Genomic DNA, 288358 nt, shown 5'->3' on the forward strand with positions numbered 1-288358 from the left:
TTTTACATTGATAAAAAAAATGTACAAATATATATAGAAAATTTTATTTTGCATTAAAATGTTTATTGATTGAATTAAAGCTTTCCTTGTATAAAGATTAACTCTGTGGGTACGAAAGTTAATCTTGAATTTGAATACAAATTCAACAAGTTGGTTTTGATTGAATAACATAAACTTATTTAAACTTCCATAATGACTTTCTGATTTCAGGGCTGGATACAGATGGCAATCTCTTCTTCTAACCCACCCCTCCTGCAGCCTAACCCTAACCTCCACCCTATGCAACCTAACCCTAACCCACCCCTCCCGCAGCCTAACCCTAACCCACCCCTCCCGCAGCCTAACCCTAACCCACCCCTCCTGCAGCCTAACCCTAACCTCCGCCCTATGCAGCCTAACCCTAACCCACCCCTCCCGCAGCCTAACCCTAACTTCCTCCCTATGCAGCCTAACCCTAATCCACCCCTCCCACAGCCTAACCCTAACCCACCCCTCCTGCAGCCTAACCCTAACCTCCGCCCTATGCAGCCTAACCCTAACCCACCCCTCCCGCAGCCTAATCCTAATCTCCACCCTATGCAGCTTAACCCTAACCCACCCCTCCTGCAGCCTAACCCTAACCCACCCCTCCAGCAGCCTAACCCTAACCTCCGCCCTATGCAGCCTAACCCTAACCCACCCCTACCACAGCCTAACCTTAACCTCCACCCTATGCAGACTAACCCTAACCCAACCCTCCCGCAGCCTAATGCTAACCCACCCATCCTGCAGACTAACCCTAACCTCGACCCTATGCAGCCTAACCCTAGTCCACCCCTCCAGCAGCCTAACCCTAACCCACCCCTCCTGCAGCCTATCCCTAACCTCCCCCTCCTGCAGTTTAACCCTAACCTCGACCCTATGCAGCCTAACCCTAGTCCACCCCTCCCGCAGCCTAACCCTAATCCACCCCTCCTGCAGCCTATCCCTAACCTCCCCCTCCTGCAGTCTAACCCTAACCTCGACCCTATGAAGCCTAACCCTAGTCCACCCCTCCCGCAGCCTAACCCTAATCCACCCCTCCCACAGCCTAACCCTAACCCACCCCTCCGGCAGCCTAACCCTAACCTCCACCCCTCCTGCAGCCTAACCCTAACCCACCCCTCCCACAGCCTAACCCTAACCTCCACCCTATGCAGCCTAACCCTAACCCACCCCTCCGGCAGCCTAACCCTAACCTCCGCCCTATGCAGCCTAACACTAACCCACCCTACCCGCAGCCTAACCCTAACCTCCACCCTATGCAGCCTAACCCTAACCCACCCCTCCTGCAGCCTAACCCTAACCCACCCCTCCAGCAGCCTAACCCTAACCTCCGCACTATGCAGCCTAACCCTAACCCACCCCTCCTGCAGCCTAACCCTAACCCACCCCTCCAGCAGCCTAACCCTAACCTCTACCCTATGCAGCCTAACCCTAACCCTAACTCAACCCTCCCACAGCCTAATGCTAACCCACCCATCCTGCAGACTAACCCTAACCTCGACCCTATGCAGCCTAACCCTAGTCCACCCCTCCCGCAGCCTAACCCTAATCCACCACTCCCACAGCCTAATCCTAACCCACCCCTCCTGCAGCCTAACACTAACCCCCATCCTATGCAGCCTAACCCTAGTCCACCCCTCCCTCAGCCTAACCCTAACCCACCCCTCCCACAGCCTAATCCTAACCCACCCCTCCCGCAGCCTAACCCTAACCTCCACTGGGTGTACTACGAATTGCAGGCAGTGGGGTGAGCACAAAAGAGCCCCTTGCAGGCCACGCTATTTATTCTCCTTCCAGGGGTGTCGTGGACACCCCAAGAGGGAGAAAATTTGTCGTTATACCGGCAGTCGGGACCCCTCCACTGGTATGCTGAGCGCTGGGATCATGACAGCAGGTATAACCAGTGCCACCCCCTACACCCTATGCAGCCTAACCCTAGTCCACCCCTCCTGCAGCCTAACCTTAACCTCCACCCTATACAGCCTAACCCTAACCCAACCCTCCCGCAGCCTAACCCTAAACCACCCCTCCAGCAGCCTAACCCTAACCCACCCCTCCAGCAGCCTAACCCTAACCTTCCCCTCCTGCAGTCAAACCAGAGTCCACTCCTCCCGCAGCCAAACCCTAACCTCCACCCTATGAAGCATAACCCTAATGCACCCCTCCCGCAGCCTAACCCTAACCCACCCCTCCTGCAGCCTAACCCTAACCTCCACCCTATGCAGCCTAACCCTAAAGCACCCCTCCCGCAGCCTAACCCTAACCCACCCCTCCTGCAGTCAAACCAGAGTCCACCCCTGCCGCAGCCAAACCCTAACCTCCACCCTATGCAGCCTAACCCTATTGCACCCCTCCCACAGCCTAACCCTAACCCACCCCTCCTGCAGCCTAACCCTAACCTCCCCCTCATGCAGTCTAACCCTAACCTCGACCCTATGCTGTCTAACCCTAACCCATCCCTCCCTCAGCCTAACCCTAATCCACCCCACCCACAGCCTAACCCTAACCCACCCCTCCGGCATCCTAACCCTAACCTCCACCCTATGCGGCCTAACCCTAACCCACCCCTCCCGCAGCCTAATTCTAACCCACCCCTCCTGCAGCCTAACCCTAACCTCAACCCTATGCAGCCTAACCCTGGTCCATCCCACCCACAGCCTAACCCTAACCTCCACCCTATGCAGCCTAACCCTAATCCACCCCTCCTACAGCCTGACCCTAACCTCCACCCTATGCAGCCTAACCCTAATCCACCCCTCCCGCAGCCTAACCCTAACCTCCATCCTATGCAGCCTAACCCTAACCACCCCTCCCGCAGCCTAATCCTAACCCTCCCCTCCTGCAGCCTAACCCTAGTCCACCCCTCCCGCAGCCTGACCCTAACCTCCACCCTATGCAGCCTAACCCTAACCCTCCCCTCCCGCAGCCTTACCCTAACTCACCCCTCCCGCAGCCTAACCCTAACCCACCCCTCCTACAGCCTAACCCTAACCCACCCCTCCTACAGCCTAACCCTAACCCACCCCTCCCGCAGCCTAACCCCCTCCACCTTATGCAGCCTAACCCTAGTCCACCCCTGCCGCAGCCTAACCCTAACCTCCACCCTATGCAGCCAAAACCTTATCCACCCCTCCTGCAGCCTAACCCTAATGCACCCCTAACCCTAACCCTCTCATCCCGTAGCCTAGCCCTAACCTCCCCTCCCGCAGCCTAACCCTAACCCTCCCCTCCCACGGCCTAACCATAACCCTCTCATCCCGTAGCCTAACCCTAACCTCCCCTCCCGCAACCTAACCCTAACCCTCCCCTCCTACAGCCTAACCCTAACCCACCCCTCCCGCAGCCTAACCCTAACCTCCACTGGGTGTAATACGAATTGCCGGCAGTGGGGTGAGCACAAAAGAGCCCCTTGCAAGCCACGTTATTTATTCTCCCTCCAGGGGTGTCGTGGACACCCCAAGAGGGAGAAAAGTTGTCAGTATACCGGCAGTCAGGACCCCGGCGCCGGTATGCTGAGCGCTGGGATCACGATAGCAGGTATAACAAGTGCCTCCCCCTCCACCTTATGCAGCCTAACCCTAGTCCACCCCTCCCGCAGCCTAACCCTAACCTCCACCCTATGCAGCCAAAACCTAATCCACCCCTCCTGCAGCCTAACCCTAATGCACCCCTAACCCTAACCCTCTCATCCCGTAGCCTAACCCTAACCTCCCCTCCCGCAGCCTAACCCTAACCCACCCCTCCCGCAGCCTAACCCTAACCCACCCCTCCCGCAGCCTAACCCTAACCCACTCATCCCGTAGCCTAACCCTAGCCTCCCCTCCCACAGCCTAACCCTAACCTCCCCCTCCTGCAGCCTAACTCTAACCTCCCCTCCCACAGCCTAACCCTAACCTACCCCTCCCGCAGCCTATCCCTAATCCACCCCTCCAGCAGTCTAACCCTAACCCTCCAAATTAAGCAAGCAACCACAATACTAAATGTCTCAGATTTTATGCAGTTTGTCTTGAAGTTTCCAGGCTGTCACAGACTTGTATCTATCAGACCCATAATCAATTCCAAGTTTATCAGGAGCAACACACAAAGATATTGTAATAAGAGTCCAGACTGATATATCATGGTCCGAAGGAGATGACATTGAAGAGCCAGGCCAGTAATTGATGAACAATCAGTAGTATAGCAAGCCAGTAATTGAGATGCTCAGAGCAAGGTCAGAAGGTAGATTGTGTCACTCAGAACACAGTAATATCAAACAGACAGATGGAAATATAGAGAACAATGTTAGGTCAGAGCATGTACACAGAACAATCACCTAGCACTGACTGCTAGGTGACGTCTAACTATAAGCACTTAGAGGACACTGCTCACTTACTGCACTAGTGTGTTAGCTGGGAATACCTGTGCAAATTGTTTAATCCCACACTTCAACCTGTGTGTAATACTCCAGAGTCATATGCATGGGCTAATTTACTGAAGTGGGACGCATAAATCCCAAACAAATGTTTTGGTAGCGCAGCATGTACTGCTGACTGTGATATTAATACCTCACATAAATCAAATATGTTGTTCTTGGAGTATGCTCACATTTGTCTTTATATACCATACCCAATGATGTTGTCAGCGACGGTAATGAACACCCCTCCCTTCTTGGCACCCCTGGCTCCACGCCCAAAATACACAATTTCATCAGAATGTAATACCCAACACCTAATGCATCTAGAAATGTATGTACAGTTTAATGTACAAATCAAGATGTAACATGCCCAGCAATATATACCTTTGAATTAACATCTTAAATAACATGTAATATGCCAAATAATATGCTCAGCAAGATACAACGTACTGTGCCCAAACAGCTGACATGACGCTGAGTCTCTCCAGAATGACTTAATTAAACTGGAAGCATGGGCAGCAAAATGGAAAATGAGCTTCAATACAGACAAGTGTAAGGTAATGCACTGTGGTAGCAAGAACAAAAATAACACCTACCTACTAAATGGGGTACATCCAGTGTCGGACTGGGGCATGAAGGGCCAACCGGGGGAATGCAGTGATAGGGGCCCATACTTAAGGGTGTGGCCAGCCTACAAAGGGGGTGTGGCCAGCCTCCACAGAGGCTTGAAATACAAACTAGTCTAGTGCAGTGTAATGCAACATATCTACCATGTATAATACAAGTGCACAGTCTGGAACCTGATCCCTAGAGAAAGGAGTGGGCACTCAGGCAGTGGGGCCTACCGGTGGTTTCCCTGGTACCCCTGTGGGCCAGTCCGACCCTGGGTACATCTAGGGGATTCTGTACTGGAAAAAGACTTAGGTGTTCTCATGGATAACAAACTAAGCAGCAGTACCCAATGTAGGATAGCAGCAAAGAGGCTAACAAGGTATTAATGCATAAACCGGGGAATTGATGCAAGGCATGAGAGTGTTATATAAATCACTAGTGAGGCCACATCTCGAATATTGTGCACAATTTTGGGCACCATACTACAAAAATTATATCCTGGAACTAGAAATGGTTCAGAGACGGGCGACCAAACTAGAGAGATGGAGACGCTGGAATACGAGGAAAGGCTTGTAAGACTGCCTGCTCCCACCTTGCTCACCTCTTTAACCTGTCCCTCTCCACCGGCATCTTCCCCTCACCATTCAAACATGCTCTGGTCTCGCCTATTCTCAAAAAACCCAACCTCGACCCCTCATCACCCACTAACTACCGCCCCATCTCTCTTCTCCCTTTCGCCTCCAAATTACTTGAACGACTAGTCTACAGCCGTCTCACAAGCTACCTCTCTGACAACTCCATCCTCGATCCACTACAATCTGGCTTTCGCCCAGTCCACTCAACTGAGACTGCCCTGGTGAAAGTCACCAATGACCTGCTTTCGGCCAAATCCAGGGGCCACTTCTCTCTGCTCATCCTTCTGGACCTCTCTGCTGCCTTTGACACCGTAGATCATCCTCTCCTCCTCGGCACACTCCAAAACGCTGGCCTCTCTAGCACTGTCCTTGACTGATTTTCTTCTTACCTCACTAACCGCTCCTTCTCTGTGTCTGCCTCAAGCACCACCTCACACCCTTCCATCCTTCCTGTTGGTGTCCCTCAGAGTTCTGTCCTTGGACCCCTTCTGTTCTCCCTGTATACCTCTTCCCTGGGTGCGCTCATTAACTCATTTGGCCTTCAATACCACCTCTATGCTGATGACACACAACTCTACCTCTCATCTCCTGATCTGTCCCCCTCTGTCCTCTCTCAGGTTTCCAGCTGCCTCTCTGAAATCTCATCCTGGATGTCTGAACGCTCTCTAAAGCTCAACATGGACAAAACGGAACTCATCATCTTCCCCCCATCCAGAGCAACACCCCCGACCAATATCTCCATCATTGTTGACAACACCACCATCTCCCCCGTTCCCCAACTCCGCTGCCTGGGCGTCACTCTTGACTCCTCCCTCTCCTTTGCACCCCACATCCAAGCTCTGGCACAATCCTGTCGTTTCCAGCTACGCAACATTGCTCGTATCAGGCCATATCTCTCCCAGAGTGCAACTAAACTCATCATCCACTCACTGGTCATCTCACAACTTGACTACTGCAATGTCCTCCTCACTGGCCTCGCTTGCACCCATCTTGCTCCCCTCCAATCTGTCCTGAACTCCGCAGCTAGGCTTATCTTCCTCTCCCGCAGCACCACATCTGCCACTCCCCTTCAACAAAATCTACACTGGCTCCCATTCCCCTACAGAATCCTCTTCAAACTCCTCACCCTCACATACAAGGCCATCTCTAATTCCACTGCTCCCTACATCTCCAACCTCCTTTCCCTTCATACTCCCTCCCACCCCCTACGGTCGACTAATGACCGTCGCCTCTCCACCGCCCTGGTCACTGCTTCCCATGCACGAGTTCAGGATTTTGCCCGTGCTGCACCCCTTCAGTGGAACGCACTCCCCCGCTCCATTAGACTCTCCCCAACCTTGCAAAGCTTCAAACGGGCACTAAAAACCCACCTATTCATCAAAGCATACCCTCCCGGTGCATAACCCAGTGCTTAAGCCGCGCCTCCACCCCCCTGCCTCATGCCGTGAACATCTCAGCTTTGCTTGCATACTGCCATCAGGCTACCTCCCACTTGCCTGCACCTCTTGTCATCTGTCTGTCGCCCCTCCCCAATAGATTGTTAGCTCTTCAGAGCAGGGACCTCTTTCCTCTTGTTATCTAAGCCCTCGTCTCAACACATTTCACTCACAGCTCTCCCCTACTCAACGACCATCTTTATCCTGCTAGTAAAGGCTCATCTCCATCTCATCTGTGGCCACCAGCCTCTAGTAGTACGATGATCACTCCCTCAATACTTACATCTTAGCTGTATTATGTCTTGAGAATGTGTGGTGCTCTGTTACCTGTACTCTATTTATGTTATTTATTTACTGTAATCAAATGTTTTGTCCCCTGTACTGTCCTTTGTACGGCGCTGCGAAACACATGTGGCGCCTTATTAATAAAATGTAATAATAATAATAATAATAATAATAATAATAATAATAATAATAATAAGACTAGGCATGTTTACACTGGAAAAAAAGGAGATTAAGATGGGACATGATTAACATTTACAAGTATACAAGGGGACAATATACAGAGCTTGCGGGGGATCTGCTTTTGGTAAGATCAACACAGAGGACATGTGGACACCCACTTAGGTTAGAGGAGAGGCGATTCCGCACACAGAGACGAAAAGGTTTATTCACAGTAAGGATGAAACGTGTTCTAATTCCCTGACTAATGGCAGACTCGTCATTACTTTTAAGATTGGCTAGATAAATTCTTAATGGATAAGGATATACAGGGTTATGGTGGGTAGATCGCGCACTATATTTTAATAAATAAATAAATAACGTCCTACATTTTCATAATTTTCAACGTATAAAATTAGTGCTAAAAACATAATACCGTGTAGGAGACCACCGATAGGTTGAACGCGATGGACAAATTGTCTTTTTTCAACCTCAAAAACTAGGTTACCTATCCAGCAGGATGCCCAGTGATGCACCTAGCTGGCATTGTGCCATTCTATGCTGTGCCACTCCTTATGGTTCTACCATACAGTTAAGCTGTTCCACACAGGCCTTCATTAGAATTGTGTCCTTCATTGTTTAGAAGACCTCCCAATCTGATGATTAAAGAAGAACATTACCTACATTTTGTTAGTCAGAACACCCTATTCTTCTCAACAACCATAATGTTGGCATTAATGTAAAGCAGGCACCAAAATCTGTTAATTGGTGATGAGTAGACCAGCTGGTGGTAGATGTCAAGAGGTTTCCCCAAGCAAGTGGCTAGGGTACAGGAGGTACCCATGGGAGAATGAGGCACAGACTATGTATTACAGCTGTGGAGATTGCGGCAGCTGTAGGTCCAATGCTGTGTTATGCCACATGGGCGTCCGCATCAGTCACAAGGGAAACATTGGCTTAGGACAAAATGTTCAGTGACGGACCATGCACACTGTAGGCAGTCACATGTTATGTAAAGTTCATTAGGAAGACCAGATGCAGGCTCAGTTGGGTGACATTACACAGGGAGGAGCATGAGAGAGCTATCCTTTCCTAAAACCCCTAAACCATCCTCGCTCCTCCTCTTCCATGGTTAGGATTCTGCCCACACTCACCTGTCCCATTTAATTATTGTAAACATAGCGGCCAGGTAGGATTTTTCACCAACCGAGTAGTCCCAGTTGCTGATTTTTCCAACCAGCCAGTGGCAGGTCACTGAGGCAGAGGGGCCTGCTGTGCTGCCCCTAGCAAGTGGTGGCCTTAGGCACCTGCCTTGCATGCCTAGTGGGAAATCCACCGCTGGACATACCCTAAACAGGTGTCTAGTGTAGAGACGGTCCATCAAACTGGTGGTTGTTGATGAGAAACCCAATCTACTGTATCTAGTGGCTACCGTAGGCAGGGTCATCTTAACATCATTGTGGGCACCGTTCAAAGCAATGCACTGGGGCCACTATACACCCATTCATGGGAACCAATTTTATAAAAATCATATCATACCCCTCCTGCAGTCCCTGTGCTGTCTCTCCAATGCTTTTATACAGTGAATGGCTGCCAGCACTCTGATTGGTGGATAGCTCCAGCCATCCACCGATCAGCATGCTCACAGCCATTGCCTCGTCACTTGTCAACATGCTGACAAAATGCTGTCTCATCCCTCTGGTTGTGTGGCTTACATCTGCCCCAGCTCAAAGGCCCCTAGAATTATGGGGCCTTAGGCAGCTGCCCAGAGTGCCTGTACCTTAAGATGGCCCTGACCATAGGACAGGATCTCCACCAGTATGTAGACAGCAAGCAGCAGAGTCGGCAATGGTGATCCTCTAACAACTGTTGGCTAGATCTATTGAATGATCATCACCCCTAGCGATTATTACAAACATGCCAATATTATTATTTATGTGAAGCGCCACCTTCTCCCTCCTCATCCAGTTTAGCCACACTTTTTTAACAGTCCCACACTACAGTGACAGGAGCGGGGGCAGCACTGTATATAGATATTTTTCTAGTATTATACAGAACACCCCACTAATTAAACACAAACCCTATCAGATATATTCTCAAGGACATATATACTCATTGCAACTGGCATTTAATAAAGACATGTAGATGAATTTATGCAAGTGCAATTTTCCTGTCCCCTATCCTATAAGGACTAGTTCAGCTCCCATCTAATTGAATACAATACTATATTTTACTAGAGGATTCGACAAAATGAAATCCTTCTACCTCAGCCTCCTTGCTATCTGAGACACACCTCAAAATGACAAACTCAATCAGAATGTGTTTCTCATTGTGCTGCCAGGCTGTAACCTTCTGCATATTGGATCTTGAATTGGTGAGATTTCCTATTTATGAGAAAATGTGAAGTGCATTCCATGATCCGAGCTGGTGCTCAAACTACAAGTTACCAGTGACAACGCTCCTAGAGCCTCGGAATTCAGTAGCAAGCGTTGCGCAGTAACAAAGATGCTGATGGGGTATATTTCCATTGTAATAGAATCTACGCCCTCTGTAATTAATCACTCAGAGATTTCTGCTGATAAGGTTTTAGCATACTTAAGATAATTGTAGACAATCAGCATCCAACGTGTCTGAGAAAGTTGAAATTATATTTCAGATTACGATGAATAGTAACATTTCATATAAATTTTACTGTGAGTAATGGTTGCCGTTGTTTAAGAGAGATGTTTTAACGCAATAAAACTGAAAGCTGGATATTCATTTCATATCTCATTAAATGGTATTTTTTCAAAGTTGGCTGTGTTTTGAGAAGCTGTAAATTTCAGTTCCTGCAGTAGACAATTGCTAGATGAATATTCCTTTTATTCTCCGTCATTTTTTCCATTTATTTGTGTCAGTGGTTTTCCGCACTCAACAGCTTGTCACCAAGCGCATTCTGTTTGGTTAAGTAATTGTCTAACGGATACTTGAGGCACAGCTGAATTTTTTTGCAGAACAGAATGAAAACCAAAAAAATAGACTATTTTTTTTTTGCTACATTGTAACACACCATGAACTGCTACTTACTGTATTGCTGCCCTTTCTTGGGGGTAAATTTACTAAGATGGGAGTTCTATTTAAGATGGGATGTTGCCCATAACAACCAATCAGATTGCAGGTATTATCTTCTAGAAGGTGCTAGATAAATGAGAAGTAGAATCTGATTGGTTGCTATGGACAACATCCCATCTTAAATAGAACTCCCATCTAAGTAAATTTACCCTCTGGTGTCTGGTAAGTTCTGTAGAGGCACTGAAGTGAGGAAGGATCCCTGAGAGATATAGGGGGTAATTCAATAATAGGTAGTGCTAGAGTGATGCCTCATGACTTTGAAACGCCAATAAGGGTGGAATCACACCAATCCAACTTTGCGTAATTTGTTTTGCACCTCCATAGGGGTGCATTGCAAACCACGTGATGTTGGGCTATTGCATGTACAGGTTATATGTGCAATTCCCCCATACAGTCCTTCATATGATCCAGTGTGATCTTACACCAAGTTGAATTGAATCGACTTGATAGTCTAGGACAGATGTGAGCAATCTATGGATCAGGACCACAAATGGGTCTCAAAATCTGTTTTTGGGGTTTCTGGCTCTCAGATATTTTATACGAAACTCTCCCTTTTGGCTTCCATATCAAAGCCATGCTGACAATACCAACTCATCCATCTCTGGAAATACTTTGTGCTTCTGTGAGTGCCCTGGTCATTATATTGGCTACAGGTAGCTCTACCCCCACCTTCTTACACTGAGGACATTGAAATAAGCAGGAAAAGAAGTCTGTGACCCCGATGCAACACACTTTCATAGGATTTCTCTGTGCTTCATAAGGGTGAGATTTGTGCTGCTTTTAGCCACACAGGACTGATTCGGATATCTGCAACCTGCTCATGTGCCATATAAGGCTATTGCATACTGTACATTCTCTGTACCACGCATACTGTACAGTCGGCTGCTGCGGCGTCCATGTGTGCGCCTTTTGCTGGTATTGCTGCTGCGATCTTTACAAATATTGCTACAAGCCCATCCGGGTGTCTGCATGTACAAGGACTGGGACGCTCACTTCAGACACTCAAATACAGCTTCCGTCGGCCGCACCATCCGTCGGCCACACCATCTAAACCAGCCCTACGTGAGTGGCATTGGTGGAAGCTGTGCAGGGCACACGGGTTCAAGGGGGACTTACACCGCACACTCTGCACCCATGTAATTATTCTTACCCCTCCTCAGTCCAGTGCCGGCAGCTGGCACTACAGACAAAGGGGCTAATTCAGGTTGGATCACAAATCGTGATCCAACCAGAATTATTGCGTTCGCCCCACGGGCGCATGCACAGTGCCCGTCCTGTACAGGCACCCGCACTTTCCGTGGGGAGGAGGGCAGAAAATGTGATCGCCTCTGCCTGTCAATCAGGAAGAAGCGTTCACGGGGCGCGGGGGGTGGAGTTGGCCAAACTGGGGCAGTGCAGCGCTAACCGTGGGCATGTCGGGGGCGTGATCGCAGTGGGTACGTGACATCACACACAACCGATGCGATCAAGAACATGGCGGTGGGCCTCCTGTGAGAGCAGCTAAGCTGCGCCGGCAGGAGGCATCCTCAGTTTCTGCTTACAAGCAGAAATTGCAATGTGTTCACAATTTCTGCTTGTTAAAGGGGGGGTGGGGGCGGCGGTCAGCATGCTGGGTGGCCTTGCCCAGCGATGGGCGGCCCCCAGCATGCGATCCAAAGGATTGCAAATTCTGCTAATTAGCAGCATCTGTTATCCTTACTGGATTAGGCCCATAAATCTCCGGGAACATGGCTGCCGTGATCATTTTCCCGGTGATCTGCACACATGGAAGAGGGATGTCCCTGGAAATAAGGTGCAGCTGCCATGTTCCCGGAGACCTATGCATGCGCAGTCGATTCTGGCATTAAGCCAGAGTCTACTTGCTGCCAGAGAGGAGGGGACACACCCGGAGCCTGCAGGCCCTCTCCTCTCTTAAAGTTCTCCTGGTGTGCAACTCTGCGTCTTTGGACACAATGACTGTCAGTGGCACAACCTCGCCACTCCCATAGCCCGGTCAGACGATGGACCATCTCCATGCATGCGGTAAGCCACCCCCCTGTCAGCGCTCATGAACGGACAATATATTTTCAAAACATTTCTGAGGCCGCGCATCTCCCGTGTGCCTCAATCGCAACAGCGGAATCTGGACGCATGCACAGTGCAACTTAGACGCATGTGCAGAAGAAAAAAAATTCTCCACTGCGTCCGACATCACCGCGGTATCCGACTCATGACCTTGCCATGAAATGAGCGTTTCTGGGCGGCAATTATGCAATTACCGTGTGGCCACAAATACTGCTACAAACTTGTTTTATGCAAGAAGCATGTGTGTCAGGAGCACATAGCCAGGCTTCCGGGGCGGTTGGACTGCGCAGATGCACGTGAGACACCTGTTTCTGAAGGATCTCTTGCACCCGCATGGAGTGGTTTTAAGTACCGATGCTCAATGATGGCGACTGCGAATGGACAAGTAGTGCGCTGTATGGAAAGCAGCTGCAGATGCGTTACAACTCATAACACGACTTGATTTACAAACACACACGTGACCAATGAAGAGAGCTGTTGACTTTTATTGGGACTTTATAACTGCAGTATTGGAAGACTATGTTAAAAGTCTTAATGCATTATTTCCGCGATGAGTACAACATGGAAACGGTTTGTTTAACATAGACAATAAATACCCGAAGTACAGTATACTGTATGCAGCTGGGGAAATAGTCAGATTTAATAGCCTGGAAATCCCTGAGATGCTGTACCTAGCCACGGAGAGGAAGACATTATTCTGCCTCACAATGCGCAAAACATCCCTTTAAAAGGAGATTATTTTTAATTAGCGAGCATGATGATGCATTTAAGAGCAGGTTTTGCTACCGATCTTGAACTAGTCTATTCATGTGTATAATTAATCTTCTGACATACGGTATATGTGATTCTGCTGGGACAGCAGCCATCAAAATACTGCCTGGAGGAGCTAATTAGTTCATAGTGACACTGACAGTGGCACAGGTCTGTGAGAAGACTGAGGGTTCTCCTATAGGTGCAACACAGAGACTTACACAGCAAACATACTCAGTTATACCCAATGAACTTTGATAAGCTCATGTTCGCCTGTCCGTGTTGTGGATGTCCTGTGTTGGAATTATTACAATTGCAGTAATATTTTGCAATCACAAGAGCCGTGCCTTTTACAAAGACATGAGGTGGCATTAATAAACCAGAGAGCAGGAAGACCCACAGCGCAATTTATTTTGCAAACATGCACTTCATTCTCCACACTTGCACATCCATAGGTGCCAGCCTGCATTCCGATTATGGCAATGTGCCTATTTTTTGGGACTGTGGGGGTCATTCCGAGTAGTTCGCTCGTTGCCGATTTTCGCTATGCTGCGAATAGGTGGAAAATGCGCATGGTACGCAGAGCACTGCCATCTTCTGTGTGTCCGGCCTTACATTCTTCAGGAAGCACTGCCATCTTCCTTGTGTCCGGCCTTACATTCTGCAGGACGCACAGTCATCTTCCGTGTGTCCGGCCTTACATTCTGCAGGAAGCACTGCCATCTTCCGTGTGTCCGGCCTTACCTTCAGCAGGTGCCACTGCCATCATCTGTGTGGCCGGCCTTACATTCTGCAGGTAGTACTGCCATCTTCCGTGTTACCGCTTTACATTCCGCAGGAAGCACTGCCATCTTCCTTGTGTCCGGCCTTACATTCTGCAGGAAGCACTGCCATCTTCCGTGTGTATGGCCTTACATTCTGCAGGAAGCACTGCCATCTTCCGTGTGTATGCCCTTACATTCTGCAGGAAGCACTGCCATCTTCCATGTGTCCAGCCTTACATTCTGCAGGAAGCACTGCCATCTTCCGTGTGTATGCCCTTACATTCTGCAGGAAGCACTGCCATCTTCCATGTGTCCAGCCTTACATTCTGCAGGAAGCACTGCCATCTTCCGTGTGTATGGCCTTACATTCTGCAGGAAGCACTGCCATCTTCCATGTGTCCATCCTTACATTCTGCAGGAAGCATTGCCATCTTACTTGTGTCCGGCCTTACATTCTTCAGGAAGCACTGCCATCTTCCGTGTGTATGGCCTTACATTCTGCAGGAAGCACTGCCATCTTCCATGTGTCCAGCCTTACATTCCGCAGGAAGCACTGCCATCCTCCATGTGTCCAGCCTTACATTCTGCAGGAAGCACTGCCATCTTCCGTGTGTATGGCCTTACATTCTGCAGGAAGCACTGCCATCTTCCATGTGTCCATCCTTACATTCTGCAGGAAGCATTGCCATCTTACTTGTGTCCGGCCTTACATTCTTCAGGAAGCACTGCCATCTTCCGTGTGTATGGCCTTACATTCTGCAGGAAGCACTGCCATCTTCCATGTGTCCAGCCTTACATTCTGCAGGAAGCACTGCCATCTTCCATGTGTCCAGCCTTACATTCCGCAGGAAGCACTGCCATCCTCCATGTGTCCAGCCTTACATTCTGCAGGAAGCACTGCCATCTTCCGTGTTTATGGCCTTACATTCTGCAGGAAGCACTGCCATCTTCCTTGTGTCCGGCCTTACATTCTGCAGGACGCACGGTCATCTTCCGTGTGTCCGGCCTTACATTCTGCAGGAAGCACTGCCATCTTCCGTGTGTCCGGCCTTACCTTCAGCAGGTGCCACTGCCATCATCTGTGTGGCCGGCCTTACATTCTGCAGGTAGTACTGCCATCTTCCGTGTTACCGCTTTACATTCCGCAGGAAGCACTGCCATCTTCCTTGTGTCCGGCCTTACATTCTGCAGGAAGCACTGCCATCTTCCATGTGTCCAGCCTTACATTCTGCAGGAAGCACTGCCATCTTCCTTGTGTCCAGCCTTACATTCTGCAGGAAGCACTGCCATCTTCCATGTGTCCAGCCTTACATTCTGCAGGAAGCACTGCCATCTTCCATGTGTCCAGCCTTACATTCTGCAGGAAGCACTGCCATCTTCCATGTGTCCAGCCTTACATTCTGCCATCTTCCTTGTGTATGGCCTTACATTCTGCAGGAAGCACTGCCATCTTCCATGTGTCCAGCCTTACATTCTGCAGGAAGCACTGCCATCTTCCGTGTGTATGGCCTTACATTATGCAGGAAGCACTGCCATCTTCCGTGTGTATGGCCTTACATTCTGCAGGAAGCACTGTCATCTTCCATGTGTCCAGCCTTACATTCTGCAGGAAGCACTGCCATCTTCCATGTGGCCAGCCTTACATTCTGCAGGAAGCACTGCCATCTTCCATGTGTCCAGCCTTACTTTCTGCAGGAAGTACTGCCATCTACCTTGTGTCCATCCTTACATTCTGCAGGAAGCACTGCCATCTTCCATGTGTCCAGCCTTACATTCTGCAGGAAGCACTGCCATCTTCCGTATGTCCAGCCTTACATTCCGCAGGAAGCACTGCCATCTTCCGTGTGGCCAGCCTTTCATTACACAGGAAGCACTGCCATCTTCCGTGTGGCCAGCCTTACATTCTTCAGGAAGCACTGCCATCTTCCATGTGTCCAGCCTTACATTCTGCAGGAAGCACTGCCATCTTCCGTATGTCCAGCCTTACATTCCGCAGGAAGCACTGCCATCTTCCGTGTGGCCAGGCTTTCATTACACAGGAAGCACTGCCATCTTCCGTGTGGCCAGCCTTACATTCTGCAGGAAGCACTGCCATCTTCCGTGTGTACGGCCTTACATTCTGCAGGAAGCACTGTCATCTTCCATGTGTCCAGCCTTACATTCTGCAGGAAGCACTGCCATCTTCCATGTATCCATCCTTACATTCTGCAGGAAGCACTGCCATCTTCCGTGTGTATGGCCTTACATTCCGCAGGAAGCACTGCCATCTTCCGTGTGGCCAGCCTTTCATTACACAGGAAGCACTGCCATCTTCCGTGTGGCCAGCCTTACATTCTGCAGGAAGCACTGCCATCTTCCGTGTGTACGGCCTTACATTCTGCAGGAAGCACTGTCATCTTCCATGTGTCCAGCCTTACATTCTGCAGGAAGCACTGCCATCTTCCATGTGTCCATCCTTACATTCTGCAGGAAGCACTGCCATCTTCCGTGTGTATGGCCTTACATTCTGCAGGAAGCACTGCCAAATTGTCCATGCTACAGGTTTTGTGTATTAAACCCAGAAGTCTAGAAAGTAGCCCCTGTAGCGCCCACTAGTGCATTGCAGGGCGACTCAAGCACATACTGTACATACTGAATATCAAAAGAATGCAAGATATTTTTGAGGCAAAGAAGAGTTATTTGCTAGCAAGAACTGTGCTGTATAATGAGGATGTTCCTCTTGAGGTAAGCTTGTTCTGAAATGTTTACTGACCCAAAGGGTGTAAGGTAATTTTGAATTACATTGCTGTCAGTCAGGGTACAGCATTTACAAGAGGTACTTGGATTCCAAGGGAGGAAAAGTCAGATAAGGTACATATGATTTCTGATAAGTGACAGGACAGCCAAAAAGACATTGCAAACCCAGATAAGCTATCCATCGTAACACGGTGTCTGCTCAATCATCATTTATTCATGCCACGACTAATAAATATTTTGCCACACTTTGATTAAAATTAAAATAAGCTGCTGTGGTTTTTTAAATAGCGCTGTTTTACCAGTTTAACTTTTCAGTATTCAATGAATGTTCTACAAAATCCAATTAGTAATTACATCTCGCCAAGGCGACTCTTTGCAGCCCTTTAAAATCTCCTGGTTAATTGCAGCCCTACAATGCTCCGCAATGCAGAGCAAATTCTCCAGAGTTGGGTCTTGGACATATGGATATTAAACAATTGCTCTGTGTACCAGTGAGCTCTAATGTGACATGAGGCACTGAATTCATAATCAATGCCCAAACGGTTTTTGTCTGACATGAAATCCTTCAAAAGAATTAAGGTCATAGGGCCATGGCCCTCATTCGGAGTTGTTTGCTCGCTAGCTGCTTTTAGCAGCATTGCACACGCTAAGCCGCCGCCCTCTGGGCAGAATTGCGAACGAAAGATTTGCAAAATAGCGAAGAGAAAATTCTTAGCAGTTTCTGAGTAGCTCGAGACTTACTCCTCCAGTGCGATCAGTTCAGTCCTTTTCGTTCCTGGTTTGATGTCACAAACACACCCAGCGTTCGTCCAGACACTCCCCCATTTCTCCAGCCACTCCTGCGTTTTTCCCGAAAACGCCAGCGTTTTTTCACACAGTCCCATAAAACGGCCAGTTTCCGCCCAGAAACACTCACTTTCTGTCAATCACACTGCGATCAGCAGAACGATGAAAAAACCTCGTAATGCTGTGAGTAAAATACCAAACTTCTTAGCAAATTTACTTGGCGTAGCTGCAGTGCGAACGTTGCGCATGCGCAGTTTGCGACAAATCGCACCGAAACGAAGAAAAATAACGAGCGAACAACTCGGAATGAGGGCCCTAATTCAGATCTGACCACAGCAGCAAATTTGTTAGCTACTGGGCAAAACCATGTGCACTGCAGGTATGGGGGGGGGGGGGGGGGAGGGGCAGATGTAACATGTGCAGAGAGAGTTAGATTTGGGTGGGTTATTTTGTTTCTGTGCTGGGTAAATACTGCCTGCTTTATTTTTACACTGCAATTTAGATTTCAGTTTGAACACACCCCACCCAAATCTAACTCTCTCTGCACATGTTATATCTGCCCCCCCTGCAGTGCACATGGTTTTGGCTATTAGCTAACAAATTTGCTGCTGCGATCAGATCTGAATTACTGTAGGCCCATAATCTATTACAGTCATATACCTCTGTGTGGCACCCCGGAAAGTGTCTGAAGCAGTGTCTGCAGCAGTGAAGGTGAAGTGCTGGCACAACAGGGGTTAAGGACGGACCCTAGTCCGATCACACGTTCCAGATGCTGAGTGAGGATTGGACAAGGCAGTCTGAGAGCAAAGGAGCCTTGTGGGAAGAAGAAGGAGGAGTCAATGGGAAGTGATTGGAGGTGTTGAACGTGGAGCGGAGCGGGAACTGAGTAGCGGATGCAAACCGCGTGGTCACGATGGGTGGTGAGAGCAGCCCTGAAGAGCAGAAGCAGTAGGGTTCTATCGGGAAGCAGAGAGCCGGATGAGCGAGTGTGAGACAGCGCAGTCGGAAACCGGAGACCGTCAGTCCTATTGAAAGGCAAGGATGTCGCAACCATCTTGTGCAGTGAGGAACTGCTGAAACATGTCCAGCTACTGAGTACCTCTACCACAGAGTTCTGAGTGAGTATACAGAGACTGTTATTGTCACAAACCACGGGCAAACCAAGTACCAGACCCAAGTATACATTTGTCACATGCTGCGTGTTATAAAGGGAGCAGGCAGTGTAATACAGCCTTATAGCGCAACATCTTACAAATCAGACCCTGTTTGAGTATAGCTAAGACAACCACTCCATGCTTAAGTACTGTTGAGAGATATATTAGTGATCGTGGAAGAGAAAGAGACATTTATGCAAGTGAAAGTGAGCTACTGTACTTTATCTGGAAAGACTGAGTTTACAGTATTTGCCCAAAGAGCCCTTACTACTAAGTAGGCTGTATTTGTCAGAGACACTACAATACCTTTGCTAGCTACAGTACATCCTTTTTGAATAAGACTGAGTTACAGTGACATTCTTACTAACCCAGGATTACTTGTGTTCACATGTGCCATTCCCCCACTGCAAAACTGTGGGACCTGCAGGATATAAAGAAAGCTCCAACGTTATTTGCCTGTGAAGATTATAACAAGTTGGTTAGGGAAAACTAGGAATTTAGCAACTGTCGGATTCGGGTGTGTTTTGGATTCGGGTGTTTTTTTTACAAAAACCCCTCAAAAACAGCTTAAGTCATAGAATTTGGGGGTCATTTTGACCCATAGTATTATTAACCTCAATAACCATAATTTCCACTCATTTCCAGTCTATTCTGAACACCTCACACTATTTTTTTTTGTCCTAAAATTTGCACCGAGGTCGCTGGATGACTAAGCTAAGTGACCCAAGTGGCCGACGCAAACACCTGGCCCATCTAGGAGTGGCACTGCAGTGTCAGACAGGATGGCAGATTTAAAAAATAGTCCCCAAACAGCACATGATGCAAAGAAAAAAAGAGGTGCACCAAGGTCGCTGGATGGCTAAGCTAAGTGACCCAAGTGGCCGACACAAACACCTTGGCCATCTAGGAGTGGCACTGCAGTGTCAGACAGGATGGCATATTTAAAAAATAGTCCCCAAACAGCACATTATGCAAAGAAAAAAAGAGGTGTACCAAGGTCGCTGGATGGCTAAGCTAAGCGATCCAAGTGGCCGACACAAACACCTGGCCCATCTAGGAGTGGCACTGCAGTGTCAGACAGGATGGCAGATTTAAAAAATAGTCCACAGACAGCACATGATGCAAAGAAAAAAAGAGGTGCAATGAGGTAGCTGTGTGACAAAGCTAAGTGACCCAAGTAGCCGACACAAACACCTGGCCCATCTAGGAGTGGCACTGCAGTGTCAGACAGGATGCCAGATTTAAAAAATAGTCCCCAAACAACACATGATGCAAAGAAAAAAAGAGGTGCACCAAGGTCTCTGGATGGCTAAGCTAAGCGACCCAAGTGGCCGACACAAACACCTGGCCCATCTAGGAGTGGCACTGCAGTGTCAGACAGGATGGCAGATTTAAAAAATAGTCCCAAACAGCACATGATGCAAAGAAAAAAAGAGGTGCAATGAGGTAGCTGTGTGACTTAGCTAAGCGACCCAAGTGGCCGACACAAACACCTGGCCCATCGAGGAGTGGCACTGCAGTGTCAGACAGGATGGCAGATTTAAAAAATAGTCCCCGAACAGCACATTATGCAAAGAAAAAAAGAGGTGCAATGAGGTAGCTGTGTGACTAAGCTAAGCGACCCAAGTGGCCGACACAAACACCTGGCCCATCGAGGAGTGGCACTGCTGTGTCAGACAGGATGCCAGATTTAAAAAATAGTCCCCAAACAACACATGATGCAAAGAAAAAAAGAGGTGTACCAAGGTCGCTGGATGGCTAAGCTAAGCGACCCAAGTGGCCGACATAAACACCTGGCCCATCTAGGAGTGGCACTGCAGTGTCAGACAGGATGGCATATTTAAAAAATAGTCCCCAAACAGCACATGATGCAAAGAAAAAAAGAATTGCAATGAGGTAGCTGTGTGACTAAGCTAAGCGACCCAAATGTCCGACACAAACACCTGGCCCATCTAGGAGTGGCACTGCAGTGTCAGACATGATAGCAGATTTAAAAAATAGTCCCCAAACAGCACATGATGCAAGAAAAAAAGAGGTGCACCAAGGTCACTGGATGGCTAAGCTAAGCGACCCAAGTGGCCGACACAAACACCTGGCCCATCTAGGAGTGGCACTGCAGTGTCAACCAGGATGGCATATTTAAAAAATAGTCCCCAAACAGCACATGATGCAAAGAAAAAAAGAGGTGCAATGAGATAGCTGTGTGACTAAGCTATGCGACCCAAGTGGCCGACACAAACACCTGGCCCATCTAGGAGTGGCACTGCAGTGTCAGACAGGATGGCAGATTTAAAAATAGTCCCCAGACAGCACATGATGCAAAGAAAAAAAGAGGTGCAATGAGGTAGCTGTGAGACTAAGCTAAGCGACCCAAGTGGCCGACACAAACACCTTGCCCATCTAGGAGTGGCACTGCAGTGTCAGACAGGATGGCAGATTTAAAAAATAGTCCCCAAACAGCACATGATGCAAAGAAAAAAAGAGGTGCAATGAGGTAGCTGTGTGACTAAGCTAAGCGACCCAAGTGGCCGACACAAACACCTGGCCCATCTAGGAGTGGCACTGCAGTTTTCTAGCGAGAGGATGAGTGCTTCCATCCTCATGTGAATCTGAACCACTAGCAATAAACATAGGCCAGGGCCTCAGCCGTTCCTTGCCACTCCGTGTTGTAAATGGCATATTGGCAAGTTTACGCTTCTCATCAGATGCTTTTAATTTTGATTTTTGGGTCATTATACTGAACTTTTGTAGTATACTCTACGACACAGAGGTAGAGCAGTGGAATACTGTACCGTACTGCTATATATATACTGGTGGTCACAGCAAAATTCTGCACTGTCCTCCTACTATATACTGCGCACAACTAAAATGCAGCACAGGTATGGATGCATAGTATACCTGACGACACAGAGGTAGAGCAGTGGACTACTGTACCGTACTGCTATATATATATATATATATATATATATATAGAGGCAGGGGAGAAGAATAAGCGCCATATGGTGTAGTATTTTAGATAAGTCGGAGTATTATGTACACGTATATAAAATGTAAGTACCGGATGGATTCTTGAGATCAGGCCTGTCTGTCTCTCTCTATTCTTGGTGGCTGTTCCCCACCTATATGTTAGGAGACAAAGATCATCGCCATATAGTGTAGTAACCTCGTATTTCTCTTAGGGAACCCTCCCCTATATTTCATGCGTACCAAATGAAAAATTCAATTTAGCATATAAGATATACTTATATCCAGGTGGATCAAGTCGGTCCAGTATGATGTATTAGCTCAATCAATCGCCTGCTGCTGCTGATTGATATAAGCAGTAGGTAGGTCAGTCTCAACGCGTTTCGCCTCCAGGGCTTCCTCAGGAGAATACATCATGTCACATAATACACATATTTATAGTTACTTTCGGTTTCGTATTGCTAATACTTCCGGTTCACGTAAAATACTACACCATATGGCGCTTGTTCTTCTCCCCTGCCTCTACAGAATTGCATGACTGAATATACCCAGGTCATATTTTGAAGAACTGAGCAGCCACCAAAGAAGCTTGGGAGGTGTCTATTGACGGAGCATTCACGACCGATTAAGTCCAAACATCTGGACTCTTTGACGACCCCTTCCTTCAAAGGAACATTTGAACGTTAGACTAAGCGCACTGACCTATAAAACTCTTTCCACATTTCCTTTTGGTATTCTAGGTTGGAGCTGCTGTCTTTTGTTCAGTATATATTTGTCTGAATTATACTGTATCATTTTTTAGAAAATGTTGCGTCTGTGTGGCCTGACCAAAAAAAGATCAGATCTTTGCCAAAGAGTTTTTGATGAGCAAAAAACCTCCAGCAATGTATCTATCAATGATAACGTGGATTCCCTATTTTGGGATACTGAGAAAACCCTTATAAAGGAGATTAGGGTATGGTGGGACATCAAGGGACTAGAACACTACCTCAAGGTTGACAGAGTCCCGAGAGGTTTGAGAATAAATAAGAACCCCACATTTGGCACAGATAGAGTGGAATTTATGAGTGAGTGGGACAAAATCTTGCATGAGTGCTCATTGAACCTCATGAAATTAATTGTCAAAGAAAAAAGATTAGAATTAACAACCATTGAGGAAACCTTGAAAAATAAAGACATGACCCTAGGCAAATTTAGAGATAGTGAGGAATATAAAATTAATGAAAAGGTCCTTAGTAAAAAACTAGAGAGAATAGAGGAAGAAGTCATTAAAAATAAAGAACACAAGTTCATGAGAGATAAAAGGGACTATGAAAACAATAAGGTAAAAAACTGGTCAAGAATTCCCCCACAAAATAGGGGAAGAGTATTATACCGTTCTAGGGATTGGTCTAGGGATAACAATCCCAGAAACAGATCGGTTTCTTACCATAAACCCAGGTTTCAATCCAAACAAGAAACCATGAGAACAGAGAATCGCTTCTTGCCTCTGGAAGCGCCCACTACAAGCACAACGAATAGCGAGGATAATCACCATTTTTTAGAGCGAAGACCACAGAGACCATACAGGGACAGAGACCAACAGGGAAGAATAAAGGAAAGTACTCACACAGCATCACCCTTAAAACGAAGACTCCAAGACGAGGAAAACGAGGAGGAAGAAAACGAAAATCCAAGAAAAAGATACACCAAATAACGGATCCAAAATAAAAAGGCATATTCAATCTGTCCTCCCATGTTCTAACGCAGCCACAGATTTCCCTACTCAGCAAGGGCACAACCTTTGCACCTTCACAAAAACCAGACAAGTTCCAGACTTTTATAGATTTAAACAAATACGTCCGAAACCTTACTCTCAAACGGCACTTCGCCAGACAGGATACAGCTATTCAGACTAACTATAATGCATCAAAATCTGGATTAAAACCGACATCGAAATTCTATCCGTTGGAATCTAAAGGTTCCTATATTAACACTTTTTATGACCTGGTAAAAAAGGATTTAATCGAAGGAGAGGTTCCTCCAATGAAGAAATGCAACCTCAGTAACTCCGAGAAATATGCTATGAAAGAACTCCAAGATAATGACAAGATCATTCTCAGACAGGCGGATAAAGGTGGAGGTCTGGTCATACAGAACAGAGATGACTATCTCAAGGAAGCACAGAGACTCCTAAGTGATACCACGTCATACAAGAAACAACCAAAAGACCCCACAGAGGGATTCACGGAGGAACTGAGGGTGATTCTTGTTGCAGGACTACATAAACATCTAATTACCAAAGATGAATTCCAGTATCTCATGAACCATAATCCCATTGTTCCAATCTTTTATCACTTGCCTAAAATACATAAACAGTTGGATTGTCCACCGGGAAGACCGATCATAGCCGGCATCGATTCATTAACGTCACACCTCTCCGAATATGTGGATATTTTTTTAAAACCACACGTACAGAATTTGCCCTCTTACTTGAAAGATACTACGAGCGTCTTGAGCCTCTTCGAAGATTTCCAATGGAAAGATACATATTTATGGACTACAATCGATGTACAAGCTCTATATACCAGCATCACCCATGAAAAAGGAACCAATGCATGTCGGGATAAACTGGAGTCCGATCCAATGATCACTCAGGATCACTGTGAATTTATATGTTCCTTGATCCAATTCATTTTAACCCACAATTATTTTAAGTTTCAAGATACCTTCTTTTTACAAGTTTGTGGCACTGCGATGGGGACGGTTTTTGCCCCAAGTTATGCCAATATTTTAATGGGTATGTGGGAACAACGGTTTATTTATAACAACACAAGAATCCATCCGGTACTTACATTTTATATACGTGTACATAATACTCCGACTTATCTAAAATACTACACCATATGGCGCTTGTTCTTCTCCCCTGCCTCTACAGAATTGCATGACTGAATATACCCAGGTCATATTTTGAAGAACTGAGCAGCCACCAAAGAAGCTTGGGAGGTGTCTATTGACGGAGCATTCACGACCGATTAAGTCCAAACATCTGGACTTTTTGACGACCCCTTCCTTCAAAGGAACATTTGAACGTTAGACTAAGCGCACTGACCTATAAAACTCTTTCCATATATATATATATATATATACTGGTGGTCACAGCAAAATTCTGCACTGTCCTCCTACTATGTACTGCGCACAACTAAAATGCAGCACAGGTATGGATGCATAGTATACTTGACGACACAGAGGTAGAGCAATGGACTACTGTACCGTACTGCTATATATATATACTGGTGGTCACAGCAAAATTCTGCACTGTCCTCCTACTATATAGTGCGCACAACTAAAATGCAGCACAGGTATGGATGCATAGTATACTTGACGACACAGAGGTAGAGCAATGGACTACTGTACCGTACTGCTATATATATACTAGTGTTCACAGCAAAATTCTGCACTATCCTCCTACTATATACTGCGCACAACTAAAATGCAGCACAGTTATGGATGCATAGTATACTTGACGACACAGAGGTAGAGTAGTGGACTACTGTACCGTACTGCTATATATATACTGGTGGTCACAGTAAAATTCTGCACTGTCCTCCTACTATATACTACAATGCAGCACAGATATGGAGCGTTTTTCAGGAAGAAAAGGTAGATATTTGCAAGCACACTGAGCACAAATATTAGCAGCACACTGAGCACAGATATTTGCAGCACACTGAACACAGAAACTGAGAGAACGCAGCCACGTCCTCTCGCTATCATCTCCAAAGCACGAGTGAAAATGGCGGCGACGCGCGGCTCCTCATATAGAATACGAATCTCGCGAGAATCCGACAGCGGGATGATGACGTTCGGGGGCGTTCTGGTTAACTGAGCAAGGCGGGAAGATTCGAGTCTGCCTTGGAACTGTGTAAAATGGGTGAAGTTCGGGGGGGTTCGGATCCCAAGGAACCAAACCCGCTCATCACTATATATAACACATGTAACTGTGACAGGGAAGGTGGCCCCTCTCAGCTCTGGCTCCATAGCAGCTGTACTCCCTGCACCTATGGTAGCTGCACCCTGTATATAACACATGTAACTGTGACAGGGAAGGTGGCCCCTCTCAGCTCTGGGCCCCATAGCAGCTGCACTCCCTGCACCTATGGTAGCTACACCCCTGTATATAACACATGTAACTGTGACATGTAAGGTGGCCCCTCTCAGCTCTGGGCCCCATAGCAGCTGCACTCCCTGCACCTATGGTAGATACTCCCTTGTATATAAAACATGTAACTGTGACAGGGAAGGTGGCCCCTCTCAGCTCTGGGCCCCATATCAGCTGCACTCCCTGCACCTATGGTAGCTACACCCTGTATATAACACATGTAACTGTGACGGGGAAGGTGGCCCCTCTCAGCTCTGGGCCTATGGTAGGTACACTTTCGGTGGTATGCATTCCCTAGGCACCATGAGTCTGATTATGGTTTGCACTAGTGATGAGCGGGTCCGGTTCCTCGTAATCCGAACCCCCCCGAACTGCACCCATTTTACACGGTTCCGAGGCATACTCGGATCCTCCCGCCTTGCTCGGTTAACCCGAGCGCGCCCGAACGTTATCATCCCGCTGTCGGATTCTCGCGAGATTCGTATTCTATATAAGGAGCCGCGCGTCGCCGCCATTTTTCACTCGTGCATTGGAGATGATAGTGAGATGACGTGGCTGGCGTCCTCTCAGTTTCTGTGTTCAGTGTGCTGTAAATATCTGTGCTCAGTGTGCTGCAAATATCTGTGCTCAGTGTGCTGCAAATATCTGTGCTCAGTGTGCTGCAAATATCTACGTTCTCTGGCTGAAAAACGCTCCATATCTGTGCTCAGTGTGCTGCAAATATCTGTGCTCAGTGTGCTTTATTGTGGGGACTGGGGACCACCAGTATTATATAGGAGGAGGACAGTGCAGAGTGTTGCTGACCAGTGACCAGTGACCACCAGTATTATACGTTCTCTGCCTGAAAAACGCTCCATATCTGTGCTGCATTATAGTATATAGTAGGAGTACAGTGCATAATTTTGCTGACCACCAGTATATAATATATAGCAGTACGGTACAGTAGGCCACTGCTCTACCTACCTCTGTGTCGTCAAGTATACTATCCATCCATACCTGTGGTGCATTTAAGTTGTGCGCAGTATATATAGTAGGAGTACAGTGCATAATTTTGCTGACCACCAGTATATAATATATAGCAGTACGGTACAGTAGGCCACTGCTCTACCTACCTCTGTGTTGTCAAGTATTCTATCCATCCATACCTGTGGTGCATTTAAGTTGTGCGCAGTATATATAGTAGGAGTACAGTGCATAATTTTGCTGACCACCAGTATATAATATATAGCAGTACGGTACAGTAGGCCACTGCTCTACCTACCTCTGTGTTGTCAACTTCACTATCCATCCAAACCTGTGGTGCATTTAAGTTTTTGTGTGCAGTATATATAGTAGGAGTACAGTGCATAATTTTGCTGACCAACAGTATATAATATATAGCAGTACGGTACAGTAGTTCACTGCTCTACCTACCTCTGTGTCGTCAAGTATACTATCCATCCATACCTGTGGTGCATTTAAGTTGTGCGCAGTATATATAGTAGGAGCACAGTGCATATTTTTGCTGACCACCAGTATATAATATATAGCAGTACGGTACAGTAGGCCACTGCTCTACCTACCTCTGTGTTGTCAAGTATACTATCCATCCATACCTGTGGTGCATTTAAGTTTTTGTGCGCAGTATATATAGTAGGAGTACAGTGCATAATTTTGCTGACCACCAGTATATAATATATAGCAGTATGGTACAGTAGGCCACTGCTCTACCTACCTCTGTGTCGTCAAGTATTCTATCCATCCATACCTGTGGTGCATTTAAGTTGTGCGCAGTATATATAGTAGGAGTACAGTGCATAATTTTGCTGACCACCAGTATATAATATATAGCAGTACGGTACAGTAGGCCACTGCTCTACCTTCTTCTGTGTTGTCAAGTATACTATCCATCCATACCTGTGGTGCATTTAAGTTTTTGTGCGCAGTATATATAGTAGGAGTACAGTGCATAATTTTGCTGACCACCAGTATATAATATATAGCAGTACGGCACAGTAGGCCACTGCTCTACCTACCTCTGTGTCGTCAAGTATACGGTACAGTAGGCCATTGCTATTGATATATTACTGGCATATAATTCCACACATTAAAAAATGGAGAACAAAAATGTGGAGGGTAAAATAGGGAAAGATCAAGATCCACTTCCACCTCGTGCTGAAGCTGCTGCCACTAGTCATGGCCGAGACGATGAAATGCCATCAACGTCGTCTGCCAAGGCCGATGCCCAATGTCATAGTAGAGAGCATGTAAAATCCAAAAAACAAAAGTTCAGTAAAATGACCCAAAAATCAAAATTAAAAGCATCTGATGAGAAGCGTAAACTTGCCAATATGCCATTTACGACACGGAGTGGCAAGGAACGGCTGAGGCCCTGGCCTATGTTCATGGCTAGTGGTTCAGATTCACATGAGGATGGAAGCACTCATCCTCTCGCTAGAAAACTGCAGTGCCACTCCTAGATGGGCCAGGTGTTTGTGTCGGCCACTTGGGTCGCTTAGCTTAGTCACACAGTTACCTCATTGCGCCTTTTTTTTTCTTTGCATCATGTGCTGTTTGGGACAATTTTTTTAATCTGCCATCCTGTCTGACACTGCAGTGCCACTCCTAAATGGTCAAGGTGTTTGTGTCGGCCACTTGTGTCGCTTAGCTTAGTCATACAGCGACCTTGGTGCGCCTCTTTTTTTCTTTGCATCATGTGATGTTTGGGGACTATTTTTTTGAAGTGCCATCCTGTCTGACACTGCAGTGCCACTCCTAGATGGGCCAGGTGTTTGTGTCGGCCACTTGGGTCGCTTAGCTTAGCCATCCAGCGACCTCGGCGCAAATTTTAGGACTAAAAATAATATTGTGAGGTGTGAGGTGTTCAGAATAGACTGAAAAGTTGTGCAAATTATGGTTATTGAGGTTAATAATACTATGGGATCAAAATTACCCCCAAACTCTATGATTTAAGCTGTTTTTGAGGGTTTTTTGTAAAAAAACACCCGAATCCAAAACACACCCGAATCCGACAAAAAATTTTCAGGGAGGTTTTGCCAAAACGCGTCCGAATCCAAAACACGGCCGCGGAACCGAATCCAAAACCAAAACACAAAACCCAAAAAATGTCCGGTGCACATCACTAGTTTGCACACACTATGCTGATATACACGCAGTTTGCCGATGTGTAAAGTACAGTACTGAGCATGATTTCCGATTGTTACTGAACAGAGATGCAGAACGAATTTGGACACAGGGAGCCGGGATTTTAGTGGGAGTTCCAAGGAAATAACAGGGGGAGGGGCGGCAAGGCAGACACGGTCATGTCCCTGATGCACAACCATTCACACAGGACGCCATGTTCATATGGAGAAACTGCGCCTGCCCTGGTGCTGTTGAAAGTTTCAATTGTGTGCTGATGGTGCACCGATGGTGGGTCTACAGACGCACCGAGATGTATTTGCTGTGGCATTAGCATGAAGATGCAGCCTCAACTGCAGCAAAAGATGCAGCATTGTCTGCTTGCAACTGTAAATCAGGGCCTATGTGCTATTGTAGTGCAGCATGTTCTAATTGGTCAGGAATATTCTGGGATCATAGGAAAATGGAACCCAAGAAATATCATCAAACTGCAGTCCGGAACAGTTGTGTTTACAATCCAAGTATGAAAATGGGCAAAATTCCTAAGTTTCCTCTTTTATAATAGTATGCCAAAAACGTCAGGTCCCTTTAAGAACACCTGCTACTCACAGTAATCCAGGTTTCGCTGAGTTTTGCTTTCTTTTGCAGCAAGGTAATGATTTGTCGCCCGTCAGCCTACATGGGCCTGGGAAAGTGTGCTCGCTGTTATCCAGCTATCATGTTGAGACTGCAGAACTCACCATACCATCTGCCTCTCCTGAATGCTTTGTAGAGCAAATGTGTTATCTTCAACTTCTCCGCTTGAAGTGCCTACAATGCAATGCATGGGGACTATGTACACGGAACGACGTTTGATATTGCGGCTGTAATATTTTCACACTGGTGACAAATTTTGCAGAAAATGGAAAACATCAAAGCTATTACTTTTATAAACAGAGACTTAAAAAATCACTGAAATCCAGCTTTTTATTTATTAACTTTTTGATACGGTGCTGGATACATCACATAGAAGGTAATAACCGGTCTCTTTTCACAGTTTCCTCGCAGAAATGACTGCCCCGCAGGCTATTTAACAATGTGCAGAGATGAGAATGAAGCTGAGGCATAGGGCCAGGATGCAGACAGAATCAAATGCTCACTTTCTTAGACATATTCAGGGTTACCAGTGCCCAGTGTTTCATGCGGCGGGGGGAAATTGCAGACATACTGTTTATGTACCTCTACGGAGAACCCAGATGCCTAAATTAATCAACCCACACTTCTGCAAACAGCTTATGCTCTTTCTGCTGTTTATGTCTTAAAAAGTAACGCAAGAAAGGATTTGCTCCTGTAGTAAAAAGTCATATTAGACAAGTGTATCTACGGTATCACGCCTACCCACTCCCCCGGAATGGTAGGGAGGCTCCTGAAATTTGGGAGGCACTCCTGGCCCCCAAGAAAAGTGGTCTGTCTGAAAACAACCTGAGCGAAAATGGGCAGTCTGGGTGGCCAATTTGCCCAGAATCGTCAACGTGGCCCTTGACCCTGATTCACAATACTGGTAGGGGGGAGGGGGCACATACAGTTTATGCCCTCTTTTTCCTGTGACCTGTTCAACGCCCCCCCCCCCCCCCTCCCCCCGAGCCAGGAATTCGGCAAGTATAGCATCTATGCCATGGTAATTCTATCAAAAGTCAAACTTGCTTACTTGCCCCGCAATGGCCCTCATTCTGAGTTGTTCGCTCGCTAGCTACTTTTTGCAGAAGTGCACACGCTAAGCCGCCGCCTACTGGGAGTGAATCTTAGCTTTGCAGAATTGCGAACGAAAGATTAGCAGAATTGCGAATAGAATAGCGAATAGAAATTTCTTTGCAGTTTCCGAGTAGCTCGAGACTCACTCTGCCACTGCGATCAGTTCAGTCCTTTTGGTTCCTGGTTTGACGTTACAAACACACCCAGCGTTCGTCCAGACACTCCTCCGTTTCTCCAGCCACTCCCGCGTTTTTTTCCGAAACGCCTGCGTTTTTTTCGCACACTCCCATAAAATGGCCAGTTTCCGCCCAGAAACACCCACTTCCTGTCTATCACACTCCGATCACCAGAATGATGAAAAATCTTCGTTAAGCCGTGAGAAAAATACCAAACTTTTGTGCTAATTTACTTGGCGCAGCCGCACTGCGAACATTGCACATGCGCAGTTTGCGACTAATCGCACCGATGCGAAGAAAAAGAACGAGCGAACAACTCGGAATGAGGGCCAATGTCCGTTGTGTCCAATCCTAAAATGTAACCATCTTGTTGTTGTTGTTGTTGTTGTTGTTGTTGTTGTTGTTGAGTAACAGACTGAATTGAAGTCAGATTTATAAAAACAATAAATTATTTATTAAAAAGACCCCGCCCGTGTACAGACTGAGAGGCAACATCCTCTCTCAGCCCGGGTCACATAATCAACAGAGAAAAACATGGTGATGCACTACTTTTTATAAGGCGCCCATAATTTTATTGCGATTGACATAAACACTTCTTTAAGCTAGCTTATCACTAAAATAACGACACGGACACGGTTAGCTGTAGTTAAAGGTCAGACAATATTTATTGATCGCTGACCTGTTCTTTAAACTATAATTGTAATTGAATTGATTTTATATTGGAGGATGGCAACCGGACCAGTCGCTACCAGACACCAGCTCCAGTCCGTTGGATGAAATCCAACCACCAAGGAGGGGAGTACCCAAACCCCGCCTCCTCCCTGCATAACCCGCATTGTGCAGGACTCACCACTCCTTTCTCTGGCAAACGTTCGGTTCCCGCAGGGGAACGTCTAAATGTCCAACCGCAAGGTAAGGACACACCTGCCGTCCTTCTAAAGAGGGTGCCCCACAATGACCACTTATGCCCATCTGACCGCTGGTTGGTAGCGACTTTCCGCCACAAAGGTTTAACAAACCGCCCCGCCATCCAAACCAATAAAAACCAGGAAAAAGAAGAAAGCTAACTGAAAGGACCAAAACCCCAGGTAAGACAAAACCTGCAAAACTCCAGCCGGAGAAGACGAACGCCTTCCCCACTTGTCGAAACTGCGGCTGACGCAGTACAAGCAGAGGATGCCTGTCCACCTAAAAGCCATAACCCAAAACATCAGCTGTCCTATTCGCCAAGTAATGCCCTGCCGCCCAAAAATTTAAGAGTGTCCAAACCAGCCATTCCTGTTCAAACCATCGACGGCTGCAAAAGAAAAACACCCCAAAATCATCACACTGACATACATCACATAGGAAAACCAAGTGACAGATAACAGAATTAACCCAAGTGAAGGAGAAAACTCAAAAAAACCTCCCATGGACCTTTGATGAGCCAATTGTAATTAGGCCCCCTCGGAGGAAAATTTAAAAATTCACTTCACACCCTCGATTCCTGAACGCTACCCGCTCAAAAACCGACGGGTAAACAAGTTTTTGGGTTAGCGCAACAGGCGCAACTAAACATCATCCATATGCAGAAGGCTTATAGTAAGCATCCCTCCACGGAGCACCTCCTGAATAGCTGCCGTGGAGGACCCTGTGGCTGCCGCACGGTAGCCACCCCCATCCGCAAGGAATAGGACCCAAAAAGTATACCTCCCACGGCCCACCTCCTGCATAGCCGCCGTGGAGGAACCTGTGGCTTCCGCATGGTAGCCACCCCCATCCGTATGGAATAGGACCTAAGAAGTATATCTCCAACGAACCACCCCTTGAATAGCTGCCGAGGGGGACCCTATGTCTGCCGCATGGCAGCCACCCCCATCCGCAAGGAATAGGACCTAAAAAGTATACCTCCAACGAACCACCCCTTGAATAGCTGCCGAGGGGGACCCTAGGCCGCATGGCAGCCACCCCCATCCACAAGGAATGGACCTAAAAAACAAATATACCTCCAGCGGACCACCTCCTGAATAGCTGCCGCGGAGGACCCTGTGGCTGCCGCATGGTAGCCACCCCCATCCGCAAGGAATAGGACCTAAGAAGTACACCCCCAACGCCCCAGCTCCTGGACCGCTGCCGTGGGGGACCCTGTGACTGCCGCACAGCAGCCACCCCAATCCACAAGGAATAGGACCTATAAGGAGTAAACCTCCAACGCCCCAGCTCCTGAACAAACCGCCGTGGAGGACCCTGTGGTTGCCGCATGGCAGACTCCCCCATCCGCAAGGAACAGGACCTAACAAGTATACCTCCAACGGCCCAGCACCGGAACCGCTGCCGAGGGGGACCCTGTGGCTGCCGCATGGTAGCCTCCCCAATCCGCCAGGACAGGACCTGCCACAAGCATACCCCCAGCTACCCTGCTCCTGAACCGCTGCCGTGGAGGACCCTGTGGCTGCCGCATGGTCAGCCTCCCCAGTCCGCCAGAGATAGGACCTATATAAGCATACCGCCAACAGCCCTGCTCCTTAACAGCTGCCGAGGAGGACCCCGTGGCTGCCGCAAGGTAGCCACCCCCATTCCGCAAGGAATAGGCCCTAAGACGTAAATCTCCAACGGCCCAGCCCCTGAATAGCTGCTGTGGAGGCCCCTGTGGCTGTCGCATGGCAGCCTCCCCCATCCGCCAGGAATAGGCCCTAAGAAATATACCGCCAACGGGCCAGCTCCTGAACAGCAGCCGAGGAGGACCCTGTGGCTGCCGCATGGTAGCCACCCCAACCCGCAAGGAATAGGACCTAAGAAGTATACCCCCAACGGCCCAGCTCCTGAATAGCTGCTGCGGAGGCCCCTGTGGCTGCCGCATGGCAGCCTCCCCCATCCGTAAGGAATAGGACCCAAGAAGTATACCGCCAACGTGCCAGCACCTGAACAGCCGCCGTGGCGGACCCAGTGGCTGCCGCATGGCCAGCAGCCCCATTCCGCAAGGAATGGGTACCGAAACCAAACACAGCAGCAACACTGTACCTTAGTGAGAGGACCAGCGAGCGTCTGTATCAGCAACTGGTCGCCCCCCCCGGAGGCCCATCTAAACTCATGCGCCAGGCGCAGCGGACAGACACCCCCCACCTCCTGGGCCTCCAAGGACACCCAGCGACCCCCAGCTGCTTGATCCGATTTGGATCACACCATCCTGCAGAGCAACCGACCACCCTGCAACCCGCGTTACAGAGAAAGGTCCCGGCATCCCGAAATGCCTGCTGCTCACCACCACTCGCTTACCCGCAAAACCCAGAAGAAAGCCAAAGCAAAGGCTAATCTAAACAGGGGCCACCTCCAACACCGACTTGTTGACAGGAGGCAGCACACCCAGCAACTCCGCCAAAACTTGCAATGTAGCAGGCCTACGGCTATCCGCAGGCGCTGGGCGCGCCCTCACCCCAACACTTAAGCGCCCCCGCAAGGAGCGAAAGACCAGGCGTGGTCCACCAGCCCGCACAGCCTATAACGGAAGGAAAAGCCCGCAAGGGCAGGATACATGGCTGCCTTGGACCTACCTCCCGATAATGCTCGAACATAAAAAAACAAAAAACATCAAACCGTCTACCAGGGACACACCCGCTGTATCCAACCTACTGAAAAACACCAGAATGCAGCAGACACCCCAAACGAGGAAGGAGCCAATGCATACCTAGTCCGAGTAGCCACCCGTACATTCCGCCCGACAGAAGACGGGCATGAGAAAAACCTATGTCCCCCACCCCCGGAACCCACTCACGGCACTTCTAAAACGAAAATGAGACAAAGCATCCGCAAACCCATTCCGACCCCAGGAGCGTGATGGGAAAAATGCGCCGCCAGCAGACAAGCAGATGTCGCAATAGTCGCAAAACCTGTGGGGACCGGAGGCAACAAGGAGGAGGAGGCCCAAAAAACCTCCCCGTAAAAAGACTATAGGAATGAAGACCAAATCCACCAAAACATCTCTGATCTCGCGGGAAGGGAAACTGCGGGACGCTACCTGACCGACCCCGCAGCGGCCCATATGTGTCCTGCAAACTATGCCACCCATGGGGATAAACCTGATCGCAAAAGGGGAGGAGCTAACAACGAGTGCACCCGCTTAAGCCGAACGTCGCTTTACCCCAAGCAGTCGTTACTAAAACCCAAAAGTGACGGTACCTTGTCAGCGAAGAGGCGACAGCAACCCGCAATTGTGCCCAGCGCCAACCCCTGAAAACTCAGGCAACCGGTAGGGCCCAAGCGGCGTACCGGGGCAATGGGAACACCCCGGATCCTGAACAAAAACCTGGCCAACTACAGAGGATAGCTAATAACCGAAATGCCTCCCAATTTCTCAAAAGAGGCACATGAGACAGAAAACCCCAGGGGCACCCACTTGTCAGCATAAAACTGGCCCCTAATCGAGGCCCGGAAACTTGCCGGGAATAGGGGCGCAGGGGAAAAGGGGAAAAACACGACCCGATGTATAAGTTAGCCAAAAGGAGGTACCCAGCCCATATTCCCGAAACCAAAAGGCAGAGTCCATAAAAGACAGATACTCACCCTGCGCACGGTATCGGAAATGGAGCATGAAAAGAAAACCCCATGAGGATAAGACAAATGTAGGATAAGGCGGAACTAACCTGGGGTCCTTGGGCACCAACCCCACGGGGAAGATGCACAAGTCGGGACGAGAGGAAAAAACGGCATACAGCCCTCACGAGCCCCAAGCCGGATCTGCGTCCACCTTCCGCCGGACCTGATGCGGGACAGCGTGAGCGCACTGTCACTGGACGGGTGACAGGCCTCACAAATTTGCATGAGTGACGAAAACGGGAGTGTATATCTATGGTGTACTTGCCCCTGCCATAAGCGAAAAAACCCCACACCTACCAAGGAATGCAAAACAGAAGCGCCAAAAGCGAGGGGCCGGCGACCTGGGACCCCACTGTGCGGTCCGACCTGCCGGGAGACCCCCAACCACAACCCCAAGGAAAAAACGGCGTTACCGCCCCGAACACGATGGACTTGACGTCGTAATCCCCCACGCGTAAACCTGGGATTTAAATCGCGTGCGCTGACACAAAACTGCACCATGTGGGGATACGCGGCAGGTCGCGACCCGGTGCCACAAGCAGTAAAATCCAAGAACCGTAACCCCCGATGAAAGTACGGGCGAACCGCCACACGCCGCGCCAGAAGCCTAGCCAACTAACGCGGGCACCAAGGAGAACCAGAGGAACACTACAGAAGTTAAACGTACTGTAACAATAAGGAGAAACAACAGCATGCTCACCGGCGCCCGAAGGACCTGGAACACCATCCGCTGATGCCACCGCCACCGATCTCAGCGATGCGTCTTCCGCTGTCGCTGCAGCCCTCCTCGGCCTCCGGTTCCTCCGCGCCGAAGCCCTGACTCCCCCGGACCGGCCGACACCTGAACGGACAAAACAGAGGGGACAACAAGCACAGGAAACGCCCGCGCTTCCACAACAAAACAGGAGGCACAGGCAGTAGGGGGGGGGGCAAGTAAAACGCCGCAACCCGGGGGGGAGGGGGGGGCAGCTGGCAGCGGCGGTGGGGACCCCCGCGCGGTGGGGAGGAAATTGTGAGAAGGGCAGCCATGACCCACGGGGCGTCCCACATGGTGTAGGCCGTAAGCCCTGGGAGGGGAAAATAACTGCAGCCCGGGAAAACATGGAGGAACCGCGGGGAACTGCGCAGGAGCGGGGGAGGCTGTAAAAACTGGGCCTGCGGGCCGTTGCAGGGAATTACCGAGCCGGCAGCCCGCGTGGCTGAATCCCAGGGGACGAAATTGAGCACCAGGGGGAAAAATTGAGGGGAGGCGGGCAGGGGCCCGGGGAGCGCACAATGGAAGATGTGGTGACCGCCACGCAACGGGCCAGGTACGAGCTGCGGAAAAACCAGCCGACGCCGAAAAACAAGACGGAGGGCCAGGCAGGTGGAACGATGCAGTCGAAGACGACAGCGCCGCCACCCTCCGCACCATACCAGCCCGCAATGCGGGGGCAGCTGCAAGACGGGAAATGGGGGGGGGGGCGCAGGCGGAACAACCAAGCGTGAGAAAGGGAGCCACATAGGTGAGACCCCGTCGCGGGTACCGTGGCCGGAGGCCCCCACTAAAGGGGGGGGGCCACCCCAATGCACCCACGAAACGGAGCCCACCAGCGGAAACCTGCACCAAAACACAGGGCGCCCTGGCCGCAATCCCCCACCCGCACCCAGTTAGGGACCCAACAGCCGGACCCCCTGACGGAGGGAGCACCCCAGCTGCACCCAGCGCAGCAGAAGCCATGTGGACGCTGATTAGCCGCCGCCCCCGCTACGCCCCGCCCACCAGGACACGATGCGCACCCCCCTTCGCCAGCAGCCAGCGCCGGGCACCACGTGGGCGCCGGAGCCTTAATCCGGGGCCGCAAACAGGGAGGAGGTAGGGGACGAGCCGGAAAAGCATGCCGGGGGAGAGAGCCGCCAACGGCCGCCGGGGATGACCCTCTGTGACCGCGGCCGCACCTACCCGCGACCGCTGCGGCAGGGGCACAGCGTAGCCCGCCGGGTGATCAGCAGGGGGAGAAGCGCTGGCCGCAGCGGTCCGACCCCGCCACGCTTTATCCAGCGCCGGGCTGGGGACAGGGGTGGCCATGCTCCGGGGCTGAGAGCGCCGGAAGCCTGCGCCGCAGGCAAGCCACGGGGGAGGGGGAGAGGACTCATATGGATGCAGCAGAGAAGCGAGAGGGGGGAGACAGGAACAACAAGCACAAACGATGGAATAATAAAATAAAAAACTAGTAGGGAGGGGAAGGGGCAAAACAGTGCTAAAGGACACAACCAGCTATAACAGTGTATAATGCAATCCGTACTCAGCCTTCCTGGAGCATTCCAAAATAGCAAGAGGAAGTCTGAGTCACATGACCATGGCTTATATATTATTCCAAGACCAACCCCTACACCCTTGATGGACAGCCCTATAATCCTATAGGAAAATACCCAAGAACACACTGATCTGCCTAGCAACTGTTTAGTCACCAACAACCAATCACAAAAAATTGGGCTCTTATATGGCTTCAGGCTTATGCAGCCTTCAGCTTATCTAATATTCAGTTACACCCAATTCTTATCACACTCTCCCTGATCTTATGAATCTTGGAGTACAATGTTATGCTCATATTAGGACAAGGTACTAGCTAGAAGCTAGGTGGTCATTCTGAGTTGTTCGCTCGGTTATTTTCTTCGCATCGCAGCGATTTTCCGCTTATTGCGAAAGCACAATGTTCGCACTGCGACTGCGCCAAGTAAATTTGCTATGCAGTTAGGAATTTTACTCACGGCATTACAAGGTTTTTTCTTCGTTCTGGTGATCGTAATGTGATTGACAGGAAGTGGGTGTTTCTGGGCGGAAACTGACCGTTTTATGGGAGTGTGTGAAAAAACGCTGCCGTTTCTGGGAAAAACGCGGGAGTGGCTGGAGAAACGGAGGAGTGTCTGGGCGAACGCTGGGTGTGTTTGTGACGTCAAACCAGGAACGACAAGCACTGAACTGATCGCACTGGCAGAGTAAGTCTCGAGCTACTCAGAAACTGCACAGAGAAGTCTTTTTGCAATATTGCGAATCTTTCGTTCGCAATTTTGATAAGCTAAGATTCACTCCCAGTAGGCGGCGGCTTAGCGTGTGCAATGCTGCTAAAAGCAGCTTGCGAGCGAACAACTCGGAATAAGGGCCCTAGTTAGCTTTATTTGGTGCTAATTTAAATTCTATTACACGCAATTAGTCTGCTAAACTCCGTTAAAGGTACATGTATCTGAAAAGTGAACCAATGTCTGTATAAAATAAAGGTCACTTTATAAAACAAAATGGATTAGGAGTTAAGGTATGTTACAGTATATGATAGGTATAGCTGTATGCTGTACCTATGAAATATGTGACTATGTGGGTCATTCCGAGTTGATCGTAGCTACGATCATGACAATAGACATGCGGGGGGACGCCCAGCACAGGGCTATCCCGCCCCGCATGTCAGTGCCGCCCCCCCCCCCGCAAAAATGCCAAAGCATTGCACAGAGGCGATGCTTTTGCACTTTAAGAGTAGCTCTGGGCCAGCGCAGCTTTAGTGTGCTGGCCGGGAGCTACTCGTCGCTCCCCGGCCCACAGCTGCTGACGTCACGCAGCCGCTGCGGCCCGCCCCCCGCACGGTCCGGCCACGCCTGCGTTGGCCGGACCGCGCCCCCATAACGGCGGCCAAATGCCGCCCCCCTCCCGCCCAGCGACCGCTTCTGCCATCCGGTATGCGCCAGTGCACTGCGGCGCCGGTGCATGTGCAATTTCGACCCGATCGCTGCAATATACTGCAGCGAGCGATCGGGTCGGAATGACCCCCTATATTGTATTAAGAGAATAAAATATATTCCTTATGCATTCAGATATTTAACAGTTGGAACCCAAATTTTCGGGAGAGGGCCGCGGAATACCGAATCCTCCCACATTCTGCCCACTTGAAATGATCAAGATGGAGGCTGCAATGATTAATGTCTCAGAGAATTGCTAAATATCGACCTTGCCCTTATTTCTTGGACTTGAGGCAATATGCAGAGATGGGCAGGTTCTGATGATGAGAAGGGCCTACCCCCACCCCACGCAATGAACTCCCGGGGTGGGGGGGAGGGGGCATTTTCAAGCAGGAAAGTGGAAGTGTTCTGTTTGTGATGTCATGCGCCGTCGCTGTCTGTGAGAGTGTAAAACATTGGTACAATTGTAGATTTCAGATTTCAGACCGTCCTTGATAAATTAGGATTAGGTGCTCAAGACTTGGGGGGGAGGGGGGCTATTAAGGGGGGGTGGGGATAGGGTTATTAAGGTCAATAATAATAGATTTAAAATTGAAGAAAATCAATTAAAATGGATCTCAAACAATGTTCAGGGGCTGAAAGACACATTTGCAAACAGATGATATTAATTATTAAATATTAATAAATGAGTGTTTTGGGCCTGGAAGTACAACATCGATTTTGTTCGAATTTCAGTCGATCAAAATCAACCTTTAGTAAATTTCTCCCTTGGATTCTCTGCCATACAGTATCTAAGGTCCCTGAAATCTGGTCTTATCCTGTATGTGTAATGTAATGCATTTTCCATTTGCAGTTAGTGATGAGCGGGTTCGGTTCGTCGGAATCCGAACCCGCCCAAACGTCACCTTTTTTTGCACGGGTCTGAGCAACTCGGATCCTCCCGCCTTGCTCGGTTAACCCGAGCGCGCCCGAACGTCATCATCCCGCTGTCGGATTTTCGCGAGATTCGTATTCTATATAAGGAGCCGCGTGTCGCCGCCATTTTTCACTCGTGCATTGGAAATGATAGTGAGAGGACGTGGCTGTCGTCCTCTCAGTTTCTATGTTCACAGGGCTGCAAATATCTGTGCTCAGTGTGCTGCAAATATCTACGATCTCTGAAAAACGCTCCATATCTGTGCTCAGTGTGCTGCAAATATCTGTGCTCACACTGCTTTATTGTGGGCACTGGGAACCACCAGTATTATATAGGAGGAGTACAGTGCAGAGTTTTGCTGACCAGTGACCACCAGTATATATAGCAGTACGGTATGGAAGGCCACTGCTCTACCTACCTCTGTGTCGTCAAGTATACTAACCATCCATACCTGTGGTGCATTTCAGTTTTGCACAGTTTGCTGACCACCAGTATATAATATATAGCAGTACGGTACAGTAGGCCACTGCTCTACCTACCTCTGTGTCGTCAATTATACTATCCATCCATACCTGTGGTGCATTTCAGTTTTGCACAGTTTGCTGACCACCAGTATATAATATATAGCAGTATGGTACAGTAGGCCACTGCTCTACCTACCTCTGTGTCGTCAAGTATACTATCCATCCATACCTGTGGTGCATTTCAGTTGTGCGCAGTATATATAGTAGTAGGCCATTGCTATTGATACTGGCATATAATTCCACACATAAAAAAATGGAGAACAAAAATGTGGAGGGTAAAATAGGGAAAGATCAAGATCCACTTCCACCTCATGCTGAAGCTGCTGCATACTTGCCTACCTGACCCTCTCCATGAGGGAGAAAACGCTCTGTTCCTGGTCTTTCCTGGTAATGTATGATTGCCATCACCTGTGGTGAGCTAGTTAAATGATAAGAAAGGTGTTTCACCACAGGTGATGGCAATCATACATTACCAGGAAAGTCCAGGAACAGAGCGTTTTCTCCCTCATGGAGAGGGTCAGGTAGGCAAGTATGAGCTGCTGCCACTAGTCATGGCCGAGACGATGAATTGCCATCAACGTCGTCTGCCAAGGCCGATGCCCAATGTCATAGTAGAGAGCATGTAAAATCCAAAAAACAAAAGTTCAGTAAAATGACCCAAAAATCAAAATTAAAAGCGTCTGATGAGAAGCGTAAACTTGCCAATATGCCATTTACGACACGGAGTTACAAGGAACGGCTGAGGCCCTGGCCTATGTTCATGGCTAGTGGTTCAGCTTCACATGAGGATGGAAGCACTCATCCTCCTGCTAGAAAAATGAAAAGACTTAAGCTGGCAAAAGCACAGCAAAGAACTGTACATTCTTCTAAATCACAAATCCCCAAGGAGAGTCCAATTGTGTCGGTTGCGATGCCTGACCTTCCCAACACTGGACGGGAAGAGCTTGCGCCTTCCACCATTTGCACGCCCCCTGCAAGTGCTGGAAGGAGCACCCGCAGTCCAGTTCCTGATAGTCAAATTGAAGATGTCACTGTTGAAGTACACCAGGATGAGGATATGGGTGTTGCTGGCACTGAGGAGGAAATTGACAAGGAGGATTCTGATGGTGAGGTGGTTTGTTTAAGTCAGGCACCCGGGGAGACACCTGTTGTCCGTGGGACGAATATGGCCATTGACATGCCTGGTCAAATGACAAAAAAAATCACCTCTTTGGTGTGGCATTATTTCAACACAAATGCGGACAACAGGTGTCAAGCCGTGTGTCGCCTTTGTCAAGCTGTAATAAGTAGGGGTAAGGACGTTAACCACCTCGGAACATCCTCCCTTATACGTCACCTGGAGCGCATTCATCAGAAGTAATTGACAAGTTCAAAAACTTTATGTGACAGCGGAAGCAGTCCACTGACAACTAAATCCCTTCCTCTTGTAACCAAGCTCCTGCAAACCACACAACCAATTCCCTCAGTGTCAATTTCCTCCTTACACAGGAAAGCCAATAGTCCTGCAGGCCATGTCACTGGCAAGTCTGACGAGTCCTCTCCTGCCTGAGATTCCACCGATGCATCCTTAAATGTAACGCCTACTGCTGCTGGCGCTGCTGTTGTTGCTGCTGGGAGTCGATCGTCATCCCAGAGGGGAAGTCGGAAGACCACTTGTACTACTTCCAGTAAGCAATTGACTGTCCAACAGTCCTTTGCGAGGAAGATGAAATATCACAGCAGTCATCCTGCTGCAAAGCGGATAACTCAGGCCTTTGCAGCCTGGGTGGTGTCAAAGGTGTTTCCGGTATCCACCGTTAATTCACAGGAAACTAGAGACTTGCTTGAGGTACTGTGCCCCCGGTAACAAATACCATCTAGGTTCCATTTCTCTAGGCAGGCGATACCGAGAATGTACACAGACCTCAGAAAAAGAGTCACCAGTGTCCTAAAAACTGCAGTTGTACCCAATGTCCACTTAACCACGGACATGTGGACAAGTGGAGCAGGGCAGACTAAGGACTATATGACTGTGACAGCCCACTGGGTAGATGTATTGCCTCCCGCAGCAAGAACAGCAGTGGCGGCACCAGTAACAGCATATCGCAAACGCCAACTCATTCCTAGGCAGGCTACGCTTTGTATCACCGCTTTCCAGAAGAGGCACACAGCTGACAACCTCTTACGGAAACTGAGGAACATCATCGCAGAATGGCTTACCCCAAATGGACTCTCCTGGGGATTTGTGACATCGGACAACGCCACCAATATTGTGCGTGCATTACATGTGGGCAAATTCCAGCACATCCCATATTTTGCACATACATTGAATTTGGTGGTGCAGAATTATTTAAAAAAACGACAGGGGCGTGCAAGAGATGCTGTCGGTGGCCCGAAGAATTGCGGGCCACTTTCGGCATTCAGCCACCGCGTGACGAAGACTGGAGCACCACCAAACACTCCTGAACCTGCCCTGCCATCATCTGAAGCAAGAGGTGGTAACGAGGTGGAATTCAACCCTCTATATGCTTCAAAGGATGGAGGAGCAGCAAAAGGCCATTCAAGCCTATACAGCTACCTACGATATAGGCAAAGGAGGGGGAATGCACTAGTGATGAGCGGGTTCGGTTCCTCGGAATCCGAACCCGCCCGAACTTCACCCTTTTTTGCACGGGTCCGAGCGCGTCCGAACGTCATCATCCCGCTGTCGGATTCTCGCGAGACTCGGATTCTATATAAGGAGCCGCGCGTCGCCGCCATTTTCACACGTGCATTGAGATTGATAGGGAGAGGACGTGGCTGGCGTCCTCTCCGTTATAGTAGAACTATAGTAGAACTTAGTTAGTTATAAATTGTGGGGAGGATTGGGGACGGGGAGCAGCTGTTAGGGAGTGCAGGGTTTTGAGTTTAATTAATCCGTTGTTTTTCTGCCTGAAAAAAAACGCTCCACCATATCTGTGCTCACTCAGTGTGCTGCACTGCTGCATGATATATCTGTGCTGAGTGCACTGCTCACACTGCCTAATTGTGGGGACTGGGGAGCAGTTATAGCAGGAGTACAGTGCACAGTTTTGCTGACAGTGACCACCAGTCCAGTATACGTTTGTCTGCCTGAAAAACACTGTGGTGTTTTTTTTCTTTCTTTCTTCATGCTAGTTTGTTTAGCAGTCTGCTGACAGTGTACACCAGGTCCGTTATACAGTATATTATATATATAATTAAGCACTAAGCAGCAGTACAGTAGGCCACGGCTGTACCTACCTCTGTGTCGACTCGTCACTCGTCGTCCATAAGTATAAGTAATACTATCCATCCATCTACATTGTATACCTGTGGTGTTTTTTTTTCTTTCTTCATACTAGTTTAGCAGTCTGCTGACACTGTCCACCAGGTCCGTTATACAGTATATTATATTTATATATAAGCACTAAGCAGCAGTACGGTAGGCCACGGCTGTACCTACCTCTGTGTCGACTCGTCACTCGTCGTCCATAAGTATAAGTAATACTATCCATCCATCTACATTGTATACCTGTGGTGTTTTTTTTTCTTTCTTCATACTAGTTTAGCAGTCTGCTGACACTGTCCACCAGGTCCGTTATACAGTATATTATATTTATATATAAGCACTAAGCAGCAGTACGGTAGGCCACGGCTGTACCTACCTCTGTGTCGACTCGTCACTCGTCGTCCATAAGTATAAGTAATACTATCCATCCATCTACATTGTATACCTGTGGTGTTTTTTTTTCTTTCTTCATACTAGTTTAGCAGTCTGCTGACACTGTCCACCAGGTCCGTTATACAGTATATTATATTTATATATAAGCACTAAGCAGCAGTACGGTAGGCCACGGCTGTACCTACCTCTGTGTCGACTCGTCACTCGTCGTCCATAAGTATAAGTAATACTATCCATCCATCTACATTGTATACCTGTGGTGTTTTTTTTTCTTTCTTCATACTAGTTTAGCAGTCTGCTGACACTGTCCACCAGGTCCGTTATACAGTATATTATATTTATATATAAGCACTAAGCAGCAGTACGGTAGGCCACGGCTGTACCTACCTCTGTGTCGACTCGTCACTCGTCGTCCATAAGTATAAGTAATACTATCCATCCATCTACATTGTATACCTGTGGTGTTTTTTTTTCTTTCTTCATACTAGTTTAGCAGTCTGCTGACACTGTCCACCAGGTCCGTTATACAGTATATTATATTTATATATAAGCACTAAGCAGCAGTACGGTAGGCCACGGCTGTACCTACCTCTGTGTCGACTCGTCACTCGTCGTCCATAAGTATAAGTAATACTATCCATCCATCTACATTGTATACCTGTGGTGGCTTTTACTTGTGCGCAAAATATGGAGAACAAAAATGTGGAGGTTAAAAAAATAGGGAAAGATCAAGATCCACTTCAAACTCGTGCTGAAGCTGCTGCCACTAGTCATGGCCGAGATGATGAAATGCCATCAACGTCGTCTGCCAAGGCCGATGCCCAATGTCATAGTACAGAGCATGTAAAATCCAAAACACAAAAGATCAGTAAAAAAATGACCCAAAAATCCAAATTAAAAGCGCCTGAGGAGAAGCGTAAACTTGCCAATATGCCATTTACGACACGGAGTGGCAAGGAACGGCTGAGGCCCTGGCCTATGTTCATGGCTAGTGGTTCAGCTTCACATGAGGATGGAAGCACTCATCCTCTCGCTAGAAAAAAGAAAAGACTTGCGGCAAAAGCACAGCAAAGAACTGTGCATTCTTCGAAATCACAAATCCCAAAGGAGAGTCCAATTGTGTCGGTTGCGATGCCTGACCTTCCCAACACTGGACGGGAAGAGCTTGCGCCTTCCACCATTTGCACGCCCCCTGCAAGTGTTGAAAGGAGCACCCGCAGTCCAGTTCCTGATAGTGAAATTGAAGATGTCAGTGTTGAAGTACACCAGGATGAGGATATGGGTGTTGCTGGCGCTGGGGAGGAAATTGACAAGGAGGATTCTGATGGTGAGGTGGTTTGTTTAAGTCAGGCACCCGGGGAGACACCTGTTGTCCGTGGGAGGAATATGTTTGTGTCGGCCACTAGGGTCGCTTAGCTTACTCACACAGCTACCTCATTGCGCCTCTTTTTTTCTTCTTTGCGTCATGTGCTGTTTGGGGAGTAGTTTTTGGAAGGGCCATCCTGCGTGACACTGCAGTGCCACTCCTAGATGGGCAAGGTGTTTGTGTCGGCCACTTGGGTCGCTTATCTTACTCACACAGCTACCTCATTGCGCCTCTTTTTTTTCTTCTTTGCGTCATGTGCTGTTTGAGGAGTAGTTTTTGGAAGGGCCATCCTGCCTGACACTGCAGTGCCACTCCTAGATGGGCCAGGTGTTTGTGTCGGCCACTAGGGTCGCTTAGCTTACTCACACAGCTACCTCATTGCGCCTCTTTTTTTTCTTCTTTGCGTCATGTGCTGTTTGGGGAGTAGTTTTTGGAAGGGCCATCCTGCGTGACACTGCAGTGCCACTCCTAGATGGGCCAGGTGTTTGTGTCGGTCACTTGGGTCGCTTATCTTACTCACACAGCTACCTCATTGCGCCTCTTTTTTTTCTTCTTTGCGTCATGTGCTGTTTGGGGAGTAGTTTTTGGAAGGGCTATCCTGCCTGACACTGCAGTGCCACTCCTAGATGGGCCAGGTGTTTGTGTCGGCCACTTGTGTCGCTTAGCTTAGCCATCCAGCGACCTCGGTGCAAATTTTAGGACTAAAAATAATATTGTGAGGTGTAAGGTGTTCAGAATAGACTGAAAATGAGTGGAAATTATGGTTATTGAGGTTAATAATATTATGGGATCAAAATGACCCCCAAATTCTATGATTTAAGCTGTTTTTTAGGGTTTTTTGAAAAAAACACCCGAATCCAAAACACACCCGAATCCGACAAAAAAAAATCGGTGAGGTTTTGCCAAAACGCGTTCGAACCCAAAACACGGCCACGGAACCGAACCCAAAACCAAAACACAAAACCCGAAAAATTTCAGGTGCACATCCCTAGAATGCACATGAATCAAGCGCAGTGGAGAATGATTTCAACGTTGTGCAAGGTTCTGCAACCCTTTGAACTTGCCACACGTGAAGTCAGTTCAGACACTGCCAGCCTGAGTCAGGTCATTCCCCTCATCAGGCTTTTGCAGAAGAAGCTGGAGACATTGAAGGAGGAGCTAAAACAGAGCGATTCCGCTAGGCATGTGGGACTTGTGGATGGAGCCCTTCATTCGCTTAACCAGGATTCACGGGTGGTCAATCTGTTGAAATCAGAGCACTACATTTTGGCCCCCGTGCTCGATCCTAGATTTAAAACCTACGTTGTATCTCTCTTTCCGGCAGACACAAGTCTGCAGAGGTTCAAAGACCTGCTGGTGAGAAAATTGTCAAGTCAAGCGGAACGTGACCCGACAACAGCTCCTCCTTCACATTCTCCCGCAACTGGGGCTGCGAGGAAAAGGCTACGAATTCCGAACCCACCCGCTGGCGGTGATGCAGGGCAGTCTGGAGCGAGTGCTGACATCTGGTCCGGACTGAAGGACCTGCCAACGATTACTGACATGTCGTCTACTGTCCCTGCATATGATTCTCTCACCATTGAAAGAATGGTGGAGGATTATATGAGTGACCGCATCCAAGTAGGCACGTCAGACAGTCCGTACGTATACTGGCAGGAAAAAGAGGCAATTTGGAGGCCCTTGCAGAAACTGGCTTTATTTTACCTAAGTTGCCCCCCCTCCAGTGTGTACTCCGAAAGAGTGTTTACTGCAGCCGCTCACCTTGTCAGCAATCGGCGTACGAGGTTGCTTCCAGAAAATGTGGAGAAGATGATGTTCATCAAAATGAATTATAATCTGTGGAGACATTCACCAGCAATTGCCTCCAGAAAGTACACAGGGACCTGAGATGGTGGATTCCAGTGGGGACGAATTAATAATCTGTGAGGAGGGGGATGTACACAGTGAAAGGGGTGAGGAATCTGAGGATGAGGAGGAGGTGGACATCTTGCCTCTGTAGAGCCAGTTTGTGCAAGGAGAGATTGATTGCTGCTTTTTTGGTGGGGGCCCACACCAACCAGTCATTTCAGTCACAGTTGTGTGGCAGACCCTGTGGCTGAAATGATGGGTTTTTTAAAGTATGCATGTCCTGTTTATACAACATAAGGGTGGGTGGGAGGACCCAAGGACAATTCCATCTTGCACCTCTTTTTTGTTTCATTTTTCTTTGCATCATGTGCTGTTTGGAACTGTTTTTTGAAGTGCCATCCTGTCTGACACTGCAGTGCCACTCCTAGATGGGCCAGGTGTTTGTGTCGGCCACTTGGGTCGCTTACCTTAGCCATCCAGCAACCTTGGTGCAACTCTTTTTTACTTTGCATCATGTGCTGTTTGGGGATTATTTTTTAAATCTGCCATCCTGTCTGACACTGCAATACCACTCCTAGATGGGCCAGATGTTTGTGTCGGCCACTTGGGTCGCTTACCTTAGCCATCCAGCGACCTCGGTGCAAATTTTAGGGCTAAAAATAATATTGTGAGGTGTTCAGAATAGACTGGAAATGAGTGGAAATTATGGTTATTGAGGTTAATAATACTATGGGATCAAAATGACCCCCAAATTCTATGATTTAAGCTGTTTTTGAGGGTTTTTTGTAAAAAAACACCCAAATCCAAAACACACCCGAATCCGTCAAAAAATTTTCAGGGAGGTTTTGCCAAAACGCGTCCGAATCCAAAACACGGCCGAGGAAACTAATCCAAAACCAAAACACAAAACCCGAAAAATGTCCGGTGCACATCACTATTTGCAATAGCAGTAAAGAACATTTTCAATAAAATGGAATGACGGCATTCGATCACAAAAAGTGTTTTTCATTTTTCACTGTATCCCCCCCCCATCCCCACACCCGCATTTTCTGAAGCATCTGCCACCTCATAAATTGATTTTACAAGGATTTTTTCAAAGAGTGGAAAGCTGTCATACAGACACTATACTGTAACTAAAAATTAATTTGACAAACAAGCATGTTTCTTGCACACCCAAAAAAATGCATTATTTCTGACCCCATAATCTTACATTAAGTCCTATGAAAACGGGTCTACAGTAACGTGATTGAGAAGAGCGACAATACACCATATAGTAAGAGTAAAGGTGTTACCATGGCAACACTAATTCTTGCTTCTTCTTTTTTTTAACACTATTTTGAACAAAAAACATATTTCAAACAGCACTGTAGCTCCTGATTCCGTATTCACTAAGCCAGGGTCCTGGAATTTAGAGGCCTATTTATTAACATAATTTTTACAAAATTTTTTGAATAAGGGGGTTTTCTATTTTCACCCCCTTTTCACATTATTTTAGTATCACTTAATGTATTAAAGGGCTTTTGGAATAAATTTCATGAAAAACTGCTCCAAACCCTTTAATTCACTTTTATTTTTAGTAACCCACATCACATTCCCAGGGCCGGTACTAGCCCTTTTGGCACCCCGGGCGGAACATAGGGGTGTGGCTTCACACAGGGGGCGTGGTCAGTTACGCCCCCTGTAGAGTTGTGCCCCCATTTGTGCCCCCTGTACAGTAGCGCCGCTTACACACAAAAAAAAAATACTTACTATCCCCGCTCCTGATTCCCGACCGCTGCAGACCTCCGCCGGCGCCGCTCCTCTCCTCGGATCTATGGGAGAGACGTCATGACGTCTCTCCCATAGCACAGCACAGACACTAGAGGTCAATTATGACCCCTAGGGTCTGTGTCGGTCCCACAATGCTGTGCGGTGCGCGATGACGTCATCGTGCAACGCACAGCAAAGGTCCTCTCCACGAAGAGAAACTATACGGGTAGCGTCTAGTTCCCTTCACAGCGGGGGACCAGCGGCGGACACATCGGGGGGCACAGTAGCACAGTAGCGGATCTTGCCATGGTACGGCGCCCTCCGGATGGCGCCTGTGCCCTCCGGAAGGCGGCGCCCCGGGCAAAAGTCCTGCTTGCTTGTGGCAAGATCCGCTACTGCACATTCCCCATACTTATAATAAGAAACGCGATCTGGGTCGAATTTACTTAAAAATAAAATGTGAAAAAACTCTGCAGTGTGCCCTGTGATATTAGCGCTAGCTCAGGCTGGCGAAATCAGGGGGCAGCACTGCGATACGCAGCTTTTTGCACAGCTATCTCTGCCCCCTGGCAGAGAACGTTGTGCAGGGACCCGGCAGTGTGATCAGCTCTGTGTGTCTCATTGGACACACAAGCTGATCACTTGTAAAAAAAACCAAAAACATACTTACTAGTCCAGGCGCCAGTGATCGGTACTCTGGTGCGGGCTGCCGGACGCTGGGTCCTCCATGTGCTGCGCTGTGACCCCCAGTACAGTAATGTGATGCTGCAAAGTGGCAGCTCACTTTACAGCACCGGGGGTCACCGCAGCACACAGAATCCGGCGCCCGGCAGGAGCAGCGATCATGGCTCCTGGACTTGTAGGCATATTTACCGTGCGGGGGGGGGGGGGGGGGCTGCGGCGCGTGTGCGAGGAGGGGGGGGGTAGTCACGACAGGGGGTCGACCTGGCGGCGGTGGCGGCTCATGCACAGCAGAACATCAGGAAAAATACCCTGATGATGCTGCGGAGAGGCATCGGAGGGACAGAGCTTGCCTGCATGCAATAATTAATACATCCCTACAATTTAATCAATTATCACAGTGCGAATATGGGCGATTTGATCACCTCACAGCCGCATCCTTGCATGCGGATGGTGATAAATAGGCCCCTTAGAGACATGCAGTTGGTGATAAATAGGCCCCTTAGAGACATGCGAATGGTGATAAATAGGCACCCTAGAGACATGCGGATGGTGATAAATAGGCCCCTTAGAGACATGTGGATTGTGATAAATAGGCCCCTTAGAGACATGTGGATGGTGATAAATAGGCCCCTTAGAGACATGCGGATGGTGATAAATAGGCCCCTTAGAGACATGCGGATGGTGATAAATAGGCACCCTAGAGACATGCGGATGGTGATAAATAGGCCGCTTAGAGACATGCGGATGGTGATAAATAGGCCCCTTAGAGACATGCGGATGGTGATAAATAGGCCCCTTAGAGACATGCGGATGGTGATAAATAGGCCCCTTAGAGACATGGTTCCGGTATGAAAGATAGATAGTGTCTAGTTAGACAGTCAATAGATAGACACCATATGTTAGACAGACATTAGGTCGACAGGGTCAAAAGGTCGACAGGGGCAAAAGGTCGACATGGGAAAGGTCGACAGGTCAAAAGGTCGACAGGGTCAAAAGGTCGACATGAAAATGGTCGACATGAAAAAGGTAGACACCATGTTTTTTGCATTTTTGTGGTTTGTGTGGATAGTTTTGTCATCTGGGACCCCCAATTGTAGAAAGGCATACCTTCGCGGGGCTCGCTTCGCTCGCAACGCTTCGGGCACGGTGGCTCGCTGCGCTCGCCACAAGGTTTATAACCAACTCTATGCCGACATGGATAGAGAAAGTATGAAATAATCCAAAAACATGTTAAAAAAAACAAAAAAAACACATTTGTCTATCTTTTTTATGTCGACCATTATCATGTTGACCTTTTGACCATGTTGACCCTTTGACCTGTCGACCTTTCGACCTGTCGACCTTTTCCATGTCGACCTTTTGACCCTGTCGACCTAATGTTTGTCTAATATATGGTGTCTATCTATTGACTGTCTAACTAGACACTGTCTATCTACTAAACGGATAGGTAGAGACATGCGGTTGGTGATAAATAGGCCCCTTAGAGACATGTGGATGGTGATAAATAGGCCCCTTAGAGACATGTGGATAGTGATAAATAGGCCCCTTAGAGACATGTGGATAGTGATAAATAGGCCCCTTAGAGACATGCGGATGGTGATAAATAGGCCCCTTAGAGACATGCGGTTGGTGATAAATAGGCCTCTTAGAGACATGTGGATGGTGATAAATAGGCCCCTTAGAGACATGTGGATGATGATAAATAGGCCCCTTAGAGACATGCGGATGGTGATAAATAGGCCCCTTAGAGACATGCGGATGGTGATAAATAGGCCCCTTAGAGACATGCGGATGGTGATAAATAGGCCCCTTAGAGACATGCGGATGGTGATAAATAGGCCCCTTAGAGAAATGCGGATGGTGATAAATAGGCCCCTTAGAGATTGAGGCGCTAGAATGAATTTAGTATTGATAGATTGCTTGGGGCAGGTGATCAGTTGCCCAAATTTGTGATTGAGCAATCTGCCTGATATCACAGCAAGGCCCAGATTTATCAAACCTTGGAGAGTGATAAATTGCACCAACCAATCAGCTCCTAACTGCCATGTTACATGATGTGTTTGAAAAATGACAGTTATGAGCTGATTGGTTGGTATTTCATCACTCTCCATGACTTGATCAATTTGGCAAGTGGAACCCCTAGCATGTCTGCACCAGTCACTTAACATTTACCTCGGTCATATAATCTTTGCTATAAGTGCCTCGTCAGCATTACCTGTTCTTATCTTCTCCCCCCTTAAGTACCACCAGCATAAAAATCTAAATATACTGCATTTGTTAATGCTAAGCAAAGCATGTGAGCGTTTTTGAGAATGGAACCCCGTGTTTAGAATTGCCCCCATACCCACCAGTGTTTGCACTTGCATTGTTGTGCCCTTTTTCCGATGTTGGATGCTCCATTTACTTCCATTCGCTTCAAGTGAAAACATTGGAATGTCTTCCACGGACATTCCGACAGCAAACGCATGCACGTGTTAACCACCACGCATTTCACATGTGACGTCACTGGCATTTAACGCACTAATGGATTATCAGCATTGCACTGGTTAAGCTTTATCTTCTACATCCACTTACCCTATTCTTCCTAAGTCTTTTATTAATATTTATTAAAAGTTTCTGATATAGCGCAACACATTCCGTTGCACTTTGCAACTGGAAACAGTGAAAACAAAATTACAAACAACAGTGAGAAAACAAAACTGGGCGGTAACAGACAAACATAGAGGTAGGAGGGCCCTGCTCGCAAGCTTACAATCTATAGGGAAGGGAATGTCGTTTCAGTTGTTACCAGTCTACCCCTGCCTATGTGATGCCTCAGTTTGCGTCTTTACTTAATCTTCCTACTTTGTTTGCTTTCTTTTCTCTTTCTTTCTTTACTCTTTATTTTCTCTTTCTTTTCTTTCTTTCTTTCTTTCTTTCTTTCTTTCTTTCTTTCTTTCTTTCTTTCTTTCTTTCTTTCTTTCTTTCGTTCTTTCCACTTTCTTTTCTTTCTTTTTTCTTTCTTTCTTTCTTTCTTTCTTTCTTTCTTTCTTTCTTTCTTTCTTTCTTTCTTTCTTTCTTTCTTTCTTTCTTTCTTTCTTTCTTTCTTTCTTTCTCTACCATAAGTCTGCCTTATTTTATTGTCTTTTCTTTCTGTTTTACCCATGTGGCTGTCCTGAACATGCCTCAATAATAAATGAAAGTCAATAACATGCTACAATGCTTTTGATGTGCAGAGCTGCAGGTATATACTTGATTAAATATAGCTTGACTTGGAAGAGATTTATAAGCACGTTGCGTTTGTTTCAAAACAATATCTTTTGAGTTGTGACCCAGTTGCTTTTGTTTTACACAGAAGCTGGCTGTTTAATAACATTTTTCTTTCTGTTCCAGTAACTTTCATAAGACTCGTGTTTTGTCTTCTTCTAAAACTTATAACAACTTCAGCCTCGAACAATGTCATTATTTTTTCGGATGTGGTTTAGCAGGAACAACTATACAAAATATGACTACGAGGAAAGTCAACAGGGCCGGCTCCAGGCTTACTAGCACCCTGAGCGAGAAAATTTAAGAACTATAAATATATTTTCACACCCCCTCTACGCACACAATTAGCAGCCTTACACACAGTAGTGTTCCTTACACACAATGTCTCCAGTATAGTGTCAGATACACATAATGTCTCCAGTATAGTGCCAGATACACATAATGGCCCTCATTCCGAGTTTTTCACTCGCTAGCTACTTTTTGCAGAAATGCACACGCTAAGCCGCCGCCTACTGGGAGTGAATCATAGCTTTGCAGAAATGCGACCGAAAGATTAGCAGAAATACATAGTAACATAGTAACATAGTATCTGAGGTTGAAAAAAGACAATTGTCCATCGAGTTCAACCTATTTGTGGTGTCCTATGCATGATGATTTGACTAAAATTTCTGACTGATGCTGCTGTCAGCCATAGCATTTTATCCCTATTTATAGTAACTTTAATGCATGACTATGCACCATACCCCTGGATATCCTTTTCCAATAGGAATTTATCTAACCCATTCTTAAAGGTGTTGACAGATTCCGCCATTACAACTCCCTCGGGCAGGGAATTCCAAACACGTATTGTCCTTACCGTGAAAAAGCCTTTACGCCGTATTGTGCGGAATCTCCTCTCCTCTAACCTGAGCGAGTGTCCACGAGTCCTCTGTGTTGATCTAACCAAAAACAGGTCCCGCGCAAGCTCTGTGTATTGTCCCCTTATATATTTGTAGATGTTGATCATATCCCCTCTTAGTCTCCGCTTTTGCAATGTAAACATGCCTAGTCTTTCAAGCCTTTCCTTGTATTCCATCGTCTCCATGCCCTTAATTAGTTTGGTCGCCCTCCTCTGTACCTTTTCAAGCTCCAGGATATCCTTTTTGTAGTACGGTGCCCAGAACTGTACACAGTATTCAAGGTGTGGCCTCACTAATGCGAATAGAAATTTCTTTGCAGTTTCCGAGTAGCTCGAGACTTACTCTGCCACTGCGATCAGTTCAGTCCTTTTCGTTCCTGGTTTGACGTCACAAACACACCCAGCGTTCGTCCAGACACTCCCCCGTTTCTCCAGCCACTCCCGCGTTTTTCCCTGCAACGCCTGCGTTTTTCCGCACACTCCCTTAAAACGGCCAGTTTCCACCCAGAAACACCCACTTCCTGTCAATCACACTACGATCAGCAGAACGATGAAAAACTTTTTTAGGCCGTGAGTAAAGTAAAAAACTTTTGTGCAAATTTACTTGGTGCAGGCGCACTGCGAACATTGCCCATGCGCAGTTTGCGACTAATCGCTCTGATGCGAAGAAAAATAACGAGCGAACAACTCGGAATGAGGGCCAATGTGCAGTGCCAGATAGACATGATATGCCCCCCAGCAGTGCCAGCTACACGTGACATGCCCCCCAGCAGTGCTAGCTACACGTGACATGCCCCGCAGCAGTGCCAGCTACACGTGACATGCCCCGCAGCAGTGCAAGCTACACGTGACATGCCCCCCAGCAGTGCCAGCTACACGTGACATGCCCCCCAGCAGTGCCAGCTACACGTGACATGCCCCCCAGCAGTGCCAGCTACACGTGACATGCCCCCCAGCAGTGCCAGATACATAAATGTCCCCACAGTGCAGATATGCCCCCACAGTGCCAGATACATAAATGCCCCACAGTGCCAGATACATAAATGCCCCCACAGTGCCAGATACATAAATGCCCCCACAGTGTAAGATACATAAATGCCCCCACAGTGCCAGATACATAAATGCCCCCACAGTGCCAGATACATAAATGCCCCACAGTTCCACATACATAAATTACCCCACAGTGCTAGATACATAAATGCCCCCACAGTGCCAGATACATAAATTACCCCACAGTGCCAGATACATAAATGCCCCCACAGTGCCAGATACATAATAGCCCCCCACAGTGGCAGATACATAAATGCCCCCACAGTGCCAGATACATAAATGCCCCCACAGTGCAGATACATTAATGCCCCCACAGTGCCAGATACATAAATCCCCCACAGTGCCAGATACATAAATGCCCCCACAGTGCCAGATACATAAATGTCTCCACAGTTCCAGATACATATATGCCCCACACAGTGCCAGATATGCCCCTAATGCCAGATACACTTGTCCCCACAGTGCTAGATATGCCGCCAATGCCAGACATGTCCCCCAGTGCCAGACATGTCCCCCAGTGCCAGACATGACCCCCAGTGCCAGACAAGACCCCCAGTGCCAGACATGATCCCGAGTGCCAGACATGTCCGCCAGTGCCAGACAAGACCCCCAGTGCCAGACATGTCCCCCAGTGCCAGACATGAGCCCCAGTGCCAGACAAGACCCCCAGTGCCAGATATTCTCCCCCCCCCCGTGCTGCTCACCGCGCTTCTGTTGTCCAGCTGAAGGCGGGGAGCCTCTCCTAGCTCTCAATCTACGGCGGCCGAGACGGTGTCAGCTTCACCTAGGCGTCGGTCCGCAAGCCAATCAAAGCTCGCGGTCCGGCAGCCAATCATGAGCCTCAGCTGCCGGACCGCGAGCTCTGGTTGGCTCATGGGCCGGCGCGGGCTAGCGGGGAGAGAGTGTGGTTTACACAGGGGCATGCAGTGTGCGTCTCTGCTAGGAGACAGACACTGCTGTAGGGACGGCTCCAGGCTCCAATATGGCGGCCAGAGCTGGAGGCACCCATAAAGTGCGGCGCCCTGTTTGCCCGCTCTATTGGAACATGCCTGGAGCCGGCCCTGAAAGTCAAGATGCCCAAAACAACAGCAGGGATGGACTGGCCCACTGGTGTAAAGGGGAAATCCCTCTGGGAGTCTGTGATTTTTGTGGAGCGGGATCAGGAATGAACTTGGGTGCTTGGTTTGTTTCTATGGCACCAAGACTAGCACTCCTGCCAATGAGAGTGGTCCTGGCACACCCTTGTCCACTCCTTTATAAAGAGGCTGGTTCTTTGCCTGTCCTCTCCAATGGTTGACCAAGTCCCCCTGTGGCGGCTGGCCACCACCCTTAAGTTTGGGCTCCTAGCACTGCATTCTCTGGCAGGCCCTATCTGTACAAGTCCTACACCGACCAGATCAACAGTATAGAAATGGTTTTCTGCCTTTTATTGCAATCTCTAATTGGGAACTATGGTTTATAACATGTGGGTGGTCATTCCGAGTTGTGCGCTCGCTAGCAGTTTTTAGCAGCCGTGCAAACGCTATGCCGCTGCCCACTGGGAGTGTATTTTAGCTTAGCAGAAGTGCAAATGAAAGGATCGTAGAGCGGCGGCAAAGTTTTTTTGTGCAGTTTTAGAGTAGCTCAAAACCTACTCAGCGCTTGCGATCACTTCAGACCATTCAGTTCCTGTTTTGATGTCATGAACACGCCCAGCGTTCGCCCAGCCACGCCTATGTTTTTCCTGGCATGCCTGCGTTTTTCCTGGCACGCCTGCGTTTTTCCGAACACTCCCTGAAAACGGTCAGTTGACACCCAGAAAAGCCCTCTTCCTATCAATCACTCTGCGGCCAGCAGTGCGACTGAAAAGCTTCACTAGACCTTGTGTGAAACTACATTGTTCGTTGCAATAGTACGACGTGCGTGCGCGTTGCGCCGCATACGCATGCGCAGAAGTGCCGTTTTTTTGCCTCATCGCGGCACAGCGAACGAATGCAGCTAGTGATCAACTCGGAATGACCGCCGTAATGTAGATCACTTATAGTTTAGATCTTGTTGAGTCGGGGGGGGGGGGAAATACTACAGTCTGAAAAGAAAATTCTTATTCCAGAGTTCAAAATCAAGGCAGATACTGAAAATAAGCTTAATACTGTAGCTTGTACTGAAACTTTGTGCATATATATATATATATATATATATATATAAATATTTTTTTTTTCTAATTATTTATTCATTTATTTTGCAGACGTAGCAATAAACATGACTATCTTTGGTTCTGCGTGCAGCGTGATCATGTGATCTGCCATTATACCCTCCGGAGACAGCAGCTGTTGTCATCTCAAAATAAATATCCAGTACACACAATTTATAACACTCAAATGATGCTCAGATGTAATAACGTCTGTTATTTGTATAAACAATTAGTTCTTCTATAATAACTAGTTCCTATATAATTAGTCAGAATCCGCATAGAATTAGTGGGAAAAAGTTTTACTTGGAATAATATAAACCCTACTGCACATTCAATAAGCCATAAGTCACCTTGGATAATCATGTAATAATTTTGTATAACACCTAATTGCTGATATTGTTCAATTACATAATTTTGCGTCCTTCAAAAAAATAATGTTTTAATGATATTTGTTAGTGTAATTATACTGTATTTTATACATCTTATTAAACATACAAAATGCCGATAATAAGAAGAACTAAGACAAAAATATATAAAGGTTTTGGTAGTACAGAGGTCGAGGTGTGCCACAGAGACAAAGAGGGAGGGAGAGAGAGAGGGGGAGAGAAGGAGAGGGAGTGAGAGAGAGGTTATAAACAGAGATGAGCGGGTTCGGTTCGTCGAGATCCGAACCCCCCCCCCGAACTTCACTTGGATTACACGGGTCCGAGGCAGCCTCGGTACTTCCCGCCTTACTCGCAAAACCCGAACGAGGCAAACAGTCATCATCCCGCTGTCGGATTCTCGCAAGATTTGGATTCCATATAAAGAACCACGCGTCGCCACCATTTTCACTCGTGCATTGTAGATTGAGCGGAGAGGACGTGGCTACGTCCTCTGCCTGAATAGCCCAATATCAGCTCAATATCTGTGCTCAGTATCAGTGCTGCATTGTGGTGACCAGCAGTGGCGTAAGTTCGTCCCAGTAGCCCGGAGGTGAGATAAATATTGTTGCCTCCCCTATATTTAGATAAGTGTGTGTGTGTGTGTGTGTGTGTGTGTGTGTGTGTGTGTGTGTTTGTGTATTTATACACTTCATTGTCTTTTGTTTTAAATCACACATTTCTTAGCAGTCATACCCAGGGTTAGAACCCACGACCTGTTACACTGACAGCAGGCACTTTACTAATGGAGTTATTTGCTCCTGTATAGGAAGCATGAGAATTCTTACTATACGAAGTTACGTGTAATTGTCAGAGAAGTAACTTCATATAGTTAGAATTCTCATATTTCCTATACAGGAGCAAACAGCTTCATCAGTAAGGTGTCTGCTTCCTGTGTAATAGGGTGTGGTTTCTAATCCCGGGTATGGCACTTGTAAAATGTGTATCTAAAGTAGTGATGAGCGGGTTCGGTTTCCGAGAAACCGAACCCCCCCGAACTTTACCCTTTTTACACGGGTCCGAGCCATACTCGGATTCTCCCGTATGGCTCGGTTAACCCGAGCGTGCCCGAACGTCATCATCCCGCTGTCGGATTCTCGCGAGATTCGGATTCTATATAAGCAGCCGCGCGTCGCCGCCATTTTCACTCGTGCATTGGAGATGATAGGGAGAGGACGTGGCTGGCGTCCTCTCTGTTTATATAGTAGAAGACAGTTGATTTGATTGGTTGTTTATTGCTAATTGTGGGGAGGATTGGGGAGCAGCTGTTAGGAGTACAGTGCACAGTTTTGCTGATAATAAGTGACCACCAGTTTATCCGTTCTCTGCCTGAAAAAAACGCTCCATACCATATCTGTGCTCAGTGTGCTGCATGATATATCTGTGCTGAGTGCTCACACTGCTTAATTGTGGGGACTGGGGAGCAGCTATAGCAGGAGTACAGTGCAGAGTTTTGCTGACAGTGACCACCAGTATACGTTGTCTGCCTGAAAAACACTCCATATCTGTGCTCACAGTGTGCTGCTTTATTGTGGGGACTGGGGACCACCAGTATAATTAATATTATATAGGAGGAGTACAGTGCAGAGTGCACTGCTGTACCTACCTCTGTGTCATCACTCGTCATCCATTAAGTATACTATCCATCTACATTGTATACCTGTGGTGCATTTTAGACTAGTTTAGCAGTTTGCTGACAGTGTCCACTGGTATACTATATATAGCAGTACGGTAGGCCACTGCTGTACCTACCTCTGTGTCATCACTCGTCATCCATTAAGTATACTATCCATCTACATTGTATACCTGTGGTGCATTTTAGACTAGTTTAGCAGTTTGCTGACAGTGTCCACCAGTATACTATATATAGCAGTACTGTAGGCCACTTCTGTACCTACCTCTGTGTCGTCACTCGTCATCCATTAAGTATACTATCCATCTACATTGTATACCTGTGGTGCATTTTAGACTAGTTTAGCAGTTTGCTGACAGTGTCCACCGGTATACTATATATAGCAGTACGGTAGGCCACTGCTGTACCTACCTCTGTGTCATCACTCGTCATCCATTAAGTATACTATCCATCTACATTGTATACCTGTGGTGCATTTTAGACTAGTTTAGCAGTTTGCTGACAGTGTCCACCAGTATACTATATATAGCAGTACGGTAGGCCTCTACCTCTGAGTCGTCACTCGTCATCCATTAAGTATATTATCCATCTACATTGTATACCTGTGGTGCATTTTAGACTAGTTTAGCAGTTTGCTGACAGTGTCCACCAGTATACTATATATAGCAGTACGGTAGGCCACTGCTGTACCTACCTCTGTGTCGTCACTCGTCATCCATTAAGTATACTATCCATCTACATTGTATACCTGTGGTGCATTTTAGACTAGTTTAGCAGTTTGCTGACAGTGTCCACCAGTATACTATATATAGCAGTACGGTAGGCCACTGCTGTACCTACCTCTGTGTTGTCACTCGTCATCCATTAAGTATACTATCCATCTACATTGTATACCTGTGGTGCATTTTAGACTAGTTTAGCAGTTTGCTGACAGTGTCCACCAGTATACTATATATAGCAGTACGGTAGGCCACTGCTGTACCTACCTCTGTGTCGTCACTCGTCATCCATTAAGTATACTATCCATCTACATTGTATACCTGTGGTGCATTTTAGACTAGTTTAGCAGTTTGCTGACAGTGTCCACCGGTATACTATATATAGCAGTACGGTAGGCCACTGCTGTACCTACCTCTGTGTCGTCACTCGTCATCCATTAAGTATACTATCCATCTACATTGTATACCTGTGGTGCATTTTAGACTAGTTTAGCAGTTTGCTGACAGTGTCCACCAGTATACTATATATAGCAGTACGGTAGGCCACTGCTGTACCTACCTCTGTGTCGTCACTCGTCATCCATTAAGTATACTATCCATCTACATTGTATACCTGTGGTGCATTTTAGACTAGTTTAGCAGTTTGCTGACAGTGTCCACCAGTATACTATATATAGCAGTACGGTAGGCCACTGCTGTACCTACCTCTGTGTCGTCACTCGTCATCCATTAAGTATACTATCCATCTACATTGTATACCTGTGGTGCATTTAAGACTAGTTTAGCAGTTTGCTGACAGTGGCCACCAGTATACTATATATAGCAGTAAGGTAGGCCACTGCTGTACCTACCTCTGTGTCGTCACTCGTCATCCATTAAGTATACTATCCATCTACATTGTATACCTGTGGTGCATTTTAGACTAGTTTAGCAGTTTGCTGACAGTGTCCACCACTATACTATATATAGCAGGACGGTAGGCCACTGCTGTACCTACCTCTGTGTCGTCACTCGTCATCCATTAAGTATACTATCCATCTACATTGTATACCTGTGGTGCATTTTAGACTAGTTTAGCAGTTTGCTGACAGTGTCCACCTGTATGCTATATATAGCAGTACGGTAGGCCACTGCTGTACCTACTTCTGTGTCGTCACTCGTCATCCATTAAGTATACTATTGTTAGGGTCTCCTGCCCTGTGCTGCCACGTCGTCATGGCAACCGGGAGACAAGTGCTAGTGGAGTAACCTGAGCGCAGCTGATACTCCGGTTCGGGTCTTTTGCTGTGCAGTGGTTATAGGCTCTGTGCACGGCAGGGGATCCGGTGCTGGTTTTTGTGCTCACAGTCTGTGAGGTCTGAGTGGGGCGTGGACAGCACCTGCTTTATAAGGCCTCTTTTCAGGGTAAGCAGATGCTGCTGAATCTTTGTTGGTTAGTCAGTTCATGAACGTTAGCCAGTACTGTGTAGCTTTGTATTTGTTTGTTGCTTACTGCAAATAGGCCTGAGAATTTGGTATTACACTCTGCCAATCCAGACCTAGCAGTAAGACTGGAGTCAGTCGTTTAGCTTGCTGGGGTTCTGTTACTACTCTGTGAACTTAGCAAGTTTGCGGCTGTATTCTAAGACTTGCCTGTCTAATCCTGTCTCACTGTGCTAGGTGTCAGGGGTCAGTTTAGTGGCAGTAAGCTAAAACCTGTGCACTGCAAGTGAGAATTAGGATTGTGGAGATTCTCCTTGTGTCTATCATTCCATCTCTGACCAAGGAGTTTACTGCCACACCCGTTGGTAACCCTTTAGGGTTTTGCTGTTGCCCTTAGCAACAGCATTTCGGGTACTCTACGTATTAAAACACAACATCTTGCTTTTTCCATCTTAGCAGTTCTAATACAAGGGAGATACCCAGTTCCTTAGCCTCTGGGCTTCTCTGTTCACTTTGTGTGTAGTTTGTTACCCTATCACCTTCTGTGTACGTTATGTCATATCCCCCAGTTTGTCTGTGAGTCCATCTGTTTTGCATAACAGTTCAAACACCAGTACATTCCTGCAGACACTGGAGTGCATAACAGTTCTGACACCAGAACTTTCCTGCAGGCACTGGTGTGCATAACATATTCAGCAGCCTAATACTCCTGTTGAAATTTTGTGGGAATATGGAGCATACCCCTCAAAATACGTTGCAACAGGTGGTCGATCAGGTGCAGGTCCTGACTCGACAATTTAATGATTTGTCCATTAAAATGCACACCTCCCAGGCTGCTGGCGGAGCTCCCGCAGCAGCAGCACCTGCAGGGGTTAAGGAGCCGAAAGTAAATCTCCCGGATCGTTTTTCTGGAGATCGCTCGCAGTTCTTTTGTTTCAAGGAGAGCTGCAAGCTATACTTCCGGCTTAGGCCTCAGTCTTCTGGGTCGGAGATTCAGCGGGTGGGCATAGTGATTTCCTTGCTACAAGGAGACCCACAGGTCTGGGCATATGGGTTGCAGCCTGACTGTCCGTCGCTTAAAAGTGTTGATGCTTTTTTTTACGGCACTGGGCATGTTGTATGATGACCCTGACAAGACGGCCTCAGCCGAGGCTCAGATTTCGATCCTTAAACAAGGGCGAAGGCCAGTTGAGGTTTACTGTACAGAGTTTCGGAGGTTGGCCCATGATACCCAGTGGAATGACCCAGCCCTGAGACACCAGTACCGAAGAGGTCTTTCTAACCAGATAAAGGACCAACTGGTACAATATCCCTTGCCTGATAGCTTGGATCAGCTCATGCAGTTATCCATCCGGGTGGATAGACGGCTGAGAGAGCGTAGGCTTGAAAGGGAGACTGAGATTTCCTTCCTTCCCAAGGGAACCTCAGACTCTGAGGAATTTTCTGAGGAGCCTATGCAGATTGGGGCTACCCGCCTCTCCTCGCGTGAGAAGACGCGGAGGAGACAGCAGGGGTTGTGTTTGTACTGTGGGAATAAAGGTCATGTGGTAGTATCATGCCCAGAAAAGCCGGAAAACTTCAGGGCCTGAGGGTGATGGGAAATATCCTGTCAGGCCAGAAGTCAGAATTTCCCAAGAAGACTTTTATCATTCCGGTGACCTTGAAGATCCTCGGTCAAACTGTCAAGACTGAGGCCTTTGTGGACAGTGGGGCCGACGGGGTTTTTATGGACCGCCAATTCGCCCTGAAACACTCTGTTCCCTTAGAACCCTTGGCATCGGAAATTGAGATTTGTGGGTTAAACGGGGAACCATTATCCCAAGGTAAAATTACTAGAGATGAGCGGGTTCGGTTCCTCGGAATCCAAACCCGCCCGAACTTCATGTTTTTTTTCACGGGTCCGAGCGACTCGGATCTTCCCGCCTTGCTCGGTTAACCCGAGCGCGCCCCGAACGTCATCATGACGCTGTCGGATTCTCGCGAGGCTCGGATTCTATCGCGAGACTCGGATTCTATATAAGGAGCCGCGCGTCGCCGCCATTTTCACTCGTGCATTGAGATTGATAGGGAGAGGACGTGTCTGGCGTCCTCTCCATTAGAATAGAGATAGATTAGATAGAGAGAGAGAGATTGTGCAGAGTCGCAGACAGAGTTAGTTTACCACAGTCAGTGACCAGTGCAGTTGCTAGTTAACTTTTATTTAATATAATATATCCGTTCACTTCTCTCTGCTATATCCGTTCTCTGCCTGAAAAAAAAACGATACACAGCACAGTCAGTCACACAGTGTGACTCAGTCTGTGTGCACTCAGCTCAGCCCAGTGTGCTGCACAGTCATCAATGTATAAATTAAAAGCTTATAATTAATTGTGGGGGAGACTGGGGAGCACTGCAGGTTGTTAGCAGGAGCCAGGAGTACAATTATATTAATTAACAGTGCACACTTTTGCTGCAGGAGTGGTGACCAGTGCCTGACCACCAGTATAGTATTGTTGTATACTACTAATATCTCTTTAAATATCAACCAGTCTATATTAGCAGCAGACACAGTACAGTGCGGTAGTTCACGGCTGTGGCTACCTCTGTGTCGGCACACGGCAGGCAGTCCGTCCGACCAGAATTGTATTATTTATTATTATATACCTACCACCTAACCGTGGTTTTTTTTTCATTCTTTATACCGTCATAGTGTCATCCTAATTGTTACGAGTATACTACTATCTCTTTATCAACCAGTGTACAGTGCGGTAGTTCACGGCTGTGGCTACCTCTGTGTCGGCACACGGCAGGCAGTCCGTCCGACCAGAATTGTATTATTTATTATTATATACCTACCACCTAACCGTGGTTTTTTTTTTCATTCTTTATACCGTCATAGTGTCATCCTAATTGTTACGAGTATACTACTATCTCTTTATCAACCAGTGTACAGTGCGGTAGTTCACGGCTGTGGCTACCTCTGTGTCGGCACACGGCAGGCAGTCCGTCCGACCAGAATTGTATTATTTATTATTATATACCTACCACCTAACCGTGGTTTTTTTTTTCATTCTTTATACCGTCATAGTGTCATCCTAATTGTTACGAGTATACTACTATCTCTTTATCAACCAGTGTACAGTGCGGTAGTTCACGGCTGTGGCTACCTCTGTGTCGGCACACGGCAGGCAGTCCGTCCGACCAGAATTGTATTATTTATTATTATATACCTACCACCTAACCGTGGTTTTTTTTTCATTCTTTATACCGTCATAGTGTCATCCTAATTGTTACGAGTATACTACTATCTCTTTATCAACCAGTGTACAGTGCGGTAGTTCACGGCTGTGGCTACCTCTGTGTCGGCACACGGCAGGCAGTCCGTCCGACCAGAATTGTATTATTTATTATTATATACCTACCACCTAACCGTGGTTTTTTTTTTCATTCTTTATACCGTCATAGTGTCATCCTAATTGTTACGAGTATACTACTATCTCTTTATCAACCAGTGTACAGTGCGGTAGTTCACGGCTGTGGCTACCTCTGTGTCGGCACACGGCAGGCAGTCCGTCCGACCAGAATTGTATTATTTATTATTATATACCTACCACCTAACCGTGGTTTTTTTTTTCATTCTTTATACCGTCATAGTGTCATCCTAATTGTTACGAGTATACTACTATCTCTTTATCAACCAGTGTACAGTGCGGTAGTTCACGGCTGTGGCTACCTCTGTGTCGGCACACGGCAGGCAGTCCGTCCGACCAGAATTGTATTATTTATTATTATATACCTACCACCTAACCGTGGTTTTTTTTTTCATTCTTTATACCGTCATAGTGTCATCCTAATTGTTACGAGTATACTACTATCTCTTTATCAACCAGTGTACAGTGCGGTAGTTCACGGCTGTGGCTACCTCTGTGTCGGCACACGGCAGGCAGTCCGTCCGACCAGAATTGTATTATTTATTATTATATACCTACCACCTAACCGTGGTTTTTTTTTCCATTCTTTATACCGTCATAGTGTCATCCTAATTGTTACGAGTATACTACTATCTCTTTATCAACCAGTGTACAGTGCGGTAGTTCACGGCTGTGGCTACCTCTGTGTCGGCACACGGCAGGCAGTCCGTCCGACCAGAATTGTATTATTTATTATTATATACCTACCACCTAACCGTGGTTTTTTTTTTCATTCTTTATACCGTCATAGTGTCATCCTAATTGTTACGAGTATACTACTATCTCTTTATCAACCAGTGTACAGTGCGGTAGTTCACGGCTGTGGCTACCTCTGTGTCGGCAGTCGGCAGGCAGTCCGTCCATCCATAATTGTATTATTATTATAATATATACCACCTAACCGTGGTTTTTTTTTCATTCTTTATACCGTCGTCATAGTGTCATACTAGTTGTTACGAGTATACTACTATCTCTTTATCAACCAGTGTACAGTGCGGTAGTTCACGGCTGTGGCTACCTCTGTGTCGGCAGTCGGCAGGCAGTCCGTCCATCCATAATTGTATTATTATTATAATATATACCACCTAACCGTGGTTTTTTTTTCATTCTTTATACCGTCGTCATAGTGTCATACTAGTTGTTACGAGTATACTACTATCTCTTTATCAACCAGTGTACAGTGCGGTAGTTCACGGCTGTGGCTACCTCTGTGTCGGCAGTCGGCAGGCAGTCCGTCCATCCATAATTGTATTATTATTATAATATATACCACCTAACCGTGGTTTTTTTTCCATTCTTTATACCGTCGTCATAGTGTCATACTAGTTGTTACGAGTATACTACTATCTCTTTATCAACCAGTGTACAGTGCGGTAGTTCACGGCTGTGGCTACCTCTGTGTCGGCAGTCGGCAGGCAGTCCGTCCATCCATAATTGTATTATTATTATAATATATACCACCTAACCGTGGTTTTTTTATACCACCTAACCGTGGCAGTCCGTCCATAATTGTATACTAGTATCCAATCCATCCATCTCCATTGTTTACCTGAGGTGCCTTTTAGTTCTGCCTATAAAATATGGAGAACAAAAAAGTTGAGGTTCCAAAATTAGGGAAAGATCAAGATCCACTTCCACCTCGTGCTGAAGCTGCTGCCACTAGTCATGGCCGAGACGATGAAATGCCAGCAACGTCGTCTGCCAAGGCCGATGCCCAATGTCATAGTACAGAGCATGTCAAATCCAAAACACCAAATATCAGAAAAAAAAGGACTCCAAAACCTAAAATAAAATTGTCGGAGGAGAAGCGTAAACTTGCCAATATGCCATTTACCACACGGAGTGGCAAGGAACGGCTGAGGCCCTGGCCTATGTTCATGGCTAGTGGTTCAGCTTCACATGAGGATGGAAGCACTCAGCCTCTCGCTAGAAAACTGAAAAGACTCAAGCTGGCAAAAGCACCGCAAAGAACTGTGCGTTCTTTGAAATCCCAAATCCACAAGGAGAGTCCAATTGTGTCGTTTGCGATGCCTGACCTTCCCAACACTGGACGTGAAGAGCATGCGCCTTCCACTATTTGCATGCCCCCTGCAAGTGCTGGAAGGAGCACCCGCAGTCCAGTTCCTGATAGTCAGATTGAAGATGTCAGTGTTGAAGTACACCAGGATGAGGAGGATATGGGTGTTGCTGGCGCTGGGGAGGAAATTGACCAGGAGGATTCTGATGGTGAGGTGGTTTGTTTAAGTCAGGCACCCGGGGAGACACCTGTTGTCCGTGGGAGGAATATGGCCGTTGACATGCCAGGTGAAAATACCAAAAAAATCAGCTCTTCGGTGTGGAGGTATTTCACCAGAAATGCGGACAACAGGTGTCAAGCCGTGTGTTCCCTTTGTCAAGCTGTAATAAGTAGGGGTAAGGACGTTAACCACCTCGGAACATCCTCCCTTATACGTCACCTGCAGCGCATTCATAATAAGTCAGTGACAAGTTCAAAAACTTTGGGTGACAGCGGAAGCAGTCCACTGACCAGTAAATCCCTTCCTCTTGTAACCAAGCTCACGCAAACCACCCCACCAACTCCCTCAGTGTCAATTTCCTCCTTCCCCAGGAATGCCAATAGTCCTGCAGGCCATGTCACTGGCAAGTCTGACGAGTCCTTTCCTGCCTGGGATTCCTCCGATGCATCCTTGCGTGTAACGCCTACTGCTGCTGGCGCTGCTGTTGTTGCCGCTGGGAGTCGATGGTCATCCCAGAGGGGAAGTCGTAAGCCCACTTGTACTACTTCCAGTAAGCAATTGACTGTTCAACAGTCCTTTGCGAGGAAGATGAAATATCACAGCAGTCATCCTACTGCAAAGCGGATAACTGAGTCCTTGACAACTATGTTGGTGTTAGACGTGCGTCCGGTATCCGCCGTTAGTTCACAGGGAACTAGACAATTTATTGAGGCAGTGTGCCCCCGTTACCAAATACCATCTAGGTTCCACTTCTCTAGGCAGGCGATACCGAGAATGTACACGGACGTCAGAAAAAGACTCACCAGTGTCCTAAAAAATGCAGTTGTACCCAATGTCCACTTAACCACGGACATGTGGACAAGTGGAGCAGGGCAGGGTCAGGACTATATGACTGTGACAGCCCACTGGGTAGATGTATGGACTCCCGCCGCAAGAACAGCAGCGGCGGCACCAGTAGCAGCATCTCGCAAACGCCAACTCTTTCCTAGGCAGGCTACGCTTTGTATCACCGCTTTCCAGAATACGCACACAGCTGAAAACCTCTTACGGCAACTGAGGAAGATCATCGCGGAATGGCTTACCCCAATTGGACTCTCCTGTGGATTTGTGGCATCGGACAACGCCAGCAATATTGTGTGTGCATTAAATATGGGCAAATTCCAGCACGTCCCATGTTTTGCACATACCTTGAATTTGGTGGTGCAGAATTTTTTAAAAAACGACAGGGGCGTGCAAGAGATGCTGTCGGTGGCCAGAAAAATTGCGGGACACTTTCGGCGTACAGGCACCACGTACAGAAGACTGGAGCACCACCAAAAACTACTGAACCTGCCCTGCCATCATCTGAAGCAAGAAGTGGTAACGAGGTGGAATTCAACCCTCTATATGCTTCAGAGGTTGGAGGAGCAGCAAAAGGCCATTCAAGCCTATACAATTGAGCACGATATAGGAGATGGAATGCACCTGTCTCAAGTGCAGTGGAGAATGATTTCAACGTTGTGCAAGGTTCTGATGCCCTTTGAACTTGCCACACGTGAAGTCAGTTCAGACACTGCCAGCCTGAGTCAGGTCATTCCCCTCATCAGGCTTTTGCAGAAGAAGCTGGAGGCATTGAAGAAGGAGCTAACACGGAGCGATTCCGCTAGGCATGTGGGACTTGTGGATGCAGCCCTTAATTCGCTTAACAAGGATTCACGGGTGGTCAATCTGTTGAAATCAGAGCACTACATTTTGGCCACCGTGCTCGATCCTAGATTTAAAGCCTACCTTGGATCTCTCTTTCCGGCAGACACAGGTCTGCTGGGGTTGAAAGACCTGCTGGTGACAAAATTGTCAAGTCAAGCGGAACGCGACCTGTCAACATCTCCTCCTTCACATTCTCCCGCAACTGGGGGTGCGAGGAAAAGGCTCAGAATTCCGAGCCCACCCGCTGGCGGTGATGCAGGGCAGTCTGGAGCGACTGCTGATGCTGACATCTGGTCCGGACTGAAGGACCTGACAACGATTACGGACATGTCGTCTACTGTCACTGCATATGATTCTCTCAACATTGATAGAATGGTGGAGGATTATATGAGTGACCGCAACCAAGTAGGCACGTCACACAGTCCGTACTTATACTGGCAGGAAAAAGAGGCAATTTGGAGGCCCTTGCACAAACTGGCTTTATTCTACCTAAGTTGCCCTCCCACAAGTGTGTACTCCGAAAGAGTGTTTAGTGCCGCCGCTCACCTTGTCAGCAATCGGCGTACGAGGTTACATCCAGAAAATGTGGAGAAGATGATGTTCATTAAAATGAATTATAATCAATTCCTCCGCGGAGACATTGACCAGCAGCAATTGCCTCCACAAAGTACACAGGGAGCTGAGATGGTGGATTCCAGTGGGGACGAATTGATAATCTGTGAGGAGGGGGATGTACACGGTGATATATCGGAGGGTGAAGATGAGGTGGACATCTTGCCTCTGTAGAGCCAGTTTGTGCAAGGAGAGATTAATTGCTTCTTTTTTGGGGGGGGTCCAAACCAACCCGTCATATCAGTCACAGTCGTGTGGCAGACCCTGTCACTGAAATGATGGGTTGGTTAAAGTGTGCATGTCCTGTTTTGTTTATACAACATAAGGGTGGGTGGGAGGGCCCAAGGATAATTCCATCTTGCACCTCTTTTTTCTTTTCTTTTTCTTTGCATCATGTGCTGATTGGGGAGGGTTTTTTGGAAGGGACATCCTGCGTGACACTGCAGTGCCACTCCTAGATGGGCCCGGTGTTTGTGTCGGCCACTAGGGTCGCTAATCTTACTCACACAGTCAGCTACCTCATTGCGCCTCTTTTTTTCTTTGCGTCATGTGCTGTTTGGGGAGGGTTTTTTGGAAGGGACATCCTGCGTGACACTGCAGTGCCACTCCTAGATGGGCCCGGTGTTTGTGTCGGCCACTAGGGTCGCTAATCTTACTCACACAGTCAGCTACCTCATTGCGCCTCTTTTTTTCTTTGCGTCATGTGCTGTTTGGGGAGGGTTTTTTGGAAGGGACATCCTGCGTGACACTGCAGTGCCACTCCTAGATGTGCCCGGTGTTTGTGTCGGCCACTAGGGTCGCTAATCTTACTCACACAGTCAGCTACCTCATTGCGCCTCTTTTTTTCTTTGCGTCATGTGCTGTTTGGGGAGGGTTTTTTGGAAGGGCCATCCTGCGTGACACTGCAGTGCCACTCCTAGATGGGCCCGGTGTTTGTGTCGGCCACTAGGGTCGCTTATCTTACTCACACAGCGACCTCGGTGCAAATTTTAGGACTAAAAATAATATTGTGAGGTGTGATGTGTTCAGAATAGGCTGAAAATGAGTGTAAATTATGTTTTTTGAGGTTAATAATACTTTGGGATCAAAATTACCCCCAAATTCTATGATTTAAGCTGTTTTTTAGGGTTTTTTGAAAAAAACACCCGAATCCAAAACACACCCGAATCCGACAAAAAAAATTCGGTGAGGTTTTGCCAAAACGCGGTCGAACCCAAAACACGGCCGCGGAACCGAACCCAAAACCAAAACACAAAACCCGAAAAATTTCCGGCGCTCATCTCTAAAAATTACCTCTTGCACTAGCCAGATTTCTTTGTTTATTGGAGCCACACACTCTGAAAAATTGTCCTTTTATGTGACTGTCTGTACTTTTGCCCCATTGGTGTTGGGGTTACCCTGGTTAAGGGCCCACAATCCTCAATTTGACTGGGTCTCTGGGGAGATTCTTAGTTGGGGTACTGATTGTTTCAGGAGTTGCTTGAGCCTTCCAGTCAGGCTCTCGCAGCTAAGTTTGCCAGGATTGCCAGGGTGTTATGCAGATTTTGCGGACGTGTTCTCCAAAAAAGTTGCAGAGGTACTACCTCCCCATCGCCCCTATGACTGTGCCATTGATTTGTTGCCAAATGCTAAGCTTCCCAAGAGCAGGTTGTACTCCCTGTCACGTCCTGAGACTCAGGCTATGGCAGAGTACATTCAGGAGAACTTGGCTAAGGGATTTATCAGACCTTCACAGTCTCCAGTTGGGTCGGGGTTCTTCTTCGTGGGTAAAAAGGACGGTTCGTTGCGACCCTGCATCGACTTCAGGGAATTGAACCGTATCACGATTAAAAACTCATACCCACTGCCTCTCATTTCGGTCTTGTTTGACCAGCTTCGTACTGCCACCATTTTTTCTAAGATTGACCTACGCGGTGCGTACAATCTAATCCGAATAAGAGAGGGGGATGAATGGAAGACTGCCTTTAATACCCACTCAGGGCATTATGAATATTTGGTGATGCCTTTTGGGCTCTGTAATGCCCCGGCAGTCTTCCAGGATTTCATGAGTGATGTGCTCAGGGAATATTTGGATAGATTCTTAGTTGTATACTTAGATGACATCCTAATCTTCTCCCATTCCCTGGAGGAACATCGGAAGCATGTACGCTTAGTCCTCCAGAAACTCAGAGACCACCGGCTTGGGGCGAAGCTGGAGAAGTGCGAATTTGAAGTTCAGCAAATCGCATTTCTAGGATATATTATCTCCCCAGAAGGTTTCCAAATGGAGGGTTCCAAGGTACAGGCAGTCCTGGATTGGGTGCAGCCCACTAGTTTGAAGGCGCTTCAGCGTTTCCTGGGCTTTGCGAATTTTTATAGACGATTTATCGCTGGATTTTCGTCTATAGTGGCGCCCTTGGTGGCACTCACTAAGAAAGGGGCGGATGTTGCTCACTGGTCTTGTGAGGCTAAAGCGGCTTTTGCCCGTCTCAAAAGGGCATTTGTTTCGGCCAAGGTGCTGCGGCACCCAGATCCAGAGCGTCCTTTTGTGGTGGAGGTGGATGCCTCTGAGATGGGTATTGGGGCAGTGCTTTCTCAGATGGGAGTGTCTGATAATCGCCTTCATCCCTGTGCTTACTTTTCCCGTAAATTTTCGCCTGCCGAGATGAATTATGACGTGGGTAACCGGGAATTGTTGGCTATTAAGGATGCACTCGAGGAGTGGAGACACTGGCTTGAGGGGGCTAAGTTTGTGGTCTCAATTCTCACTGACCATAAGAATCTGGCATATTTAGAGTCAGCGAAGCGTCTCAATGCCAGGCAGGCACGATGGGCTTTGTTTTTTGCTCGCTTTAATTTTTTGATAACATATCGCCCTGGGTCAAAAAACATCAAGGCTGATGCGCTCTCGCGGAGTTTTGCTCCAATCCAGGAGACCACGAGGAGCCGTTGCCCATTGTTTCCCCATCATGTATTAAAGTGGGCATTACCCAGGACCTCTTATCATTAGTCCTTAGAGCACAGGAGCAGGCTCCTCCAGACCTTCCGGTAGGTCTTTTGTTTGTGCCTCCTAGGTTAAGACAGCGAGTGTTCCTGGAATTCCATGCCAAGAAGTCGGCAGGTCACCCGGGTATTGCCAGAACTCGGGAGTTGCTATCTAGGGCGGTGTGGTGGCCCTCGGTGGCTAAGGATGTGGATCAGTGGGTTCGGGCATGTGACATCTGTGCCCGAAATAAGACTCCTAGAGGGGTTCCTGTTGGCCCATTACATCCACTCTCTATTCCATCTAAGCCATGGACCCACATTTCAATGGATTTTGTGGTGGACTTGCCCAAATCCTCGGGTATGACAGCCATCTGGGTTGTCGTTGACAGGTTTTCGAAGATGGCGCACTTCGTTCCACTGGTTGGGCTGCCATCAGCCAGACGCCTGTCTGAATTATTTATGCTGCATGTTGTGCGTCTCCACGGGTTGCCACTTGATGTGGTCTCTGACCGCGGATCCCAGTTTGTGGCCAAATTCTGGAGGGCATTTTGTTCCGATCTCCAGATTTCTGTCAGCTTGTCGTCAGGCTACCATCCGCAGTCTAATGGGCAGACTGAAAGGGTGAACCAGTCCTTGGAGCAGTTCCTCAGGTGTTATGTCTCCAAGTGTCAGACTGACTGGGTTGCTCATCTGTCCATGGCGGAGTTTGCCTATAACAACGCGGCTCACTCTGCTACAGGGATCTCTCCCTTCCTTTGTGTGTATGGGCATCATCCTAAGGCCAATTCTTTTGACCCCCTGGACTCCACGCCTGGTGGTTCCTCTGTGGTTTCGGTCCTTAGAGGTATTTGGCGGAAAGTGAAGAAAGCCCTTGTGTCTGTGTCATTAGTGACCAAAAGGGTTTTTGATAAGCGGAAAAGACCCTGCAGCTTCAAATTAGGAGACTTCGTCTGGTTGTCTACCAAGAATTTGAAGTTGAGACAGCCATCTCATAAGTTAGGGCCCCGGTTCATCGGCCCTTATAAGATCACCAGGGTTATCAATCCGGTGGCATTTCAGTTAGATCTGCCCCGTTCTTTGGGTATCAATAAAACATTTCATTGTTCCCTTTTAAAACGGGCGATTAGTAATCCTTCTACCAGTGGAAGACCTTCCCCTCTTCTGATACGTGGCCAGAGGGAGTTTGTTGTTGAAAGGATTCTTGACTCCAAGGTGGTTCGGGGTCGGCTGTCATTTTTGGTGCACTGGAAGGGGTATGGCCCGGAGGAGCGGTCGTGGGTGCGCAGTTGTGATCTTCATGCCCCCAGACTGATACGCTCTTTCTTCTCGCAGTTCCCCGATAAACCCGGTGGTAGGGGTTCTTTGACCCCTCGTCAGAGGGGGGGTACTGTTAGGGTCTCCTGCCCTGTGCTGCCACGTCGTCATGGCAACCGGGAGACAAGTGCTAGCGGAGTGACCTGAGCGCAGCTGATACTCCGGTTCGGGTCTTTTGCTGTGCAGTGGTTATAGGCTCTGTGCACGGCAGGGGATCCGGTGCTGGTTTTTGTGCTCACAGTCTGTGAGGTCTGAGTGGGGCGTGGACAGCACCTGCTTTATAAGGCCTCTTTTCAGGGTAAGCAGATGCTGCTGAATCTTTGTTGGTTAGTCAGTTCATGAACGTTAGCCAGTACTGTGTAGCTTTGTATTTGTTTGTTGCTTACTGCAAATAGGCCTGAGAATTTGGTATTACACTCTGCCAATCCAGACCTAGCAGTAAGACTGGAGTCAGTTGTTTAGCTTGCTGGGGTTCTGTTACTACTCTGTGAACTTAGCAAGTTTGCGGCTGTATTCTAAGACTTGCCTGTCTAATCCTGTCTCACTGTGCTAGGTGTCAGGGGTCAGTTTAGTGGCAGTAAGCTAAAACCTGTGCACTGCAAGTGAGAATTAGGATTGTGGAGATTCTCCTTGTGTCTATCATTCCATCTCTGACCAAGGAGTTTACTGCCACACCCGTTGGTAACCCTTTAGGGTTTTGCTGTTGCCCTTAGCAACAGCATTTCGGGTACTCTACGTATTAAAACACAACATCTTGCTTTTTCCATCTTAGCAGTTCTAATACAAGGGAGATACCCAGTTCCTTAGCCTCTGGGCTTCTCTGTTCACTTTGTGTGTAGTTTGTTACCCTATCACCTTCTGTGTACGTTATGTCATATCCCCCAGTTTGTCTGTGAGTCCATCTGTTTTGCATAACAGTTCAAACACCAGTACATTCCTGCAGACACTGGAGTGCATAACAACTATCCATCTACATTGTATACCTGTGGTGCATTTTAGACTAGTTTAGCAGTTTGCTGACAGTGTCCACCAGTATACTATATATAGCAGTAAGGTAGGCCACTGCTGTACCTACCTCTGTGTCGTCACTCGTCATCCATTAAGTATACTATCCATCTACATTGTATACCTGTGGTGCATTTTAGACTAGTTTAGCAGTTTGCTGACAGTGTCCACCAGTATACTATATATAGCAGTACGGTAGGCCACTGCTGTACCTACCTCTGTGTCGTCACTCGTCATCCATTAAGTATACTATCCATCTACATTGTATACCTGTGGTGCATTTTAGACTAGTTTAGCAGTTTGCTGACAGTGTCCACCAGTATACTATATATAGCAGTACGGTAGGCCACTGCTGTACCTACCTCTGTGTCATCACTCGTCATCCATTAAGTATACTATCCATCCATCTACATAGTATACATGTGGTGCATTTTAGACTAGTTTAGCAGTTTGCTGACAGTGTCCACCAGTATACTATATATAGCAGTACGGTAGGCCACTGCTGTACCTACCTCTGTGTCGTCACTCGTCATCCATTAAGTATACTATCCATCTACATTGTATACCTGTGGTGCATTTTAGACTAGTTTAGCAGTTTGCTGACAGTGTCCACCAGTATACTATATATAGCAGTACAGTAGGCCACTGCTGTACCTACCTCTGTGTCGTCACTCGTCATCCATTAAGTATACTATCCATCTACATTGTATACCTGTGGTGCATTTTAGACTAGTTTAGCAGTTTGCTGACAGTGTCCACCAGTATACTATATATAGCAGTACGGTAGGCCACTGCTGTACCTACCTCTGTGTCGTCACTCGTCATCCATTAATTATACTATCCATCTACATTGTATACCTGTGGTGCATTTTAGACTAGTTTAGCAGTTTGCTGACAGTGTCCACCAGTATACTATATATAGCAGTACGGTAGGCCACTGCTGTACCTACCTCTGTGTCGTCACTCGTCATCCATTAAGTATACTATCCATCTACATTGTATACCTGTGGTGCATTTTAGACTAGTTTAGCAGTTTGCTGACAGTGTCCACCAGTATACTATATATAGCAGTACGGTAGCCCACTGCTGTACCTACCTCTGTGTCGTCACTCGTCATCCATTAAGTATACTATCCATCTACATTGTATATCTGTGGTGCATTTTAGACTAGTTTAGCAGTTTGCTGACAGTGTCCACCAGTATACTATATATAGCAGTACGGTAGGCCACTGCTGTACCTACCTCTGTGTCGTCACTCGTCATCCATTAAGTATACTATCCATCTACATTGTATACCTGTGGTGCATTTTAGACTAGTTTAGCAGTTTGCTGACAGTGTCCTTCAGTATACTATATATAGCAGTACGGTAGGCCACTGCTGTACCTACCTCTGTGTCGTCACTCGTCATCCATTAAGTATACTATCCATCTACATTGTATACCTGTGGTGCATTTTAGACTAGTTTAGCAGTTTGCTGACAGTGTCCACCAGTATACTATATATAGCAGTACGGTAGGCCACTGCTGTACCTACCTCTGTGTCATCACTCGTCATCCATTAAGTATACTATCCATCTACATTGTATACCTGTGGTGCATTTTAGACTAGTTTAGCAGTTTGCTGACAGTGTCCACCGGTATACTATATATAGCAGTACGGTAGGCCACTGCTGTACCTACCTCTGTGTCGTCACTCGTCATCCATAAAGTATACTATCCATTTACATTGTATACCTGTGGTGCATTTTAGACTAGTTTAGCAATTTGCTGACAGTGTCCACCGGTATACTATATATAGCAGTACGGTAGGCCACTGCTGTACCTACCTCTGTGTCGTCACTCGTCATCCATTAAGTATACTATCCATCTACTGTACATTGTATACCTGTGGTGCATTTTAGTTGTGCGCAGTATATATAGTAGTAGGCCATTGCTATTGATACTGGCATATAATTCCACACATTAAAATATGGAGAACAAAAATGTTGAGGTTAAAAAAATAGGGAAAGATCAAGATCCACTTCCACCTCGTGCTGAAGCTGCTGCCACTAGTCATGGCCGAGACGATGAAATGCCATCAACGTCGTCTGCCAAGGCCGATGCCCAATATCATAGTAGAGAGCATGTAAAATCCAAAACACAAAAGTTCAGTAAAATTACCCAAAAATCAAAATTAAAAGCGTCTGAGGAGAAGCGTAAACTTGCCAATATGCCATTTACGACATGGAGTGGCAAGGAACGGCTGAGGCCCTGGCCTATGTTCATGGCTAGTGGTTCAGCTTCAAATGAGGATGGAAGCACTCATCCTCTCGCTAGAAAAAAGAAAAGACTTAAGCTGGCAAAAGCACAGCAAAGAACTGTGCGTTCTTCAAAATCACAAATCCCCAAGGAGAGTCCAATTGTGTCGGTTGCGATGCCTGACCTTCCCAACACTGGACGGGAAGAACTTGCGCCTTCCACCATTTGCATGCCCCCTGCAAGTGCTGAAAGGAGCACCCGCAGTCCAGTTCCTGATAGTCAAATTGAAGATGTCAGTGTTGAAGTACACCAGGATGAGGATATGGGTGTTGCTGGCGCTGGGGAGGAAATTGACAAGGAGGATTCTGATGGTGAGGTGGTTTGTTTAAGTCAGGCACCCGGGGAGACACCTGTTGTCCGTGGGACGAATATGGCCATTGACATGCCTGGTCAAAATACAAAAAGATCAGCTCTTCGGTGTGGAATTATTTCAACACAAATGCGGACAACAGCTGTCAAGCCGTGTGTTGCCTTTGTCAAGCTGTAATAAGTAGGGGTAAGGACGCTAACCACATCAGAACATCCTCCCTTATACGTCACCTGCAGCGCATTCATCATAAGTCAGTGACAAGTTCAAAAACTTTGGGTGACAGCGGAAGCAGTCCACTGACCACTAAATCCCTTCCTCTTGTAACCAAGCTCCTGCAAACCACACCACCAACTCCCTCAGTGTCAATTTCCTCCTTACCCAGGAAAGCCAATAATCCTGCAGGCCATGTCACTGGCAAGTCTGACGAGTCCTCTCTTGCCTGGGATTCCTCTGATGCATCCTTGAGTGTAACGCCTACTGCTGCTGGCGCTGCTGTTGTTGCTGCTGGGAGTCGATCGGCATCCCAGAGGGGAAGTCGGAAGACCACTTGTACTACTTCCAGTAAGCAATTGACTGTACAACAGTCCTTTGCGAGGAAGATGAAATATCACAGCAGTCATCCTGCTGCAAAGCGGATAACTGAGGCCTTGGCAGCCTGGGCAGTGAGAAACGTGGTTCCGGTATCCATCGTTAATTCAGAGCCAACTATAGACTTGATTGAGGTACTGTGTCCCCGGTACCAAATACCATCTAGATTCCATTTCTCTAGGCAGGCGATACAGAAAATGTACACAGATGTCAGAAAAAGAGTCACCAGTGTCCTAAAAAATGCAGTTGTACCCAATGTCCACTTAACCACAGACATGTGGACAAGTGGAGCAGGGCAGACTCAGGACTATATGACTGTGACATCCCACTGGGTAGATGTATTGCCTCCCGCTGCAAGAACAGCAGCGGCGGCACCAGTAGCAGCATCTCGCAAACGCCAACTCATTCCTAGGCAGGCTACGCTTTGTATCACCGCTTTCCAGAAGAGGCACACAGCTGACAACCTCTTACGGAAACTGAGGAACATCATCGCAGAATGGCTTACCCCAATTGGACTCTTCTGGGGATTTGTGACATCGGACAACGCCAGCAATATTGTGCGTGCATTACATCTGGGCAAATTCCAGCACGTCCCATGTTTTGCACATACCTTGAATTTGGTGGTGCAGAATTATTTAAAAAACGACAGGGGCGTGCAAGAGATGCTGTCGGTGGCCCGAAGAATTGCGTCCCACTTTCGGCGTTCAGGCACCGCGTACAGAAGACTGGAGCACCACCAAACATTTCTAAACCTGCCCTGTCATCATCTGAAGCAAGAGGTGGTAACGAGGTGGAATTCAACCCTCTATATGCTTCAGAGGATGGAGGAGCAGCAAAAGGCCATTCAAGCCTATACATCTGGCCACGATATAGGCAAAGGAGGTGGAATGCACCTGACTCAAGCGCAGTGGAGAATGATTTCAATGTTGTGCAAGGTTCTGCAACCCTTTGAACTTGCCACACGTGGTCAGTTCAGACACTGCCAGCCTGAGTCAGGTCATTCCCCTCATCAGGCTTTTGCAGAAGAAGCTGGAGACATTGAAGGAGGAGCTAAAACAGAGCGATTCCGCTAGGCATGTGGGACTTGTGGATGGAGCCCTTCATTCGCTTAACCAGGATTCACGGGTGGTCAATCTGTTGAAATCAGAGCACTACATTTTGGCCCCCGTGCTCGATCCTAGATTTAAAACCTACGTTGTATCTCTCTTTCCGGCAGACACAAGTCTGCAGAGGTTCAAAGACCTGCTGGTGAGAAAATTGTCAAGTCAAGCGGAACGTGACCCGTCAACAGCTCCTCCTTCACATTCTCCCGCAACTGGGGGTGCGAGGAAAAGGCTAAAAATTCCGAGCCCACCCGCTGGCGGTGATGCAGGGCAGTCTGGAGCGAGTGCTGACATCTGGTCCGGACTGAAGGACCTGCCAACGATTACTGACATGTCGTCTACTGTCACTGCATATGATTCTCATACCATTGAAAGAATGGTGGAGGATTATATGAGTGACCGCATCCGAGTAGGCACGTCAGACAGTCCGTACGTATACTGGCAGGAAAAAGAGGCAATTTGGAGGCCCTTGCACAAACTGGCTTTATTCTACCTAAGTTGCCCTCCCTCCAGTGTGTACTCAGAAAGAGTGTTTAATGCAGCCGCTCACCTTGTCAGCAATCGGCGTACGAGGTTACTTCCAGAAAATGTGGAGAAGATGATGTTCATTAAAATGAATTATAATCAATTCCTCCGTGGAGACATTCACCAGCAGCAATTGCCTCCAGAAAGTACACGGGACCTGAGATGGTGGATTCCAGTGGGGACGAATTAATAATCTGTGAGGAGGGGGATGTACACAGTGAAAGGGGTGAGGAATCGGACGATGAGGAGGAGGTGGACATCTTGCCTCTGTAGAGCCAGTTTGTGCAAGGAGAGATTGATTGCTTCTTTTTTGGTGGGGGCCCAAACCAACCAGTCATTTCAGTCACAGTTCAGTCACACTGAAATGATGGGTTCGTTAAAGTGTGCATGTCCTGTTTATACAACATAAGGGTGGGAGGGAGGGCCCAAGGACAATTCCATCTTGCACCTCTTTTTTCTTTCATTTTTTTTTGCATCATGTGCTGTTTGGGGAGTATTTTTTTGAAGGGCCTGACACTGCAGTGCCACTCCTAGATGGGCCAGGTGTTTGTGTCGGCCACTTGGGTCGCTTAGCTTAGTCACACACCTACCTCATTGCGCCTCTTTTTTTCTTTGCATCATGTGCTGTTTGGGGACTATTTTTTTGATGTGCCATCCTGCCTGACACTGCAGTGCCACTCCTAGATGGGCCAGGTGTTTGTGTCGGCCACTTGTGTCGCTTAGCTTAGCCATCCAGTGACCTCGGTGCAAATTTTAGGACTAAAAATAATATTGTGAGGTGTGAGGTGTTCAGAATAGACTGAAAATGAGTGGAAATTATGGTTATTGAGGTTAATAATACTTTGGGATCAAAATTACCCCCAAATTCTATGATTTAAGCTGTTTTTTAGGGTTTTTTTAAAAAAACACCCGAATCCAAAACACACCCGAATCCGACAAAAATTTTTCGGTGAGGTTTTGCCAAAACGCGTCCGAATCCAAAACACGGCCGCGGAACCGAACCCAAAACCAAAACACAAAACCCGAAAAATTTCCGGTGCACATCACTAGTATATAGTAGTATAGTACAGTAGTCCATTGCTGTATCTTGCTGCTTCGTGTCAGTTCTAGTATTATCCTCATCAGTGCTCAATATCTGTGCTCAATATCAGTGCTGCACTGTGGTGACCAGTATATAGTAGTACAGTACAGTAGTCCATTTCTGTATCTTGCTGCTCCGTGTCAGCTCTAGTATCTTCATCAGTGCTCAATATCTGTGCTCAGTATCAGTGCTGCATTGTGGTGACCAGTGTATAGTAGTACAGTAGTCCATTGCTGTATCTTGCTGTTCCATGTCAGTTCTAGTATCCTCATCAGTGCTCAATATCTGTGCTCAGTATAAGTGCTGCATTGTGCTGACCAGTGTATAGTAGTACAGTACAGTAGTCCATTGCTGTAACTTGCTGCTTCATGTCAGTTCTAGTATTATCCTCATCAGTGCTCAATATCTGTGCTCAGTATCAGTGCTGCATTGTGGTGACCAGTATATAGTAATACAGTACAGTAGTCCATTTCTGTATCTTGCTGCTTCGTGTCAGTTCTAGTATTATCCTCATCAGTGCTCAATATCTGTGCTCAGTATCAGTGCTGCATTGTGGTGACCAGTATATAGTAGTACAGTACAGTAGTCCATTGCTGTATCTTGCTGCTCCGTGTCAGTTCTAGTATCTTCATCAGTGCTCAATATCTGTGCTCAGTATCAGTGCTGCATTGTGCTGACCAGTTATAGTAGTACAGTACAGTAGTCCATTTCTGTATCTTGCTGCTCCGTGTCAGTTCTAGTATCTTCATCAGTGCTCAATATCTGTGCTCAGTATCAGTGCTGCATTGTGGTGACCAGTATATAGTAGTACAGTACAGTAGTCCATTGCTGTATTTTGCTGCTCCGTGTCAGTTCTAGTATCCTGATCAGTGCTCAGTATCTATGCTCAGTATCAGTGCTGCATTGTGGTGACCAGTATATAGTAGTACAGTACAGTAGTCCATTGCTGTATCATGCTGCTCCGTGTCAGTTCTAGTATCCTCATCAGTGCTCAATTTCTGTGCTCAGTATCAGTGCTGCATTGTGCTGACCAGTGTATAGTAGTACAGTACAGTAGTCCATTGCTGTATCTTGCTACTTCGTGTCAGTTCTAGTATTATCCTTATCAGTGCTCAATATCTGTGCTCAGTATCAGTGCTGCATTGTGGTGACCAGTATATAGCAGTACAGTACAGTAGTCCATTTCTGTATCTTGCTGCTCCGTGTCAGTTCTAGTATCTTCATCAGTGCTCAATATCTGTGCTCAGTATCAGTGCTGCATTGTGGTGACCAGTATATAGTAGTACAGTACAGTAGTCCATTGCTGTATTTTGCTGCTCCGTGTCAGTTCTAGTATCCTCATCAGTGCTCAGTATCTATGCTCAGTATCAGTGCTGCATTGTGGTGACCGGTATATAGTAGTACAGTACAGTAATCCATTGCTGTATCATGCTGCTCCGTGTCAGTTCTAGTATCCTCATCAGTGCTCAATATCTGTGCTCAGTATCAGTGCTGCATTGTGGTGACCAGTATATAGTAGTACAGTACAGTAGTCCATTGCTGTATCTTGCTGCGCCGTATCAGTTCTAGTATCCTCATCAGTGCTCAATATCTGTGCTCAGTATCAGTGCTGCATTGTGGTGACCAGTATATAGTAGTACAGCACAGTAGTCCATTGCTGTATCATGCTGCTCCGTGTCAGTTCTAGTATTATCCTCATCAGTGCTCAATATCTGTGCTCAGTATCAGTGCTGCATTGTGGTGACCAGTATATAGTAGTACAGTGCAGTAGTCCATTGCTGTATCTTGCTGCTCCATGTCAGTTCTAGTATCTTCATCAGTGCTCATTATCAGTGCTGAATTGTGGTGACCAGTATATAGTAGTACAGTACAGTAGTCCATTGCTGTATCTTGCTGCACCGTGTCAGTTCTAGTATTATCCTCATCAGTGCTCAATATCTGTAATTAGTATCAGTGCTGCATTGTGGTGACCAGTATATAGTAGTACAGTACAGTAGTCAATTGCTGTATCTTGCTGCTCTGTGTCAGTTCTAGATTCCTCATCAGTGCTCAGTATCTGTGCTCATTATCAGTGCTGAATTGTGGTGACCAGTATATAGTAGTACAGTACAGTAGTCCATTGCTGTATCTTGCTGTTCCATGTCAGTTCTAGTATCCTCATCAGTGCTCAATATCTGTGCTCAGTATCAGTGCTGCATTGTGCTGACCATTATATAGTAGTACAGTACAGTAGTCCATTGCTGTATCTTGCTGCTCCGTGTCAGTTCTAGTATTATCCTCATCAGTGCTCAATATCTGTGCTCAGTATCAGTGCTGCATTGTGGTGACCAGTATATAGTAGTACAGTACAGTAGTCCATTGCTGTTTCTAGCTGCGCCGTATCAGTTCTAGTATCCTCATCAGTGCTCAATATCTGTGCTCAGTATCAGTGCTGCATTGTGGTGACCAGTATATAGTAGTACAGTACAGTAGTCCATTGCTGTATCTTGCTGCTCCGTGTCAGTTCTAGTATCCTCATCAGTGCTCAATATCTGTGCTCAGTATCAGTGCTGCATTGTGCTGACCAGTGTATAGTAGTACAGTACAGTAGTCCATAGCTGTATCTTGCTGCTCCGTGTTAGTTCTAGTATCCTCATCAGTGCTCAATATCTGTGCTCAGTATCAGTGCTGCATTGTGCTGACCAGTGTATAGTAGTACAGTACAGTAGTCCATTTCTGTATCTTGCTGCTCCGTGTCAGTTCTAGTATCCTCATCAGTGCTCAATATCTGTGCTCAGTATCAGTGCTGCATTGTGGTGACCAGTATATAGTAGTACAGTACAGTAGTCCATTGCTGTATTTTGCTGCTCCGTGTCAGTTCTAGTATCCTCATCAGTGCTCAGTATCTATGCTCAGTATCAGTGCTGCATTGTGGTGACCAGTGTATAGTAGTACAGTACAGTAGTCCATTGCTGTATCTTGCTGCTCTGTGTCAGTTCTAGTATTATCCTCATCAGTGCTCAATATCTGTGCTGAGTATCAGTGCTGCATTGTGGGGACCAGTATATAGTAGTACAGTACAGTAGTCCATTGCTGTATCATGCTGCTCTGTGTCAGTTCTAGTATCCTCATCAGTGCTCAATATCTGTGCTGAGTATCAGTGCTGCATTGTGGGGACCAGTGTATAGTAGTATAGTACAGTAGTCCATTGCTGTATCTTGCTGCTCCATGTCAGTTCTCAGTATCACTGCTCAGTAGTATCATCAGTGCTCAGTATCACTGGTCAGTGTCATGTCAGTACAAAATGTTTTGGAGGTTGTGGAGGTGTCTTCCTCAGAGGAGTCTGTACCAGGTACTCAGGATTGCCTTGAGTGGTTTCACCCCATTAGGATGGAGACAGAATGGCAGGATAGCCTAGGAAATAAGATTCCTCAGAGTTCATTAGGGTATACTCTATTAAGTTGCTGGAAAAAAGCTGTGAAGAATGCTCTAGATATGGATCAGTACATTTCATCTAGGACCCCCTCAGCTACTGATACACAGGTCAACGTGGACATTGATGCCGACACAGGGATCAACACAGAAGTTAGAGGGGGGCACTATGATAGATTGGAATATAAAATTCAGCAATTTATCAATGCCATTAGGGATGTGTTAGAAATACCTATACAAATAGAGGAAAATTCTTGTATGCTAACTGCAAAATCATTAGTGACATTCCCGGTTTCGGAAGAGTTGAATCCCCTATTTGGAAGATCCTGCTTAAACCCAGAAGAGGTTTTTCACATCCCCAATAAAGTACTTAAGACATATCCCTTTCCTGAGGAGGATAGAAGGAGATGGGAGAATCCTCCCATAATGGACATTTCGGTGTCCAGGCCATCAGGGGTAATTACATTACCTGTACCAGGCTCGGCCTCATTAACGGAGCCGACTGACTGCAAGATAGAGACAACTCTAAAATCCATTTACACGGCTACTGGAGCCGCCCTTAGGCCCACTATTGCATGCACTTGGGTAGCTAGGGCTATGTTAAATTGGTCAGACAATTTAGTAGAAGACTTTGATACAATCCATAGGGACGATGTTCTCTTGATTCTAGGTCACATAAAGGATTCGGTTAAATTCATGGTGAAAGCCATGAGGGACATTGGGCTGATGAATTCTAGAGCATCCTCCATGGCAGTAGCGGCTCGCAGAGGTCTCTGGATCCGCCAATGGATCGCAGATGCCGAATCCAAGAGGTACCTCCCCTTCGCAGGTGAGACACCGCTTGGGGACACTCTGAATACAAATCCTTCCGCAGCACCACCTGTGAGAAGACGTAACTCTGCTTCTCTGATGCAGTCCCCTTGGGCTGCCAGATCGAGAAAATTCGGGAGGGCCTACTTCTGCACGAGGCTAGGCCATAGAAAGAGCAGAAAGTCTGCACCCTCCACAGGTGCACGGGTTCAGAGGTTGGATTCTACTCCCTTAGCATCCTCAGCGTGACGCGGAAGGACTACCATGTGGGGGTCCACTGGAGGGGGGGATCTCATCTACATCACTACAGGGTGTGATTATTATTATATTCCGGGTAATAAAAATTATTACCCAGGGTTAGAAACTGGATTCAGGAGTTTCCGCCTGGGTGTTTGTTTAATCAGCCCTGTCAATTGTTAGGACAGTGCGTTTGTCCCTGTCATATAAAAAAAGTTTTTTTTAAAGTGCCATCATGTCTGACACTTGAGTGCCACTCCTAGATGGGCCAGGTGTTTGTGCCGCACACTTGTGTCGCTTAGCTTAGTCACACAGCGACCTTGGTACACCTCTTTTTTTCTTTGCATCATGTGCTGTTTAGGGACTATTTTTTTGAAAGTGCCATCCTGTCTGACACTTCCGTATATGTCCAGTGGTACTGCCATTTGATATAATTCCCGACATTACTGCCATTTAATTCCAGTGATTTTGTCATTATCTTACAGTGATTTGGACCAATAATTACATTGATTATAACGAATAATTCCAGTGATATTACCTTATAATTCACATGATACTGGAATGTAATTCTAGATGGGCCAGGTGTTTGTGTCGGCCACTTGGGACGCTTAGCTTAGCCATCCAGCGACATTGGTGCACCTCTTTTTTTCTTTGCATCATGTGCTGTTTGGGGACTATTTTTTTTAAAGTGCCATCCAGTCTGACACTGCAGTGCCACTCCTAGATGGGCGAGGTGTTTGTGTCGGCCACTTGGGTCGCTTAGCTTAGCCATACAGCGACCTCGGTGCAAATTTTAGGACTAAAAATAATATTGTGGGGTGTGAGGTGTTCAGAATAGACTGGAAATGAGTGGAAATTATGGTTATTGAGGTTAATAATACTATAGGATCAAAATTACCCCCAAATTCTAAGATTTAAGCTGTTTTTGAGAGTTTTAAAAAAACAAACAAACACCCGAATCCAAAACGCACCCGAATCCGACAAAATTTCTTAAGGGAGGATTTTCCAAAACGCGTACGAATCCAAAACACGACCGTGGAACCGAATCCAAAACCAAAACACAAAACTTGAAAAATGCCCGCTTCACATCTCTAGTTATAAAATAGATGCAAATAGAAAGTATAGGGGAGGTGTATCAAGCCATGGAGAAATATAAAACAGAGAGAAATAACGTACCAGCTGATCAACTGCTGCCATGTGACAGGCTGTGTTTGAAAAATGAGAGATGCTGATTGATTGGTGCTTTATCTCTCTCCAAGACTTGATACACCTCCCCCTATGAAAGAAAGGGAGAGAGAAATGACAGTGATAAAGCGGCTTATTCGTATAGATCACGAATACCAAACTCGGTCCTCAAGGCCCCCCCAACAGTTCATGCTTTCCTGGTCACCCAGCAGGTGCACAGGTGTATTCATTACTCATGCATTAAAAGTAGGGATGAGCGGGTTCGGTTCCTCGGAATCCGAACCCGCCCGAACTTCATGTTTTTTTACACGGGTCCGAGCGACTCGGATCTTCCCGCCTTGCTCGGTTAACCCGAGCGCGCCCGAACGTCATCATCCCGCTGTCGGATTCTCGCGAGGCTCGGATTCTATCGCGAGACTCGGATTCTATATAAGGAGCCGCGCGTCGCCGCCATTTTCACACGTGCATTGAGATTCATAGGGAGAGGACGTGGCTGGCGTCCTCTCCGTTTATAGAGAAGAGAGTGAGACAGTAGAGAGAGACACAGTAGTAATTTTGGGGAGCATTAGTAGGAGTACTAGTTACTTGCTGAAGTGATAGATAGTGTGACTGTATATTATCTGACTTGTGGGGGAGACACTGACAGTGGGGAGCAGTTAGAGTCTGAGAGCAGGACTCAGGAGTACATATAACGTACAGTGCACACTTTTGCTGCCAGAGTGCCACACTGCCATTGTGACCACACTGACCACCAGTATAATATATATTGTGATTGTCTGCTTAGGAGTACTACTTGCAAGTTGCTGATAGTGTGACCAGTGACCTGACCACCAGTCACCACCAGTTTAATATATATATATATATATATATATAATTGTATATAATATATATATAATATTGTATACCACCTACCCGTGGTTTTTTTTTCTTTCTTTCTTCTTTATACATACTACTATAGTAGCTTACTGTAGCAGTCTGCGGTGCTGCTGAGCTGACTGTGTCCAGCAGGTCCGTCATCAGTCATTACATAATAAATATATATACCTGTCCGGCTGCAGTACTAGTGATATTATATATATATATATATATATTGATTTCATCTCATTATCATCCAGTCTATATTAGCAGCAGACACAGTACGGTAGTCCACGGCTGTAGCTACCTCTGTGTCGGCAGTCGCTCGTCAATCCATAATTGTATACCACCTACCCGTGGTTTTTTTTTTCTTTCGTCTTTATACATACTACTATAGTAGCTTACTGTAGCAGTCTGCGGTGCTGCTGAGCTGACAGTGTCCAGCAGGTCCGTCATCAGTCATTACATAATAAATATATATACCTGTCCGGCTGCAGTACTAGTGATATTATATATATATATATTGATTTCATCTCATTATCATCCAGTCTATATTAGCAGCAGACACAGTACGGTAGTCCACGGCTGTAGCTACCTCTGTGTCGGCAGTCGCTCGTCCATCCATAATTGTATACCACCTACCCGTGGTTTTTTTTTTCTTTCTTCTTTATACATACTACTATAGTAGCTTACTGTAGCAGTCTGCGGTGCTGCTGAGCTGACAGTGTCCAGCAGGTCCGTCATCAGTCATTACATAATAAATATATATACCTGTCCGGCTGCAGTACTAGTGATATTATATATATATATATATATATATATTGATTTCATCTCATTATCATCCAGTCTATATTAGCAGCAGACACAGTACGGTAGTCCACGGCTGTAGCTACCTCTGTGTCGGCAGTCGCTCGTCCATCCATAATTGTATACCACCTACCCGTGGTTTTTTTTTTTCTTTCTTCTTTATACATACTACTATAGTAGCTTACTGTAGCAGTCTGCGGTGCTGCTGAGCTGACAGTGTCCAGCAGGTCCGTCATCAGTCATTACATAATAAATATATCTACCTGTCCGGCTGCAGTACTAGTGTGATATAATATATATTGATTTCATCTCATTATCATCCAGTCTATATTAGCAGCAGACACAGTACGGTAGTCCACGGCTGTAGCTACCTCTGTGTCGGCAGTCGCTCGTCCATCCATAATTGTATACCACCTACCCGTGGTTTTTTTTTCTTCTTTCTTCTTTATACATACTACTATAGTAGCTTACTGTAGCAGTCTGCGGTGCGGCTGAGCTGACAGTGTCCAGCAGGTCCGTCATCAGTCATTACATAATAAATATATCTACCTGTCCGGCTGCAGTACTAGTGTGATATAATATATATTGATTTCATCTCATTATCATCCAGTCTATATTAGCAGCAGACACAGTACGGTAGTCCACGGCTGTAGCTACCTCTGTGTCGGCAGTCGCTCGTCCATCCATAATTGTATACCACCTACCCGTGGTTTTTTCTTTTTCTTTCTTCTTTATACATACTACTATAGTAGCTTACTGTAGCAGTCTGCGGTGCTGCTGAGCTGACAGTGTCCAGCAGGTCCGTCATCAGTCATTTCATAATAAATATATCTACCTGTCCGGCTGCAGTACTAGTGTGATATAATATATATTGATTTCATCTCATTATCATCCAGTCTATATTAGCAGCAGACACAGTACGGTAGTCCACGGCTGTAGCTACCTCTGTGTCGGCAGTCGCTCGTCCATCCATAAGTATACTAGTATCCATCCATCTCCATTGTTTACCTGAGGTGCCTTTTAGTTGTGCCTATTAAAATATGGAGAACAAAAATGTTGAGGTTCCAAAATTAGGGAAAGATCAAGATCCACTTCCACCTCGTGCTGAAGCTGCTGCCACTAGTCATGGCCGAGACGATGAAATGCCAGCAACGTCGTCTGCCAAGGCCGATGCCCAATGTCATAGTACAGAGCATGTAAAATCCAAAACACCAAATATCAGTAAAAAAAGGACTCCAAAATCTAAAATAAAATTGTCGGAGGAGAAGCGTAAACTTGCCAATATGCCATTTACCACACGGAGTGGCAAGGAACGGCTGAGGCCCTGGCCTATGTTCATGGCTAGTGGTTCAGCTTCACATGAGGATGGAAGCACTCAGCCTCTCGCTAGAAAAATGAAAAGACTCAAGCTGGCAAAAGCACCGCAAAGAACTGTGCGTTCTTCGAAATCCCAAATCCACAAGGAGAGTCCAATTGTGTCGGTTGCGATGCCTGACCTTCCCAACACTGGACGTGAAGAGCATGCGCCTTCCACCATTTGCACGCCCCCTGCAAGTGCTGGAAGGAGCACCCGCAGTCCAGTTCCTGATAGTCAGATTGAAGATGTCAGTGTTGAAGTACACCAGGATGAGGAGGATATGGGTGTTGCTGGCGCTGGGGAGGAAATTGACCAGGAGGATTCTGATGGTGAGGTGGTTTGTTTAAGTCAGGCACCCGGGGAGACACCTGTTGTCCGTGGGAGGAATATGGCCGTTGACATGCCTGGTGAAAATACCCAAAAAATCAGCTCTTTGGTGTGGAAGTATTTCAACAGAAATGCGGACAACATTTGTCAAGCCGTGTGTTGCCTTTGTCAAGCTGTAATAAGTAGGGGTAAGGACGTTAACCACCACGGAACATCCTCCCTTATACGTCACCTGCAGCGCATTCATAATAAGTCAGTGACAAGTTCAAAAACTTTGGGCGACAGCGGAAGCAGTCCACTGACCAGTAAATCCCTTCCTCTTGTAACCAAGCTCACGCAAACCACCCCACCAACTCCCTCAGTGTCAATTTCCTCCTTCCCCAGGAATGCCAATAGTCCTGCAGGCCATGTCACTGGCAATTCTGATGATTCCTCTCCTGCCTGGGATTCCTCCAATGCATCCTTGCGTGTAACGCCTACTGCTGCTGGCGCTGCTGTTGTTGCTGCTGGGAGTCGATGGTCATCCCAGAGGGGAAATCGTAAGACCACTTTTACTACTTCCACCAAGCAATTGACTGTCCAACAGTCCTTTGCGAGGAAGATGAAATATCACAGCAGTCATCCTGCTGCAAAGCGGATAACTGAGGCCTTGGCATCCTGGGTGGTGAGAAACGTGGTTCCGGTATCCATCATTACTGCAGAGCCAACTAGAGACTTGTTGGAGGTACTGTGTCCCCGGTACAAAATACCATCTAGTTTCCATTTCTCTAGGCAGGCGATACCGAAAATGTACACAGACCTCAGAAAAAGAGTCACCAGTTGTTAGGGTCTCCTGGCCTGTGCTGCCACGTCGTCATGGCAACCGGGAGACAAGTGCTAGCGGAGTGACCTGAGCGCAGCTGATACTCCGGTTCGGGTCTTTTGCTGTGCAGTGGTTATAGGCTCTGTGCATGGCAGGGGATCCGGTGCTGGTTTTTGTGCTCACAGTCTGTGAGGTCTGAGTGGGGCGTGGACAGCACTTGCTTTATAAGGCCTCTTCTCAGGGTAAGCAGATGCTGCTGAATCTTTGTTGGTTAGTCAGTTTCTGAAAGTTAGCCAGTACTGTGTAGCTTTGTATTTGTTTGTTGCTTACAGCAAATAGGCCTGGGGATTTGGTATTACACTCTGCCAATCCAGACCTAGCAGTAAGACTGGAGTCAGTCGTTTAGCTTGCTGGGGTTCTGTTACTACTCTGTGAACTTAGCAAGTTTGCGGCTGTATTCTAAGACTTGCCTGTCTAATCCTGTCTCACTGTGCTAGGTGTCAGGGGTCAGTTTAGTGGCAGTAAGCTGAACCTGAGCACTGCAAGTGAGAATTAGGATTGTGGAGACTCTCCTTGTGTCTATCATTCCATCTCTGACCAAGGAGTTTACTGCCACACCCGTTGGTAACCCTTTAGGGTTTTGCTGTTGCCCTTAGCAACAGCATTTCGGGTTCTCTACGTATTAAAACACAACATCTTGCTTTTCCCATCTGAGCAGTTCTAATACAAGGGAGATACCCAGTTCCTTAGCCTCTGGGCTTCTCTGTTCACTTTGTGTGTATTTTGTTAACCTATCACCTTCTGTGTACGTTATGTCATATTCCCCAGTCTGTCTGTAAGTCCATTTGTTTTGCATAACAGTTCAAACACCAGTACATTCCTGCAGGCACTGGAGTGCATAACAGTCCTGACACCAGTACTTTCCTGCAGGCACTGGTGTGCATAACATATTCAGCAGCCTAATACTCCTGTTGAAATTTTGTGGGAATATGGAGCATACCCCTCAAAATACATTGCAACAGGTGGTCGATCAGGTGCAGGTCCTGACTCGACAATTTAATGATTTGTCCATTAAAATGCACACCTCCCAGGCTGCTGGCGGAGCTCCCGCAGCAGCAGCACCTGCAGGGGTTAAGGAGCCGAAAGTAAATCTCCCGGATCGTTTTTCTGGAGATCGCTCGCAGTTCTTTTGTTTCAAGGAGAGCTGCAAGCTATACTTCCGGCTTAGGCCTCAGTCTTCTGGGTCGGAGATTCAGCGGGTGGGCATAGTGATTTCCTTGCTACAAGGAGACCCACAGGTCTGGGCATATGGGTTGCAGCCTGACTGTCCGTCGCTTAAAAGTGTTGATGCTTTTTTTACGGCACTGGGCATGTTGTATGATGACCCTGACAAGACGGCCTCAGCCGAGGCTCAGATTTCGATCCTTAAGCAAGGGCGAAGGCCAGTTGAGGTTTACTGTACGGAGTTTCGGAGGTTGGCCCATGATACCCAGTGGAATGACCCAGCCCTGAGACACCAGTACCGAAGAGGTCTTTCTAACCAGATAAAGGACCAACTGGTACAATATCCCTTGCCTGATAGCTTGGATCAGCTCATGCAGTTATCCATCCGGGTGGATAGATGGCTGAGAGAGCGTAGGCTTGAAAGGGAGACTGAGATTTCCTTCCTTCCCAAGGGAACCTCAGACTCTGAGGAATTTTCAGAGGAGCCTATGCAGATTGGGGCTACCCGCCTCTCCTCGCGTGAGAAGACGCGGAGGAGACAGCAGGGGTTGTGTTTGTACTGTGGGAATAAAGGTCATGTGGTAGTATCATGCCCAGAAAAGCCGGAAAACTTCAGGGCCTGAGGGTGATGGGAAATATCCTGTCAGGCCAGAAGTCAGAATTTCCCAAGAAGACTTTTATCATTCCGGTGACCTTGAAGATCCTCGGTCAAACTGTCAAGACTGAGGCCTTTGTGGACAGTGGGGCCGACGGGGTTTTTATGGACCGCCAATTCGCCCTGAAACACTCTGTTCCCTTAGTACCCTTGGCATCGGAAATTGAGATTTGTGGGTTAAACGGGGAACCATTATCCCAAGGTAAAATTACCTCTTGCACTAGCCAGATTTCTTTGTTTATTGGAGCCACACACTCTGAAAAATTGTCCTTTTATGTGACTGTCTGTACTTTTGCCCCATTGGTGTTGGGGTTACCCTGGTTAAGGGCCCACAATCCTCAATTTGACTGGGTCTCTGGGGAGATTCTTAGTTGGGGTACTGATTGTTTCAGGAGTTGCTTGAGCCTTCCAGTCAGGCTCTCGCAGCTAAGTTTGCCAGGATTGCCAGGGTGTTATGCAGATTTTGCGGACGTGTTCTCCAAAAAAGTTGCAGAGGTACTACCTCCCCATCGCCCCTATGACTGTGCCATTGATTTGTTGCCAAATGCTAAGCTTCCCAAGAGCAGGTTGTACTCCCTGTCACGTCCTGAGACTCAGGCTATGGCAGAGTACATTCAGGAGAACTTGGCTAAGGGATTTATCAGACCTTCACAGTCTCCAGTTGGGTCGGGGTTCTTCTTCGTGGGTAAAAAGGACGGTTCGTTGCGACCCTGCATCGACTTCAGGGAATTGAACCGTATCACGATTAAAAACTCATACCCACTGCCTCTCATTTCGGTCTTGTTTGACCAGCTTCGTACTGCCACCATTTTTTCTAAGATTGACCTACGCGGTGCGTACAATCTAATCCGAATAAGAGAGGGGGATGAATGGAAGACTGCCTTTAATACCCACTCAGGGCATTATGAATATTTGGTGATGCCTTTTGGGCTCTGTAATGCCCCGGCAGTCTTCCAGGATTTCATGAATGATGTGCTCAGGGAATATTTGGATAGATTCTTAGTTGTATACTTAGATGACATCCTAATCTTCTCCCATTCCCTGGAGGAACATCGGAAGCATGTACGCTTAGTCCTCCAGAAACTCAGAGACCACCGGCTTGGGGCGAAGCTGGAGAAGTGCGAATTTGAAGTTCAGCAAATCGCATTTCTAGGATATATTATCTCCCCAGAAGGTTTCCAAATGGAGGGTTCCAAGGTACAGGCAGTCCTGGATTGGGTGCAGCCCACTAGTTTGAAGGCGCTTCAGCGTTTCCTGGGCTTTGCGAATTTTTATAGACGATTTATCGCTGGATTTTCGTCTATAGTGGCGCCCTTGGTGGCACTCACTAAGAAAGGGGCGGATGTTGCTCACTGGTCTTGTGAGGCTAAAGCGGCTTTTGCCCGTCTCAAAAGGGCATTTGTTTCGGCCAAGGTGCTGCGACACCCAGATCCAGAGCGTCCTTTTGTGGTGGAGGTGGATGCCTCTGAGATGGGTATTGGGGCAGTGCTTTCTCAGATGGGAGTGTCTGATAATCGCCTTCATCCCTGTGCTTACTTTTCCCGTAAATTTTCGCCTGCCGAGATGAATTATGACGTGGGTAACCGGGAATTGTTGGCTATTAAGGATGCACTCGAGGAGTGGAGACACTGGCTTGAGGGGGCTAAGTTTGTGGTCTCAATTCTCACTGACCATAAGAATCTGGCATATTTAGAGTCAGCGAAGCGTCTCAATGCCAGGCAGGCACGATGGGCTTTGTTTTTTGCTCGCTTTAATTTTTTGATAACATATCGCCCTGGGTCAAAAAACATCAAGGCTGATGCGCTCTCGCGGAGTTTTGCTCCAATCCAGGAGACCACCGAGGAGCCGTTGCCCATTGTTTCCCCATCATGTATTAAAGTGGGCATTACCCAGGACCTCTTATCATTAGTCCTTAGAGCACAGGAGCAGGCTCCTCCAGACCTTCCGGTAGGTCTTTTGTTTGTGCCTCCTAGGTTAAGACAGCGAGTGTTCCTGGAATTCCATGCCAAGAAGTCTGCAGGTCACCCGGGTATTGCCAGAACTCGGGAGTTGCTATCTAGGGCGGTGTGGTGGCCCTCGGTGGCTAAGGATGTGGATCAGTGGGTTCGGGCATGTGACATCTGTGCCCGAAATAAGACTCCTAGAGGGGTTCCGGTTGGCCCATTACATCCACTCTCTATCCCATCTAAGCCATGGACCCACATTTCAATGGATTTTGTGGTGGACTTGCCCAAATCCTCGGGGATGACAGCCATCTGGGTTGTCATTGACAGGTTTTCGAAGATGGCGCACTTCGTTCCACTGGTTGGGCTGCCATCGGCCAGACGCCTGTCTGAATTATTTATGCTGCATGTTGTGCGTCTCCACGGGTTGCCACTTGATGTGGTCTCTGACCGCGGATCCCAGTTTGTGGCCAAATTCTGGAGGGCATTTTGTTCCGATCTCCAGATTTCTGTCAGCTTGTCGTCGGGCTACCATCCGCAGTCTAATGGGCAGACTGAAAGGGTGAACCAGTCCTTGGAGCAGTTCCTCAGGTGTTATGTCTCCAAGTGTCAGACTGACTGGGTTGCTCATCTGTCCATGGCGGAGTTTGCCTATAACAACGCGGCTCACTCTGCTACAGGGATCTCTCCATTCCTTTGTGTGTATGGGCATCATCCTAAGGCCAATTCTTTTGACCCCCTGGACTCCACGCCTGGTGGTTCCTCTGTGGTTTCGGTCCTTAGAGGTATTTGGCGGAAAGTGAAGAAAGCCCTTGTGTCTGTGTCATTAGTGACCAAAAGGGTTTTTGATAAGCGGAAAAGACCCTGCAGCTTCAAATTAGGAGACTTCGTCTGGTTGTCTACCAAGAATTTGAAGTTGAGACAGCCATCTCATAAGTTAGGCCCCCGGTTCATCGGCCCTTATAAGATCACCAGGGTTATCAATCCGGTGGCATTTCAGTTAGATCTGCCCCGTTCTTTGGGTATCAATAAAACCTTTCATTGTTCCCTTTTAAAACGGGCGATTAGTAATCCTTCTTCCAGTGGAAGACCTTCCCCTCTTCTGATACGTGGCCAGAGGGAGTTTGTTGTTGAAAGGATTCTTGACTCCAAGGTGGTTCGGGGTCGGCTGTCATTTTTGGTGCACTGGAAGGGGTATGGCCCGGAGGAGCGGTCGTGGGTGCGCAGTTGTGATCTTCATGCCCCCAGACTGATACGCTCTTTCTTCTCGCAGTTCCCCGATAAACCCGGTGGTAGGGGTTCTTTGACCCCTCGTCAGAGGGGGGGTACTGTTAGGGTCTCCTGCCCTGTGCTGCCACGTCGTCATGGCAACCGGGAGACAAGTGCTAGCGGAGTGACCTGAGCGCAGCTGATACTCCGGTTCGGGTCTTTTGCTGTGCAGTGGTTATAGGCTCTGTGCACGGCAGGGGATCCGGTGCTGGTTTTTGTGCTCACAGTCTGTGAGGTCTGAGTGGGGCGTGGACAGCACCTGCTTTATAAGGCCTCTTCTCAGGGTAAGCAGATGCTGCTGAATCTTTGTTGGTTAGTCAGTTTCTGAAAGTTAGCCAGTACTGTGTAGCTTTGTATTTGTTTGTTGCTTACTGCAAATAGGCCTGGGGATTTGGTATTACACTCTGCCAATCCAGACCTAGCAGTAAGACAGGAGTCAGTCGTTTAGCTTGCTGGGGTTCTGTTACTACTCTGTGAACTTAGCAAGTTTGCGGCTGTATTCTAAGACTTGCCTGTCTAATCCTGTCTCACTGTGCTAGGTGTCAGGGGTCAGTTTAGTGGCAGTAAGCTGAACCTGTGCACTGCAAGTGAGAATTAGGATTGTGGAGACTCTCCTTGTGTCTATCATTCCATCTCTGACCAAGGAGTTTACTGCCACACCCGTTGGTAACCCTTTAGGGTTTTGCTGTTGCCCCTAGCAACAGCATTTCGGGTTCTCTACGTATTAAAACACAACATCTTGCTTTTCCCATCTGAGCAGTTCTAATACAAGGGAGATACCCAGTTCCTTAGCCTCTGGGCTTCTCTGTTCACTTTGTGTGTATTTTGTTAACCTATCACCTTCTGTGTACGTTATGTCATATTCCCCAGTCTGTCTGTAAGTCCATTTGTTTTGCATAACAGTTCAAACACCAGTACATTCCTGCAGGCACTGGAGTGCATAACAGTCCTGACACCAGTACTTTCCTGCAGGCACTGGTGTGCATAACACCAGTGTCCTAAAAAATGCAGCTGTACCCAATGTCCACTTAACCACGGACATGTGGACAAGTGGAGCAGGGCAGGGTCAGGACTATATGACTGTGACAGCCCACTGGGTAGATGTATGGACTCCCGCCGCAAGAACAGCAGCGGCGGCACCAGTAGCAGCATCTCGCAAACGCCAACTCTTTCCTAGGCAGGCTACGCTTTGTATCACCGGTTTCCAGAATACGCACACAGCTGAAAACCTCTTACGGCAACTGAGGAAGATCATCGCGGAATGGCTTACCCCAATTGGACTCTCCTGTGGATTTGTGGCATCGGACAACGCCAGCAATATTGTGTGTGCATTAAATCTGGGCAAATTCCAGCACGTCCCATGTTTTGCACATACCTTGAATTTGGTGGTGCAGAATTTTTTAAAAAACGACAGGGGCGTGCAAGAGATGCTGTCGGTGGCCAGAAGAATTGCGGGACACTTTCGGCGTACAGGCACCACGTACAGAAGACTGGGGCAACACCAAAAACGCCTGAACCTGCCCTGCCATCATCTGAAGCAAGAAGTGGTAACGAGGTGGAATTCAACCCTATATATGCTTCAGAGGTTGGAGGAGCAGCAAAAGGCCATTCAAGCCTATACAATTCAGCACGATATAGGAGGTGGAATGCACCTGTCTCAAGCGCAGTGGAGAATGATTTCAACGTTGTGCAAGGTTCTGCTGCCCTTTGAACTTGCCACACGTGAAGTCAGTTCAGACACTGCCAGCCTGAGTCAGGTCATTCCCCTCATCAGGTTTTTGCAGAAGAAGCTGGAGACATTGAAGGAGGAGCTAACACGGAGCGATTCCGCTAGGCATGTGGGACTAGTGGATGGAGCCCTTAATTCGCTTAACAAGGATTCACGGGTGGTCAATCTGTTGAAATCAGAGCACTACATTTTGGCCACCGTGCTCGATCCTAGATTTAAAACCTACCTTGGATCTCTCTTTCCGGCAGACACAAGTCTGCTGGGGTTCAAAGACCTGCTGGTGAGAAAATTGTCAAGTCAAGCGGAACGCGACCTGTCAACATCTCCTCCTTCACATTCTCCCGCAACTGGGGGTGCGAGGAAAAGGCTCAGAATTCCGAGCCCACCCGCTGGCGGTGATGCAGGGCAGTCTGGAGCGACTGCTGATGCTGACATCTGGTCCGGACTGAAGGACCTGTCAACGATTACGGACATGTCGTCTACTGTCACTGCATATGATTCTCTCACCATTGAAAGAATGGTGGAGGATTATATGAGTGACCGCATCCAAGTAGGCACGTCACACAGTCCGTACTTTTACTGGCAGGAAAAAGAGGCAATTTGGAGGCCCTTGCACAAACTGTCTTTATTCTACCTAAGTTGCCCTCCCTCAAGTGTGTACTCCGAAAGAGTGTTTAGTGCCGCCGCTCACCTTGTCAGCAATCGGCGTACGAGGTTACTTCCAGAAAATGTGGAGAAGATGATGTTCATTAAAATGAATTATAATCAATTCCTCCGTGGAGACATTGACCAGCAGCAATTGCCTCCACAAAGTACACAGGGAGCTGAGATGGTGGATTCCAGTGGGGACGAATTGATAATCTGTGAGGAGGGGGATGTACACGGTGATATATCGGAGGATGATGATGAGGTGGACATCTTGCCTCTGTAGAGCCAGTTTGTGCAAGGAGAGATTAATTGCTTCTTTTTCGGTGGGGGTCCAAACCAACCCGTCATTTCAGTCACAGTCGTGTGGCAGACCCTGTCACTGAAATGATGGGTTGGTTAAAGTGTGCATGTCCTGTTTATACAACATAAGGGTGGGTGGGAGGGCCCAAGGACAATTCCATCTTGCACCTCTTTTTTCTTTAATTTTTCTTTGCGTCATGTGCTGTTTGGGGAGTGTTTTTTGGAAGGGCCATCCTGCGTGACACTGCAGTGCCACTCCTAGATGGGCCAGGTGTTTGTGTCGGCCACTAGGGTCGCTTATCTTACTCACACAGCTACCTCATTGCGCCTCTTTTTTTCTTTGCGTCATGTGCTGTTTGGGGAGTGTTTTTTGGAAGGGCCATCCTGCGTGACACTGCAGTGCCACTCCTAGATGGGCCCGGTGTTTGTGTCGGCCACTAGGGTCGCTTATCTTACTCACACAGCTACCTCATTGCGCCTCTTTTTTTCTTTGCGTCATGTGCTGTTTGGGGAGTGTTTTTTGGAAGGGCCATCCTGCGTGACACTGCAGTGCCACTCCTAGATGGGCCCGGTGTTTGTGTCGGCCACTAGGGTCGCTTATCTTACTCACACAGCTACCTCATTGCGCCTCTTTTTTTCTTTGCGTCATGTGCTGTTTGGGGAGTGTTTTTTGGAAGGGCCATCCTGCGTGACACTGCAGTGCCACTCCTAGATGGGCCCGGTGTTTGTGTCGGCCACTAGGGTCGCTTATCTTACTCACACAGCTACCTCATTGCGCCTCTTTTTTTCTTTGCGTCATGTGCTGTTTGGGGAGTGTTTTTTGGAAGGGCCATCCTGCGTGACACTGCAGTGCCACTCCTAGATGGGCCCGGTGTTTGTGTCGGCCACTAGGGTCGCTTATCTTACTCACACAGCTACCTCATTGCGCCTCTTTTTTTCTTTGCGTCATGTGCTGTTTGGGGAGTGTTTTTTGGAAGGGCCATCCTGCGTGACACTGCAGTGCCACTCCTAGATGGGCCAGGTGTTTGTGTCGGCCACTAGGGTCACTTATCTTACTCACACAGCTACCTCATTGCGCCTCTTTTTTTCTTTGCGTCATGTGCTGTTTGGGGAGTGTTTTTTGGAAGGGCCATCCTGCGTGACACTGCAGTGCCACTCCTAGATGGGCCCGGTGTTTGTGTCGGCCACTAGGGTCGCTTATCTTACTCACACAGCTACCTCGGTGCAAATTTTAGGACTAAAAATAATATTGTGAGGTGTGAGGTATTCAGAATAGACTGAAAATGAGTGGAAATTATGGTTTTTGAGGTTAATAATACTTTGGGATCAAAATGACCCCCAAATTCTATGATTTAAGCTGTTTTTTAGGGTTTTTTGAAAAAAACACCCGAATCCAAAACACACCCGAATCCGACAAAAAAAATTCGGTGAGGTTTTGCCAAAACGCGGTCGAACCCAAAACACGGCCGCGGAACCGAACCCAAAACCAAAACACAAAACCCGAAAAATTTCAAGTGCACATCTCTAATTAAAAGGTCCACAAGTGAAGCTCATTATTTCACTGGGTCCATTCCCTGTTGGTGGCACAATGTGGCTACCTGGTATGCCTCAATTTCCAAAAACTGAAAGTTCCGCTAATTTCTATGGCAAGGAATTTTAGCATGCAAAGAGGGATCCACTCGGATCCCTTTGTCCCCTCCAGCCACCCATGAAATGATTCCACGCATGTACAGTGACGCTTCTGGGTGAAACCCGGCCGTACTATCTTTCACTGGAAGGAGTGTGATATACAGTAGGGCTCGTAGGGACAGCTGCTTTTATTGGAGCAGGCGTCACTCCACTGGGGCGATACTGACCTGCTCAGTAGTTTTGTTTCAGTTGCAGCAACTTGTGGCAAGCTGAATAACAAAGTAACAGAATAGTCAATGGAGCCTGATGAGGCGCAAAGAAGAGAAGAAGAAAATAGAATTACAGCAATATCTTCTGCTATACAAAAAGAACAAGACAAAAACAAACCACACACAAAATGTCAGGAGACCGCTGGTCACATATCCGCCCCAAACATCCCGCCCCCTCACAAGGGGCTTGGTGTTATTACCCCCACCACCACCACCACGATTCCGCTGCTGGGATCCCAGCGTCGGTATGCTGACCACACCCCCACACACATATACTAGTAGGAGTTGTAACAGGAACTATGGCACACTGACATCTGATATATGTAGCTTAATTATCATATCCTATGTTACCCTATAACCCTATATATGTATGTGTTCTCAAAATTAAAAGTGCCCCCTTAAAAAGGTCAATTTAAAATAGAAGATAATTAATTATCAGTGAATACAACGCATAAAAGAAACATGGTAAAATTGGTCTAGCCTTTAAGGTGTAAGACACCATTGGTCATTAAATGGTTAAAGAGGAAACATCACTTGAAAAAAAATGTCCGTGACCCACACACTGTAGCTGTCATAACTGTACACATCTATGGGCAATACAATTTGGGGATGTGAACGCAGGCTGTAGTACAAGGTCTCTCCCGTTTCCACTATGTGCTGTCACTGGCACAAGTGATGACAATTGGTTTGGAGGTGGACCTACTGTAGACATCAGTTGTTTGACAATGTTGATTTCAGACATGCGCATTACATTTTTTGGAAGACTGCTATCTGCTGTTTGTAAAGGGGAATTACACACATTTGAAGCTCAGTACATTAGAGTGCTTCTGAGTGGCCGTGGCACTGGACTTTGAGAAGAATGGGCAGTAGGAGGTAGGATGCTCAATGTTCTCCATATCTCCTACTGGAGCTGTCTTTTCTCTGAGCCCTTAACCACAAAAGTTCCTTCTCTTCATATTAAGCAATATGGCAATTGTCAATCTTTGAGTCAATTAAAATAACTCAAATGGGACTCATAAGACAGGTAACGGCCTTATCAATCAAAAGACGAATTCTTTATACCCATGTGTCGTGTTCCCAAGCAGAGCATTTCAAGACTTATGTTACATCATTATACATTTCCTTCGTGCCAGTGCATGATTTAACACCTATTGTCTTGTTGACTTAACAGCCTGCGCTAAAGTATAAACAGGAACCATATCAACACGGAAAGGGGACTAAATATCTGTCATTTGATTTAATTTACAGAATATGTTTTACACACTCAGTAAGAAATTGAAGATTGAAATGTTAAATCTACATCCCTCAAGCAAAATTAAATGAGCATAATAAGCAGGCATGTTAATTTGTAAATGCTGAATTACTAAAAGGTGACAAACTCGCTGCTAATGGGAAATGGCAGAAACATTAAATCCTAGGAGAATTATAAGCAACTATAATCATAATGACTTTATAGACCCCTGACCTTGTGATTGAGAAGTGGCTAAGAAATATCTATCTATCTATCTATCTATCTATCTATCTATCTATCTATCTATCTATCATCTATCCTAACATCTCTTACCCCTACTATCTATCTATCTATCTATTGTCAAAGTCAGAAAAATATCTCTATACACACTGCCATATTTGCACCTCATACACGTCCGCGCTGCGCATGCGTACGCTCTCCCGTGCGTGCGCATACTCACAGTCGCGGGCACCCGCAGGCGCACGGTATGCGTATTTACGGTAGAGTTTATGTGATCGTAGCGTGCGACTCAATCGTTACATATTTTCACTATATAATGTATTTTGTAGATCATGGTCCCTTTGATAGATTCTGAAAGTTTAGTTAACATAGCATGTTCCTGGACAGAGGGATCCCTCTTTGTATTGTACGAAGGGTCTAACAGGGGTCATACAGTGGTGTTTGGTACCCATCGGAAGAGTATTTAATTAGCAATATTCCGGTGTTGGTTTGGAGCGGATTAATCGCTCGTGCGAATAGTTATGGACATAAGAAGTTTATGTCCATTTACTATTATTTGCTCATACTTAGCCATGCGGCGGGAAACCCAGTATCCCACCCACCTGAGCAGTTGGAAATAGCCACAGCCCACCTGTATGAATCAACCTATGACCTTTTGTTATAATGCGAAGACGAATTCCTGTGTCCAATGAACAATAAGAATGTAGGGACCATTGTACTGTATTGTGTGTAGTGTATATAAGGTCAGCCAGCCTGAACAGGGATCAGACTCTCTCCACAAAAGGTTATCATATTGACAAACTTGGGGTCTGGTACCAGGCTGCGCTGCGATCGTTCCCAGTGTGTGTATGTAAGTAATTCTCTGTAATCATTGCTCTTTCTTTGTATTGGCCACACTCTCTCTCTCTCTTTCGGTTTAGTTTAAGATTGTAACGTTATTGTATATTTCTGTCTAGATATTCTGTTAGATTTATATGTTAGTTTGTAGCGTATGACTTGTGAATTGTTTCCCCTTTTTGAAATAACTTAAGACTCTTGTTAGTAAAAGGTTTTGGACCCTTAACACGGTAGTGTGTATTCATTATATTGCAAGGGGTAATAAGAGCGTCTCAATCGCTCAAACAGCTTTAGTATTAACAAGGTTAAACAGCGTTATATCGCTACATTGGTTCTAGCACAAAGTTTACAGCATAAGAATATATTTTCTGTGTGTTACATACAAGGTTTAATGATTGTTATCTTGTGAGCGTCTGCGCCGCTCGTGATCTCCTCGTGGTCTCGAGCGTCCGCTACGCTGATAGCGTAGCATTACGGTATTCGCTCAACTATTGTGTGCCCGATACCAACAGCGTATTCTCGCGAGCGTTTGTGTCGCTCGAGCGGCTCGCTCCCGATACAGCGTCCGCTACGCTAAGAGCGTACCCTTACGGTACTACATACTCCAATAGCGTACAAAGTCTCTTAACCTCTTAGAGTGTTTAATAAGGTAATCAAATCGACATTCTCAATTGAGGGCTCGTCCTCCCTCCACACATCAATCCGCACTAGCTAAAACAGACTTTATCTGTCAGCAAAGGGCGGGAACGCAGTATCCTTTCGTATCCGTATTGGTGGTGAGGGATACAGTAGTGCTGACTAGATAAGCGTCTGTTTCGCTACGCTGTAGGAGTGCTGGGGTGGAATCCGGAACCGGAGGTAAGAACAATACACTATTATCTTTTAAAACTGTTTATTTCTGCTTTTGCATACGCACACACGCATGCACGCACACATCTACATTGTTGTAGCTCACTTTCTTGTTGCCATTAGAATTGATTATTAGACACGTGCTGAAGAAATCTGGTGCTATTTAGTTAAGATTACAAAGGAAAATTGTTAAGGGTATAAGTGTAAAGAACACACACACAGCATAGCAAATACTGTGTGGTGGACGGTAAGCGATTTCTGTTGAGTATTGTTTACATTGATAGAAGCGTGTTGATTGTGTCGCTGTGGGCGTATCTGCACTTTTGTCTCGGACAACGTGCAAAAGCACGTACGTGACGCAAAGGCATACGCACGTGGCGTGTTTTACGCAACGGAGCGTACGGATACGCCCATTGAGACTCATATCACACAATAACCTTGTTTAGGGTGGGCGGTATAGTATAGCCACCTGGTAAATAGCACACAGTTGTTCAGTTCAGTTTTACTAAAAGTATTAGTGAAAAGAAAACCTTTTTCTACTGCAAAACCCAGGGATTGGACTCCTACCTGTATGAAAGGAATTTCTGTACAGAAAGATTAAAAGTGTATCTGATTGAAAAGGAGTGAGTGTGGAATTTAAGGTATTATTTTTGTGAACCCACAAATCGGGATCCCGTCGGAGACCACATCAGGTGAGTGGACACTTGGTGGCGTGGACTGGCTTGCCCACGTTAACATTGTATAAGGTAAAGGAGCAAGTAGTTTCCGCAGACAAAAGGACTGCGAGGTATTTAAGCGCAGCCCCGGGGGGGTTTTGCGTAGCACCCATATAGTTAAAGCTCCGGCTGAAGGTTTCGCAGCCTAAACAACCGATTCCATTGGTCGTAAAGCGTATAAATATTTAGTTATTTATGCACTGTGCGACTGGACCGCACGTAATTGTGTGCATTAGTTTGTTACCTTGGTACCAATCAACAATTTATTGTGGGATCATAAACGCTACTTGTACATTCTAACGTGATTTGTGTCGGTTTTTGTTATTTTAAGGGAGTTTCGCTGTTCACTAAGCAAATCTCTAACGACCAATACTTGCTGGGGAGGGATCGCATACTCCCACGCGCCCCAGTAAATAGAGGTTACAAAAGATCCCACGGATTGGATAGGCCAATTGGGGCGCAGAGTGAGTGAAAGCACTAGTTGAACTTTCACCGTCGCCTTACCGCGGGCAATTTGGTCTGTTTGTCAGAATTAGCTAAGACAGCAATATCTGCAAATGATGGGGGCCAGTTGCTCAAAGAAGGGACGTCCAACAAGGGTTCACGTTGGTAGTTGCTGGCCCAAAGGGTCCGCCAGGTATCAGGTATTATGCAACGAATGGGAACTTATGACAGAGGATGATGGGGAACAGTCTCCCCGGGTAGGCAGTCTGAACCCTGAGGTATTGCAGAACCCACGAAAAAGGATAGGTCTAATAAAATCTGCTAAGCAGAGGATTAGACAAAATGATTGTTTACAGTTATGGCAGCGGGAAAGTGAAATACAAGGAGAGCTAGCTCATACAGCTGACTCTCACCTTGGTGAGAGAAGTGTGGCAGTGAAAGAGAAGGTGGTTACAGAGAATGACACACTGGTGAATGATAAAAAATGCACTTAGTAACTGTGTTAAGAATGAAAGTGTAAAATGTAATAATGTTTATGAAAATGAAAGTGTTAAATGTACAAATGTTAACCTGTGCAAGTCGCACCCCATGTTAAACTTCCCTAAGGATTATCAGCAAGAAAGTGAGCCCAGAACGATGTCGGCACCTCTTCCAGCAGCCATCACACAAGACATCCAGGTGGACGCGACCAAATCGATAAAGGGAATAATCAAACCCCCTAACGGAGGGTCAGGTGAGGTCGTGTCCACAGGTACGTACAATGTTTTATATCACGCACAAACAAATGTACCCCATATTGTAAGACCAAAACAAGATGATATAATTGAATTTAGTCCTGTCAGGGTGATCACAGTCCCCAATGGGAAGACTGACGATCAGGGAATCATTCCCGTCAAGGACAGTGCACTGCGCCGTCCCTGGTCCCGGACAGAATTAAGGTCAATTATGTCTGAATTCCCTGATCCCAGGAAAGATCTAGATGCATGTCAAAAGTTTATTAAAGAACTAGGAAACTCCACAGAACCCACCAACAAAGATTGGCGGACAGTGCTGAGGGCATGTTTGCCCTCCAGTGTTGACCCTGCGAAATTTATTGCTGATTGTAAATTAAACACAGAGGTACCTCGTACGGAGGAAAACAATCAGGAATGTATTCAGCAGATCAACCGACAGTTAGGAGTATATTTCCCTGCCGTTGTCAAGTGGAATGAAATTTTCTCCATAAGGCAAAACGAAGGGGAAAGTACTTCTAATTATTTCCATCGGGCATTGCAGGACATGACTAGGTATACGGGTATAGAAAACATCGAAACAAGTGCACCGCACAGAGAAATAGCAGTATCTGTGCTAATGGATGGGTTAAAGGAAGTGTTGAGAGCAAGGATACAGATCACCAATCCATACTGGAGAGATAAATCAGTAACTACATTAAGGGACTCTGCTGTTGGACATGAGCAAAACATCAGCAAGCACAGGGAAAAGCAGAGACGTAAGGAGCCTCAGATCCCTGTGGGTAAGTCCAAGGTGATAAGGTGTTATAATTGCCAGAAGGAAGGCCATTATGCAAGAGATTGTAGATCAAGAAATTTACAGAAGGTATATAGACCCCCTAGACATGAATACGAGCAAAGTTATAACACCCCAAATTATAATCAGGGATCACATAGGCCGCACCTGTAACATGCAATCAGGAAAGGTGATCATTAGGACTGATGGTAAGCCTGAGGTAACAGTTAATAAATTGGGAGCTCATTCCCTGAAGACACAGGAATGACCGGGTGAAACGCTGTAAATGTATCTGTGAAATGTTTTTTTTCTCTCTCCCCATCTCCGACGATCATTGATAGGACTCAAACATTGCATATCTACTTGGTCTTTGCAGAAGTCTACCAAACCCCAGCATGACCTATCCGCATCAATGTATCCTGGCCAGATACAGAGGGTGGAGTATAGAGGTGCTGGTGGGAGGGACTGCGCAAGGAAACCATTGGACATGTAGATATGACAGCCTGATGATCTGACAATGTTTTAGAAAATGTTTATGTTTGAAAAATGTTTTTTTCTCTGTTGTTTATTGATGTGTTATGTTATATATATATATATGTATATACATATGTGAACGGTTCTCTCTCTCTCGTTGTTTTTTTTTCCCTCTCCCTCTTCTCACTCATGTTTTCATGTTTTAAAGATGGTATGTCACACATCAGTTAGACAAATGGTAATGCAAGATTTTTGCTCCTTACAGAAAGATCGCTGGTTTGGAAGAAATATTGCATCACCGGAATGTTCGTTTGGAAGACTGAGAGACAGCACCTTTGAGATGACGACAGAACAGGAAGAACAACAAAGACTAGAGAACTTAATTATCGTAACAAGTCTCTCTCCCCCTCAAACTGATTTTCTGTACCCCATTACAAATTTCTTCTTTTCTCCACCCGTAAGATGGACTTGCCCAAAAGAGACTGTGATATGGATTTTCCTGTTGACCATGATGTTGACCAGAGCAGTCTGTTCCGGCGAGAGTACCAGTGAGGTCGAGAAAGGATCCAGAAAGATCCCGATGACTGAGACAGAGGTGTAAATTTCCAATAACAACACAACCACCAAGCAAAAGGCGAGTACCGGAAACGATCTAGCAGCCATGTTATTTGTAAACATTGTTAGCTGAAAAGAGAACTGTATCTGTAGGCTTTGTGACAATGTAGTAAAGGATGGGTGCATCAAGAAATGCCAATCCAGTTTTAATATCCACATGGACCGGCATCCCTTGAGTGACTATCACTCCTTAGTGGGTAGTGTGTTAAATCAAACAGATTGTTGGGTATGCTCTCAAGTACCTCAAGGTCATAGCAAATCAGGACTAGTACCATTTCCTTTAACGATAGGGGAGGTATTTGAGCTAAGTGGTGGGAGGCCGGTGGACAGGAGGTTTAATATCTCCAGTCCTCCTAGTTTGAAGCTCCACCAATATCATGTGGATAGATCCCTAATATGTTTTAACATTACCAATCCCCGAAAGCCGGGAAATTGGGAAGTGTCATGGAGTAACCAAACCATGACCTTTTCGCATAGAGCAGATAGAATGCCTACAGATACAGAGCTTATACGCCACATAGCCAGTAGAGGAAAATCTTTCCGGTATAGGTATACCTTAGGAAATAGGATTACGAGAGTTGGAGAGGTATCACCAGGATACTGTGCACATATCGTACAACCTGATACGTGTACTAAGCAGATGGAAGAATTAGGGTTAGGAGATTTCACATGGAAGGTGTGTAATATGGTTATGTCCTACTCCGTCCCATATGTTCTCCCCGATGATGCATATTTCATATGCGGGAGAAAGGCGTATAAGTGGCTTGCCCCAAACTCTGAAGGATTGTGTTATATTGGAAAAGTACTGCCTGAAGTAATGACTGTATCACATGACAAAATGAAAGACATACACCGTGTTGCCCAAACTCCTTATACTCACACCCATTACGAGCACGTAGTTAAACGGCACCTGATAGAAAGAACAGAGCATCCGGCCTCTGACATGATCCATGAATCCACCGGGATTCAGTTTCTAATCGCGTTAGACATCACTCGCACCGCCAGAGGAGTGTTGAATTATAAATACATATCTGCGCTTGCAAATTTGTTAGATAATATCACTGAAATGTATGATGACACGTTTAGGTATACTGGAAGAGAACTTCAAGCTTATAAAACAGAACTGGTACAGCATAGAATGGTTCTTAATTACCTCACAGCAGTGACAGGCGGATATTGTGTCACACTGGCAACACAATACGGCGTGAAATGTTGCACATATATTACGAATAGCACCGAGGACCCGGTCGAGGTCATAGACCAAAAGATGGACGATATTCTCCAACTGAAGTGGGAATTTCGCAGGAGACACAATCTCACTCTTGCTGCTGTAGGTAATGAGCTGACTGGTTGGGTGTCATGGTTGAACCCGCGAAATTGGTTCTCTGGTTTAGGAGACTGGGCTCAAGGAGTCATAATGGATGTTGGGAAGTTTCTTCTATGTATCTTAGGTGTTGTCATATCAATTGATTTGATATTTAGATGCGGTCAGGCTTTAACGAAGTGTAAACGAAGTACCAGGGTGATGAGTTTAAGGAGTGAGGAAACTGTAATTCCAATGGATTTGATTTATGACCCAAATGTAGAAACAATGATGTGATGAAAATGCGATTTCTACGGTCCGTTTCTTTCACCTGTTTTTCCGTTTCCTCCAAGGTAAAAAGACCCACTTGGACGAGGAATTTGATGAGCCGATATACAGACAACAGATGGATTAAAGAATAAGTTTTGACAACCTGATACACAGATTTTTGATGAACTTTGCCATAGATCCCCAGTTTCCCTAGAAATTTTAAAATTACGCTAGCCCAACACTTTTGTAAATCTATGGACACTGACAAAGCTTTTGCTCGCACCTTATGGGCAAAAGCACAAAGAAGACTGCATTCAACAGACACCGAACAAGACCTCAACCGACAAATGTTCATTTACCTGACATAGAATACCACTGCATTTACCGTAATTATGTCTTTTCTTCATCTCTACAACCTTCAGGTAATTACACACATAGTATAGGGAATACAGGCTCAGATATCAGCAATCACATATTCCCCCATTCATGTATCATCAACTAAAATGTGCTCCCCATTTTGTTACAACCAAAAGCCGAAAAGAGCTCGGTAAAGTTTGACAGCCCATCCACAGACCCGTACCATGGGATAAGAAGGAATTCAAATGTATACTTCGCAATGCCTCGAAGCTTGATGTACAACACGTACGGCACGATGATACATGGCCCCCCCAAACATGGATTCATACACACATGCTTCTACTATCTCACTAGGTCATACCCTCTTCACACCTTCTCCACTCTCCTCCCTTACCCAACCATGGAAATGTATTAACCCCTGACATATATTTTTCTCTTTTTGAAATGTTTTAGAAGGTGGCAGTTATTGTTGACTGCCAAAGGGTGGACTGTCAAAGTCAGAAAATATCTCTATACACACTGCCATATTTGCACCTCATACACGTCCGCGCTGCGCATGCGTACGCTCTCCCGTGCGTGCGCATACTCACAGTCGCGGGCACCCGCAGGCGCACGGTATGCGTATTTACGGTAGAGTTTATGTGATCGTAGCGTGCGACTTAATCGTTACATATTTTAACTATATAATGTATTTTGTAGATCATGGTCCCTTTGATAGATTCTGAAAGTTTAGTTAATATAGCATGTTCCTGGACAGAGGGATCCCTCTTTGTATTGTACGAAGGGTCTAACAGGAGTCATACAGTGGTGTTTAGTACCCATCGGAAGAGTATTTAATTAGCAATATTCCGGTGTTGGTTTGGAGCGGATTAATCGCTCGTGCGAATAGTTATGGACATAAGAAGTTTATGTCCATTTACTATTATTTGCTCATACTTAGCCATGCGGCGGGAAACCCAGTATCCCACCCACCTGAGCAGTTGGAAATAGCCACAGCCCACCTGTATGAATCAACCTATGACCTTTTGTTATAATGCGAAGACGAATTCCTGTGTCCAATGAACAATAAGAATGTAGGGACCATTGTACTGTATTGTGTGTAGTGTATATAAGGTCAGCCAGCCTGAACAGGGATCAGACTCTCTCCACAAAAGGTTATCATATTGACAAACTTGGGGTCTGGTACCAGGCTGCGCTGCGATCGTTCCCAGTGTGTGTATGTAAGTAATTCTCTGTAATCATTGCTCTTTCTTTGTATTGGCCACACTCTCTCTCTCTCTTTCGGTTTAGTTTAAGATTGTAACGTTATTGTATATTTCTGTCTAGATATTCTGTTAGATTTATATGTTAGTTTGTAGCGTATGACTTGTGAATTGTTTCCCCTTTTTGAAATAACTTAAGACTCTTGTTAGTAAAAGGTTTTGGACCCTTAACACGGTAGTGTGTATTCATTATATTGCAAGGGGTAATAAGAGCGTCTCAATCGCTCAAACAGCTTTAGTATTAACAAGGTTAAACAGCGTTATATCGCTACATTGGTTCTAGCACAAAGTTTACAGCATAAGAATATCTTTTCTGTGTGTTACATACAAGGTTTAATGATTGTTATCTTGTGAGCGTCTGCGCCGCTCGTGATCTCCTCGTGGTCTCGAGCGTCCGCTACGCTGATAGCGTAGCATTACGGTATTCGCTCAACTATTGTGTGCCCGATACCAACAGCGTATTCTCGCGAGCGTTTGTGTCGCTCGAGCGGCTCGCTCCCGATACAGCGTCCGCTACGCTAAGAGCGTACCCTTACGGTACTACATACTCCAATAGCGTACAAAGTCTCTTAACCTCTTAGAGTGTTTAATAAAGTAATCAAATCGACATTCTCACTATCTATCTATCTATCTATCTATCTATCTATCTATCTATCTATCTATCTATCTATCTATCTATCCTAACATATCTTTCCCCTATCTATCTATCTATCTATCTATCATCTATTCTAACATCTCTTACACCTACTATCTATCTATCTATCTATCTATCTATCTATCTATCCTAACATCTCTTATGGGCCCTACACACATACCGATCCGCCGCCAAGCTGCCCGACGGTGGATACGGCCGACGGGTGACTCGGTGGCAGGGTGAGTGAAGTTTCTTCACTCCCCCCGTCACCCGGCTCCGTAGCACTGCACGCTAATATGGACAATCTCGTCCATATTGGACTGCATGCATAAGCGACGGGGCACCAACGATTAATGAGCGTGGGGCCGTGCATCGTTATTCGTTGGTGCCTACACACAGAACGATATGAAGGAGTTCTCGTTCATTTATGAATGAGAACGTTCATATCGTTCTGTTTTATCTGCCAGTGTTTAGGGCCTATTACTCCTACTATCTATCTATCTATCTATCTATCCTAACATCTCTTACCCTACTATCTATCTATCTATCTATCTATCTAACATCTTTCCTACCATCTATCTATCTATCTATCTATCTATCTATCTATCTATCTATCTATCTATCTATCTATCTATCTCTTACTCCTACTATCTATCTATCTATCTATCTATCTATCTATCTATCTATCTATCTTGCAGAATGTGAAATAGATAGTAGTACATGATATAGTTGTCTTCCAACATGGACAATAAATGTGATCAATTCACAGATTATTAGTGTTTGCTCGGCCGGTGTACTGCAACAGATTATTAGTGTGTGCTTGGCCGGTGTACTGTAACAGATTATTAGTGTTTGCTTGGCCGGTGTACTGTAAAAGATTATTAGTGTTTGCTTGGCCGGTGTACTGTAACAGATTATTAGTGTTTGCTTGGCCGGTGTACTGTAACAGATTATTAGTGTTTGCTTGGCCGGTGTACTGTAAAAGATTATTAGTGTTTGCTTGGCCGGTGTACTGTAACAGATTATTAGTGTTTGCTCGGCCGGTGTACTGTAAAAGATTATTAGTGTGTGCTTGGCCGGTGTACTGTAAAAGATTATTAGTGTTTGCTTGGCCGGTGTACTGTAAAAGATTATTAGTGTTTGCTTGGCCGGTTTACTGTAACAGATTATTAGTGTGTGCTTGGCCGGTGTACTGTAACAGATTATTAGTGTTTGCTCGGCCGGTGTACTGTAAAAGATTATTAGTGTTTGCTTAGCCGGTGTACTGTAAAAGATTATTAGTGTTTGCTTGGCCGGTGTACTGTAAAAGATTATTAGTGTTTGCTTGGCTGGTGTACTGTAAAGGATTATTAGTGTTTGCTTGGCCGGTGTACTGTAACAGATTATTAGTGTGTGCTTGGCCGGTGTACTGTAACAGATTATTAGTGTTTGCTTGGCCGGTGTACTGTAACAGATTATTAGTGTGTGCTTGGCCGGTGTACTGTAACAGATTATTAGTGTTTGCTCGGCCGGTGTACTGTAACAGATTATTAGTGTGTGCTTGGCCGGTGTACTGTAACAGATTATTAGTGTTTGCTCGGCCGGTGTACTGTAAGAGATTATTAGTGTTTGCTTGGCCGGTGTACTGTAACAGATTATTAGTGTGTGCTTGGCCGGTGTACTGTAACAGATTATTAGTGTGTGCTTGGCCGGTGTACTGTAACAGATTATTAGTGTTTGCTCGGCCGGTGTACTGTAACAGATTATTAGTGTGTGCTTGGCCGGTGTACTGTAACAGATTATTAGTGTTTGCTCGGCCGGTGTACTGTAACAGATCATTAGTGTGTGCTTGGCCGGTGTACTGTAACAGATTATTAGTGTTTGCTCGGCCGGTGTACTGTAACAGATTATTAGTGTGTGCTTGGCCGGTGTACTGTAACAGATTATTAGTGTGTGCTTGGCCGGTGTACTGTAACAGATTATTAGTGTTTGCTCGGCCGGTGTACTGTAACAGATTATTAGTGTGTGCTTGGCCGGTGTACTGTAACAGATTATTAGTGTGTGCTTGGCCGGTGTACTGTAACAGATTATTAGTGTGTGCTTGGCCGGTGTACTGTAACAGATTATTAGTGTGTGCTTGGCCGGTGTACTATAACGAGCTCCCTCTTTTCATCATTTGTTCAAATATTTATACGGGTTCGGTATGTTTGACTGGCGAATGGAATGTTGAAAGTCACAATATCGATGCTGGTATCCCGAAGTTTAAAATCCCAACAGGGATGAGGTAAGTATGCTATCCCCTCTCCCCTAAGCCCTAACCCCCCCCCCCTCCCCGCAGCCTAACCCTGACCCTCCCCCTTACTGCTTAAACCTAACTTCACCCCGGTGGTGCCTAAACCCCCTCCCCTTAGCCTAACCCTAACCTACCCCACCACCGCATCTTAACCATAACCCCCCTGGATGGCACCTTAACCTAATCCCCTCCCCCCTGCCCTCACCGTAACTCTCCCGCTATCCTTACTGCCAGGATTCCAGCTGTCGGGATTCCGGCTTCGTTCTCCTGACTCTGTCAGGATTCTGGCGTCGGAATTCTGATGGGTGTCGGAATTCGGGGGTCGGTATTCCAACTGCCGGGATCCTGACAGCCGGTATCCCATTTATACAGTCCAATGAGATTACAGCACAAATAGACCTGGCGGCATTGGTGTTTCTATCATGGGTGCAATGTGTGAGGTGCACACGGGCCCCTGGGTCCAGAGGGGGGCCCACACCGCACACACTGCACCCATGTTGTTTATACTTACGTCTCCAGAGTCCCACGACTAGCGTTACAGCCGCTGCATTTGCGGCAAAAATCCTTCCAAATATGGCCGCCGTGCATACGCAGTTTAAAATTTGTCTCCGGACCATGGAGGGCGCCATGTTTCCGAAGACCTGCGCATGCGCAGTATACTCCGGCTCGATGCCAGAGCCTGCGTTCTGTAGTGATGAAGGGGCCCACCCGGTGTCTGCTAACGCCCCTGCCTGGCGGCTTAGTGTCATCAGCAAAACTGGACGCTGTCATCTCTAGGCCGTTAAAAGGTCATTCATAAAAACAAAATTGACCAGACCATTCATCCCTGTGGTGAACTACAGGTGCAATTAATGTATGAAATGTATTAAAAGGTCCATCACTGCTACGGCTGACTTACAGAACAGGACAAGAATGCAGGAGCGCACTTTGGTCTAATTGCAGCGCCATCATCAGTGTTTTAGTCTCCATAATATCAAATTATAAAATAATATCTACACATTCTGAGCAAACTGTGGATGTCCATCAACCATGACAAGGTGACTTTATTCAGATGAGCACCTATTCCTAACAGTTCATTCCTATTACAGCAGGCTCAGCAAGAGGAGGGGAGAAGTGGGACCCAAGAGTTCAAATGGCCCCACCGTTCCAGCCACTCAGGGGCCCGCCTATACAGTCCGGGTGACTGGTTTTCAGATGAACGGCGCTACACTCAAGAAGAAGCAAACCTTAACTAACCACAATAGTGTAGATGGGTGAAAATATACCACTGCTCATGCGTGAGACTTACCCTTAATGACGGAGGGATTATGCGATGGATCTTCTATTCTTCCTTCCCACCAGGGACACTATAGACATAATCAGACTGGCTGATGAAGGAGGTGGACGGGTTTCATGATGGGGACAGAGCTGACTACAGAAGCAGGAAAGCTGACTAATGCCAAGCACAGGATTTGTGGCCTGCATCCGTGCTGAGAAGGTAATACAGACCTGCATGACAGACCGGGGTATACTGTAGGTTAGTCAATCAAAATATGTATATTTAAAACATGTGCATTAGAATTAGAGCCTTGCAGGAATGCTCAGTCCCATGGGGAATATGTAGAAGAAAGTGTGAACATGATGGCTCACGGTTCTGCATAGGATCACGCTTAAAGATAAAAGACAATTATTTATTCTTCATAAAGACTCCATTGCATATAGACCGAAAACTCTATGTGCAATGGAATCTTTAGGAAGAATAAATAATCAGGTTTTTTTTTTTTTCATCTCTTAAAGTGAGTGCTGGTTTTTCTTTTTCATTACCTGGGAAAAGTGAGTGTCAATATTAACCCTCTTTTGACCTTGCACCACCATTTGTTTTGTACATTATATCTCTTACTGAGTGCTGTCTTTTCCATATATATATATATATATATATCTCCTATATAATAGCCCAGATCTGTGACTTTGTGATTCATTTGCTAACGCTGGGCGGAGTCACAACAGTGGGCGGAGTTAGTCAAATGAGTCACAGATCTGGCCAAATCTACAGGAGACTAGGAGCAGAAGCAGATAGTATGGGCATGGCACAGGCAGGGGTGCACACCTCCCAGCTTTCTGCAGGAGCTTTCTTCAGGCAGAAGGAGGGACACACACTCGGAGAAAAGGGGGCGTGGCTTCACGGGAGGGCCCCGTTTTCGTCAATGAGGGGGCATGCCCAGCGCTCTGTGAGCTGCTGGCATGCCCCCAGGGGCTGATTATGAGTCCGGGGGGGGGGGCCAGGGCACTTGAGACAGGGGAGCCCTATCTCATTGCTGTGCCTGCTGTGGGTTGGGGGCGTGACCTAATTGCGGGACGCGAGGCCAAGCCCCCTTACGCAAATTCCGTTTTTTGTTTTTTTTTATGGAATTTTGACCCCTCAGCTAGGGGTAAATCCAGAGGAGGTGGTCGCTCCCACCTACACACCTGCACAGGCAGAAAAAATCAGGGAGACTGCTGCCTCCCTGCAACACCACAGACCTGCCAACACGCAGCAGCGTGTGCTGACAGTAGCACAATGCTGCCCGTTGTTGCTGGCAGGACGGGGGGGGGGGCTTCAGACCTGGGACAGAGCTACTCGAGCCGGGGGGCCCCCTAAAACTGTGGGGCCAACGGTACGTACCCCCTGCCCCCCCCTTAATTCCGGCTCTGCTGCTGGAACCCCCCCTTAATCCATACCCCCTGATGCCCCCTCTCCCTCTGTCTCCACTATTCACCGCTGCTCTGCTAAGCAGAACAGCGAGTACAGGAGCTTTCCAACTGACCCCCCCGTTACCGCGGGACACTGCGACCCGCGGGTGGGACAGCGGGACAGACCCAAAAAAATGGGACTGTCCCGCGAAAATCGGGACATTTGGGAGGTATGGGGGTGTGTGAGGGGGTATGCCGTACAGACAGACGGGCACTGGCTCACTGTGTGCTTGACCCCCCCCCCTTTCTGGCGCGGAGGAGCGTCACATTCTGGCACACTCCACGCTTCTTAGCTGCAGTTTTGTGGGGCACCTGCCGCTGTGCAGGTTCCGTACTGCCTCTGTTATCTCCAGCCCCGGCAACCCCACCGCTAGCTGCAGCGCTGCCACCCACAGTGAGGTGCGCCCAGCTCCTTCACACACTTTAGCCGGCGGGTAACGCTGCAGAAGTCCGAGCTGCTTGCAGGCTCCGACCCCCTCCTCCCTCCAGCCGCAGCATCTCCTGGGGGCTAACCAGTCACTCCCAGTCTCCCCTTACCACAGTGCCCGGCAGCCGCGAGGTCCACGCCACGTGCATGCTATGACCCCCTCCTCCCTCCAGCCGCAGCATCTCCTGGGGGCTAACCAGTCATTTCCAGTCTCACCTTACCACAGTGCCCGGCAGCTGCGCGAGGTGTCAAAGTCAGAAAAATATCTCTATGCACACTACCATATTTGCACCTCACACAGGTCCGTGCTGCGCATGCGTACGCTCTCCCGTACGTGCGCATACTCACAGTCGCGGGCACCCGCAGGCGCATGGTATGCGTATTTACGGTAGAGTTTATGCGATCGTAGCGTGCGACTCAATCATTACATATTTTCACTATATAATGTATTTTGTAGATCATTGTCCCTTTGATAGAGACTGAAAGTTTAGTTAACATAGCATGTTCCTGAACAGAGAGATCCCTCTTTGTATTGTACGAAGGGTCTAACAGGGGTCATACAGTGGTGTTTGGTACCCATCGGAAGAGTATTTAAATAGCAATATTCCGGTGTTGGTTTGGAGCGGATTAATCGCTCGTGCGAATAGTTATGGACATAAGAAGTTTATGTCCATTTACTATTATTTGTTCTTACTTAGTCATGCGGCGGGAAACCCAGTATCCCACCCACCTGAACAGTTGGAAACAGTCACAGCCCACCTGTATGAATCAACCTATGACCTTTTGTTATAATGCGAAGCCGAATTCCTGTGTCCAATGAACAATGAGATTGTAGGGACCATTGAATTGTATTGTGTGTGGGGCATAAATAGGCAGGCCGACCGTATCCAGTTCACTCTCTTCAACGGTTCTCATTGCTGATAATCGGGAGCTGGATATCGAGGCGCATGCGATCGTTTCCCCTTGTGCGTAAGTTTTCTCCGCAGTCATATTGTCTTGATGTTATTATGAGCCATCTCTCTCTCCTCTCTTTTTCCCTTAATTTCCCTTGATTGTATTGTATTGTATTGTATGGTATTTCCTGTGTAATTATCTGGTTAGTTAGTCTATGTTATATTGTAGTGTATGCTTTGTACTGTGATTCTTTTGCAATGTATTATGACTATAATAGTCATAATACATATAATAGGTTTTGGACCCTAAGCCCAGGTATCTGTGTATTTCTTATAGTGTTAAGTATTCCCTGAGCGTCGGTGACGCCCAAGCAGCTTTGTAGTTAATCAGGTTACACCAGGTTGCATTTACACTCTATCACCACACTAAGGTTTACTGTATATTTCATTGTTAAAGGTATAGATATAAAGGTTTAACGTCGTAAGCGTCTGCACCGCTGGAGATCTCCTCGTGGTCCCAAGCGTCCGCTACGCTATAGCGAATCATTACGTTAGTCGGCAGCCAATAGCGTGCCTGCCTGTGATCTCTGGGCCGTAAGCGAACGTGACGCTTGAGCGTCTCGACTACGGTTGAGCGATCGTTACGCAACTTGCGTACCCTTACGGTACTTCTTACGTAGATAGCGTACAGTGTTCTTAGACCTCTTAAAGTGTTTTATATACGATAAATATTTAGCTTTATCAATTGGGGGCCGTCCAGTCCTTCACATATCTGCACTAGGTAATATCAGCAGACATTATCCATCAGCAAAGGGCGGGAGGTTGTATCCCTCGTAGTGCTGACGGGATAAGCGTCTGCTTCGCTTAGGTAAAGGGTGCTGAAGGAATCCGGGAACCGGAGGTAAGAGCAAAACGCTAGTGTCTTTTAAAACTGTATTTTTTTGTCTTGCGTACACATGCACGCACACATATATATCTGCATTTCTTTTTCATTTATGTATTTTCGTATATCACTCTCCTGTCTGCCAGTTTTATAGTTGATAAACGTGCTGAGAGAGATTTGCCGCTATTTCAATAGTTTGTTGATTTTAACAGGCGATAAATAGCGCAACGCGGTAAATAGCGCAAGGCGATAAATAGCACAAATTGATTTCAGTTTTCCAAAACTTAGTTTAAATACCTTACTTTACTGTAATACCTCTGGGGAGAGCTATCAGACTACGGGAAATGATTTTTCTGATCAGAAAACTATAAGAATGATAGTGGGTTGAAAACGGTATGAGTGTATTGAATCCCGCTTTGTGGACTTTGTGGTCTATGTGATAAAACGGTATTAAATCCCGCTTTGTGGACTTTGTGATCTGTGTGATCTATGAGCACGGCCTGAAGTGAAAACGTGCAACAGAGTGTGATAAAGTTTTCGTTGTATTACGCTCTGGCTGCTTTGGAGCACAGTAGGGAGACTCCAATGATCCTACCATTTATGGGCAACAAGTGTCTATAAGTGGTACGATTGGACCGCATGGTTGTATGTGTGACCAATAACGCAACGTGATATGAGGTCGTATATCCATGCGTAAATTTTGCCCTCATACGTGTTGTAGGGAGCACATGCAAGCGTGATTTGTGTAAAAGAAAAAGGAAGGGAATTTTCTCAGGAAAATCTCTAAAGATAGGGCCTGCAACGGCTACACGTGTCTGCTAGAAGGCGGACCGGAGATACCCGGAGCAGAAGAAGTTCAGTGGAAGAGCTTTAAGGATTTCCAACGAAGTTCTGTGTTTGGTGCATTTTAGGAAGTTTTTCTGTGTTAGACAGGTCCACAATGGCAGCCAAGTGCACAATACAGAGACGGTCGGAGGTCAGGATTCAGACTCCAGAGGCTTGCAGACCCCGAGGGTCTGCTCGGTTAGTAATGTGGGGGAAATATGGTCCCCACACTGAGACCTTTTGTGATGAATGGACACGAATGACTGCGGGGGATAAGGCACCATTTCCCGGGATAGGTAGTTTTGACTCAGAGGTGTTGCATAATTTAAGGAGAAGGATATGTCTCATTAAATCAGCAAAGAGACGAATCAAGCATTATGATTGTTTACAGTTATGGCAACAGGAGGGTGAAATGCAAAGAAATGTAACTCACATACCTAACTTTCATCTTGAGAGGAGAGATATGGCAATGGAGGGGATTATGGTTGCGGAGAAAAGCACAAGGGTGAACAATAAAAACGCTCTTAGCAACTGTAGTATAGATGATAAGAATAAGTGTAATAAATGTAACAAAGATAATTGTAATACTGTTGAATGTACAACTATTAACCCATGCAAGTCGCACCCCATGTTAAACTTTCCTCAGGAACACCAACAAGAAAGTGAGCCCAGAACGATGTCGGCACCTCTTCCAGAAGCCATCACACAAGACATCCAGGTGGACGCGACCCAATCGGTAAAGACTGTAATCAAACCCCCTAATGGAGGGTCAGGTGAGGTCGTGTCCACAGGTACGTATGGTATTATACATTACGCACAAACAAATGTACCTCATATTGTAGAATCAATTCAGAATGGCGTTACTGGACTTAATCCTGTCAGGGTAATTGCAGTACCAAATGGGAAAACTGACTCTTCAGGAGTCACCCCCGTCAGGAACATCGCCATGTACTGCCCCTTTTCCCGAACAGAATTAAGAACAATTCTGTCTGAATTTCCTGATCCCAGGAAAGACTTAGTTGCTTGTCAAAGATACATTAGAGTGCTAGGACACACTGCAGAGCCAAATAACAAAGATTGGAGGACAGTTTTGAGGGCATGTTTACCCCCCGATGTTGATTCATTGAAATTTATCGCTGATTGTAAGCTAGATGAGGAAGTGCCACTAACAAACGAGTATAACCAAGATAATGTAAAAAGAATCAATCTACAGTTGAAAGAATATTTTCCTACAGTAGTAAAATGGAATAAAATCTTTACAATAAAACAAAAAGAAGGTGAATCCGCATCAGAGTATTTTCACCGGGCTCTGCAGGATATGGCTAGGTACACTGGTATAGATGACATTGAAACTAATGTACACCACAGAGAGGTAGCTGTGTCCGTATTAATGAACAACTTAAAAGACACACTAAAAATTAGGGTACAAACTTCCATACCACATTGGAGAGGTATCTCGGTGGCGGCATTAAGAGAGTCCGCTATCGAGCATGACCGAAATATCCAAAGAACCAGGGAAGCGCAGGGAGAGCGGTTGATGGCACTGAACATCCAAGCACTAGAGGATGCATCAAGTCGACCGGAATCCCAGGCCCCTAGCACATGGAGAAAGCCAAGGATTTGTTATCATTGTAGAAGAGAAGGGCATTATGCCAGCAACTGTAATAACCCACATAAAGTCAGACCCCCTAGACCAAGAAATGAGCAAAATTATAACACACACGATTATAATCAGGGATCACATAGGAAGAATTTTGGGCCACACCCATGATATGTAGTCAGGAAAAGGTGATCATTAGGACTGACGGTAAGCCTGAGGTAACGGTTAATAAATTGGGAGGTCATTCACTGAAGACACAGGAATGACCGGGTGAAAAGTTGTAAATGTATCTGTGAAATGTTTCTTTTTCTATCCCCATCTCTGACGATTATTGGTAAGAATTCAAACATTGCATATCCGCTTGGTCCTTGCAGAAGTCTACCAAACCCCAGCATGACCTATCCACCACAATGTATTCTGGCCAGATACAGACAGTGGAATATGGAGGTGCTGGTGGGGAGGGACTGCTCAAGGAAACCATTAGACACGTAGATAGGACAGCCTGATAAATCTGACAATGTTTTCTTAATGCTGACCATGTTTTAAAATGTTTGGAAAAAAAATGTTTAATTTCTCTTTTCCTATTGGTGTTTATTGTTGAGTTATGTAATATGTATATATGCACATGAATTGTTCTCTATCTCTTTTGTTTTTTTTTGTTTTCTCTCTCTTCTCACTCATGTTTTCATGGTTTAAAGATGGTATGTCACCCCTCAGTTGGACCAATGGTAATGCCAGATTTTTGCTCCTTACAGAAAGATCGCTGGTTAGGAAGGAATATTGCATCACCAGAATGTTCATTTGGAAGACTGAAGAGACAGCACCTTTTGAGAGGACAGCAGAACAAGAAGAACAACAAGACAAGAGAACTTATTATCGTAACAAGTTCTCTCCCCCACAAACTGTTTTCTTATACCCCCATTACAAATTTCTTCTTTTCTCCTCCTGTAAGATGGACTTGCCCCAAGAGACTGTGATCTGGATTTTCCTGTTGACCATGATGTTGACCAGAGCAGTCTGTTCCGGTGAGAGTATCAGTGAGGTCGTGAAAGGATCCAGAAAGGTCCTGATGATAAAGATGGAGGTGTAAATTTCCAATAGCAACCCAATCAACAAACAAAGGCGAGTATCAGAAAACGATCCGATAGCATTGACCATAGAAGGAATTGTGAAGGATTGTTAGCTGAAGAAAACTGTATCTGTAGGCTCTGTAACAATGTCATTGAGGATGGGTGCATTAAGAAATGCCAATCCAGTTTTAATATCCATATGGACCGGCATCCATTGAGTGACTATCACTCCTTAGTGGGTAATGTGTTAAACAAAACAGATTGTTGGGTATGCTCTCAAGTACCTCAGGGTCATAGCAAATCAGGGCTAGTACCATTTCCTTTAACGATAGAGGAGGTACTTGAGTTAAATGGTGGGAGACCGGTGGACCGGAGGTTTAATATCTCCAGCCCTCCTAGTTTGAAGCTCCACCAATACCATGTGGATAGGTCCCTATTATGTTTCAACATCTCCAATCCCCGAAAACCGGGAAATTGGGAAGTGTCATGGAGTAACCACACCATGACCTTTTCGCATAGAGCAGATAGAATGCCTACAGATACAGAGCTTGTACGCCACATAGCCAGTAGAGGAAAATCTTTCCGGTATAGGTATACCTTAGGAAATAGGATTACTAAAGTTGGAGAGGTATCACCAGGATACTGTGCACATATCGTACAACCTGATACGTGTACTAAGCAGATGGAAGAATTAGGGTTAGGAGATTTCACATGGAAGGTGTGTAATATGGTTATGTCCTACTCCGTCCCATATGTTCTCCCCGATGATGCATATTTCATATGCGGGAGAAAGGCGTACAAGTGGCTTGCCCCAAACTCTGAAGGATTGTGTTATATTGGAAAAGTACTGCCTGAAGTAATGACTGTATCACATGACAAAATGAAAGACATACACCGTGGTGCCCAAGCTCCTTATACTCACACCCATTACGAGCACGTTGTTAAAAGGCACCTGATAGAGAAGACAGAGCATCCGGCCTCTGATCTGATAAGTGAATCCACCGGGATTCAATTCTTAATCGCGTTAGATTTCACCCGCACCGCTAGAGGAGTGCTGAATTATAAATACATATCGGCGCTCGCAAATTTGTTAGATAATATCACTGAAATGTATGATGATACGTTTAGGTATACTGGAAGAGAACTTCAGGCTTACAAAACAGAACTGGTACAGCATAGAATGGTTCTCAATTACCTCACAGCAGTGACAGGCGGATATTGTGTCACACTGGCAACACAATACGGCGTGAAATGTTGCACATATATTACGAATAGCACCGAGGATCCGGTCGAGGTCATAGACCAAAAGATGGACGATATTCTCCAATTGAAGTGGGAATTTCGCAGGAGACACAATCTCACTCTTGCTGCTGTAGGTAATGAGCTGACTGGTTGGGTGTCATGGTTGAACCCGCGAAATTGGTTTTCTGGTTTAGGAGACTGGGCTCAAGGAGTCATAATGGATGTTGGGAAGTTTCTCCTATGTATCTTAGGTGTTGTCATATCGATTGGATTGATATTTAGATGCGGTCAGGCTTTAATGAAGTGCAATCATCGTACTAGGGTAATGAGTTTAAGGAGTGAGGAAACTGTAATTAACCTGGACTTGATTTATGACCCAAATGTAGAAACAATGATGTGATGAAAATGCGATTTCTACGGTCCGTTTCTTTCACCTGTTTTTCCGTTTTCTCCAAGGTAACAAGACCCACTTGGGCAAGGAAGTTGACGAGACGCTATACAGACAACGGATTGACCAAAGAAGAAGTTTTGACCACTGTAGATACGGACATTTGATGAACTTTGCCATGGATCCCCAGTTTCCCTAGAATTCTTAAACTTACGCTAGCCCAACATTTTTTTTGTAAATCTAATGGCATTGACAAAGCTTTTTGCTCGCACCTAATGGGCAAAACAGCGCAAAGAAGACGACTTTCAACTGATACCGAACAAAAACTTCAACCGACAGATGTACATTAACCTGACATAGAATACCACTGCATTTTCCATAAGTGTTCTTTATCTTCATCTCTACAACCCTCAGGTAATGACACACATAGTCGATAGGGAATACAGGCACAGATATCAGCAATCACATATCTCCCCCATTCATGTATCATCAACTAAAATGTGCTCCCCCATTTTGTTACAACCAAAGCCAAAAAAGAGCTCGGTAAAGTTTGACAGCCCATCCACAGACCCGTACCACGGGATAAGAAGGAATTCAAATGTATACTTCGCAATACCTCGAAGCTTGATTTAAAACACGTACGGCACGATGATACATGACCCCCAAGCACGGATTCATACACACATGCTTCTGCTATCTCACTAGGTCATACCCTTTTCCTACCATCTCCTCTCCTCCCTTACCCAACCATGTAAATGTATTAACCCCTAACATATATTTTTCTCTTTTTGAAATGTTTTCAGGAAGTGGCAGTTATTGTTGACTGCCAAAGGGTGGACTGTCAAAGTCAGAAAAATATCTCTATGCACACTACCATATTTGCACCTCACACAGGTCCGTGCTGCGCATGCATACGCTCTCCCGTACGTGCGCATACTCACAGTCGCGGGCACCCGCAGGCGCATGGTATGCGTATTTACGGTAGAGTTTATGCGATCGTAGCGTGCGACTCAATCATTACATATTTTCACTATATAATGTATTTTGTAGATCATGGTCCCTTTGATAGAGACTGAAAGTTTAGTTAACATAGCATGTTCCTGAACAGAGAGATCCCTCTTTGTATTGTACGAAGGGTCTAACAGGGGTCATACAGTGGTGTTTGGTACCCATCGGAAGAGTATTTAAATAGCAATATTCCGGTGTTGGTTTGGAGCGGATTAATCGCTCGTGCGAATAGTTATGGACATAAGAAGTTTATGTCCATTTACTATTATTTGTTCTTACTTAGTCATGCGGCGGGAAACCCAGTATCCCACCCACCTGAACAGTTGGAAACAGTCACAGCCCACCTGTATGAATCAACCTATGACCTTTTGTTATAATGCGAAGCCGAATTCCTGTGTCCAATGAACAATGAGATTGTAGGGACCATTGAATTGTATTGTGTGTGGGGCATAAATAGGCAGGCCAACCGTATCCAGTTCACTCTCTTCAACGGTTCTCATTGCTGATAATCGGGAGCTGGATATCGAGGCGCATGCGATCGTTTCCCCTTGTGCGTAAGTTTTCTCCGCAGTCATATTGTCTTGATGTTATTATGAGCCATCTCTCTCTCCTCTCTTTTTCCCTTAATTTCCCTTGATTGTATTGTATTGTATTGTATGGTATTTCCTGTGTAATTATCTGGTTAGTTAGTCTATGTTATATTGTAGTGTATGCTTTGTACTGTGATTCTTTTGCAAGTATAATAGTCATAATACATATAATAGGTTTTGGACCCTAAGCCCAGGTATCTGTGTATTTCTTATAGTGTTAAGTATTCCCTGAGCGTCGGTGACGCCCAAGCAGCTTTGTAGTTAATCAGGTTACACCAGGTTGCATTTACACTCTATCACCACACTAAGGTTTACTGTATATTTCATTGTTAAAGGTATAGATATAAAGGTTTAACGTCGTAAGCGTCTGCACCGCTGGAGATCTCCTCGTGGTCCCAAGCGTCCGCTACGCTATAGCGAATCATTACGTTAGTCGGCAGCCAATAGCGTGCCTGCCTGTGATCTCTGGGCCGTAAGCGAACGTGACGCTTGAGCGTCTCGACTACGGTTGAGCGATCGTTACGCAACTTGCGTACCCTTACGGTACTTCTTACGTAGATAGCGTACAGTGTTCTTAGACCTCTTAAAGTGTTTTATATACGATAAATATTTAGCTTTATCAGAGGTCTGCGGTGTGTGACTGAGGAGGGGGGGGGGATGCGGACGGGCAGAGGAAGCAGGACTCCAGCCTAAGAGAGTCAGCCATGCTAAGTCTCCACCAGCAGCAGATCCCAACAGGTTGGAGTGGAACAGCAGCAGCCAGCAGCAGTGACTCCGGTAAGACACATCTGTCTGTCACCACTGTTTTGTCCCTAATACCAATCTCTCCCGTGCCCTGTGTTCTGTCATGTCCCTGTCACCCCTGGCCTGCCACCCTTATCCTGGCCCTTTCACCCTTATCCTGGCCCTGTCACCCTTATCCTGGCCCTGTCACCCTTATCCTGGCCCTGTCACCCTTATGCTGGCCCTGTCACCCTTATGCTGGCCCTGTTACCCCTATCCTGGCCCTGTTACCCCTGTGCTTGCCCTGTCAACCCTATACTGGCCCTGTCACCCCTGTCCTGTTCCTGCTACCCCTACCCTGGCCTGTCACCCCTATCCTGTCCCTGTCATTTCTGTCCTGGCCCCGTCACCCCTGTCCTGGCCCCGTCACCCCTTTTCTGACCCTGTCACCCCTTTTCTGACCCTGTCACCCCTGTCCTGGCCCCGTCAACCCTGTTCTGACCCTGTCACCCCTGTCCTGGCCCTGTTACTGCATACCCTCCAACTACCTTTTTGGCAGGTACAGTACCCGCAGCGCCTCCAGACCTCTCCCCAATGCACCACACCTCCGCACCTTCCCCTCCACCCCACCCCCACACGCTGTGTCTCCAGACCCCCTACACCACCCGCGGCTCCCACTCCTCCGCCCCTCACCACCCACAGCACCTCCAGGCCCCCTCCACCATCCACCCCCTTTATATGTCTCCCCCCACACCTGCCCCCCTCCACCCGCAGCATCTGCAGACACCCTCCTCCATCCGCGGTCCCCCCCTCACCCACCCTTCCCCCACCAATGGCACCACCGCACCTGCCCCTCCACCACCAGCAGCACCTCCGGACCTCCTTCCCTATGCGCCGCACCACCCGTACCTGCCCCTCCCCTACCCATGGCGCCTGCGGTCCCCTACCCCACCCCCGGCACTCCCGCCCCTTCCCATCCCACAGCACCTCCGGAACCCTTCACCCATCCACAACATCCCCACACCTGCCCCTCTCCCACCCATGGCACTCCTGCCCCTCCCCCACCTGCAGTGCCTCCGGACCCCTCCCCAATCTGCATCCCCCACTCCTCTGCCCCTCCCCCACCCGCAACACCTCCCGACTCTTCCCCATCTGGGCCCCACCCCCACTTCTGCCCCCCCTCCACCTGCAGCATCTACAGATACCATCTGCAGTCCCCCCCGCACCCGCTACATTCTGTACATCGTGCCCTGCAGGTGCTGTTCACGCCGTCGCAAGGGGCTGCGCCTCCTTCACCATCGCACGCCCTTTCATTGTGCAATATTTAACCACTAACAAAGGAATGCAGGTAATACTTTATATAATACAAATATTGAACCCCAGAAAGGCATGCAAGGGTTAAGGGGGCGTAGCCCCTTGCGACGGTGTGAAGAGCGCCCGTAGGGCGCGATGAAGCACCTAGTATATATATATATATATTTATATAGTACTGTATATATATATATACACACACACACAATTGCAAGCCAAAAGATAGGTGAAAAATAAATATATGTATATACAGCATATATCCTGATCTTATCTGTGCTGTGGAGCCTTTATCCCGTTATCCCGACACCTCTGTAAAGATGACTCGGTAAGCTTTTTTTAGACTCTGCATCTAAATGCCAAACCAATATACAGTGATTAGAGGTGTCAATCATTGTTACAGCTATTCGTGTCCCTTCCACATAAATGTCTTATCCAGCATATATTGTGTTTTAGAAACTGATCGGAGTAAAGTATAGTATACGGTATACACAATCTTGGATTCAATGTTCTCCATACAAGGCACTAACAATTGCAGTTGTATGAATCCTCAAACATCCTGTGCACTGCGATTCCAGCTTTCCAGGATCGCCTGAAACAATTCGCACATCTATGCTAGCAACGCACCAAAAGATGTTTGATTTGCAACACATTTGAATTCTGAACGTAAGCATCCTGCTCTTGTCATATGTTTCTCTTTGTAATTTCAAGTAAACCATGGTATCTGGAACCCCACTGGTACCAAATTCCCTCTATCTACTGCCGCCGTTGTTAGCCAAGAGTGCTGCAAGATAGGGATGACATGACCATCGATAGTGGAAAACTATCTACCTCTTACCATCGAAGGCTAAGCATCGGACTTCGGCCACAAAACATTGATGTGTGCACAAAGAAAAAAAAACATTGAGATTCGATCGCGGTCGTCAATGTCTTCTTTGAAACGCCAGCCAATCAGAATGCAGCATGTACCAGGAAGTAGAATGTAAGCTAAAATCAGTACAAAAAATCAATGGTGGGGAAACATAAACCTGGTAAAAAAAAAAAATCAGCCTAAAAACATAGATTTTTTTTTTAAACCTATCAATGCCAATTCCATCCTTCACTATCTTCTCTGAGAGGCTAGCAACAATAAGAATGCAGCAGTTGCAGAGAAGTCAGTAAGTTTAATATGAATATACATCAGTAAAAAACCATCAATGGTGAGAAACCATTGACCTCCCACTATTAATTGCAAAAACATCAGAACATTGATGTTTGCAAAATTGCCGATGTCCCATCCAGAGAAAACTCCAACTCTTGTAGAGTACTGTATGTAAATAGTGAACAGGATGGAGATAGAGCCAATACATGAGCTACACCTCTCCCAATCATACATGGGTTTCCTCCATGATCTCTGATAGCTCCAATCTCATTGATGTCAGTGGGCCATGTGACTACAGTACATTCCAAAAAGGGAGGAAGTGTTGATAAAGTGGCTGGTACAAAGGTAACACAATCCTTTAAACATCTATTTCTTCTGGTAGATTTTAATTGTAATTATTATTTCGGTAGTATCACTTATTTACAGGCTGTGCATCTACATACAAAGGTGTTAAACACACAACAAAGGGCATAAGAACAACATGGTAAAGGCAAGAACATGACATATATACATAACATACACAATTACATAATTGCACAGCTTAAATTACAGAATTACACAAAGTATGGAGGGGAGATGGCCCTGCTCGTAAGAGCTTACAGTCTAGAGGAGCTGTGCTCAAGACAAAGAGGCTGAGGGGAATAGAGTTGGAGGGGTATATTTACTAATGTGCGGGTTTACAGAAGTGGAGATGTTGCCCATAGCAACCAATCATATTCTACTTATTCATCTAGTACCTTCTAGAAGATAATAGCTAGACTCTGATTGGTTGCTCTGGGCAACAGGTCCACTTCTATAAACCCACACATTAGTAAATATACTCCGCAGATTGCAGAGGCTGTAGGTTAGGAGGATGAGTGGTAGGCTTTAGGGCATGTTTGATGTCTGAATCTAATACTATGTGCAGTATTAGGGCAAGGAAACCTTGTTAGTTTGTGCACACGTAAAAAACAGAGGTGTGAGCAAAAAATGAGCAAGCTTTTCCATCCGTGATAACTGGAAATTTACACGACCCCCAGAACCGTGCAGCTAATTGAATTTGTCCCATTTTCAAACAAGATTCTCTTCTTTTAAATTGGAATGATCATGTTCAAGGTGGAAGAGAGTCTCTCCCCGACTTGACGCGTTTCAGGACAGTGGAGGAATTGATTACAAAGGGTAAGAGAATCAGAAAATTACTCAGTAAGTGGAGTTGAGCCTATAACATTTCAACAGAAATATATATATATGTGTAAACCTGGATTAGATGTTCTAAGCGACCACTGATGTCCTAATTTCTACAAGAAGACTCAATATATATAAGAAGATATGTACAGTGTTTTTCTTAAAAAACAGCAGGTCACTAAAGTACAATGCAATACTAGAGTAAAAAGGTTTAAAAAAAAAACTTTCTTTTTTAAATATATATATATATATATATAATATACTCTCTCTCTCTCTCTCTCTATATATATATATATATATATATATATATATATATATAAAACTGCAGGGGGTACCTTCAATTGTTGTCCATAAAGAAGGAAACCAGGCGGCACTCCAAGGATTTGTTGCAGGCAAAATACTTTATATTAAAGTGACAGTGCAAAATAAGTTAGTACAGCATAGTGCGAGCCACCGACGTTTCAACGCCCCTCCGGCGTTTTCTTCAAGGTGCTATGCTTACAAAGTGCAGCGTGATAAACAGCAATAACAAACACAAACACTAAAGTACAATGCAATACTAGAGTAAAAAGGTTAAAAAAAAAAACTTTCTTTTTTAAATATATATATATATATATATAATATACTCTCTCTCTCTCTCTCTCTCTCTCTCTATATATATATATATATATATATATATATATATTTTTTTTTAAAGGGAATATATAAGTATGTGCTTAATTTTCAACATTTTCAAAGAGAAGTGTGGTCAGAACTCCAACCCCAAACTATAAAAACACTCCCAATTATTTGGGCATCAGCTGTCCCCTAAGAAAACAGCAATGGTGCGTTGCTGCAATAATTAAAAATAGGAATACCGGATAGGGGTTCTAGCAACCTATGGTGTGTAGTTAAGCTTAATTACCACAAAATAAATGTGTCTATGAGAATAAAAAATATATTAAACAAATATTTTATTTTACAATACTAAGAAATATATACAGTATAAAAAATAATAAAATTGTACAGATATATATATATATGTATAAAAAATTGCTCTTAAAAATCAGTATACAGTACAATGCAAGTTATTGTGCAAACAAAAGGCTCAGGAGAGAGAATATGAAATAGATAGTTTTAGGAATCTTAACTGATTCAGCAGGAGGTCACTAGGGAAAGGACCAACGCGTTTCGTCTCTCAGACTTCTTCATGGGGTATATAAATATATATATATTTTCAAATCCTCTCTTTATCCTTGGTTACTCTAGTATTGCGTTGTACTTTAGTGACCTGTTCTTATAAAATAAATCACTGTTCATATGTTCTTATATATACGTATATTGAGATTTCTTGTAGAAATGGTGACACCAGTGGTCACTTTGAACATCTTATCCATGATTACATACCCACTAGAATAAGCACCTTTACCAGTACTTTCTTTATCTAAGATTTAGCAGACACCCAATATCTCTGGGGAGTGTCATAAGAAGACAATATTGATTTGTATCTGACTGTGTGTGAGGAAATAGATCACTGCACCTTGGCTCTGGGAGCTTCTCTCTCTCTTTCTCTCTCTCTCTCTATATATATATATATATATTAAAAATAGAAAGGAATTATTGCGCCACTTGCGTTTACCAACGATTACAGGTCAAAATATAAAATGTATCAAGCAAGTAAAAATTGACACTCCCTAAAGATTCAAAAGGGCGTCTGCTGACCCCCAAACAGGGATGGCGGTTCCCTGTGGTATGAACTTAAAAACACAAAGGGGGGGGGGTATAGCGACCAATGGTGTCTTAAAAAGATAAAAGCTAACACTATAGGTGGATGAATAAAAAAATAAAATACAATTTATTCACATAGAAAAAATGTTTCACATAAAAAAATTGTACATAATTTTTTTTTTTACAACAAATCTCTTTAAAAAATGGGATAAAAACAATGTACACATAAAATATATTACCAGTTAAAATATATAAATAGGAAGATTATTGCTTAATCAGACCCCTTGATGAAGTCTAAATGACGAAACGCGTTGGACAACCTGACAGTGACCACATACCCAGTTAAGCAATAATATTCTTATTTATATATTTTAACTGGTAATATATTTTATGTGTACATTGTTTTTATCCCATTTTTTAAAGAGATTTGTTGTATAAAAATTTTTATGTAAATTTTTTTTATGTGAAACATTTTTTCTATGTGAATAAATTGTATTTTATTTTTATATTCATCCACCTATAGTGTGAGCTTTTATCTTTTTAAGACACCGTTGGTCGCTATACCCCCCCCCCCCTTATATATATATATATATATATATATATATATACACACATATATATATTATTTAATTCATTTATTGTCTCGATTAGACACAGGAATAATGGGTTTACATCCCTTTAAAGGAAAGAAAGGAAAAATTCAACTTGCCTTATGCAATTTTGACAAGTAATAACTTCTACTAAGCATTCCTCAGATGTTCTCTTTCTATGTTCCTAACCCATTTTCCTTATGTGAAAGACATCATTTTAAATACTGCTCCTCTCATTGATATATTCAGCGTGTTCCTGGCACTTGCAATCTCTTTTTCATGCCTTGATCAGACAGTGGCAGCTCCTTCATATACTACAAACAAGGCGCAGTACATTTGCTTCAGAGCCTTTCACTAGCAGCCGGTAATTTATGGCACAGTCCTGACTAAGAAATGCTAAGTGACTTATTATATATATCACCTGCAAATCTTCCGCATTGATCTTCTCCCTTCACCGCGCACATTCAAGTTCCATCTTTCCCACCTCAATGGCTGATTGCACATAAGCGTCTCAGTAACGCGCTGTAAATTGCTTATGCATAAACCATCATTTATATTTATAAAAATATTAGGAAATACCTTAAGAGTCTCAGCACCTGAAATACTTAGAGTAAGCGTAAGAGGAGCGTGGCGGCCCAGCTGCACACATTTATTTGGTTAATATAATCCACTTATAGAAACGGAAATTTATGATGGATTGTAAAGACCTCCGATAATTGGACATGTTTTAGTTTAAACACTGTAATTGAAAAGTATAATAAATTGGAGATCTGATCAATACCCATTTTTACTAATGCGGCGTGATTCTGTAAGCAGATGAAATGATGTGTACCGAGAGCTAGCCAGGTCGCTTTCAGCGTATTGAATAGAGATTTTTTTATTTTTTATTTTGTAAATGTTTCGGTGGGTTTGTTTATTTCACACATTGATCAAACCCAAAGTTCCAGAGACTTCTCTGTGTCTATTCATTAGCAGTCGGTCATACTGGAGATCAGAGGCGTCTCTAGAGAGGAGGGGACCCGTGTGCAGACTCCATGTGTGAGCCCCTTCCTCTCCCGTAGCCGTCGCGCCATTTTTTCGGAGTCCTGAGCATGCGCTGTAGACTCTGGCACTGTGCCAGAGTCTCTAGTGGTCAGTGCGCTAGCAGCGGCGCGGCGGCTACGGGAGAGGAGGAGGCCCACACACGGTCAGCGATGGACTCCGGGAAGGTAAGTATAGGAGAAATGGGTGCAGTGTGTGCGGTGTGTGCACCGCACACACTGCACCCATTGTAGAAACGCCAATGCTGGTGATTCGGATATAGACTCAGGCGCGGCTGCGTCTTTTGTCTGTGTGCTAATGCCGCAGCTGATTTCTTAAAAAACTGAAACAACTAATTACAGCATCTTGCGCCTGTGGAAATCCGCCTCCGTGCGCTAGTGGACGCACATTCGGAACTTGCACCAGATCTACAGTATGGCAAATGCAGGTTCTCTATTTGAGTATGGGGTCCTGTGTGAGTGGTTGTGCATCTTTAGGTGCAGCTGCTGTCAGCGACGTGCCAGCGGCCTGCCTAGCCACACCCCTTACCTCCCAGGAACGCACACTGAAAATCCCACCCCTTGCATCCAAATTCGCTCTGCATGCCATGCTGTATCAAACGGATGCAGTGCTTAATACACCGACCAATGACACTCATATCAGCATGGCGTACGAGTCTGAACCCAGACCCACACTCTGCAAGCGATTATCATAGGTCCCTACAGACCTAGGGTCTGTTTCATGTCCCAATGGTCACTAACGATGGTACTATTGATGAATAGCATCATTGGTCAAGATCCATCTGTTAGGGAACCATCGATAGTTTCAACAACCGTTGGTCATCCCTGCGAGCCAATCAGTGACTGGGGCTTAATGTGTGTCTAGGGCGGAGCTATGCTACGTGTCCCGACACATTGTATAAAAAAACAAAACTATCTGGTTGTACTTAACCATGATGGCAGGAAACCATCTGGTTCTACCCCATCGATGGCAAAAGTAGTCAACATCAGCCATAGACCATCGATGATTTTGAGTCATTGAAGGTTGATGGCCATCCCTATGGCGTAGTTGCGCCGGCCCTATACTGCGCAGGTGAAGTATGGCTCTGCGACTTTGGACGCAGATCGGCAGCAGACTGTCACTGGTTTACAGTCTGCTACCATTTGGGGGGGGGGGGGGGTGATGGCCTCCATTTCCCAAAACAGAGGTGCGCTGACGCCATTTTGGGTGAGATTTCCTGTCCTCCTTGTTGGATCTGAGGCAGCCACTTGCACACCCCCATGGCCACCCATTCGGCCAATGGTGAGCAGGCTGATCCAATGCTGCTTCCTAGGATGCAGCTTTGATCATTAATGCAGCAGGAGGTGTGGCGCCCCCTGCTGCTTTACCATATTAGTGCTGTTGCATGGCATTTAAAACATAAAATGTCTTAACTAGGTGACAGGAAGGAATTGTGCAGGATATTACTATCATGCAGTGGCGTAACTCCAGAGACAACAACGACATTTGCCACAGGGATCTAGCTGTCAGAGGTACGCCAAAAAAAGAAAGACCAAAGGGGCTGCTGAACTAGAAAAGATCCCTCTCCACTAATTTCATAGTGATTTGCTGCAGTAACTGCTCACTGCTGTCCAAGCTCGGAAATCCCCCTTGAAGGCCCCTGTAGCTGAAGAGTCTGGAATGTGTCTGATAACAGATCAAAGTGTGTACAACGAGCTATAGCTCTGCTGCTATGTCTTATATGAGGAAAGAAAGGAGAGCAAAAGTTGGTTTTAAGAAAGTACACTAATTATTATAATAAAAATGTTAAGGCGGTGTTTATCAAAGCTTGGAGAAATATACAATTGTGAGAGATAAAGTACCAACCAATCCGCTGCTGTCATTTTTCAAACACAGCCTTTAAAATGTAAGGCAGAAGCTGATTGGCTGGTACTTTATCTCTCACAATTTTATCTCTCTCCGCGTTTGATTAAATCCTCAGGGCTCTATTTATTATTATTTGCTGCCAGCACACGAAAATAAAGATTCCTTATCACCATAATTAGCTGCAATAAGGAATCTCTATTCTTCCAGATGTACCACTGGCAAGTCGCTGGGACGTCGGCACATGTGTAAAGTTATAATGCTGACATGGTTAAAATGCTTCATAATACATTACAATCATCAACATCCTCCCTTTGACATTACGCTGTCTACATTTTAAGTTGCCACAACGTACGGTATTTGTTGGCAAATGGCAATGACAATGAAATATGCAATGTGGGTTAATTGTATCATTAGGTCTCGCCCCCTCATGGGGAAACTGGTGCGATTGGCTCGTATTTGCATGGGAGCAGGGCTAAAATGACGGGATTAGCATATAATAGCGTCATTAGGCCCCGCCCCTTCCGACTGGACCGCGGTTTTGCTGGATTTATTTCCACATTTGGCTTACTTCACTATGAAGTGGGTAGAATGTAGGAGGGGTGTCCACTCTTTCATGGCTGTGGGGGACTACCTGAAAAAACGTGTGTCTCCTGCAAGATCCGGGAGAGGAGGCAAGTATAGTTTGGGGGTGATAATGGGGAGTGGTCAGGTAGTGTCATGGGCGTTTCATGGCCGTTCAAACGCCGCTTTCTAGGCGTGCATAGAGTTGCAATGTTACTAGAGATGTGCACTTGAAATTTTTCGGGTTTTGTGTTTTGGTTTTGGGTTTGGTTCCGCGGCCGTGTTTTGGGTTCGACCGCGTTTTGGCAAAACCTCACCGAATTTTTTTTTGTCGGATTCGGGTGTGTTTTGGATTCGGGTGTTTTTTTTTCAAAAAACCCTAAAAAACAGCTTAAATCATAGAATTTGGGGGTCATTTTGATCCCAAAGTATTATTAACCTCAAAAACCATAAATTCCACTCATTTTCAGTCTATTCTGAACACCTCACACCTCACAATATTATTTTTAGTCCTAAAATTTGCACCGAGGTCGCTGGATGACTAAGCTAAGCGACCCTAGTGGCCGACACAAACACCTGGCCCATCTAGGAGTGGCACTGCAGTGTCACGCAGGATGGCCCTTCCAAAAAACACTCCCCAAACAGCACATGACGCAAAGAAAAAAAGAGGCGCAATGAGGTAGCTGTGTGAGTAAGCTAAGCGACCCTAGTGGCCGACACAAACACCTGGCCCATCTAGGAGTGGCACTGCAGTGTCACGCAGGATGGCCCTTCCAAAAAACACTCCCCAAACAGCACATGACACAAAGAAAAAAAGAGGCGCAATGAGGTAGCTGTGTGAGTAAGCTAAGCGACCCTAGTGGCCGACACAAACACCTTGCCCATCTAGGAGTGGCACTGCAGTGTCACGCAGGATGGCCCTTCCAAAAAACACTCCCCAAACAGCACATGACGCAAAGAAAAAAAGAGGCGCAATGAGGTAGCTGTGTGAGTAAGCTAAGCGACCCTAGTGGCCGACACAAACACCTGGCCCATCTAGGAGTGGCACTGCAGTGTCACGCAGGATGGCCCTTCCAAAAAACACTCCCCAAACAGCAGCACATGACGCAAAGAAAAAAAAGAGGCGCAATGAGGTAGCTGTGTGAGTAAGCTAAGCGACCCTAGTGGCCGACACAAACACCTGGCCCATCTAGGAGTGGCACTGCAGTGTCACGCAGGATGGCCCTTCCAAAAAATACTCCCCAAACAGCAGCACATGACGCAAAGAAAAAAAGAGGCGCAATGAGGTAGCTGTGTGAGTAAGCTAAGCGACCCTAGTGGCCGACACAAACACCTGGCCCATCTAGGAGTGGCACTGCAGTGTCACGCAGGATGGCCCTTCCAAAAAACACTCCCCAAACAGCACATGACGCAAAGAAAAAAAGAGGCGCAATGAGGTAGCTGTGTGAGTAAGCTAAGCGACCCTAGTGGCCGACACAAACACCTGGCCCATCTAGGAGTGGCACTGCAGTGTCACGCAGGATGGCCCTTCCAAAAAACACTCCCCAAACAGCACATGACGCAAAGAAAAAAAGAGGCGCAATGAGGTAGCTGTGTGAGTAAGCTAAGCGACCCTAGTGGCCGACACAAACACCTGGCCCATCTAGGAGTGGCACTGCAGTGTCACGCAGGATGGCCCTTCCAAAAAACACTCCCCAAACAGCAGCACATGACGCAAAGAAAAAAAGAGGCGCAATGAGGTAGCTGTGTGAGTAAGCTAAGCGACCCTAGTGGCCGACACAAACACCTGGCCCATCTAGGAGTGGCACTGCAGTGTCACGCAGGATGGCCCTTCCAAAAAACACTCCCCAAACAGCACATGACGCAAAGAAAAAAAGAGGCGCAATGAGGTAGCTGTGTGAGTAAGCTAAGCGACCCTAGTGGCCGACACAAACACCTGGCCCATCTAGGAGTGGCACTGCAGTGTCACGCAGGATGGCCCTTCCAAAAAACACTCCCCAAACAGCACATGACGCAAAGAAAAATGAAAGAAAAAAGAGGTGCAAGATGGAATTGTCCTTGGGCCCTCCCACCCACCCTTATGTTGTATAAACAAGACATGCACACTTTAACCAACCCATCATTTCAGTGACAGGGTCTGCCACACGACTGTGACTGAAATGACGGGTTGGTTTGGACCCCCACCGAAAAAGAAGCAATTAATCTCTCCTTGCACAAACTGGCTCTACAGAGGCAAGATGTCCACCTCATCATCATCCTCCGATATATCACCGTGTACATCCCGCTCCTCACAGATTATCAATTCGTCCCCACTGGAATCCACCATCTCAGCTCCCTGTGTACTTTGTGGAGGCAATAGCTGCTGGTCAATGTCTCCACGGAGGAATTGATTATAATTCATTTTAATGAACATCATCTTCTCCACATTTTCTGGAAGTAACCTCGTACGCCGATTGCTGACAAGGTGAGCGGCGGCACTAAACACTCTTTCGGAGTACACACTTGTGGGAGGGCAACTTAGGTAGAATAAAGCCAGTTTGTGCAAGGGCCTCCAAATTGCCTCTTTTTCCTGCCAGTATAAGTACGGACTGTCTGACGTGCCTACTTGGATGCGGTCACTCATATAATCCTCCACCATTCTTTCAATGGGGAGAGAATCATATGCAGTGCCAGTAGACGACATGGCCGTAATCGTTGGCAGGTCCTTCAGTCCGGACCAGATGTCAGCATCAGCAGTCGCTCCAGACTGCCCTGCATCACCGCCAGCGGGTGGGCTCGGAATTCTGAGCCTTTTCCTCGCACCCCCAGTTGCGGGAGAATGTGAAGGAGGAGATGTTGACAGGTCGCGTTCCGCTTGACTTGACAATTTTCTCACCAGCAGGTCTTTGAACCCCAGCAGACTTGTGTGTGCCGGAAAGAGAGATCCAAGGTAGGTTTTAAATCTAGGATCGAGCACGGTGGCCAAAATGTAGTGCTCTGATTTCAACAGATTGACCACCCGTGAATCCTTGTTAAGCGAATTAAGGGCTCCATCCACAAGTCCCACATGCCTAGCGGAATCGCTCTGTGTTAGCTCCTCCTTCAATGTCTCCAGCTTCTTCTGCAAAAGCCTGATGAGGGGAATGACCTGACTCAGGCTGGCAGTGTCTGAACTGACTTCACGTGTGGCAAGTTCAAAGGGCAGCAGAACCTTGCACAACGTTGAAATCATTCTCCACTGCGCTTGAGACAGGTGCATTCCACCTCCTATATCGTGCTGAATTGTATAGGCTTGAATGGCCTTTTGCTGCTCCTCCAACCTCTGAAGCATATATAGGGTTGAATTTCACCTCGTTACCACTTCTTGCTTCAGATGATGGCAGGGCAGGTTCAGGCGTTTTTGGTGTTGCTCCAGTCTTCTGTACGTGGTGCCTGTACGCCGAAAGTGTCCCGCAATTCTTCTGGCCACCGACAGCATCTCTTGCACGCCCCTGTCGTTTTTTAAAATATTCTGCACCACCAAATTCAAGGTATGTGCAAAACATGGGACGTGCTGGAATTTGCCCATATTTAATGCACACACAATATTGCTGGCGTTGATCGATGCCACAAATCCACAGGAGAGTCCAATTGGGGTAGGCCATTCCGCGATGATCTTCCTCAGTTGCCGTAAGAGGTTTTCAGCTGTGTGCGTATTCTGGAAACCGGTGATACAAAGCGTAGCCTGCCTAGGAAAGAGTTGGCATTTGCGAGATGCTGCTACTGGTTCCGCCGCTGCTGTTCTTGCGGCGGGAGTCCATACATCTACCCAGTGGGCTGTCACAGTCATATAGTCCTGACCCTGCCCTGCTCCACTTGTCCACATGTCCGTGGTTAAGTGGACATTGGGTACAGCTGCATTTTTTAGGACACTGGTGAGTCATTTTCTGAGGTCTGTGTACATTTTCGGTATCGCCTGCCTAGAGAAATGGAACCTAGATGGTATTTGGTACCGGGGACACAGTACCTCCAACAAGTCTCTAGTTGGCTCTGCAGTAATGATGGATACCGGAACCACGTTTATCACCACCCAGGATGCCAAGGCCTCAGTTATCCGCTTTGCAGCAGGATGACTGCTGTGATATTTCATCTTCCTCGCAAAGGACTGTTGGACAGTCAATTGCTTGGTGGAAGTAGTAAAAGTGGTCTTACGACTTCCCCTCTGGGATGACCATCGACTCCCAGCAGCAACAACAGCAGCAGTAGGCGTTACACGCAAGGATGCATCGGAGGAATCCCAGGCAGGAGAGGACTCGTCTGAATTGCCAGTGACATGGCCTGCAGGACTATTGGCATTCCTGGGGAAGGAGGAAATTGACACTGAGGTAGTTGGTGGGGTGGTTTTCATGAGCTTGGTTACAAGAGGAAGGGATTTACTGGTCAGTGGACTGCTTCCGCTGTCGCCCAAAGTTTTTGAACTTGTCACTGACTTATTATGAATGCGCTGCAGGTGACGTATAAGGGAGGATGTTCCGAGGTGGTTAACGTCCTTACCCCTACTTATTACAGCTTGACAAAGGCAACACACGGCTTGACAAATGTTGTCCGCATTTCTGTTGAAATACTTCCACACCGAAGAGCTGATTTTTTTGGTATTTTCACCAGGCATGTCAATGGCCATATTCCTCCCACGGACAACAGGTGTCTCCCCGGGTGCCTAACTTAAACAAACCACCTCACCATCAAAATCCTCCTTGTCAATTTCCTCCCCAGCGCCAGCAACACCCATATCCTCCTCATCCTGGTGTACTTCAACACTGACATCTTCAATCTGACTATCAGGAACTGGACTGCGGGTGCTCCTTCCAGCACTTGCAGGGGGCGTGCAAATGGTGGAAGGCGCATGCTCTTCACGTCCAGTGTTGGGAAGGTCAGGCATCGCAACCGACACAATTGGACTCTCCTTGTGGATTTGGGATTTCGAAGAACGCATAGTTCTTTGCTGTGCTTTGCCCAGCTTGAGTCTTTTCATTTTTCTAGCGAGAGGCTGAGTGCTTCCATCCTCATGTGAAGCTGAACCACTAGCCATGAACATAGGCCAAGGCCTCAGCCGTTCCTTGCCACTCCGTGTGGTAAATGGCATATTGGCAAGTTTACGCTTCTCCTCCGACAATTTTATTTTAGATTTTTGAGTCCATTTTTTACTGATATTTGGTGTTTTGGATTTTACATGCTCTGTACTATGACATTGGGCATCGGCCTTGGCAGACGACGTTGATGGCATTTCATCGTCTCGGCCATGAGTAGTGGCAGCAGCTTCAGCACGAGGTGGAAGTCGATCTTGATCTTTCCCTATTTTTGGAACCTCAACATTTTTGTTCTCCATATTTTAATAGGCACAACTAAAAGGCACCTCAGGTAAACAATGGAGATGGATGGATACTAGTATACTTATGGATGATGAGCGACTGCCGACACAGAGGTAGCTACAGCCGTGGTCTACCGTACTGTGTCTGCTGCTAATATAGACTGGATGATAATGAGATAAAATTAAAATATATATATATATATCACACTAGTACTGCAGCCGGACAGGTATATATTATGTAATGACGGACCTGCTGGACACTGTCTGTCAGACTCAGCACTGCAGACTCCTAAAGTAAGCTACTAATATCAAGAAGATAGAAAAAAAAATAAACCACGGGTAGGTGGTATACAATTATGGATGGACGAGCGACTGCCGACACAGAGGTAGCTACAGCCGTGGACTACCGTACTGTGTCTGCTGCTAATATAGACTGGATGATAATGAGATAAAATTAAAATATATATATATATCACACTAGTACTGCAGCCGGACAGGTATATATTATGTAATGACGGACCTGCTGGACACTGTCTGTCAGACTCAGCACTGCAGACTCCTAAAGTAAGCTACTAGTATCAAGAAGATAGAAAAGAAAAAAAAAACACGGGTAGGTGGTATACAATTATGGATGGACGAGCGACTGCCGACACAGAGGTAGCTACAGCCGTGGACTACCGTACTGTGTCTGCTGCGAATATAGACTGGATGATAATGAGATAAAATTAAAATATATATATATATATATATATCACACTAGTACTGCAGCCGGACAGGTATATATTATGTAATGACGGACCTGCTGGACACTGTCTGTCAGACTCAGCACTGCAGACTCCTAAAGTAAGCTACTAGTATCAAGAAGATAGAAAAGCAAAAAAAACCACGGGTAGGTGGTATACAATTATGGATGGACGAGCGACTGCCGACACAGAGGTAGCTACAGCCGTGGACTACCGTACTGTGTCTGCTGCTAATATAGACTGGATGATAATGAGATAAAATTAAAATATATATATATCACACTAGTACTGCAGCCGGACAGGTATATATTATGTAATGACGGACCTGCTGGACACTGTCTGCAGAATGCGTTTATAAAAACACCACACGACGAGTGTTTAACTTTTTCAGGCAGACAATCACAATATACTGGTGGTCAGCAGACAATCACAATACTGGTGGTCAGTGGTCACTGGTCAGTCACACTGGCAGTGGCACTCTGGCAGCAAAAGTGTGCACTGTACTTAAAATATGTACTCCTGCTATAACTGCTCCCCAGTCTCCCCCACAATTAAGCTGTGTGAGCAGTGAGCACTCAGCACAGTCAGATAATGATATACAGTATTACATATGATGCAGCACACTGGGCTGAGCACAGATATGGTATGTGACTGTGTCACACTGTGTATCGTTTTTTTTCAGGCAGAGAACGGATTAATTAAACTGGTGGTCACTGGTCACACTATCAGCAGCAAGTAGTACTCCTCCTAATAATATGCTCCCCAAAATTAGTGTCTCTCTCTAGTACTCTATTCTAAACGGAGAGGACGCCAGCCACGTCATCTCCCTATCAATCTCAATGCACGTGTGAAAATGGCGGCGACGCGCGGCTCCTTATATAGAATCCGAGTCTCGCGATAGAATCCGAGCCTCGCGAGAATCCGACAGCGGGATGATGACGTTCGGGCGCGCTCGGGTTAACCGAGCAAGGCGGGAAGATCCGAGTCGCTCGGCCCCGTGTAAAAAAACCTGAAGTTCGGACGGGTTCGGATTCCGAGGAACCGAACCCGCTCATCTCTAAATGTTACTTGCTATGGAGAGCTCTCTGCATCCCGGGAGAGCCGCTCAGCCTGCGCATCTCCTGAGTCCACTGGCATATCTGTAATGGGTGCAGACGGGCCCCTGGGTCCAGAAGGGGCCCACACCGCATACACTGCACCCATTTCTTCTAAATACTTACCTTTCTGGTGTCCGGGTGTGGGTCCCCTCCTCTCCCAAGTCCCGTCCCGTAGTCGGCAGCAGCGCTGTTAGCACTCTGTCTGAGCACTAGAGACTCTGGCACAGCGCCAGAATCTACAGCGCATGCTCAGGTCTCCGAAAAAATGGCCACCCCGCTATTTTTTCAGAGACTTGCGCATCCACTGTAGGTTCTGGTACTGTGCCAGAGTCTCTAGTGCTCAGACAGAGGCCCTCATTCCGAGTTGTTCGCTCGTTATTTTTCTTCGCTTCGGAGCGATTAGTCGCAAACTGCGCATGCGCAATGTTCGCAGTGAGGCTGCGCAAAGTAAATTTGCTCAAGAGTTTGGTATTTTACTCACGGCGTTACAAGGTTTTTTCATCGTTCTGCTGATCGCAGTGTGATTGACAGGAAGTGGGTGTTTCTGAGCGGAAACTGCCCATTTTATGGGAGTGTGTGGAAAAACGCTGGCGTTTCAGGGAAAAACGCGGGAGTGGCTGGAGAAACGGGGGAGTGGCTGGGCGAACGCTGGGTGTGTTTGTGACGTCAAACCAGGAACGAAAAGGACTGAACTGATCGCACTGGAGGAGTAAGTGTCGAGCTACTCAGAAACTGCTAAGAATTTTCTCTTCGCTATTTTGCAAATCTTTCGTTCGCAATTCTGCTAAGCTAAGATTCACTCCCAGAGGGCGGCGGCTTAGCGTGTGCACTGCTGCTAAAAGCAGCTAGCGAGCGAACAACTCGGAATGAGGGCCAGAGTGCTAACAGCGCTGCTTCCAGCTACGGGACGGGGGGGGGGCACACCCGGAGACTGCACACGGGTCCCCTCCTCTCTAGATACGCCCCCGACTGAGTCATTCAAACTTTGCGATATGACCAGATATGCGACGATGGTACCGATGTATCAGCAGTTGCACGCCATCGGATGGAAATGAGGAGGCAGCAGTGGGCTCAGGTTAGCTTCTGCCCATATTAGTATATAATCGCATTTGCGTACAGCAAAAGATAGCAACAGCAAATACATCCACATGTGAATGAGGCCCAATATCCATAATCTATTGCTACATTTCTTTTCCACGTTCTAAAAAGGAATAAAATGCTCTCTAATTCCAGACTCGATAAAATGTAGACTTTGTAAACACTGATTAGAGATCTGCAATTTGCAGTTTTTAATTAACACTGTTTTCCTCAATTTAAAATAGTTACAATTGCGTAAAAAAGTAACTGTCTAAAAGGCTTTCAAGTTTCAGATAAAGCTTAATACAATTTGATGGAGAATCATTAACAACATGTTTTAATTGCTAATCAAATAATTAAGATGATACTTTAAGCAAGATTTGGAAAAATAAACCTTTTTTTATTTCAAGAGAAAACGGGATTTTATAAGGACAGATAACCGCTAAGTGTGTATTATAGACACGTTTAACTATGCACGAGAAAATATCGCAGGTAATGAAGCAAAAATACATAAAGCGCTATAAAAGATGATGACAGCATATAGAAATTTTACTGCAAAAATATTTACCACTCTCATTTTCCCTGAGCTGTTTACAGTATTGTAAAACCAAATGTAAGATAAATTTTAATCCTTTATATATATCAAAGAAACAGATCGCGCTCTGCAATGCACAAGTTACAGGATGTCTAAGAAACATGAATAAGTAATATTGGGCTACGGGTTTTAATTTTGGAAACTCAACTTGGAAAGCATATATTTTTTTACTTAAACGTAAAAGCAAATACTGCATTGTTTGGACCAGGGCTGGAGGGAGGGCTGTGTGAGTGGTACCTGGGGGCCAGGGTGGTGTTTGAAGAGAGAAAAGGACCCGTGTGCAGGCTCTGTGTGGGACCCCTCCTGCCTGGCTTTCTGGAGCGCTGGTTCTCCAAGGGGGTAAGTATAGTTATATGGGCTCAGGGTGTGCAGTGTGGGCCTGGGTGCACCATACATCTTGCACCCATTATAGATCTTCCTATGCCGCCCCGACACCAGGGTCGGACTGGCCCACAGGGGTACCAGGGAAACCACCGGCAGGCCCCACTGCCTGAGGGACCACTCCTTCCTCTAGGTAACAGGTTCCAGGCTGTGCACTTGTATTATACATGGTAGATATGTTGCATTACACTGCACTAGACTATTGTGTAATTCAAGCCTCCGTGGAGGCTGGCCACACCCCCTTTGTAGGCTGGCCACACCCCTAAATATGGTTCCCTATAACTGCATCCCCCCGGTGGGCCCTTCATGCCCCAGTCCGACACTGCCTGACACCATCGCTGCCCCATGGGTCCTGCACCTGGAATGGCACCATGCAGTCAGTATCGCTGCAGCAGCGCTGCTGAGAGCGTTCGAAGGACGCATACACCCTTCAGTGTGTATACCCACCCAGAGCGCCCAAGCAGCTCTCTACTACTACTGCCACTGGCTCCACCCCCTCATGTGACATCACAGGTACAGGGGTGAGGCCAGCACAGGGCGGCAGTGAGCACTGCTCTGACTCTGGTTTGGACTATAGTATACATTGTGTTTTAGATGCAAAAAAAAAGGCAAAATAATATTTTTCATGCAAGAGTGTATACCCAGATAAACGAGCATGCAAATAAATTGATATACTGCATTCTCTTGTTGTCTCAGAAAGTGCAGTATACATATACGCAAGGTACGCTGCACAAACAGGAGTGCCTTACACTCTCTGTCAGCCCCAGTCTAACTTATAGAGGTGCAAAGGTGCAGTGAAAATCTGTGTTGCTAAATCTTTTGAGCATAAGCAACTGGTTTTACAGGTAAGTGTCAGGGACATAACTATAGTGGGCTCAGTATGTACGGTGCACACGGCCCTGGGCCAAGATGGGTCCGCACTGCTCCCCCTGCATCCATAGGCTAGATTCACCTCTCCGCTGGTGCTGCAAAACACACACTAGGGACAATTTATCAGTAGCCAATGAATAATGCTTGCAGAGGTGTAGCTAGGTGACATGGTGCCCGGAGCAATGGTATGTTTTGGCGGCCCCCCTTTGCACTGAATTGGGGGCCTGGCCAACATGTAGCGGAATGTTACATTTGAAATGAAAAAATATAAAAAAAATCCTAAATTGGTGACATGGCTGGTTCTATAAATTTTGGAGCTCATGGCGAGATTTTCCTTTGAGCGCCCCAATGCTTAAAATTGGCGCGCATCAAAAACATAGGGGTATTGCTTCATGGGGAAGGGACGTGGCCACAGAATAGTACCAATTCACATTACACTGCCAAGTAGTGACAATTAATCACATTACACCACAAAGTAGTGTCAGTTATTCACATTACACCACACATTAGTACCCCTTATATACATCAGCCACACAATAGAGCCCCTTATACACTTTATGCCACACAGTAGAGCCCCTTATACATGTTATGTAACAGTAGATCCACTTATATACATTACGCCACACAGTAGAGCCATTTACACACGTTATGCCACAGTAGAGCCATTTATACACATTTTGCCACAGTAGAGCCGTTTATACATGTTACGCCACAGTAGAACCCCTTGTACACGTTACACCAAGGTAAAGCCCCTTATACATGTTATACCATGGTAGAGCCCCTTATACAGAGCTGCTATGGAAGTAGCTGTATTTAACTATTTACTTGATTATTTAAAATACGTTAAAAACCACTATACAGTATATGCCCTGACTGACCAGACCTCACAACACAATCCCTCAATAAAAATAATGCCCCAAATGTGACCCCCCCACAGACCTGATAACCCCCACAATCTCTTAATGAAAATAATGCAACAAATGTGACATCCCCTCACCACAATGGCACTCCCTCTAACTTTCTCAGTGCCCAGAGCTTGTGTCACGAACCGATCTCTCACCTCTGCGGGTTCTGGGGTCCATCCGTTGCCGGTGCGGTTGCTCGCGGTGCTGTGCGGCCGTGTGGGAACGCGGCTTGGTCAGTGGCACAGGTGATGCAGGTTCTGGGAGCAGGGAGTGCGGGGACCAAATGGCCAAAGGCACCGCTGTGTGTCTGCAGTATAGGAGGTGGCCATGTTGGAGACCAAATGAGCACCAGAGAGCACTTGTGAAACACCTGTGGGTAAGTGTTAGCCAATCCTGTGTTTGTGCTGCCTTTAAGTAGGCTGGGATTATGTTACTCTGAGCCAGTGCTTTGTTGTATCTACTCTATGCCCTAGCTCTGTGCTCTTTCCGTGCATTTCCGTGTGATTCCCGTGGTCCAGATATCACCTCCGCTCCCAGAGGTCTGCCTGCAGCCTTCACTGCAAAAGATCCACCAAACTCCCTGCTGTGCTGTCAGTTAATCGCTCTCCCAGTGGCAAACAAGTGGATTTCCAGAGTCTTGCAAGAGGTTACCCTGTCAGCCTGCTTCAATCACACAGCCTTTGGAGGAGTCCACTAAATTCAGGTGCTCGTTTGTTCAGCTCTAAACTTAACCCATTCATCACCATTGTCGTCTGCAGCAGTTTCACAGTGCTGTGTTATCTTCTGAACTCGCAAGTAACCCATTCAGCATTGTATATTCATTTTTGCTGCAATCAAGGACAATTCTTCACAGCCGTTCAGTTTAATCTTTAAGCTTCAGTACAGGTCTCCACAGTTATTATTTTATGTCTGCAATATCCAGTTAACACTCCTTACAGTTTGGCACCAATCATTGCTTCGTTTGGATAATTTGTCATTCATTCACAAGACTGTTTAAAAACTCAGTTCTATGAACATTTCCTCAATGCATCGTTAAGACTGTTCCTGCTTATCATTATACCATTCTTTGCAATATGTCAGTTTATATATATATATATATATATATATATATATATATATATATATATATGGTGATTAATAATTTCTCATTTAACTCCTTACTGGAATTGTTGCCTTTAATAAATATATGAAACAGAACTTTCTTCGTCCTCCCTGCTTTCATCATACCCCAGCACCTACACCTTTGGTTGGTCCAGGGTTAACGGATTCACAAAAACACTCTCCCCTGACAGCTTGCACTCCACTGGTGCCACCCTCACTACACCCCTGAATGCTTGTGCCATTTTTGCAGTGTGAGAGGGGTAACCTTGCACGGAGACTGGGAGAATTCTTATAATGGATTGTGTGGCATGGACTGGTGGGAATAAATAAACACACCTGACTGTAAAGATATATAGAATATGTTGACACTATATAAAGCAAAATAAAGTAACTTAGGGATGGCCATCGACCATCGATAGTTGCCAAGCAGCAATGGCTAACTATCGATGGTCGATGGTTTTACCATTGATAACAAAGATCAAATGGTCTCTGCCATTGATGGGTTAGGGAACCAAATATTCCCACCCCACCCACTTAGCTCCGCCCCTGGCTAGCCACTAAGCCCTACTCCCAGTTTTTATTGGCCAGGGGTAGTCATAGGGGATACAAATCCATCAATGGATATCACCGATGGCACCATCGATGGCAACCATGATTTGAAACATTTTCCATATAGAATTTTTCTTTCTATAATATTTTCCTTTTTCCCCCCAGCTTTTTCTTTCTTGCTCCTGAGAAACTATTTTTAGTGTCAGGGGCATTATCTTCTGTACCGAGACGCTCTAAAGATAAAACCGTGTAACAGCCTTGGAATCTTTGCACACGCACTCTGTTTTGTGGCCACACTGAGGATATACTGAATACAGTATGCGAGATGGCCTCTGATGTTACGGACAATATACAGCGTATTCTGCTCTTTTATTGTTTTGTATCATAGTACCTGAAGGATTTCCTTTCAGTGCCTGTCTTGTACGTCGTGCACCATCAGCAATGTCTGGCTGTTATCACGCTTTTTTACACCTGTGAACTCCGTTGTGCAAACTTATTGCTGTTGGGTTATTGATTGGAATGTGCAAGGGTAATTTCTTTCCAGCTAAGGCCCTCATTCCGAGTTGATTGCTAGCTGCCGTTGTTCGCAGCACAGCGATCAGGCTAAAAATAAGCATTTCTGCGCATGCGTACGGGCCGAAGTACGCACGCGCCAAGTACTTTCACACAAAACTATGCAGTTTTACACAAGGTCGAGCAACGCTTTTCAGTCGCTCTGCTGATTGGTGAGTGATTGACAGTAAGTGGGTGTTTCTGGGTGGTAACTGGCCGTTTTCCGGGAGTGTGCTAAAACACGCAGGCGTGTCAGGTAAAAACGCATGCGTGCCTGGGGAAACGGGGGAGTGGCTGGCCAAACACAGGGCGTGTTTGTGACGTCAAAGCAGGAACTAAACGGACTGAGCTGGTCGCAGTGTAGGAGTAGGTCTGGAGCTACTGAGAAACTGCAGGGAATTATTTAGTAGCAGTTCTGCTAACCTTTCGTTCTCACTTCTGCTAAGCTAAGATACACTCCCAGAGGGCGGCGGCCTAGCGTGTGCAATGCTGCTAAAAGCAGCTAGCGAGCGAACAACTCGGAATGAGGGCCTAAATTTGAGTGACATTTACGTATTCTCTCACGCTATGCAGCACAAATACATACTTGAACATGTTTAGACCCGCTGTTTGGGGTGTATAAATTTGCAGAGCAGGACGCCTGCATGTGGGGAGGAGTAACCGTTTGCACAGATCTCCATGCAGTAGGCACATTGGTACTCCTCATTTTGCAAAGCAGTAAAGAAACTGGAATTTATTTGGAAGAGATTGTTGTAATGGGTTGTGCGGGAACATTATGACAGCCATTGCTCACTGTGCACAAATTTTGTACAAACTCTCCCAAGTCACCCGCCCCCACTCATAGGCAAACGCAGGGGGGTTTCTGCTTGCCGGGAAACTCTCCTTTCTTGGCATGTGGCTCAAATTATGACAATAGCAATGGTATATACCAGGCATGTCCAAACTGCGGCCCTCCAGCTGTTGAGAAACTACACATCCCAGCATGCCCTAACACAGCTTTAGCATTCTCTGACAGAAAAACTGTGTAAGGGCATGCTGGGATATGTAGTTTCGCAACAGCTGGAGTGCCGCAGTTTGGACATGCCTGGTATATACAGTACTACGATTACTAGAGCCACATTTTAAGGGACAGAGCAGAGTTGCTGCACATGCCCAGTGGTAAGCAGCTGCTTCTACCAAGTTTGCTGTGTGTGTGTGGTTTTGAGTCCTCAGTCAGTGTACTGGACCAGAGAGCAGCTGCCAGTAAGAAGAGACAGGAGCCTTACCATGAGGTGGGAGAATGTGTGCTTAGAAAGTGCAGTACTGTTCTGTTATATTTGTGTATTAAATTAATATAGTATGTTTAACGTTTTTCTGACCACTTATCCTATTTATAATTTTATATTAATTAAATATGTTTGATACAGCCTATACTATAGACCATCTTTAGTGCTAAATATTAATACTGTATTCCATGTTCCGCAGAGTGAGAGATTGTGGATTGCACTTGGAAACCCCCCTCTAAAAATCCTGCACCCAGGGGCTCCAAGAGGGGGCGGATACTGATTATCCAGGCCCAGGGCTGTTGGAGTGTGCAGTGCCACTTGGCGGCACCACACATATATCTTTCAGGTATTTTCTTGGGAGGGTACATGGCCACGCCTGCCTGATTTCTCTCCAAGTCCCGGTGATCTCTCAACCACCTTCTCTGGAGCAACTCAGAGCTGTATGAGATCCGGTCAGGTCGTATCCAAAGCAAAACAGTTTTCTTTGCACAGAGTGAAAAATGAAAATGAAAATATGTCAGCATGCCCTTAACCAAGAAATTCAGCCCTGGGCTGAATTGAGCAACAGTAATGTGATCATAAGTATGGGATCTGACTGCCTTGCTGGAAAACACCGCCTAAGCTGATCATCATAGTCGTACCTCTCATCCTGACCCCCTATGGCTGTGGGGGTATGGTCATTTACTTGGGTAGGACACCTGCAGTGGTAACTTTGCCAATTCACTGGGTATAACTACCAATTAATCCTAATAGAGGGAAAACTTAGAAATAGACAGACAAATTTTAAATCAATTTTAACAAAATGATAGACTCCCTAAAATAGGGTAGGGCTGACAACGTTTGGCCTGGAGGGCAAACAAGTAGGCCAGGTTTTTCCGCCAGGGTGCTAAGCCGCCCACCGTTCAGCAGGGGAAGTGTTGGCTCACTTTGTATATACCCATTTACCTCCCATCACTAGGAACATTGGAGATTTGCACAAGTACAAAATACAAATACACATTCCTACTGTAAGCTGTGCACATATGAACAAGCCAGGGCTGTGCATTCGGTAGTGTCTGGTTTCTCTTCATGGAGAGGACCTTTCCCATAAGCCCCTGGATCCATGTCACAAACTATTTGGAATAGTAACCTGTGGCGAGCGAAGCAGAGCGGAGTGAGACACCGAGCCCAAAGCGTGGCAAGCGAAGCGAGCCCACAATGGTCCAATGGTGCATAGACATTTTTTTTTTTACCTCAAACGAACGGAGAACGAAAAAAACACTTAGGTGCTGTAAGGGCGGAAAGTTCTCTCCTGCTCTCTCGTTATGTCACTTCCAGGTCCTGATCACGAAGGGAACATAGACACAACCCTGTGCATTCAGGGTACAATGCTGCATCTAGGGTCCAAAGCATAACCTATACATTATTGTTCCCAGTGGGACTATTATATCGGAAGTATAGTGAGAGTCAGGAACACTAATACAGTTTAACAAATCATTTATTTACAATATCATTGACAATAATTAAAATATACTTATCCACGTTCCTTAAGGCAGTTATACAGGATAATCACAGTCCTAGCATAAGGTGTAGTCCCAGGGAGCCTCCTGTCGCTGCTTAGCACCTAGGTCTCGTCAGTCAAAGGAACCCTATTGCCAATCTCAGGTCTCAATGGAGGCTGCTATCAGTCTGACATGACCCTCTATTTAACCCAGAATTCTGAGAGGTGGTCAAGGGATCATATCTCCATCCACATGTCATTGGAGTCCCTGGTCACTTGTACAATATTAGGAAATCTATTGTTGTATTGAGTTCTAATGTAGGACAAATAGCCCTTTACCTTTGCATGTTTTAGATGTCTAGGCCACTTAATCAAAGGTAAACATCTATTTGTTGACCACGAATAGACCTATTGTCTGGCCTGTTATGTAAGCTGAAAAGGAGAACAATTTCTTATTAACAACAAACAGCTTGTTCCTACAAAGATGGACAATGAAAGTCTTACAATACAATAAATGGCTATGTGTACACATTTTATACATAGAAGACAAATAGTTAGCTGTAGGTCAGAAATAAATATTGTTACAATCCACCCTTGGCTTCTATGTATTATTAAGCATTATGGTGATATTGTCCAATATCATCATACCGACCTGTCAACCTGAGTGGCAAAACTTCTTTGCGTTCTATAGCCTTACAGCATTTAAACAATAAAAGAAATATGATTTTAATAACAATATAAACAATAATTAGAAAAATTATGATATAAATTACAGTATGTATAATCCCTCCTATCCAACCTCCTATACCTTTGAACCAGTTGGCAGGGTTTAGCCAATTAAACCATCCACCTTCTAAATCATAATCCGGGTCATTATGTTCCTTTCTAAATTGCTCTTTCATTTCATGTATCTTTTTAAAATGTGCAGCTATTGGATCACTAAAGTTGTCTGGAATATAGTTGCAACAGGCAGGGCCTACTATTTGGCACATACCACCCTGGGCAGCAGTTAGATAATCTAATACCAGCTGATGCTGTCTTAATACCTTAACATGGAACCTTAGGACATCTGTCATGGTCCCTAACACATCCAGAATTTCATCTGTGACATTATCAAACAGTTTAGCTAAAGCTTCAATATTATGGGAATTTTTAATTGACAATCCGGTGAGCGTTAAAGCCATACCAAACTTCTCATACCATGGTACAAAAACTAGGTCATGAGCATGTAGTTTATTTATCACTGCTCTCTTCCTCACCATATGTGAGGGGGAGTACTTAAGATTGATTGTCTTCTGTACCCAAGTAGCAGGAGACAATCTAGCAAGGGTACAACTACCATATCCACCCACTGGTAAAAACTTATATGCCTGGTGGCCACAGACAAAATAATAACCCTCAGGAAGATGTATCTGCCCACCCTTGATTATTTCTCTTATATACCAAAGTAGTTTGGTGGTATTTTTCACAGGGCAACCCTTCATGATAGCAAGCTTACTTCTGTCTGGTGAAGACACTGTGATCTGTTATTGGTGGTATTATATGTCATGGAGTAATTCAGCATTATGCTCCATACTGGGTCCGTGGTATTATAGCTTATTTGCTGAAGATAAAGGGATATATTCCCCTGGCTGTCATACAAAGGGACAGTTTCTGGGTAAAAAGTCATATTTACTGGGAAATGGATAGCACCTAATTCACCATCTGTGATAGTTGTATTAATACATTTATCATGAAAACATTTCTGTATAATCATATTCTGCCCATGGACAGATCCATTTCGTACTGCCTTCCACCATGGGGGTAATGTCCATCCAGCAATATAAAGAGTCATTTTGGGATTGTTAAACTTTTGCTCAGTCAAATTTGAGGGAAATTTCCATCCTTCCTCCCATTGGCTCAACTCTTTCCAGCTAACTGGAGTAGCTACATATGGAAACATTTTTGATGATATTGGGGAGTGAGTGCAGATCCAACATTCTTTTTCTCCCAATCCCTCCGCTAAAGCATACTGCATTTGTAAAAAATGATTTTCCCATTCTGAATCCACTTTATATAATGATCTACTGGATCTATTCATGATTATTTTCAAATTTGATGTCTGGTCTGCTGTGTGTTTTTCAAACATGATCCAAAGGAAATAAATGAAACCGGCTATCATCAGGGGTGTGCCTGTTATATAGCACCATACACCTCGGTCAGGGCGAGATCCTCTCAGGCCAGCATACATCTTTTCTCAACCTGTTGGGAAATAAACAAAAACAAAACATGTGTTAATTTTCTCATCAGCATTCCCTGGGGTACAAACGACAGGCAGGAAAATATATTGGGTTAGCATCACCTTCAACCAGAACATAATATGTTTTTCCTGGCCCTAATGCTACTATTTCCCCCTTCTTTTTCCCAACCTGGTTGCCACTTGGTAAAATCCACACTCTCCCCCCAGGAAGCTGGTATTCAACCTCAGTCAAAATATACAATGAGTCTGGTACAAAAATCAGCGTGCCTATTTCCATACCTTTCTTTAGAACACAGTAATCATGAAATGATAAATTTACACAATATTCCCCTTCATCATTTAGAACAAGTTTCTCTGAAGACTTGCAGTATGGGGTCAGGTGGTGTGTGGGGTAAAAGTATATCACTCCTGCATGTTTCATTTCAAGTATACCTACTGGGTATTGGACCGTTTCTGTGACATCTGTTCTTGTGTCATCATGGAGCTTTTGTTCACAGAAAACTGCATCCTCTTGTGCCACTATTATTATGGTGTTTTTATCAATTAGGAGCTCGGACTTAGTTCTGAGTATGATACAGTGTGGTGGCCTGGGTGGCGGGGGCTCTAGCAATCTCTGAAAGGGAGTGGTGGATCCTGTAAGGACCCTTTCATTCAAACAGCATACTGCCTCCTGTAGGACACTGTCCCAACCCTTTAATGTGTGCATGGGCGTTCTCTTACGTATTTGTTCCTTAAGGAGGCCATTCATTCTTTCTATTAAACCTGCTGCATTTGGATAATATGGAATATGGTACACCCAATACACATGGTTCTCCTTTGCCCAATCTCTTACTTTTTTGCCAGTAAAATGTGTACCATTATCTGTTTGTATTTCTGCTGGGGTTCCATAGTGCCTTATGATGTCGGCCAGCATTTTCAGGGTACACTCTTGATTTGCATGTACTGTAGATAGGGCAAGGAAAACACCAGAATAGGTATCAGCAGCGGTACAACAGTACTGTGTTTTCCCTTTCCCTGGAGGTAGGGGGCCAATGAAATCCAACTGCCACACTTTTGCTGCTTGCTGTCCTCTGTAAATGGATCCCATATCACCAGATAAGGTTTTTCGGTAGTTTAATTGTTGACAGGTGATACATTTAAAAACAATGTCTCTGGCCATTATTTGGGTTAAAGGAATTCCTTTGGCCTTTGCCCATTCATAGGTTCCTTCTGCTCCCCTATGTCCACATTGTTCATGTGCCCACCGTCCCAGGTTGTATATGTCAATTTTTTCATCTTCCTCCACTGGAGATTGAGTGGCTGATTTAATTTGTACAAGGGCATCAGCTGTGTCGTTAGGTGAGAAACCTGTGTGTGCATTTACATGACCAATTGCAATAGACCTGGATGAGCTGTGGTTCCAAATTTGATTCCATATTTCAGGCCCACCCCATATAGGCTTGGAATGGATTCTCCAGTCTTCTTTTTTCCATGAGGGCATCCAAATAGTGAGACCTTTATACAGGGCCCAACTGTCAGTGTAGATTATCAAAGGACCATCTGTCTCTTGTAGAAGCATCAGTACAGCATGCAGTTCTGCATATTGGCTGGATCCCCCTTCACCATTCTCATATATAACTTCCTCCAGTACAGGTTGGAATGCTGCAGCAGTCCAAGTTCGGCCCCTTTGTGTCAGGGTAGAGGAGCCATCTGTAAACCAAGCAATCTTCTTCTCTTCATCTGTTAAACTGCAGTAATGTTCAGCGGTTGAAACTGGAGATTCTTCTTTCAAAGGTGGGGGTAGCTGTTCAGTGCTGTCTGATTGGAAGGTAATCATTCCTGCAAGTTGGCAGGTGACTTGAGATGGCTCTTGAGAAGATACTCCTCCCCTCTCTGATAAATACCACTTCCATTTCTGTAGGGTAGGCTTTTGTGCTATAGCAGAACGTGATTCAAGTCCTTCTTGCCTCACCCATCCTGCAATAGGGAGGTCTGTACGTATGGTGACTGGTTGTTGTTTGGTTGTGCTCTCCACATGTTGGAGAGCAGTGTATGCAGCGAGCAAAGTCTTTTCAAGGGAGGAGTAGCGCCTTTGTGATGAGGAAAACTGTTTTGCCCAGAATCCAATGGGTGTCTTCTTTTGTCCCTTGATTTCATTTTTCTGCCATAAACCCCAAGACATTCCATGCTCTGTGGTAGTTACATCTAGAAAAAATGGCTGGTCTGGCTGTAGAGGACCCAGGGCATTATGTGCCTGGATAGCTTGCTTTGCGGTTTGAAAAGCTTCTTCTTGTTCAGTAGACCACACAAATTCAGTCTTTTTCCTGGTGACGTTGTATATAGGCCTTAGAATTAAACCCAAATGAGGCACAAAGGAGCGCCAGTATCCCATAGTTCCCAGTATTTGTTGTGCTTCTTTTGCAGTAATGGGTTGTTTCAGCTGGGATATTGAGTCTAAAACTGGTTGAGGTATGATGCGTTGGGGGCCACTCCAAACCATACCTAGAAATTTTACTGTCTCTGCAGGGCCCTGCACTTTGTCCATATTCACCGCCCACCCTCTTTCAGTCAGGTATGTCATCAGTCGTTTCAGATCCATATGTCTTTGTTTGGACCTGACAGCATTATATCATCGATGTAGTGATACATTGTACATAAGAGTGAGGGTTTGAACTTGTCCAAGTCTCTGGCAACTAATCCATGGCAGATTGTTGGACTGTGCTTGTATCCCTGGGGCAAAACGGTGGGGGCAAGTTGTCTACCTTCCCAAGTAAAAGCAAATTGATCTTGACTATCCGCTGCAAGGGGTATAGAAAAAAAGCATTTGCTAAATCCACAACAGCATGTATTTGTCCACTGGTGTTTGAGATTTGTTCCACCAAAGTTATCATGTCAGGTACTGCTGCAGCTAGGGGTGGTGTGACTTTATTTAGTCCCCGATAGTCAATTGTCAGTCTGTATGAACCATCTGGTTTTTTCACGGGGTACACAGGAGCATTATAGGGGCTTTGTGCTTCACGGAACACTCCGCCTTGTAGCAGAGCCTGCACAGTCTCCCCAATTTCCTTCAAACCACCTTGTATTCTGTATTGCTTCAGGTTAACTGGTTCTGCAGGAGAAGGTATGTGTATGGGTGACCATTTTGCATTCCCTCTAACTACCGGTTTTAGTGCAGAAACCGTGAAGGCTCTTAGAGAGCACCCGAAAACATAAGTACCAGAGGGCGTGTCTATGGACTGTCCTCTCAAGATATCCATTCCAATTATGTGGTCGGGGAGCTCAGAAACCAACACTGAAGCAACCCCAATTTGGAGTCTGCACTGTACCCGGGCAGCCCATGTCTGTGTACCTCCTAGCCCCTCTACAGCAACCCATGTATGTTTGCCTGATGTGGTGTCATGTAGGGTGCCTGCACGATGAAATAGGGAAACCTCAGCACCAGTATCGAGCAAAGCTAGGCACTGTGTTTGGGTGTTTTTATTCCACTGTATGCTAACATTAGCAAAAGGGCGTCGGTCCTGGTGTTTCATTAAACAAATACTGTAAGAGATCTTTGCTTCCCGGGACCCGCCTCCTCTTCATAGGGGCTGTGACATTGGCCAGGGGGAAGTACCAGTGTTCCCACCCCCTTGGGTCACCTCCCTTAGCATTTCCTGTGCCTCTGCATAAGGGCTTTTGGCTGTGGGGGTAAAGGGTTGTGTAATCTGTACCAGTTCTCCCTCCCCCATTTCATTATTTTGTCCATTAGCTGGTTCCCTTTTTAGCTTAGACTGAATCTTTTTCCACATTTCAAACATAGCATCATTTCCAATGCCATCAATCTTATCTTTTGGGATCCCGGCATTCAACAGATCAAAAAACATTTGATTACGTGTACGTCTGTATCTATTAGGGGGTCTATCATACAGCATTTTGCTTTTGTACTGGGTAGTGGGGGTGGCCAGTGCCCTAGTTCGGACTACTTTGTCTGGAGCCACTCCCTTTGGTTGCAACAAACTCATCTGTTCTAACACAGTAATCATTTCAAACACAGTAACCTGCTTAGTTGTGCCAGGTGAAAGAGTGAACAAAGACATTCTCAAATGCAGTGGGGCTGATTGTAGAAAGAAAGACATCATACGCTGTGTGACATGGGTCATATCAGGACCTTCCCAATCAACTTCAACCTGTCTACCACCACATTTTTCTGAAAAGCAGTCATACATGCCAGCACTCTCAATCGTTCAATCCCTGCACACAAATCTGGCCATGTTTCAACGGGAATTAGGTCAGAGGGATGGTCATACACAGTAGCTATTGCCTCTCTCACCCTATACAATAAAGAACGGACACGTAATCCAACTTTGTGATTTTGTAACTGCCGTCTGACTCGTGGATCTGCACATATGGAACCCAACCCCAATGCTTCAGTGGTGTTCAGCATAATAGAGTCTCCTCCATTATCCCATATCTGTAGGACCCATTGCAAAAGTCCCTGTCCCTTTTGCTGCCTGTATTTTGCAACCAACTCTGTAATTTCACTAGGGGTATAATTACGGGTCTCTGTGGTGGTGTCATCACCCTCTTTTTCTGACTCCTCCTCACTCTCTGCACTGTTTGATGCAGTGTTACCTGACACATTTATTCTATCTTTTTTCTGTTTCTTATGTGATATTACTTTGGAGGTGGTTACAGGGCGTAATTCTCCGCCATTCACCTCAAACTCAATACCATCATCTCTGAATTCCTCTGGGTCTTCCGATCCCACTTCTGACACCAAATGTTGTTCCCAGTGGGACTATTATATCGGAAGTATAGTGAGAGTCAGGAACACTAATACAGTTTAACAAATCATTTATTTACAATATCATTGACAATAATTAAAATATACTTATCCACGTTCCTTAAGGCAGTTATACTGGATAATCACAGTCCTAGCATAAGGTGTAGTCCCAGGGAGCCTCCTGTCGCTGCGTAGCGCCTAGGTCTCGTCAGTCAAAGGAACCCTATTGCCAATCTCAGGTCTCAATGGAGGCTGCTATCAGTCTGACATGACCCTCTATTTAACCCAGAATTCTGAGAGGTGGTCAAGGGATCATATCTCCATCCACATGTCATTGGAGTCCCTGGTCACTTGTACAATATTAGGAAATCTATTGTTGTATTGAATTCTAATGTAGGACAAATAGCCCTTTACCTTTGCGTATTTTAGATGTCTAGGCCACTTAATCAAAGGTAAACATCTATTTGTTGACCACGAATAGACCTATTGTCTGGCCTGTTATGTAAGCTGAAAAGGAGAACAATTTCTTATTAACAACAAACAGCTTGTTCCTACAAAGATGGACAATGAAAGTCTTACAATACAATATATGGCTATGTGTACACATTTTATACATAGAAGACAAATAGTTAGCTGTAGGTCAGAAATAAATATTGTTACAATTATACATTGTGATTTTGATTTATGGCGGCTGTATCCTGCTGTAGTAATAAAGAACAGGACTGGATCTGCTCCAAACAGCAAAAGAGAAACTGTGTAAAGAAGAGTGCAGGTTATTTTCTCTTTTACTTTTTATTTTTATTTTAATACAGTAACATTATAAGTGATCATTTTATTAAAAAGACAATGGGGGTCATTCCGAGTTGTTCGCTCGCAAGCTGCTTTTAGCAGCTTTGCACACGCTAAGCCGCCGCCTACTGGGAGTGAATCTTAGCTTAGCAAAATTGCGAACGAAAGATTTGCAATATTGCGAAAAGACTTCTCTGTGAAGTTTCTGAGTAGCTTCAGACTTACTCTTCCAGTGCGATCAGTTCAGTGCTTGTCGTTCCTGGTTTGACGTCACAAACACACCCAGCGTTCGCCCAGACACTCCTCCGTTTCTCCAGCCACTCCCGCGTTTTTCCCAGAAACGGTAGCGTTTTTTCACACACACCCATAAAACGGCCAGTTTCCGCCCAGAAACACCCACTTCCTGTCAATCACATTACGATCACCAGAACGAAGAAAAAACCTCGTAATGCCGTGAGTAAAATACCAAACTTCATAACAAATTTACTTGGCGCAGTCGCACTAAACGCTCCGTTGCGAAAAAAAAATAACGAGCGAACAACTCGGAATGACCACCAATATTTTGAAAAAGTAAACTTTGCCTTTTGTATGTGCCTACAATCTGCAAAACCACCCTGCACCTACTGTTTGCCCAGATTTTGGCTCTTCAACAACTCTCATGCTGATGCTGTCTCATTGGCAGATCCAGGGCTTTTTCCTGCCTCCCCTGTGAGAAGGAGGATGGACCAGCTCCATAAGACTTCTTCAGCAGAGACGCGACATACGTATCACTGTAAATGCACTTGGCTCTGGAGAAGAAAACGCAGTCCAATGATAAAACTGCCTTACATGCAACTCTACGTCAGACGCAAGAGTGTGTAGTGATAAGGTACAGAATAAATGGTTTATTTGGTGGTACAGAATCCATATAAAAATTGGGCCTCCTCAGTTTGTCCTGTCCTCTCTCTCCTGTTACCATAAACCGGAAGTTGCTTGGGGAAATTAGCCTCTCAAGGAAGGGCTAAATGAATGTATTCCTCTTGAGTAACACTGAACAAAGGGGGTCAGCCGTGCAATCGGGTCGGAACTGCGCATGCGCTGCAGCCGCATTGCGCAGGCACGTCATTGTCCGGCGACGGTCAGCGATGCCGCTAGTGAAGAAAGCGGTCGCAGCGGCGACCACAAGAAGATTGACAGGAGGAAGGCGTTCCGGGGCCTCAACTGACCGTTTTCTGGGAGTGGTGTGGTGAATGCAGGCGTGTCCTGCGTTTGGAGAGCGGATGTCTGACATCAATTCCGGTACCATCAACGCTGGATTTATCGCACAGGGTAAGTAACTCATACCCTGGTCTTGTTCTGCACAAAACTTTATTTGCATAGCAGGGCTGCACAAGCGATCACAGCCTTGCTATGCAAAAAAACATTCCCCCCTAGGCGGAGCCTAGTTGATCGCACGGGCTGCAAAAAGTTGCAGCGTGTGATCAACTCGGAATGATCCCCAAAGTCCCTTTTCAGCATTATTAAAGAAGACCATGTGGATTCAGGTGTCACAGAGTTGACTGTCTCCTTGGTAATGGCCCTACATATCTGCAAGGGGCTTTCTAAACTGGGCAACCTTTCAAATGACTAACAGGTATATACTGTTATGCTCAGCAAATAGCCACACACTGAGACTTCTGCCAACAATTTACTGCCTTGCTTTTCTGTTAAAATGCCACTTTAGCCTGCCCCAGTGCACTGTCCCTCCCATGTTCCAGCCCTTAGAAGTTCCGTTATCAAGATGGACTCCTCAAAGCAAAAGCCGCAGAAATGTTAAAATTTAGCTAACCAATTAACTTTTTTGAACTTAGTCTGTCCTCTTGATAAATGAATCAGTGAAGAATATTTGTAGCGACCATGCATCTTAGTAATCTCTTGGCAAACACCGGAAAAGATCTTTCCAAGATAACGTATTTCAAAAGGAGCAAAAAAAAAAAAAACCCATAAAAAATATGTTCACTGGAGCATGACACAAAAATGTGTTAGAATGTTTCAGAGATTAACACTGTGATTGCAGACACTACATCTGCTGCAATGACATATTAATGATCTCACGCCTACTCACAGCACTGAAGGGTGTAAATGTGTTAAGTACATAGCATCGATTGGGTCATGGACATGAAATAGCAGTCCGGATATAGCTTTAAGAAACCTCCACACACAAATATTTGATAAACTTTTTATGACATTTATTTAGAATTTCTTGTATTTGCAGAGCGGGACATTTACACCCAATTGTGGACCGTATCTTGGGTGAATTTCACAAAGCAAATGTTGCGGAAATGGGAGCATGCAAATATGGGCCATGTGGAGTGGTATGAACTACAAGCGCATCAATACGTATGACTGAAGAAGCAGAACTACAGTAGATTATAACTAGGTGATCTCACTTAGGCAATGTTCAGTGAAGATGTGCTATGCACTGCTGGAGACAACAGGCCATGCGTACCAGATGTCTACTCAGTAGCACCAAACCTAGCATGTTTTCATCAAGGTTATCAAAACTAGATAGATAGATAGATAGATAGATAGATAGATAGATAGATAGATAGATAGATAGATAGACACTGAACTGCCAAAAGTCATGGGATAGGCCCAGTTTAATGTGGACTCTGTGGATAGTTAAGCGGAAAACCTTTGGAGAGATATTGCCATCTGGATAGCTTCCAACAGCTCCCTGATATTTGTAGGTGCATGATCTTGGGTGCGGATGGACCACTCCACCACATTCCAGAATGCTTGATTGGGATCATGTCGGGCCCTCATAGTGGCCACACCATTCACGGGAACTCTTCGGAATGCTCCGCAAACCAGTTCTGGACAACTTGGGACTGATGACATGGTGCATTATCCTGCAGGAATATTCCATTGTTGTGGGAGTACATTAAGGGCTGGAAATGGTCACCAAGCACTGCAACAAAGCATTACTGGTCAATGACGTATTCAGGAGGACCAGTGGACCCATCCCATGCCTGTGAACACACCCCACACCATTATGGAACCACCACCAGTCTGCACACTGCTTATAGACAACTGGGGTCCATGGCCTCATGGAGTTTGTGCCTCACCTGTACCCTACCATCTGCCCAAAACAGCTGGAACCATGACTCATTGGACCATGCCACATATTGCCAGTTCTACAGGGTCCAATTAGCGACGTCACAAGCCCAGGTGAGGTGCTGCATCTGGTGTTGTCATGTTGACATCGCACTCTTCTTCTCTCATATCCTATGAAAGCTAAAAAACACTTAATGGACCTGCTGGATTTGCATCTGGACCTCCTGCATTGAATGTGGATGTTATTTCAGCCAGTGTCGCTAATCTGTTACCACGGCAAATTCTGGCCAGACGCCGCTGGTCAAGGGTAATACCGCTGGTCAAGATCATTAAGCACCCGTGGACGGCCACTGAGCTGTCCACGCTGGGTGGTAATGCCTTCTGTCACGGACCCCGGCCGCCTCACTCTCCGGATACACCAATCCGAGGGTTGCGCCAGCGCCGTGCGAATCTCCGCTGCCACCAGCAAAGACTTTTCAGCGTATTGCGGACCTTGCAGGTGTCTTTAGCTTCACCTGTGATCACCTGTCTCAATATCTCATGAAAACCATAGGTAACGTACTTCACTTGGCTTGACTTGGGTTCAAGAACACAGCAGTCAGATCTAATTATATGTTTATTATAATCAAGAAATATCTTCGGGTTTACAATGGTAAAAAGATTACAAAGAATATAAGGCGTTTAGAAAAGATATACAGGTTACTAGCAGTCTCAATAAACAAAAAGAGAATAATTTCAGAAGCCTAACTTACTCAACCTCAGTTAGCTTTCTGTGTGGAGGGATCTCACAATGGAAGATATATGGTGCATTCCCAGCTCCTGGCTGCTTCCCTCAGAGAATGAACAAAACAGTGTGTGTGTGAGGGACAGATATAGCCCCCTCATAGCTGCAGGCCCCCCACCCTTTCTTTAACTCTCTCAATGCTGGGTACCTGGGCAGTAACAACCAGACTTCATTTGGTTTCACTTTCAACAACTGTCTTCCTTTTAAGTTTCAAGAGGTCAGGTTTCTTGGCCTGGCCTGGCTTGTGGTAATGTGTTTATAGCTTCTTAGATAAGGTAAGAGCCATAAACTAACCTCTGACTCTCCCACTATACATCAGTGTCCTCTACTCCCATATCTATGTAACTATGGGTTCATTTAAAGGACAGGTTGGAAACCATTTTGTGTCACAGACTCCATTACAATATACATGTAGACATTACATACAATTCTTATATCGCTGGATACAAATTAATGTCCTATTTGCCACACCTTCCATAAGGTATTCCTGGTGCACATGTGACATAGTAGATAAAGGAATGCTGAATGTCCGTACAACTTCGGAAATGGAATGTCCCATCCATTGGGCACATCGCCTTGCCATGAGCAGTCTAGGTGGAGTTCAAACTAACTCACTAGATGTTAGATTACAACTGATGCAGGTCTGGCCATTTCCAAGACGTCACAGTACGGTGGTGCCACCTACCATTACCTTTACATACAGCTATCGCATGACTTTTGGCACTTAAAAATATATATACCGTATGTTTCTCTATTTAAGACACAGGGGTGTCACCTAGGGTACCAGGGTTGAATGAGTAATAGAATGCTAAACATGCAGTGTCTTTATTGTCACCATGTTGGCGATTCAGTATTTAGAGGCTGATTATCGGCCTGATTCAGCGTTGCCAGCAATGCTGATTTTTGCGCAGTTGAATGATTATTTGCTACTACGCATGTGCAAAAAGTCCTGAAAAGCCCCATAGTGCATGCATTCCCTGACTGTACACAGGGGGCGCTGTTACGTACAGAGTTGCTGGCATTAGAACTGGTGGCGCCACACCACAGGCTTTCTTGGAAGGTGACAGGGTGGTGGCTTGAAGTGAACGCAAAAAAAATAAATAAAAAATGCCACTTTGTGGGTGTCTTATGGGTGTTGCACAGGCATGTCAGTGACTGCGGCTGCTTTCCCAAAACGCAGATCTGAAGCTACAGTGGCCATGTTTAGAGGAATTTCAGGAGGAGACACTGAGCAGGCTATAGGCTGGTGCAAGTGGCGATGGCGGAGTACTCAGAACCACTGGTGGAGTTGCACCATGGTCATTGAAAGTGGTCATCTCAGGGCCTGAACATGGTACGACACAAGTGCAAGGGTGAAACTAGCGTTTGCATTTTACCGCAGCTACAGTTCCGCTAAAAGTCACAGCTTCACATTCATTAGTGACTGCCTCTGAATCAGACCCTGTGGACGAGATGTATCAACCCCAAAAATGCGGTCAGACCTCTGAAAACTACGTTTTTTGCCGCATTCTCTAAATGTACTAAAGTGGTCCTCAGAAGACATTGGAGATATCTGCTGTGGACCACCGGCACTGCAGTCCCCATAGAATGCCGAGCAAAACTTTCCAGAGCTTGTTCTCGATAGTCACCACCATCTATAAATTGCGTTGCCTATCGAAGCCTATGGGCCTCTTACCACAGTCTACCCTTCAGAGGGACCCAAAAGATTCCCCTATGATGTTGTCGCATGCGCAGTAAGGAATCCTGGGTCATAAACCCAGAAGTCCTTGGAACGCAAAAGATAGCTGCTATCCTTTGGATATTTACATGCATATGGCGTTAATAAACGCCGCTATGCATGGGGTGAGTAACGTATATATCGATGCTTGATACATCCCGCCCTGCATGCTTTTAAAATGACAAGGTTGAACAATATACCTTATAAATAAAAAAACACTTGTAGCATTTGTTAGTCTTTAAAGCAGGATCCTATTTATCACCGGGTCCTGTACCGCTATGTCCATGTGTCACCTGTCCGCGCTGGCCGCTTATTCATATTACCAGATAATATCCTGTAGTTTTCTTTATGTAAATGACCTTCCATGCACTCCGCTTTCTTGCCCATTCAATCATTTATAAAACCAAGTCGTTACTGTCTAATTATATCATTAACATTTTATGACACGACATTCTCTAAACTTTGTATGCATCCGGAGTAGGAGCATATTCATTTAAGCATTACAGCTGCTGGATCCGAGCTCTGCAGAATGCAGACAGCAATGTGCTCTGAGCTAAAAGGCTAAATAATCAGAATAATTACTGTCCGCGTCCTCCTCCATATTCTGCAGAAAGGAGGCACTGTTGTTTCTGAGATTTCGTGTCGGTTTTAAATTTAAAGGACTAGAGAAGGTGACAAAACCAAACATAAGGATAAATAAGAAACCAAAGAGGCAAATACTAGGAAGCAATTACACAGGAGCAAATGATCAAGTGAGTATGGTGAAACATACGACACACGCAAATAGAGGTGTGATACAAAATACAGACGCTTGGATGCCGGCGGTCATAAGACGGACACCGCCATCCTGATTCTCAGAATCCCGACACCCTCCCTTCCTGCAGCCTACCCCTCCTTTCCTGCAGCAGAACCCTAACTCTCACTTCAACGCAGCCTAACCCTAACACTCCCCGGGGGGTGCCTAACACTAATTAACCTATCCGCAGCCTAACACTAACCTTCCCTTCCCCACAGCCTAACCCTAACACTCCCCGGGGGGTGCCTAACCTTAATCACCCTAACCGCAGCCTAACCCTAACCCTAACCTTCCCTTTACCGCAGCCTAACCCTAACACTCCCCGGGAGGTGCCTAACCCTAATCACCCTATCAGCAGCCTAACCCTAACCTTCCTTTCCCCACAACCTAACCATAACACTCCCTGAGGGGTGCCTAACCCCCTTCCCTCCGCCTGGCACCTAACACTAACCTTCCCTTCCCCGCAGCATAACCCTAGCATTCCCCAGGGGGTTCCTAACCCTAATCACCCTCCCCGCAGCCTAACCCTAACCTTCTCTTCACTGCAGCCTAACCATAACACTCCCTGAGGGGTGCCTAACCCCCCCTCCGCCTGGCGCCTAACCTTAACCTTCCCTTCCCCGCAGCATAACTATAACACTCCCCAGGGGGTGCCTAACCCTAATCACTCTATCCGTAGCCTAACCCTGACCTTCCCTTCACCGCAGCATAACCCTAACATTCCCCAGGGGGTGCCTAACCCTAAACCCCCTCCCTGCAGCCTAACCCTAACCTTCCCTTCCCCACAGCCTAACCATAACACTCCCTGAGGGATGCCTAACCCCCCATTCAAGATGTCGACGGTGGGGATTTAGTCGTCGGTATTATAAGTGTATTCATCAATGACTGTCTTCATTGAATGTGTATTGGGACTCGGAACATTCTGATTGCATAGCTGAAACGCGTTGGGTATGGGTGACCGGCAGACGGGATCTCGGTGGTCAGCATACCGACACTGTGATCCCGGCTGCCAGAATGCTGGCGGGGGGGCGAGTGCAATGAAGTCCCTTGCGGGCTCACTGTGCACGCCACTCTGTGGGGTCTGTGGCTTGCCGCGCTCGCCACAGGTTCTTTCCCCACTTCATGGGTATCGTAGACACCCATGACGGGGAATAGTCCTCGGCCCCCTGCCGGAATTTTGGCGGCCGGGATCCCGGCGTCGGTATGCTGACCGCCGGAATGGTGACTACATCCTGCTGAAGCAGCATGGTATAGTATTTGAGCCATCTCGCCAGACAATACAACTTATATTCTATGGCGGTTATTATTGCAGCCTTTTATTTTTCTTCATCGGTTTTCAAATCTGCCGCTGGCGGTGTCTATACTAATGAGAAGTCAGGACGGTGATATGTTTTAAAGTTATTTGTAAACTTTCGTATTTCTGGCGGTTTAGAGGTTTTGCATTTAGTAAATCCTTTTTCCCTGCACCACTACTGCAACGGTCCAGCGCCGCCCCGCCCACCAAACAAGTGCCCCTACCTTCAATCAGGTACAGGTGTTCACAGCCAATGCAATGCGATGGCATTGGCCGGGCCGTGTGCGCGCAGGACGGGACCTGAATGTGCGCACGGCCATCAAACAGGGAAAATTGCAGCTGATGCGACCTGAATGAGGCCCTTTATCTCCATCTACTTTATCTCTCTCCAAGGCTGAGTAGATAAACACATGCATCTTTCTCCATGCATTGATACATCTCCCCCTTAGCCTACAGTAGCTGCAGCACACACAAGGCAATTTCATCCGCACATTTGAAGAACTTACACACTAAGGGGTAGATTTAAAAATTAAAAATGGTGATGTTGCCCTAAGCAACCAATCAGATTTAATCATATTCTAGGATGCAGCAGAGAGTTGATAGCTTGAATTTAATTGGTTGCTATTGGCGTTTTAGTTTTAGAAGCTTTAGTAAATCTTTCCATAAACTGGCCCCAAATTGCAGTGTATGTGGACGTCAGTAGCCCTCACTCTGAATTTACTCCTTGCTTTACTTTCAGATCTCCCATCTGTCTCTTAGTCAAGCTTGTAGCCTAACTATTAGGGAGATATACCAACCAATCAGCTTTGAGATAGCATTTATCAAGTACATTCTATGAAATACAGTAGGTAGCAGTTGGTTGCTATGGGCAATGGGGGTCATTCCGAGTTGATCGCTCACTGACTTTTTTTGCAGCGCAGCAAACAGGTTACTACTGCGCATGCATATGCACCGCAATGCGCAGGCGCTTCGTGCGGGTACAAAGCGAATCGTTGCTGGGCGACGGGTTTTACGTAGAATCCATTCGCACAGCCGATCGCAAGGGGATTGACAGGAAGAAGACGTTTATGGGTGTCAACTGACAGTATTCTAGGGGTGGTAGGGAAAACGCAGGTGTGTCCAGGCGTTTGCAGGGTGGGTGTCTGACGCCAATTCCGGGACCAAAAAGACTGAGGAGATCGCAAGGGCTGAGTAAGTCCAGAGCTACTCAGAAACTGCAAAAAACGTTTTTCGTCCTGCTCGGCTGCACACGCGTTCGCACACTTTCAAAGCGAAAAAAGTAACTAGTAAGCGAACAACTCGAAATGACCCCCAATGTCTCCACGTGTCCACTTCTTAACTCTTTACACTGCTTGCTACAGCTCCCCCAATATTCCTATCTGAATTATGTGACCACGCCCTTTCCGTACCTGGCGTACCCAACCCGTCTCACTTATCACCTAAAGAGCGCAATGGCGCTCCCCCCGTATTTTCCCAGCACATGAGACAAATGCTACTGTTGTCTCTAGGAGTTACTCCACCGCCATTAGTTTCATGAATGTGATGAAAAAGATTTAGAGAATTTGAAAACAGATTGAGCAAATGTACATTATGACAGCTGTACAATACTTCTGCCTGTATTACCTACTAAATAATAGGAAAAGTACAATTATCATCTATCACAGACTGAACGTCAGGAGAGTTAGGGCGGGACGCAGCAAAGCGCACTCTGCCGTCAAATTTCTGAAAATGCCATTTTTGCAGGTTTGTTTGCACATGCACCACGTTCCGGAATGCGATACATTCCAGAGTGTAGATGCCTATGCAGTTGTGCCGAGAGAGGTGGTGGGTCCCATTGCCCCACCCTCCTTCCCACTTTGTAGACAGCTCCGGCACTTGGGGTGGAGAGAGAGAGCAGTGCCTGTGGAGCGTGCAGTTGACATTTCCTAAGGAAGGGGGCTGGCCCCACCTCCCTACATTGGCCACGCCCCCTCAGTACCTAGGTTCGACACAGCTGTTGGCGACCCTATGCCTAGGGGCTTCTTTCCATTTTTTCCCCCTAAGAGAGATCCAATCGGATCCCTCCCAGTACCCCCAGTGGTGTGTGCGTCACTCGACGCATGCGCAGAAGTACTCCCGGATCCTAAAGCCAGAAGTCTTACTATCGCTAAGGACAGTTCTTACCGGGAGAGCTGTCCTTTGTGATTTTCTTCAAGCATACGGTGTTAGTAAATGACGTTATGGTTGCGATGAGTTGCGGCACGCATTGCTCCATCATGCATCCCACCCTTACTCATTTCTATCCAGAAAGCTGAATCGGGACACATCTGTACATAGAAGGGGAACAGCGAAAATGTACATCATTTAATTATGTGCAAATTATAGCACCAGTTTCATTATTAACTAGCCACACCTCGTAGATTCATCAATGGTTTTGCGCACATCATTGGCCATCCTAACTGTGGGGAACCGCACGTGGCAGGCCAAACAGTGAACGGGGTGGTGCGTAATGGCACACTAGGGGTGGTGCTTAGCTCCGTTCCCCCTTCACTGAGAGAAAGAAACATTGCTGACTCTCAGCCAACGATCTCCACTATTGATGGCAAAACCATTGGCCATTGGTGACAAACCATCAATGGTTGTTTTCCATCGTTGGCATACAGGGGCACCGACAGCTTTGCCGGGCCCCGGTAACGAGAGGGGGCATGGCCAATGAGCGGGAGATAGTAAAATAGTAAAAAAATGACTTGCGTGTGGTGGTGGTAGTGGTGGTGGTGGTGGTGGTGGTGGGAGGGGGGGGGGGGGCAGAGCCGGTGGGCGCCGGGTGGTTGCAGGCAGTGTCTGATTCCTAATTGCAAGTCCACCCACCATACCAATACATAATTCTGTGCAGGACACTGACCTTCTGCTATGGTATTGGAGTTATGGATGTCAGGTGACCTCTTCCAGCCATATTCCCATCACATAGCTACAACACCTAGTGTTACAGCGCCACAATCCCCTCATCACACATTTACTCTATTTAGTGGACTTATTAAAGTCACAGTCAAATACTAACCTGGCCTCCTGTGATGAGAGGTTTGTTTGTTGCTATTTTGTGATCAGAAACACAGATCGGTGTCTTGTCTAGGAAAACGTTCCTTTTAGCTGAATTCTTAAGAGACAGGTATAAATATTCCCATACATGAATTCCCTGGTAAAACGCTGTTTAAAAGTCCTACGGTCTCCCCTGAGCCTCCTCGGTCTAAGTTCTGATGGTGGCACAATACGCACCTGACAAGCTACGGGAACACGATCTCTCTGCTTCTCTATCTAAAAGCTGCTGCTTTTATCCAAGAACAACAGAAGGATCCTGGGATTTCCCAAAGGCGACTGAGGCAAGGTCATAATTCCATGAGGGTAGAAACTTTGCAAGAAGGAAACTTTGAGTCTGAGTTGGTGGAGCTTCAATTTGGGAATAGCTGAATAAAACAAACACGCAGCCAAAGCGGTGACTGGAATCAGCTTCAGTTCGTGCATACAGCGTGACTGGAAGAATGCGACGTATGAATAATATATATTTCCAGGCGATGGGGCTATAAATCGGGCAGACATTACTCAAACAAAAAAGTGCATGTGAATACAGGGCCTATTTCGGATCTAATTGCTGGGCTGCGTATGCACTGCAATGGTGCAAAAAATCAGTTTGCACGGGCGTTCGCAAAGGTGATTGACAGGAGGAGGCCGTTTGTGGGTGGTAACTGACCGTTTATTGTGAGTGTCCGGGAAAACGCAGGTGTGCCCAAGTGTTTTCAGGTAGGGTGTCTGGCGTCAGCTCCGGCCCCGATCAGCCTGTTCTCATTGCACTGGAGGAGTAAGTCCTGGGCTGTGCACACACTGCACAAAGTGGATTTTTGCAGCTCAGCTACACATGCGATCGCACACTTGCATGGCGAATTTACACTCCCCCTGTAGGTGGCGACTATCTGATCGCAGGACAGCAAAAAACGCAGCCCAACAATCAGATCTAAATTAGGCACACAGCTTACTTTTTGCGGAGCTGTGTGAATCTCAAGATGCACCTTCCTCTGCATGCGTAGTATGATGTATGGGTCCATGCGTTACCACTAGTAACGGCACTTAATGTACATCTACCCCATGCTTGAGGATGGGACTGAAATGACGTACACTTCACAGGAACAACTCGGAAAAGGTTGCCACTGTGACTGCAAGCCCAACAGACCACCAAGGGCGCATTCTTCTGTGCCTGGGTGCAACCCAGTAATGGCCATTCAACCGCTGAGGAGAATCAACTGAGATGCGCCCAAATCAATGGCAGCTGCTCTAAGGGGTTCATTTACTAAGCAGTGATAAGAGCGGAGAAGTGAGCCAGTGGAGATATTTCCCCATCAACCAATCAGCAGCTCTGTATCATTTTATAGTTGCAAATTATAGATGTTACTTCAGTGCTAATTGGTTGCCATGGGCAACTTCTCCACTGGCTCACTTTTCCGCTCTTATCACTGCTTAGTAAATGTACCCCTAAGATACATATGTGGGCTGCGATACATCTGCAGTTTGCTATAAATGGAGAGATGAGGCTGCACTGGTACTCGTGTGCCACCTGCATGGTCATTAGGTGTGTGCCGGCAGTGCCGTCTCCTAGTGGGCAGGGCCATGGTGGAGGCCCCGTCACTGCCGCACGGCCCCTGCAATTGGCTTGCACAGCTGCTGGGAGCAATCATCCTGGGTATTGGAGAGAAGCGTATTTCTTGTTCAATACTCTGCATTTCCAGACATCAGCAGCAAAAAGCAATCCTCAACGCTGGAACCGTGAAAGCTCACAATCTGCTCCCTCTATAGTGCAATACGCTGGCACTCTAACCATGGATAATAATGAGCACAGATTGTATGCTCTATACAGTATATTGAGATAGTTTTGCCAAGGGGGGAAGGGATTGAGGGGGTCTCTGTTATCCAAAATATATACAGTAGGTATATTTAATGTCATTTGACACAACTGCAGAGATCTTACCATTCTACACTTATATTATGGGGGTCATTCCGAGTTGTTCCGAGCAGTTTTTAGTAGAGATGAGCGCCTGAAATTTTTCGGGTTTTGTGTTTTGGTTTTGGGTTCGGTTCCGCGGCCGTGTTTTGGGTTCGACCGCGTTTTGGCAAAACCTCACCGAATTTTTTTTGTCGGATTCGGGTGTGTTTTGGATTCGGGTGTTTTTTTCAAAAAACCCTAAAAAACAGCTTAAATCATAGAATTTGGGGGTAATTTTGATCCCAAAGTATTATTAACCTCAAAAAACATAATTTACACTCATTTTCAGCCTATTCTGAACACATCACACCTCACAATATTATTTTTAGTCCTAAAATTTGCACCGAGGTCGCTGTGTGAGTAAGATAAGCGACCCTAGTGGCCGACACAAACACCGGGCCCATCTAGGAGTGGCACTGCAGTGTCACGCAGGATGTCCCTTCCAAAAAACCCTCCCCAAACAGCACATGACGCAAAGAAAAAAAGAGGCGCAATGAGGTAGCTGACTGTGTGAGAAAGATAAGCGACCCTAGTGGCCGACACAAACACCGGGCCCATCTAGGAGTGGCACTGCAGTGTCACGCAGGATGTCCCTTCCAAAAAACCCTCCCCAATCAGCACATGATGCAAAGAAAAAGAAAAGAAAAAAGAGGTGCAAGATGGAATTATCCTTGGGCCCTCCCACCCACCCTTATGTTGTATAAACAAAACAGGACATGCACACTTTAACCAACCCATCATTTCAGTGACAGGGTCTGCCACACGACTGTGACTGATATGACGGGTTGGTTTGGACCCCCCCCAAAAAAGAAGCAATTAATCTCTCCTTGCACAAACTGGCTCTACAGAGGCAAGATGTCCACCTCATCTTCACCCTCCGATATATCACCGTGTACATCCCCCTCCTCACAGATTATCAATTCGTCCCCACTGGAATCCACCATCTCAGCTCCCTGTGTACTTTGTGGAGGCAATTGCTGCTGGTCAATGTCTCCGCGGAGGAATTGATTATAATTCATTTTAATGAACATCATCTTCTCCACATTTTCTGGATGTAACCTCGTACGCCGATTGCTGACAAGGTGAGCGGCGGCACTAAACACTCTTTCGGAGTACACACTTGTGGGAGGGCAACTTAGGTAGAATAAAGCCAGTTTGTGCAAGGGCCTCCAAATTGCCTCTTTTTCCTGCCAGTATAAGTACGGACTGTGTGACGTGCCTACTTGGATGCGGTCACTCATATAATCCTCCACCATTCTATCAATGTTGAGAGAATCATATGCAGTGACAGTAGACGACATGTCCGTAATCGTTGTCAGGTCCTTCAGTCCGGACCAGATGTCAGCATCAGCAGTCGCTCCAGACTGCCCTGCATCACCGCCAGCGGGTAGGCTCGGAATTCTGAGCCTTTTCCTCGCACCCCCAGTTGCGGGAGAATGTGAAGGAGGAGATGTTGACAGGTCGCGTTCCGCTTGACTTGACAATTTTGTCACCAGCAGGTCTTTCAACCCCAGCAGACCTGTGTCTGCCGGAAAGAGAGATCCAAGGTAGGCTTTAAATCTAGGATCGAGCACGGTGGCCAAAATGTAGTGCTCTGATTTCAACAGATTGACCACCCGTGAATCCTTGTTAAGCGAATTAAGGGCTGCATCCACAAGTCCCACATGCCTAGCGGAATCGCTCCGTGTTAGCTCCTTCTTCAATGCCTCCAGCTTCTTCTGCAAAAGCCTGATGAGGGGAATGACCTGACTCAGGCTGGCAGTGTCTGAACTGACTTCACGTGTGGCAAGTTCAAAGGGCATCAGAACCTTGCACAACGTTGAAATCATTCTCCACTGCACTTGAGACAGGTGCATTCCATCTCCTATATCGTGCTCAATTGTATAGGCTTGAATGGCCTTTTGCTGCTCCTCCAACCTCTGAAGCATATAGAGGGTTGAATTCCACCTCGTTACCACTTCTTGCTTCAGATGATGGCAGGGCAGGTTCAGTAGTTTTTGGTGGTGCTCCAGTCTTCTGTACGTGGTGCCTGTACGCCGAAAGTGTCCCGCAATTTTTCTGGCCACCGACAGCATCTCTTGCACGCCCCTGTCGTTTTTTAAAAAATTCTGCACCACCAAATTCAAGGTATGTGCAAAACATGGGACGTGCTGGAATTTGCCCATATTTAATGCACACACAATATTGCTGGCGTTGTCCGATGCCACAAATCCACAGGAGAGTCCAATTGGGGTAAGCCATTCCGCGATGATCTTCCTCAGTTGCCGTAAGAGGTTTTCAGCTGTGTGCGTATTCTGGAAAGCGGTGATACAAAGCGTAGCCTGCCTAGGAAAGAGTTGGCGTTTGCGAGATGCTGCTACTGGTGCCGCCGCTGCTGTTCTTGCGGCGGGAGTCCATACATCTACCCAGTGGGCTGTCACAGTCATATAGTCCTGACCCTGCCCTGCTCCACTTGTCCACATGTCCGTGGTTAAGTGGACATTGGGTACAACTGCATTTTTTAGGACACTGGTGAGTCTTTTTCTGACGTCCGTGTACATTCTCGGTATCGCCTGCCTAGAGAAGTGGAACCTAGATGGTATTTGGTAACGGGGGCACACTGCCTCAATAAATTGTCTAGTTCCCTGTGAACTAACGGCGGATACCGGACGCACGTCTAACACCAACATAGTTGTCAAGGACTCAGTTATCCGCTTTGCAGTAGGATGACTGCTGTGATATTTCATCTTCCTCGCAAAGGACTGTTGAACAGTCAATTGCTTACTGGAAGTAGTACAAGTGGGCTTACGACTTCCCCTCTGGGATGACCATCGACTCCCAGCGGCAACAACAGCAGCGCCAGCAGCAGTAGGCGTTACACGCAAGGATGCATCGGAGGAATCACAGGCAGGAGAGGACTCGTCAGACTTGCCAGTGACATGGCCTGCAGGACTATTGGCATTCCTGGGGAAGGAGGAAATTGACACTGAGGGAGTTGGTGGGGTGGTTTGCGTGAGCTTGGTTACAAGAGGAAGGGATTTACTGGTCAGTGGACTGCTTCCGCTGTCACCCAAAGTTTTTGAACTTGTCACTGACTTATTATGAATGCGCTGCAGGTGACGTATAAGGGAGGATGTTCCGAGGTGGTTAACGTCCTTACCCCTACTTATTACAGCTTGACAAAGGGAACACACGGCTTGACACCTGTTGTCCGCATTTCTGGTGAAATACCTCCACACCGAAGAGCTGATTTTTTTGGTATTTTCACCTGGCATGTCAACGGCCATATTCCTCCCACGGACAACAGGTGTCTCCCCGGGTGCCTGACTTAAACAAACCACCTCACCATCAGAATCCTCCTGGTCAATTTCCTCCCCAGCGCCAGCAACACCCATATCCTCCTCATCCTGGTGTACTTCAACACTGACATCTTCAATCTGACTATCAGGAACTGGACTGCGGGTGCTCCTTCCAGCACTTGCAGGGGGCATGCAAATAGTGGAAGGCGCATGCTCTTCACGTCCAGTGTTGGGAAGGTCAGGCATCGCAAACGACACAATTGGACTCTCCTTGTGGATTTGGGATTTCAAAGAACGCACAGTTCTTTGCGGTGCTTTTGCCAGCTTGAGTCTTTTCAGTTTTCTAGCGAGAGGCTGAGTGCTTCCATCCTCATGTGAAGCTGAACCACTAGCCATGAACATAGGCCAGGGCCTCAGCCGTTCCTTGCCACTCCGTGTGGTAAATGGCATATTGGCAAGTTTACGCTTCTCCTCCGACAATTTTAGTTTAGGTTTTGGAGTCCTTTTTTTTCTGATATTTGGTGTTTTGGATTTGACATGCTCTGTACTATGACATTGGGCATCGGCCTTGGCAGACGACGTTGCTGGCATTTCATCGTCTCGGCCATGACTAGTGGCAGCAGCTTCAGCACGAGGTGGAAGTGGATCTTGATCTTTCCCTAATTTTGGAACCTCAACTTTTTTGTTCTCCATATTTTATAGGCAGAACTAAAAGGCACCTCAGGTAAACAATGGAGATGGATGGATTGGATACTAGTATACAATTATGGACGGACTGCCACGGTTAGGTGGTATAAAAAAACCACGGTTAGGTGGTATATATTATAATAATAATACAATTATGGATGGACGGACTGCCTGCCGACTGCCGACACAGAGGTAGCCACAGCCGTGAACTACCGCACTGTACACTGGTTGATAAAGAGATAGTAGTATACTCGTAACAACTAGTATGACACTATGACGACGGTATAAAGAAAGAAAAAAAAAATACCACAGTTAGGTGGTATATATTATAATAATAATACAATTATGGATGGACGGACTGCCTGCCGACTGCCGACACAGAGGTAGCCACAGCCGTGAACTACCGCACTGTACACTGGTTGATAAAGAGATAGTAGTATACTCGTAACAACTAGTATGACACTATGACGACGGTATAAAGAATGAAAAAAAAACCACGGTTAGGTGGTATATATTATAATAATAATACAATTATGGATGGACGGACTGCCTGCCGACTGCCGACACAGAGGTAGCCACAGCCGTGAACTACCGCACTGTACACTGGTTGATAAAGAGATAGTAGTATACTCGTAACAACTAGTATGACACTATGACGACGGTATAAAGAAAGAAAAAAAAATACCACAGTTAGGTGGTATATATTATAATAATAATACAATTATGGATGGACGGACTGCCTGCCGACTGCCGACACAGAGGTAGCCACAGCCGTGAACTACCGCACTGTACACTGGTTGATAAAGAGATAGTAGTATACTCGTAACAACTAGTATGACACTATGACGACGGTATAAAGAAAGAAAAAAAAATACCACAGTTAGGTGGTATATATTATAATAATAATACAATTATGGATGGACGGACTGCCTGCCGACTGCCAACACAGAGGTAGCCACAGCCGTGAACTACGGCACTGTACACTGGTTGATAAAGAGATAGTAGTATACTCGTAACAACTAGTATGACACTATGACGACGGTATAAAGAATGAAAAAAAAACCACGGTTAGGTGGTATATATTATAATAATAATACAATTATGGATGGACGGACTGCCTGCCGACTGCCGACACAGAGGTAGCCACAGCCGTGAACTACCGCACTGTACACTGGTTGATAAAGAGATAGTAGTATACTCGTAACAACTAGTATGACACTATGACGACGGTATAAAGAATGAAAAAAAAACCACGGTTAGGTGGTATATATTATAATAATAATACAATTATGGATGGACGGACTGCCTGCCGACTGCCGACACAGAGGTAGCCACAGCCGTGAACTACCGCACTGTACACTGGTTGATAAAGAGATAGTAGTATACTCGTAACAACTAGTATGACACTATGACGGTATAAAGAATGAAAAAAAAACCACGGTTAGGTGGTATATATTATAATAATAATACAATTATGGATGGACGGACTGCCTGCCGACTGCCGACACAGAGGTAGCCACAGCCGTGAACTACCGCACTGTACACTGGTTGATAAAGAGATAGTAGTATACTCGTAACAACTAGTATGACACTATGACGACGGTATAAAGAAAGAAAAAAAAATACCACGGTTAGGTGGTATATATTGTAATACAATTATGGATGGACGGACTGCCTGCCGAGTTCCGACTGCCGACACAGAGGTAGCCACAGCCGTGAACTACCGCACTGTACTGTGTCTGCTGCTAATATAGACTGGTTGATAAAGAGATAGTATACAATACATACAACAATATACTACTATACTGGTGGTCAGGCACTGGTCACCACTAGTCACACTGGCAGTGGCACTCCTGCAGCAAAAGTGTGCACTGTTTAATTTTAAATTAATATAATATTATGTACTCCTGGGGGCTCCTGCTATAACAACCTGCAGTGCTCCCCAGTCTCCCCCACAATTATTATAAGCTTTGCCTTTTATACATTGATGTGCAGCACACTGGGCTGAGCTGAGTGCACACAGACTGAGTCACACTGTGTGACTGGCTGCTGCTGTGTATCGTTTTTTTTCAGGCAGAGAACGGATATAGCAGAGAACGGATATATTATATTAAAATAAATAAAAGTTAACTAACAACAACTGCACTGGTCACTGTGGTAAACTCTGTCTGACTCTGCACAATCTCTCTCTCTCTTCTAATCTAATTTCTAATGGAGAGGACGCCAGCCACGTCCTCTCCCTATCAATCTCAATGCACGTGTGAAAATGGCGGCGACGCGCGGCTCCTTATATAGAATCCGAGTCTCGCGAGAATCCGACAGCGTCATGATGACGTTCGGGCGCGCTCGGGTTAACCGAGCAAGGCGGGAGGATCCGAGTCTGCTCGGACCCGTAAAAAAAACATGAAGTTCGTGCGGGTTCGGTTTCAGAGAAACCGAACCCGCTCATCTCTAGTTTTTAGCAGCCATGCAAACGCTATGCCGCCTCCGACTGGGAGTGTATTTTAGTTTAGCAGAAGTGCGAACGAAAGGATCGCAGAGCGGCGGCATACATTTTTTGTGCAGTTTTAGAGTAGGTCAATACCTACTCAGCGCTTGCGATGACTTCAGACTGTTCAGTACCTGTTTTGACGTCATGAACATGCCCTGCGTTCGGACAGCCACGCCTGCGTTTTTCCTGGCACGCCTGCGTTATTTCGAACACTCCCTGAAAACGGTCAGTTGACACCCAGAAACGCCCACTTCATGTCAATCACTCTGCGGCCAGCAGTGCGACAGAAAAGCTTCGCTAGACCTTGTGTGAAACTACATAGTTTGTTGTAATATTACTTCGTGCGTGTGCATTGTGCCGATTTTTTTCCTCATCACTGCACAGCGACCGGAAACACCTAGCGATCAACTCGGAATGACCACCTATATCCTTTCCAGACTTTTACTTTTCTACTATTAGAAGAAGAAAACAGTCAAGCTAAAAGACGGAGCTTCTGGCTGAGAAGCTGCAATAACTCTCCGGGGCCTGGTATGAAGGAAGGCTTCCTCGCTGCATACTGGCAGGTCCCAGCTATCAGCGGCATATGACAAGACTGCTCTGTAAGCAGAGGAGCAGGTCACATCTCTCTCCCTGCCAGCCGCTGCGCACAGTCCACCGTCAGAAACACTTAGGAACTCTTGATGTAAAAATAGGGACTAGACATCGGTCTATAAGACCATGGTAGGATATTAGAGATGAATGGCCCGATTCTGAGTTCATTTTACCAAAGGCCACGCCTGCTGGAGATGCAGCGCGGACCCCGCTTGCAGATTTAGCCGCATTTGCGGTCTACAGAAGAATCACAAGATGCATCCTGTTTCTGCGGATGCGTCCGACTCAGAATCCGGCCCTATGTGTGGAAATGAAATGAAGACATATTCATTTTTTGGATTTGTGCTTTTTACAGCATAAAGTTTTTAGATTTTTTGAAAAATTGGCGCAGTAGCTACCGTTGTCATTTCATTTGGGGAATGTCGTCTTGATAATGCCGCCTATGATGTCATGCAGGAAGCATCTGTGACGTGGCCATCAGTCTTTCCTTTATGAAATAGCTGGACAGGGCTTTCTTAACGTATAGGTACTATGGGCAGCTGCCCAGGGCCCTACAATTCTATGGGCCTCTGAGCTGGGGTGGGTGGTGGTCACACATTCAGAGTGGCCAGGCAGAATTCTCTACCTACCTGCCACCCAGCCTGCAGCCAGACAGTGTATATAATGCCTTTCAAAGACATTAGTTACATGAATAAACCAAATTTTAATCTATCTCCTATAGTAATACCCCCCACCCCCTCTGTGTATAGCATGCTCCACAGTAGTGTCCCACCCCCACCCCCCAGGTGTACTATGTTCAACCCTACATGGGTCCCTATTTTGAACTTGCCTTGTGGCGAATCTTCAGCTGCTGTTTCCACACATGCATTAACCTCAGAGATAGTGGTCAGACAAACGAAGGAGCCGTCGACATTGGAATGCTGACAACAACACTCCCTTTCATCACTGATGGCAATGTGAGCTGGGCACAGGGGAGGCAGCCCCCTTGAGGTGGTCCCCTAAGCCTCCAGGTACCCCCCTGTACCCACTATGGTAACACCCCTGGTTTGAAATGTAAAGTACTTTGGCCCAAATGTATTAAGCTTTAACAAGTGATAAAGTGAAGATGGATAAAGAGAGATAAAGTAGCAGCCAATCAGCTTTCTAACTGCCGTGTCACAGGCTGTGTTTGAAAAATGACAGTTAGGAGCTGATTGGCTGGTACTTTATCTCTCTCCGTCTGTCTCCACTTTATCTCTTGTTAAAGCTTAATACATTTGGGCCATTATTTGGCACAGGTCTCATGGTAGCAAAAGTGCTGAAATAATACCACCATTTTATTCTACACTTAGGGGCAGATGTACGAAGTCGAGGAGAGAGATAAAGTATCAACCAACCAGCTCCTGTCATTTTTCAAACCCAGCCTGTAACATGACAGTTAGGAAGCTGATTGGCTGGTACTTTATCTCTCTCTACTTTATCTCTCTCCAGAGCTTAGTACATCTGCCCTCCCATACAGTATCTGAAGCAACAAAATTATGATTTTAGATTATACAGATGAATTGGGATTTGATGAACTGTGAGAATATGATCCGTTCATCTCACAGCAAAGAGCAATAAACAGTTCAGACATTGGGGGGTCATTCCGAGTTGATCGCTCGCTAGCAGTATTTAGCAGCCGTGCAAATGCATTGTCGCCGCCCACCGGGGAGTGTATTTTCTTTGCAGAAGTGCGAACGCCTGTGCAGCAGAGCGCCTGCAAAATCATTTTGTGCAAAACAAGACCAGCCCTGTAGTTACTCTTCGTGTGCGTTGATTTTAATGTTGGAGGGACGGCTTTTGACGTCACACACCCGCCCAACCACGCCTGCGTTTTCCCTGGCACGCCTGCGTTTTTCCAAACACTCCCTGAAAATGGTCAGTTGACACCCAGAAACGCCCCTTACCTGTCATTCTTCCTGCGTTCTGCCGTGTGACTGAAAGCTTCGCTAGAACCTGTGCAAAACCACAAAGGACTTTATACCCGTACGTCGCGCGTGCGCATTGCGGTGCATACGCATGCGCAGAAATGCGGATTTTTAGCCTGATCGCTGCGCTGTGAACAACGATCAACTCATAATGATCCCCATTGACATCTACTTTTTGGAATTTGATCAAATAAATGATTAAATATTAGTAAACCTGAGAATATTATGATGACTTTGTTGCGGGTTATGTTATATTTTCCTCAGAGTGTCGTTTGTCTCCGATGTGCAGAAAAAGAAACAATTTAGTTAGATTTAACACTTCACGTATTAGATAACGCGCAGCCTAGTGCAGGAGTCAGGATATTATACACTCACATACTGTATTTATTATTTTCCCTGTATTCTTTCTCTTCTTATCTGACGCCCTCAGTGAGAGCCACTTACCTGCTTATCTATGTAACACACACACATATAAGGAAACAGGAAAAGTGAAGAATGGGAGACGGAATTGCAACACAAAACAATAAACTGACACTTTACGAATCTTCCTCAGGATACTAAGAGGAGAGGCTTGTAGAATTCTAAAATGTGGATCATATACTTACGTGTACAGTACATTGGCCCTCATTCCGAGTAGATCGCTCGCTAGCTGCTTTTAGCAGCATTGCACACGCTAGGCCGCCGCCCTCTGGGAGTGTATCTTATCTTAGCAGAATAGCGAACGAAAGATTAGCAATTCTGCTATAAAATATTTGCTTGCAGTTTCTGAGCAGCTCCAGACCTACTCCTAGATTGCGATCACTGCAGACTGTTTGGTTCCTGGTTTGACGTCACAAACACGCCCTGCGTTCGGCCAGAGTGGTGGAATGCCGGCAGGGGGGCAAGCGCAATGAAGCCCCTTGCAGGCTCGGTGGTGAGTTACGCTCGCCACAGGTTCTGTTCTCCCTCTATCAATCAGCTCCTAACTGCCATGTTACAGGCTGTGTTTGAAAAATTACAGCGAGGAGCTGATTGGTTGGTACTTTATCTCTCTTCATGCATTGATAAATCCACCACATGTTGTGCAAAGCATCTGCTGAAATGGGCCCTGACAAAGTGAAATGTCCATTCACACTGTGGGTCTGACGCAATGTCAATGACGTTTGCATCTAATAATGCTCAAAATGGGTCTCACGGCCCCTGCCCTAGAACAGACTACAAGCCTCAGCGCACAACAAATATTCAATGGAAACATGAGGCCATTGTGCTATCTGGGATTCATTGCAAGGGTTCTTTAATAAAGTAACCTGTACATGTAAGTTACCAGCATCATATATTTTTTATTTGTATTTGTTTATAAATAATATTTGTGCACGGAATTCCAAATAAGAACGCGCACAGCGCTGCAAAAAGTAACTGCAGAGACCCTGCAACTTCTATTACAACATTAGTGACGCACAAGCGCATAGTTCAAAGCCGTTACTCTATAGAATGTAATTATTTATAGTGTTGAAGAAAAAAAAAACACTTGATGGACAAACCAATTTTCACATAATCACTGTTCATTAGCAATGTGACATAGGAATTAATGACTAGTTAACAGGAAGGTGACCCAGGATGGAGAAAGCTAAAAATACTTATCTTTTATAAAGTTCCTTAATAAGCTAACGCTGTCACTGAAAAGTATTATCAAATAATTAGTACTACTGAAGAGAAATAAAATAGTGTAGGTTGTCCGTGTAACCCTCAGAGTACGTTCTCTGTATCTAAAGTTAGCAAACTAACAACACTGAACAACAACGCATCTACTAAATACCATCACTAAAATTAGCTTTAGTGCCGAGAAGAGGTGGGGGTAATTACATGGGACTAGGCTTGTTGCAGGGGCCTGTGTCCGCCACCCCCCACTTATTACCTGTCAGCAGCAGCAGCTTCTCTCCACAGCGCAGGGGCCAAAGAAAATGCTTTCGCTAAGTAGCAACAGTCTCCTCTGTCTGTATAATGGGGGTCATTCCGACCCAGTCGCTCGCTGCAGTTTGTCGCAGCGCAGCAATCGGGTCGGAACTGTGCATGCGCCGACGCCACAGTGCGCCGGCGCATGGCAGCTTTTGTTACATAGCGATCGCCTCTGAGACAGAGGCGGTCGCTAGGCGGGAGGGGGCTGAACGGCTCCGATAAGCCGCCGTTTAGGGAGAGCGGTCCGGCCAACGCAGGCGTGGCCAGACCGTTGTGGGGGCCGGGCTGCGGTGGCTGCGTGACGTCTCACGCAGCCGCTGCAGCCAGCGGGAGCGGCGAACAACTCCCGGCCAGCCGCAGGAGCTGTGCTGGCGGGGAGTTACTCCTCAAATACAAAGGCATCGCCTCTTTGCGATGCTTTTGTATGTGTGCGGGGCGGCGGCACTGACATGCGGGGCGGACTAGCCCTCTGCTGGGCGTCCCCCCCGCATGTCTGAGTTAACGATCGTAACTGTGCTAAATTTAGCACAGTTACGATCAACTCGGAATGACCCCCTATGTGTAGGGGAGGTGGCTCATGCTGAACCCCCCCCCCCCCCCCCCCCCCCACACACTCAATTTGCCCCTGGCCTGCACTCTGTGCTGTGTATACTACTTTTTCATATTTTTTGATACAGGACAGTGACAAAGCTTCAGAGTCATAAGAAATGTATTTGCCTTTTGGACACTGGGGGTAATTCAGATCGGATCACTGCTGTACGTTTCATACAGCGGGAGATCAGATCTGAACTGCGCATGCGTATGCACCGCAAAGCGCCGGCGCGTCTCACAGCAACACTGGGCATCGGCGCCTAGCGACGGGATGGTGCGAAAAATCCGAATGCATGAGCATTCGCAAATGATTGACAGGAAGAGGCCATTTGTGGGTAGCAACTGACCGCTTTCCAGGAGTGTCCGGAAAAACGCAGGCGGAATCAGGCTTTTTCAGGTAGGATGTCTGACGTCAGCTCCGGCCCCGATCAGCAGGAAACAATCGCAGCGGCTGAGTAAGTCCTTTATGTGCTGCTCTGCAAGAGAAGCGATCGCACACTTGCACAGCGGTTTCCCCTCCCCCTGTAGGCGGCGACTATCTGATCACAGGGAAGCAAAAAACGCAGCCCAGCAATTAGATCTGAAATAGGGGGTAATTTGTTGTGCGTGTCCTGTTCATACCTCTCAACTTTTAAAATATTGAAACGAGGACACAATTACAGCTCCTCTGAAAAGCGGGCGTATTCGTGCCATGTAGAAGAGTGTGGAGACCACAAGGGACGGTCTAGCATTTCTCATCCTCTCAGCTGCTTTTAACGCCCATATCTCAAAATTAACATTTATTTGCCATGGAAGCCAATCACATGGACTCAAGTTTGGTGAGACAGTCGCCACAGACAGACTGGTACTGTGCCACAACATCGCTTCTGTTGTTGGAGGGGGGGGGGGGGGGGTTGTCTTTTACCTAGCTGAAACGTTGATTCATGCAATTGCATACAATGATAAGTGCTGGAAAGCACAGTGTGCCGCTCCACTGATAAAGGAATGTACGGGAAACAAAAGAAAATGAGGACACTGCTGTCTTCATGGAGTGATCCTGCTGTAATCACAGAATGACACTGCTGTCTTCACAAAATGACACTACTATGACCTGGACAGAATGACACTATAGTCCTCACATAGCAAGACTGCTATATTCACAGAGTAACAATTCTGTCCTCTAATAATGACACTGCTGTCCTCTCAGAGTAACAATGCTTTCCTCACAGAATGACACTGCTGTCTTCACAAAATGACACTACTATGACTTTGATAAAATTATACTATTGTCCTCACATAGCAAGACTGCTATAGTAACACTGCTGTCCTCACGTAATGACACTGCTGTCCTCTCAGAGTAACAATGCTTTCCTCACAGACTGACACTGCTGTCCTCACAGAGTAACACTGCTGTCCTCACAGAATGACACTGCTCTCCTCACAGAGTAACACTGCTCTCCTCACAGAGTAACACTGCTGTCCTCACATAATGACACTGCTGTCCTCACAGAATGGCACTGCTGTCCTCACAGAATGGCACTGCTGTCCTCACAGAATGACACTGCTCTCCTCACAGAGTAACACTGCTGTCCTCACAGAGTAACACTGCTCTCCTCACAGAGTAACACTGCTGTCCTCACAGAATGACACTGCTGTCCTCACAGAATAACACTGCTCTCCTCACAGAGTAACACTGCTGTCCTCACAGAATGACACTGCTCTCCTCACAGAATAACCCTGCTGTACTCACAGAGTAACACTGCTGTCCTCACAGAGTAACACTGCTCTCCTCATAGAGTAACACTGCTGTCCTCACAGAATGACACTGCTGTCCTCACAGAATAACACTGCTGTCCTCACAGAATAACATTGCTGTCCTCACAGAATGACACTGCTCTCCTCACAGAATAACCCTGCTGTCCTCACAGAGTAACACTGCTGTCCTCGCAGAGTAACACTGCTCTCCTCACAGAGTAACACTGCTGTCCTGACAGAATGACACCGCTCTCCTCACAGAATAACCCTGCTGTCCTCACAGAGTAACACTGCTGTCCTCACAGAATAACCTTGCTGTCCTCACAGAATGACACTGCTGTCCTCACAGAATAACACTGCTGTCCTCACAGAATGACACTGCTGTCCTCACAGAATAACACTGCTGTCCTAACAGAATAACACTGCTGTCCTCACAGAATAACATTGCTGTCCTCACAGAATGACACTGCTGTCCTCACAGAATAACACTGCTGTCCTCACAGAATGACACTGCTGTCCTCTCAGAATAACCCTGCTGTCCTCACAGAATGACACTGCTCTCCTCACAGAATAACCCTGCTGTCCTCACAGAGTAACACTGCTGTCCTCGCAGAGTAACACTGCTGTCCTCCCAGAGTAACACTGCTGTCCTCCCAGAGTAACACTGCTGTCCTCACAGAATGACAATGCTGTACTCACAGAGTAACACCGCTATCCTCACAGAATGACACTGCTGTCCTCACAGAATGACACTGCTGTCCTTACAGAATAACACTGCTGTCCTCACAGAATAACATTGCTGTCCCCACAGAATGACACTGCTTTCCTTACAGAATAACACTGCTGTCCTCACAGAGTAACACTGCTGTCCTCGCAGAATAACACTGCTGTCCTCACAGAGTAACACTGCTGTCCTCTAGAGATGTGCACTTGAAATTTTTCGGGTTTTGTGTTTTGGTTCTGGGTTCGGTTCCGCGGCCGTGTTTTGGGTTCGACCGCGTTTTGGCAAAACCTCACCGAATTTTTTTTGTCGGATTCGGGTGTGTTTTGGATTCGGGTGTTTTTTTTAAAAAACACTAAAAAACAGCTTAAATCATAGAATTTGGGGGTCATTTTGATCCCAAAGTATTATTAACCTCAAAAACCATAATTTCCACTCATTTTCAGTCTATTCTGAATACCTCACACCTCACAATATTATTTTTAGTCCTAAAATTTGCACCTAGGTCGCTGGATGACTAAGCTAAGCGACCCTAGTGGCCGACACAAACACCGTGCCCATCTAGGAGTGGCACTGCAGTGTCACGCAGGATGGCCCTTCCAAAAAACCCTCCCCAAACAGCACATGACGCAAAGAAAAAAAGAGGCGCAATGAGGTAGCTGTGTGAGTAAGATAAGCGACCCTAGTGGCCGACACAAACACCGTGCCCATCTAGGAGTGTCACTGCAGTGTCACGCAGGATGGCCCTTCCAAAAAACCCTCCCCAAACAGCACATGACGCAAAGAAAAAAAGAGGCGCAATGAGGTAGCTGTGTGAGTAAGATAAGCGACCCTAGTGGCCGACACAAACACCGGGCCCATCTAGGAGTGGCACTGCAGTGTCACGCAGGATGGCCCTTCCAAAAAACCCTCCCCAAACAGCACATGACGCAAAGAAAAAAAGAGGAGCAATGAGGTAGCTGTGTGAGTAAGATAAGCGACCCTAGTGGCCGACACAAACGCCGTGCCCATCTAGGAGTGGCACTGCAGTGTCACGCAGGATGGCCCTTCCAAAAAACCCTCCCCAAACAGCACATGACGCAAAGAAAAAAAGAGGCGCAATGAGGTAGCTGTGTGAGTAAGATAAGCGACCCTAGTGGCCGACACAAACACCGGGCCCATCTAGGAGTGGCACTGCAGTGTCACGCAGGATGGCCCTTCCAAAAAACCCTCCCCAAACAGCACATGACGCAAAGAAAAATTAAAGAAAAAAGAGGTGCAAGATGGAATTGTCCTTGGGCCCTCCCACCCACCCTTATGTTGTATAAACAGGACATGCACACTTTAACCAACCCATCATTTCAGTGACAGGGTCTGCCACACGACTGTGACTGAAATGACGGGTTGGTTTGGACCCCCACCAAAAAAGAAGCAATTAATCTCTCCTTGCACAAACTGGCTCTACAGAGGCAAGATGTCCACCTCATCATCATCCTCCGATATATCACCGTGTACATCCCCCTCCTCACAGATTATCAATTCGTCCCCACTGGAATCCACCATCTCAGCTCCCTGTGTACTTTGTGGAGGCAATTGCTGCTGGTCAATGTCTCCACGGAGGAATTGATTATAATTCATTTTAATGAACATCATCTTCTCCACATTTTCTGGATGTAACCTCGTACGCCGATTGCTGACAAGGTGAGCGGCGGCACTAAACACTCTTTCGGAGTACACACTTGTGGGAGGGCAACTTAGGTAGAATAAAGCCAGTTTGTGCAAGGGCCTCCAAATTGCCTCTTTTTCCTGCCAGTATAAGTACGGACTGTGTGACGTGCCTACTTGGATGCGGTCACTCATATAATCCTCCACCATTCTTTCAATGGTGAGAGAATCATATGCAGTGACAGTAGACGACATGTCCGTAATCGTTGTCAGGTCCTTCAGTCCGGACCAGATGTCAGCATCAGCAGTAGCTCCAGACTGCCCTGCATCACCGCCAGCGGGTGGGCTCGGAATTCTGAGCCTTTTCCTCGCACCCCCAGTTGCGGGAGAATGTGAAGGAGGAGATGTTGACAGGTCGCGTTCCGCTTGACTTGACAATTTTCTCACCAGCAGGTCTTTCAACCCCAGCAGACTTGTGTCTGCCGGAAAGAGAGATCCAAGGTAGGCTTTAAATCTAGGATCGAGCACGGTGGCCAAAATGTAGTGCTCTGATTTCAACAGATTGACCACCCGTGAATCCTTGTTAAGCGAATTAAGGGCTCCATCCACAAGTCCCACATGCCTAGCGGAATCGCTCCGTGTTAGCTCCTCCTTCAATGTCTCCAGCTTCTTCTGCAAAAGCCTGATGAGGGGAATGACCTGACTCAGGCTGGCAGTGTCTGAACTGACTTCACGTGTGGCAAGTTCAAAGGGCATCAGAACCTTGCACAACGTTGAAATCATTCTCCACTGCGCTTGAGACAGGTGCATTCCACCTCCTATATCGTGCTCAATTGTATAGGCTTGAATGGCCTTTTGCTGCTCCTCCAACCTCTGAAGCATATAGAGGGTTGAATTCCACCTCGTTACCACTTCTTGCTTCAGATGATGGCAGGGCAGGTTCAGTGGTTTTTGGTGGTGCTCCAGTCTTCTGTACGTGGTGCCTGTACGCCGAAAGTGTCCCGCAATTCTTCTGGCCACCGACAGCATCTCTTGCACGCCCCTGTCGTTTTTTAAAAAATTCTGCACCACCAAATTCAAGGTATGTGCAAAACATGGGACGTGCTGGAATTTGCCCATATTTAATGCACACACAATATTGCTGGCGTTGTCCGATGCCACAAATCCACAGGAGAGTCCAATTGGGGTAAGCCATTCCGCGATGATCTTCCTCAGTTGCCGTAAGAGGTTTTCAGCTGTGTGCGTATTCTGGAAAGCGGTGATACAAAGCGTAGCCTGCCTAGGAAAGAGTTGGCGTTTGCGAGATGCTGCTACTGGTGCCGCCGCTGCTGTTCTTGCGGCGGGAGTCCATACATCTACCCAGTGGGCTGTCACAGTCATATAGTCCTGACCCTGCCCTGCTCCACTTGTCCACATGTCCGTGATTAAGTGGACATTGGGTACAGCTGCATTTTTTAGGACACTGGTGAGTCTTTTTCTGAGGTCTGTGTACATTTTCGGTATCGCCTGCCTAGAGAAGTGGAACCTAGATGGTATTTGGTAACGGGGGCACACTACCTCAAGAAATTGTGTAGTACCCTGTAAACTAACGGCGGATACCGGACGCACGTCTAACACCAACATAGTTGTCAAGGCCTCAGTTATCCGCTTTGCAGCAGGATGACTGCTGTGATATTTCATCTTCCTCGCAAAGGACTGTTGGACAGTCAATTGCTTACTGGAAGTAGTACAAGTGGTCTTCCGACTTCCCCTCTGGGATGACCATCGACTCCCAGCAGCAACAACAGCAGCAGCGCCAGCAGCAGTAGGCGTTACACGCAAGGATGCATCGGAGGAATCCCAGGCAGGAGAGGAATCGTCAGAATTGCCAGTGACATGGCCTGCAGGACTATTGGCATTCCTGGGGAAGGAGGAAATTGACACTGAGGGAGTTGGTGGGGTGGTTTGCGTGAGCTTGGTTACAAGAGGAAGGGATTTACTGGTCAGTGGACTGCTTCCGCTGTCACCCAAAGTTTTTGAACTTGTCACTGACTTATTATGAATGCGCTGCAGGTGACGTATAAGGGAGGATGTTCCGAGGTGGTTAACGTCCTTACCCCTACTTATTACAGCTTGACAAAGGCAACACACGGCTTGACACCTGTTGTCCGCTTTTCTGTTGAAATACCTCCACACTGAAGAGCTGATTTTTTTGGTATTTTCACCAGGCATGTCAACGGCCATATTCCTCCCACGGACAACAGGTGTCTCCCCGGGTGCCTGACTTAAACAAACCACCTCACCATCAGAATCCTCCTGGTCAATTTCCTCCCCAGCGCCAGCAACACCCATATCCTCCTCATCCTGGTGTACTTCAACACTGACATCTTCAATCTGACTATCAGGAACTGGACTGCGGGTGCTCCTTCCAGCACTTGCAGGGGGCGTGCAAATGGTGGAAGGCGCATGCTCTTCACGTCCAGTGTTGGGAAGGTCAGGCATCGCAACCGACACAATTGGACTCTCCTTGTGGATTTGGGATTTCGAAGAACGCACAGTTCTTTGCGGTGCTTTTGCCAGCTTGAGTCTTTTCAGTTTTCTAGCGAGAGGCTGAGTGCTTCCATCCTCATGTGAAGCTGAACCACTAGCCATGAACATAGGCCAGGGCCTCAGCCGTTCCTTGCCACTACGTGTGGTAAATGGCATATTGGCAAGTTTACGCTTCTCCTCCGACAATTTTATTTTAGGTTTTGGAGTCCTTTTTTTACTGATATTTGGTGTTTTGGATTTGACATGCTCTGTACTATGACATTGGGCATCGGCCTTGGCAGACGACGTTGCTGGCATTTCATCGTCTCGGCCATGACTAGTGGCAGCAGCTTCAGCACGAGGTGGAAGTGGATCTTGATCTTTCCCAAATTTTGGAACCTCAACATTTTTGTTCTCCATATTTTAATAGGCACAACTAAAAGGCACCTCAGGTAAACAATGGAGATGGATGGATACTAGTATACTTATGGATGGACTGCCGAGTGCCGACACAGAGGTAGCTACAGCCGTGGACTAACGTACTGTGTCTGCTGCTAATATAGACTGGATGATAATGAGATGAAATCAATATATATATATATGTATGTATATATAATATCACTAGTACTGCAGCCGGACAGGTAGATAATATATTTATTAGGTAATGATGACTGATGACGGACCTGCTGGACACTGTCAGCTCAGCAGCACCGCAGACTGCTACAGTAAGCTTCTATACTCTATAGTAGTATGTACAAAGAAGAAAGAAAAGAAAAAACCACGGGTAGGTGGTATACAATTATGGATGGACTGCCGAGTGCCGACACAGAGGTAGCTACAGCCGTGGACTACCGTACTGTGTTTGCTGCTAATATAGACTGGATGATAATGAGATGAAATCAATATATATATATATGTATGTATATATAATATCACTAGTACTGCAGCCAGACAGGTAGATAATATATTTATTAGGTAATGATGACTGATGACGGACCTGCTGGACACTGTCAGCTCAGCAGCACCGCAGACTGCTACAGTAAGCTACTATACTCTATAGTAGTATGTACAAAGAAGAAGAAAAAAAACCACGGGTAGGTGGTATACAATTATGGATGGACTGCCGAGTGCCGACACAGAGGTAGCTACAGCCGTGGACTACCGTACTGTGTCTGCTGCTAATATACACTGGATGATAATGAGATGAAATCAATATATATATATGTATGTATATATAATATCACTAGTACTGCAGCCGGACAGGTAGATAATATATTTATTAGGTAATGATGACTGATGACGGACCTGCTGGACACTGTCAGCTCAGCAGCACCGCAGACTGCTACAGTAAGCTACTATACTATAGTAGTATGTACAAAGAAGAAAGAAAAAAAAAACCACGGGTAGGTGGTATACAATTATGGATGGACTGCCGAGTGCCGACACAGAGGTAGCTACAGCCGTGGACTAACGTACTGTGTCTGCTGCTAATATAGACTGGATGATTGATAATGAGATGAAATCAATATATATATGTATGTATATATAATATCACTAGTACTGCAGCCGGACAGGTAGATAATATATTTATTAGGTAATGATGACTGATGACGGACCTGCTGGACACTGTCAGCTCAGCAGCACCGCAGACTGCTACAGTAAGCTTCTATACTCTATAGTAGTATGTACAAAGAAGAAAGAAAAGAAAAAACCACGGGTAGGTGGTATACAATTATGGATGGACTGCCGAGTGCCGACACAGAGGTAGCTACAGCCGTGGACTACCGTACTGTGTTTGCTGCTAATATAGACTGGATGATAATGAGATGAAATCAATATATATATATATGTATGTATATATAATATCACTAGTACTGCAGCCAGACAGGTAGATAATATATTTATTAGGTAATGATGACTGATGACGGACCTGCTGGACACTGTCAGCTCAGCAGCACCGCAGACTGCTACAGTAAGCTACTATACTCTATAGTAGTATGTACAAAGAAGAAGAAAAAAAACCACGGGTAGGTGGTATACAATTATGGATGGACTGCCGAGTGCCGACACAGAGGTAGCTACAGCCGTGGACTACCGTACTGTGTCTGCTGCTAATATACACTGGATGATAATGAGATGAAATCAATATATATATATATGTATGTATATATAATATCACTAGTACTGCAGCCGGACAGGTAGATAATATATTTATTAGGTAATGATGACTGATGACGGACCTGCTGGACACTGTCAGCTCAGCAGCACCGCAGACTGCTACAGTAAGCTACTATACTATAGTAGTATGTACAAAGAAGAAAGAAAAAAAAAACCACGGGTAGGTGGTATACAATTATGGATGGACTGCCGAGTGCCGACACAGAGGTAGCTACAGCCGTGGACTAACGTACTGTGTCTGCTGCTAATATAGACTGGATGATTGATAATGAGATGAAATCAATATATATATGTATGTATATATAATATCACTAGTACTGCAGCCGGACAGGTAGATAATATATTTATTAGGTAATGATGACTGATGACGGACCTGCTGGACACTGTCAGCTCAGCAGCACCGCAGACTGCTACAGTAAGCTACTATACTATAGTAGTATGTACAAAGAAGAAAAAAAAAAAAAAAACACGGGTAGGTGGTATACAATTATGGATGGACTGCCGAGTGCCGACACAGAGGTAGCTACAGCCGTGGACTACCGTACTGTGTCTGCTGCTAATATACACTGGATGATAATGAGATGAAATCAATATATATATATGTATGTATATATAATATCACTAGTACTGCAGCCGGACAGGTAGATAATATATTTATTAGGTAATGATGACTGATGACGGACCTGCTGGACACTGTCAGCTCAGCAGCACCGCAGACTGCTACAGTAAGCTACTATACTATAGTAGTATGTACAAAGAAGAAAGAAAAAAAAAACCACGGGTAGGTGGTATACAATTATGGATGGACTGCCGAGTGCCGACACAGAGGTAGCTACAGCCGTGGACTAACGTACTGTGTCTGCTGCTAATATAGACTGGATGATTGATAATGAGATGAAATCAATATATATGTGTATGTATATATAATATCACTAGTACTGCAGCCGGACAGGTAGATAATATATTTATTAGGTAATGATGACTGATGACGGACCTGCTGGACACTGTCAGCTCAGCAGCACTGCAGACTGCTACAGTAAGCTACTATACTATAGTAGTATGTACAAAGAAGAAAGAAAGAAAAAAAACCACGGGTCTGTGGTATACAATTATGGATGGACTGCCGAGTGCCGACACAGAGGTAGCTACAGCCGTGGACTAACGTACTGTGTCTGCTGCTAATATAGAGTCTAGACTGGATGATAAATTATTGATAATGAGATGAAATCAATATAATATCACTAGTACTGCAGCCGGACAGGTACTATATATATTTATTATGTAATGACTGATGACGGACCTGCTGGACACTGTCAGGTCAGCACAGCACCGCAGACTGCTACAGTAAGCTACTATAGTAGTATGTATAAAGAAGAATGAAAAAAAAAAAACCACGGGTAGGTGGTATACAATTATGGATGGACTGCCGAGTGCCGACACAGAGGTAGCTACAGCCGTGGACTAACGTACTGTGTCTGCTGCTAATATAGACTGGATGATTGATAATGAGATGAAATCAATATATATATGTATGTATATATAATATCACTAGTACTGCAGCCGGACAGGTAGATAATATATTTATTAGGTAATGATGACTGATGACGGACCTGCTGGACACTGTCAGCTCAGCAGCACCGCAGACTGCTACAGTAAGCTACTATACTATAGTAGTATGTACAAAGAAGAAAGAAGAAAAAAAAAACCACGGGTAGGTGGTATACAATTATGGATGGACTGCCGAGTGCCGACACAGAGGTAGCTACAGCCGTGGACTACCGTACTGTGTCTGCTGCTAATATAGACTGGATGATAATGAGATGAAATCAATATATATATATATGTATGTATATATAATATCACTAGTACTGCAGCCGGACAGGTAGATAATATATTTATTAGGTAATGATGACTGATGACGGACCTGCTGGACACTGTCAGCTCAGCAGCACCGCAGACTGCTACAGTAAGCTACTATACTATAGTAGTATGTACAAAGAAGAAAGAAAAAAAAAAAACACGGGTAGGTGGTATACAATTATGGATGGACTGCCGAGTGCCGACACAGAGGTAGCTACAGCCGTGGACTAACGTACTGTGTCTGCTGCTAATATAGACTGGATGATTGATAATGAGATGAAATCAATATATATATGTATGTATATATAATATCACTAGTACTGCAGCCGGACAGGTAGATAATATATTTATTAGGTAATGATGACTGATGACGGACCTGCTGGACACTGTCAGCTCAGCAGCACCGCAGACTGCTACAGTAAGCTACTATACTATAGTAGTATGTACAAAGAAGAAAGAAAGAAAAAAAACCACGGGTAGGTGGTATACAATTATGGATGGACTGCCGAGTGCCGACACAGAGGTAGCTACAGCCGTGGACTAACGTACTGTGTCTGCTGCTAATATAGAGTCTAGACTGGATGATAAATTATTGATAATGAGATGAAATCAATATAATATCACTAGTACTGCAGCCGGACAGGTACTATATATATTTATTATGTAATGACTGATGACGGACCTGCTGGACACTGTCAGGTCAGCACAGCACCGCAGACTGCTACAGTAAGCTACTATAGTAGTATGTATAAAGAAGAATGAAAAAAAAAAAAACCACGGGTAGGTGGTATACAATATTATATATATATATATATATATTTATTATATACAATTATATATATATATATATATATATATATATATTAAACTGGTGGTGATTGATTATTAAACTGGTGGTCACTTCAGGTCACGTTGCAACTTGCAACTAGTACTCCGAGGCCTAAGCAGACAATCACAAAATATATTATTATACTGGTGGTCAGTGTGGTCACAACAATGGCAGTGTGGCACTGACTCTGGCAGCAAAAGTGTGCACTGTACGTTATATGTACTCCTGAGTCCTGCTCTCAGACTCTAACTGCTCCCCACTGTCAGTGTCTCCCCCACAAGTCAGATAATACACTTACAGTCACACTATCTAATCTATAAATATCACTTCAGCAAGTAGTATAGTAGTATACAGTAGTACTCCTCCTAATAATGCTCCCCGAAAATACTGTGTCTCTCTCTTCTCTAAACGGAGAGGACGCCAGCCACGTCCTCTCCCTATGACTCTCAATGCACGTGTGAAAATGGCGGCGACGCGCGGCTCCTTATATAGAATCCGAGTCTCGCGATAGAATCCGAGCCTCGCGAGAATCCGACAGCGTGATGATGACGTTCGGGCGCGCTCGGGTTAGCCGAGCAAGGCGGGAAGATCCGAGCCTGCTCGGACCCGTGTAAAAAAACCTGAAGTTCGGGCGGGTTCGGATTCAGAGGAACCGAACCCGCTCATCTCTACTGTCCTCACAGCATGACACTGCTCTCTTCAGCAAATGACATTGCTATCATGGAATTGTCTCTACTGATTTAACCAGTCTGATTTCTTTTACAAATCACTCTCTACACATTTTATGGCTTTTTTCAGTACACTTTTTTTTTAACTTATACTTATAGGTGGATTTTTGTTGTTGTGATTTTACTAAACCTCCATTTTCCATTTATTGTGTTACCTTTTGGTTGATTCTGAAAGCTCCCAGAACTAAGTATTGTATATTCTCCTCTCTTGTTCACTTCTCATATGAATTATCTCGTAGCTTTTCCTGAGTCTCCCCACCCTTAAGCTTCAGTGCACGACCTCTTGTTCTAACATTGATGGGACTTTTATGTAAAACAGCCATTTAAATGCTCCAGCGCTTCTCAGAATCTTAAATCTGTACCGCTGGCACGCTGCAAAACCGTGAATAAAGCAAAATAAGTGAAGTGTGTCCGTGGAGAAGAAAGTTGTGACTTATGCTCAGATAACTCTTATTGTACCCGTGAAGCAGTCAACGTGCTTGTTTAAAAAAAAAACCATCAAAGTACTTTTCTTAAATGTGTAAAAACTAAAAATGATGTATAAAATTACCAATTTTACAATTAGAATTTGCGTGACTATAGAAGCGTTACTTTCTGATTATACACTATATGTAACAAATTTTATTTTTTTGTTTGTCCTTGTGTTTGTAGTTATATTTCCCAATTTCCTATGAGCCAAGAGTAAAGAAAATGCCAATTATTCCCCCAAATTATGCTTTTGCAACCTGGACAGAGATATTTTGAAATAGTCTTATTTTCCAGAACATTTCTCATACGTCAGTGCGGGTGCAATGCGGAGGCTGCAGAGCATTCCGCCTCTGCCAGAGGGAAGCCCAATAGCCCTGACTGTACCTCCAAATGCTGCTTCATATTGCCGGCAGTCTGCGGTAACGGTAAGCTCACCGGGGATCAGCTGGCGTATTACAACACCACCAAGACCACCAATTCAGCTGCATCCCTGCTGTATCTGCCCCCTAGACTCATGTGTCACTGCCAGCTAGCCAATGGGAGCTGACAGTAATTTACTGGATGGAACTTTTAGAACTTTCTAATAATATAAACTACTATATCAGGGGTGGCCAAGGCCAACTAGTCAGAGGGAAAGAGCGCAAAAATATCTGTAGTCAACTCAAAGAGCCGGTATTATGCTCACACCAAAGGTGCGTTTGCAAAATGTAGGGCATGGCCCAACTGGCACAAGGCCACACCCCATTGTTGTGCACTCGCCTTTGGCATGACGTTTGTAGGAGCATGACCATGTGTCACACCCCCATTTTTAGTCACACTGGGGGGCGAGAAACACTGAAACAATAAAGATCCACATATAATACACTGAAACAACACAGACTCCCCCCTTCACTCTGTGCCTCTCAGCCTGCCCTCCTTCACTCTGTGCCTCTCAGCCTGCCCTCCTTCACTCTGTGCCTCTCAGCCTGCCCTCCTTCACTCTGTGCCTCTCAACCGGCCCTCCTTCACTCTGTGCCTCTCAGCCGGCCCTCCTTCACTCTGTGCCTCTCAGCATGCCCTCCTTCACTCTGTGCCTCTCAGCCTTAAAATGACCAGGATCATTGGGCTACATCCTAGGTGTGGTTGAGAGGCTGCAACCTACTAGTGAAGCACCAGCAATTCCCCACTACGCTACCATATAGGATGGCAAATAAAGTCAGAACAGCATCTAATGCCTCCAAATACAGTGGTGGCTGCTCATCAGAGGCAGGGCAGACTCACGACAGTGTGGCAACTTCTGGTTATTGCTCCCAGCATGAACAAAGGCCAGTCTACTGTACATGACATGTCTATCCAATAATAGTGATGACGGTTGCTCAAGTTTATGGAAAAAAGTGTGTGGGCTGATGTTTGCGCATTATGAACCTGATTCAGTAAGGGTTGCAAATTTTGCCAAGCAGAATTTGCAATCCTTTGCATCGCATGCTGGGGGGGGGGCAACCAGCATGATAACTGCCCCCCCCCCCCCCACCAAGCTGAAATTGCGGTTGCATTTTGCACCACAGCAGAGTTTGCAATCCTTTGGATCGCATGCTGGGGGGCCAACCAGCATGATAACTGCCCCCACCCCCGACCACGCTGAAATTGCGGTCGCACCACAATTTCAGCATGATTGCTAAAAATAGAGTAGCCTCCTGCCGGCGAAGCCGCCATTTTAGTGATCACAGCAGCTGCGTGTGATGTCACACAGCCGCCCCATTCAAGGCCATGCCCCACCCCCTGGTCGACAGGTACAAAAGGTTGACATATAAAAGGTTGACAGGGGTTGAGGTTGACAGGTACAAAAGAATGTCAGAGTCAAAATTTCACCATGACAACGGTCAACACAGAAATGGTTTTCCAGCTAAATCTTGTATATTCCATATTTCATCATCAGTATAAACATAAACCCTCGCAGGCGCACTTTCCTCGCTTCGTGCAAGGTGACCTGATTTGCTCACCACAGGTACCGCTCCGCTCGGCACAGGATACTCTTCACAATAGTTGACAATGTGGATAGTAAATGTTGGGAAAACCCATAAACTTGTATCAACCATTTGTGTGTCGACCATTGTCAGTTGAGCTTTTGAACCTGTCAACCTGTTGTTCCTGTATACCTTAACCACTGTCGACATTTCAACTGTCAATCTTTTGTAACCATCAGCCTAATGTCTGTCGACAATATGGTGTCGACCCATTGACTGTCGACCAATACATTGTCGATCTATCATCCAAATACCTCTTGAATTATATTTCGGACTTAAAATAACTTTAACTGCATTGGAAAGTGAGTATGGGATTAAGCAAAATATTTTTGCACTCCCAATTTATGGGTTGTGGCTGAAATGCCGGCGGTTGGGATGTCGGCAGTCAAAATACCGACTGTGGCATCCCAATTGTTAGAATCCCGATAGGGGTCGGGAAACAAATCTAACTAACTCCACATAACCCTGTCTTCCCGCAGCCTAAACCTAACCCTCCCCGGTGTCTAAACTGAACCCCCCCCCCAATACCAGCAGCCTAACCCTAACCCCACCCCGCAGCCTAAACCTAACCCTCCCCGGTGTCTAAACTGAACCCTCCGTCCTCCCAGCAGCCTAAACCTAACCCTAACCCCCCCTCCCCCCTGCAGCCTAAACCTAAACCCCATCCACTCTAAGTTTTCCTGAACCCGGTGGCTCCTCGATTTGGGTCCCCGCTGTCAGGGTGCCACTGCCGGCATTGTGATCCTATCCGGTACACTGGTATTCTGATCTGTGTCGGTATTCTGGCGTCGGGATTTCAACAGCCAGGATCCCCAACCTATATACTGCATGGGTGTGGTATGAAAGGTCAACCACTACTAGTTGACAGTAACTAGGTCGACACGGTTTCAAAGTCGACATGGTCTAGGTCGCCAGGTCAAAATGTCGACATGAGTTTTTTCTTAAATTTTGGTGTCGTTGTCTTCGTGAAGTGACGGGGAACCCCAATTAGTGCACCGTGTCCCCTCGCATGGCTCGCGAACTTCGGGCAAGGTGCCTCACTCCACTACTGCTGCGCTCAGCATAGGTTACCATTCCAATCATAGTCCACGTGGATCACTAAGTATGAAAACGTTCAAGAAAATAAATTTGAAAAAAAAACCTCATGTCAAAATAATTTGTGTAGTTTCAGAGTAGCTCAAAACCTACTCAGCGCTTGCGATCACTTCAGACTATTCAGTTCTGGATTTGACGTCACACACCCGCCCAGCGTTCGCCCAGCCACGCCTGCGTTTTCCTTGGCACCCTGCATTTTTCTGCACACTCCCTGAAAACGGTGAGTTGCCACCCAGAAACACCCACTTCATGTCAATCACTCTGCAGTCAGCAGTGCGACTGAAATGCATCGCTAGACCCTGTGCAAATCTGCACCGTTCGTTGTGCCGTACGTCGCATGTGTGCATTGCGCCACATACGCATGAGCAGAACTGCCATTGTTTAGCCTGATCGCTGCGCTGTGAACAAATGCAGCTAGCGATCAACTCGGAATGACCACCTTAATGCAAACAGAGAAATACAATTGTAACTGTAAGCATAAAAACCAAGAAGTAACTTCTCTATATTTCTATTTATTCCATTGTGTTCACAATAAATGAATCACAAGGAAGGTTACGTAAGAGACACTGTGACTTATACTAGCCGGGAGCAGGAATTCATTTAGCTGTAAATCAGCTTTTGCTCTTTTAAAAATGTACACTTTTGTTTCAGGCAACAAAAAGACAAACTACCCTGTGAGCTATTTAAATGATATATGTGCCGCTATAATTACACATTTTTTTAATTAAAGCGAAAATCCCAAACTTGGCTGTAACTTACACGAGAGACAAAAAGTAATTGGTTTCAGAATTTCCAGCCGACCCTGGAACAAATAAAGTTTTCCGTCATCTGAATAAATATAGTGTGTCTGAGAGAGGCAGAACTGTATCTATACAGCCTCGCTCAGAGACGGGCGCTGATGCAGCCGCAGCCGGGAATGTGTGCTTAGATACTGTATGAAAATAGGCAAATGCTGCAGCCACCGGGATTCGTATTGAGACGCCCACCGGAGGCTTTACGAGTCACAGTGGTTGATCGCAGATCGTCATCGAGTATCGGATTTTCAGGAGCGCTGTGGTCTTGCACTGTGGCCGCAGGAAGTGAGACGCTGATTCCACTGTTACCGTGTGCAGGATCGCAGAGGCAGCTGAGATGGACGAGATAAGCCGCCACTCCCCATTAACACCCCAAACGGTCCAGTAAATCCTCTCTGCCACCGCCATTGCAAGACCATCACGGCAAATGCGCAGTGCAGCTGGGTGCATGCGCAGTTCGTCGATAATTGCACAGGTGCAAAAAAGTTACAACACAGGCCCAGAGGGAGGACCCACAGGGGACACGCAAAGAACAGGAGCCCTTTATAAAGGAGGGGACAGGCTTATGTCAGGATGGGTGGTCTTCAGTTTGACGGCTGTCGGGATCCCGGCACGCAGTATACCGGCGTCGGAATCCTGACAGCCGGCATTCCAACACTTTTTCTCCCTCTTGGGGGTCCAAGATCCCACTGGAGGGAGAATAAATAGTGTGGCGAGCGTAGTGCGCCACCATGCCCGCAGCGTGGCGAATGCAGCGAGCCTGCAAGGGGCTCATTTGTGCTTGCCACGCTGTCGGTATGCCGGCGGTCGGTATTCCGGCGCTGGTATGCTGGTCGCCGGGATCCCGGCCGCCGGCATACAATACTACACCCGTCAGGACAACCCACGGTTATTGGCAGGATTACTAATCTTGGTGTAATTTCCATAGAAACATATCAAGTTCATCCATGATACTACTGGTTCCTAGAGGATGAGGTGGGGCCCACAAGGGATTCCCCCCTGTGCAATGGTGGGCCAGTTCGACCCTTAAAAGATGAGTAAAAGAAAAGGCTATCACATGCTCATTGCATTAGCAATTATTATGCATAGGTTTCCGGTGTAAGCACTTTACAGAAAGTCTACCTTGTCTCTGTAGCTATTAGAATTAGGGAACAGCTGGTCTTGAAGCCCTCTTATACCAGCCTAGGTGGGCGACAGAGGTCATTGGCACCACTAGAGTGACTGGTAGAGCTGCAGCTAGCTGATACGCTCAGGGAAAGAGGGTGAGCTGCCTTTAGATGTATGTATAGTTTCTAATCATAGGGTCAGAGGATTTTGTGGAGTTTTAAAGAAATGACTGTCAATCACTTCTGTAGATGGATAATGGTATCAGACACCCACGTTAGAGGCTAAAGACACTTACGTTACATCAGTGGAGAGTGCCATTCTGTGTGTGCAATGCTATACCCCATAATCCATCTATCACACCCAACCCTTCACTAAGTCATAGATGGGCAACCCTCGCCTTGCAAGTGACCACTGCTCAATCGCGTGTCTGAGGGAAATGAAAGAGACGATGGGGGTCATTCCGACCTGATCGCACGCTAGCTTCTTTTGCTGCTCTATGATCAGGTCAGAACTGCGTATGCACCGCAATGCACAGGTGCGTAGCTCAGGTACAAAGCGGATCGTTGCTATGCGATGGGTTTTACGAAGGATCCATTTGCACAGCCGATCGCAAGGAAAGTGACAGGAAGAAGGCGTTTGTGGGAGTCAACTGACTGTTTTCTGGGAGTGGTTGGAAACCCTTCCCCCCCCCCCCCCCCCGCCCCCGGCCAGAGCACACTGACATCGCTAGCTTTCCCTCTTGTGCAGCAGCAGAACCAGCAGCCAGAATGTGAGCAGGACAGTATGCAGTGGAGGCAGAGACACAGGAATATTATGTTTCATGAGCTACCGATGGAGCTTTCTGACCAGAGGAGAGATAAGAGGGTGGAGAGAGTTGTAAGTGACAAAGGGATCCCGGCCTCTCCTCCTCCCCGCCTGGGTGTCTGAGTCTTGTGTAAACTGTTATGCATCTAAACCATTTGGGTCTAGACATAGAGACACACAGAGAGTACTCCTGAGTCCTGTTCCAGTGTGTAAGTAGTACAGAGGCTGCTGCTATTCTTTCATGTGACAAGATAAATTATTTTATTTTTCTATGTGTATTTTAAGGTTTAAGTTGTCTTTGTTCCACTACAATAAAAGTTTATAAAATAATTGTCTTTCACTTAGGTGGAGCTATAAACAGTACCCAGGAATTATGAAACTATTAATTTCAAACTAATGTACACCATTGGTTTAAATGTAATATACACAATCTATACCTCCCACCATGACCCATTCCAGGAGGGACAAAATGCTTTCTACCTGGACTTCCTTCTTAATTTATGATTGCAATCACCTGTGTTGAACCAGCTTTCTTATCAACTGAATAGTTTAACACAGGTGACGCTAATCATTTATTAAGTGGGAAGTCCAAGTAGAGAGCATTTTGTCCCTACTGGAATGGGTAATTTTGGGAGGTATGCACAATCCAATATACATCCCCACCTTTCACCGGGGCCCCCTGTCTTAAGTGCCCCGGGCACCCCCAAGGCTTCATCCGGCCCTGATACACACCATGTCTCAGAAGATACTCAGCAGACACACCAGACACATGTGATATCTAAAACTACTGTTTCCTGGGAGATCTTTGCATACAGTATCCTGCACAAGCTGGACACTTAAGCCTCTTATATTATAGATTATTGGATAAAGGGGGTCATTCTGAGTTGATCGATCACTGACGGTTTTTGCAGCACAGCGAACAGGTTACTACTACGCATGCATATGCACCGCAATGCGCAGGCGCGTCGTACGGGTACAAAGCGAATCGTTGCTGGGCGATGGATTTAACGAAGAATCCATTCGCACAGCTGATCACAAGGAGATTGACAGGAAGAGGGCGTTTGTGGGTGGCAAATGACCGTTTTCAGGGAGTGTTTGGAAAAAAGCAGGCGTGTCCAGGCGTTTGCAGGGCGGGTGTCTGACGTAAATTCCGGGACCAAAAAGACTGAAGTGATCGCAGCGGCTGAGTAAGTCCAGAGCTACTGTACTCAGAAACTGCAAAAAACTTTTTTGTCCCGCTCGGCTGCACAGGCGTTCACACACTTGCAAAGCGAAAATACACTCCCCCGTGGGCGGCGACTATGCGTTTGCACGGCTGCTAAAAGTAGCTAGCGAGTGATCAACTCGGAATGAGGGCCAAAGAAAAGAAGTTTTGATGTGTATTTATTTACACATGGACTCACCCACATTCCTGCACACAGTACACTTACTATTTATGCGCTAGGTGACAGATAGGTGCTTATACAGTGTATGGGGTCTCATTTTTTCTCATTCATAGTATGCCCCAACATATCTTCAACGTAAGAGATTCGTAACTGTTTTAAATGATCACTTTCTTCAGTGTTGTTACTCTAAATGGTTTGCTAGGGCTGAAAACATGAAAAAGTCAGATTTGAAGCTATATGGAGAAGGAAAAGTTATCTCCTATATAATAGCCCAGATCTGTGACTTTGTGATTCATTTGCTAATGCTGGGCGGAGTCACAACAGTGGGCGGAGTTAGTCAAATGAGTCACAGATCTGGCCAAATCTACAGGAGACTAGGAGCAGAAGCAGATAGTATGGGCATGGCACAGGCAGGGGTGCATACCCAGCTTTCTGCAGGAACTTTCTTCAGACAGAAGGAGGGACACACACTTGGCGAAAAGGGGGCGTGGCTTCACGGGAGGGCCCCGTTTTCGTCAATGAGGGGGCATGCCCAGCGCTCTGTGAGCTGCTGACATGCCCCCAGGGGCTGATTATGAGTCCGGGGGGGCCAGGGCACTTGAGACAGGGGAGCCCTATCTCATTGCTGTGCCTGCTCTGGGTTGGGGGCGTGGCCTAATCGCGGACGCGAGGCCACGCCTCCTTATGCATATTCCGTTTTTGTTTTTTTTTTTAAATGGAATTTTGGCCCCTCAGCTAGGGGTAAATCCAGAGGAGGTGGTCGCTCCCACCTACACACCCGCACAGGCAGAAGAAAGCAGGGAGACTGCTGCCTCCCTGCAACACCACAGACCTGCCAATATGCAGCAGCGTGTGCTGACTGTAGCACAATGCTGCCGTTGTTGCTGGCAGGACGGGGGGGGGCTTCTGAGCTGGGACAGAGCTACTCGAGCCGGGGGGCCCCCTAAAACTGTGGGGCCAACGGTACGTACCCCCTGCCCCCCTTAATCCGGCTCTGCTGCTAAAAAAACCTCCTTAATCCATACCCCCTGATGCCCCCTCTCCCTCTGTCTCCACTATTCACCGCTGCTTTGCTAAGCAGAACAGCGAGTACAGGAGCTTTCCAACTGACCCCCCCGTTACCGCGGGACACTGCGACCCGTGGGTGGGACAGCGGGACAGACCCAAAAAAATGGGACTGTCCCGCAAAAATCGGGACATTTGTGAGGTATGGGGGTGTGTGAGGGTGTATGCCGTACAGACAGACGGGCACCGGCTCACTGTGTGCTTGACCCCCCCCTCTCTGGCGCGGAGGAGCGTCACTTTCTGGCACACTCCACGCTTCTTAGCTGCAGTTTTGTGGGGCACCTGCCGCTGTGCAGGTTCCGTACTGCCTCTGTTATCTCCAGCCCCGACAACCCCACCGCTAGCTGCAGCGCTGCCACCCACAGTGAGGTGCGCCCAGCTCCTTCACACACTTTAGCCGGCAGGTAACGCTGCAGAAGTCCGAGCTGCTTGCAGGCTCTGACCCCCTCCTCCCTCCAGCCGCAGCATCTCCTGGGGGCTAACCAGTCACTCCCAGTCTCCCCTTACCACAGTGCCCGGCAGCTGCGCGAGGTCTGCGGTATGTGACTGAGGAGGGGGGGAGGGATGCGGACGGGCAGAGGAAGCAGGACTCCAGCCTAAGAGAGTCAGCCATGCCAAGTCTCCACCAGCAGCAGATCCCAACAGGTTGGAGTGGAACAGCAGCAGCCAGCAGCAGTGACTCCGGTAAGACACATCTGTCTATCACCACTGTTTTGTCCCTAATACCAATCTCTCCCGTGCCCTGTGTTCTGTCATGTCCCTGTCACCCCTGGCCTTGCCCTGCCACCCTTATCCTGGCCCTTTCACCCTTATCCTGGCCCTGTCACCCTTATCCTGGCCCTTTCACCCTTATGCTGGCCCTGTCACCCTTATGCTGGCCCTGTCACCCTTATGCTGGCCCTGTTACCCCTATCCTGGCCCTGTTACCCCTGTGCTTGCCCTGTCAACCCTATACTGGCCCTGTCACCCCTGTCCTGTTCCTGCCACCCCTACCCTAGCCTGTCACCCCTATCCTGTCCCTGTCATTTCTGTCCTGGCCCCGTCGCCCCTGTCCTGGCCCCGTCACCCCTTTTCTGACCCTGTCACCCCTGTCCTGGCCCCGTCAACCCTGTTCTGACCCTGTAACCCCTGTCCTGGCCCTGTTACTGCATACCCTCCAACTACCTTTTTGGCAGGTCCAGTACCCGCAGCGCCTCCAGACCTCTCCCCAATGCACCACACCTCCGCACCTTCCACTCCACCCCTCCCCCACATGCTGTGCCTCCAGACCCCCTACACCACCCGCGGCTCCCACTCCTCCGCCCCTTCACCACCCACAGCACCTCCAGGCCCCCTCCACCATCCACCCCCTTTATATGTCTCCCCCCACACCTGCCCCCCTCCACCCGCAGCATCTGCAGACACCCTCCTCCATCCACGGTCCCCCCCTCACCCACCCCTCCCCTCCCCCTCCCCCACCAATGGCACCACCGCACCTGCCCCTCCACCACCAGCAGCACCTCCGAACCTCCTTCCCTATGCGCCGCACCACCCGTACCTGCCCCTCCCCTACCCATGGCGCCTGCGGACCCCTACCCCACCCCCGGCACTCCCGCCCCTTCCCATCCCACAGCACCTCCGGAACCCTTCACCCATCCACAACATCCCCACACCTGCCCCTCTCCCACCCATGGCACCCCTGCCCCTCCCCCACCTGCAGTGCCTCCGGACCCCTCCCCAATCTGCATCCCCCACTCCTCTGCCCCTCCCCCACCCGCAGCACCTCCCGACTCTTCCCCATCCGGGCCCCACCCCCACTTATGCCCCCCCTCCACCTGCAGCATCTACAGACACCATCCGCAGTCCCCCCCGCACCCGCTACATTCTGTACATCGTGCCCTGCAGGTGCTGTTCACGCCGTCGCAAGGGGCTGCGCCTCCTTCACCATCGCACGCCCTTTCATTGTGCAATATTTAACCACTAACAAAGGAATGCAGGTAATACTTTATTTAATACAAATATTGAACCCCAGAAAGGCATGCAAGGGTTAAGGGGGCGTAGCCCCTTGCGACGGTGTGAAGAGCGCCCGTAGGGCACGATGAAGCACCTAGTACAGTATATTTCACAATACACTGAGCACGTTTGCCTAACAAGGTTTTTTTTTTCCTACGAAACTGTATTTTTTCTGCATTTCTTCTGCATCGTTAAGCACATTGCGTGCATTGCAAATAGGCTTAAATGCTTGTAAACGTATCACGCCCTAAATAATTGATTTCTGTTGAGTTGCCTACATGGACGATTTCAAAAAGAAAGTATTGTTGCTTTTTCTTTTTATATAAATATTTAATATCTTTTTCTTAAAGTTTTTAAAAGCTTAAATTTGCTTTTTGGAAAAATCACATTAAAAACACATCTGTGCATATTTATGTTAGCCCCGGATTTCAATAAAATATGACTATAAAATACACTCATAAACTACACAAAACCAATACACTAAAAATGCATTAAAAACACCGTAACTTAAAAAGAGGTCGTGAAGCTGATCAAAGATGGAACAAAAGCAACGTGGGGGCTAATTCAGATGTGGTCCTGTACACACAACTCACAACCATGTGGATCTTTACACATACACCCACGACACTCCCTGACACTCCCACAAGTCAAGGTCTTTTTGTGCGCTTGCAGCATCACCGCACAGTTCCCGCCCTGAAACACTCTTTTTCGTGGAAAAACAGATCCAACCAAGGCCCTCATTCCGAGTTGATCGCTCGCTAGCAGTTTTTAGCAGCCGTGCAAACGCATAGTCGCCGCCCACAGGGGAGTGTATTTTCGCTTTGCAAGTGTGCGAATGCCTGTGCAGCCGAGCTCTACAAAAACATTTTGTGCAAAAAAAGACCAGCCCTACAGTTACTTATCCTGTGCGATGCATCCAACGACGAAGGTCCCGGAAATTGACGTCAGACACCCGCCCTGCAAACGCCTGGACATGCCTGCGTTTTCCCAAACACTCCCAGAAAACGGTCAGTTGACACCCATAAATGCCCTCTTCCTGTCAATCTCCTTGCGATCGGCTGTGTGAATGGATTCTAGAACCATTGCACAGCAACGATGCTCTTTTGTACCCGCACGACGCGCGTGCACATTGCGCAGTTTTGCCATTTTTTAAATGATCACTGCGCAGCAAACAACAGCAGCTAGCGATCAACTCGGAATGACCCCCTCAAGTTGCGTCCCACGCCACAGAGGATGGACATTCGCAAAACATTTCTTACTTTTGCGTCTGTGCAATACTGTATACAAAAACTCGCCTTTTGCTTCCATGGCCAGAAATTGGTGCCACTCAGGGTGAAGCCCTTTGTCACATCTCCCCTGGCTCATGAGTGGTTGCTGGAGTAAGTACGTGGAATGAGACTTTTTACAGTACTGATTGTGGAAGGACGTGGCAGGGACGGCCATCAGTAACCGATAGTTTTAAACGATCAATGTTTTCAGTCCGATGGTAAAGTTTTTTTAAAATCCATTCCACGATGACACTTGATTCGTTCCGATGTGATGTTTGTCCTGTGGCGTACGCCACATGGTCAGTGGCAGTGCTCCTTTTCACATAAACAAACATCTTTCCCATTTGCCGGTGTACAACAGTGAACCATTGATGACTTTAGCCATGGAAGGTTCTACAAACTATGGTTACATGTCACTGTTAGGCACGCATCAATCCGGCATCCGAGTATCGATTCGATCCCGTCCTTCCTGACTGTCCCAATAATCAGACTCAGAAAGAGGCGTGGTTTCATATAAATGCCTGTGTATTCTAGGTGGATGTGGGAGTGGTAGAGGTAAATGTAGGTGTGGCTTGGACAGATCATGGGAGGGGCTTATTTTCTACCAAGTTTGCTTTTTTAAAAATGTTAGCAAATAGCCTAAGCTGTTAATCTGACACCACTAACATTACACTATTATAACAATAAATACGATTATTGTGTTTTCATGACGCAATTATATTATTAGATTTTACTGGACAAAAGTTCTGATACCTGGACCTATGTTCTAACCCTTTACAGCCTTGTGCAGAACACTGTCCACCTCTTGCCTCAGCTCTGCTCATGTGTGTCTAACCATAGACAGCCCAGAGCAGTGGATTTCGCTATCTTCAATACCTGTGCATCGCACGTTCTTAATAATTCATGCGCGTTTCATGCCTGACTGAACTGGAAAGGTCACAGCAAACACACTAATCATGTGCGTAATGATACGTGTTCCGCAAGAGGTAGGGAAAAATCTACATAGCCGGAATGGGAGAGTTTTCTGCATTTTACTTCTGCTTATTTTCTCTATATGGGGTACAAAAAGGTTATGAGCAAGTTCATTATTTTTAACGGTATTTAATTATGTTCTTGTGTAATTACTAAATATTTTGAGAACACGTCTAAAAATTCCGCCGGAATCTTGGGCTGATCTGCAGGCATCGGAAGCCTGGAGTTAAATACAAGATGGGAGAGAACGGTCTGTGAGATGTACAGAGGTCGCGCAGTTCAAGTCTTCTTTGAACTTTTTGCAAGAAATAATTGTGCAAAATTCTGGTATGATGGTACCAGTGTACTAGAGTAAATCCAATATTCATTGCTTCTGAAGATGCTCTGTATAAATAAGCAATATCAATATGTCTGTAAATGCAAATTTAGAAATATCCTGTGAATTCAGGCAGTAGCTGCAATATATTGTGTAGGTTGTCCAATACTCACTGGCACTGTGGAATTCTATCTCTCACACACGTCCCGTTCTGTAAAGATCATGGCTGTTATGAGAGTCTGCAGCCTGAGCTATGGGGCGGGGGAGAAGTAAAGCCATTCCTTAAATTATCTGCCTTTGGCTTTGATGGTGCATTGCGTAAGCCCCAATGTCTCTTATAAATACAATCCCTTATAAAATGTATGATTTTGGATATACTCAGTGCTTTTCCTGTAGAAAAAGGTGCTGGCACTCAGGAAATAGGTGCCGGTACTCATTGGGGAGATTTATCAAAACTTGGAGACAGATAAAGTGAAGAGAGATAAAGTTCCAACCAATCAGCTTCTCGCTGTCATTTTTCAAACACATTGGTATATTTACTAAAATTTGTGTTTTGGCCGATTTGATGGGAGTTTAATCTCGATTTTCATTGGACGTATTTTACTGCAACTTTTTGAATCCATTTTCGCTAATTTACTAAGCTGCCGAGTTTTCTATTTTCGGATTTTCCGATGTCGATGTGATTCGTATTGTCGGGCAGTGTTTTACGGGAGTGATTAGTAAAACACTGCCGGATATAACACAATGAAGTCCGGCCAGATCAGTGAGATCCATGCAGGGCTTCATTGTGTACATGATGAGGTGTTTAAAGAGTTAAAAATCAAAGAAAAAAAATTGCGTGGGGTCCCCCCCCTCCTAAGCATAGTCAGCCTCGGACTCTTTGAGCCGCTCCTGGTTGTAAAAATACAGGGGAAAAAATGCGTAGGGTTCCCCCATATTTATACTACCAGCACCATTATCTGCATCCTGTCCAGGTTAAAAAAATATAGGAGACAAAAGTCCCCCATATTTTTAAATCAGCACCGGGCTCCACTAGTCACAGTGATAATGCCACAGCCGGGGGACACTTTTATATAGGTCCCTGCGGCCATGGCATTACCCCCCCCCCCCCCCCCCCCAATTAGTCCAATTACCGAGTTGTATCAAATAACAGGCGTGTTTGACCGATGGTCTACTCATTCGTATTTGTGAACTTAGCCGGGGAAAACAATACGAATGGAACCAACACTGCCGAGATTTGGGTTTAGTAAATTCCTGAGATGACACTTAGAAAAAAAAAAAAAAACTTGGACAAAACCCCACAGCCTGTAACATGACAGTTACAGGGTTGTCCTCTTATACTGCGGCAGTGATGCGTTCGCATTGCAGCACACAGGCCGCAGCATAGCGTAGCACTGCAATACGCAGCAGAACTGTAGCGGGACACATCTGTAGGAGCTGATTGGTTAGTACTTTATCTCTCTCCAAGCGTTAACGAATCTCTCTAACGTTACAAGTTGATATTAGATTTATAGGAGCTTCCACTCTGGTTAAGGGATCAGATGCTTTTTTCATACGTTTCTGATCTGAGTTGGCGGATTTCTTCCTGTTTCCGGAACTACAGTAGTTATTAGAATTAAAGACTACACCAAAAAACAAACAAACAAAAAAATGAAGCTGCTGATTCTGCGGCTCTGGCTATAATGTTATTAAACATCTTGTCTAAGTGAGCAGACTGTATTAACTAATGGCCTCCGCACATTGACTCACTGTTAAGCACCATACAGTCTACTCTCCTGCGGCATTAACACTACCACAGAGATGATAATAGAACTGTGCGCATTGATAAATAAAACATAATGAGCCATTATACGATCTCAATAAACATGTTTTCAACTTACGCATAAACCAATGAAACTCAGCGAGCATTTCTAAGAGAACTATAGCTGATAGACCAATATACAGTGCATTCACAAACAGTGTCGCACTGGGGCATGATGGGCCCACCGGGGAATGCCGTGGTAGTAGGGGCCCATGTTTAGGGGTGTGGTCAGTCTCCAGAGGGGGTGTGGCCAGCCGTTACATTGGATTGCCTAAGCATTAATGAGTGCATGGGCTGGGCCGCTTGACAAATATATAAATACTTCTAGTGTGTGCATGATAATGTACCAGATAAATATTGGCAATGCACTGTAGAGAATACGTTAAAGTCCTGTGCAGTATAATGTAACATATGTATAATGCACTGTAGAGAATACACTATAGTCCTGTGCAGTATAAGGTAACATATGTATAATGTATAATTCATGTGCAGAGTCTGGAACCTGATCACTAGAGGAGGAGGAGAGCTCCCAGGCAGTAGGGCCAACCGGTGGTTTCCCCAATACCCCGGTGGGCCAGTCCGACCCTGTTCACAAACATGCCTTGGCTAGAGCATTACCCCTGTCTCATAATGAGCGTAAGTCGCTGTGAGGGCCTATGTGATCTGGTAGCCAATACAGGACACGTATGGTGAGAGAAGTGGTTTCCTGCCAACTGAACTCCAGCTCTGACTAATATTTAAGTTAATTGAAGTTTTAGACTAGTTTCATTCAACTTCGCTGCTGTGCTATGTATCAAGTGGGTTTCTAACACTAGTTGGTTATTTTCGATTGCCCTCTGCCTGAATGAACACAGAATGATGCCAGACATAATAAACCTCATACTATAGGTGTGTGTTTTGACTAAAGTACTAATGTCCATGTTCCCCTTACAATATGCTGATATGGTATTCTGAATAAATACACAGTATTTGGGTATAGTTCTGTGGCAAAAAAGATTGTCACAGGCCCCTGATATGTCCTTCTTATGGGGTGTCAGCAGTTGGTTCTTCTCTATTCCTGCTGTTTCCTGTTTCACACCACATCAGAGAGGCAAGGATACCCCCCTCCCCAGGTGAAAACAGTTAGGATTTCTACAAAGTTAGTATTAATATCTAAGTACTCCACCATAGAAATTAAGGTGAGGCACGTTAATTAGGAATTAAGAATAAGATTTTGTACGTTTATATAACATAGATACAAGAACTGAAATGAGCCACACTCACAATAATAGCATTAAACTGAAACAAGTAAAATTCTTTGAAACACTATAAAGTGCAATAGATTAAAATATAGTTATGACATTATCCCTTATTTAAATTAACAAGAAACAACATACATGAAAGCACACTTATAAAATACCTACAGACCCTAGGACACATTAGCTATCTACATCAGAAACTAACTACAGTCAACCAGGACTAGGGTGGTCATTCCGAGTTGATCGCTCGCTAGCAGTTTTTAGCAGACGTGTACACGCTATGCCACCTCCCACTGGAAGTGTATTTTAGCTAAGCAGCAGTGCGAACGAAAGGATCGCAGAGCGGCGGCAAATTTATTTTTTGCAGTTTTAGAGTAGCTCAGTACCTGCTCAGCGCTTGCGATGACTTCAGACTGTTCAGGTCCGGTTTCGACGTCACAAACACGCCCTGCGTTCGCCCAGCCACGCCTGAATTTTTTCGAACACTCCCTGAAAACGGTCAGTTGACACCCAGAAACGCCCACTTCATGTCAATCACTCTGCGGCCACCGGTGCGACTGAAAAGCTTCGCTAGACCTTGTGTGAAACTACATCGTTCGTTGTAATAGTACTTCGCGCGTGCGCATTGCGCCGCATATGCATGCGCAGAAGTGCCGTTTTTTTGCCTCATTGCTCCACAGCGAACGAATGCAGCTAGCGATCAGCTCGGAAAGACCACCTAGGTGAGCTTGGCCAAGTGTAAGTGGATGGCTACAATCTGTTGGGTGCCCTTTAAAGAAACTGAATGCTACTCTCTGCCCCAAGAAAGATCACCTAAAATGGGGGCACATGGTGTCCAGGTTATTGGGAATAGAGAAACAGGTTAATAAACAAAGACTTCCATGCTTCTCTTTTTTATCTATTGTACATTGGTTAATGTAGTGCATCAATGCCCCTACATAGTGTAAAAGCCATATATATGAAGTTGCTGTCCAAGTACTGTAATTGCAATCTGGTTGATCTGCATTACTCTGTGAAAAATAAAACACCTCCAAAAAGGTACCTCTGTCACATACAGTAGGTGCGGTCACCTTTTCCCATTTATTGGATGTTTGAAAAAAAAAAAATCGCACCCATCACTACTGAAGTAAAACACAATTACAAAATATGAAATGGATATTCTGTAACTCCCCTTACGACTTTTTGCAAATGACTCCCCTTCTTCCAAGAAGGAGATTAAATGAAGCAAGCATTTCTATTCTACCAGAAGAAAGTGTACGTCGTACAGTACCAGACAAAGCTCAGATGATAATAAAGTGATTCCTGCTGAGTCTGTAACCGCCACCCGTCTGAAGAGAGTCTATGAAACGTAAGATTTCCTCTACGACTGTGGGCTGCAGTATATATTCTCTGAAGCACTTTAGCCCGTGTAATTCTCCCCATTTTAGAACGCTGATTTATACCCTGTGACAAGTACAAGCGAACACTGTAAAACTCAGCACATTTGCAAATGAAATCACTCTTTATTTGAGAGCTCAGAGTTTGGTAAAAATGAAATTACCGGGTTTTTCAGTATTGTTAGAGTCAACATCGCTTCTGAAGTCCTTAAAACCAAAAAGAACAGCAGTAAAAATATATATATTTCATATCAGGCATAAAACTACAATAGACGCGCATTTAACAGTGGTTTCTTTACGGGCTACACACGAGTCGCCCCAGTAGCAGAACAGTTGATGTGCGGATACTGAATGTAATTTAACCAAGTGCTACAGTATATTTCAATAAACAGCAATGGGCCTGACCCTGAGGAAGACGCAGCGACGATGTCGCACGTGGTGGAGTGATTATTTTTATGCACATGTATCTGGGCCGCACTGCGCATGAGTCCTAATTTTGTACGTACAGAAGTCGCAGTACGGATTTGGATGCATGGTAGCAGAAAGATTATGGGCGTTGGAAGGTAACGGGGGGTTGGCTAAAAAGATGCAAGGAGATATTGCGTCTTATGCGAGAGGAATATCACAGATGTGTACCTAGGCTCTGAACCGCTTGCCATATGCAGATGGAGAAACTGCACGTGCAATAGGGCCATACTTACCTACCCTCCCGGAATGGCCGGGATGCTCTCAAAAATTGGGTGGCCCTCCTGAACCACTGGAAAGGTGGACAAATCTCCCGCTTTCCCTGCCAGCCCCTCCGCGACCCACCTTGGCCGCCCACAGCAGAGAACAAGTGGGTGGTCTGAGGAGATCCAATGATGCATTTTGCACTGAATTGCGTCATCATAGCTCCACCCCCCCACTATACAGTGCCTATGTTCTCAGCACTGTATAGCAGGGGGTGGAGCCACAATGATGCAATTGTAATGCCATGCCCCTGCACTGTCCACTTCCCAGCCAGCAACACCCACTGACAGTCCACCTTGCCTCCCGGCCACGCCCCGGCCTGCTCATCTTGTCACCGGCCACGCCCCCATGCACCTACAACGCTATGAGGAGAGGGCAGCAAAGTAGGCAAATATAAATAGGGCTGGTGAAAGGCGCGGTGGCGCCTGAAGACACACACTTCAGTCATTGCATATTTGGACACGCGGATGTACACCAGAGGAGGGCTTTGCAGCATCATTAGCACAAAGACGCAGGTGTGACCCTGAATCAGGCCAGTGCCTTTAAAACTGATAATTTTACTCAAAACTAATGATTATAATTTCTGGTGGATTACTGTAAGTGCATCCACGGGGTTGCATTTTCATGAACGGCAGTCGGGAGACTGGCGGTGACCATACTGATGCCGGGATCCCGGCTTTTAGATGGTCGGGGGGGGGGATGGAGCGTCATGAAGTCCCTTGTGGGCTCAGTGATTCGCTGCACTCGCCACAAGTTCTACTCCCACTCTACGGGTGCCGTGGAAACCCACGAGTCAGAATAGTCCCTGTTGGTAGGCATGCTGTCCGGCAGGATATTCAGGGTTCGAGATCCCGGTGTCGGTATTGTGACCGGCCGTCTCCTGATCGCCGGTCACATAACCGCATCCCCATCCAAGAACCATACGTTTATATAACTAGGATGCAGCGTACAGATGCCCCCTGACATTACCTCTGTGCCCTGTCTTCTCTGTTCCCTCGCAGGCCCATTGCGCTCACCACACTTCGGGCCCGTTGGCGACCTTCCAAACCATTATATTCCCCCTCAGGTGGTGGCATGGACCACCACCCGAGTGGGAATCCCGGGCTTGGGTTGGGATTCCATCCTCCGGCATTTCCCCGGCTGTCAGGATTCCGGCGTCGGTCTCCTGACCGCTGGGATCCCTTCTTCAGCTCGGCCATGTACAATGGTAATCTTTGGGTTACATAAAAAAGGATCCACTAATTTAACTAAGCTAAAATTGATTCTCTCTCTTAGATCTAGCAAAAAATTGCGGGCAAGCATAAGCCAAGAGGTGGCTACCAGAGTATGTACAACACTGTATGGGGCATCACTAGGACCCCCATAGTCCTGAAATAAAAAAGAGACACTTGTGCAATCTCATGATTCACATTTTCCACATACAGTTGATACCAAATAAGGTGCAACCGCTATATAAAAATGTTCTTGCAGCCAGTTATAGTACTTATTAGTCAGAGATAGTAATGGAGCCACCTTCTCATCGGGGAGGTCTGTGACACCGGCGGTGGGAGTTTCTGTTCACAAGACAGCGGTTGAATTGTTAGCATGTTTTTGGAAGTCCACTGTGTCTGACATCACAGTTGTGAGTGCGTCCACCTCTGGGTCAGGCCCCAAGTGAGGGGGGCATCTGCTTATGAGTAACTGAAAGACCCATTTGGGCTTTTGGGTTCCAAGAGACCCCCCACAGAAGAACAAAGAGGAGTCCTTAGGAGTAAGGTCCACCATTGCATGGCTGGACAACTGGTGGCTGGACAATTACAGTGTGTAGGTGTTTCCCCTTAGCATGCATTGATGCACTGATATATGTACTCTACGTAATGTAAGTCATGACTATACAAGTGAATGATATTACAGCTTCATTTCACTTAGTGCTTTATGTGTTTAAGTGACTCAAAATTCTGGATTAATTGTACATTCTATCTTATGTATGTAATGTGTTTCACATTAGTGCTGATTACTGTGCGCAACCTTTCATTTTATTGTTAGTGCTGGGAGAAAACGTTTTCACGCCCAGGATGTAAACCCGACACCTATGCAGAATTAATTACACAATTTCCCTGGCAATTTTTTGTTGCAAATGTTCAATTTAATTCTTGTGCTGTTTCATTCTATTATTCAGCCGCATTCTTCTGCGTTCCCATTTTTAGGCTTCTAGGCTTTCCGGAAAACATAGAAAATGAATGTAACAAAACAAAAATAGGAATAGACCATTTTAAAAATAATATATAGCACGTTACTAAATTTCCCACTATTATGGGGATTACAGTATGCTAGGGTTGGGTATATAATCCCGGCAGGCAGGATTCCGATGGTCAGGTTACTGATGGCAGGATACCAACGGACAGAGGGGGTCATTCAGATCTGTGCTAAATTTAGCACATCTACGGTCATTTACTCTGACATGCGGGGGGGATGTCCAGCACAGGGCTAGTCCGCCCCGCATGTCAGGCCCTGCCCCCCAACCCCGCGCACAGGTGCAACAGCATCGCACGGCGGCTATGCTTTTGCACCTGGCGAATAGCTCCCTGCCAGCACAACTCCTGCACGCTGTCAGGCCGCTACCTGCCGCGTCCCAGGTCACAGCGGCTGCGTGTGATGTCACACAGCCACTGTGGTCCACCACACCAACGACCCCAAAGAGCCGGACACACCCACCTTGTCCGGACCACGCCACGCCAATGGCGTTGGCACACACCCTCCAGCCCTGCGACAGCCTCTGCCTGTCCATCAGGCAGAGCCGATCGCAGCCCAGAGATGCTGAAAGCATCTCATTAGGCTCCCGGTGTGCGCACGCACAGTGTGCCTGCTGCGCGTGCGCACTCCACATAGGTATCGCTGCAGCGATCCAGTCTGAATTAGGCCCAGAATCCTGACTGATCGCAGTAAGAATTTCACCCCACCCCTAATCTTAACCCATTCATTCAGCCTAACCCTAACATCCCCCTCCCGCAGTCTAACCCTAACTTCCCTCCTGCAGCCTAGCCCTAACCACCCCTCCCATAGCCTGACCTTCACCTCCCCCACAGTCTAACCTCCCCTCCCATAGCCTGACCTTCACCTCCCCCACAGTCTAACCTCCCCTCCCATAGCCTGACCTTCACCTCCCCCACAGTCTAACCTCCCCTCCCATAGCCTGACCTTCACCTCCCCCACAGTCTAACCTCCCCTCCCATAGCCTGACCTTCACCTCCCCCACAGTCTAACCTCCCCTCCCATAGCCTGACCTTCACCTCCCCCACAGTCTAACCTCCCCTCCTATAGCCTGACCTTCACCTCCCCCACAGTCTAACCACCCCTCCCATAGCCTGACCTTCACCTCCCCCACAGTCTAACCTCACCTCCAATAGCCTGACCTTCACCTCCCCCACAGTCTAACCTCCCCTCCCATAGCCTGACCTTCAACTCCCCCACAGTCTAACCTCCCCTCCCATAGCCTGACCTTCACCTCCCCCACAGTCTAACCTCCCCTCCTATAGCCTGACCTTCACCTCCCCCACAGTCTAACCACCCCTCCCATAGCCTGACCTTCACCTCCCCCACAGTCTAACCTCCCCTCCCATAGCCTGACCTTCACCTCCCCCACAGTCTAACCTCCCCTCCTATAGCCTGACCTTCACCTCCCCCACAGTCTAACCACCCCTCCCATAGCCTGACCTTCACCTCCCCCACAGTCTAACCTCCCCTCCCATAGCCTGACCTTCACCTCCCCCACAGTCTAACCTCCCCTCCCATAGCCTGACCTTCAACTCCCCCACAGTCTAACCTCCCCTCCCATAGCCTGACCTTCACCTCCCCCACAGTCTAACCTCCCCTCCTATAGCCTGACCTTCACCTCCCCCACAGTCTAACCACCCCTCCCATAGCCTGACCTTCACCTCCCCCACAGTCTAACCTCCCCTCCCATAGCCTGACCTTCACCTCCCCCACAGTCTAACCTCCCCTCCCATAGCCTGACCTTCACCTCCCCCACAGTCTAACCACCCCTCCCATAGCCTGACCTTCACCTCCCCCACAATCTAACCTCCCCTCCCATAGCCTGACCTTCACCTCCCCCACAGTCTAACCTCCCCTCCCAAAGCCTGACCTTCACCTCCCCCACAGTCTAACCTCTCCTCCTATAGCCTGACCTTCACCTCCCCCACAGTCTAACCTCCCCTCCCATAGCCTGACCTTCACCTCCCCCACAGTCTAACCTCCCCTCCCATAGCCTGACCTTCACCTCCCCCGCAGTCTAACCTCCCCTCCCATAGCCTGACCTTCACTTCCCCCACAGTCTAACCTCCCCTCCCATAGCCTGACCTTCACCTCCCCAACAGTCTAACCTCCCCTCCCATAGCCTGACCTTCACCTCCCCCTCAGCCTATCTCTCTCCCTAGTGCCTGATCCTAACTCCAACCAAACTGTTCATTCCCTCAGTATTTGTCACATTTATAACAGTAAAATCAATTCCCCTTAATTAATTCTGTCTTCACGGGTCAGTGCCGGCTCCAGATCTGATAGCACCCTATGTGTTATTTTTTGGAAACGTCCCTACCAATATAACTACCCCCACAGTAACTAAAAACAAATGACTGATATCACTCAAGAACAGAGGGGTTTTCTGAGATATCCTGCAGATAAAAATGTCCCAATATAACCTCATTATTAATTAGCCTCTCCTCAAAATAATTGGGTGTGGAGTATTAGATCTACACTAAAAAAAAGTCGACAGGGTCAAAAGGTCGACATGGAATAGATAGTAGAAAGATTGATAAGGTCAAAAGGTCGACGGGGTCAAAAGTTTGACATGGAAATGATTGACGCAAAAAAGGTAGACACAATTTTTTTTTTTTTTGGGTGTTACAGTACAGTATATCACTTTTCTGGTGCAATCAAGACCCATAAGTGTACCACGTCCGCTCGCCATGCTTCCGGCAAGGTGGCTCACTGCACGTGGCACAGATTACTATTCCTAATCATAGTCCACATGGATGTTAAAGTAAGAAAAAGTTGAAAAAAAATGAAACAAAAATAATAAACTTGTGTCGACCATTATCATGTCGAAATTTTGACCCTGTCGACTGTTAAAACTGTCTACCTTTTGACCCTGTCGGCTTAATGCATGTCTACCGTTAGTGGTTGACCTATTGACTGTAAACCTTTTTAGTGTAGATCTATAGACCGGATACCGACATAATGTACTACAGCAGCATCATTGCAGCAACCCCTTTTATTGTGCAGTTCCAGGGGAAGATTTGGGCTATCCCTCTGCTCTGCCCATCTCTCTTCCTGCGCTCAGCGCTGACTGCTGCCAATAGTTGAGGAACTGCCGAGCATCTACAGTATGTCACAATCTGTAGAAATTGTCCCCATCTACCTTCTTCATTCATATTTTTTCTGCACCCACCCGTTGTTTTTTAAACAAAAACTTGAACAATTTTTTTTAAACTATATTTTATAGGCATTCGGGGGTCTATGTATTAAGAAGCGGGACCTCCTTTTTGGTGAATTTACTAACCCTAGCCTGTGCGTTATGGGCGCACGTTATCACACCCCTCCGGTGATACGCTTCCTCCCATAACATGAGCCCACTTCGGCCGCAGCCGCTGCTTCCGCACATGCGCCGTCAAGAAACTCCCAGCGTGCAGTTCGGGAGTTAGGCTGGCGCATGCGCGGATTGATTTTGTGGACGCCGGAGCTTGTCTAAGCAAACAATAAAGTTTATTGACAAAGGGAAAAAAAAATAGAGAGGAACTGCTTTGACAGCCGCAGCGCCGGATCTGGGCGGCGAAGAGAGAAAAGGTAGCAGAGACTAACGTTCGGGCACACTGAACGTTCTTAAGTAAGGGAGGTGATAGAGGCGCCGAAAAGGCAGCGGCAGCATACCGCCCCTGCTTACGATAGCGCTTCGACGGGATAATACATCAGGGGATGCGCTATCTGCGGCACATAACGTGTGCAGATAGCGCATTACCCCTTAAAGAAGGATAATAAATCTACCCCACAGTCTGTAACATGGCAGTTGGGAGCTAGTTGGCTGGTACTTTATCTCCGTCCACTATATCTCTCTCCAAGCCTTGGTACATAGACCCCACACTCTCCTTATGTTCTATGCTGGGGTCAATGGAACCTGGCTCTAATGTAATTACTGATCAGGTGTTAACATGTTACTGGTGTCCTCTGAAATGTCACTGACCTGACACAGTGCCCCTAGTGTCAGATTACATAACTACATGCCTATCCCAGCCTATGGTTTTTCATGCATTTTGGTATGGCCCAAAGTTGGCACATATGAATCTCCAATTAAATGTACAAATATGCACATGAGCCTTCAATGAAGTGCACATATTTGTAAACATTAGAAAACACTGAATAAAATGGGTAATATTTTATGGTGAAAATAAATTTTGTGAAAGGGAACCATCACAACCAACAGGGAACTTTTAAAAACAGTTAATTAATTATTTTTCTGTGCGTTACATTCCTACGATATATTAAAAAGACAATTTCAACATTAGGTAGCCAAAAAAAGGCAATATTTATTACTGAAGTAATACGTACTATGTTTTCTCGGGTAGTGTAAAAATGTCAAATAATTCCTGGTGTTAAAACAAAATAGCATGCAGCCTCCTGCAATGCATTTTTGGCACAGACTACTGGCAGGTAAAGGGTTAAAATGGTCTTGATGGAACGGCTGTATGATTTTACACTATATACTAGCTAAAACTCTTTTGAATTAAAAACTCTTTGATAGTATTCTTGACTGTTTTTTAAGGTAAAATGTGTGTGACAAGGATCTGAGCAGGGACGGACTGGGAGTAATAATCACCCCCAGGATTTGTAGTGCGTGCACAGGAAAAATGTATAAGGCCATATACCTCAGGGGAGTGTCCTTTCTCAGTATGCCGGCCGAGCAGAGTGCTAGGAGGCGGAGCTGCTCATCCACGCCTTCAGGCATTTGCCAGAGGAGCTAGCTGGCCAGTTCACCCCTGGATCTGAGCACCTTAGTGCATTCCTGCTCATCTGGAATGGGTGGGTTTAAAATAACTTCTAAATAGTCATTCGGTTATGTTTCAGTCATCACAAGGTTGGTTAGATTAGGGAAGCATTTACTAAGTGAGACTTTCTTGATTAACTACATTGCTAAATAATTATACCAAAAACTCAACTTTTGGGAATTTTCTTGTAAGGAGCTAATTCATTTCTGCCGCTGCATTTTATTTTCGCTTCTCACAGTTGTCTGTTAATTGTGTCTGACCTTGTGATGACTTCCGATTTGCAATTATTCTGTGTTTATATAATAAGAATAAGCCTTAACACTGTCATAATAATTATTTGTGTCATCGTTAGCAGGTGACGCATTGTAATATTTATGTATACATGCGTCAGGACAATTAGATAACATAATAAAATTCAAATTGTCCTCGCAGACATAAACTCGTAAATAATTAGTTTCTGGCTCAGCACCGACTAGTTGCGTTCATTACGACGATCATCCGAAATGTTTTAATTCAGAGCACTCCCAATTAACACAATCCATTAACACATCTGCAAGAATGAGAATCAGCAGAAATGGGAAATATGAATATTGTCACCGTCTGCGTGGATCTGATAACCTTTCCATCAGCGAGATGTGATAATTGTAAATGTGCTGTAACTCCTCAAAACGCTTTTACGCTTTCAAGGTTCTCTAGTTTCTTGAAACCAATACATTATACGTTGCAAACTTTAGATAGTACAGTTCTGAGCTGCCTAACTAATAATATAGAACGTTCTGGGGGTTATTTAGAAAGGGTCATATTTGCTGGAAAAGATGCACATTAAACATATATATTTGTATATGCACAGTTGGAAATATCCCAACATCCGTCCAACCAAAGCTGCAGCTAGTGGCGCACAAGTGGTGGTGACATTGCGACTGCAGCCTTGATAACCACCACAAAACTGATGACATGTCAGCAGGATGAAACTTATATTGTAATTTAGCAAGAGGGCAAAAAAATTTTTAAAACATATTTTGTTTCTGGGGCACGCTTAATGACAAAGGGAGTAATTCATAGTTGATCGCAGCAGCAAATTTGTTAGCAGTTGGGCAAAACCATGTGCACTGCAGGTGGGGCAGATGTAACATGTGCAGAGAGAGTTAGATTTGGGTGGGTTATATTGTTTCTGTGCAGGGTAAATACTGGCTGCTTTATTTCTACACTGTAATTTAGATGTCAGTTTGATCACACCCCACCCAAATCTAACTCTCTCTGCACATGTTACATCTGCCCCACCTGTACTGCGAATGGTTTTGCCCAACTGCTAACAAATTTGCTGCTCCGATCAACTCTGAATTACCCCCAAAATGAGATATGATTATGATGTATTGATGCCCCGGGGTGATCAGCTTCTCCTTGGTCACAACATCATGATGTCACATGTTTAGGCTGGTGTTGACCCAGGGTACAGTATCTCCCTGCCACCTCCCTGCATAAATCTCTAAAACAGTAGCATTTGCACCAGAATTACATCAGAGTCTATACATATGACAGCAATGAGATGCAGCTTGGAGTACACTTCCCCATCACCCCTCTTCCTCAACAGGTGTCAGAAGATGCAAGTCAACAGTATGCAAAAAATGCAATATTAAGCTGTATTATGTGTATACAGCTTTACTACAGTGTACATACACATTTAGTTAGGTTTTTGGTGTTTGTTTTTTAATCCAACTCTCTGTCTTGGAGCACTCTTACTTTCTACCCACCGCTGTGCAAAGCTTCAGTGGCACTCCCTACTAGAGAATATTTGTATCCTGTAGCATAGAAAAGCCCCTTTGAATGATCACATTGATACTTTTTTTAATTTTTCTTTTTAATTACAATGTGGTATTAGGAGTTTCCTGCTGTTATAGCATTATAATGAGCATCGCATGCTTATGTCTATGATATACCAAGGCCTGTGATGATCTGAGGTTAGGGGAGAGAGAGAGAGAGAGAGAGAGAGAGATAACAGAAGAGAAGAGAGAGAGAGTATATGGGAAAGTGGGGGTGAGAAAATAGTGGGTTTTTGGTAGGGAGATAGAGAGAGACCAGGATAGTTGTACAGTAGGAAGAGTGAAACAAAATAGGGGATAGGGAAGATAGAGAAAGAACAGGGGGATGGGGAAATACAGAGAGAGAGATAGTGAATAGGGAGATAGAGAGAGAATAGGGGAATAGAGAGAGAGGGGGGGGGGGGCGGTCAGTCACAATAACTAGTAACTCAACGAATGACAGGTCTAATCTATCTATCTATCTATCTATCTATCTATCTATCTATCTATCTATCTATCTATCTCTACTTTATATATGTATCCCTCTCTCTGTGTCTATCTATATATCTATTTATTTATTTATCTATATTTGTTTTTCTAGCCTCGTATTATTATTTCAAATACAACTGGGTTTAAAGAAGAAGCTTGTGTTACATACTGAGTATTGGATGTAGCAGTGATTTCCTTTGAACATGACATGAATCAGTAGCATGTTCTTGTGTATTATATGGCTAGTACATGGTGAGATGTTTCTGTTCCTTGGGAAACACGACGCAGGTTAGCTTAAGAGGAAAACCTGCTTTCAGCACGGACTTGATCTCCTTTTATTCCGTGCAAGGCGTACTTTGCATATTTAATAAGAAGGATAGCGCTCACTGTGCATATTTTTGCAGTTAATGCATGAGGCTGGATTTTGACATTTGTGTAATGATAGAAAATTGAGATGATAATGCACATCAGAGATTCACCTGTCTTATCCACATCCATGGAGTTTATGTCTATTCAGGAACTAACATTTATTATTCCACTTGGTTGATTTTCTCTGCATGAAACATATCTGCATATTCTAAACTATTAATTGACTTTATTTAACTGGATGTTTCAAAAGCAATGTATAAATGCAGGTCTTCAATATTTTTGAGATTCACTGAAGGGTGTGACATTCAATTCATCAATCTAATCTACTATAATCCTATAGAACCAGGGCCTAAGAACAGAATATCACAGAATACTATGTAATAGTGCTTTAGTCCACATTAACCTTCTCACTTTATAATTACCAATGGCTACATCCATACGCAGTGAAGATACACTACTGTTTATCTTTTTCCTATGGCCAGTTTAGGATCCATAAGTTTGAGAATGTACACAAAAAGTTTATCCCACATTCTATTATTACATTTTTCCTAAGTTTTTTTTTTTAACTACAATGTTTTCCAGATAAAATTAATGGGCAGTATGATGTCAAAGTGGATAGCACTGCTGTCTGAGTGCACTGCAGTCAAGGGTCTGAATCCAACCAGGATTTCCTCCCACGTTCCAAAGAGAAGGAGTACAGTACTGTAGCTTCAGGTTAATTGTCTTCTGACTACAGTGTGTGTGTGTGTGTGTGTGTGTGTGTGTTCACATGGTTGCAATCTCCCCTGGGGCGGGGACTAAGCTGAAGAACTAAATGTTCTCTGTTATGCACTGCATAATATATTGTCACAATATATAATAAATAATGAAGCTGTGTGGTGCATTATAAGGTAGACTCTGCATAATACTGTATAATATATTGTCATGATATATAATAAATAATGAAGCTGTGTGGTGCATTATAAGGTAGACTCTGCATAATACTGCATAATATATTGTCACAATATATAATAAATAATGGAGCTGTGTGGTGCATTATAAGGTAGACTCTGCATAATACTGCATAATATATTGTCACAATATATAATAAATAATGGAGCTGTGTGGTGCATTATAAGGTAGACTCTGCATAATACTGTATAATATATTGTCATGATATATAATAAATAATGGAGCTGTGTGGTGCATTATAAGGTAGACTCTGCATAATACTGTATAATATATTGTCATGATATATAATAAATAATGAAGCTGTGTGGTGCATTATAAGGTAGACTCTGCCTAATACTGTATAATATATTGTCATGATATATAATAAATAATGAAGCTGTGTGGTGCATTATAAGGTAGACTCTGCATAATACTGCATAATATATTGTCACAATATATAATAAATAATGGAGCTGTGTAATGCATTACAAGGTAGACTCTGCATAATGCCGCATAATATATCATCACAATATATAATAAATAATGGAGCTGTGTGGTGCATTATAAGGTAGACTCTGCATAATGCTGCATAATATATCATCACAATATATAATAAATAATGGAGCTGTGTGGTGCATTATAAGGTAGACTCTGCATAATACTGTATAATATATTGTCACAATATATAATAAATAATGGAGCTGTGTGGTGCATTATAAGGTAGACTCAGTGGCATTGATAACTAACAGCCTGGCTGCAAGTATGTTGTAATATATCTTGGAAGAACTACTGTACACATCCCAAAATGTGAAAGTATTACTGTTGGAGCATGCTAAAACTGTGGCAGGGCATGCTGGGATGTATCGTTTCACATCACCTACCCCTGTTGTAATGTTACATTAGGCTGCAAAGGCAAGGTTAAGTGAAGACGTTGCATAGGCTAAAGCTGGGTACACACCTATACAATCCATGAACCAATCGCCTAATATTATGAGAATCAGCTGATGATTGTATAGGTGTTTATGCTGTACAGTTGCACTAGTGTTAGCCAAGAAACAGCTTATAATGCTCCTGCAATGGCTAGGATCGGGAGGTTACATTATATGTACTGTTTAATATGTGTTGGGTGAGATTCCTGAAGCCATAGAAGCTCTGTACACACTGTGCTATTTTAGCACAGTGTGTATGGGGCAGCAAGGAGGCTGACAGGAGGTCAAGCTAGGTGCTCTGCTGATCAGAAGCATTAACCCAAACAGCAGAGTGATCATTAAAGTGTGTACCCAGCTTTAGGCTGGAAGTGATTGGAAGACAGAAAATCCCGTGTAATTACCAAGGTAAAAAACTGCTGGAGAATTGCAGAAAATTATCAGTTTGTAAAAAGGACACTTAGTAAATATACCCCATAAATACATATATAGTAATGTCTGTCCGAGTAGTCAGTGTACCCATGCATTCTACTTTTGTCACATTAGTGATGCTAATAAGATGAATATTTTAAGAGAATGTCTCTGGCAGGACACTTAGTTGCAAGATCCATGGACTCCAAATTGCCCCATTTTGCACACCATCAACTTTGTGATTTAGCTGCGCCAAGAGCAAAGGTGTCTGTGGACACATCTGTACTCTTTGATATGGTTCCAACCACAAGAGAGAGTCATAGATATAAAGGTAATACTGTAGGCTGTGGTATATTAAATTGACTTTCAGAATGTCAGCATTCGGTTGCAATGTGGACAATGGGGTTTTTCAATGTAAATCTAACTCTAATCCTAAACTAAGCGCAGCATAATCCTAGTCTAACTCTAACCATAAAGTCCTGTGTTTACATTCTGGCTATTGATACAATGACTACATACCATGCTGAGCCTTCTCTATCATATAATTGTTTTCTTATGATTCAGCACCAAGGACAGCGACATAATACTCTTGTAAAAATACTGTATAATAGTTTTCTAATGATTCAGCACCAAGGACAGCGACATAATCCTCTCGTAGAAACTGTCTAATGGTTTTCTTACTCTTCAGCACCAAGGACAGCGATATAATCCTTTCATAGAAATGCTATATAATGGGTTTATCACTATTCAGCACCAACAACAGCAGCATAATCCTGTCGTAGAAATATGGTATAATGGTTTTCTTACTATTCAGCACCAAGGACAGCAGCATAATCCTCTTGTAAATTACTGTATAATGGTTTTCTCCCAATTCAGTGCCAAGGACAGCAGAATAATCCTCTTGTAAATTACTGTATAATGGTTTTCTCACTATTCAGCACCAAGGACAGCGACATAATCCTCTTGTAAATATACTGTATAATGGTTTTCTCCTGATTCAGCGCCAAGGACAGCGACATAATCCTCTTGTAAAAATACTGTATAATGGATTTCTCACTATTCAGCGCCAAGGACAGCAGCATAATCCTCTTGTAGAAATGCTGCATAATGGTCTTCTCCCGATTCAGTGCCAAGGACAGCGACATAATCCTCTTGTAGAAATGCTGCATAATGGTCTTCTCCCGATTCAGTGCCAAGGACAGCGACATAATCCTCTTGTAGAAATGCTGCATAATGGTTTTCTCACTATTCAGCGCCAAGGACAGCAGCATAATCCTTTTGTAGAAATGCTGTTTAATGGTTTTCTCACTACTCAGCACCAAGGACAGCGACATAATCCTCTTGTAAATTACTGTATAATGGTTTTCTCCCAATTCAGCGCCAAGGACAACAGCATAATCCTCTTGTAAAAATACTGTATAATGGTTTTCTACCGATTCAGTGCCAAGGACAGCAGCATAATCCTCTTGTAAATTACTGTATTATGGTTTTCTCCCAATTCAGCGCCAAGGACAGCAGCATAATCCTCTTGTAAATGACTGTATAATGGTTATGTCCCACTTCAGTGCCAAGGACAGCAGCATAATCCTGTTTTAGAAATATGGTATAATGGTTTTCCCACTATTCAGCACCAAGGACAGCATCATAATCCTCTTGTAAATTACTGTATTATGGTTTTCTCCCGATTCAGTGCTAAGGACAGCAGCATAATCCTCTTGTAAATGACTGTATAATGGTTTTCTCCCAATTCAGCGCCAAGGACAACAGCATAATCCTCTTGTAAAAATACTGTATAATGGTTTTCTACCGATTCAGTGCCAAGGACAGCAGCATAATCCTCTTGTAAATTACTGTATTATGGTTTTCTCCCAATTCAGCGCCAAGGACAGCAGCATAATCCTCTTGTAAATGACTGTATAATGGTTATGTCCCGCTTCAGTGCCAAGGATAGCAGCATAATCCTGTCATAGAAATACTGTATAATGGTTTTCCAACTATTCAGTGTCAAGGATAGCGACATCATCTTCTCATAGAAATACTGTATAATGGTTTTCTCCCGATTCATCGCCAAGGACAGCAGCATAATCCTGTTTTAGAAATATGGTATAATGGTTTTCCCACTATTCAGCACCAAGGACAGTGACATAATCCTTTTGTAAATTACTGTATTATGGTTTTCTCCTGATTTAGCGCCAAGGACAGCAGCATATTCCTCTTGTAAATTACTGTATTATGGTTTTCTCCTGATTCAGCACCAAGGACAGCAGCATAATCCTCTTGTAAATTACTGTATAATGGTTTTGTCCCGCTTCAGTGCCAAGGACAGCAGCATAATCCTGTCATAGAAATATGGTATAATGGTTTTCTCCCGATTCAGCACCAAGGACAGTGACATAATCCTCTCATAGAAATGCTGTATAATGGATTTCTCACTACTCAGCACCAAGGACAGCGACAAAATACTCTTTTAGGAATGCTGTATAATGGTTTTCCAACTATTCAGTACCGAGGACAGCGACATCATCTTCTCATATAAATACTGTATATTGGTTTTCTCCCGATTCAGCGCCAAGGACAGCAGCATAATCCTGTCATAGAAATATGGTATAATGGTTTTCTCCCAATTCAGCGCCAAGGACAGCGGAATAATCCTTTTGTAGAAATGCTATATAATGTTTTTCCCACTATTCAGCACCAAGGACAGTGGCACAAACCTCTGGTAGAAATAAGTTTTTGAGCCTTTCCAAATGGCAAAATAATTTTTACAAAACTATACAATACAAAGTGTTTGATATTCTGCTAATGTTTTAATAATGTCTACCAAGTAATATGCAGCTATCATGTTGTTGTACATTTATTTTATATTGCTCTCATACATAATTTAGAGCCTTGTTTTATAGAACACACAACCCTATCCCGCTCAGCGTTATAAAGTTGTCTGCATTGCTGAAAATGAACTTTTTGTGAGCAACCTATTTAGCATCAAATGAACACATGAGTTGATGGTGGAAAATAAGATCTTGCTTTGTAAATCTATTATAAATACATTGTGCCCTGGAATTAATGTCAAGCCACATTTTAAAATCACCACTAATCATTTTTGTAATGGTGCTGTCCCTGTAATTAGTTTCTTTTTGGAAAATTGTAGTGACATTAAAGGCCGATCAAGCTGGCATCATGTCGGACAACTGTGCTCTGTTTGATATGTTTTTGTGACCCCCTTCGGATTAATCCATCATTGCGCTCATGGCATTGCCGGATGGGGAACTGTGTAGAGGTGAATCTATTAATTGCATATAAATATCAAATGGCATTCAAGGTCAGGTAGAGACTGGCAGGTCTTGGGCTGTAAAAAATGCACAAGATCATAAAATTACATCATAAAACCAAGCGCTTGGCCTCTTTCCAGAATGACATCTAAAGCAAATCAAATAAGGGTATTTCAAGAGCATTTAAAATAGGTCAACGTCATATAACATCAAATGACACTCTGTTCGTTTATCACTTTGATTCTATTGTAATTAGAGTTTTCTTCCACTGTCAATAAAGCCAGTCATTTCACAATACTGCTTAGACAAACCTTCCTATCCTCTGCAGGAACGTTAAAGTTTAGAGGGAGAATGTAGAGTTTAATGTTTTCAAACAAACACTGCTGTAGTGTTTGCTGGAACTGATTCAACAGCTTCCCTGCGGAACAAACTTCCACACTCTCCACAAAAACAAGTTGCTTGTATTTGCAATAGACTAGATAAATATTACGCACAGCTTAGTGTTTACAAAGCACACTAAAACTTCACATTTCTGAAATTTTTTTTACTATTTGCCTGCACCTTTTTTATGTACAACTCCCACCAGATTTCAAAGTATTATTAGGGGGGAAACAATCCTTTAAACATTTTTGCACACATATTCTGTACGTACTGTACATCCATGAGTTCAGCAGAATAGTCCCATGGGAGTGGTATTTCCCATTAACTATTGTTTCGCATGCTGGTATGTATAGCAGTGCAAACATGGTTGAGAGTTTGGGAAGGTACGCTGTTGCTATTGAGATGCACATATCAGAAATGTCTTAAAAAAAAGTGCTGGACATTGGTAGGTGGTTCAGCAAATTTCCTGTATTGTGGTCATGATATATATGTATATATATATATATATATATATATATATATATGCAATATGTGATGTAAAAAGCGTTTCTAGCTAAAAAAAAATCACAATATACAGTTATAATAAATGTAAACAAAGACTTTAATGGCACTCCAAAGTAAAGTGGCAGCAGACAGGTTTTCAATTGACTTGTGTTTCAGCAGGTCATAGAAAATGTTCATTGATGGTAAAACCTCTGCGCCTTCAGTGCTATAAGTGACTGATTTTCAGTGTGAATCTTTATAAGTAATATGCGTACCAGACATCAGAGAAGAAAATGCTTGTAGCAATATCTTTCTCAGGAGTCCTTTCCTCTTAGCACTTTTTTACTGCAAATTTGCATAATAGCACCTGTCACTTTTATAAGAAGTGCACAAAATTTATATACTCCTTTCTCTGCCCATGTGATCACATCACCTGATGAGTGTACCCACATAAGAAACAAAGGACAGAGGGGAGAGATACTGCTAAAAGCATTTTCTTCTCTGATGTCTGGTACGCATATTACTTATAAAGATTCACACTGAAATATCAGTCACTGTTATAGCACTGAAAGCAGAGGTTTTACCATCAATGAATGTATATATATATATATATATATATATAATGTGATCTTTATACTGTATATAGACACAATGGCCAATGAAGTCGAACCCAGAGGTGCGGGTTCCCAGCCAAACTTAGATATTTTTTTAAAGCTTCTGAGGAAGGACACAACCATCATTTGAAACGCGTTAAGCAGTGTGGCAGAGCAGTGCGGACTACATACCAGCTACCTGTGGAGACTCATATCTTTGGACGTAATAACGGACCTGTGGAGAATCCGGAACTCCTTGTGGCATCCTGAATTAAGAGCTTGTCCTGATGAGAATATGATGTCATCTTACACATGATGATGTGTTATATGCCTGCTTTTTATTTATGTTTGTGAATGCATTTTATAAAATGAAAACCTTTTAAAAATCCACTAAAGGTGTCTGCACTATATGGTATCCTCTTATGTCTCTTTTGCATGTTTAGCACATTAATGAGAACCTAAATTGGAGGATTATATATGTAAACTGTGGAAACTGATCATCTCTAACAGGAGGTCACAGATTGAGAAGCTGCCTATTGGGACCTGCATCTTGTTACAATAACATTGCCCATTGGATCCAGGACTTTTTTTTTTATTTCTTTTAAGTGTACAGTCCTGTGCCCTCTGGAATGCCAGATCTGTTTGTGACAAACTGGTCCCCACTCATGACCTTTTCATTTCCAACTCCCTACACCTACTAGCCATTACTGAAACTTGGATTACGCCCTCCGACACTACTTCTCCTGCTGCTCTCTCTTTTGGGGGCCTCACATTCACACACACACCCCAAACTGGGGGTCGCCATGGGGGTGGTGCTGGGGTCCATTTACCTTCTATTTACTCCTACCAACTCATACCACCAGAATCATCCCTTACATTCTCTACATTTGAGGTCCATGCCATACGCCTCTTCCAACCAGTCCATCTTAGAGTAGCTGTCATTTACCGCCCCCCTGGCACTGTTTCCAAATTCATCGACAACTTTGCTTCCTGGCTTCCTCACTTCCTCTCTTCTGACATTCCCTCCATTATCCTAGGCGATTTCAGCATCCCTACTGACATCCCCACACAATCCCCTGCCTCTAAACTCATAAACCTCACCTCTTCACTTGGTCTTTCCCAGTGGACCTCCTCACCCTCCCATGTGAATGGGAGCTCACTGGATCTGGTCTTCACACATCGCTGTGATATTTCTGATTTTTCCAATTCCCATTTCCCCTCTCTGACCACCACCTACTCTCCTTTAACCTATCTCTCTCAACTTCCCCATCTCTGCCTCCTAAGGCTACCATCACTAAACGTAACATTGAAGCTATTGACACCACATTCCTTTCCTCCCTGTTTGACTCACTTCTCTCTCCTATTATCTCTCTCATGCCCTGAACAAGCCACTTCCACATACAATGCATCCCTTACTTCTGCTCTTGACTCTGTTGCTCCACCAACCACTATTCACCCTCACAAATTAACACCTCAACCCTGGTACACCAAATGCACCAGATATCTGCAAAAATGCTCACATACTGCTGAGCGACACTGGAGGAAATCACGCTCTAAGGCAGACTTCCTCCATTTCAAACATATGCTCTCATCCTTCAGTGCTGCCCTTTCTCTTGCTAAACAGTCATACTTCAAGAACCTCATCTCCCAGTCTTCCAACCCCCGGCGCCTCTTTGCCACTCTCAACTCATTCCTCTGCCCACCTCCACCTCGTCTCCCTTCCTCACTCTCTGCTCTTGACTTTGCCACTTACTTCACATCCAAAATTGACTCCACACGTCAGGACATCACATCACACCAGACCATCAGTAACCAGCCTTCTTCCATCCCTTACCAACCCTCCCCATCCCTCGCACCTACTCTGACATCTTTCTCCCATGCATCTGGAGAGGAAGTCATGGCCCTCATTCGTATCTGTCCCCTCACCACCTCCCCACTTGACCCTATCCCCTCCCGCCTCCTCCGCTACCTCTCACCTTCTGCTTGTTCCCATCTTACCCACGTTCTCAATCTATCCCTTTCATCAGGCACTGTCCCCTCTGCCTTCAAGCATGCACTCATCTCTCCTATTCTTAAAAAACCTACCCTTGATCCAAACACTCTCTCCAACTACCGACCCATCTCTCTCCTCCCTTTTGCCTCCAAACTCCTTGAGCGTATTTTCTACAACCGCCTTACTTCCTTTCTTTCCTCACACTCACTGCTTGATCCATTCCAGTCTGGCTTCCGTCCTCTCCACTCCACTGAAACTGCCCTTACAAAAGTATGCAATGACCTCCATGCTGCTAAACCTAAGGGACACTACTCTATACTTATTCTACTTGATCTCTCTGCTGCTTTTGACACTGTGGACCATCCTCTCCTACTGCAAATTCCTCACTCCATTGGTCTGTGTGACACGGCCCTCTCTTGGCTGTCCTCCTACCTTTCTGACAGTTCTTTCTCTGTCTCCTGTCATGACTCCACCTCCCCCTTACTTCCACTAACTGTAGGGGTACCCCAAGGTTCTGTCCTTGGTCCTCTTCTCTTCTCTCTCTATACGTCCTCACTAGGTAAGCTCATTAGTTCTTTTGGTTTCCAATATCATCTCTATGCTGATGACACCCAAATCTATCTTTCCTCTCCAGACCTCTCCCTTATTCGTATCTCCAACTGTCTCTCTGCTACCTCTTCCTGGATGTCCCAGCACTTTCTTAAACTTAACATGTCTAAGACCGAGCTGATCATCTTCCCTCCCTCCCGCATAACCTCACCTCCTACAATCTCATTATCTATTGATGGCACTACTATCTCCTCTAGCCTCCAAGTGCGCTGTCTTGGAGTAATCCTTGACTCCTCCCTCTCCTTCAAACCACACATTTAGCACCTTTCACAAACCTGCCATTTTCATCTAAAAAATATTTCCAGGATTAGACCCTTTCTGACCCAGGATGCTACTAAGACTCTTATCCACTCACTGGTCATCTCCAGACTGGACTACTGTAATCTCCTCCTGACTGGCATTCCTGACAAATACCTCTCTCCACTCCAATCTATCCTCAATGCTGATGCCCGGCTCATCTTCCTCACCAAACACACTACGTCCACCTCTCCTCTCTTACTAGGCCTTCACTGGCTCCCTTTCCCTTTCAGAATCCATTTCAAGCTTCTCACACTCGCTTACAAAGCCCTCACCCACTCCTCTCCCATCTACATCTCTGACCTTATCTCCCTTTACACTCCCACCCATCCTCTTCGCTCTGCTAATGCACGCCGATTCTCCTGCCTACGGATTACTTCCTCCCACTCCTACCTCCAAGATTTTTCACGTGCTGCATCACTTCTCTGGAATTCCCTACCTCTCCCCCTCAGACTCTCCACCTCTCTACAAAACTTCAAACGATCTCTCAAGACCCACTTCTTCACCAAACCCAGCCAAATCTCATCCTAACCCTCTGTTCTATGCTCTCTATGTACCCCATCTGTGTCACCCCTGTCTGTCTACCACTCCCCTTTAGAATGTAATCTCTCACGAGCAGGGCCCTCTTCCCTCATGTGCTTATCCTTTCTTACTTTAATAATATTCAACTGCACCAAATCCAGCAGTCTTCTGCCACCTGATACTTATTCCAGTGTCATCTGCTGATGTAACTATGTTTATTTACCCTGTACTTGTCCTATACTGTCATCAACTGTAAGTTGCTGTTTTCCTGTTTATTTGTTTATGTACTCTGTAATTTGGCGTTGCAGAACCCTAGTGGTAAATAAAGGAGAATAATAATAATAATAATAATATATGTTTTATGATTTAATGAATACAGTTTTTTGTGAAATATACAGGTACTTGTTTTCTATTTATTTTTTATAAAGTGACAATCACGCACAAGGCATGATTACCGCTCTAAAAAAAATGTCCAAGTTTGGCTGGGAACCCGCGCCCCTGGCCAACTCGGACATCATTACAGCCGGCCCAAATTATCTATCTATCTATCTATCTATCTATCTATCTATCTATCTATCTATCTATCTATCTATCTATCTATCTAACAAACACCTGGCAAGGACCATTAATAACAGTTTGTCCATTCCCTATCACACTATGCTATGTACCAGAATATCATGCTCAATTTTTTTTCTGTGCTGCAAATCAGTTTTGTATCTGCCAAAGAGAAAAGTTGGAAGAGTTTTGCAACTTTATCTTAAAATAAAATACAACACAATAGCGTAGATGAGACATGGTAAAGCCTACTTAATTGCATGGTGCAATCTACACAGATGTGCTATAACTGTAACTAGTACAAGCATACGGTAGCTCTCATTTCTCTAGCATAATTGTAATGTGCAAGAAAACCCATCTGATCACTTGTAACATGTTGCTCCATGTTAGTAAATAAGCCACTGTGAGGCTGATTTAGTGTCCCCTGCAATTGCGTCCCAAATTGCATGCACAATCTGTTTGTTATGGAAGCCGCAGCTGAGATTAGATGGGACGAGGCAACTATCTGCCAGACACTTTTTCCCCTTTGTGCCTATGTTTTTAACCATTAATTTTATTTGTGACACACATTCAATAGTAGGTATTAATAAAACTGTTAAGACCGCTTTAATATATCATATACAAGCCCTAAAGTGTGTGCAAAAAATAAAGTTTTGACTCACACAAATATATAATGTAATCACCAGCCGCATCAGCGGAGCACATGCAAATATCCAATCAGTGCCCATATGCAAACACTATACTGTCATCATCACCGTCTGCCGTAGGCACTGCCTCCGAACACCCACAAATTATATGGCTTTACCAGTCAGGGATGCTGATAGAAGGGGTAGCAGCTACTGAATACCAGGCTTGTTGTCCCAGGTTATCTGCTAAGAAAGAGACCAGTCCCTCCTTTTATTTATTTATTAACAGTTTCTTATATAGCGCAGCATATTCCGTTGCACTTAAAGCTTACTTAATTGCATGATGCAATATACACAGATGTGCTATAACTGTAACCAGCAGCAACATTCTGTATCTCTCATTTTTTTAAGCTTAATGTAATTTAATTTGAATCTAACTTGCAGCGCCATTGGAGGGATCTGGGTCAGTTGTTGAGGGGGTCAAATGTCAGCCTTTGCAGCGAAGCGCTGACACACATACTATTTTGTAACTTTTATATTTGAAGGGGTGTGGCCATGCCTCCTGGATTTGGTTACACCCTTTCCCAGTACCCAGGCCCTTGTTGGCTCTCCACGGCCATGTTTCCAGAGGCCACTAATTCCAAGACTGCAACTATTTGCAATTGTGAAAACATATCTTTACTGTGTCTGGCTATGCTAGAACATCCCCAGTATAGCTAGCCCACTTATCATGGTGCAAGTATGCATCGTGGCAGAGTCATGCGGGCATATGTGGTATTACGTACTGCTCACTCCGTTTCATATAGTATATTAAAACATCTTTATTTCTAATACACAACATGCTTTTTAATTGTTTTCTTCATCTGCAGATTATATAATGCTAAATGGTGCAAAATCGCCCCCATCCTGGAACTCACCCACTCAGGAGAACCTTACTCTAAAGGAGGAGAGTCCCCTCTTCCAAACAATGGAGCAGGCCCACCATCAAGGGGAAATATAGGGGCTCTGGAATGACAAATGAGCCCCCCCCACAAACGCTGGCCCCTTCCTCTCACCTGCATTCCCCAAAACGTAGATTTTGAGGGGGCCTGTGTGGCTGCAGTTAGGATCTGGGGCCATGCCAGCTGCCTGCAGTCTGCACCAGCAGCTGTCTCAGATGGACAGAGCCACGGCGCTATTCTTACTACAATGCTGGATGTGATCCAATTGGAGCTTGAAGACCAGCAGCCGGTCCGTGAGCTCCGATTGGCTCACAGCTGGCTCTGTAGTAATAATAGCGTTGTGGCTCTTTCCCTCAGTGCCGTGGTGGCCTGCCAGTGTGCAGGTAGCTGGCCATGTCCAGATCCTCACTGCTGCCTTCCGGGCCCACTCAAAATGTAAGTTTGGGGAATGGAGGTAGGAGGAATGGGGCAGCATTTGTGTGGGGGGTGTGTGCCTTCCTCATTTGTCAGGCCCGGGACAGTTGTCACCATGCTACCCCCAATGCCCACAAGCCACCCAGTGCCTCAAAGCCACCACAGGGTCTGCAGGGACTGTTGCTATGCCACTGACATACATTTGGTATCTGGATGATGATGGAGTGAAGCTTGAGCGGAACATACAGTGCACCAGCAAGTGATATATGAAGGTAGCAATTCATATGCTAGCGGTTTGCAACAGGTATCTCAGGATGTCGCAGGGTCTTCGGGAGTTACATCGAACATGTCCATGTCCCACTGTGGTGCTCTAACTCAGTGACAAGATGGCAATGCGCATGCACAGAAGACCAGATGGTGGTCATCTTGGTAAAGTACTGATTCCTCCCTAAAGGAGCATCATGGACTGGGCAGTAGCAGACTTCATATCTCAGCACCTTGTTCCTAGCTACACTTGGTCCAGTGAGTTTTACATTTTTTAATACAGTCGAAAAACTAAGGTGTCTCAAAGCCTGCAAAATACTCGGCGACGGTGTTAATGACTTCCTCTTTCGAAGAGAATTTCCCACAGAGTCAGATTTTCAAATTTGGAAACAGGAAGAAGTCACATTAGGCGTAATCTGGAGAAAAGGGTGGATGGGGAGTCAGTTCGTAGCCCAATTCATGTAATTTTGCCATAGCAGTGGTAGACTTGTGGGACTGCATGTTATCTTGGTGGAAGAGCACTTTTTTGTGCACCAATCTTTGCTGTTTACTTTTCAGCTCTTCTTTAAAATGGTCTAATAGTGTTGCATAGAACTCTCCTGTTACTGTCTTACCCATTTGCAAGTAGTCAATTAGGATAATTCCTTGGGAATCCCCAAAAAACAGTGGCCATCACCTTCCAAGCCGACAAAACAGTATCCGCTTTCTTTGACTGCTTCTTTGACTCAGTAGTATAATGGTAGATCCAAGTTTTGCCCAGAGTCACGAATCAATGAAAAAATTCCCGCGGATTGCTCTTTAACATCGCCAAACGCTGCGTTGAAACATCATTTTGTGTGCGTTTTTGATCGAGAGTCAGCAATCACGCCACGCATCGCCTGCACAGATTTTTAATTTACATGTTCCATCAAGGGCCCTCATTCCGAGTTGTTCGCTCGCAAGCTGCTTTTAGCAGCTTTGCACACGCTAAGCCGCCGCCTACTGGGAGTGAATCTTAGCTTCTTAAAATTGCGAACGAAAGATTAGCAGAATTGCGAATAGACACTTCATAGCAGTTTCTGAGTAGCTCCAGACTTACTCGGCATCTGCGATCAGTTCAGTCAGTTTCGTTCCTGGTTTGACGTCATAAACACACCCAGCGTTCGCCCAGACACTCCCCCGTTTCTTCAGACACTCCCGCGTTTTTCCCAGAAACGGCAGCGTTTTTTCACACACACCCATAAAACGGCCAGTTTCCGCCCAGAAACACCCACTTCCTGTCAATCACATTACGATCACCAGAACGAAGAAAAAACCTCGTAAAGCCGTGAGTAAAATACCTAACTGCATAGCAAATTTACTTGGCGCAGTCGCACTGCAGACATTGCGCATGCGCATTAGCAACTAATCGCTCCGTTGCGAAAAAAAAATAACGAGCGATCAACTCGGAATGACCACCAAGATGCCTACAGCCTCAGCAACCTCATGCACCTTCACTAGGCGATCTTCTATAATGATACTATGGCTTTTTGTCACCATATTCAATGTGCTGATCTCAACTGGGCATACGGAGTGCACTTCGTCTTCAGCGCAGATTCAGCCATGTTTAACTTATCCAGAAATAGATGGTCTACAATGCAGAAACATTTTCCCCATTAACTTCGTCGAATTTTGCTTTGATCTGCGCTGCTGTCCAATTCTTTAATTAATTATTTATTGTTGCTCGGAATTCGGTTCCGTTCATTTTTGTGGCAACTGCTAAACCGTTCGCTTCAAACGACTACCGCAAGTGAACAACGCTTTACTTCTGGCTGCAATTTGGCCTGTGGGGGTTAAGAGAGAGGAAATTTCCAGGCGTCATGTCCTCTAAGGGATTGCGGCACCATCTCATAGAAATCTACTACACTTATCAAACGACCCTCATATACAGTACTTGAGATTTCATCAAAATAATATACACAGCAAAATCAACACTTTGTCTTAAATATACTCTGCCATGCTGCTGAATGAGGTACAGAAACAATAGATAATAAGCCTCTTTATTCTCCTAGGATTCAGAGATTTGATGGCATTGTCCTTATCATAAAAGAGTTCTCTATTGTCAAGAAAAATGGAGAGAAAAAAAAAACAGTGTTATAATTAGTTTCAACTTAAATGGAGGTAAATGTCTAATAAAGACTTACAAAAGAACCTATTTCCTGTCCTATGGTTCAGCGGGGAGCTTGGTATTCATGGTGATTTTCACTCCTGCTTATATTAATATTTATAAATATTAATATATTTACATACATTAGTCATATGATTTATACACTATATTTATATGTAACATTTCATAACATATTAATGGCTCCACACAGAGCCGGCGCAGCTCGCTCAGCAAGGTTATGCAATGCAGGGTGGTGCATGGCTGAGGAGGCGCTCTCGCCGCTCTGCAACCCTGCTGATGTTGCTGCCGGTTGCGCCTGTCCTACTGTGTGACAAGCAGCGGCGCCGGCAGCGGGAAGCGCGGCATCGGCTCTCAGGGTCAGGTCCCTCTGACTCCCTCTCTTAACCGCCGTAACCCCCTGCCGGAGCACTACTGTTGGGAGAACTACTTGTGGAGAAGGCTGGAGATGCTGACACAGGCGGAGTGTAGCTGCAGCAGTTACTTCCGGCCAAGGCAGCTGAGAGTGTCCGTCCTGCCCCCACTCGTCGTCCTGCTCAAAAACTGCTGGCAGAACAGGACATGGCTGACGAACGTTCAGGTAAATTCAAAGCAGAGGCGCCGTAGCATGCGGAGCTGTGTTTGCTGAGTGTCCCTGCTGAGCTTCAAGGGGGCAGAGTGCAGCGGACTCTCTCCGGAGAGCAGTCCAGGGAAAGAAAATAATTATGAGCTGGTTGGGTGCATGGAGCATTATGTGACCAGTTCCTAGTGCTGGGTGAGCTTATAGAATAGATTTTACATAGTAGTCTGAATATTACAAAACGGATTCTTTGGTGTTATCTAGGGCCCCGTTTTATCTGTTGTTCACCTAAGTGTTTGGGTTGGGGCTGAAATGCCGGCATGCGAGATACCGACAGTCAGAATACCGACCATGGCATCCCATTGTTTAGAATCCTGATGGGTCAGGAAGCAGCCTAACCCTAACACCCCGCGCCCTTCACAGCCTAACCCTAACCTCCTCCTCTCCCCGCAGCCTAAACCTAACTCCCCCTCACCACAGCCTAAACCTAACCCTACCCGGTGGTGTCTATCCCTATCCCCCTCCCTGCAGCCTAAACCTAACCTCCTTTCCCGCAGCCTACCCTAACCTCCCCAGTGGTATCTACCCCTATCCCCCCTCCCTGCAGCCTAAACCCACCCACAGCCTAACCGTAACCGTCTCCCCACAGCCTAAACCTACCCACAGCATAACCGTAACCGTCTCCCCACAGCCTAAACCTAACCTCCCCAGTGGTGTCTAGCCCTATCCCCCCTCCCTGCAGCCTAAACCCACCCACAGCCTAACCGTAACCGTCTCCCCACAGCCTAAACCTACCCACAGCCTAACCGTAACCGTCTCCCCACAGCCTAAACCTAACCTCCCCAGTGGTGTCTAGCCCTATCCCCCCTCCCTGCAGCCTAAACCTACCCACAGCCTAACCGAAACCGTCTCCCCGCAGCCTAAACCTAACCTCCCCGCGGCTTACCTCTCAGACATCCCGGCAAACAGTCAATCAGTGCAGTCCCTTATTACGTAATGGAGGGAGGGCGCAAATTTATTGTTTGCAGGAGGGCGCCAAACACCTTAGCACCAGCCCTGGCTCCACACTCACCATTGTATCAGATTGCAGTTGGTTACGGGTGTGATACATTATGCCAGCAGTCACATATCCAACACCGGCATCCCGACAAATAGAATGCCGACAAGGAACGCCAAACTAGTTTTACAAATGATAAATGTTCCTTGCACTTACTCAACTGATACTATTCTCATCTCTAATCTTAATGACAGATTTCAGTGTAATGATATTGGCCCTCATTCCGAGTTGATCGCTCGCTATCTACTTTTAGCAGCTGTGCAAACGCATAGTCGCCGCCCACGGGGGAGTGTATTTTCGCTTTGCAAGTGTGCGAACGCGTGTGTAGCCGAGCGGGACGAAAAAGTTTTTTGCAGTTTATGAGTAGCTCTGGACTTACTCAGCGCTTGCGATCACTTCAGTCTCTTTGGTCACAGAATTGACGTCAGACACCCGCCCTGCAAACGCCTGGACATGCCTGCATTTTTCCAAACACTCCCAGAAAACGGTCAGTTGCCACCCACAAACGCCCTCTTCCTGTCAATCTCTTTGCGATCGGCTGTGCGAATGGATTCTTCGTTAAATCCATAGACCAGCACCGATCCGCTTTGTACCCGTACAACGCGCCTGCGCATTGCGGTGCATACGCATGCGCAGTAGTAACCTGTTCGCTGTGCTGCTAAAAACGGCAGCAAGCGATCAACTCGGAATGACCCCCATTGTACGTTCCATTTTTTTCAATTCTAAAAAGTTATATAGCAAATTTCATTTATAAATAAATGCAGATTTCTAAACGCATATAATGGCAAATGTGGAGGTTTTAAGATGGTATGAAATATTGCAAGTAAATGTATTTATCAATGAGTTTTACCTATTTTAAACTTGTTGTGTATGATAAATGATGATCCAGCCACCAGCCAATCAGCTCCCAGCTGTCATTTTTCAAACACATGACAGGAGCTGATTGGCTGGAGCACAGTTTATCATACGAAAGAAGTTTAAAATAGCTAAAACTTGTTGATAAATGGGCCCTATTGTGAGCCAGTGGCAACCAATCAGCTGCTCCGTATATTTTCATAGTATGCAAATTATAAATGTTACTACAATGCTGATTGGTTGCCATGGGCAACTTCTCCACTGGCTCACTTCTCCGCTCTTATCACTGCTTAGTACATCTACCCATAAAACATATGAATAACATAAAAGACTAGTTACCAGCTCGTCAAAATGACAAAACAACCTAATAGTAATGTCTGCACCGGTGCCTGTGCGTAGCCAAACAGAGCAACACTTAAATTGCTCCGTTGGGCACCACCTAGTGGCCGCCGATGCTCAAAGCACATGAATTACCCCCAATAGAGGTGAGGAGCAGCGTTAGCCTTTTATGATATAGGATAAGTAGTCTTGAACAATCACCATGATCGCCATGGCTACCAGTGGAATCATATCACTCCCACTGTCAGTATTTGTAAGACTGTTACCAGCATTTGCATAATGGTCTCTGATATTTCATTGTATATAACAACAGACACTGGCCCTCATTCCGAGTTGTTCGCTCGGTAATTTTCTTCACATCGCAGCGATTTTCCGCTATTTGCGCATGCGCAATGTTCGCACTGCAACTGCGCCAAGTAAATTTGCTAAGAAGTTTGGTATTTTACTCACGGCATTACGAGGTTTTTTCTTCGTTCTGGTGATCGTTGTGTGATTGACAGGAAGTGGGTGTTTCTGGGTGGAAACTGGTCGTTTTCTGGGAGTGTGTGAAAAAACGCTGCCGTTTCTGGGAAAAACGCGGGAGTGGCTGGAGAAACGGGGGAGTGTCTGGGCGAACGCTGGGTGTGTTTGTGACGTCAAACCAGGAACGAAACTGACTGAACTGATCGCAGTGGCAGAGTAAGTCTCGAGCTACTCAGAAACTGCTTAGAAATTTCTATTCGCTATTTTGAGAATCTTTCGTTCGCAATTTTGCTAAGCTAAGATTCACTCCCAGTAGGCGGCGGCTTAGCGTGTGCAATGCTGCTAAAAGCAGCTTGCGAGCGAACAACTCGGAATGAGGGCCACAGTCTTTATGGTGAGGACAATGCTACACATCTCTGAACACACAGGTAATAAATACGCTCATTACCAATTGTTTATATACCAGATTTCAACAAATCATACCTTAAGTATGTTGACAAACCAGTGATTTTGATTATTTTGATCACATCTTAAGGGGGGTACACACGGAGTGATGTTCAGCTCATTTCTAAGCAATCTGACTAGATTGCTTAGAAATTAGCTGAACATCGCTCAGTGTGTAGGGATGCCGGCGACAGCGCATCTCTATCGCCGGAGCTAGATTGGCCTGCAGGCACAATCTAGCAGGTCGCTCATTTCACCGCTGGGTGAAATGAGCGGCCCTCTGACCCCCCCCCCCGCCTCGCTCAGCACATCGTGATGTGCTGAGCGGGGGGAGATATGTGTGCCGAGCGGCCTGTGCTAGACCGCCCAGCACACATCTCTGGGGAAATCTCCCCATCAGTACGGCCCTTGGATATTTATCACTGTTGATAATGTTGGATATCTATACTGTTGCTTAGTATTTACTACTGAAAGAGAGGGGAAGGGGCCACAGTTAAGTTGCAGGGATATTTAGGAAAATGAAACAAGTACATTTATAGAGGATAAGGTCCTAACAGAACTCTCAAAGCTGAAAGTGGACAAATCTATGGGGCCAGATGGGATACATCCAAGGATACTAAAAGAACATAAAGAGGTACTGGTAGCACCATTGACAGAATTATTCAACCGATCATTAGCTACAGGAGTAATTCCTGTGGACTGGGAAAGAGCGAACGTAGTCCCACTGCACAAAAGTGGAAGAAAGGAAGAGGCAAAAAACTACAGACCAGTGAGTCTTACATCAGTAGTAGGGAAATTGATGGAAACACTCTCAAAAGAAAGAGTTGTAGTTAATCTAAAATCCAGCAATTTACAGTATCTAAAACAGCATGGATTCACTGGGGGGAGATCATGTCAAACAAATCTTACTGACTTTTTTGACTCTGTGACTAAAGTGTTGGCTAAAGGTGGAGCTGTGGATATAGCTTATCTAGACTTTAGTAAGGCTTTTGACACTGTTCCACATTGCAGACTGCTAAATAAACTTGAAAGTTTGTGATTGGATACTAGGATTATTGAATGGATAAGATCTTGGTTGCAGGATAGAAAGCAGAAGGTTGTGGTAAATGGAGTGCATTCACAGGAGAGAAATGTTACTAGTGGAGTACCCCAGGGATTCTGTACTTGGACCAGTGCTTTTTAATATCTTTATTGGTGACATTGCAAATGGCATTAAAGGGAAAGTATGCCTCTTTGCAGATGATACAAAGGTATGCAACAGGGTAGACACACCAGGAGGGGTAAAACAAATGTTTGAGGATCTAGGTAGACTAGATGAATAGTCAAGAGTCTGGCAATTACAGTTTGATGCCAAAAAATGCAAAATCATGCACTTGGGTCTCAAAAATACAAAGGCTAAATATAGTATTAATGGCACTATACTGGAAACTACTGAGGAGGAAAGGGATCTAGGAGTCACTATTTCAGGTGACATAAAGGATAAATATAGTATTAATGGCACTATACTGGAGACTACTGAGGAGGAAAGGGATCTAGGAGTCACTATCTCAGGTGACATAAAGGATAAATATAGTATTAATGGCACTATACTGGAAACTACTGAGGAGGAAAGGGATCTAGGAGTCACTATTTCAGGTGACATAAAGGATAAATATAGTATTAATGGCACTATACTGGGAACTACTGAGGAGGAAAGGGATCTAGGAGTCACTATTACAGGTGACATAAAGGATAAATATAGTAATAATGGCACTATACTGGGAGCTACTGAAGAGGAAAGGGATCTAGGAGTCACTATCTCAGGTGACATAAAGGATAAATATAGTATTAATGGCACTATACTGGGAACTACTGAGGAGGAAAGGGATCTAGGAGTCACTATTTCAGGTGACATAAAGGATAACTATAGTATTAATGACACTATACTGGAAACTACTGAGGAGGAAAGGGATCTAGGAGTCACTATTTCAGGTGACACAAAGAATAAATATAGTATTAATGGCACTATACTGGGAACTACTGAGGATGAAAGGGATCTAGGAGTCACTGTCTCAGGTGACAAAAAGGATAAATATAGTATTAATGGCTCTATACTGGAGACTACTGAGGAGGAAAGGGATCTAGGAGTCACTATCTCAGGTGACATAAAGGATAAATATAGTATTAATGGCAGTATACTGGAAACTACTGAGGAGGAAAGGGATCTAGGAGTCACTATTTCAGGTGACAAAAAGGCAGGTAAGCAATGTAACACAGCAATGAGGAAGGCTAGTCAGATGCTTGGTGCATTGGGAGAGGAATCAGCAGCTGAAAGAAGTAATAATGCCACTGTATAGGTCATTGGTACGGCCTCATCTAGAATACTGTGCTCAATTCTGGAGGCCATATCTTCAAAAGGATATTAATACATTAGAAACTGTACAAAGAAGGGCAACTAAAATGGTGCATGGCCTACATCACAAAACATACCCAGAAAGACTAAAAAAAATCTCAATATGTATAGTTTGGAGCAGAGAAGGGAAAGGGTGGACATGATAGAAACTTTCAAATATATCAAGGGTTTTAACAAGGTCCAGGAGGGAAACATTTTCCAAATGAAGAGAAGCAATAGGACACGAGGACATGCACTGAGACTGGAGGGGGGGAGGTTCAGGGGAAATTTGAGGAAAAATTACTTCACAGAAAGGGTAGTGGACAAGTGGAATAGCCTCCCATCAGAGGTGGCAGAGGCTAATGTAACATGCATGGGATAGACATAAGGATCTCCTTACAAAGAAATAAGGATCAAATAAGGGTGGTCATTCCGAGTTGTACGCTCAGTAATTTTCTTCGCATCGCAGCGATTTTCCGCTAATTGCGCATGCGCAATGTTCGCACTGCGACTGCGCCAAGTAAATTTGCTATGAAGATTGGTATTATACTCACGGCATTACAAGGTTTTTTCTTCGTTCTGGTGATCGTAATGTGATTGACAGGAAGTGGGTGTTTCTGGGCGGAAACTGGCCGTTTTATGGGAGTGTGTGAAAAAACGCTGCCGTTTCTGGGAAAAACGCAGGAGTGTCTGAAGAAACGGGGGAGTGTCCACTGTCTGGGCGAACGCTGGGTGTGTTTGTGACGTCAAACCAGGAACGAAACTGACTGAACTGATCGCAGTTGCCGAGTAAGTGTGGAGCTACTCAGAAACTGCTAAGAAGTGTCTATTCGCAATTCTGCTATTCTTTCGTTCGCAATTTTACTATGCTAAGATTTACTCCCAGTAGGCGGCGGCTTAGCGTGTGCAAAGCTGCTAAAAGCAGCTTGCGAGCGAACAACTCGGAATGAGGGCCATGGTTTGAGATAAAAAAATATGGTAAAAAAAAAGGGGCAGACTAGATGGGCCAAGTGGTTCTTATCTGCCGTCAAATTCAAATTCTACTGTGTAACACATTTTCTAAACTTTTGATCATTGCAAATTGTGTAACAGAATTAAAGTAAATTAAGATAACACTTAAATAACATTTTGTCTAAGGCAGGGGTTGCCAAACCTGTCCTTGAGAGCTACTGTACCAACACTTCATGTTTCCAGGCCACCTGTGGATCTGTAGAATATGACGGTTAGGAACGAATGCTCCACATGTTTGAAAATGTGATAGTAATGACTGCACCTGTGCACCATCTAGGGGGTCTGGAAAATGTGATAGTTAGTAATGGCTGCACCTGTGCACCAGCTAGGGGGTCCGGAAAATGTGATAGTTAGTAATGACTGCACCTGTGCACCATCTAGGGGGTCTGGAAAATGTGATAGTTAGTAATGACTGCACCTGTGCACCATCTAGGGGGTCCGGAAAATGTGATAGTTAGTAATGGCTGCACCTGTGCACCAGCTAGGGGGTCCGGAAAATGTGATAGTTAGTAATCGCTGCACCTGTGCACCAGCTAGGGGGTCTGGAAAATGTGATAGTTAGTAATGACTGCACCTATGCACCATCTAGGGGGTCTGGAAAATGTGATAGTTAGTAATGACTGCACCTGTGCACCATCTAGGGGGTCTGGAAAATGTGATAGTTAGTAATGGCTGCACCTATGCACCATCTAGGGGATCTGGAAAATGTGATAGTTAGTAATGGCTGCACCTGTGCACCAGCTAGGGGTCTGGAAAATGTGATAGTTAGTAATGACTGCACCTGTGCACCAGCTAGGGGGTCTGGAAAATGTGATAGTTAGTAATGACTGCACCTGTGCACCAGCTAAGGGGTCTGGAAAATGTGATAGTTAGTAATGACTGCACCTGTGCACCAGCTAGGGGGTCTGGAAAATGTGAATTGTTGGTAGATACAGAGGACCGGTTTGGCCACCCCTGGTCTAAGGTCTACACCACACATTGGGGGTCATTCCGAGTTGATCGTAGCTGTGCTAAATTTAGCACAGCTACGATCATCTTCCCTGACATGTGGGGGGACGCCCAGCACAGAGCTAGTCCGCCCCGCATGTCAGTGCCGGCCTCCCCCCCCCCCTCACAGAAGTGCAAAGGCATCACACAGCGGCGATGCCTTTGCACTTCAAGAGTAGCTCCCGACCAGCGCAGCTTTAGCGTTTTGTCCGGGAGCTACTCATCGCTCCCCGGCCCGCAGCGGCTGCGTGTGACGTCACGCAGCCGCTGCGGTCCGCCCCCCGTTCGGTCCGGCCACGCCTGCATTGGCCGTTCCGCCCCCTCCCGCCCAGCGACCGCCTCTGCCTGTCAATCAGACAGAGGCGGTCGCAGCCCTACTACGGGTTTCGGCTGTCTGGCATGCGCTGGCGCACTAGAGCTCCGGCGCATGCGCAGTAGGGACCCGTTTGCTCGGCTGAAATACAAAGCACAGAGCAAACGGGTCAGAATGACCCCCCTAATACTATAGTGCGGCAGGAATAGCTGATTAACCTAGAGGCAACAGGGCAGCCGTCCTGGGGCCCACACACACTACGGGCCCCCACACATTCTGTTTTTTAATTGTAGGAGTCCCCTCCGAGGGCTCAGCTGTTCATTAACAGCGTCCGCCGGGGAGCTCCTCCATGCACAGGAAATCCCGTGAGACAGTCTATGGGCTCCGGTGCACTGTCATGCTGCTGCAGCATTGCTCCACTCCAGAGGTAGGTAGGTGAGTATGCTCTGGTGCGTTGTCTGTGTGCGTGTGTGTGGTGTATGTGCATGTGTTAGTGTGGTGTGTCAGGGCTGGATTAAGCACTTGGGGGGCCCAGGGCACCCAAGACAGGGGGGCCCTTTCCCCCACCAGGAATCAATCCCCAGCTGCAACCACTGCTCGCCTCCCATACTGCATGCGACTGTACATTCGGCTTCCTCCCCCTTCTCTTGGGCAGCAAGGTTGAGGACTGATCCCTGCAATCTCCCCTCCGCTGCTGCCAGGAGAGCTGCTGCTGGGGGCAGAGGCTAGAGAGAGTTGAGACAGCAGCCAGTGGCAAACACAGGATTTGCATAGGGTGGTGGTGGGGGGGGGAGGGGGGGGGGGTTCCAAATATATAAGATACGCACACACACAGTGTGATGTGGGCGTCATTGTCCCTGATGACGGTGGTCCACCCCGAGGTGCGGAATTCTGCTGAGTGCCGCCTTGCACTGCACTGTGGATGGCATTTTATATATATATATATATATACAGATCTGGAAACCCCCAACCCCCTGTAAAATATATTAAATATATACTGTGTGTGTATGTATATATATATATATATATATATATATATATATATACAGATATCCGGCACTAGTGTCACTAATACAGAAGTTTGTGCTCTGGTGCCTTCCAGGGGTGCAAAGTCCCGGTATATACAAGCAGGTTGGCGGCACTCAGAGACTTGGTGAAAGTTGCCGAAATGTGCTTTAATTCAACGTTTCGGGCATCAGTCCGTCATCGGGAATAACAAACAGTGTGAAGTACATTAAACAGTGTTATATACGTGCACTAACAGACACATAATCACCTGATCAGCCGCATCTGTGCGCCAGCCTCCACTAGTCCCACTGCGTCACTTCAGGCACGTCCCCGCAGTGTCACTCCCGGATGACGACACTGCGGGGACGTGCCTGAAGTGACGCGGCGGGACTCCTGGAGGCCGGCGCCCGGGAGCATACACACAGATGCGGCTGATCAGTTAATTATATGTCTGTTAGTGCATGTATATAACACTGTTTAATGTACATCACACTGTTTGTTATTCCCGATGACGGACTGATGCCCGAAACGTTGAATTAAAGCACATTTCGGCAACTTTCACCAAGGCTCTGAGTGCCGCCAACCTGCTTGTATGATTATGTATATATGTGTGTGTGTGTGTGTGTGTGTGTGTGTATATATATATATATATATATATATACATATATATATATATATACACATAATAAATAAATGAAGCTGGATAGGCTAGTGCCTCCCTCTCCAGAGTACAGTTCATCTAACTGCTCGCTGTCCCCGCAAGTCTGCCCGCAGCTCCCCTCGGCTGGCTGCTGCTGCTACTGAATGCCTCAGCTACCGAGTGCCTCAGCTCCAATCGGCTGGCCACTGCTGCCGAGTGCTGGCCCGCAACTCCTCTCATCTGCCTGGCTGCTTGCCGCTGCCTGTATTTCCTGTGCTGTGCAAAGCATAGAGAGCTACCGGCAGCCCCGATCTTAGCGGCAGCGCTGTCTCTGTAAAAGAAAAAGAAAAAAAAACACTTGACCCTTCGCGGGGTGGGGGGAATTCGGCACCAGAACTGTGCAGTCTCCAGCCGGGGGGCCCTTAAAACAGGGGGGCCCGGGGTACTAACCCGGCCCTTTCCCCCCCCGCATGCTGGTACTTGTGGTTCTCCAAGTACCAGCTTGCGGGGGAGGCTTGCTGGGACTTGTAGTGCTGCTACAAAAAACAATATTCTTTTTTTTCACAAAGCTATCAGCCCCCCATCCGCCGCCCTTGGATGGGAGGGACAGCCTCGGGCTTCACCTTTGTCCCTTGGGTGGCTGGAGGGGGGGGACCCCTTGATTTAAGGGGTCCCCACTCCTCCAGGGTACCCCGGCCAGGGGTGACTAGTTAGTGATTTAATGCCAGGGCCGCAGGGACCTATATAAAAGTGTCCCCCGGCTGTGGCATTATCTCTCTGACTAGTGGAGCCCGGTGCTGGTTCAAAAAATACGGGGGACCCCTACGCTTTTTGTCCCCCGTATTTTTGGCACCAGGACCAGGCGCAGAGCCCGGTGCTGGTTGATCAAATATGGGGGAACCCCTGTCATTTTCCCCCCCATATTTTTTCAACCAGGACCGGCTCAAAGAGCCCGAGGCTGGTTATGCTTAGGAGGAGGGACCCCACGCAATTTTTTTTCCAGTTTTTACAGTAAACAGACCCTTTCCCATAGATAACCATGCACAGATCTCACTGATCCGTGCATGGTTATCCAAACTCGCCTGGAAAAAGCAGGTCTATTTTTTTGCTGCTTTTTTTAACGATTCGAAAAAAATACACCCGCACTTGAGCACTCAGAGACTAACACCCAAATACGAATGAATAGTGAATACCCGTGTTGTATGAAATAACAGCCGTGTTTGACCGATGGTCTATTCATTCGTATTTCTGAACTTTGCCATTCAAACCATTACGAATAGACCAGACACTGCCGAGATTTGTGCTTAGTGAATTCCCGTGTTGGAACTTAGAAAAAAAAACACAAATCGGTCAAACTCGGATTATTGGTAAATATAGGCCCAGGTGTTTTATGGCTGGAAACAGATTTGCCCGTCTGCACAAGTGAGAAGTATTTGAAAACACTGGTTTAGTTCAATCCCTAAACGTACAGTTATCCTGACTGGAAGGCTCATTGCTAAGAATTCCATGGTGATAATTATCACGGCTTGATGAAGAAATACTTTGTATTTAGCCATAGCTACACAGCATTCAAGTCATGTTCAAGGTCACTCCACTTACATTCAGTAATTAGAAAAGACATATTGAAATGAAGCGAATCCTTAGTACGGCTTCTGGGTAGCTCATTTATCAGCAGACCATTTATGACAAACATTTTCTGCAATTAATGACTTTTCTTTCCGACATGTTTATGCACTTTACAGATTAAAGTGACAGCATGTTGGCTTCCTGAAAAGTTTAATGAACCAAGTGGACTTGTTTGGAGATGGTCAAATTTCCCAGTGGAGGAGAATTGCTGTCATTGAACAAATGTGCGATATTAATCACGTAAGTCAGACACGCATCTGGAAGATGGCAGAACATACGTGTGATCCATGTCCTCACGGACAGGTAAAGGTAAGAAATAGAATACGATTAATCATGAGAAACTTTCATGAGACTTCTTGGGTTCATGAGCATCTAATCAATCAAGTAGGCGATATGGACTGTATAAATAAACAGCCAATGGATTTATTTTTATTTTTTAACAGATATGTTTATCTGGCAATTACTGCAAAGAACCACTTTGAAGGATAACTCTTCCTAAAACACAATGGTGCAGATGTACTAAGCTGTAGAGAGTGATAAAGTGGAGAAAAATAAAGTACCCGCCAATCAGCTTCTGTCCTTTTTCAAGTACAGCGTCAGCCTGTATCATGGCAGTTACAGTAGGGGATGACTGGCTGGTACTTTATCACTCTCCAAGGCTTTAGTACAGATGTAAACAAGAATAATGGAAATGACCACTTAACTGGCGCTTCTGTTCAATCAATAATTCACTTGATTTTCATCAGATCATCCCCATCATATGTATATAAAACATAAAAATGGGATAGAGAGCATAGTGTAACACAATTTTTTAATTTATATAAACAGCATAAAAAACATATAAAATCCAAGGTTTGTGCAAATGGCATAGATTTTAACAGGGTAGGTATTCCAATTGACTTATGAAATGGAGGTTTACCAAATCAGGTGGAACTGTTTTTTTAAGACAGTTCAAATCAGCTTAAGTAATGAAGTGGCGATCCCGGGAACAGCACTCACGTTCACCCTTAACGCCGAATTCAGCAGGTTTGATCTCCAACAGAGCCAGCACTGGAATACCTCCTCCACCAACGCGTTTCCTCCCCTCAACTGGGGTCTTTTTCAAGGTGTCCATATGCCATACATCTGTTCCTATTTAAATGAGAAGTGACCAATAAGGTGCCCCCGTGCACAGCTGTCTGTGATCTAGACAATGAAATCCTACAAGTCCCAGCATCCTCCAGCCGCGCACGAGGCCCCGCCAGGTCACTTCCGGTATCACGGTTTGTCATGGAGACGTCGGTGATCTCTTCTGTATGTAATCACATACTCGCGTCTATGTCCTACAAGTCCCAGCGTCGCACAGGGAGCTCCCGTAACGTCACTTCCGGTATCGCGGGTTACCGCGGCGACGTAGAATCTTCTTCTGCACGTAGTCACATGCCCGCTCTCCTATACCTCATTGGAGGAACATCTTGCTGGACCATAGGTGGCTGTGGTCATTGGTCTCGTTGTTACAGTGTATAGGTAGTTGTAGTCCCGTTGCATCACTTCCGGTATCGCCAGTTGTCATGGCAATACCGAGTGTCAAAAAGCATAGTCAGTTTATTAATAACAGTCCAAATAGTCACAAGCACGGTGTCAAATCCAAAGGAATTTCTCAGGGCATACTGCCCGATGGTCACGACAACAGAGATGTAATCTAAAAATATTCATAAAAAAAGTTTTTAAAAACAGGTAGATAATAAGAACAAAGAAAACCCTTTTTTAATATTACGTAAATGTTCGCTAATTCTAATTTTAAGCGATCTTGAGGTGCGGCCTATAAGATCGCTTAAAATTAGAATTAGCGAACATTTACGTAATATTAAAAAAGGCCTCACAACCCACGCACTATCAGAGCACTTTAGGGTTCACCATAATAGTAATGTAACAGGGATCAAGCGTTTTTGTGGAATTAAACACATTAAAAATCATTGGAGAAAGAAAGATCTGGCGAGTCAGCTTGCCAAGGCAGAAATGCAAGCAATTTATGACTTTGGAACATTAATACCAGGCGGCATGAATGCCGATTTCGAGTTAAAATGGTTCTTAAATTAAAGGGTTTTCTTTGTTCTTATTATCTACCTGTTTTTAAAAACTTTTTTTATGAATATTTTTAGATTACATCTCTGTTGTCGTGACCATCGGGCAGTATGCCCTGAGAAATTCCTTTGGATTTGACACCATGCTTGTGACTATTTGGACTGTTATTAATAAACTGACTATGCTTTTTGACACTCGGTATTGCCATGACAAATGGCGATACCGGAAGTGATGCAACGGGACTACAACTACCTATACACTGTAACAACGAGACCAATGACCACAGCCACCTATGGTCCTGCAAGATGTTCCTCCAATGAGGTATAGGAGAGCGGGCATGTGACTACGTGCAGAAGAAGATTCTACGTCGCCGCGGTAACCCGCGATACCGGAAGTGACGTTACGGGAGCTCCCTGTGCGACGCTGGGACTTGTAGGACATAGACGCGAGTATGTGATTACATACAGAAGAGATCACCGACGTCTCCATGACAAACCGTGATACCGGAAGTGACCTGGCGGGGCCTCGTGCGCGGCTGGAGGATGCTGGGACTTGTAGGATTTCATTGTCTAGATCACAGACAGCTGTGCACGGGGGCACCTTATTGGTCACTTCTCATTTAAATAGGAACAGATGTATGGCATATGGACACCTTGAAAAAGACCCCAGTTGAGGGGAGGAAACGCGTTGGTGGAGGAGGTATTCCAGTGCTGGCTCTGTTGGAGATCAAACCTGCTGAATTCGGCGTTAAGGGTGAACGTGAGTGCTGTTCCCGGGATCGCCACTTCATTACTTAAGCTGATTTGAACTGTCTTAAAAAAACAGTTCCACCTGATTTGGTAAACCTCCATTTCATAAGTCAATTGGAATACCTACCCTGTTAAAATCTATGCCATTTGCACAAACCTTGGATTTTATATGTTTTTTATGCTGTTTATATAAATTAAAAAATTGTGTTACACTATGCTCTCTATCCCATTTTTATGTTTTATATACATATGATGGGGATGATCTGATGAAAATCAAGTGAATTATTGATTGAACAGAAGCGCCAGTTAAGTGGTCATTTCCATTATTCTTGTTTATATTTGCACCACTGGTGAAGGGTTTAGGATACCTTCTGGATTTTATCACTGACCGGCTGCTCGTGCGCACGGAGAATTTCTTTACCTCTTGTCTTTAGTACAGATGTGTCCTTATATATCTACGCTACTGAGCGGGAGATGCCTGACCTGAGTGAGCTGATGGGTCCCGTGCAACCAGGGGTGTAGCAAGGGTGGCTCCGGTGGAGCACGAGCTCCAGGTGCCGGAAAAGTTAGAGGGCGCGCCGCAGAGCAGGAGGAGAAGGAGCAGAGGAGGCGCACACTGACTCGGACTCTGAGACTAGAGCAGGCAGAGGCGTGAGCAGGAGACACTGACAGCCATCATATGCTGGAGCTCTCACTGCCCTTCAAGCTGCTGCGGAGCAGCTATTTCTGCCCCTCAGACAATTCTGCGACATTATTTTCATTGAGAAATTTGGAGATTATCAGATCTGGGGAGGTTGTCAGTTTTGAGGCATTATTTTCACTAAGAGATTGGGGGGATTATTAGGTCTGTGTGAGGTCACATTTGGGGCATTATTTTCATTAAGAGATTGGGGAGTTGTGAGGTCAGGTTAGTCGGGGCATACATAGTGTTTTTAAATTATTTGAATTAAAAAAGTAAATAATTGAATACAGCTACTTCCATAGTGGCTCTACTGTTGTGTAACGTGTATGAGGGACTTTACCATGGCATCACATGTATAAGGGGCTTTACCATGGTATAACATGTATAAGGAGCTCTACTGTGGCATAATGTGTTTATGCGGCTCTACTGTGTGGCGTAACGTGCATAAGCAGATCTACTGTGTGGTGTAATGTGAATAATGGACACTACTGTGCAGTGTAATGTAAATTGGTACTATTATGTGGCCACGCCCAATATTTTAGTTGCTCACCTTCGGCGCGCACTGTCCATATTTTATAGATGGGGGCACCCAAAGGAAACTTTCGCTATGAGCTCTACAAGGTCTAGAACTGACCATCACCAATTTAAATATTGTTTCATTTCAAATGTAACATGTTATCACATGTTGGCCAGGCCCCCAATTCAGTATAGGGGAGAGGGGCACCAAAAAATACCCTTGCTCCGGGCACCATGGCATCTAGCTACACTTCTGCGTGCAACTCCATAAGCCGCTCATAACTTTATTGTGATTACATAAACCTTTTACTTAAGCTAGCTTATCACTAAATAAAACCACACCACACACTGAAATAAAGACACGGACACAGTAGCTGGAGTTAAAGGTCAGACGATGTTTATTAATCGCTGACCAACTCTTTAAACTAATAATTGAGGCCGAATTAGAATTGAATATATATTAACTTTAGTTTGGAGGATGGCAAACAGAAAACCGCTGCCAAACACCAGCACCCGTCACCTAGATGACAAACCACCAAACCAAGGAGGGGAGTACACATACCCCGCCTCCTTCCCGCATAACCCGCATTGTGCTGGCCTTACCCCTCTTTCTCTGGCAAACGTTCGGTTCCCGCAGGGGAACGTCTAAATGTCCAACCGCAAGAAAAGGACACACCTGCCGTCCATTTAAAGAGGGAGCCCCACAATGACCACTTATGCCTGTGTGACAGCTGGTTGGCAGCGATTTCCCGCCAATCTGGCTTTCAATAGCCCACAGCAAGAACAAAAAACGTAGACGCATTCTGGGAGGGCGGGCGGGCATAAACTGAAAGGCAAGAGGGAGTCTAGCAAGATGGCCACCCCCTATATACTAACCTAAGACCCTCCTCTTCATCCTGATGCACAACCCCTTAAACCAATAGGAAAAAACCAACCGGGAAAACTGATCTGCCTAGCAACTGCTTAGTCATTTAACAACCAATCACAAAAAGTTGATCGCTTATATGGCCTCAGGCTTATGCAGCCTTCAGCTTATCTAAGCCGCTCATAACTTTATTGTGATTACATAAACCTTTTACTTAAGCTAGCTTATCACTAAATAAAACCACACCACACACTGAAATAAAGACACGGACACAGTAGCTGGAGTTAAAGGTCAGACGATGTTTATTAATCGCTGACCAACTCTTTAAACTAATAATTGAGGCCGAATTAGAATTGAATATATATTAACTTTAGTTTGGAGGATGGCAAACAGAAAACCGCTGCCAAACACCAGCACCCGTCACCTAGATGACAAACCACCAAACCAAGGAGGGGAGTACACATACCCCGCCTCCTTCCCGCATAACCCGCATTGTGCTGGCCTTACCCCTCTTTCTCTGGCAAACGTTCGGTTCCCGCAGGGGAACGTCTAAATGTCCAACCGCAAGAAAAGGACACACCTGCCGTCCATTTAAAGAGGGAGCCCCACAATGACCACTTATGCCTGTGTGACAGCTGGTTGGCAGCGATTTCCCGCCACCAAGGTTTTCCAAACCGCCACCGCCATCCGCAAACAGAACCTTAACCAACCAGAAACTTACTAGCTCTAACGAAAAAGACCGAAAATATCTTCCAGAAAAAACTGCACTCCTTCCGGAGAAAGGTGAACCCCATCGTCTCTATAGAACTGCCTGTTCCGCAGCACCAGCAGAGGATGCTTAATTGCCACTCCGCCTATGGCCTTGACAAACAGAGACACCGTCGAGTTCACCTTTTTGCGTGCTTTCTCCAGCGCCGAGAAACGCACCGCACCACGCCAATGGAAACGGGGCACCATTTCCGACCAGACAATGCATACCCCAGGCCAGTGACAACGTATCGCCACCACATCCGCCTTTATAGACAAAATCAAGTCTATGCCTTTAACTCGGCCCAGATCATTACCACCCAGATGAATGATAATACAACTGGGGCGACCCCAGCGGCGCTCCCTAGAAAAAAGGACGCGCAACAAATCACCCCATAACATGCCCCTAACACCTAACCATCTAAATTGCCGGGACCCAAAAATCTCAGTCGCCCTAGATGCCATGGGATGTTTCTCCGCCCAAAAAACATATGAATGACCAACCATCCATATGTGGTCTCCAAAATTGCTGACAGCTGTAAAAGAAAATATCCTAATGTCAGATTATGCACATAATCTGTAACTTAAACACAACGTAACCAATTAAACCCAAGTGAAGGAGAAAACTCAAAAAACCTCCCGTGGACCTTGGTAGAACAGCCAATTGAAATTAGGCCCCCTCGGAGGAAAAATTTTAAAAATTCGCTTCACACCCTCGATTCCTGAACGGTAAGCGTTCAAAAACCGACGAGTAAACATGTTTTTGGGTTAGCGCAACAGGCGCACTTATAACTTATCTATACGGACATAGGACTTATAGGAGGCCGACTTCCAGCGACCCAACTCCCGAATAGCCGCTGGTGATGAACCAGCGGCCGCCGCATGGGTAGCCGCCCCAATCCGAAAGGAATGAGTACCGAAGTCCGCCTCCTGCAAGCCCAACGCCGTCAAACATTTCTTGAACACCGATGAGAACTGAAACTTTGTCAGAGGGTCCAACTGCGCGTGCACCAGCAACTGGTTGCCCCCCGGAGGTCTTAACCGCACATACTCTTGCGTCAACCGCAGCGGGCAAACGCCCATACCTCCCTGAGCCTCCAAGGACAACCAGCGACCCCGACCTGTTTGATCTGTCTTGGACCGCACAATCCTACAGAGCAACAGGCCCTCCTGCAAGCGCACAATCTCGTAGAGCAGACCCGATTCCCGGGACACCTTGCTGCTCGCCACTAGCTCGCTCACCCGAAAAGCCCCGAAAAAGGCAAGGGCATACGCGCTACTAAACAATGCCACCTCAAATTCCGAGGACGCAATCCGAGGTAGCACACGCAGCAATTCCGCTAGCAGCTGCAACGTTATAGGCCTACGTGAATCCGCAGGCGCCGGGTGCAACCTAGCCCAACCTTTCAGCGCTCTGGAAAGGACAAACGACCCCGTGGGGTCCGTTGTCCCGTGGAGTCGCGAGTGAAAGGCGATGCTCGCAAGGGCAGTAGCCATGGCCGCTTTTGACCTACCGTTTTGGTAATGCTCCCAAACAAAGGTCAACAGGGCGTCGGCCGAGGACTCACCTGCTACCCCGTACCTACTCTGAAAGGCTGACCAATCCCGCCATGCAGCATCATACGCTCGTAGCGTAGAGGGAGCCAGTGCACACCTAGCCAACGCCGTTAGACCGCTTCGACCATCTGCCAGACAGAAGGTGGGCACTGTAACCCCTCTGCCTCCGCTCCCGGAACCAACGTCCTGAATTTGTCAAACTGGAACCGGGACAATGCATCCGCAATTCCATTGTCAACTCCAGGTACGTGGCGAGCCCTAAAATTAATATTGCGCTGCAAACAAACCAACACTAAATGCCTTAGCAATCGCAGCGCCTGCGGAGATGAGGAACGCTGGTTATTAATCGCATGCACTACCCCTAAGTAGTCGCAAAGAAACAAAATGTCCCTATTTGCGAACCGTCCGGCCCATAACTCAAGCGCCACTAAGATCGGGAACAATTCCAGCAGAAGCAGGTTCTTGGTAAACCCACGCGTTACCCAAGATGCCGGCCAGGCCGCAGCGCACCATGAGCCAGCGAAGAACGCGCCGAAACCTCGACTGCCTGAAGCATCCGTGAACAACTGCAGCTGCTTACTGGAACAACAAGGAGCGGGCCACAACACTTCCCTGTTGAAGGACACCAGGAACGAGACCCAAATCCGCAAATCATCCTTGATCTCGCGGGAAAGGTACACGGAGTGATTCTGTCGAACCGTCCCCGCGGTGGCCCGCTCAAGTTTGCGACAGAAAATCCTACCCATGGGGATAATCCGACACGCAAAATTGAGAGAACCAAGCAAGGACTGCACCTGTTTAAGCCGAACCCTGCATTTTCCTAAACAGTCTGTAATCAAACCCAATAGTTTCCGCACCTTATCCTCGGGCAAGCGACAGCACCCCCCTACCGTGTCAATCTCGATACCTAAATAGCTAAGACAAGTGCAAGGACCCTCGCACTTATCCTGCGCAACCGGTACCCCTAAAGCGCAGAATAACGACCTGGCCACCGAGAGAATGTCCCCACAGACCGAACTGTCTCCGGGGCCTACAAAAAGAAAGTCATCCAGGTAGTGAGCCACCCCCATCTGCCCGGAGGCGGTCTGGACGCACCAGTGCAAAAACGTGCTAAAGCACTCAAAGTAGGCGCAGGAGACAGAGCAACCCATGGGGAGACACCGATCGACGTAGAATTCGCCCCCTATTTTGAAACCCAGAAACCGCAGGGAATCTGGGTGTAGCGGGAGTAGCCGAAAGGCCGACTCCACGTCCAATTTTGCCAACAGACTCCCCGGACCACAATCCCGCACTAATCGCAGCGCGTCGTCAAACGACTGATATCGAACTCTGCATTGGGCTTCCGGGATAGCGTCGTTGACCGACAGCCCCGGCGGGTGCGACAAGTGCTGTATCAAACGAAACTTACCTATGGCCTTCTTGGGCACTACCCCTACTGGGGAAATGCACAAGGAGGGCAACGGGGAAAGGGCGTAGGGCCCAGCCATGCGCCCCAGCCCAATCTCCCCGTCAACCTTCCGCCGGACTTCCTGCGGGAATTCCCGAGCCGATCTCAAATTCTGGCGTGCAACCACATACACCGAATCCGGGATTGGCAAACGAAAACCGTGCTGAAAGCCCTGCAAGAGAAACGATGCCGCCGACTCATCGGGGTACAAGGTAAGCCAGCGCTGCAACTCGGGAACTACAATCGGGGAGAAGGCCTTACTTGCCAATTCCACCGGCCTCGGTGGAAGCGGCAGGCTTACCGCCTGTCGCCGCGGTGCATTCCTTGGCCGGGTGACTGGCTCCGCACAACCTGCATGAGTGGCGAAAACGACAGCCCGTTCCTTTGCCGCATTTGCCGTCGTTGTAGGCAAAGCACTTGCCTTTTCCCGTCAATCGAGAAGCCACCGCCCCGGCCGCCCCGGGCTTCTTGGCCGTGATGTCCGGGGTGGGTTTGACCTGCTGCGTGACCTCCAACCACACCTCAACATCCTTAAAACCCGCGGGCAGGGTGGGGTTGCCATCCTGATTGCGACGAAACTTCTCGTCGTAATCCCGCCACGCGGAACCCTTGGATTTTAAGTACATATCGTGTACTAAAAACAAATATTTCACCAAGTTGGCATACTCCGCGGGACGCGATTCCGTGTAGCAAGCCATGAACACCAAAAACCCACGCAGCCACTGGTGAAAATTGCGAAACGCATTTTCCCCAATACCACCCGGTTTCTTGGCCGCGTCAAAACCCTGCCGCATTTCCTCTGTAAGGGTGAATATGTCTACATACTTCCCCTTACGTATTTTTTCCCGCATGCGCTTACGAACCCCTCTTGTCACTGCCGTGTTGGCGCAATGTACCATCTCGCCGTAACGGGGAGGGTCGGAGGGGACCACCTGCGCAGGAGCGGCCACCTTGTGCGCCTCCTTGGCCATTCGCCGCGCGATGAGCCTAGCTAATTTACGCGGGCGCCGCGGAGAGCCGGATGATACGCTGCTAGAAGACGAGGAACTACAAGTTGAAACGTGTAAAGGAATATTTAGCTCACCGGAGTTTGAAGGACCCGGAACCGCGTCGTCCGCTGCACCCGCCTCCGCTGATGGCCGTACCTCCACGTTCGCAGTCGCGCTTGTCCGTGACCTTCGCCTCGTGACGGGCGTAGCCCCTGAATTAGACGGAACCTGCAAGGGAGAAAAAGAGGGGACAACCGGCACCGGGGGAACCAGAACATCATTAACACTTGTCCGCAAATGCGGAGGCGGAGAGCCCGTCCCCCCGTTCCGTGGCGGATGGCCGCCCGGCAGCTGCAGGGAGGGGGCCCCCGCCGAGGTGTACCCGATCGACTGCGTAAAGGCTGACCCGCTCACTGCACCGAAACTCGCGGGGTAAGACGGCCGCCACGCCGTATGCGGCGGGCAGCCGCCCGCCCCCGCCCATCCGTATGACGCCGGAAGGAACTGAGGGGGCGCCGCGAGAGGGGGCCAACTCTGTGCCACCTGATACCCACCGCCCGGTGCTTGCCCTGACTGCAGGCCCGCAAAGGCCGGCAAGGGCACCGCGACTCGGGGGCCACCGACCGACCACGTGGACTGCACGCCGGCGCCCGCGCTGGCCCCGTGCGGGGAAAACTGTGTGCCGGACACCGTCATGAAGCCCATGGAAGGCATGCTGGCGGCTAAGGGGAATGCTGGAGCCGGAGGCCACGCAAAACCCCCGGGGAAGGACTGGCTCCCCGCGAAGCCTTGCTGCGCTGCTACCGAAAGCGCCCCGCCGGGCGTCATATAAGCCGCCGAGACGGATGTCTGTGTGGACCCAAACTGAAAAGGACCGGGAAGGGCGTGGAGAGGGGTTTGAAAACCGACGAGCGGGGGCGCCGTTAATGGCGTCGGGGCGTCTGACACCCAGGAGGAGCCCGAGCAGGCCACCGAGGCCGGGGGAAAACCCTGCCATGTGACTGCCGCCGGGGCGGGTGTGGCGGCCGCCGCTGCCACGTCCCCCGCCCCGGCGACACTAGGCCCAAACGGCCCAATATTATTTAAATTGAGGTGCGGTGTGCTAAACCCCCCGCTGGAGGGGGGTAGTATGGGGCCCTGTATTGTCCCGGGGACAGCGGGAGCCGCTACCCGCTGCCCTGGGCTCATATCCCCCAGCTGCATATTGACTCGCCCCCCGCAGCTCTGCCGCGGCCGTCCGGCACAGCTTGTGCCCCAAGGACGCCGCCGAGAGCCGACCGCGGGGATGGAGGAGGAGGGCCGGAGGCACTTATGGAAGGAGGGAGGGAAGTCGTTTCGCCCGCGGGAGACGCCGGGGAGCGCGGCCCAGCCGGACCGCGCGCACCCGCGCCACGTGCAGAGCGGCCGCCGGCCGCCGGAGGGGAAGTGCTGCAGACGCCCGAGGCAGGAGGGAGAGGAGAGGCCCGTCCCGCTGCGAGCGCCGGGACGCGCGGCCCGGCCGAGCCGCGCGCATCGGCACCACGTGACGAGCGGCCGCTGGCCGCCCGTCTCCGTGCGGCAGGGGAGCGGGCTGTAACTGCCCGTCCCCGCCGCCTGTCTGAAACAGGGGGAAGTCCTCTCTGTGGCGCAACGCTCGGGGAGCGGGAGCGGAAGGCGCTCCCCGCATCCACGAGGCGCCGGGGGGGGGGAGCTGCACGTTTTGGACGAGGCATGGCAGAGGGGGGAGAATCTGCAAAAGTATACAATGACACGCAGAGAGGGGGCACAGCACTGTATAATGCCCTAGAGAAGGCAAATGAAATTCAAAAAAAACAAAACAAAAACAATTTACAGGCAGTGAAAATAAGCAATAGTACTTATCCTTCCTGGGGCATAAACTGAAAGGCAAGAGGGAGTCTAGCAAGATGGCCACCCCCTATATACTAACCTAAGACCCTCCTCTTCATCCTGATGCACAACCCCTTAAACCAATAGGAAAAAACCAACCGGGAAAACTGATCTGCCTAGCAACTGCTTAGTCATTTAACAACCAATCACAAAAAGTTGATCGCTTATATGGCCTCAGGCTTATGCAGCCTTCAGCTTATCTAAGTGCTGAACATCTTTTTTGGCGAAAATTAATTGAGTGGGAGGATACAGCAATGGGGGGTTTTCAATTATCCGCAAAAATTAAGCGTCTTTTGTGGGTGTTGTGGGTGGGTCACCAAAGGCAGTTGCATGCAAAGACAATGAAACGTTCACATAGGAGGTGAAATGGAGAAATTGCACTTGCCGTAGAGTTGGTGCAAGTTACAATGTGTGACCGGTGGTGGCATCTAATGAGGCACCAATGGGTATTTCAGTGCCTGTGGATGCTGACAGTGGGGGTTTCAGTCTTGCACATTTGGATGCATGGTTGTACACCAGGGAAGGGCTTTGCAATGACATAACATAAAGATTCAGGCACCACTGCGGCAAAAAAACACAGCTGCAGCCGTGTCTGACAGAATCAGCCCCCAAGTTGGATAGATAGGCAACGTGCATGATTGCTAACTTGTAGCATGTTCCTTTACAAAGCCAGAGGCATCACTTACTGTAAATTTGATTCTCTATGTAAAGTGTTCTGTGTGCAAATCACCACAGTACTCTACAGAGCTGTAGAAGTGTGCCTTTACTAGCTGCAGTCATGCCAAATAATGCTGGAGGAAGAGAGATGCAGATGCACACTTGTAGCACTAAGAACACTGAGTGTAATTGAAGGTCTTAGCACACATTTGCACAAATATGCGGGCCCATGTACCACGGCCAGGTGACTTCATCACATGGGTCCCCAACATCTCTAATACTATCACATTATATAAATTTATACAGGACTTACCTCTAAATAGTGCCCTAAGCAATGTGTGATCTGAAATGCAGGAACCTAGCTAAATAAAATGGGTGTGGTGTGTTAGATAGACTAGATGTTAAACAATCTTAGGTCGACAGTGTCTAGGTCGACCATTATTGGTTGATAGTAGGTAGGTCGACATGGTTTCTAGATCGACAGGGACTCTAGATCGACATGAAAAAGGTTGACATGAGTTTTTTTAACAAATTTTGGTGTCGTTTTCTTCGTAGAGTGACCGGGAACCCCAATTAGTGCACCGTGTCGCCTCGCATGCTCGCTTATCTCGCCATGCTTCAGGCAAGGTGCCTCGCTCCACAACTGCTGCGCTCGGCACAGGTTACCGTTCCCAAATTAAGTCCACGTGGATCGTTAAGTATGAAAAAGTAAAAAAATAAATAAATGAAAAACTCATGTCGACCTTTTGTCATGTTGACCTAGTACATGTTGACCTAGAATCCCTGTTGACCTACTTACTGTCGAGCAATAGTGGTCGACCTAGACATTGTCGACCTAAGTCTTGTCGACAAAGAGACCGGATCCAAATGAAAACACCTGAGGGTGAATGGGAGGGGTGCCAAAACCAAATAATAGCTGCAGAGGCAGTTTCTGTACAACAAACACCTCCTGTATAACAAGCACTTCCTGTATTACAAGCACTTCCTGTATAACAAGCTCTTCCTGTATAACAAGTGGATGGCAATGATGCAACTTCCTCCAGCCCCATACAGCATTCATCTACATCTCCCTTTTTTCAACATAAAGAATAATAAATAGATATGTGAGTGTAAGACAGTGTGGCAGGTGTTGTCTGCAGGGACAATGAGCAACAAAGACATAAACTGAAAATATGGAACGTCCAGTAACATACAGTAGTCCTGGAATTTTGGAATAAGCCTGGAAATTCTCCCAGACCTAGAGACAAAGGATGGGATAATGGAGTGTCTGGTATCATACAGTAGACCTGGAATTTTGGACAAGGCATGGAAATTCTCCCAGACCTGGAGACAGATGATGGGGATAATGGAGTGTCTGGTATCATACAGTAGTCATGGAATTTTGGACTAGGCCTGGAAATTCTCCCTGATCTGGAGACAGAGGATGGGGATAATGGAGTGTCTGGTATCATACAGTAGTTATGGAATTTTGGACTAGGCCTGGAAATTCTCCCAGATCTGGAGACAGAGGAATGGGATAATGGAGTGTCTGGTATCATACAGTAGTCATGGAATTTTGGACTAGGCCTGGAAATTCTCCCTGATCTGGAGACAGAGGATGGGGATAATGGAGTGTCTGGTATCATACAGTAGTCATGGAATTTTGGACTAGGCCTGGAAATTCTCCCTGATCTGGAGACAGAGGATGGGGATAATGGAGTGTCTGGTATCATACAGTAGTCATGGAATTTTGGACTAGGCCTGGACATTCTCCCAGACCTGGAGACAGAGGATGGGGATAATGGAGTGTCTGGTATCATACAGTAGTCATGGAATTTTGGACTAGGCCTGGACATTTTCCCAGAGCTGGAGATAGAGGAATGGGATAATGGAGTGTCTGGTAGCTGAATAGGCTCACTACTGGGCAAAGACATGGGACTGTCATGGGACTCTAAAATATCTTACTGAATTACTTTGGTCCGGCAAACCCAGCAGTGGTTTGACATTACTGTCCTGTATATGAAACTGCAGCGGGAAACTTGTGTTGCCACGCCCATGGTCTTGATTACCTGGCCACTGTAAGCAATTAGATTCACAGTGTCAGTAGGTGTTTTTGGATTTGTGTACTGAAGGAATTCCTATAACATGATGTTACACTTTTTATTTAGATAGAATTATGTCTCATCTATTATGGTGGTATATAGTTCACCCTTTTCAGCCCTGAGCTCAATACTCTGGCAGTGGACATCGGTGTCTGCTGTGTTTTCTGGCAAAGCATCTACAGTGTGAACTTGGTGCAGTGGGCGGCTGGAATGTGCAGTATATGTTTGTCTGCTTGGACCTGCAACAACATGCAGAATGATTTTGTTTGCAACAAGCATTGTGTTTATTGAAAGCAGGACATTCGTGGTGTTCATGGGAAGCGTGACCACTGCAAATCACACAAAGTGTAGCTGGAGGTCGCATACTGTATATCAGACTCTCTTCTGAACTCTATTACACTTTTATTGGACTGCTTATGTAGCATGCATATGTGTATAGCAGTGTCCAGTGTTAATTCCTTGTCATGCAATAAATGTGCACAAGTAACATCATTATAAGTCCCACACACAATCCTGTCCCTGATGAGCTCACTTGCTAATGCAGTAGTTGCTAGTAGATTCAATCTGTTAGCATATGACTGGATACTCTCAGAGGGACTGTGGAAAGCAGTATTTAGAGCATGTCTGTCCATTATAACAATTTTCACTGGTGAGCTTATTTCATCAAACTTTATTATTAATGTTTGGGTAGATCGTCTTCATCGTCCCCTTCCAAATAGACATTTGTGTCTGCTTTGTCAACAGCGTCAGCACCAGCTAGGTTGAGCTAGGTATACAGTGTGCAGGTATCTGTTTTGATTTGTCTGAGAGCCTGGCACCGCAATATAGTTTCTATTCTTTCTTGAACTTAAGCCAATGCGTCCGTAATGGTGTCATCAAAAACCAGTGGAAGAATTTTTACCAGCATGGCCAGAATTCTGACACCATGAAAAGTGGTCTGTTTGCAAGCCACCACAAGATTCTGGAGAACTGAATAAGGGTGTGTACACACGGTGAGATCTTTGCTATGCCCGATTTTCACTTGCGATTTCCCTTGAACTCCCCGGAGCCCAGCACCACCAATTTTGACTAACTTTTCTTGAGATATGGACTATGTGTGCTTATCATTTTGGCTTATGTGAGATGTCATTGACATGTGAGATGAACTAGATAGTACACCGATCTAGCAAGGATTGACTTGCCTGCACAGTCTATCTTTTCTTGCGATGCTGACCTGGCGGGACCGCGCATCGGGATCGAATCGGGATCGCAAGGTGACTTTCACCTTGCGATCTGCACTAACTTTTCTTGCGATTTTGACTATATAGTCAAAATCGAAAGAAAATATCTCACCGTGTGTACACACCCTAAGTGTGACTTCACTGAACAATGGCTGCAGAGGCACTTCCTGTACAACAAACACTTCCTGTATAACAAGTGGATACAATGATGTAACTTACACCATCCACATACTGTACACAGCATACATCTAGACACTAAAAACTCTGTCCTTGGTTTAAATATCTTGGGGCTTGACTGCTGTGAAAATAGACAAGGGCCCATCCTGCTTCATTTGTCAACATATCTGTACGTACTCAAAAACTTGACTTGTTTTGCACCATTTAGCTTTAACAGTGCGGCACTGAGATACGTTTCCCAGTTGTGTCCCACAACTTTGGCTGGGGGGGTAAGTTTATTTTAGTTACTCCATCTGTACAGAACAAATGCGCTGATACAGTACAAGCAACTTTTTATGCCTTTTTGGTAGGTGCAATAGCTATTTATCCCATACTGCGAAGTACAGAGAAAAGGTGAATGATTCACATTTAAGCTGTCATACTGTCAGTTATTTGTGCAGAATGTGCTTTCGTTATACCTGGAATGCTAAAGTCATTTTAGCACAAGTTCAAATTAACAAACTGAAGTGCAATTTTCCTGATGTCTGTTTCCAGAAATCAGTGGGGCAGATGTATTAACCTGGAGAAGGCATAAGGAAGTGATAAACCAGTGATAAATGCAAGGTGATAAATGCACCAGCCAATCAGCTCCAATATGTAAATTAACAGTTAGGAGCTGATTGGCTGGTGCGTTTATCACCTAGCATTTATCACTGGTTCATCACTTCCTTATGCCTTCTCCAGGTTAATACATCTGCCCCAGTAGAGTGCACAAACCTGGATTTTATAGAGCTCAAACTATCAGAACTGATCATGCAGTATGGCCTAATTAGGTCTCCCTTCCTGTTTTGTTTCCACTTTAATTAGCAAAACTTGTACATAATGAGAACTAAGGTGGTCATTCCGAGTTGTTCGCTCGTTATTTTTTTCTCGCAACGGAGCGATTAGTCGCTAATGAGCATGCGCAATGTCCGCAGTGCGACTGCGCCAAGTAAATTTGCTATGCAGTTAGGTATTTTACTCACGGCATTACGAGGTTTTTTCTTCGTTCTGGTGATCGTAATGTGATTGACAGGAAGTGGGTGTTTCTGGGCGGAAACTGGCTGTTTTATGGGTGTGTGCGAAAAAACGCTACAGTTTCTGGGAAAAACGCGTGAGTGGCTGGAGAAACGGAGGAGTGTCTGGGCGAACGCTGGGTGTGTTTGTGACGTCAAACCAGGAACGACAAACACTGAACTGATCGCAGATGCCGAGTAAGTGTGGAGCTACTCAGAAGCTGCTAAGAAGTGTCTATTCGCTATTTTGCTAATCTTTCGTTCGCAATTTTGCTGATCTTTCGTTCGCAATTTTGATAAGCTAAGATTCACTCCCAGTAGGCGGCGGCTTAGCGTGTGCAAAGCTGCTAAAAGCAGCTAGCGAGCGAACAACTCGGAATGAGGGCCTAATATCAATTAATTATTTAGCAACTTGGAGTCATGTGTGTAGTAAGAATTCCTGCCCCCTCCTTATCATGCACCTCTACTTTTCCCTAATGCAGATTACATATTTTGCTATAAGACAGTAATTTAGAACAGAAGATGACACGGGGGAGAAGAGAAGGGAGGGAGGGGGGGGGGGGGGGCATGTAATAAATATTAAGGATGATATTGCCAGGAGGCATAACCATAGACTCCAAAATGGCACAGCACCCCTCTCTCTTAAGCCTCATTGCTCCTCCAAAGGACCCCCGGGTGCGGGTGTCGAAAGGCCATGGCACATTGACTGCCTAATATGCACAAAATAACTCCTGCACAAATATCTTTTCCAAAATGTAGAACATAATATATTTACTTTCCTTTATATATATCACAATAATATTAAAATGTTAGTGTCCTTTTAAAGCAGCAGGGCCACGTAGAAGTGTTTTTTCAAAAATACAGTGGAAAGTTTTTTTAACTAGGTCCAATGTAACTTTCTAAGTAGCACTCTATGGGGGTAATTCTGAGTTGATCGCAGCAGGACCTTTTTTTAGCAGTTGGGCAAAACCATGTGCACTGCAGGGGGGGGGCAGATATAACATGTGCAGAGAGAGTTAGATTTGGGTGTGGTGTGTTCAATCTGCAATCTAAAGTTCAGTGTAAAAAAAAAGCAGCCAGTATTTACCCTGCACAGAGACCAAATAACCCACCCAAATCTAACTCTCTCTGCACATGTTACATCTGCCTCCCCTACAGTGCACATGGTTTTTCCCAACTGCTAACAAATTTCCTGCTGCGATCAACTCAGAATTACCCCCTATATACAATGCAGTAAACTCCAATCCTGTCCCATGTACTATAAAGTGATCCGCAGATCATCTTATCTCAATACTGACCTGAGATTGGCTCTGTATTATGCATTGACCACTACGCAATTTATTCTGTATTAGACGGTACTACACTATAAAGCTTGTATTGTGTACTAACCACATAGAAATAGGCTCTGTATTTCATATTAGTCACCATGTTATAGACTTAATAGACAATGGGCTCTGTCTTCTATATTAGACTTTCGAGAATGGGATTTAAATAAACACAAGAGAGTAAGGGTCTGTAGGTATTACATCCGATGTCGACAATACCAATGTTAATATTCATAATGTTGACGTAACAATGTCAACAGTTATTGTGTTGACATTGTTAAAATGTTGTCAGGTAAAACATTGACATTGTCAGAATGTCAATATTAGGATTAGACTGCAGGAGGAGGTTAGGGTTAGGCTGCAGGGGGAGGTTAGGGTAAGGCTGCAGTAGGAGGTTTGGGTAAGGTTGCAGGAGGAGGTTAGGTTGCAGGGGGAGGTTAGGGTAAGGCTGCAGGAGGAGGTTAGGGTTAGGCTGCAGGAGGAGGTTAGGGTTAGGCTGCAGGGGGAGGTTAGGATTAGGCTGCAGGGGGAGGGTAGGGTTTATGCTGAAGGGGAGGTTAGGCTGTAGGGGGAGAGGTTAGGGTTAGGCTGTAGGGGGAGAGGTTAGGGTCAGGCTGCAGGGGGAGGTTAGGGTTATGCTGCAGGAGGAGGTTAGGATTAGGCTGCAGGGGGAGGTTAGGGTTATGCTGCAGGGGGAGGTTAGGGTCAGGCTGCAGGGGGAGGTTAGGATTAGGCTGCAGGGGGAGGTTAGGGTCAGGCTGCAGGGGGAGGTTAGGGTCAGGCTGCAGGGGGAGGTTAGGGTAAGGCTGCAGGAGGAGGTTTGGGTAAGGTTACAGGGAAAGGTTAGGGTTAGGTTGCAGGAGGAGGGTTAGGGTTATGCTGCAGGAGGAGGTTAGGGTTAGGATGCAGGAGGAGGTTAGGGTAAGGCTGCAGGAGGAGGTTAGGGTCAGGCTGCAGGAGGAGGTTAGGGTTAGGCTGCAGGAGGAGGTTAGGGTTAGGCTGCAGGGAGAGGTTAGGGTTAGGTTGCAGGAGGAGGGTTAGGGTTAGGCTGCAGGAGGAGGTTAGGGTTAGGCTGCAGGAGGAGGTTAGGGTTAGGCTGCAGGGAGAGGTTAGGGTTAGGTTGCAGGAGGAGGGTAAGGGTCAGGCTGCAGGGGGAGGTTAGGGTAAGGTTGCAGAAGGAGGTTAGGGTTAGGTTGCAGGAGGAGGGTTAGGGTTAGGCTGCAGGGGGAGTTTAGGGTCAGGCTGCAGGAGGAGGTTACGGTTAGGCTGCAGGGAAAGGTTAGGGATAGGCTGCAGGGAGAGGTTAGGGTTAGGCTGCAGGGGAGGTTAGGGTTAGGCTGCAGGGGGAGGTTAGAGTCAGGCTGCAGGAGGAGGTTAGAGTTATGCTGCAGGGGGAGGTTAGGGTCAGGCTGCAGGGGGGAGGTTAGGGTCAGGCTGCAGGGGGAGGTTAGGGTTAGGCTGCAGGGGGAGGTTAGGGTTATGCTGCAGGGGGAGGTTAGGGTCAGGCTGCAGGAGGAGGTTTGGGTAAGGTTGCAGGGAAAGGTTAGGGTTATGCTGCAGGAGGAGGTTACGGAAAGGTTGCAGGAGGAGGGTTAGGGTTAGGCTGCAGGAGGAGGTTAGGGTAAGGCTGCAGGAGGAGGTTAGGGTTAGGTTGCAGGTGGAGGTTAGGGTCAGGCTGCAGGGGGAGGTTAGGGTTAGGCTGCAGGAGGAGGTTATGGTTAAACTGCGAGAGGAGGTTAGGGTTAGGATGCTTGGAGAAGTTAGGGATAGGTTGCAGGAGGAGGTTAGGGTTATGCTGCAGGAGGAGGTTAGGGTTATGCTGCAGGAGGAGGTTAGGGTTATGCTGCAGTAGGAGGTTAGGGTCAGGCTGCAGGGGGAGGTTAGGGTTAGTCTGCAGGGGAAGGTTAGTGTTAGGTAGCAGGAGGAGTTTAGGGTAAGGCTGCAGGAGGAGGTTAGGGTCAGGCTGCAGGAGGAGGTTAGGGTCAGGCTGCAGGAGGAGGTTAGGGTTAGGTTGCAGGGGGAGGTTAGGGTCAGGCTGCAGGGGAAGGTTAGGGTTAGGCTGCAGGGGGAGGTTAGGGTTATGCTGCAGGAGGAGGTTAGGGTAAGGCTGCAGGAGGAGTTTAGGGTTAGGTTGCAGGGGGAGGTTAGGGTCAGGCTGCAGGAGAAGGTTAGGGTTAGGCTGCAGGGGGAGGTTAGGGTTATGCTGCAGGAGGAGGTTAGGGTAAGGCTGCAGGAGGAGGTTAGGGTTAGGTTGCAGGAGGAGGTTAGGGTAAGGCTGCAGGGGGAGGTTAGGGTTAGGCTGCAGGAGGAGGTTATGGTTAAACTGCGAGAGGACGTTAGGGTTAGGATGCTAGGAGAAGTTAGGGATAGGTTGCAGGAGGAGGTTAGGGTTATGATGCAGGAGGAGGTTAGGGTTAGGCTGCAGGAGGAGGTTAGGGTTATGCTGCAGTAGGAGGTTAGGGTCAGGCTGCAGGGGGAGGTTAGGGTTAGGCTGCAGGGGAAGGTTAGTGTTAGGTAGCAGGAGGAGGTTAGGGTAAGGCTGCAGGAGGAGGTTAGGGTTAGGTTGCAGGAGGAGGTTAGGGTTAGGCTGCAGGAGGAGGTTAGGGTCAGGCTGCATGAGGAGGTTAGAGTTAGGTTGCAGGGGAGGTTAGGGTCAGGCTGCAGGGGAAGGTTAGGGTTAGGCTGCAGGAGGAGATTAGGGTCAGGCTGCAGGAGGAGGTTAGGGTTAGGTTGCAGGGGGAGGTTAGGGTCAGGCTGCAGGGGAAGGTTAGGGTTAGGCTGCAGGGGGAGGTTAGGGTTATGCTGCAGGAGGAGGTTAGGGTCAGGCTGCAGGAGGAGGTTAGGGTTAGGTTGCAGGGGAAGGTTAGGGTTAGGCTGCAGGGGAAGGTTAGGGTTAGGTAGCAGGAGGAGATTAGGGTCAGGCTGCAGGAGGAGGTTAGGGTCAGGCTGCAGGGGGAGGTTAGGGTTAGGCTGCAGGGGGAGGTTAGGGTTATGCTGCAGGGGGAGGTTAGGGTCAGGCTGCAGGGGAAGGTTAGGGTTAGGCTGCAGGGGAAGGTTAGGGTTAGGCTGCAGGGGGAGGTTAGGGTTAGGCTGCAGGAGGAGGTTAGGGTTATGCTGCAGTAGGAGGTTAGGGTCAGGCTGCAGGGGGAGGTTAGGGTTAGGCTGCAGGGGAAGGTTAGTGTTAGGTAGCAGGAGGAGGTTAGGGTAAGGCTGCAGGAGGAGGTTAGGGTTAGGCTGCAGGAGGAGGTTAGGGTTATGCTGCAGGAGGAGGTTAGGGTTAGGCTGCAGGAGGAGGTTAGGGTTATGCTGCAGTAGGAGGTTAGGGTCAGGCTGCAGGGGGAGGTTAAGGTTAGGTTGCAGGGGAAGGTTAGTGTTAGGTAGCAGGAGGAGGTTAGGGTAAGGCTGCAGGAGGAGGTTAGGGTTAGGTTGCAGGAGGAGGTTAGGGTAAGGCTGCAGGAGGAGGTTAGGGTTAGGCTGCAGGAGGAGGTTAGGGTCAGGCTGCATGAGGAGGTTAGGGTTAGGTTGCAGGGGAGGTTAGGGTCAGGCTGCAGGGCAAGGTTAGGGTTAGGCTGCAGGAGGAGGTTAGGGTCAGGCTGCAGGAGCAGGTTAGGGTTAGGTTGCAGGGGGAGGTTAGGGTCAGGCTGCAGGGGAAGGATAGGGTTAGGCTGCAGGGGGAGGTTAGGGTTATGCTGCAGGAGGAGGTTAGGGTCAGGCTGCAGGAGGAGGTTAGGGTTAGGTTGCAGGGGAAGGTTAGGGTTAGGCTGCAGGGGAAGGTTAGGGTTAGGTAGCAGGAGGAGATTAGGGTCAGGCTGCAGGAGGAGGTTAGGGTCAGGCTGCAGGGGGAGGTTAGGGTTAGGCTGCAGGGGGAGGTTAGGGTTATGCTGCAGGGGGAGGTTAGGGTCAGGCTGCAGGGGAAGGTTAGGGTTAGGCTGCAGGGGAAGGTTAGGGTTAGGCTGCAGGGGGAGGTTAGGGTTAGGCTGCAGGAGGAGGTTAGGGTTATGCTGCAGTAGGAGGTTAGGGTCAGGCTGCAGGGGGAGGTTAGGGTTAGGCTGCAGGGGAAGGTTAGTGTTAGGTAGCAGGAGGAGGTTAGGGTAAGGCTGCAGGAGGAGGTTAGGGTTAGGTTGCAGGAGGAGGTTAGGGTAAGGCTGCAGGAGGAGGTTAGGGTTAGGCTGCAGGAGGAGGTTAGGGTCAGGCTGCATGAGGAGGTTAGGGTTAGGTTGCAGGGGAGGTTAGGGTCAGGCTGCAGGGGAAGGTTAGGGTTAGGCTGCAGGAGGAGGTTAGGGTCAGGCTGCAGGAGGAGGTTAGGGTTAGGTTGCAGGGGGAGGTTAGGGTCAGGCTGCAGGGGAAGGTTAGGGTTAGGCTGCAGGGGGAGGTTAGGGTTATGCTGCAGGAGGAGGTTAGGGTCAGGCTGCAGGAGGAGGTTAGGGTTAGGTTGCAGGGGAAGGTTAGGGTTAGGCTGCAGGAGGAGGTTAGGGTCAGGCTGCAGGGGGAGGTTAGGGTTAGGCTGCAGGGGGAGGTTAGGGTTATGCTGCAGGGGGAGGTTAGGGTCAGGCTGCAGGGGAAGGTTAGGGTTAGGCTGCAGGGGAAGGTTAGGGTTAGGCTGCAGGGGGAGGTTAGGGTTAGGCTGCAGGAGGAGGTTAGGGTTATGCTGCAGTAGAAGGTTAGGGTCAGGCTGCAGGGGGAGGTTAGGGTTAGGCTGCAGGGGAAGGTTAGTGTTAGGTAGCAGGAGGAGGTTAGGGTAAGGCTGCAGGAGGAGGTTAGGGTTAGGCTGCAGGAGGAGGTTAGGGTCAGGCTGCAGGAGGAGGTTAGGGTAAGGCTGCAGGAGGAGGTTAGGGTTAGGTAGCAGGGGGAGGTTAGGGTCAGGCTGCAGGGGAAGGTTAGGGTTAGGCTGCAGGGGGAGGTTAGAGTTATGCTGCAGGAGGAGGTTAGGGTCAGGCTGCAGGAGGAGGTTAGGGTTAGGTTGCAGGGGAAGGTTAGGGTTAGGCTGCAGGGGAAGGTTAAGGTTAGGTAGCAGGAGGAGATTAGGGTCAGGCTGCAGGAGGAGGTTAGGGTCAGGCTGCAGGGGGAGGTTAGGGTTAGGCTGCAGGGGGAGGTTAGGGTTATGCTGCAGGGGGAGGTTAGGGTCAGGCTGCAGGGGAAGGTTAGGGTTAGGCTGCAAGGGAAGGTTAGGGTTAGGCTGCAGGGGGAGGTTAGGGTTAAGCTGCAGGAGGAGGTTATGGTTAAACTGCGAGAGGAGGTTAGGGTTAGGATGCTTGGAGAAGTTAGGGATAGTTTGCAGGAGGAGGTTTGGGTAAGGTTGCAGGGGGAGGTTAGGGTTATGCTGCAGGGGGAGGTTAGGGTCAGGCTGCAGGAGGAGGTTAGGGTTATGCTGCAGGGGGAGGTTAGGGTAAGGCTGCAGGAGGAGGTTAGGGTAAGGTTGCAGGAGGAGGTTAGGGTTAGGTTGCAGGAGGAGGTAAGGGTTAGGTTGCAGGAGGAGGTTAGGGTAAGGTTGAAGGAGGAGGTTAGGGTTAGAGTGGGGGGCGGTAAGGGTTAGGTTGCAGGAGGAGGTTAGGGGTAGGTTGCAGGAGGAGGTTAGGGTTAGGTTGCAGGAGGAGGTTAGGGTAAGGCTGCAGGGGGAGGTTAGGGTTATGCTGCAGGGGAGGTTAGGGTTATGCTGCAGGAGGAGGTTAGGGTTATGCTGCAGGGTGAGGTTAGGGTTAGGCTGCAGGAGAGGTTAGGGTTATGCTGCAGGAGGAGGTTAGGGTTATGCTGCAGGGTGAGGTTAGGGTTATGCTGCAGGGGGAGGTTAGGGTTAGGCTGCAGGGGAAGGTTAGGGTTATGCTGCAGGGGGAGGTTATGGTTATGCTGCAGGGAGAGGTTATGGTTATGCTGCAGGGGAGGGTTAGGGTTATGCTGCAGGGGGAGGGTTAGGGTCAGGCTGCAGGGGGAGGTTAGGGTTAGGCTGCAGGAGGAGGTTAGGGTAAGGCTGCAGGAGGTTAGGTTTAGGCTGCAGGAGGAGGTTAGGGTAAGGCTGCAGGAGGAGGTTAGGGTTAGGTTGCAGGAGTAGGTTAGGGTTAGGCTGCAGGAGGAGGTTAGGGTTATGCTGCAGGGGGAGGGTTAGGGTTAGGCTGCAGGAGAGGTTATGGTTATGCTGCAGGAGGAGGTTAGGGTTAGGCTGCAGGGGAAGGTTAGGGTTATGCTGCAGGGGGAGGTTATGGTTATGCTGCAGGAGGAGGTTAGGGTTAGGCTGCAGGGGAAGGTTAGGGTTATGCTGCAGGAGGAGGTTAGGGTTAGGCTGCAGGAGGAGGTTAGGGTCAGGCTGCAGGGGGAGGTAAGGGTTAGGCTGCAGGGGGAGGTTAGGGTCAGGCTGCAGGGGGAGGTTAGGGTTAGGCTGCAGGGGGAGGTTAGGGTTATGCTGCAGGGGGAGGTTAGGGTAAGTCTGCAGGAGGAGGTTAGGGTCAGGCTGCAGGGGGAGGTTAGGGTTAGGCTGCAGGGTGAGGTTAGGGTCAGGCTGCAGGGGAAGGTTAGGGTTAGGCTGCAGGGGAAGGTTAGGGTTAGGCTGCACGGGGAGGTTAGGGTAAGGCTGCAGGAGGAGGTTATGGTTAAACTGCGAGAGGAGGTTAGGGTAAGGATGCTTGGAGAAGTTAGGGATAGTTTGCAGGAGGAGGTTTGGGTAAGGTTGCAGGGGGAGGTTAGGGTTATGCTGCAGGGGGAGGTTAGGGTCAGGCTGCAGGGGGAGGTTAGGGTTATGCCGCAGGGGGAGGTTAGGGTTAGGCTGCAGGGGGAGGTTAGGGTTAGGCTGCAGGAGGAGGTTATGGTTAAACTGCGAGAGGAGGTTAGGGTTAGGATGCTTGGAGAAGTTATGGATAGTTTGCAGGAGGAGGTTTGGGTAAGGTTGCAGGGGGAGGTAAGGGTTATGCTGCAGGGGGAGGTTAGGGTCATGCTGCAGGGGGAGGTTAGGGTTATGCTGCAGGGGGAGGTTAGGGTAAGGCTGCAGGAGGAGGTTAGGGTTATGCTGCAGGGGGAGGTTAGGGTAAGGCTGCAGGAGGAGGTTAGGGTAAGGTTGCAGGAGGAGGTTAGGGTTAGGTTGCAGGAGGAGGTTAGGGTCAGGCTGCAGGAGGAGGTTAGGGTTAGGTTGCAGGAGGAGGTTAGGGTTAGGTTGCAGGAGGAGGTTAGGGTAAGGTAGCAGGAGGAGGTTAGGGTTAGAGTGGGGGGGCGGTAAGGGTTAGGTTGCAGGAGGAGGTTAGGGTATGGCTGCAGGAGGAGGAATGGGTTATGCTGCAGGGGGAGGTTAGGGTAAGGCTGCAGGAGGAGGTTAGGGTAAGGTTGCAGGAGGAGGTTAGGGTTAGGTTGCAGGAGGAGGTTAGCGTTTGGTAGCAGGAGGAGGTTAGGGTAAGGTTGCATGAGGAGGTTAGGGTTAGAGTGGGGGGCGGTAAGGGTTACGTTGCAGGAGGAGGTTAGGGTAAGGCTGCAGGAGGAGGTTAGGGTTAGGTTGCAGGAGGAGGTTAGGGTTAGGTTGCAGGAGGAGGTTAGGGTAAGGCTGCAGGGGGAGGTTAAGGTTATGCTGCAGGGGGAGATTAGGGTTATGCTGCAGGGGGAGGTAACGGTTATGCTGCAGTAGGAGGTTAGGGTCAGGCTGCAGGGGGAGGTTAGGGTAAGGCTGCAGGGGAAGGTTAGTGTTAGGTAGCAGGAGGAGGTTAGGGTAAGGCTGCAGGAGGAGGTTAGGGTTAGGCTGAAGGAGGAGGTTAGGGTAAGGCTGCAGGAGGAGGTTAGGGTTAGGTTGCAGGGGGAGGTTAGGGTTAGGTTGCAGGGGGAGGTTAGGGTCAGGCTGCAGGGGAAGGTTAGGGTTAGGCTGCAGGGGGAGGTTAGGGTTATGCTGCAGGAGGAGGTTAGGGTAAGGCTGCAGGAGGAGGTTAGGGTTAGGTTGCAGGAGGAGGTTAGGGTAAGGCTGTAGGGGGAGGTTAGGGTTAGGCTGCAGGAGGAGGTTATGGTTAAACTGCGAGAGGACGTTAGGGTTAGGATGCTTGGAGAAGTTAGGGATAGGTTGCAGGAGGAGGTTAGGGTTATGCTGCAGGAGGAGGTTAGGGTTAGGCTGCAGGAGGAGGTTAGGGTTATGCTGCAGTAGGAGGTTAGGGTCAGGCTGCAGGGGGAGGTTAAGGTTAGGCTGCAGGGAAAGGTTAGTGTTAAGTAGCAGGAGGAGGTTAGGGTAAGGCTGCAGGAGGAGGTTAGGGTTAGGTTGCAGGAGGAGGTTAGAGTAAGGCTGCAGGAGGAGGTTAGGGTTAGGCTGCAGGAGGAGGTTAGGGTCAGGCTGCAGGAGGAGGTTAGGGTTAGGTTGCAGGGTGAGGTTAGGGTCAGGCTGCAGGGGAAGGTTAGGGTTAGGCTGCAGGAGGAGGTTAGGGTCAGGCTGCAGGAGGAGGTTAGGGTTATGCTGCAGGGGGAGGTTAGGGTCAGGCTGCAGGGGAAGGTTAGGGTTAGGCTGCAGGGGGAGGTTAGGGTTATGCTGCAGGAGGAGGTTACGGCCAGGCTGCAGGAGGAGGTTAGGGTTAGGTTGCAGGGGAAGGTTAGGGTTAGGCTGCAGGGGAAGGTTAGGGTTAGGTAGCAGGTGGAGATCAGGGTCAGGCTGCAGGAGGAGGTTAGGGTCAGGCTGCAGGGGGAGGTTAGGGTTAGGTAGCAGGAGGAGATTAGGGTCAGGCTGCAGGAGGAGGTTAGGGTTATGCTGCAGGGGGAGGTTAGGGTCAGCCTGCAGGGGAAGGTTAGGGTTAGGCTGCAGGGGAAGGTTAGGGTTAGGCTGCAGGGGGAGGTTAGGGTTAGGCTGCAGTAGGAGGTTATGGTTAAACTGCGAGAGGAGGTTAGGGTTAGGATGCTTGGAGAAGTTGGGAATAGTTTGCAGGAGGAGGTTTGGGTAAGGTTGCAGGGGGAGGTTAGGGTTATGCTGCAGGGGGAGGTTAGGGTCAGGCTGCAGGAGGAGGTTAGGGTTATGCTGCAGGGGGAGGTTAGGGTAAGGCTGCAGGAGGAGATTAGGGTAAGGTTGCAGGAGGAGGTTAGGGTTAGGTTGCAGGAGGAGGTAAGGGTTAGATTGCAGGAGGAGGTTAGGGTAAGGTTGCAGGAGGAGGTTAGGGTTAGGTTGCAGGAGGAGGTTAGGGTTAGGTTGCAGGAGGAGGTTAGGGTAAGGCTGCAGTGGGAGGTTAGGGTTATGCTGCAGGGGGAGGTTAGGGTTATGCTGCAGGGGGAGGTTAGGGTTATGCTGCAGGAGGAGTTTAGGGTTATGCTGCAGGGTGAGGTTAGGGTTAGTCTGCAGGAGAGGTTAGGGTTATGCTGCAGTAGGAGGTTAGGGTTAGGCTGCAGGAGGAGGTTAGGGTTATGCTGCAGGGTGAGGTTAGGGTTATGCTGCAGGGGGAGGTTAGGGTTAGGCTGCAGGGGAAGGTTAGGGTTATGCTGCAGGGGGAGGTTATGGTTATGCTGCAGGGAGAGGTTATGGTAATGCTGCAGGGGAGGGTTAGGGTTATGCTGCAGGGGGAGGGTTAGGGTAAGGCTGCAGGGGGAGGTTAGGGTTAGGCTGCAGGAGGAGGTTTGGGTAAGGCTGCAGGAGGTTAGGTTTAGGCTGCAGGAGGAGGTTAGGGTAAGGCTGCAGGAGGAGGTTAGGGTTAGGCTGCAGGAGGAGGTTAGGGTTAGGCTGCAGGAGGAGGTTAGGGTTATGCTGCAGGGGGAGGGTTTGGGTTAGGCTGCAGGAGAGGTTATGGTTATGCTGCAGGAGGAGGTTAGGGTTAGGCTGCAGGGGAAGGTTAGGGTTATGCTACAGGGGGAGGTTATGGATATGCTGCAGGAGGAGGTTAGGGTTAGGCTGCAGGGGAAGGTTAGGGTTATGCTGCAGGAGGAGGTTAGGGTTATTCTGCAGGGAGAGGTTAGGGTTATGCTGCAGGGTGAGGATAGGGTTAGGCTGCAGGAGGAGGTTAGGGTAAGGCTGCAGGAGGAGATTAGGGTAAGGTTGCAGGAGGAGGTTAGGGTTAGGTTGCAGGAGGAGGTAAGGGTTAGATTGCAGGAGGAGGTTAGGGTAAGGTTGCAGGAGGAGGTTAGGGTTAGAGTGGGGGGCGGTAAGGGTTAGGTTGCAGGAGGAGGTTAGGGTAAGGCTGCAGGAGGAGGTTAGGGTTAGGTTGCAGGAGGAGGTTAGGGTTAGGTTGCAGGAGGAGGTTAGGGTAAGGCTGCAGTGGGAGGTTAGGGTTATGCTGCAGGGGGAGGTTAGGGTTATGCTGCAGGGGGAGGTTAGGGTTATGCTGCAGGAGGAGGTTAGGGTTATGCTGCAGGGTGAGGTTAGGGTTAGTCTGCAGGAGAGGTTAGGGTTATGCTGCAGTAGGAGGTTAGGGTTAGGCTGCAGGAGGAGGTTAGGGTTATGCTGCAGGGTGAGGTTAGGGTTATGCTGCAGGGGGAGGTTAGGGTTAGGCTGCAGGGGAAGGTTAGGGTTATGCTGCAGGGGGAGGTTATGGTTATGCTGCAGGGAGAGGTTATGGTAATGCTGCAGGGGAGGGTTAGGGTTATGCTGCAGGGGGAGGGTTAGGGTAAGGCTGCAGGGGGAGGTTAGGGTTAGGCTGCAGGAGGAGGTTTGGGTAAGGCTGCAGGAGGTTAGGTTTAGGCTGCAGGAGGAGGTTAGGGTAAGGCTGCAGGAGGAGGTTAGGGTTAGGCTGCAGGAGGAGGTTAGGGTTAGGCTGCAGGAGGAGGTAAGGGTTATGCTGCAGGGGGAGGGTTTGGGTTAGGCTGCAGGAGAGGTTATGGTTATGCTGCAAGAGGAGGTTAGGGTTAGGCTGCAGGGGAAGGTTAGGGTTATGCTACAGGGGGAGGTTATGGATATGCTGCAGGAGGAGGTTAGGGTTAGGCTGCAGGGGAAGGTTAGGGTTATGCTGCAGGAGGAGGTTAGGGTTATGCTGCAGGGAGAGGTTAGGGTTATGCTGCAGGGTGAGGTTAGGGTTAGGCTGCAGGAGGAGGTTAGGGTCAGGCTGCAGGGGGAGGTAAGGGTTAGGCTGCAGGGGGAGGTTAGGGTCAGGCTGCAGGGGGAGGTTAGGGTTAGGCTGCAGGGGGAGGTTAGGGTTATGCTGCAGGGGGAGGTTAGGGTTAGGATGTTTGGAGAAGTTGGGGATAGTTTGCAGGAGGAGGTTTGGGTAAGGTTGCAGGTGGAGGTTAGGGTTATGCTGCAGGGGGAGGTTAGGGTAAGGCTGCAGGAGGAGGTTAGGGTTATGCTACAGGGGGAGGTTAGGGTAAGGCTGCAGGAGGAGATTAGGGTAAGGTTGCAGGAGGAGGTTAGGGTTAGGTTGCAGGAGGAGGTAAGGGTTAGATTGCAGGAGGAGGTTAGGGTAAGGTTGCAGGATGAGGTTAGGGTTAGAGTGGGGGGCGGTAAGGGTTAGGTTGCAGGAGGAGGTTAGGGTAAAGCTGCAGGAGGAGGTTAGGGTTAGGTTGCAGGAGGAGGTTAGGGTTAGGTTGCAGGAGGAGGTTAGGGTAAGGCTGCAGTGGGAGGTTAGGGTTATGCTGCAGGGGGAGGTTAGGGTTATGCTGCAGGGGGAGGTTAGGGTTATGCTGCAGGAGGAGGTTAGGGTTATGCTGCAGGGTGAGGTTAGGGTTAGTCTGCAGGAGAGGTTAGGGTTATGCTGCAGTAGGAGGTTAGGGTTAGGCTGCAGGAGGAGGTTAGGGTTATGCTGCAGGGTGAGGTTAGGGCTATGCTGCAGGGGGAGGTTAGGATTAGGCTGCAGGGGAAGGTTAGGGTTATGCTGCAGGGGGAGGTTATGGTTATGCTGCAGGGAGAGGTTATGGTAATGCTGCAGGGGAGGGTTAGGGTTATGCTGCAGGGGGAGGGTTAGGGTAAGGCTGCAGGGGGAGGTTAGGGTTAGGCTGCAGGAGGAGGTTTGGGTAAGGCTGCAGGAGGTTAGGTTTAGGCTGCAGGAGGAGGTTAGGGTAAGGCTGCAGGAGGAGGTTAGGGTTAGGCTGCAGGAGGAGGTTAGGGTTAGGCTGCAGGAGGAGGTTAGGGTTATGCTGCAGGGGGAGGGTTTGGGTTAGGCTGCAGGAGAGGTTATGGTTATGCTGCAGGAGGAGGTTAGGGTTAGGCTGCAGGGGAAGGTTAGGGTTATGCTACAGGGGGAGGTTATGGATATGCTGCAGGAGGAGGTTAGGGTTAGGCTGCAGGGGAAGGTTAGGGTTATGCTGCAGGAGGAGGTTAGGGTTATGCTGTAGGGAGAGGTTAGGGTTATGCTGCAGGGTGAGGATAGGGTTAGGCTGCAGGAGGAGGTTAGGGTAAGGCTGCAGGAGGAGATTAGGGTAAGGTTGCAGGAGGAGGTTAGGGTTAGGTTGCAGGAGGAGGTAAGGGTTAGATTGCAGGAGGAGGTTAGGGTAAGGTTGCAGGAGGAGGTTAGGGTTAGAGTGGGGGGCGGTAAGGGTTAGGTTGCAGGAGGAGGTTAGGGTAAGGCTGCAGGAGGAGGTTAGGGTTAGGTTGCAGGAGGAGGTTAGGGTTAGGTTGCAGGAGGAGGTTAGGGTAAGGCTGCAGTGGGAGGTTAGGGTTATGCTGCAGGGGGAGGTTAGGGTTATGCTGCAGGGGGAGGTTAGGGTTATGCTGCAGGAGGAGGTTAGGGTTATGCTGCAGGGTGAGGTTAGGGTTAGTCTGCAGGAGAGGTTAGGGTTATGCTGCAGTAGGAGGTTAGGGTTAGGCTGCAGGAGGAGGTTAGGGTTATGCTGCAGGGTGAGGTTAGGGTTATGCTGCAGGGGGAGGTTAGGGTTAGGCTGCAGGGGAAGGTTAGGGTTATGCTGCAGGGGGAGGTTATGGTTATGCTGCAGGGAGAGGTTATGGTAATGCTGCAGGGGAGGGTTAGGGTTATGCTGCAGGGGGAGGGTTAGGGTAAGGCTGCAGGGGGAGGTTAGGGTTAGGCTGCAGGAGGAGGTTTGGGTAAGGCTGCAGGAGGTTAGGTTTAGGCTGCAGGAGGAGGTTAGGGTAAGGCTGCAGGAGGAGGTTAGGGTTAGGCTGCAGGAGGAGGTTAGGGTTAGGCTGCAGGAGGAGGTTAGGGTTATGCTGCAGGGGGAGGGTTTGGGTTAGGCTGCAGGAGAGGTTATGGTTATGCTGCAGGAGGAGGTTAGGGTTAGGCTGCAGGGGAAGGTTAGGGTTATGCTACAGGGGGAGGTTATGGATATGCTGCAGGAGGAGGTTAGGGTTAGGCTGCAGGGGAAGGTTAGGGTTATGCTGCAGGAGGAGGTTAGGGTTATGCTGCAGGGAGAGGTTAGGGTTATGCTGCAGGGTGAGGTTAGGGTTAGGCTGCAGGAGGAGGTTAGGGTCAGGCTGCAGGGGGAGGTAAGGGTTAGGCTGCAGGGGGAGGTTAGGGTCAGGCTGCAGGGGGAGGTTAGGGTTAGGCTGCAGGGGGAGGTTAGGGTTATGCTGCAGGGGGAGGTTAGGGTAAAGCTGCAGGAGGAGGTTAGGGTCAGGCTGCAGGGGGAGGTTAGGGTTAGGCTGCAGGGGGAGGTTAGGGTTATGCTGCAGGGGGAGGTTAGGGTCTGCTGCAGGGGAAGGTTAGGGTTAGGCTGCAGGGGAAGGTTAGGGTTAGGCTGCAGGGGGAGGTTAGGGTAAGGCTGCAAGAGGAGGTTATGGTTAAACTGCGAGAGGAGGTTAGGGTTAGGATGCTTGGAGAAGTTAGGGATAGTTTGCAGGAGGAGGTTTGGGTAAGGTTGCAGGAGGAGGTTAGGGTTATGCTGCAGGGGGAGGTTAGGGTCAGGCTGCAGGGTGAGGTTAGGGTTATGCTGCAGGGGGAGGTTAGGGTTAGGCTGCAGGGGGAGGTTAGGGTTAGGCTGCAGGAGGAGGTTATGGTTAAACTGCGAGAGGAGGTTAGGGTTAGGATGCTTGGAGAAGTTAGGGATAGTTTGCAGAAGGAGGTTTGGGTAAGGTTGCAGGGGGAGGTTAGGGTTATGCTGCAGGGGGAATTTAGGGTCAGGCTGCAGGGGAAGGTTAGGGTTAGGCTGCAGGGGGAGGTTAGGGTTATGCTGCAGGAGGAGGTTAGGGTAAGGCTGCAGGAGGAGGTTAGGGTTAGGTTGCAGGAGGAGGTTAGGGTAAGGCTGTAGGGGGAGGTTAGGGTTAGGCTGCAGGAGGAGGTTATGGTTAAACTGCGAGAGGACGTTAGGGTTAGGATGCTTGGAGAAGTTAGGGATAGGTTGCAGGAGGAGGTTAGGGTTATGCTGCAGGAGGAGGTTAGGGTTAGGCTGCAGGAGGAGGTTAGGGTTATGCTGCAGTAGGAGGTTAGGATCAGGCTGCAGGGGGAGGTTAAGGTTAGGCTGCAGGGGAAGGTTAGTGTTAAGTAGCAGGAGGAGGTTAGGGTAAGGCTGCAGGAGGTGGTTAGGGTTAGGTTGCAGGGGAAGGTTAGGGTTATGCTGCAGGGGGAGGTTATGGTTATGCTGCAGGGAGAGGTTATGGTAATGCTGCAGGGGAGGGTTAGGGTTATGCTGCAGGGGGAGGGTTAGGGTAAGGCTGCAGGGGGAGGTTAGGGTTAGGCTGCAGGAGGAGGTTTGGGTAAGGCTGCAGGAGGTTAGGTTTAGGCTGCAGGAGGAGGTTAGGGTAAGGCTGCAGGAGGAGGTTAGGGTTAGGCTGCAGGAGGAGGTTAGGGTTAGGCTGCAGGAGGAGGTTAGGGTTATGCTGCAGGGGGAGGGTTTGGGTTAGGCTGCAGGAGAGGTTATGGTTATGCTGCAGGAGGAGGTTAGTGTTAGGCTGCAGGGGAAGGTTAGGGTTATGCTACAGGGGGAGGTTATGGATATGCTGCAGGAGGAGGTTAGGGTTAGGCTGCAGGGGAAGGTTAGGGTTATGCTGCAGGAGGAGGTTAGGGTTATGCTGTAGGGAGAGGTTAGGGTTATGCTGCAGGGTGAGGATAGGGTTAGGCTGCAGGAGGAGGTTAGGGTAAGGCTGCAGGAGGAGATTAGGGTAAGGTTGCAGGAGGAGGTTAGGGTTAGGTTGCAGGAGGAGGTAAGGGTTAGATTGCAGGAGGAGGTTAGGGTAAGGCTGCAGGAGGAGGTTAGGGTTAGAGTGGGGGGCGGTAAGGGTTAGGTTGCAGGAGGAGGTTAGGGTAAGGCTGAAGGAGGAGGTTAGGGTTAGGTTGCAGGAGGAGGTTAGGGTTAGGTTGCAGGAGGAGGTTAGGGTAAGGCTGCAGTGGGAGGTTAGGGTTATGCTGCAGGGGGAGGTTAGGGTTATGCTGCAGGGGGAGGTTAGGGTTATGCTGCAGGAGGAGGTTAGGGTTATGCTGCAGGGTGAGGTTAGGGTTAGTCTGCAGGAGAGGTTAGGGTTATGCTGCAGTAGGAGGTTAGGGTTAGGCTGCAGGAGGAGGTTAGGGTTATGCTGCAGGGTGAGGTTAGGGTTATGCTGCAGGGGGAGGTTAGGGTTAGGCTGCAGGGGAAGGTTAGGGTTATGCTGCAGGGGGAGGTTATGGTTATGCTGCAGGGAAAGGTTATGGTAATGCTGCAGGGGAGGGTTAGGGTTATGCTGCAGGGGGAGGGTTAGGGTAAGGCTGCAGGGGGAGGTTAGGGTTAGGCTGCAGGAGGAGGTTTGGGTAAGGCTGCAGGAGGTTAGGTTTAGGCTGCAGGAGGAGGTTAGGGTAAGGCTGCAGGAGGAGGTTAGGGTTAGGCTGCAGGAGGAGGTTAGGGTTAGGCTGCAGGAGGAGGTTAGGGTTATGCTGCAGGGGGAGGGTTTGGGTTAGGCTGCAGGAGAGGTTATGGTTATGCTGCAGGAGGAGGTTAGGGTTAGGCTGCAGGGGAAGGTTAGGGTTATGCTACAGGGGGAGGTTATGGATATGCTGCAGGAGGAGGTTAGGGTTAGGCTGCAGGGAGAGGTTAGGGTTATGCTGCAGGGTGAGGTTAGGGTTAGGCTGCAGGAGGAGGTTAGGGTCAGGCTGCAGGGGGAGGTAAGGGTTAGGCTGCAGGGGGAGGTTAGGGTCAGGCTGCAGGGGGAGGTTAGGGTTAGGCTGCAGGGGGAGGTTAGGGTTATGCTGCAGGGGGAGGTTAGGGTAAAGCTGCAGGAGGAGGTTAGGGTCAGGCTGCAGGGGGAGGTTAGGGTTAGGCTGCAGGGGGAGGTTAGGGTTATGCTGCAGGGGGAGGTTAGGGTCTGCTGCAGGGGAAGGTTAGGGTTAGGCTGCAGGGGAAGGTTAGGGTTAGGCTGCAGGGGGAGGTTAGGGTAAGGCTGCAAGAGGAGGTTATGGTTAAACTGCGAGAGGAGGTTAGGGTTAGGATGCTTGGAGAAGTTAGGGATAGTTTGCAGGAGGAGGTTTGGGTAAGGTTGCAGGAGGAGGTTAGGGTTATGCTGCAGGGGGAGGTTAGGGTCAGGCTGCAGGGTGAGGTTAGGGTTTTATGCTGCAGGGGGAGGTTAGGGTTAGGCTGCAGGGGGAGGTTAGGGTTAGGCTGCAGGAGGAGGTTATGGTTAAACTGCGAGAGGAGGTTAGGGTTAGGATGCTTGGAGAAGTTAGGGATAGTTTGCAGGAGGAGGTTTGGGTAAGGTTGCAGGGGGAGGTTAGGGTTATGCTGCAGGGGGAATTTAGGGTCAGGCTGCAGGGGAAGGTTAGGGTTAGGCTGCAGGGGGAGGTTAGGGTTATGCTGCAGGAGGAGGTTAGGGTAAGGCTGCAGGAGGAGGTTAGGGTTAGGTTGCAGGAGGAGGTTAGGGTAAGGCTGTAGGGGGAGGTTAGGGTTAGGCTGCAGGAGGAGGTTATGGTTAAACTGCGAGAGGACGTTAGGGTTAGGATGCTTGGAGAAGTTAGGGATAGGTTGCAGGAGGAGGTTAGGGTTATGCTGCAGGAGGAGGTTAGGGTTAGGCTGCAGGAGGAGGTTAGGGTTATGCTGCAGTAGGAGGTTAGGATCAGGCTGCAGGGGGAGGTTAAGGTTAGGCTGCAGGGGAAGGTTAGTGTTAAGTAGCAGGAGGAGGTTAGGGTAAGGCTGCAGGAGGAGGTTAGGGTTAGGTTGCAGGAGGAGGTTAGAGTAAGGCTGCTGGAGGAGGTTAGGGTTAGGCTGCAGGAGGAGGTTAGGGTCAGGCTGCAGGAGGAGGTTAGGTTGCAGGGGGAGGTTAGGGTCAGGCTGCAGGGGAAAGTTAGGGTTAGGCTGCAGGAGGAGGTTAGGGTCAGGCTGCAGGAGGAGGTTAGGGTTAGGTTGCAGGGGAGGTTAGGGTCAGGCTGCAGGGGAAGGTTAGGGTTAGGCTGCAGGGGGAGGTTAGGGTTATGCTGCAGGAGGAGGTTAGGGTCAGGCTGCAGGAGGAGGTTAGGGTTAGGTTGCAGGGGAAGGTTAGGGTTAGGCTGCAGGGGAAGGTTAGGGTTAGGTAGCAGGAGGAGATTAGGGTCAGGCTGCAGGAGGAGGTTAGGGTCAGGCTGCAGGGGGAGGTTAGGGTTAGGCTGCAGGGGGAGGTTAGGGTTATGCTGCAGGGGGAGGTTAGGGTCAGCCTGCAGGGGAAGGTTAGGGTTAGGCTGCAGGGGAAGGTTAGGGTTAGGCTGCAGGGGGAGGTTAGGGTTAGGCTGCAGTAGGAGGTTATGGTTAAACTGCGAGAGGAGGTTAGGGTTAGGATGCTTGGAGAAATTGGGGATAGTTTGCAGGAGGAGGTATGGGTAAGGTTGCAGGGGGAGGTTAGGGTTATGCTGCAGGGGGAGGTTAGGGTCAGGCTGCAGGAGGAGGTTAGGGTTATGCTGCAGGGGGAGGTTAGGGTAAGGCTGCAGGAGGAGGTTAGGGTAAGGTTGCAGGAGGAGGTTAGGGTTAGGTTGCAGGAGGAGGTAAGGGTTAGGTTGCAGGAGGAGGTTAGGGTAAGGTTGCAGGAGGAGGTTAGGGTTAGAGTGGGGGGCGGTAAGGGTTAGGTTGCAGGAGGAGGTTAGGGTAAGGCTGCAGGAGGAGGTTACGGTTAGGTTGCAGGAGGAGGTTAGGGTTAGGTTGCAGGAGGAGGTTAGGGTATGGCTGCAGGGGGAGGTTAGGGTTATGCTGCAGGGGGAGGTTAGGGTTATGCTGCAGGAGGAGGTTAGGGTTATGCTGCAGGGTGAGGTTAGGGTTAGTCTGCAGGAGAGGTTAGGGTTATGCTGCAGTAGGAGGTTAGGGTTAGGCTGCAGGAGGAGGTTAGGGTTATGCTGCAGGGTGAGGTTAGGGTTATGCTGCAGGGGGAGGTTAGGGTTAGGCTGCAGGGGAAGGTTAGGGTTATGCTGCAGGGGGAGGTTATGGTTATGCTGCAGGGAGAGGTTATGGTAATGCTGCAGGGGAGGGTTAGGGTTATGCTGCAGGGGGAGGGTTAGGGTAAGGCTGCAGGGGGAGGTTAGGGTTAGGCTGCAGGAGGAGGTTTGGGTAAGGCTGCAGGAGGTTAGGTTTAGGCTGCAGGAGGAGGTTAGGGTAAGGCTGCAGGAGGAGGTTAGGGTTAGGCTGCAGGAGGAGGTTAGGGTTAGGCTGCAGGAGGAGGTTAGGGTTATGCTGCAGGGGGAGGGTTTGGGTTAGGCTGCAGGAGAGGTTATGGTTATGCTGCAGGAGGAGGTTAGGGTTAGGCTGCAGGGGAAGGTTAGGGTTATGCTACAGGGGGATGTTATGGATATGCTGCAGGAGGAGGTTAGGGTTAGGCTGCAGGGGAAGGTTAGGGTTATGCTGCAGGAGGAGGTTAGGGTTATTCTGCAGGGAGAGGTTAGGGTTATGCTGCAGGGTGAGGATAGGGTTAGGCTGCAGGAGGAGGTTAGGGTAAGGCTGCAGGAGGAGATTAGGGTAAGGTTGCAGGAGGAGGTTAGGGTTAGGTTGCAGGAGGAGGTAAGGGTTAGATTGCAGGAGGAGGTTAGGGTAAGGTTGCAGGAGGAGGTTAGGGTTAGAGTGGGGGGCGGTAAGGGTTAGGTTGCAGGAGGAGGTTAGGGTAAGGCTGCAGGAGGAGGTTAGGGTTAGGTTGCAGGAGGAGGTTAGGGTTAGGTTGCAGGAGGAGGTTAGGGTAAGGCTGCAGTGGGAGGTTAGGGTTATGCTGCAGGGGGAGGTTAGGGTTATGCTGCAGGGGGAGGTTAGGGTTATGCTGCAGGAGGAGGTTAGGGTTATGCTGCAGGGTGAGGTTAGGGTTAGTCTGCAGGAGAGGTTAGGGTTATGCTGCAGTAGGAGGTTAGGGTTAGGCTGCAGGAGGAGGTTAGGGTTATGCTGCAGGGTGAGGTTAGGGTTATGCTGCAGGGGGAGGTTAGGGTTAGGCTGCAGGGGAAGGTTAGGGTTATGCTGCAGGGGGAGGTTATGGTTATGCTGCAGGGAGAGGTTATGGTAATGCTGCAGGGGAGGGTTAGGGTTATGCTGCAGGGGGAGGGTTAGGGTAAGGCTGCAGGGGGAGGTTAGGGTTAGGCTGCAGGAGGAGGTTTGGGTAAGGCTGCAGGAGGTTAGGTTTAGGCTGCAGGAGGAGGTTAGGGTAAGGCTGCAGGAGGAGGTTAGGGTTAGGCTGCAGGAGGAGGTTAGGGTTAGGCTGCAGGAGGAGGTAAGGGTTATGCTGCAGGGGGAGGGTTTGGGTTAGGCTGCAGGAGAGGTTATGGTTATGCTGCAAGAGGAGGTTAGGGTTAGGCTGCAGGGGAAGGTTAGGGTTATGCTACAGGGGGAGGTTATGGATATGCTGCAGGAGGAGGTTAGGGTTAGGCTGCAGGGGAAGGTTAGGGTTATGCTGCAGGAGGAGGTTAGGGTTATGCTGCAGGGAGAGGTTAGGGTTATGCTGCAGGGTGAGGTTAGGGTTAGGCTGCAGGAGGAGGTTAGGGTCAGGCTGCAGGGGGAGGTAAGGGTTAGGCTGCAGGGGGAGGTTAGGGTCAGGCTGCAGGGGGAGGTTAGGGTTAGGCTGCAGGGGGAGGTTAGGGTTATGCTGCAGGGGGAGGTTAGGGTAAAGCTGCAGGAGGAGGTTAGGGTCAGGCTGCAGGGGGAGGTTAGGGTTAGGCTGCAGGGGGAGGTTAGGGTTATGCTGCAGGGGGAGGTTAGGGTCTGCTGCAGGGGAAGGTTAGGGTTAGGCTGCAGGGGAAGGTTAGGGTTAGGCTGCAGGGGGAGGTTAGGGTAAGGCTGCAAGAGGAGGTTATGGTTAAACTGCGAGAGGAGGTTAGGGTTAGGATGCTTGGAGAAGTTAGGGATAGTTTGCAGGAGGAGGTTTGGGTAAGGTTGCAGGAGGAGGTTAGGGTTATGCTGCAGGGGGAGGTTAGGGTCAGGCTGCAGGGTGAGGTTAGGGTTTTATGCTGCAGGGGGA

This window comes from Pseudophryne corroboree, chromosome 11 (assembly GCF_028390025.1).
Source record: "Pseudophryne corroboree isolate aPseCor3 chromosome 11, aPseCor3.hap2, whole genome shotgun sequence".
In the NCBI taxonomy this organism is placed as follows: domain Eukaryota; kingdom Metazoa; phylum Chordata; class Amphibia; order Anura; family Myobatrachidae; genus Pseudophryne; species Pseudophryne corroboree.